Source organism: Trachurus japonicus, chromosome 15, assembly GCF_045865225.1.
Source record: "Trachurus japonicus isolate A0001 chromosome 15, Traja_1.0".
In the NCBI taxonomy this organism is placed as follows: Eukaryota; Metazoa; Chordata; class Actinopteri; order Carangiformes; family Carangidae; genus Trachurus; species Trachurus japonicus.
The window spans coordinates 13,630,627-13,839,810 of record NC_140921.1 but is presented as its reverse complement, the minus strand read 5'-3'; the positions used below and the strand labels follow the sequence as shown (position 1 = coordinate 13,839,810).

At 41.3% G+C, this 209,184-nt stretch overlaps 16 protein-coding genes and 1 long non-coding RNA gene across 24 annotated transcripts in view; 12 read left to right on the top strand and 5 right to left on the bottom strand.

Annotated features, from left to right (window-relative positions):
- The window catches only part of hmx3a (H6 family homeobox 3a), a 3,442-nt gene extending 2,177 nt beyond the window's left edge, over nucleotides 1-1,265 (bottom strand). The window contains exon 1 of the mRNA XM_085799796.1: nucleotides 366-1,265. Within this exon, the coding sequence (XP_085655922.1) occupies nucleotides 366-654 (289 nt within the window). The 5' untranslated portion in view covers nucleotides 655-1,265. The remainder of the gene's footprint in view (nucleotides 1-365) is intronic.
- A 20,964-nt stretch (nucleotides 1,266-22,229) lies between these two features.
- ikzf5 (IKAROS family zinc finger 5) lies at nucleotides 22,230-27,142 on the top strand. The gene is made up of 4 exons (XM_085799795.1): nucleotides 22,230-22,770; nucleotides 22,985-23,150; nucleotides 24,142-24,315; nucleotides 24,399-27,142. The coding sequence occupies exons 2-4, from the start codon at nucleotides 23,018-23,020 to the stop codon at nucleotides 25,361-25,363; spliced, it is 1,272 nt and encodes a 423-aa protein (XP_085655921.1). The 5' UTR covers nucleotides 22,230-22,770; nucleotides 22,985-23,017; the 3' UTR covers nucleotides 25,364-27,142.
- Nucleotides 27,143-27,245: 103 nt separating this feature from the next.
- Nucleotides 27,246-35,037, bottom strand: cuzd1.1 (CUB and zona pellucida-like domains 1, tandem duplicate 1). Its single transcript, XM_085799220.1, has 17 exons — nucleotides 34,986-35,037; nucleotides 34,549-34,647; nucleotides 33,649-33,702; nucleotides 33,461-33,556; nucleotides 33,234-33,302; nucleotides 33,046-33,141; nucleotides 32,191-32,289; nucleotides 31,395-31,493; nucleotides 30,565-30,765; nucleotides 30,291-30,344; nucleotides 30,062-30,206; nucleotides 29,705-29,919; nucleotides 29,177-29,352; nucleotides 28,811-29,044; nucleotides 28,569-28,729; nucleotides 27,563-27,810; nucleotides 27,246-27,449 (listed from the first exon to the last, which is right to left on the bottom strand). The coding sequence occupies exons 1-17, from the start codon at nucleotides 35,035-35,037 to the stop codon at nucleotides 27,382-27,384; spliced, it is 2,166 nt and encodes a 721-aa protein (XP_085655346.1). The 3' UTR covers nucleotides 27,246-27,381.
- A 2,775-nt stretch (nucleotides 35,038-37,812) lies between these two features.
- On the top strand, nucleotides 37,813-42,362 carry agt (angiotensinogen). Its single transcript, XM_085799794.1, has 7 exons — nucleotides 37,813-37,856; nucleotides 39,172-39,619; nucleotides 39,759-40,125; nucleotides 40,212-40,336; nucleotides 40,456-40,604; nucleotides 41,360-41,516; nucleotides 41,609-42,362. The coding sequence occupies exons 2-7, from the start codon at nucleotides 39,209-39,211 to the stop codon at nucleotides 41,783-41,785; spliced, it is 1,386 nt and encodes a 461-aa protein (XP_085655920.1). The 5' UTR covers nucleotides 37,813-37,856; nucleotides 39,172-39,208; the 3' UTR covers nucleotides 41,786-42,362.
- Nucleotides 42,363-43,012: 650 nt separating this feature from the next.
- cog2 (component of oligomeric golgi complex 2) lies at nucleotides 43,013-52,384 on the bottom strand. Its single transcript, XM_085799792.1, has 18 exons — nucleotides 52,203-52,384; nucleotides 51,387-51,548; nucleotides 51,115-51,180; nucleotides 50,939-51,019; nucleotides 50,693-50,796; nucleotides 50,470-50,578; nucleotides 49,325-49,504; nucleotides 48,945-49,069; nucleotides 48,378-48,504; nucleotides 48,154-48,293; nucleotides 46,577-46,638; nucleotides 46,341-46,492; nucleotides 46,070-46,255; nucleotides 45,867-45,939; nucleotides 45,373-45,515; nucleotides 44,662-44,801; nucleotides 44,315-44,498; nucleotides 43,013-43,582 (listed from the first exon to the last, which is right to left on the bottom strand). Exons 1-18 carry the CDS (start codon nucleotides 52,257-52,259, stop codon nucleotides 43,490-43,492), a joined length of 2,184 nt encoding a protein of 727 aa, XP_085655918.1. The 5' UTR covers nucleotides 52,260-52,384; the 3' UTR covers nucleotides 43,013-43,489.
- A 2,157-nt stretch (nucleotides 52,385-54,541) lies between these two features.
- Nucleotides 54,542-61,510, top strand: sparcl2 (SPARC-like 2). Its single transcript, XM_085799219.1, has 8 exons — nucleotides 54,542-54,632; nucleotides 56,710-56,782; nucleotides 57,036-57,147; nucleotides 57,403-57,521; nucleotides 57,616-57,770; nucleotides 59,371-59,483; nucleotides 60,516-60,610; nucleotides 61,455-61,510. Exons 1-8 carry the CDS (start codon nucleotides 54,570-54,572, stop codon nucleotides 61,508-61,510), a joined length of 786 nt encoding a protein of 261 aa, XP_085655345.1. The 5' UTR covers nucleotides 54,542-54,569.
- Nucleotides 61,511-66,704: 5,194 nt separating this feature from the next.
- ndnfl (neuron-derived neurotrophic factor, like) lies at nucleotides 66,705-77,662 on the top strand. The gene is made up of 4 exons (XM_085799791.1): nucleotides 66,705-67,561; nucleotides 70,306-70,558; nucleotides 72,760-72,884; nucleotides 75,543-77,662. The coding sequence occupies exons 2-4, from the start codon at nucleotides 70,380-70,382 to the stop codon at nucleotides 76,994-76,996; spliced, it is 1,758 nt and encodes a 585-aa protein (XP_085655917.1). The 5' UTR covers nucleotides 66,705-67,561; nucleotides 70,306-70,379; the 3' UTR covers nucleotides 76,997-77,662.
- Nucleotides 77,663-78,852: 1,190 nt separating this feature from the next.
- Nucleotides 78,853-81,662, top strand: dnajc9 (DnaJ (Hsp40) homolog, subfamily C, member 9). Its single transcript, XM_085799790.1, has 5 exons — nucleotides 78,853-79,200; nucleotides 80,370-80,510; nucleotides 80,827-81,081; nucleotides 81,289-81,375; nucleotides 81,480-81,662. Exons 1-5 carry the CDS (start codon nucleotides 79,027-79,029, stop codon nucleotides 81,582-81,584), a joined length of 762 nt encoding a protein of 253 aa, XP_085655916.1. The 5' UTR covers nucleotides 78,853-79,026; the 3' UTR covers nucleotides 81,585-81,662.
- Nucleotides 81,663-82,366: 704 nt separating this feature from the next.
- On the bottom strand, nucleotides 82,367-92,335 carry fam149b1 (family with sequence similarity 149 member B1). Of its 2 annotated transcripts, XM_085799788.1 has the most exons (16): nucleotides 91,819-92,335; nucleotides 90,482-90,598; nucleotides 89,793-89,937; nucleotides 88,955-89,103; nucleotides 88,654-88,797; nucleotides 87,811-87,969; nucleotides 87,519-87,700; nucleotides 87,285-87,427; nucleotides 86,487-86,555; nucleotides 85,814-85,926; nucleotides 85,269-85,493; nucleotides 84,451-84,574; nucleotides 84,132-84,257; nucleotides 83,903-83,984; nucleotides 83,170-83,307; nucleotides 82,367-82,991 (listed from the first exon to the last, which is right to left on the bottom strand). In XM_085799788.1, the coding sequence occupies exons 1-16, from the start codon at nucleotides 91,863-91,865 to the stop codon at nucleotides 82,909-82,911; spliced, it is 2,046 nt and encodes a 681-aa protein (XP_085655914.1). In that variant the 5' UTR covers nucleotides 91,866-92,335; the 3' UTR covers nucleotides 82,367-82,908. The 2 variants fall into 2 exon arrangements, with proteins under 2 accessions (XP_085655914.1, XP_085655915.1); XM_085799789.1 differs by lacking the exon at nucleotides 86,487-86,555.
- Nucleotides 92,336-92,656: 321 nt separating this feature from the next.
- Nucleotides 92,657-97,655, top strand: ecd (ecdysoneless homolog (Drosophila)). Its single transcript, XM_085799779.1, has 13 exons — nucleotides 92,657-93,069; nucleotides 93,170-93,287; nucleotides 93,416-93,503; nucleotides 93,871-94,049; nucleotides 94,147-94,339; nucleotides 94,481-94,609; nucleotides 94,976-95,101; nucleotides 95,243-95,328; nucleotides 95,411-95,514; nucleotides 96,008-96,266; nucleotides 96,449-96,516; nucleotides 96,617-96,825; nucleotides 96,946-97,655. Exons 1-13 carry the CDS (start codon nucleotides 92,865-92,867, stop codon nucleotides 97,183-97,185), a joined length of 2,004 nt encoding a protein of 667 aa, XP_085655905.1. The 5' UTR covers nucleotides 92,657-92,864; the 3' UTR covers nucleotides 97,186-97,655.
- Nucleotides 97,656-98,539: 884 nt separating this feature from the next.
- LOC146973323 (uncharacterized) lies at nucleotides 98,540-101,287 on the bottom strand. Its single transcript, XM_085799786.1, has 4 exons — nucleotides 101,102-101,287; nucleotides 100,122-100,323; nucleotides 99,170-99,470; nucleotides 98,540-99,077 (listed from the first exon to the last, which is right to left on the bottom strand). Exons 1-4 carry the CDS (start codon nucleotides 101,131-101,133, stop codon nucleotides 98,671-98,673), a joined length of 942 nt encoding a protein of 313 aa, XP_085655912.1. The 5' UTR covers nucleotides 101,134-101,287; the 3' UTR covers nucleotides 98,540-98,670.
- Nucleotides 101,288-103,443: 2,156 nt separating this feature from the next.
- On the top strand, nucleotides 103,444-104,116 carry LOC146973322 (uncharacterized). The gene is made up of 3 exons (XR_015037748.1): nucleotides 103,444-103,629; nucleotides 103,760-103,838; nucleotides 103,986-104,116. It is a non-coding gene; the product is annotated as an uncharacterized LOC146973322 (long non-coding RNA).
- Nucleotides 104,117-104,208: 92 nt separating this feature from the next.
- Nucleotides 104,209-106,575, top strand: LOC146973321 (dual specificity protein phosphatase 26-like). Its single transcript, XM_085799787.1, has 3 exons — nucleotides 104,209-104,381; nucleotides 104,840-104,976; nucleotides 105,812-106,575. The coding sequence occupies exons 1-3, from the start codon at nucleotides 104,350-104,352 to the stop codon at nucleotides 106,462-106,464; spliced, it is 822 nt and encodes a 273-aa protein (XP_085655913.1). The 5' UTR covers nucleotides 104,209-104,349; the 3' UTR covers nucleotides 106,465-106,575.
- Nucleotides 106,576-107,836: 1,261 nt separating this feature from the next.
- On the top strand, nucleotides 107,837-121,014 carry p4ha1b (prolyl 4-hydroxylase, alpha polypeptide I b). Of its 4 annotated transcripts, none has more exons than XM_085799785.1 (15): nucleotides 107,837-107,915; nucleotides 111,840-111,922; nucleotides 112,091-112,187; nucleotides 112,320-112,471; nucleotides 112,764-112,901; nucleotides 113,090-113,329; nucleotides 113,994-114,208; nucleotides 114,311-114,487; nucleotides 115,607-115,677; nucleotides 117,365-117,464; nucleotides 117,571-117,624; nucleotides 117,723-117,788; nucleotides 118,658-118,726; nucleotides 119,300-119,396; nucleotides 119,603-121,014. In XM_085799785.1, the coding sequence occupies exons 2-15, from the start codon at nucleotides 111,841-111,843 to the stop codon at nucleotides 119,674-119,676; spliced, it is 1,632 nt and encodes a 543-aa protein (XP_085655911.1). In that variant the 5' UTR covers nucleotides 107,837-107,915; nucleotide 111,840; the 3' UTR covers nucleotides 119,677-121,014. The 4 variants fall into 4 exon arrangements, with proteins under 4 accessions (XP_085655911.1, XP_085655909.1, XP_085655910.1 ...); XM_085799783.1 differs by lacking the exon at nucleotides 115,607-115,677 and adding an exon at nucleotides 114,753-114,823; XM_085799784.1 differs by having other exon boundaries at nucleotides 111,837-111,922.
- A 155-nt stretch (nucleotides 121,015-121,169) lies between these two features.
- On the top strand, nucleotides 121,170-137,535 carry actn2b (actinin, alpha 2b). Its single transcript, XM_085799777.1, has 21 exons — nucleotides 121,170-121,500; nucleotides 124,858-124,972; nucleotides 125,078-125,197; nucleotides 125,320-125,406; nucleotides 125,580-125,667; nucleotides 125,968-126,046; nucleotides 128,637-128,718; nucleotides 128,972-129,057; nucleotides 129,294-129,386; nucleotides 129,693-129,923; nucleotides 130,181-130,328; nucleotides 130,731-130,881; nucleotides 132,880-132,988; nucleotides 133,775-133,915; nucleotides 134,078-134,260; nucleotides 134,588-134,722; nucleotides 135,082-135,261; nucleotides 135,508-135,654; nucleotides 136,588-136,653; nucleotides 136,757-136,915; nucleotides 137,133-137,535. Exons 1-21 carry the CDS (start codon nucleotides 121,366-121,368, stop codon nucleotides 137,289-137,291), a joined length of 2,694 nt encoding a protein of 897 aa, XP_085655903.1. The 5' UTR covers nucleotides 121,170-121,365; the 3' UTR covers nucleotides 137,292-137,535.
- On the top strand, nucleotides 131,230-135,654 carry LOC146973319 (uncharacterized). Its single transcript, XM_085799778.1, has 8 exons — nucleotides 131,230-131,457; nucleotides 131,555-131,613; nucleotides 131,701-132,988; nucleotides 133,775-133,915; nucleotides 134,078-134,260; nucleotides 134,588-134,722; nucleotides 135,082-135,261; nucleotides 135,508-135,654. Exons 1-3 carry the CDS (start codon nucleotides 131,435-131,437, stop codon nucleotides 132,489-132,491), a joined length of 873 nt encoding a protein of 290 aa, XP_085655904.1. The 5' UTR covers nucleotides 131,230-131,434; the 3' UTR covers nucleotides 132,492-132,988; nucleotides 133,775-133,915; nucleotides 134,078-134,260; nucleotides 134,588-134,722; nucleotides 135,082-135,261; nucleotides 135,508-135,654.
- Nucleotides 137,536-141,875: 4,340 nt separating the features above from the next.
- Nucleotides 141,876-207,189, top strand: ryr2b (ryanodine receptor 2b (cardiac)). Of its 4 annotated transcripts, XM_085799776.1 has the most exons (104): nucleotides 141,876-142,054; nucleotides 144,756-144,875; nucleotides 145,490-145,594; nucleotides 146,236-146,310; nucleotides 146,448-146,526; nucleotides 146,701-146,813; nucleotides 147,701-147,824; nucleotides 148,187-148,283; nucleotides 148,374-148,448; nucleotides 148,865-149,021; nucleotides 149,109-149,273; nucleotides 149,392-149,513; nucleotides 150,260-150,443; nucleotides 150,529-150,664; nucleotides 150,955-151,050; nucleotides 151,498-151,616; nucleotides 151,974-152,107; nucleotides 154,318-154,559; nucleotides 155,201-155,393; nucleotides 155,570-155,789; nucleotides 155,929-156,033; nucleotides 156,184-156,287; nucleotides 156,446-156,529; nucleotides 156,709-156,868; nucleotides 157,091-157,238; nucleotides 157,871-158,079; nucleotides 158,820-158,994; nucleotides 159,160-159,368; nucleotides 159,515-159,704; nucleotides 160,015-160,147; nucleotides 160,383-160,494; nucleotides 160,796-160,956; nucleotides 161,105-161,264; nucleotides 161,438-161,524; nucleotides 161,747-161,973; nucleotides 162,238-162,451; nucleotides 162,557-163,204; nucleotides 163,314-163,514; nucleotides 163,632-163,743; nucleotides 163,876-164,016; nucleotides 164,382-164,658; nucleotides 164,816-164,930; nucleotides 165,158-165,290; nucleotides 165,810-165,913; nucleotides 166,296-166,431; nucleotides 167,270-167,456; nucleotides 168,283-168,391; nucleotides 170,243-170,363; nucleotides 170,642-170,811; nucleotides 171,263-171,483; nucleotides 172,043-172,133; nucleotides 172,241-172,381; nucleotides 173,307-173,470; nucleotides 173,680-173,758; nucleotides 173,900-173,989; nucleotides 174,187-174,324; nucleotides 174,475-174,552; nucleotides 175,094-175,169; nucleotides 176,238-176,361; nucleotides 176,703-176,818; nucleotides 178,171-178,247; nucleotides 179,066-179,187; nucleotides 179,432-179,481; nucleotides 179,631-179,691; nucleotides 180,141-180,388; nucleotides 180,828-180,909; nucleotides 181,331-181,461; nucleotides 181,603-181,923; nucleotides 182,031-182,268; nucleotides 182,564-182,651; nucleotides 182,758-182,844; nucleotides 182,975-183,136; nucleotides 183,328-183,390; nucleotides 184,335-184,463; nucleotides 185,270-185,382; nucleotides 186,525-186,621; nucleotides 187,354-187,484; nucleotides 188,291-188,345; nucleotides 188,931-188,999; nucleotides 189,198-189,297; nucleotides 189,542-189,621; nucleotides 190,277-190,353; nucleotides 190,510-190,583; nucleotides 190,885-190,965; nucleotides 191,236-191,324; nucleotides 191,535-191,663; nucleotides 191,831-191,935; nucleotides 192,040-192,121; nucleotides 192,206-193,497; nucleotides 193,705-193,775; nucleotides 194,068-194,212; nucleotides 194,352-194,438; nucleotides 195,034-195,240; nucleotides 195,460-195,590; nucleotides 195,804-195,846; nucleotides 197,846-197,982; nucleotides 198,808-198,868; nucleotides 199,243-199,389; nucleotides 199,617-199,751; nucleotides 200,845-201,001; nucleotides 201,194-201,258; nucleotides 202,825-202,925; nucleotides 204,166-204,217; nucleotides 205,121-205,656. In XM_085799776.1, exons 1-104 carry the CDS (start codon nucleotides 142,007-142,009, stop codon nucleotides 205,214-205,216), a joined length of 14,922 nt encoding a protein of 4,973 aa, XP_085655902.1. In that variant the 5' UTR covers nucleotides 141,876-142,006; the 3' UTR covers nucleotides 205,217-205,656. The 4 variants fall into 4 exon arrangements, with proteins under 4 accessions (XP_085655902.1, XP_085655901.1, XP_085655899.1 ...); XM_085799775.1 differs by lacking the exons at nucleotides 141,876-142,054; nucleotides 144,756-144,875; nucleotides 145,490-145,594; ... (5 more) ...; nucleotides 148,374-148,448; nucleotides 148,865-149,021 and having other exon boundaries at nucleotides 149,165-149,273; nucleotides 149,392-149,516; nucleotides 150,263-150,443; nucleotides 159,515-159,698; nucleotides 205,121-207,189; XM_085799773.1 differs by lacking the exons at nucleotides 141,876-142,054; nucleotides 144,756-144,875; nucleotides 145,490-145,594; ... (5 more) ...; nucleotides 148,374-148,448; nucleotides 148,865-149,021 and having other exon boundaries at nucleotides 149,165-149,273; nucleotides 149,392-149,516; nucleotides 150,263-150,443; nucleotides 205,121-207,189.
- Nucleotides 207,190-209,184: the final 1,995 nt, after the last annotated feature.

Sequence of the window (209,184 nt, the reverse complement as noted above, 5' to 3'; positions counted from 1 at the left end):
CTTCGTCGAGGACAAGGCGTCACATCTCTCTGTGTTGTGGTATAGCCGATAAAGGGTGGTTATTTCCTCCCCAAAACGCCTAAAATCAACTTTAATCGAGTGCAGTTCTCGAGAGGAAGTGCAATGACTGGTAACTGACAAGATGTTATGCGTAACAAAACCACAGAGGACACAGAGCTGACACATCCAATGGTCTGATCGTTATCTTAAAAAAATAATCAAGTTTTCCCTCTATTATGATGATCAAGAGAAAAACAACAACACGTAATCTAAGGCTTAAGGGTGTGACGGTTACTTCCTCATAAATGACACTCTACATATACCCATCATGTCTAATAAATATTAGTTTTAAGCCTCAGCCTTACCTTCAGGTCTGTGTAGGTGGGCGGAGGAGCTGAGGGTGTAGGGGTACCACCACGCCGAGGTGCGCTCCAAGTAGTGAGCCGGTAGAGTGAACCTCTGTGCGGGCAGGTCAAAGCGTGGAAAGTGCAAGTCCCCGACTTGAGAAAGGGAAAATCCTCCCTCCAAGGCCGCCTTGGCGGCCGCCAGGACGGGCTTGGGTTTGGACGGTTTGCTATCACAGTTCAGCAGGTTCTTAATGAAGAAAGGAGAGTCTTTGGCCGAGGCGCACGTCTCTTGCGTTGTCTCCGGCATCGCTGTGGTTGTGGTCTGGACGCAGAGGACCACGGAGGCAGGAATTAAAAGAAAAAAAAAGAAAACCAAAACAACAAGTCTGACTTAGACGGACAGTCGATATCCGGACTGCGATGGAGTTCCTGTTTTATTCTTGTCAGCGGTTTAACGCGGAGACTCGGTTCACACTCGGAGAGCGCGTCAAAACACACGTCCGCCTAGGCTCGGAAAATAATAAAATAAAATGTTTGAGGCGTGAAAAAATGTAATATCATGGAGATGTCTCATTCCGGGGCTCTTTCGTCAAAACGCAAACTGTGTCCACCGTGTCAGTCAGTCTGGCGTCTGATGCTAATGATGAAATAAAAATGTCATCCAAGTTAAATGCGGAAAGTATAGGCGATTGGGCATGTACAATGGCAAATGGGATTAAGGGAGAGACGGTGAGGAGAGAGAGAGAGAGAGAGAGAGAGAGAGAGAGAGAGAGAGAGAGAGAGAGAGAGAGAGAGAGAGACCATCCTCCCTCTGTGCGCTCTGGCTGCAGGCGGTGTGCGCTCGCCTGTTATTGGTCTCATATAGTCCAATTAGGCAGCAAATGAACACAGGGCTGTTAGCGCCAAAAAGGAAGGTTTGGGATAAGCGCCGTCAGAACAAGCGGCTCAACACGCAACTAACATTAACAGACAGACAGACAGACACACATGGGCAGCAGGAGGTTTCTCACAACCCAGAGTTTTGTTTTCATATTTTAGAGATTTCTAACGCACTTTCACTGGTGGATTATTAAAATCCATTTTAACAAACAAATATAACTGCTAAAATATGACATATTTTAAAGAAATAAAAACAAAATAGCCGATATAGCTCATGGGCCTCATGCTTTTAAACTTGCATTGATGATCTAAGGCCTAATTGTGGTGTTTTATATTGTGAATGCGTTTAAATGAAAAAGCAAAAATAGGATCAAGTCCACCGGTGCGTACGTGAATTTGTGAAGTCTTGAACACCCAACTCATCAGCAAATAAAAAACCCCCACTATATCTAAACTATAAAAACAGAAGCAGAATAGAAATTAAAATAGAGGGGGGAAGTCAAGATTTTTGTTCTATTTAAATTTATTGTGCAACATCGTCACAGTTTTCATCCAAACTTGACCAAACAGTTCAACACATCCTCGATGAGAGGTTATATATGGGCAGCATGTCGGCTGTGCAATCGTCAGATTTGTTCCCAATTTCTCGCTACTCAGAGACAATATGAAAAAGGCCTGAGATCAGGCTGCAGCTACTCGACGTGTCACCAATGGGCGATTAGATTCATATTTCTAATTCATTGATTTCCAGCGAGGGCCACTTCCACAATGTCTGCTGGTCGCGCAGTCATTTATTCCTCCCTAATCGATTTGGTTAATTCATCCCTCAGATTGCACTCTTTGTAAATGTGCTATGTATATTCACTCATTGATATTAATTGACTTGTTAAAAAAAAAGGAAAGGAAAAAAAAAAAGCTGTTCATTGGTTGGACGCTGGTACAGAGGAAGAGCGGGGAGACAGCGTCCTCTGTGGGTCACGTGGGTGAAATGCATGAGTGTGGAAGAAGCGTGTGTTGGTGTTTGTTGTCAGTGACGTTGTGAGGATAATAATTGCATTAAAAGGCTGCTGTCACATGGTGGTGAGTCATTTTTAATTTAGAGGCAGGAAATGGTTCCCCTAAAGGAATAATACAATTACTAATAATATAATATCTAAGGTGAAGATTAGTGTTTTGTTTAAGGTTAGGGGTAGATGTGCATTGATTAGAATTAAGATTATAAGGAACGGTCAATGAATCTCTTCCAAAAGGACAAATAAAAAAACTTAGCCTATAGGTGAGACCAAGGTGAGCCAGTGATGAGACTGTTTTCATCTAGATTTACAATATCTCTCCTATCAAACAGTTTGATTACATATGTAACCTGAGATATATCAATTCCAGTTGTAAATCGTCATCGTCATCATCTGGTCCTTTAACGCATTCATTAGCCATCTGACGTGCAGCCATAATGACAGGTGTCAGTGACAAGGTAAAGGTTGAGCTGGCTGCTCTTTTTTCCCCCTCTAGTGTCGTCTATAGTTCCTCACATGCACCAACACGTCTGTGTAATTAACATGTGTTATTCATTTAGCGAGCTGCTCAAGTGGAGATACCCTGTTACTAGGACATTAAGTGCCATGTTTCCGTATGCAGTCAGGATCGCAGCTATTTCAGGACATTCACACTCTGAGGTGGGAGCTTCCCTTGGTACAAAAATCCATAGTATTTAGACATTTGTGAATATGGGGACATGGACAACTCTAGAGTCTGAATCTTTGATTCCTCTTTGGGATGGGACAAGACTCAGGGAATATCCCATTTAGAAGATTTTTCTTAAATGTGTGGATCCAGGATATAAAAAAAATATAAAAAAAATGTTGGTCATACATTTTTGACAATTTTGTCAGTTTGTCAGTAGATTAGAAATATTCATGTATTAAAAGAAGACAGTATTGAGATGTGTGTTTGTACAGTTTGGTGCTGATGCAGGTAATAACCCAGATAATAATATGCAGTCACACAGCTCAACACATGTATGCCTGTATATTATGATTAATTGATGACTATCAGTTCACACAACAGATAATAAAACCACACAGCTGTGTTGGGTAAGGATTAAAGTGGCTATGTGCAGGTTTTTCTGCCCTCAAATCTATTTCAGTTTTTGCTGAGACGAGTGGGTGGTGGTGATGGTCGCTTACCAAGAACTTCAGCCATTGAGCATTGCCAAAACAAGAGGTTAACAAAAACCCTCTGAGCAGCACCACCTGCACAGGGCAAATTAGAGGCTAAAGTGACTCGGTATCGGAAAGTGACGAGCTCGGCTGGTTAGCATGCTAACTTCAGTAGACAAAAAAGTGATAGATATAGAATAAAAAGGTCTAATAAAAGTGACGATAGATATTTATCATACTGGCCTGATGGCATTTCTGATCGTCAAAGACTGTTGGGAGCACAGCAAGAATTATGATACAATTATACTTCTGGCAGTCCAACACAATTAACTGGGGATACAAAGAACACAACAGACACTAAACCTGAAAATAAACACCACAAACAAAGATCCTGTAAGCCCTACTGTAAAAAATATAGTTCATATTATGCACTGATTAGAAACATGCAGTAGACATTGCCCAGAGGCTATATAGGCCTTGTGAATGCTCCATAAGTCTATTTTTGTTGCTCCTCGGGTAGGTTACTATGACTTTTATATTATTTATTTCAAAGCGCCCAGATATTGATTATTTCACAAGGAAAAATGACAAATGGCAGGGGGGAATGACACGGTCAGCAGGTTCTATTAGAGAAATGATAGTGTTGCTCGTGGTTTGTTAAAAGGTCCAGTTTAGATACTTTATAGGTTTACATCCATCATCGTCTAATGACCTATTTGATGAAAAACACGCGCTCTGGTGACAACGGCCCTGTGCAGCCAACTTCACTTTGTAATTGCTCCCATATTAAATATAGATTTTTGTTTTGATATCTTGTGAGAATTCCTTTCTGTGGGTCAAAATTGTGATAAAAGACACGAACGCAATGGCAAAAGCTCAGAGGGAGAAAACTGGAAGGAGAATGGAAGAAATAGGTGTGGAAGAGATGTCGATGGTGGAGCTGTGAGTTTGTTATTGTGAGTTTGAGGCACTGTTGGTGGAAACATCCAGAGCCTTCACTAACTTACTAAAAAAGTAGCGATACTGCATTTTATTGCACGTGTAGACTCTACACTGAAAATGTGACTTAAGAAAGGCAGCTATGCATAAATGTACTGTATCATAAGTTCTCATAATGTAAAATAAAATGCTTCCAGTGAGTGCTACAGTATCTTACACTGTATCTCAGGATTATTATTACTGATTTATTAATGTTGCTCTAAGCCTAGCAATTTAATGTTGCACTTGGTGGAGCCAATTTTAATGGCATTTTATATTGTTTTGTAGTTTAGCCTACAAAATGCATCGTATTAAATAAACCAGTGATATTTCTTTTAATCTTGGTCTTCTAAGTAACTAGCTACTGCGATACAGAGATGGATCCTTTACCAAGGAGTAGAAGTAGTGCTATAATCACTGTAACCCTGCGTTAAAATCACTCTTTGGTAAAAGTATTTAAGTATCATTATCAAAACATACTCAACATATCAAAAGCAAAAGGACTTGATAAAAATGTCTCTCTAATTGTTACACCATTACAGGCTATGATATTATCAGATTACCATTGCTGCTGCACTAATGAGTTAGCAGTAATTTGCTTTTATACTTGTTAAAGATGAGGTCAATTCCAACAACTAGTGACAGTTTGATAAATAACAGAGCATAACCATGTTTCGTATCTTAAGTCTTAGATTGAAAAAATAGAGGAATTGTGTACAAGTCAAAGACTCAACGTGACAAAAGGCGTGAACCAGTCTCATTCTTCAACAATGTATTGTGGTGTATCAGATTATTATGTGGCTTTATGTGAAATCATGATCTGAGAAGTAACCAGGAACTCAAGCTGTAAAGCTGTAAATAAAAAGTAAAATATTTTTCCTTTGACACAGTACAAGGATAAAGTTGCATGAAATGAAAATACTCAAGTAAAGCACAAGCACACTGCAGGTACACTACTTGAGTTATTTTCCACATTCGGTTCTCTGTGTGTTGGGAATCAGTGAAATGAAAGAAAAAAAACATAAATCTTAATAACTATTGATCACATTCTGTATCACTGCAATTTCTTGTGACAGACTCAATCTAAAAGCATGAAAATGATTCTGGCTGAGGCATCAACTGATGAAACACTGTCCATGCATGTGTATTGTTTTCAGTTGGTGTGAGTTTGTACTGAATTGATTTGCACAACAATATCTTGCTGTGTAACTGTGTTCACACATTTATCTCTGAAAGCTGTCCACCCTGTGTCCTTCTTGCACTTTTAACCGGGCACTCCTGTTGGGGACGAGCCATTAAACCAACGAAGGCCACACAGAGATAGCTTAGATTTAAGTATTGCATTTAACTTGTAAAGGAATTGGTGGCCCTCCACTGACCCGACAAGCTTTAATTGGGATTGTGCAGGTATCGATTGTAAGTGGCCAGGCGAACCTTGAATTACAGCCTGATTAGCTTTTACTCGGCCCCTTGCACTGGCCAGTCGAAGGAGCTCAATGTCATTCAGGTTGGAACACTTCAGCAGCCACTTGACTGGAGGGAATCCTGTTACTTTCTGTGTGTAAACAGGAAATAACATGTATTTAAGAAGGAGGGGGAGGAGGACAGCTGTCCTGGCAAATGACAAATTTCCGTCACGAGGTTGGGATATTCCTTTACTGTATGACTAATCACTTTCATAAAGAGGTTCCGGTTGTTGGTGTTCACAAGCTTCTGAGTGAAGGAAGGTGAACATATCAAAATTTTAATACTGAATTATTCTGTGTTTAATTAGCCTATATGTGGTACAGCATAAAAAGAAGAAGGAAGCTAAAACCAGTGATATGAACGCTATCTTGTTGTAACCCAGGTTTCACCATGATGAGCTGATGAAGACACTTAACTCACAGAGTGCTTCACTCAAATCTCAAATTAATGAGGTGCATACCCATCTCGAAAAACTCAGTTAATGAAATGCATTTAAAAGCCAATGAAGCCATTGACTTGCAGACTTATACCAGTTTTGGACACAACCCAACAATGCAAATAAAAGGCAGTTACAGGATTTGTGGGAGGTTTTCTAACAAAGAACCTGAGTTTTATTAAAGGGATAGTTCAACATTTTGGCAAATTGGCCCACTGCCATAATCCCTATTAGTTTTAGGAGTAGGTTCGTTTGCTTTAATTGTCGGTGCAAGTTATTTTTAGAATGGCGGAGCAGAGGCGCGAGCTGCTCAGAGCTACGCTACGGAAGCTCATGGGATTTCTTGGTTTCCCTCATCAAACTCATCAAATACACAATCCAACAACTCCAAAACGCTCTCGTGGACAAGTTGTGACCTGCACATTCACCACGCTATGAGATAATAACGGAACGATACGAGACAGAGTAGTTTTCGAGGCAAATGCAGAAACTGACTTGCCAAAAAACTGCACCCGACGGGAACGCGCATCAGCGGATTTGCATGAATTTACCAATTCTACAATTTTTGGATGTTTTGCCATTTTTCCAGGTATTCACTGCCTGAAGGATCAACAAGATACACTAATTTCCTAGGCATTGAATGGCTTGTATGTACTGTCTAATATGAATTATGATGAGTGTAGGTAATATTGCAGACAGGAATAATCAATAGCGAGGAACAGGAAGACCATACTTTGTTAAAAAGGTTTACTGTACCACAAAGGCAACTCCCTGATTCATTTTATCATCTGGCAAATACAACTTCATTTGTTGGTCTTTATTGAGCAATTACTGCAGATTAAAAATCCACAAAGCTATTTGGATAACTGATGATGAATTAATAGGTAAAAGGTCACAAAGATTTGTTTTTGGGTGCAACAGCTGTGGAAGCCCTTAAAGCCAAAAACAAACTTGGAAAAATTGCCCTGAAAAACCAAATCACTTTGCTAATGGGACTGACTCAATTTCCAATGATGTATTGAAGTCACCAGGATTGTTGAATTGTTTCAGTCTTGGTTTGAAAGAGGTATTTCACCCACAATAGTGCAAAACCGTTCCTAAACCTTTTCCTAAATTTTCAAATAATAAAAGACTTGTTGGGTTCCCAAATGAATTTCTAAAGGCCAGAGCACATATTGATCATATGCAGTTACTTCATGCAATAACTAAGGAGAATATAACCAAATTAGTTTGTTTCATTGATTTCAAGGCAAATGCTTCAGGCAACAGGATTAACAGGGAACTTCTTCAGTATAGTTTATTAAACTCAGGTAGTCATGATAAGTTTTAGTATGCCACTACGCCTCTTTATCAAGCACCTGTTGTTGCAGAATGGTGTCGGAAATGGTGTCTAGTGTTGAATGAAGAAACTTTATGGAGATTAGATTGCTTGTTTTTAACTTTCATTCAATTGATCTGCCATAAATTGAACAAATAGCTATATACAAAATAGATATCTTCGTTGTATGTTGGACACGTACATGACATTTATTGAAGCTAGCTGAGTCACCAGGTGGTAGCACAGGGATCTGTAAACAAAGTTGAACAATGAGCTAATCTGAGAATCCATACAAATCCAAAATGTACGTGCGTATCTTGGGCCTGACTATGCTCCTTGTGTTTAGGGTTTCATTGAGCAAGTCCTGTCACTGTACATAATAGAGTGATACGTATACATTTCAGTTCAGTTCAGGCCATCAGGAATGGGAACCTCCAAACAAACATTTGAGTAAAAAGTCAAAATTGGCCAATTGCAATCCAAGTTGCAATCCTTTTTTTGTTGTTTGACTTCTTTGTTTTTCATATTCAGGTGATGAGGCACAAAATGAGGATTACAAAAAACTTTGAGTGGTGTTTGAGGATGGGAACATTTGTACCAGAACTAAAACACCAAGTTGAGGAGAGAAGGGATAATATTTAAGACTGTGCTGTATATCCTTGCACTTTCTGTGCAAGACAGAAGAGTACAAATACTGTATAACATCTAGAAATCATTTGGAAAATATGTCACTTAACATGTACCTTATGAGTAGATATGGGCACAGAAAGGATGTACCCTCCTTTTTTATCTCCTGTGCTCTCATTTTATCTACATTTTATCACTCCTTCTCTTCCTTTATTGTTTCTCAGAAGAGATGATGACCTCTGTAAGGTTTGGACGGAAACAGTCATAGAAGCGATGTAGCCCTTTTTCTCTATTATGAGCAGCTTCATCCGAGCCCTCCAGGCGCCCAGCCTCAATATCCACCCTCTGTACCTCTAAAAACTCTGCCCTGGATCGTCGGCTTTTACCCAGCCTGCCTGGATGTGTCATTACAACTGGGTAATCTGGAGAGGGCAACAGAAAAGTTCTCATCAGTGTCAGCCTGAGATATAGACATGGGCCGGGTAACAAATGGCCAAATGCACAGGCAGCAGAGCAGACCATCAATAAAGCAATTTCTTGTGTCATAACAGCCACGTTTTTCCTAAAGCCAGCCTTTCAAAACTTTTCCCTCTGCAAATCGCTGCAGCCCGACCATTAGAGTCCTGCCTTGTGAATTTAATGGATTCCGTACAAATAATATTCCGCCATAATGGAAAAGGTTGAAGTCACTGAAGACAGATGAAGTCATAAACACGTATAATTGAGAATCAAAGACCGATAAATTTTAAACTGCTATCCATTCTCTCTTTTTAGATGATGATCTATGTCGGCGTGGCTGCAGGAAAATGGAAGAGATTATGGGGGAAAATTATAACAATAAATTTTCTAAACATACACCTTGATTATGCTTCGATTTTTTGGAGGGGTAGAGGGCGAGGGAGGGGGTTAGAAAGAAGGCTGGGATTGCTGAAAGCTTGCTGGCTAAATGGCACCATAAAATAGGTTCCCTGCTCTTTTGCCTGCAGAGCGTAGGCATGCCCGGAGGTGTGATTTCCCCCCACCTCTAAATGGGGGAAATGAATTGTGTAATTTATTGCAAACGTGCACACAGTGAGATTAGATCAGCATATCCCATCAAAGGAACAACAATCAATCAGCCTCTAGTTAACAGCTTGAAACACATAAACCAGGGCACCTAATGGCTTTCCAATTTAACAGATTGATAGACTTATCCGGTCCTAAGGGATGAATTAAGAAAACCGGGTACTTTCACACAGGCACTGGCACTTTTGACAGGACCTTTTCCCCCCTCTAGCTTACTTACTGTCCTTACTCGTGAATATAGAGATAAGGTTAACCTGAAAATAAAGAGAAAGTCGGTTTTTCCTCTTTTTTCCCTTTTCTGTTTGAGAAAGCACTCCAGAGCTGATTTGTTATTCAGATGAGGCGGGAGTGGAAGTGTGTCAGATGTGGAGAATAGGCTCATTTTAATGGCCTGATTATCGCGGGTCATTTGGAACTGTGAAATCAAGGGAGCTATTCAAAGCCACTTAACAATATCTAAATGTGACCCGGGCGACCCATTCAACCAAGAATGTAGTTTTTTTTTAAAAGAGCTTGTTTGTTTCATATCTAATTAATCGCACCATTGATTCATGTAAACTCATCAGCGAAAAAATATTAGGGAGACGATATGGGAAATATGCTTATTTACTTTCTTGCAGAGAGTTAGATGAGAAGATTGATACCGCTCTCATGTCTGAATTGTAAATATGCTGCAAGCAGTGGGTTGGTTTAGCTTAACATGAAGACCAGAAACAGGGTAATAGCGATTCTGGGCCTTATTATATCATGAATGTTTACTCTGTAAAAAAATTACAAAAAAATTAACATAGAAGTTACAAGAAACACTTTCTGTAAAACATTTTTTGTCCATATTCAACACATTAGTGAGCTTTAGAGGGGCTGGTAAGCATTTTTTTTTTACCCTCGGGCAGAGCCAGGGAAGCTGTTTTCGGCTGTTTCCAATCTTTAAAGCTATGCTAACCAGCTACATTTTTACAGTACAGAGACATAAGCACAGAATTAAAACTTTACATCCAACTCATGGCAGGAAAGAAAATAATCATTTTTCTTGAGATGATGTAACATGTGTACATGACATTTGCCAGACAGGCCTATCTGGGGGTCCAGCAACTTTCTAATATCAGTGCTGGTACTGTATGTTTAAATGGTTCTTTAGCAGATCTCCAGACTTAAGTGACTATTCTGAATCATTATCTTGAGTGAATGAATCACTCACTTTTGGAGGAGGAGCTCCTCATTGGAGACTCAAAGTACCATTTAGAGCTCAGCTGAAAAACTTGGTGACAGACTGCAAAAGCCACATAAACAATTATGATATAAAAACCTGCTGCAGATATGTGGCTGCTGAGCAAATTCATCCTATTTTTATGAATAAACTTCTACCATTGATTGATTTCAACTTGATTGTTGATGCTGCTGCTGACAAAAACTTATAAATATTATTAATTAATTAATATAAATATTTCTTGCACAGGCCTGGTTGTGCACTGCACTGAAAACAGTCAACACTTTACATAGACAGTCTGAGGTATGTGCAATTCATTAGCTCAGAAATACTTCCCAGTAAATGACAACAAATCTTTGATCTGAACTAAACAAAACAATTCAAATCAGGTAAGTGATTTGAAATGTCTAACTCTACAGTGGGCATCAAACCCGTTGAAACAAGGTTAACTGGCTGCACTGTCCTCCAAAGGCCTTGGCTCCAAACCCAGAGCCTTGACCCATGGAGAGAACTGGTGTAATGCACACTCAGTGTCACCATATTATCTTGTCCACATCCAAGGAGACAGCTGATCTCTCTGTGTCACTGCATAATTGACGAGCTGTTGCTATCAAGGATGTGATCCTGAGAGGGATGGGAAAGTGTTACCCTAGACCCCCCACCCGTGAGCGGACCAGAGGAACCGACTCGGGTGAGGCCAGAACCAACAGATGAGGTGCATCCGCTGGCCAGAGACGGCAGACGGTATCTCAGACGACCTCTGAAGCCAACAGGCCATAACACGGATGTGACTGATGTGTGTGTTCCACTGCGATGTGACGGACCTCCACATTAAAGAGGAACTGGATCTTCTCGTCAGAATTCAGTATGTGATGGGCTGGGGTCAATTTCATCTCGACCCAGACACTTCAGGAGATGGACTGAGATTCGGCTCATGGGTCTAGAATGAGCCGGGATCGATTACTGATGGATCAATAGATTGGCTAGTGAATAACAGCCCATTACTAACCAATCAAAACTAATAGCACTTAAACTGCCTCTTTTGTTTCTGCTGCTCCATCGGCTTCACAGAAAACCTGCAGTCAGCAGAAATGTAGCAACAAATCTTCCAAAACGTGACAGGATAACAAACCCAAATGCAAAAACAGCCACAAGACTGATGAACGCAACAAGCTTCTCACTCTCTGGGTCAGAGGACAAAAATTGTGTTTTTCTACTTGACACTAATATTCGCCTCCTCCCTGTAGACACAAATCTGTCCGACCCTATTGTTTGGTCTATGAGTACGGCAAGGAGCGCATGATTACAAAGAGCGCCCAAACATGATTGCTCCCCTCCCTCGCTCTTCTCATGACGGACAGTAATTGGTGTTTGTTTGCTCTCTTTTCTCCCTCTCGTGTCGCGGGGTGGTAAAGGGTGCTATTACTGTCAGCTGATTAGTATGGCTCCTCTGCCTTTTCCAGCAGCTGTCAGGACTGCCTAATGAGTGGAAACCTGAGCAGAGACAAGAGAGAGGCCTGCGCATGCACACACACACACACAGACACATACATTTGAGCATACACTGAGTTACTGTTAATGGAGATAGATTCATTTAGCATGCCTTCAGTGTAATCTTTTTTTCCCCAATTTTGTGTGTTTAGGTGAATAACTAAAGATAAAAATTTAAAAAATCAACTTGTTGCATCAATGTGGGGAAAATTATTTTATGTTTTCTTTGATAATATGACAGTTTACTGCGGGAGAACTGACTGGCAATAGAAAAGGTAAAATACATCTTTTAGGATAAGCATTTATGTAAAATAGTATTATGAGCCATAATCAAGCCTTGTAATTCCAAGTTGTAAGTACCAACACATATCTTCCACTATAAAACCCCAAAACACAAAAGATATGTCAACAAACTTTTGAATGGTTGGAAATATACCACTTGCAGGAGGTACATTATAATACAATCGCTTAACACTAACACAATCCATTCAGCTAATCTTATAGGAGCTTTACACTGTTTGTATCTAGTTTCTCATACGTAACAACACAGAACAGTGGATAATTTAGGCTATTAGCTTAGTATAATTAGCAGTGGAAGTTGGAAAAGAGTTTTGCACAGAGATGTTTTGAGTTTCTAGTTATGAAACTATTAAACAAAAATTACAGTTTTGTGCAAGGTTATCAAGACAACAACAAGACAACAAAAGTAATCAAGTGAGTAAGAGAAATACTTAGAGCAAATCTCAAGTGGTCACATGATTGGTTTCTGCAGAGCAGCACAAGAGCCATGTTAGATTTACTCTTAAACAACAGGAGACCAGAGGAGCTGTCAAAAATCTCATTGTAACTGGAGAGAGAAGAGAAAGTAAAGGGTGTGAGAAAGTAAAGTTATAATGTGTATTTTTGTATATTTACCCTACCCTCGTTGAAATAATAGAGACATTTGTCATGAAAGAAGGACTTTTTTTAAAAAAGGAACTGTTGTATTAAACTGAATAAGTTTATGTTTGTAATAATCTGCCAACTGAGTGCAGACAGAGAAATGGAGAAAGAGAAAAAACATAGCTTCAGATAGATAGGTCTACTGGATATGTGACCTAACCATATCAAAAAGTCCCTCAACATAAGATTAAATAAGAGTCATGAGAGTCATATCATCATTCTCCTCCTGTTTAAGTAAAAGTGGGATACATGTGAGGGACCGGCACCAATCCATAATGGATCCTTCAAAATTGCTCTTTTAATACATCAGGCATTCACAGCAGCCCTTGACAACTCTATCTTCCTTACATCTTAACACAGCCCAGAGTCCTCGGGGCACCTAGGAAAATTAACCATTTAATAGCAATAAATAACAGAGTCTGAATAACAGGGACCTCAAATCAGTCTCTCTTTCTCTCTCACACACACACACACACACATACACACAGTGACCTCACGAAGCTGGATTAACACCCAACATGATGTTCTCTGACCGAGGTACACCATACTATGCATAACATCCTTCTTTTTCCCCACTCGCCACATGATGTGACAGGTTCATAGAAAATCCAACACGGTCTGTGGCTGGTTTCATCAACCACATGCATCCAATGTTTTTTTTCAGGCCATAATAAGCATTTAAATCAAACAAATTCATAACAAGAGAAAAAAAAACTTGGTAGCAGTGACATAATGTACCAAGGTTACCATAAGCAGTGGAATATATAAGTATATTTCTTCTAGTACAAATCTGAGGTACTTGTAGGTACTTTAAAAGAGTGCTGATTCATTCTTAGTGGTATTCGTTACTCTATAAATTACTATTTTTAGATGAGAAAAGTGAATTGCGGTTTTGCACTATTTTAGACTCATGCAACACTGTTACATCCTGGCATTTATCCTCTCTATCAATGGCGTTCCCATTAATACCTTCACCTTCTTTCCTTGGTTGGCTCCTTTTCCCTCTCTGACGATGTATACCGTTACTTTTGTATTAGTCAAATTGGAGCATTGATTATTTGTAAATACATAAGTGCAAATCAAATCAACATTGCGCGGGGACAGATGAGAGCTACCTACTTGTGCATGCGCAGGAAAAAGGGGGCAGTTATTGACCAATTGATTTGATGTGAAGGAGGGGCATTTTTTTCCCACCACAGTGGAAAGACCTTGACTGCAAGGCCAGCAATCACTCCACCACCTCACCCCCAACTACAAATACCTCTAACACCCAACTGTGTCCTCAATCTCCACTCCAACAGGCCCAGGTATGCAACTTTTCCGGCACCACCGTTACGTATTTGGCTTTCTATTTCACTTTAATAGGGGAGAAATTGGCAACATATTCTTTTACAGCCCCCTGGCACCATTAGAAAGCCTGCTGTCACTTGGATTATTTATGAAAAACTATTTCATGCTTACTTACATTTGCCGCTTATTTTCCCCCAGTGTGACCTGCAGCAGATTTAGTTCCATTTCGAAAGCCTTAAAGCCAATTCTTTATGTCTGCAGGTCAGCCTTCTCGATTGAGTCGAGATTGAAATACCAGTGTGTAGTGGGAAAGGTATGGCAAGAGGAAACCAATAGTCTTTTATTGTGTGGAAGGCTACAGTAAAGAGAAAAGGAAGGTGAATACTGACAAAGGAGAAACGATAAGAGGGGTGAGGGCGGGGGGGAATGGCGGTGATTTTTAGGTGGATCTATGATTGGAGACACCTGCAGGAAAAAAAGGAGTCGATGCAAAAGGCTGCATGCAACAAAAGTTGAGGAGTGAATGGGCCACAAACATCCAGCTGCCTGTGAGCGGCAAAGACAACAAAGACCGGCCAAGAACTGAGTCAGCAAACTGGCAGAGAATGTAAAAAGACAAAAGACATAAAAAGAAAGTGGTCTTAAATCCGCAAGATTTTATATTTCATCCAAAAACATGTCAAATCCCTGTGCTTCTGTGGTGTTTTACACAGACTACAATGATAAACTCTGCTGGGAGGTTTTGTTTGTGATTTTTTTCCCCTCCCGCTGTGTTCCTCAAATCTATACTCATATTCTTGTCTGTACGAGGAAATTGGCAATCTTTGTCTTTCAACATATCAAATAAATCAAAATAAATTTCCCCACTAAGGACCTCGACAGGCCAGGACAAAACAGTCACACTCCCCTCTGCAGCATGCATCTATACTCATAACCCCATACAGTAAGAGATGGGGTCTTTCACTCTCCATTGCACACACACAAACACACACGCACGCACGCACACACACACACTTTTGATCTGGGTTTGGCCTGGTCTTTATACAGTGACCCTAATAAACTGCGGCGTGGCCAGGCAGGTTTGTCACTGTCACAGGTAAGTGATGTAATTAATGAGTGTGTAGCAGAGTGGATGGGAGCCGGGGCGTTAGCTTTTAAACACCTCTCCAGCTGACTGGGTTTGGGGAGGCCCAGCTGGACACAGCCAGCGGATCGATACGGGGTCAGGGGTCAGTCAACCCTCCCATTATGGCCGAGGTAGCTCCCATCATCGTCTGGCTAACGATGCCTGCAGGAGGGCCAGCCAGCGACAGAGCCACAGCAGCTTCAAACTGAAGCTGCTATGGTTCCTGTGGCTGAAGACCACAACTTAATGTGTTAACGTCTGAGAATCCAAACAACTTCACCATGGTTGGAGATTCACTATCACTTGTCCTTTCTAGGCCACAATCCCTACACATTGGACTGTGTAAGAACTATAGTTGATGGTAACCGTCAGACCAACACTGCAGAACTACACATTACTGCACAACCTTTTTGTTTGTTATCGTCTCTTATCATCTGTTAAGAGGTCAAAAACGAGTACTATGAGCAAACTACAACACAACTACACAACAGTATATAAGTAACAGACAAACAACAACCCAACAGTGTCGGCAGTGATGGCCTCTGGCGAGCACCAGTGCCTTCATTGACTAGAACAGGACAAAGAGAACAGCAGGGTCTCAGCAGCAATTGTTCTGGGTCAGGGTGGTGTCATAAATAATTGTCTATTGAGTGGTTTTTGGGGGGATTCACAAAATACTCTACATTGAAGCAGACATTTTTTTTTTTACTGTCAATCGCATGAATAACGCCTTTAAAATGAACTGAATGAGTTTCTTAAGTTCTTCAGTTTTTGATGACATCCATCCACTGTTCGGCAATGCTCAGAATTATGCTGATTTGATGTCTTATTAGCTGTGACTCCTGAATATGTCATCACATTAACTGTCTGTAACAACTCTTTGTGATATTTCAATGCTGTTTGATGCTAACGTTTTTCTTTATTATGTTGTTTGTCTTAGAAAATTCCTATTTTACAAAAGGCAAAATTGCAGCTAACATATTATGCCATTTTTTATTTGATATAAGGTTAGAGCCACATGCTATATGCTATGCAATAGTTTTTTTCTTTCTCTATGAAGCCGAGGATTAGTTTTAATTCATTGTTATTTGTTTTGTCTGTTTTGTTTACACAAAAAATTAAATTACAAAGTATTTTAGAAACCCACGAAAAAGAGAACACCTCATTAATGCAAAACCCTCCTCACATTAGCAGGACTGCTGATTTCACACTGCTCTTTACTCAATAGCGACTCCAATAGATCCATGCATAGATCAAAACTCAACAGCTAATTTAAAGTGTGCCTCACACTTCTTGGAGCTTGTTGGAGTTTTTTATCCTGTAGGTGCCCCCAAGGAATACTGTGACCAGTTTTGCTCATGATGTTGATACATTATTAATATTACAGCAGGGGAGCATGGGAAATCGTTCCTGGCCAGATTGGGTTTGATCAATATCCTGAGAGGGCAGGAGACTCATTAATCTAAAACTTCCCTCACATTAGCAGGACTGTCCGATTTAGACCACTCTTTACTCAGACTCAATAGCCACTCCAGCAGATCCATACAGAGATCAAAACTCAACAGCTAATTTAGAGTGCACTGGAGTTTTTAATGCTGCGGGCTCCCCAGTGAATACTGGGACCAGTTTTGTTTACAAAGGTGACGTTGATTCATTCTGATTATTACAAGGATTTTAATTTCTAAAGGGAAAAAAATATGTTTAAAAAAAATCTCTATGAAATTGTTTACTTCTGTCACACATAAACAATGTTTTATTACCTTCAGAGGTCTCTCATTATGCAGGATTCAAAATGATGAAAAACACCAATTTTCCCTTCACCGTTTCTTCTTCTTTCACTAAATAAGACGACAAACTGATTTACAGAACACATTAAAAGATATTAAGGCAAAATAAAAAAAAACAAAGAGCGCATAAATACTAAAATAAAAGATAAAAATAAGTCAATAAGGAATAAATTGTCATTCTGCAATCAACAGGAAATTAACAATTTTGATAATTTGTTAGTCGCTGACATGTTGAACATATGTGATTGCAAACTGAGCTCCGTCTTTGAGTTTTTTTTAATTTGTTGTGTAAAACAAGCATTTTAAAACCATTTTGCTCTAAGATACTTTTATTTTAATTTTTCCTCTACAGTATATTTCAGACATTGCATGGACCAAACAATTAATTGGCTCAAGCGATTAATCACCAAAATAATGAGCAGACGAATTGATAAAAATAATCGTAAGTTGCAGACCTGTGTTTTGCTTCAGCTGGCTAGGATCAAACTAACTGTGAACACAGTGGTAGACACGCTGAGGGTTGATACTCGCTGTGTGACCATTGGTGTTTAAGGATGTGCCAGTGGACGCACTATATTATCTTCCTATGGACAGGCTAATCCATTACCAGCCTTCTTGCAGTGCGAGTGAAATGCTCGTATTAGGGCAACTGTGCGTTCAGAGGCATCATTCAGGACAATGAGCTATAGCCAGAGAGTGACAAGCTAGAAAAATGTCCCCACTTTTCAGGCTGTACAAATGACGTTTGGCCACGATAACTCACAACTGGACACTTCATTTCAAGTCGAGAGCTAGCTGGCCAGTCAAAAGCTATTATACCATCTTCTTTATTTGTGACCCATGGTTTTGGTAGTAGGACCATCAAATATATACTGCTAAAATGCCACTTCAGTCAAAAATATTGGCCAATTCTTTCTCTGTCGTGACTGGGTCCGGATGGCGACCTGCTTCTGATGGTATAAACCTTTCGGAGTCAGGTGGTCAGGCAGCTGGCATCTATCAGGCCCAACAGCACCATGTGAAGAAGAGTGACCAACGCTGCAGATCCCTTGCAGCCATTCTCAAAGCATAACAGTCAAATGAATTGATTACCAATTTATCACAGGGGAATTGCTTGCTTAGAGGAATAATCACTCACCGATAAAGAAGAAATGGCTATGAATACATTTCAAGGATGACAATCTTTGAGGAGTAATAGTATAATTTGTCACTTGTGACAGTCTATTTGATTGTTCTCGATATTTCAGCCCGGTGGAATATTGGACAGAATCACACCGGGTTGTCAGAGCCAGGCTGAGGTGTGTGTGTGTGTGAGTGAATTTGTCGAGTCGTGCTTTTAATACGGTAATAAGGCAGTCAGAAGAACACTTAGACTTCCTAAGGTGACAGCAGCTTTATCGCGCATCGCCTCATAAACTCCCATCATATCTGTTCGCCACTATTATCAAATGGGTGTTTAGCGTGCTTCAGTGTGCCTCTGTGTGGGTGTGTGAAAAAGAGACAGCGAATGAGTGAACAACCTGTATGTGTGTGTGTGTGTGTGTAGAGGGTGATGACATGAGAGCACAAACAGAGCAGCATGAAAAGCGAGTTGGTCCTGGCTGAGGGCAGAAATACTGTAGGACCACAAAGATTTGGAGCTTTTCATAAGAGAAATAGGCCCATCCTCCTGCGCTGAAGTGACACATTTCTCTTTCTGCTCCCACTCCCTCTTGAAGTCTAGGCAGCTGTGGTCAAACTTAGGTCAATAAAATGTCTGTCTGTCCATTGAGCTGCCACACCTATCAAAAGATTAAAGTTTGTCTTTAAAGGAGAGATAGAATTCAGTGAGGAGAGAGTGGGCCCTTTCTGCGAGGCACGCAGGAAATTAATCAAGGAAATGGGGTTTTTGGTGTGCCTATATCACATCTAATCTATCCTTTGTCCACATGTAGCCAGCTCCAAGCCTCACCAATCAAGAGCGACACGCTGGCTTTATGAAAAGCCACTTGTTCCCTGCATAATTGGGGGGTCTCATTGCTGAGTTAAATGGGAGGTGGAGGTGGAGGGAGGGGCAGTCTTGTTTGCCCATGTAAAGTGTGATCCAGATAATAGCTTTCTCATCAAAGGCGGCAATTACATTCATTACAACGGCGCAAGGCGCGCCTGCAAGGAAATTAAGTGGTGAGAGGAAAGAAAAGCTTAATATATACCTCCTTTTTCCTATCCCCCACCTCTCAGTTCTTTTTCAAATGCTCCACGTGGAGCGGGAGACCTCAAGAAAGAAACAGTCGCAGTCGAAGAAGAATAAATCTTGTCAAAGTCCCTCTTCACCTTTCTGCATCCAAGAGGCTCCTGTCTACCGTTACTATGGCTGCACTTGTCTAGGATTAAAAAGCTTTTCCAGGAGGGTAATCTCTAATGCAGCTCTTACACAAGCCCAACAAATGACACCAACTCTTAAAAGACTGCTTAAAACCTTTTCTAAATTAAATTCCAATTTCTTTCAGGGGAAGGAGGAGCAAATTAATTGTCTTGTGTGGTGTTAAACCACAAACAGCCTGTAAATCAAGCAGTTAAGAGGAGAAGGGAACCTTTTCATTCAGGCCTTTTAAATGCGAATCAGAGCAAGTGGATAACACTGCAACCTTCTCAAAGACAGGTGTTGTCCCAGAGCCCATTCTACATGTGGCAGTGTGTATATTGAAACGCTCGCTCATATAATTTAGATTGATCTTGAAAAGGTTTGGAGTTCAAGTCACATCTTTATAAAATGTTAAGTATATGAATTATTGAGCCAAAAAAATGTATTAGTGAGTTTGATTTATGTTACAATATTTAATATCTGATTCCATCGATGACAAAAGGTGAGACTTTTAACTACATAAAATATAGGAAGACATCTCTATACAAGTTTACACCAGTGTGCAGTATTATTGGGTGTAAATACCAACCACACAAAGCCCTATTTGACTATTACCTGCACTGAGTCTCATTAATACATCCTCACTGCCCTTTAACAGAACAGCTTAATATATCATGCAGTGGACATGATGTCATTCATGCAAAATTAAGGATGACCAATTCTTCCCCTTAAGTATTTTTAGGCTTAATAAATCTGTCCTTCAAACCAGTGGCTACATTGGCTCTCACTGCAGGAGATGCTTAGCAGGAAATACAACATGGGATTATTGTTTCGAAGATTTATGCCGTATGAATTAAAAAACAAAACCGCTGAAACAAATGAGAGCAGCGAGAAGTGTGTACTTTGTCTTTTCGTGGCGACAAATCATTGTGGCTGTGTTTAAATTATTCAATAGGATCTGGCCTCAGTGGAAACCTGAGCATAATTAAATTGCAATAAAATAACATTAGTGTGGACAGGCTGTTAGAAGGTGATGTAATTGGCTGCTCAGGCGGTCATGGTTCAACTGATGAGGTCGACTGTCACGTCTTCTGTGCGTGCTCTATACGCCGTCCCGTGGGAGTGGCAGCTGACACAGACAGGACTCGTGAGCTGACTGTACACTGTGTTTCCACACTGACAGCCATGACATGTGTGATCTTAATGAGTTAAAGCTTTCTTTTCTGCAACGTCGGGGCTTGTACCAGCCTTCATGTCTTACCTTTGTATCCTGTGTCATGTGTGGAGTGCTTCAGTCACAAAACAGGGCCGGATAGAGTGGGAAGTGGAAGTGGGAGTGGGAAGAGTCGCCATCGCTGAGACATGTGCGCCATCTAGTGCCCTCAATGCCGAACTGCACTCCTATGATCAGGCAACAGCAGGTGTACATGAAGAACCAACTGGATCTATGGAAAAGATGCAAGACAGGACGTTAATATTCCCTGAAAGGGTATACAAATACATCACACACAGACAGGCTATTGTTTCTATATGATATACAGCACAGAAAGGTAGATAAACTGTCAACAACAAATGACATACTCGTGTTACAAAGTAAAGTGTTCTCTGGCAGCAGGTTTACATTACTGCTGTAATACTATTGCTCTGTCAGTAGAAGTTGTAATGCGGTAAGAGGATACAGCGGCCTCACTCAAGTTAGTCGTTTATCATCTTCTCCTCAGTGGTTTTCCTACAACTTTGACACAAATGGGGCAATGTGATCTTCACCAAGCCCTTACTGGTAAATTATTGATTGTGATAAAACATGGATGAGTCAATAGCTTTTGAAAGTAATGCAATTGTTGTGCCTCATTTGCCACTTACGCATAATTGAAAGCTGTACATCTGAAAGTGTGTCATGTCAGGGACGTGAATGGACATGCTATCAGTTAACTTCATTAGCTAGACATGGGTGTTTCAAATCAACATGTCTGTGGAAGAAAAAGAAAGTCTTCAATGTCAAAGAGCGTTGATGAAACTCAACAATTTTGTGAAATTAGTAGCCTAATGAGTTCATTTTTGAATCACCAGCAAACAACATGTTACACTGTTTAAAAAAAAAAAAAAAAAAGTTCCTTCGACTATAGGCCTTATATAAGTTAGGCCTATTTGAAGTAAATGTTTGTAGCCCACTAAAAAACTCTTAAAAACGTCTTAAAAGCTGTGCAAATCTAAAAGTAGCTCAGGTAATATTAATATCTAGCTACGCCAAGCAAACACAGTTCATGTTTTATCAGTATATCAAAATAAACAAACAAACCGTCAACAGCTAATGAGATTTTCACCTGTGTTGTTCTTTTTACACTAAGTTAGTTGGGTGAACTAGCTAAAAAAAAAAAAAGTTTGTTTGCTCCAATTGCATTAAAAACTTCAACATTCATTAAAACCAGCAACTGACGTCGAATGTAAGGCCAGATATTGTAGTTTCAGGGTTACTAAATGACACATTATTTGTTTAAATTGTATTCTTACCCAATCTTCTCCGGCGCGTTTTAAGGCCTTTACCGTAGACATCTTTAGTTTTTCAGGCACAGAAAACTTGAAAGACGGTGCATGGATTCAATAATGTTTTTTTTCACTTGTTAAAGAGCGTTTTTAGGTGATTTCATTTAATGTGAACCACCACTGGCTGTATAACTTTTTTTTTTTTTTTTTTTTTTTTTAGCACAGCTGCAGCACTTCTGGCAGCGACGGGGGCGGAACCTTTCTTGGCGGGTTACAGTCGGTTTCTTGGCGGGACGCTTTTATCGGTGCACACATTTTAAACTTTGACCCCCCGCCCTCATACAGGTTTATTGTTTTGATTTCGCAGGTTTCCTTTCCCGGGGTGGATTTTTATTTTTTTTACAGAGAGTGTCGACGGGGACGGATACATATTTTTTAAGACGAGCACCAACTAAGTGTTGAGGGTTTTTTTTACTGACACGCACACATTCGGACGATGTACGTGATGACGCAGTCGACCGGATAGAAAACCGGCGTAGCTGTTGACAAAGATGCTGCTAAGCTCCGAGCTAAGCTAACGCAGGTAGCTTTGGTAACAACATGACGGTGATGAGGAGCAGCAGCAGCAGCGGTGGTGTGTAGCAGCGACCGAGCTGTAACCGGATCGGATCGCGCCGATTTCCTGCTTCACATTTGTTACTGATTTTCCAAGGATTACCCTTTGTATGTTTGTGTGTGTTTGGACTGCTGCTGACCAACGGGTTTTCCCCCCAAAGCGAGTAAACAAAAACAGTTTACATTAACCCGACGACTTATCTTCGAAGAGGTAGGTGTACGTTACAACTTTGGAAACCAGCTAGCTACGTTAAAGACACGGTGACTTTAGACTTGCTTTTTACATCTATTACTGCTATTATTCTTTTTTATGTGGTTGATTTTCTGTCTGTTTTCTGACATTTAAATGCTGCCCCTGACACCATCCTGTCATATGTGAGCAGTGGAAACATAATCTCGTAATTCCTCTTCTTTTTTTTTTTCAGTGTTGGGATATTTTGCATCGCTTTTTTTTCTCAATGGGTGAGGAAAAGCCGGACACGTTGGACTTTGTGAAGGATTTCCAGGAGTATTTGAGCCAGCAGACTCAACATGTCAACATGATATCAGGCTCTGTCAGCGGCGTCAAGGAGGCGGACGAGCTGCCAGCAGGTAAAGTTAACCGTGTGTACTGTTTATAGCCCTTTTATATGTAAATTCAGTGGTTTCCACTAGGAGTCCGTGTAGTGCAGTTTTGTTCTGTTTATTTTATGGCAGCCAGCTGAGCTGACAGATACCCCTACATGTCTTATCTGATGTCAGATGTAGTTTCATGACTGTTAGTGCTGACATGGTCATTGTTAAATCATTGGGTGCTTTGTTCAACAACATTTTAGTATAGTTTATCTTACCATACCCCATACTCTCTGTCAACATGGGAATCAAACCCACGATCTTAAGGTCAAGACAGAGCTGATCAGACAGACACATGATCATCTTTCTATAAGCACTGATATGGAGGAGCTGTAACCACATTAGGTTAACTGTGTGTGTGTGTGTGTGTGTGTGTGTGTGTGTGTGTGTGTGTGTGTGTGTGTGTGTGTGACTGTAATCACATGGTGTGTGTGTGTGTGTGTGACTGTAATCACATGGTGTGTGTGTGTGTGTGTGACTGTAATCACATGGTGTGTGTGTGTGTGTGTGTGTGTGTGTGTGTGTGTGTGTGTGTGTGTGTGTGTGTGTGTGTGTGACTGTAATCACATGGTGTGTGTGTGTGTGTGTGTGTGTGTGTGTGTGTGTGTGTGTGTGTGTGTGTGTGTGTGTGTGTGTGTGTGACTGTAATCACATGGTGTGTGTGTGTGTGTGTGTGACTGTAATCACATGGTGTGTGTGTGTGTGTGTCTGTAATCACATGGTGTGTGTGTGTGTGTGTCTGTAATCACATGGTGTGTGTGTGTGTGACTGTAATCACATGGTGTGTGTGTGTGTGTGTGTCTGTAATCACATGGTGTGTGTGTGTGTCTGTAATCACATGGTGTGTGTGTGTGTATGACCTATCAAAACGTGGAGTAATACGTGGAGTAATACGCCAATACACAAGGCTTCGCCCGGTGCGATTGCCCGTGGCCCTAATAATAAGTGTTGCTGATGTTGTGGTTTACAGACTGCAGTCAGAATGGACTGGACCACCCCTCAGTGGATATGTCACTGGAGGACAGCTCAGGGATCCTTGTGGACGGTTTCGAGAGGACCTATGACGGCAAGCTCAAGTGCCGCTACTGCAACTACGCCACCAGAGGCACAGCACGACTCATTGAGCACATCCGAATCCACACAGGTAAGAGGGTGTTAAAGGGTCATATTCAGCGGATAAAATTCACATGGTTTTGTTACTGAGCCTGTTTTTTCTTTTTGTAACAGGAGAGAAACCCCACCGCTGCCACCTTTGCCCCTTTGCTTCGGCCTACGAGCGCCACCTGGAAGCCCACATGCGATCGCACACGGGCGAGAAGCCCTACAAGTGCGAGCTCTGCTCCTTCCGCTGCAGCGATCGTAGCAACTTGTCACACCATCGCCGCAGACGCCACAAACTCCTGCCCATGAAAGGCGCTCGCTCACTTTCCCACAAGAAGATGCTGAGTGTTTTACAGAAGAAGGCCAGCTCGCTGGGCTACGGCCGCCGTCTCCTCATCAACTTCAGCCCCCCTTCTATGGTCGTGCACAAGGCTGACAACGTCAATGACTTCTCCCATGAGCTGCCACACTTGCGTCAGGAGACTTACGACGATCAGAATCGAGCGGTGGAAGGTGGGCTCTCCGCAAATCAAAACCACCATCACCACGATATGGTCATGGACAACCCCCTGAACCAGCTTTCCACCCTGGCGGGGCAGTTGGCCAGCCTCCCCTCAGAGTCCCAGGGCCAGACTCAACCCCCCTTGTCTCCGGGGGCAGAATCTATAGTAGATGAGAAACCCTTCCTCATCCAGCAGCCCCACCCAGCCACAGCTCCTGTGGCCGTCTCAGCCAGCATGGCCCACGCCTCCTCCTCCTCCCCCATCACTCCAGAGCCCCGGGCCCCGCCCCACAGTAGCTGCAGCCCTGGAGGCGGACCCTGCAGCGAGCACAGCGGGCGCACCAGTACCCCGAGTATCTCCAACAGCCAACCCAGTACACCAGCTCCAGGCCTGTCCGCCCCGATCCAGGACTCCCACATGTTGCATCACTGCCAGCACTGTGACATCTATTTCCCAGACAACATCCTCTACACCATCCACATGGGTTGCCACGGCTACGAGAACCCATTCCAGTGCAACATCTGCGGCTATAAGTGCAAGAGCAAGTATGACTTTGCCTGCCACTTTGCCCGTGGGCAGCACAAGTAATGGATGAGTACGAATTTGAACTAACTTTTAATGGACAGCTTTGTTTTTATTAATTCCATAGTAATTTTATTTATTGATCTTTTTCTTGGCCTTGATGTAGCCTAGCCTTTGAAAGTTGTTCTTATACAGGAAAATGTCTACACTCATATAGTTCCATTTTGTATAATTAAAGGTGCCCATCGAAGTGTATTATAAAGGCGTGATCAGTGTTTTCAACAGGTTGAGAATCTATTTGTGGTCGTAGAGGGAGTTACATTCATGCTATTAAAAAAATCTGAAATATAACTTCCCTACTAAGCCAAACTAAATGACCTAATCGAATGAAGCATGTCACCAAATTCATAATATTCCTTATTTTTTGTTTTTTGTGTCTTTTAAAAGCAACTTAAAAAGTATACCTATAATGTCACATATACATGATTTGAAATATGATCAAACTGCAGGGACGATCCTTCTCAATTCCTCAGAAGCAGACTTCATATTTTGAGAAACCCATACAACATGCAGTCAAGTTTTTGTTGATTCTCAAAACCCTCTAAATATAACCTCACCTCATGGAGAAAAATGGCCAATAAGACCATAACTCACCCGTGCCTGTTAAGAGAGTAAAGAGGGGAGGGTCAACAAATTGGCTGTCACCCAAATAAATTCTCAACACTCCTGGACCTATAAAGATTTCACTAATGATCCACAGGAGTCAAACTGTTGACCTTGAGTGATCTTACTTAAGCCTTGTTGAAATTATTTAAGTGCTTGGTGCATTACTACTATTTCTTTGCAGTGCCTGACATAGTCACTTTCTTGTGTGTCCAACATAAAGAGGACTGTTACTTTGAAGATTAATATTATTAGTTTTTCTCTTCTTACTGTAATGAAAAGGCCCAGAACCTTAGAAAAAAAAAAAGTTTGGCCATTGTAGTTTTCTATGGTAGCCATGATTTTTTTTTTTGTTTGCCAAATTTCTGCTCCATGAGTGCTGCTAAAAAACTTTGACACCAATGCCAGCTGTACCATATCGGATGGCATTCACAGTAAAAACCTGGCCACACTTTGTATGGTCAGCCGGTTACGTTGTTTAACTAGATTTTATTGAGATCGTGTTGTTTTTGAAGTTCCTCCACACAGTGCCCTTCCTCGACCAGCATCATGGTAACTGCTCTCATTTCTTAATAAGGGGTTTTGCATATCCTTTTAACTGCATCATTCTGATCTTTTTGATATTGTATGAAGTCACTTTGATATCCAGTATCTCCATGTTTAGGACAGAATCATGTCAATCAAGTCTTGTGTCTCATGTGAACACGTTTTCAGAATTGCCACGTAGCGCTGGGGGATGCCACGTTTCAGCCTTTGTGATAACACACCAAAACCTCCCCTCAGTTCATCAAGTGGAATCCCAGTGCATTTCTGAATATTTACTGAGTATTGTATTCTGAGTGGTTGGATAGATGTTCAGTGTCAAAAAAGCAAAATCGTTCTGCAGCAAGACTGCTACTTTAGCAAGATTGTTCTTTGTCTTGAGTACTGTTGTCTGTTGCTTAGCAACATGTGTGGAGAACATAGTAATTGTTTTTAGGACCACCGTTTTGTCACCATGCTTACCAATAATAGGGGCATCCAGTAATGACTGCCTTATGTTCTCTCAGTGTGTCGTAGGTTCATAGGTAACAGTGAATGTTGAAGCCTTTTGGCGATTACTCTCCCTCTGGGATGGCAAATCATTTTATTGTGAGATGGATTAATCAAAACTAATTTATAAGTAAAGTGTTTTCTAACAGAGCCGCACTGTCTTTTGTTCTCTTTTCTCCATCCCTGTATTCAACAGAAGTGATATTATGTGTTTATTTAAGGATTTAACATAATGGAAATACACAAACACAGATTGCCTTTTGATGATGCTTTTAATCAGGTGATATGATAAAGAGAGAAATGGAGAGTATATTCAGTGTCACAGTGGACAGAAAGGTAAGAGCTTTAGATTTGTAAAGACGATTGATGCAGCTCACTGCATTATCAGGTTAAACCTTTTCCTCCTTCACCTCCTTCACCTCCTGCTTCTCGGCCCCTTCTTCCTTTTTCTCAGGTTCTGTCAAAGAGAAATGGTGACATGTAAAGTTTTCTTGAGATTATGAGATAACAATGACTCTGCTTCAGCTCATCAGCTCTTCACATCAGAACCAGGTGCAAACATCTACAGACCTTCTTTGAGTTGGATGGGACCCAGGACCAGAGTCTGGCTGTCGTGTTCTGACCCCACATCTCTGGCCCTACGTCTGTTGCAGCCACGGCGGCAGCGAGAGTTGTAGTCACTTTGCTGGCATATCAGGACCTTGCACTGGATGTACACGTCGTCTGTGGCTCGCAGGAACTGGAAAGCCTGGAACCTGAAACGGGCATAGGCTCGGGAGCCGGAGATGTAGGAGTAGTAGGTACTGTCCATAGAACACCTGAAGGTGAGAAATAAACAGTGTTACTGGACAAGACTGGCACTGTGGAAATGTAAGGAACACAATTTATTATGTTAGTAGAATACCGATGACATGTGCGTTGTTCATTAACATCTGTAAGTGAGAGAAGTAAAGATTGTACACCTTTTCTTCAGTAAAAGTACTTTGTAAGTAAAAGTCACACAAAGTAAATGTATCATTCTGCAGACAAATAGTGCTAGACTGATATATTAACAAATATTACAGTTACTGTATCTAAGTGTTAACACTGAGGGTTCAATAGAGAAATAGCATTTTCCTGTTGTAGCTGCATGAGTTGGAGTTTGGTCTGAAATGGCTTCGAGACATTTGGATAGTTTAGTCCAATGGACAATCAGGGTCCAGCCTCCGGAGCTAACAACAGTTCAGCTTCACAAGTTTAGATTTTTGGTATTTTAAATAAAAGCATCCGCTGGTTTGACTCTTGGTCCAATTTTTATAGTGGGAATGTCTGCTAAATCACAGACAGCAGAAACCTGATCCAAAAGGCCACGATCGCCATTTTCTTGATAAATTGGGAACCATTGGTTTAACCTTTATCAGTGCCATTTGTAAGTTTAAGAGTTTAAATACATACTATTTCATACTGGCAGTAGCATCAAGACACACAAGAGGCTCTAGAAGAAGCTCTTATTGTTATTGATATAGCCGCAGGAAGCTTAGGCACTGTATCTACACAGCTATAGGCAACAGTGAATCAAGGCACGTGGTCATCTTACCCGTTACGGACCAGGTAGTAGGGTCTGGTGTGAAAATCATGGGGTGATGGTGAGGCCACACAGGTGTCAAGAAAAAGGACCAGGGAGCTGTCACCCCTTCTCAGGTCCACTTCAACATACATGTACTGATTGAGTGACACCTTGTATGGCACTTCAGTCACCTGAGAGTGTAAAAAGTCACCATCATGTGTAAGTATTTACAAAGTATCGATGGTCATTTACCATATTGCACATAAACCCACCGGGTAATAGAAGTTGTTGGATGTGTAGAAAGACATGCTGGTGTTGAATCTGCCTGTGCCCACAATGCTGCTGTTATGATTATTCTGTACACGATACATAATCTGCGACACTGAGTCCTGCTCCATGCGGCATCCCACGTTCAGTTTAAAGTTGGACTGGCGTGTGATCTCTCCGGACTGGGAGGAGCCGTAGGCGCGGACGTTGTTGGTGTACACGGCTCTGCCATTCACAAACTGGTCACAGTAGAAGATATTGGACAGCCACAGTTAAGGTACCACTCACATCTACGATTACTATGTATGTACGCTATTATTGTGAAGTACAATTATTATTAATATCTTCCAGAAGGTGTTGAGTTGTCTAACCTGTCGAGCGGTGCCGCAAGTGTTGATGGGGAAACTGAAGACCACCTGGCGACTGGAAACCTGGGGTCTGCAGTACTGGTCGTCCAGGTACAGACTGTGGCCGTCGTAGCCCACAGAGTTCAGGTAGCTCCTCTCAATCACAATGACCATGTTGTCTGAGGAACAGTCCACTCGACCTGACAAATGGCCGTGCAGCATGAAGGTGGAGCGTTACAAAACTTAATTTTTACCCAAGTGTGACAGAGTGGCTGGTCTGGCAGGGTTGGTGTGTCAATTTACAGTATTTTGGCTGATTTAAGAAGAATCGTGTACATACTACATTACCCACAATACAACTGACAACAACATTTGGTTAGACCCTCACTCCCTGCTAATTACCCACAACTTTCAAACAAATATTCTGTGTAATATTGTTAGATTGATTTATCCCTGGCCCGACATTATACAGGATGTCTTTCAGCCCACAAGACACATTTAACACAAAATTGGAATAAAATCTAGATGTCTTCTGCCTACTGTTAAATATACCTGAGTTTGGTGGCAAAGTGCTGGTGAACTCAGCGTGGAAACCCCGGCCAACAACTGAGCCATCAGTGCGGAAGAGCACAGTCATGTAGTTGGAGGTGGAGGAGAAAGTGGTCAGAGTGTTGTTGTTGTCGTGGCACACTTTGCCCAATAACCGTGAACCAACAGACGGCCCATCATAGATATTAATATAGTCACAGCAGTGACAGTTTTCCATTCTGTTGAAATATGACAAAAGCCATACATTATTAACATTATTGTTGATAAAATGATATTATTCTCTGTAATTTCTTCATGTGTAGTTAAGGGCACTTCATATGACAATGGTCACAGGGGGAAAAAACAGTGTTCTTCACTTACTCCAGGCTCAAGAAACTCAGGGAGATTCTTTGGTCATACATAGATCTGAGCTGCCAGACACAGTAGGAGTTGTCGCTGTAGTGCCCGGGATGGTTTGGGCTGGAGAAGTTTCCAGAGCCAAACAAAGAGCCTCCACAAGGATTCCCTAAAGGTGAACAAGATGGCACAAGTGTTATTTGAGTGAACTATATATTTGCAGAAGTCTCATAATGCACACTGAGGATCCCACCTGTGCTCCCAGGTGTGGTCCATTCTGGATAAGGAGTTGTGGGTGGGCAGTAGGCTGTGCGAAACAGAGGAATTGAAAAAAAAAAAAACATTGGTTTCAGTATAAGTTTCATGTAAAAACAAACTTTTTTTTACCTAAAAGCCTAAAAGTTTGCACTTCACACCATACCAACTTCTGTCACTTTCTCATGAACAAAGTGAATGTCTTTCAAGAGAGTCAGAAAAACGGCTGCCATTATCTCCTTTATTTAAACAATGAGAAAGATGGCACTCACAGTAGTAGTCAGGACAACAGTTGCCGTTGTAGCGACAAGAGTCTGAGCAGGAGCAGCTTCCCATGCTGTATCCACAGTTGTAACGACACGAGGGCCGATCTGGGAGACACAGGAGGATGTTGACATCACATGAATCTTTACATAGCAAGTTCTCCGAGGTAAACTGGCTGTAGCTTGAAGGGTTTTTATACCTGTTGTAACCTCTGGGTATGATGTGGTATATGAGCAGTAGTCTACATGAGAGAGAAAAAAGAGTTTGGTTTGGTTTAGTTTGGTTTATTAAGATCCCCATGAGCTTTTGCAAGGCAGCCGCTATTCTTTCTGGGGTCCTTTCATTTTCATAAGTGACAATAGAAAGAATCTACAAACGACACTAATACATAGAAAACAAAAAAAACACATACTTATTAATACATACAAACAAAATGTCCAAGACGAACACCAAACATAAACATTACCAGCTCTTACATTGAATCATTACAAAACATTTATGTATCCTGTCACACAAGGATGCCATGACCCAATTTACAGATTTACACTAAATGGTCAAAATTATGATCCAAATAATAATCTCTAGTTTCATTTTAAAACTAACCATGTTTCTTTTTTGAATAACATAATTCGGAAGGGCGTTCCACTCCTTCATAGCTCTATAATAGGCTACTGTATGTTGAGAAAGTTAAGTCAATTTTAATACACCTAGCCTACCGTTTGTTTTACACACTTATGTGTCATTACACTGGAATTTGACAGGCAGATTTCTCCAGAGAGAGAGAGAGAGAGAGGATGAGGGCTGCTACAGCTGTTGATTTGTTAGACTTGGTACTTACTGTAATAGTCGTGACAACAGTTGCCGTTGTAGCGGCAAGAGCTTGAGCAGGAGCAGCTTCCCATGTTGTATCCACAGTTGTAACGACATGAGGGCTGAGCTGGGAGACACAGGAGGATGTTGACATCACATGAAACTTTACATAGCAAGTTCTCCAAGGTAAAGTGGCTGTAGCTTGAAGGGTTTTTATACCTGTTGTAGCCTCTGGGTATGATGTGGTATATGAGCAGTAGTCTACATGAGAGAGAAAAAAGAGTTTGGTTTGGTTTGGTTTTGTTTGGTTTATTAAGATCCCCATTAGCTTTTGCAAGGCAGCAGCTATTCTTTCTGGGGTCCTTTCATTTTCATAAGTGACAATACAAACCATCTGCAAATGACACATACTTAATACATAGAAAACAAAAAAAAACACATACTTAATAGCCTACATACAAACAAAAAGTCCAAGACAAACACCAAACATAAACATTACCAGCTCCTACAGTGAATCATTACAAAACATTTACTATGTATCCTGTCACACAAGGATGCCATGACCCAATTTACAGATTTACACTAAATGGTCAAAATTATGATCCAAATAATAATCTCTTAGTTTCATTAAAACTGACCATGTTTCTTTTTTGAATAACATAATTCGGAAGGGCCTTCCACTCCTTTATAGCTCTATATAATGATCTTAATCAGAAGACCATAGTTTTTTTGTGTTACTCTCAGCACAGCATCACACTGGAATATGACAGGCAGATTTCTCCAGCGAGGAGTGCTGCTGTTGATTTGTTAGACTTGGTACTTACTGTAATAGTCAGGACAACAGTTGCCGTTGTAGCGGCAAGAGCTTGAGCAGGAGCAGCTTCCCATGTTGTATCCACAGTTGTAACGACATGAGGGCTGAGCTGGGAGACACAGGAGGATGTTGACATCACATGAATCTTTACATAGCAAGTTCTCACAGGTAAACTGGCTGTAGTTTGAAGGGTTTTTATACCTGTGGTTTCAGGCCCCGCTGTGGATTGCCATGGGGCTTCTGTAGTGCTATATGAGCAGTAGTCTACACGAGAGAGAAAAAAGAGTTTTGTTTGGTTTTGTTTGGTCTATTAAGATCCCCATTAGCTTTTGCAAGGCAGCAGCTATTCTTTCTGGGGTCCTTTCATTTTCATAAGTGACAATATACCATCTGCAAATGACACATACTTAATACATAGAACACAAAAAAAAACACATACTTAATAGCCTACATACAAACAAAAAGTCCAAGACGAACACCAAACATAAACATTACCAGCTCCTACAGTGAATCATTACAAAACATTTACTATGTATCCTGTCACACAAGGATGCCATGACCCAATTTACAGATTTACACTAATGGTCAAAATTATGATCCAAATAATAACCTCTAAGTTCCATTTTAAAACTAACCATGTTTCTTTGTTTTGTAACATAATTCGGAAGGGCATTCCACTCATTCATAGCTCTATAATAGGCTACTGTATGTTGAGAAAGTTAAGTCAATTTTAATACACCTACCGTTTGTTTTACACACTTATTTGTCATTACACTGGAATTTGACAGGCAGATTTCTCCAGAGAGAGAGAGAGAGAGAGGATGAGGGCTGCTACAGCTGTTGATTTGTTAGACTTGGCACTTACAGCTGTAGTCATGACAACAGTTGCCGTTGTAGCGGCAAGAGCTGTAGCAGGAGCAGCTTCCCTGGTAGGATCCACAGCTGTAACGACACGAGCCAGCTGGAAGACACAGGAGGATGTTGACATCACATGAATCTTTACACAGCAAGTTCTCAGAGGTAAACTGGCTGTAGCTTGAAGGGTTTTTATACCTGGGGCTGTAGTCTCTGGGTATGTGGCTGTAGCCTCTGTAGGCGCTTCTGTAGTGCCAGAGCAGTAGTCTATGGAAGAGGAGTGAAGTCATTAACGTACTGCACAGTAATCTATAATACACCTACTGTTTGTTTTACACATTTCTGTGTCATCACACTGGAATATGACAGACTTCAGAGAGAGAGCGCGCTGCTACTGCTGTTGATTTGTTAGACTTGGCACTTACAGCTGTAGTCATGACAACAGTTGCCGTTGTAGCGGCAAGAGCTGTAGCAGGAGCAGCTTCCCTGGTAGGATCCACAGCTGTAACGACACGAGCCAGCTGGAAGACACAGGAGGATGTTGACATCACATGAATCTTTACATAGCAAGTTCTCAGAGGTAAACTGGCTGTAGGTTGAAGGGTTTTTATACCTGTGGTTGAAGGCTCTGGGGTGGCTGGTGTGGCTGATGTGCCATCACAGTGGTCTACATGAGAGGAAGAAGAGTGAAGTCATTAACGTACTGCACAATATTACACCTACTTGTTTTATATGCTTAAGTGTCATTACACTGGAATTTGACAGGCAGATTTCTCCAGAGAGAGAGAGATAAGACGGCTGCTACTGCTGTTGATTTGTTAGACTTGGCACTTACAGTAGTAGTCGTGACAACAGTTGCCATAGTATTGACAAGAGCTCGAGCAGGAGCAGCTTCCCATGTTGTATCCACAGTTGTAACGACACGATCCAGCTGGGAGACACAGGAAGGATGATGGCATCACGTTACAGTTGTTCAGGAAAAACTAAATATAACGTGTAGGCTACTTTTTAGTACAGATACAGCATTATTATTATTATCACTTGAACTAGAGCTAAGATAGTAGGTGTTATTGTATTGAACTTTATTATTTGGAGAAGACTCATAATGCACACTGAGGATCCCACCTGTGGCCCCAGGTGTAGGCCAAACTGATAGAGAGATATAAATTATTATTATCACTTGAGCTAGGGCTCTTATGTAAGAGAGTTCATACTTTTATCTACAAAAGTTGAATTATCATTACCTGTGGTAGCAGCTGGCTCCGTAGTCCATGCTGTAGATGGGCAGTAGCCTACGTGACAGAGAAAGAAGTATGTAGTCACTAACTTACTGCATAATAACGTATAATTCACTTAATTCACTTTAATGATATTAATAAAAAGACAACAGAACAGATTGTATTGTGTCACTCTCAGCACAGCACAGCACAGCGTCACACTGAAATTTGACAGGCAGATTTCTCCAGCAAGCGACGGCTGCTACAGCTATTGATTTGTTAGACTTGGCACTTACGGTAGTAGTCATGACAACAGCTGCCATAGTATTCACAAGAGCCAGAGCAGGAGCAGCTTCCCAAGTTGTATCCACAGTTGTAACGACACGAGGGCCGATCTGGGAGACACAGGAAGATGTTGAAGACATTACAGCTACCTAGGAATAACTACATAACAAGTTCTCAAAGACAAATTGGCTGTGACTCGAAGGGGTTTTATACCTGCTGTAGTTTGAGAGGGAAACCATGTTGTCCAGCGAGCAGCACCTGATAGATGAAAGAATAAAATCAAAGGTCAGTATACCACTAACAATTCAGTAGGAGTTCAGCTGACAACAACCAAAAGGAGCAAATATAAAACAAAATGTCTGCCAGAAAACATTTAAAATCCTAAACTAAAAAAACAAAAACAAAAAATGTCACACACACACAATGATAAGAGATGAATGGATAATACCTTGCACTCCGTGTGTGGCGATCACGCTGCAGAGAACCAACAGAGTCAACATGGTGAATCCGTTCTTCTTCCAACTTGGTTCAGATGCTGAACCTGAGCAGCTTATATACCCAACAGCCCACTTTGATGTAGCAGCACCCTTAACGTTTCTGATGTCATCACTTTGGTAATGAGATAGCATGAGAAACACACACTTGGTTAACTATCATAAAACTATTCACTAATCTAGTTTTAGGACGGGAGATGATATTTGCTTAAGACACACACTGGACCTTCATGCTGGTTTTGGGAACTTACAAATGAGTGGATGATAAAATATGCACTATAATCATCTCACATGTGTAACTTCACATCTGCTGCAGAAATTGTGAGTTTCTATTGTCAGTACCTGAATCCTGCCGGATCACTTATATATTGTGTTACAGTGAACTATAAGATATATAAGATCCTTAACAAAAGACAAATCCTATCCTATACAAAAGTTCACTACACAACAGTGTAATAAGCATTCATATAGATCAGATCTGCAATCATCATCATCATCATCTGGATCATGGAAGGATGATTAGACAATGTGCCACAGGAGGTCAACACCTTGATTTAAAAAAACAGCCTCTTTATAATTTTGTGTCCCTTTTTGTCGCTGTTTTCATTTATCTTTCGTCATTTAGTATCTCTTTAGAGTTGTCTTCTAGCTCTTCTGGCACAGGCCCGTCATCTGTTCATGCTTTAGTTTATGAAACTAATAACATTCCCATCAGCTGAACTTTGCACTTATTAGTAAATGCCAGCATGCCAACACACCAAACTAAGCTGAACATAGTTAGTCATTCTGATATTAGCACTTTGCTAATATGTTTGAGCTGCTTGCATGGAGGAAAATGTAGCATGGCTCTGTGCCTCTGTTTATACTCCTGTTCCCCAAAACCCTGTTACTATGCACCTTCTGTGTTTATCTATTTCCTGACACTTTTTTCAAAGTTTGTCTTCATTCATCCTTTAAAAAAAAAAAATTCTATTAATGTTATTGTGCATTACCTTTAACATGCACATACTTTACCTGTAAAAGCACCTATAAATTTTGTATATTTGTATTATCATATTTTTTTGTATGTGCTGCTTTCTATTTTATTCATTGTACAATCTGCCCTCAGTGTGGCTTTTTACGTTTGTTATGTTATATGTTTTGTTTTTAATCTTTATATTAGCACATTAGCAACATTTGTAGTACATATTGATATTATGTTATTTTTGATCATTTTATATTTTAATTGAGCTTTAAAATACCATAGACTGTAAAAAGAATACATAAAATTAAATATGTTATTTGTATTAGCATGTTTTGTATTTCTGCTTGAATTTAAATTGGACTAGCAGTTAATAATGAGTGAGGTTTACTATTCAGAGTTTACATAAGTGCATAGGTCATGTTTGTAAATGAGAATTTGTTCTCAAACATTTTTACTTGGATAAATAAAGGTTGAAAAAAAGTAATCTTATACCCTACTAGTCCTATGAGGATGATTCATATTGTTTATTCCCTGCCTTACCAAAACATCATTGGCATTTCAGCCAAAAGAAACCCCCCAGATCTGATTAATCACTGTCAAAAAGGTTTATTGATTTTAAATCAAATATGAGCAAAATATGAACATTTGGCATTTTATCAATGTAAAAATGTTTGCAGAGTGAAATCAATATCAACATAAAAAATACTATATATAAATGTTGTGTCAATAAGATCTGATCAGCCAGATACTGTATCACATTTTTGGTTTTATCTTGTTAGTCGTTTACAACAATCTACAGTAGCACACTGTCAGTATTACATAAACACCGCTAACCTCCAGTTATCAGCTGTTATTACTGTAACAATGTTTATAAAAGATAAAACCAGGGCTGTAAAACACTTGAACACGTGATCAGTTTCTCCTTCTGACGAGACAACCTAGTGTACAATGCTCTGTTGAACCAGGTGTGTGAGGAGGATTTTCCTCAATATATTCACAGATTATATTTTACCTGACAATAAGGATATGTGAAAGGTGTTTGCTCTTTTATAGGACATGGGAAAAATCCAGGTGTAACTAAAAAGATTGGCAAGTGGCATGAGAGAGGGATGAAGTTAGGATAACAGAGACAGAACTGGGCTTTTTATGTATGTGCATTTCTCAGACACTTTCACTTTTAGTTATTATATGGGCTCATTATAAACAGTTAGTTTGCACTACATTACTAATGATTCTTATTGATCAAACTGAAAACAGACAACATGAATAACATAATAGTAGCACAACAGGTACCTTAACCCTACACTTCTAAAATCATGACTCTTCCTATTCCTCGTCTCTTTTTATCTGTTTGTTTTGTTCTTGTATAGATTTGGGTGACCAAGGTTATAGACTTGTTTACTTGATACTTGTTTGACCCCCGTAAGGCAGAAATTACAAAGAACATGCGTAATTAACATCTCCACAATACGGTGACTTTTCAGTGAGTCACACTGATGGCAAACACACACAAACAAGCATGGCTGTCCCTCTGCTACTCCTCCTTTGTGGAGGCTGAGCTCTCTCCTTTTCACCCCCTCCAGGATGTGCTTGCATCATCCTCCTAAAGTCAACATGCAGAGGGACATTGGGTGGTCTTTTTCTTCCCCCTGTCAGACCTATTTATCTATAGCAGCAGCTCATCAGTACAAAGCAGGCCGTGAGTCATGGCAGCAGAGCCCCTGACTCAATGCTGCTATGGTTAATCAGTAACCAGAGTGCGAGCACCCTGAGCGGCTGGCTGCGTTAAAGTCAGGGAGCAGGGGAGGCAGGAGCTCATTCAGCACCTCGCTCAGTAGCAGCAACACCAGACACACACACGGTAAGAGCAAACTTTGACTTTTACCTTTTATTTGTGCAGTGCAGTCAATGTAAATTAGTTTTTTTTAAGGTTGTATTAAATTCTTCAAAACCAAAAGATAATTTTCTAAATATCTATAGCTGTCGTATTTTAGGGTTATCTACTTCATAAAAATAAATATGAAAGCTTATTTCTGTAAATGCCCCACTTGAAAACAAGATAGTTATGAATCCTCTCATAGCACAGGTTTGTCAAAGTTACGGAGCTTGACAGAAAATGTTTCTGATCAACAATCTATCATGTTTTGTTTGTTTGTTTTTTCTAATTTAGCCTCTGTCAACAAGTCACCGGCTACGTGGTTGGTTGTGTGTAGGAACATTTAAGTGCAGTGGTTTTTATTGATCAGGAACCAAGGCCATGTCCTGTGGTGCATGTCCAAACAGAGGAAAATCCAGTGTTTGCTAACCTCCTTTCAAGAGTCCATCAGTCCACACGTCTGCACGTTCAACTCAAAGGATAAAGTCCTATTTTTTTTGCGTAAGGACATTTTCCCAAGTTCCAAGTGGGTTAATGCTCAGAAAGTGTTCATAACAAAGAGAAAGTTGCCAACATAGGTGATCAACTGTAGTGTAGTTTACTCTCTATACAGTAGAAGCTCCAGCAACAATAGAGAGTTGAGAAAATGTGAAATGAACTTGTCACTATATTTATTTTCATTTTTATCATCACTTCCTTCAGCACTTTGTTTGTTTTTGTAACTTATTTATGGATCATCTCTCTACTTATAATATATAAATTCTAGCATGTGTTTATTTGTATAGTTGTTCCATGATAAACAAGCAAATTTGTATCATATTTCACAATCAGTGTCCAAAGTTTTTTCTTAATATATTGTGATAATTTGAGAATCTAAATTTGGTTGACTGTCTGACCAAATTAAATTTGCGTCCTCAATATGAAAACAGCTATAAACAACATCCATATTGTGCACGCACTCAGATGCACGCACTGGATGCGTCTTCATTATCTATGCAACCTCTTTCTGCAGAGGGTAATGTCTGCTCGCATTCACTGACCAGCAGGAGAGAGGACACACAAAGAGTGGTCAATCAATCACTGACATGCCGCTCTATGCCCAGTGTTCCTGCCAGCCAATCCTGTCAGAGACGGAAAATCGGATTCAGCCAGATTTCAGACGAAAGCTGCACCACTAATAGTAGCATTCCCAGACAACCCAGTGCTTGGTGCTCACCAAGAAGTGCACAGGAGGCAGTTTGTGTTTTGATATACTTGAGGGGATTGATCTTTAACTAAAAATATCTATTGCCCATCACAGAAGGAATCATTATAAGGGGACTACCAACAAAGGCAAGATGCAGAGATCCCCTCTCCTACTCCTCCTACTATGGTGCTGCCTGTCAGGAAGTCAGGCCAACCGCGTCTACGTTCACCCCTTCGCTCTCTTTGCTGCCGAGAACGTCAGCTGCGAGACCCTGCAGACCCAGACGTCCAAGCCCCTGGAGACGTTTCCTGTGACGCCCCTTGATATTGAAGTCCTGACACCGGACAGCAGGGACCAGTCGAAACTGGACGCGCAGAGGCAGAACATCACAGAGAGGACGGCGGTTCTGGCGGGGCTGCTGAACTCTCTGGGCCTGAGGATGTACCAGGCTCTCAGCAGCAAGCAGCACAGCAGCAACACCCTCCTCTCTCCGGTCAACACCTACGGATCCCTGGTCACTTTCTACCTGGGAGCCTCCAAGAAGACAGCGCGTCCCTTCCAGGTCTTTGCTTTTGATTTTCTCTGTCTTTAGATGCAGCCCCCCCAAAAAAAGGTGTCAGTGAATGGATGATTGATTTGGTTTTCACCATCAGTTATCAACTCAAAAGTAAATGTTTCCCAATCCTCTTCTGTCCTTGCAGCTTCTTCTAGGCCTCAGCAGTGACACTGACCGAGAGGACTGTGTGTCCTTGGTGGACGGACACAAGGTTCTCAAGACCCTGCAGAGCATCAACTCTCTGGTGGACGATGGACCCAAAGATGAAATCACCACCCAGGTCTGGGCCTTCACCCGCCCGGATGTTCAGCTGTCCGAGGATTTCATCCAAGGCACTCAGGACTTCTCAGACGCATCGTTCATCCGCAGCGTGGACTTCTCCAAACCTCAGGAGGCCCAGCAACTGGTCAACAGTTTTGTGGAGAAGACGTCAGAGAGGAAAGTGAAGAACATCTTCAGCGACCTGAACTCCACAAGAGACCTGCTGTTCATCACTTCATTCAACTTTCAAGGTCTGTCTCTGTTGACTTTGATTTTTAAAATTCAAAACCTGAGATTGGACGGGTAGTGTCTGATATCTTTGGTTGTGTCTGTTCAGGCAACTGGAAGACGGCCTTCCAGCCAGAGAGGACCACCATGCAGGAGTTTCATGTGGATGAAACAACCACAGTGATGGCTCCACTGATGACCCACACGGGTCAGTACCACTACCTGAATGATAAGGTAAAGCTGATTTAAGGGCTCATTCAGTTTATTACGTATCTCCAGCTTTAAAAGTTGAACTTCCTTAAATATTGATGACTTCATTCATCTATATTTCTCTTTGCTGTGTTCCTCTGAAGGTGCGGCGGTGCACTGTTGTGAAGCTGTCTCTGAGCAAAAGGTCGTACATGCTGCTGGTCCTGCCTCATGAAGGAGTCAGCCTCCGTGACATTGAGTCCAAGCTGCTCACAGATGTCATGTCGAGCTGGTACCAGAACCTCCAGGAAGGGTGAGTGTTGTCCTTTCTTCAACACTAACTCCAGACTTTTTGTCACCTCAGCGTATTATGTTATGTTATATCATCTGTATGTAACTTTAGGACATATTTTTTTATACTTAGGCATTATTGCAGGGTTCCACTAATGTAATTAAAGCAGAAGTAAGCGATCCGGTCGTTTTGGCTAACTTCTTGTCAGCTGATGGAGTTAGCAGCCCGCGCCCTCGTCCCTACGTCACCACATTCACGTACATCCCTTGGCTGCACACACAGAGAGGACCGCCCCTTTATGCCGTTCTCTCTCCTCATTGGATAAAGGTTGTAGGATACAAGGAACAGACCCGTGTTTCAGACCAAACACTCTATATAAGTGATTGCTGTCGGAAGATATAACTATTTAAGACTTATATTAACACAAACATTCCACTTACTTCTGCTTTAATATACTTACAACTTGGATTATTTTGAAAAACCTCAACATAGTGATTCTCAAACTAAGTTTCTGTGATTTTTAGCACTTGTTTTTTTCCATGACTACATAGAAACATTATCTGGATATGTGGTGTCTGCCATATTATTGACTACAGGTTATATGATCTTAGTTTACTGTCTATCTGTGCATCAGTCAGCCAATAATGTCTGATCAATGTAAAGCAAATAAGTATGGGTTTTAGGAGAGAAAGCATCCGGTACAATCCCATTTTAGTTGAAACACTTTTTTTTTTTTAAATCTTAAAATTCAAACTGTTTACGCCTCATCCACCCAGATTATTGGAGCTGTCACTGCCAAAGTTTTCCATGTCCGCTGTGACTGACCTGCATGACCTGCTGACCAACATGGACCCAGAAATCGAGGCCAAACTGCTGGGCTCCCAGGCTGAGTTCAGCAAACTCAGCAACACCAAGCCCTTCACTATAGATAAGGTGAACTAAGCACGTTGTCGAAGAAAGAAAAAAAAAAAACCCACTCACTGTGTACATGTGCATGACTAACAGATCTTCCTGTCTCCTCTCAGGCCGTGAACAAAGTGTCCTTCGAGATGTCAGAGGAAGGAGCAGAACCTGAGGAAAAGACACAAGAGGCAGGCGTCCCTCTGAGACTGTCCATCAACCGTCCCTTCTTCTTTTCTATTATAGAGGGAGATTCTAACGCTATCCTCATGCTGGGCAAGATCACAAACCCCACACTCTAAAGTTATATTTTAGTTATATCGTATAATGCCAACGAAAACTTCTGACATGATAAATGTCCGACATGACAGGTCCCATTTCTTTATAATCTACGTTGTGGCCTACAGCTTAAGCTTCCACAGGGGCTGAAATCAATCATTCAGTAGACATCTCATTTAGGTCATACCCTTGTTTTTCAAATGAAGTAATGGCCACATACAGAGCGGCACATGAAGAATGAAGTACAATCTCACACAAGACAAATACATCAATACTGAAGTGTTGCAGCCATCTTTCACCTCTGACCCGATCCTCTCCACAAACTCAGGAGCCACTCAGGATCCCTTGTCTCAGTATTTATGAAAAGCTGTTACTTTAAGCTGAATTGTTGTCAAGCAGTATTTTTAAAATCCCAATTGTTTTTTTTCCTGTAAAATTTATTATAGCAGAGTTCTGTACAGTATTTTTCCCGTAGAGTAGGTACAGTACACACGGTTCTCTACGTTGAATGACTGATACGTTGTATATTGTAACTAAGAGTTTATTTTTGTTGTGTTACCTTTTGTGATTGCAAAAATAAAACATTTGTTTCCCAATAAAGTCAATGTGTTGTTGCTTTTCATCAGGGTTTTAAGTCAAAGTCTTTATCATTTCAGTGTTGCATCAATATTTATCTCGACCTAAACAGCTCACTGTGACTGCTGGCTGCTGCAACAGAGGTCGATCACCTCTCTCCTCTAGAGATGATGGTCCTTTTTCTGCGGATGGAAATTTTAATGAGATGAAAGAATAATAATTCAGAGAACTATCCATTTAAGAAACTATCTAATCAACAGCAATCATTTCTCAAATTAGAAATACATAAATATTATTCCAATACATATTCATTGCAACAATCAACATCATACAATTTAGTGTAAACTGTCAACTCCCTGTTTAATTCATAAATATTAATAATTGTCATTCATAAATATTTCAAAGTAAATGATGAAAAAATACCATGGGTGTAGGCAATAATGCTGACTGAGGTGACTGACTCAGTGGCTTATTGATTTTTTTTTTTTAAAAATCAAAAACACCAGAATTACACAGTGTGGCATCAACCTGTCACGTTTCAGAGTTTATTTACATGTATCAATGACGTTTTGCTTGACACAACGGTCTGAGTGCTGTGCATTTGACTAATACACAAACACCCAACAGTCAGCTTATGTTTGATGATTAGTATTAAAATACAAAAAAATCTATATTGTATCCAAAGAATTTTATTTTACTCCAAGTTAATCATGTTAAACATATTATAATATACAACTTTGATTTTAACAAAAATGTACACATTACACACTAAAAGACAGAGAGATTAATCCTTCACCAAGCAGCAGCAGAAATTAGACAAATATTGTTTAAGTATCTCCTTACAGCTTTCTTGCCATATCAGAAAAATACATTTCTGTTCACCGTCTTATTCACAATGCAGCAGAACCGATGATGATCCAGACAGGAGTTTATCTGCTGTTTCAAACCATAATTTGTTTGTGCACTATGGCTCTAATGTAAAAAAAACAAAACAAACAAACGTCAAGAAGAGATTTGAATAGTTATCACATCTTGTACATTCTTCATGGTGTGATCATCATCAGCTGTAACCAGACTGTGACTTTTAGCCTGGGACTGGGACAAATGCAGAGATGAGTGCAGCATGTTAATGGGTTGGGTCCGTTAGTGTGTTACTGCTCAGCGAGCTCTCGGGCCTCTTTCACAAGGTCCATCAGAGTGGAAAACATGGAGATGTCACTTGGCTGAAGACCCATCTTCTGGATCTGAGACAAACAACAGGACAAAGCAACATGAGAGGAAATAAAAACACAAAGTGCTTCAGATGACACCGAAACACAATGAATAACTTCAGCAAAGGACATATTTTGTCACCAGTATAGAGAATGTGAAGCTGACGTCACGCCGCTTTGGCGTTGTGGGACGTCGGCGCCATCTTTGGAGGAACGCAAACGTAAACAGTGGGGAAAACGGGCAAGAAGTAAAAGAGAAAGAAAAAGAGATGAGACAAAAATAAAATAAAAAAAAGAAATGGAGAAGGGGAAGGGAAACGAAGGAGGAACGTATCGTGATAAACTCAAATTTAACGAGAAACAAGGTACACAGAAAAACTACAACTTATTAAGACCCAGATTTACTCCCTCCACTGACTTATCCAGACATCGTGAACTATCTCGTTTTTGGTATTAGTCTATACACACTCCTGTACACTTTATTGGGATCACCATGCTTGTCTTGCCCCCAAATACGCACTGTTACTCTCCTGATTTCAGGAGATGTTGAGAGAGTTGGCTTCATATTTGTTTGACAGATCTGTCAGCTGGGCGATGCAGTGAAGTGGCACCAACAATCATGCATCAAGTCACTTTTTTTTTTGATGTGAGCATCAAATGAAGCCCATGGTCTCTTAATGCATTGAACTGGCTGATTGGATAGTTGCATGAACGAGCAGGTGTTCCCAATAAAGTGTTCAGTGACACTTGCCAAACACCACTGACCTGCTCCCCCAGGTATTCCACGTCCAGTGCCAGCTGAAGTCGGATCTTGCTGTCATCCGTGGGTCCACCATTAGCTCCTGCCGTGGTCGTTGCGCTCGCACCTTTTCTGGCTTGTTTCAGTCTCTTCAGACTCTCCTCCATCTTTCTCACAGAGCTCAGCACCTCTGAGATAGTCTCATAGTACCTGAACAGAAACCGTACAAAATGTCAAAAAAGATGGCTGCAATCAGAATTTAACATATCAATTCAATTCCTCTCAGTGTTAATGTGATGAGACATTTTCGTTTAAACTGTGCGGATCTACATAATCATCTTCAGATGGAGTCTACTTGTGTGTGTAAAATCACCTCTGTGTGCAGTCACAAAGTGCAACTCGCAGCCATTCTTGTGCCGTGGCGGGGGTGACGAGGCCTGTTGAGTCCGTCAGCAACTGATGTAACGGACGCAGGGCGTTGTCCATGTACGCTGATGCACGCACAGGCAAATCCTATTCAGGGAGGAAGTCAGATATTCTAGGTTTTCACAAACATATTATATTTTAAGAACCTGTGTTGGTTGACGGCTGCATTAAAACTTCCATCTTTTCTTCATGTTGTTAATAAGGAGAGAACTATTAAAGGAAATACACATGTTGTAGGCTATTTTTTTTTATTATAGATCTCTACAGTCCTCATTCATATTGACACTGATTTTGCCAAAAACGACAACAAAAAGCTTACCACCACCTCTCACATTGCTACAAATGATTAATAGGGAAACAGTTGGTGGCCACTGGGGAATAGACGGGCTAACCATGAATGAGCGAGTGGTGGTAATATAAGGTAAAGATGTTTGATTTGTCTTACTGGAGATAAGTTCAGTTAGTCCGTCAAACTCATCTCATGAGTTTCACATAGAAGAAATCTCTTAAAAGTGTGGTCAGCCTCATACTGAATTCAATTCTATTTTTCAATTCTATTTTTTATCTAAGGACCCAGTCTCTGTTATATGATTGGAGACCATTATATGATGAAATACTGGAGAAACACATACATGTGCAAGTTTACAGCTTCACTGACCTTATTAGTCCTGCGGTAGAGTCGTGGGACCTCAGAGGCACTCTTCAGGAAGCGGCAGCAGCGTTCAGTCAGATGCTGTGTCATCTTTGCGTTCAGAGTGGGAACGCTAGTTGAGAGGCACGCTTTGGAGTCTGCTAGGGCATCTGACATGGAAGACAGTGTTAATAAATACAATGAAAGACACACACACTCTTATCTGCTGGACCAAAGTTATAATAACATTATATTTTCTGACCACAACTTGGTTGATTACGACATCATGTTTAAAATAACATTGACACTTAAATGTCAACAGGGGAAAATGGCATCTATGATAGCATGAACATGTAGGCCACAGCAGATAGTGTGGTGACAGATAATCCCAATAAAATTAAGAAAATTATTCTCGTCCATTTTGACATTTATCTGCTTAACAACTCTTTACAGATTAAGACTGAATAAAAGGAAGTGAAAAGCTTAAAATGAGTTGAGAAGACATTATATTGACAGTTTACCTTCCATAATAGCAAAGTTTTTGAAGCCAATAGCTTCGAAACGTTGTCGGACCATTTCTGACAGCTCCGGGATCTAAGAGGAAGAAGAGCCAACAGTCAGTTTGGACTTCTCTGACAGGGACACTTTGTGTTGCTGATGTAAATATAAAGTGTAATTTATGCAGGTCAACTGGAGCTACACAGGTAAAAATATGTGTAAGCACCTGGTCCTGAAGCTTTTGGATGTCAGCGGCGATGTAGACAAGCATTTTGGTGGACAGGGACGCAGGACTCCCGCCCTCACTGCCGCCGTCATCCATCGACGTCCGGCTGGAGGTGGAGGAGGCCGAGCTGGGCAGAGGCCTGGTCGGCTCTTTGGTCACCTCAGAGGACGGACTCTTAGTCAGCACCTGCGCAGACGCCGATACACGTCAGGACCGAACGTGACTAATCATTTGCATACTGCTTTGTTTTTTTTAATTAGGATTACTGTACCTCATCGAGAAATTTTGCGTATCGTGAGTAGAGCTGCAGTGTGAGCTTCCAGAAGCGATGGGCCAGAGGTGACAGGTAGACCTTGTCGGACCAGCACCTCATCAGACAGGACCACAACACCTCAGAGACCTGGAGGTGGTACACACTGCCAGCTGGACAAAAAACAGACACAGACACACAGTTACTACGAGCAAAGCGTGACGTCAAAACTGATGTTCGTGGTGGAAAATTCCTACCTGGTGCAGCCTCGAGTCCATCACTTATGGCGTTCTCTAGACTTCCTGCTATTTCCTTGTATCTGAGGGGGAAGACAAAAACAATCAATTTGTTATTAGTTACGATGTGCATCCGCTCATGACGTGAAACAACACTGTGTACTAGAAATTATGTACTTTCCAGAGAAGCTGCAACGTGCAAGTTTGTCTTTGTGAAATGAGGACACAACACACACCCTGATATTTATCTTGACGTGCTGTGGTGAATCTGTGCCATGTGTACTTTACAGTGTGTGCATGTTTGCGTGGGCGGGAGGGAGCAGGAGAACATTTCTTTACTCTGTCGCATAGATCAATGACCATTCAGTCAAGGTCCAGTGTCCAGTGTTTATGGGCTTTGTTTATTAATCAGCAATTTCCCTCTTTTCATCACTATGCATGAAACTAATGTCAGGAATTTCCCAAATCTTCCAAAATAGGCTTTTCTCCGACTTGTCTTCCAACTTTTTTTTCTTAACATGTGGAGGGACTAATCAGTGCTTATCTCTTGAGCTCTGAAAGCAAGTCCAGTTTAATTTATCTGCTCATCATTTAATTAATTAGTCACTTAGGACGATGCAACTACTGCTACCTTTGCACACGTGTAACCTTTTACCTGTTATTTGCACACTTGAGTTTTTGTTGCTGGACCATATTGATATTGATATTTGACTTTTTGCACTTTCTTTCTGTCAGAATTGTCTTTTTGTTTGTTTCTCTTTTATCATGTGGCACTGCAACTGCAAAACCCAAAATTTCCTGAAGGGATTTCCCCAAGGGATCAATAAAGTTTTTATCTATCTATCTATCTATCTATCTATCTATCTATCTATCTATCTATCTATCTATCTATCTATCTATCTATCTATCTATCTATCTATATTTATTAAAATCATGCTACATTGAATTAAACATTTGCCACTGTCTGACTATTTTCATTATAAATGACACATCTAAATTTAATAGACTGCACACATATTCTCTATGAGCTTGAAGGAATATGCATGTGTTTTAGAAATTTAGAAAATAAGCTTAGTTGCTTCCCTGCTGAGAGATCTGATCACCCTTATAGGTTTACACCCTGGCGATGGTTCGCTTCTCATCCCATGACTGGAAACTGACGAAAGGTCACAAAAATCCACCTACCATGCCCTAAAATAGAGTAAGATAATTAATTCGAGTTTTACAGGGGTGTGTGTGTATGTGACCATTTACTGGCTTGGTGCAGTGACTTCCTGGAATAACCATCAGCTGTCTGGCAACTTCACAGTGACAACAAGACCTTTGTGTAAACGACTGCATCTGGCCATGAAATAGTGCCACACAAAAATCCCCAGTAAAACCACCAAACGGGAAATAACCAGGCCCATCTGTATTTAAATGACTGACTTTGAATGTTAACTTTTCCAGCAATTTGAAGTCACACAATCGACATGATTGAGGCAGAAACCTGCAGTAAGTGAAGAGACTTTGAATGTGAATGTGTAACTGTGCATGATGTAATCTAGAGGCTGGGGTTCAGTGTGCAGCGTAGAGCCTATAGTGTCGAGGTTATGCACCGTAGTTGGAAATAGACAGGCAGGTTCCACTTGTTGCAGAAGCTGGTGTACGAAGGATGAACTCTCAGCCTCTTCACGCTGGCCTGCGAGCTGCACTGGCGCTCAAACCTTCGCACAAACTCCATGCTCACACTGTAGCGCTAGAAGAGAGGAGTTGAAGAATAAACAACACACACACACATACAAAGTGAATGCATAAACCAGCTGTGTCACTCAGGCTGTACCTCATAGAATATGTCCGGGTTTCCAGGGTTGAAGAGGTAGGCCAGCCTCTCCTCTATCGCTCTGATTATCTCCGGCCACACGGAGTTCACCAGGAAATCATAACCCGGCACCGTGTCAGCTTTGTCACTGGGCAAAGAAAAGAACATTGGCACATTAAAAATAGATTATTATTCTTAACACAGGGAGCACTAAACCAACAACTGGTTCATTTCATGTACAAAATCAAACGGTAGTAGATGTTTCTTCTGGAAAAAATAAAAACATTTAAAGGCCACTAGACCCTGTGAAGCCGAGACTCTTTATAGCAGAAAATGTTCAAATCTGTCGAGTAAACGATGCATAGTAATTACATGAATGTATAACTAAAGCAAAAATAAATAAATATCGACGTGTTTGAAGCTGCGTGATCTTTGAAGAAGATCATACAGCCAATATTCTGTATGCTCAATAGTTCCACAGATGAAAGCAGACAATTTGTTTCTTCTGGCAGAGGCAAAATACAACAAAGAACTACTTGATCTATGATCGAGCTTTGAATAGATCTGCCTGCATGATAACATCAATACCTGGATATGGCTCCTCCAGTCACCTCCCGCAGCAGTCTGCAGTGATGAGGAACAAACTCCAGCAGTCTGGAGTACATCAGCTGGAGACCGTTGGGACTAGACTTCACTGCTTCCTCCACTATCACCTAAAAGAAGAAGATGAGATTTTCAGCTGCTGATTCATGCAGCTTGCTAAAGCAGGATATACAGGGCATCCAATAAAAAGGTCAATATTTACATAGTATTATCTCTTGTTATGTGCTATCTAGTTCTTAGGCCCATAAAGAGCTAATTACAAACGATCCAAGAACTTAAATTATCAGTTTTGAATCTAAAATGTCCTCAAAAGAAGTTGAAATGCCCTAGAAACTACAGTATAACAAGCTCCTGGAAACATTTACCTGGTCCATGTACGGTTTGACCAGCACCTGTCCTACCAGGGCTTCAGCATCTCGGGTCTTGTCTATGGTGGCGTATGTTCTCAGGCAGTGACGCACTATGTCCACGTTGGTCGTCTGCAGACCCTCGATCAGCAGGCCCTCTAGAGACTGCTGCAGCATGGAGGTGATGCCTGCAATACGCTGACAGAGGACGAAGGTTTGTCAAATACACGGTCCAAAGATTTGATTTGAAGGGATAGTTCAACATTTTGGCAAATTGACCCATTGCCATAATCCCTATAGTCATAGCAGTAGGTTCGTTACCTTTAATTGTCAGTGCAAGCTATTTTTAGAATGGCGGGGCAGAGCTGCAAGCTGCTCAGAGCTACAGTATGGAGGCTAATAGGATTTCTTGGTTTCCCTCATCAAACTCATCAAATACACAATCCAACAACTCCAAAACACTCTGGTGGACAAGTTGTGACCTGCACATTCACCACGCTATGAGATAATAACGGAACATTACGAGAAGGAGTTGATTTCGAGGTAAATGCAGAGACTGCTTGCTGAAAAACTGCCCCCGACGGAGAGCGCATTAGCTGTTTTGCATGAATTTACCTCGAAAACAACTCCATCTCGTAACGTTCCGTTATTATCTCATAGCGTGGTGAATGTGCAGGTCACAACTTGTCCACCAGAGTGTTGTGGAGTTGTTGGATTGTGTATTTGATGAGTTTGATGAAGGAAACCAAGAAATCCCATTAGCCTCCGTAGCGTAGCTCTGAGCAGCTCACGGCTCTGCTCCGCCGTTCTAAAAATAGCTTGCACCGACAATTAAAGATAACGAACCTACTGCTATGACTATAGGGATTATGGCAATGGGCCAATTTGTCAAAATGTTGAACTATCCCTTTAAAGTATTCCAGTATATTACAGAAAAAACAGACAAATATTTAGGAGATCATTTCTGAACAGTCAGTGCATTGATGTTTTTGTCTGGAACAGAAGTTTCCTTATTGTTACCAAAAGGGGCCAAACAGAAGCCAATTATCTTTTTCAGATAATGACAGCACTGGTCGATTGACAGAAGAGCAGAAAAACTGTCCGACTAACTGAGTGGCTACAGATTTATCAGCAGTCTCAATGATTGACCCATCAACACTTACCGGTCTGACTTTGTCCAGCAGGGGCATGCCTTTGCTCTGCACAGCGTGAAACTGCAGCTGGTTGAATTCTGTAGCTATTCTCTCCAGGATCTGACCTGCTAACAAAGGACTGCACACACACACACACACACAGATATTAAAATGTAAATAAACTGGTGTTGCTTGGTAAATAACCTGCCCACTTTCTGTGACACCCGGTTTAGTTTGTTCATGTGATTCCCACCTGCTGATTTCCAGAGAGCTGGATTCCTTGGAGTTCTGTGAGTGGAGGATCTTCTCGATCTTCTCCACCGAGCGCACCACTTGGATGAGCCTCAGCACACACACCTGATGGACGGTGACAATTGTTAACTACCGTTATCTGAAAAGTAGTATTGCTATGAAATGATTCAACACACGCGCACCGCAGACACGTTACACGAAATGACCAAATGATTATGAAAGCAAAGTAATGAGGGAGAGGGCAAACCTTCTTTTTCTGTAGATCTTCCTGTTTGGACAGCTGGTTGTCTATGGCCTGAATCACTTCACTGACACACAACCGCAGACTCTGCAACAGACAGCAACCATCAACATGCATAAAGCCTCCGTGGCAGGAGATAATCAAAACTTGACAGTGTTTTTGATCATAACACTGTCACATACCATGACCTCTTCACGTAACTGTCCCAACGGCACAGAAAGCTGATTGAGAGCTTTGTCCATCCCCACCTGAGACAACAAGGGAGCAGAGGTCTGAGATTAGAAACAATCTGCCCTCATTAGATGGATTTAGACAATTAAACCTTTTAGATTGATATGCCTTTAAAAAAAAAAAAAGCTATTGATCAATAAACTTTATTATTAAACATGACAAAAAGGGTTATCTGAATGCAACTACATCCACAGTGACCGGCGCAACATTAATGGCGACTGACCAAATTAGTGGAGAGGTTAACAAAGTCTGCATAGTCCTTGTTGATGAGCTCCACCATGGCCGTCTTCAGCAGCTTGTAGTAGAGCTCCAGGTCCTCTCTCATCTCCTCCAGCTGCACCTGTTTCCGACACTCGGCCACAAACTGGTCCACGTCAAAGTCATCCTGCAGACACAGACATGGCAACAGTGTGGTCAGCCATGCAAACAATAACAACCAGTAATACTAAATCAGCGTGCAGGCAATTGAACTCTCAATAAATATAGCCAGAATATAGATATAGATGCAGGGGAAAAAACCTAGGTACATTTTATAGCACGGATATATTTTCTCATTTCAATTCAAAGCATTCATTATCATTTGCACAGTAGGAAACATGTTATGAAATTATTTGTTGTCCACACACAAATTCCAGCATAAACAGTGTAAACTAAGTATTAAAATAGAAAGACAACTAAAGAGCAACAGTAATAATAATACAAAACTAAAGCTGAACAGTAATAGATAATGTTTTGTATGTGCAATATGCATGTAATAATAATAAATAATGTGTAAATTATTGTGCATGTGCAAACTGAAGGTGCTGTTACATGAGGTGGTGGCATGAACACTATTAGCTATGACTCACACAGCAGCATAATTACAACAATGACCATGTCAATAATTATCAAATGGGTAATACCTCTATATTTCTATTTAATAAAAGCAAAGACAGAGTTTACACGCAGAAATGAAGCTGAACTTAGCTTCATGCTAACTAGTCTGACAGCACCAGCTCCGGTTAACGCGTCACCAAATGTGACTTTCACGGACCCTCACCTTCATAAACACGTCCTTGTCGAAGCACAGAGAGTCCGGGCCCTTCGGCAGATTCATTTTGGATAAATAAAACACAGCAGCTACAACAACACAAACATATACACACACACAAGAAAGATGACAAGGCTCCTGCTGCTGCTAGCTGCTGCTCTCACTGAGCTTCCGCAAACATGGCAAGAGCAGCACCAACGAAGAGGAGTCGGAGCTGCGGCTGCTGCTGCTGCTGCTGCTGCTGCTGCTGCTCCGTCCGCTAGAGGCCGGAGGGTGTCACTGCAGCGGCCTGTAGGTGGTGATGGTTGGAGCATGGATCTATAATACATCCATGGGTTGGAGGTGTTCTTCAGACTTTAAAACAGGTGCAAGAAGAAAAAAACCCCCGGAAAAAACAAACAAACAAACAAAAACCAGGTCCAGTCTGACTATATTTATATTCAAACGATATTTATGTCTGACATATCTCTGATGGTTGTCACTCTGTTGTGCTGCTGTTGCATGATGTGATGTGGTGTTTTTGTGTAATTTAATGCTTAATAAGATGAGTAATATACCGAATGCATGCACTGAGACCACCTGTTTGTTTATATTTTGTATTGTAATAGCACCGGGGAAAAAAGCTTGGAAGAATGACTTAGGAATGAATTAGAATCTGAAACACATATAGAAAAAGATCCAGGGGGTGTAGGCCTACACAAGCATAGTTAAGATTCCCATTAAGTCAGTGGTTCCCAACCTTTTTTGGCTCGGGACCCCTTTTTGACATCACAAATTTCTGGCGACCCCGCTATCATGTGTAGTCACATGATCACGGCCAAGATAACAACAAGATGCGCCAGCTCAGGTATTTGCATTTTATTTGAACTCAATTTATATTTGAGAAAGTGAAAGTATAGAATACAGTTGTGTGGTGTTTGTAATCATAATTTTAAAAAGAATAATAATTAGTAAAAAAAATATATATATATCAGTAATTTTTTTTTATCAATTACTAGACGTTTCAGGCGACCCCATTTGAATTCCAGGTGACCCCACGTGGGGTCCCGACCCCAAGGTTGAAAAACACTGCCCTAAGTTAAGGTTTTCTTACTGTAATATAAAAACAGTTGCACAAAACATCTTGTGCTCTCCCTCAAGTTTCCTCACATAAGTAAGTTTAAGGAAACACTTAAGGTCAGCACTCAGCAGTGACTTTATCATTTGTAGTACCCTGCTCCCTTGCAGCCAGTGCTTGCTGTTGCATCACTCTGACCTTTGCAATGGATGGACCTTCACTCAATATCATGAATTTCAAATGGACTATATGTGATGATTATACCCTATATTCTTTATCTTCACTTGAAGAGAAAAAAACTAAACGTGTCAGAGCACTGCACCTATGTCTGAAATAGCCTACAAGGGGAATTTTACTGTGAGAAAGAAAGTCAGATGTGTGGCCATATGTTCTCCCTGACTTGTAAATCTGTCTCTGCCAACTTCAATGAGAGCTACCCTACTTTTCCCTGAAAAGCAACCCCCCCTCCTCTCTCTCTCTCTCTCTCTCTCTCTCTAGGTAAACGTCTCCTTTGCTTTCTTCCATAAGCTATCTCAATACTATTCAACTGCACAATGTCTCTAGACTAACAGTTACCTGTGCTCTCAGCTGCACTCAGCAGGGGGCTAATGTGAAGATAGGGGAAAGCAAGAAAGAAAAGAGGAGGGGTTATATAAAAGGCAAGGATGCAAAAATAGATGGATCAAATTAAAAGAGAAAGAACAGACTGCTGAAGAGGGCTGTAAAGAGAAAAAAGGAGTGTCGGAAACAAGGAAAGACAAATACAAGAGGATAACAACAGAATAAAGGAGCGACGGAGGCCTAGCTGGTAAGATGGTTTTTCTTTTCAAGCTGTCAGGAGGAGAGAAAATGACTTGTTAGCGTAACAACTTCCTCAACTGAAAGCTGAACGTCCTCTCCGTGTAATTCAACCCTCTGTTTCCTCTGTGGTGGAAAATTATTGTATTTTGAGACTCAGTGAGGTGGTTTCCTGGTGCATTATGAAAATGACTAGAAGTGGAAGTAGAGTAATAGTTAGTAAATGACACCAGAGAAGAAAGAAGAGGGGGAAAACGAGGAAAGACTGCATGGCATCTATTAATGGAGTTTGATCTCAGTAAATTGATATCCCCCAGTGTTGTTTATGTGTCAGAGTTTACATATAAAGTCATTTATATCAAAACATGTACTGTAAACGTGGAGCGATGATGCTAAGAGGAATAAACACAGTGTCTTTTCAGTCATATACTCTGTGCCTTAGACAAAGATCAGAGTGATATAATCCAGTATTTTCCTCCTACAGGAAAATGTCCCCTTGTATCCCACTGGATGTCTCAACTATGAACCTGAGCTTGACCTTTGCCTTGTTTCTGCTCCTCAGTCTTCACACATGTGCAACCACGGTGAGTCTAACTCAGTGGTTTCTGTCCACATTTCCTCTCGGATTATCATGTGGATATGAAAAATAATTCTGGTTATGGATAAACTACAAATTAATTGGGTAAAAACCTTAATGAAGCATAACCATATTACAGTAATTTATGATTCAAGGATTTACTTAGTATAAGAAGTTTATTTCATTCAATATTCACTGCAAACAGTCTCTCCTCATGCATGTTTTTGCAAGTTATCAGGACTGCTTAAATTAGATGTTAATGGTAATAATGTATTAGGAAAGTGTTGCTCCAGTATTTTGGGTCAGCAGTGCACCTGTTTCTCATCTGATCTTGGAGGACTTTTGGGGGCAGATGTGGACCTGGCGCAGACTACAAAGTTTTTTGAAATAGAAGTTTTCACCCGGTTCAATTCTTTGTAGATTTTTAATAGTACAGTATAATTAATTTATGGTACACTGACTTCAAAATGATGACGTTTTCTAATGATTTTTATTACTGTAAAAGTCTTCTCACCTGTGAAGAAGGTTCATCAGAGCTGATGATGAACAAACCTGAACTGAACATGGTTTTGGTCTAAACATGGTTTTCATCAGTGTGAAAACATGATCCAAAATTTAACACAGAAGGTTTATGATGAAAGAGGAGTTTATACCTGAGTTAAGCGCATACCTCTGAAATGACATCCAACCATAGGATCCTTTCATCCTCTGCCTGGACCATGACAGGGAGCATCAGACATCTATGCCCATCATGTGGACACACAGTGCAGGGTCATTAAAATTACACACAGGTATACTTTAATCGGACTCTATTATTAGCCATTCGTAGTTTTCCATGACACACCTCCTTTCTTCTATTTCTCTGAAGATCAGGAGGTTGGTTGAGATACTCCTGGTATACCAATAACACTCCAGATACAAACCCCTTTCTTCACACTGTTGGCTTCTCTCTGAGCACTTCTCAGAGCGTCATCTCTTTATGCATTGGACTTCAAACTTCACTGAGCCCCATAAGAGTTGAATGCACATGATCAAATCATCCAAGAAGGCCTCTGACCCTGTGAGCTATTTGGTTGGATCATTAGCCGCTAATTTCCTTGTGTCTTTGAATGCTGAAGTGTTGAACTTCAAAATTCACTGGATCAAACCAAAGACCTCAAGTCTACAGAGTAGTCCCCGGTTTCCCCTCTGCTATTTGAACAGACACACTTGAGCTCCATGTCTTCTCTCTGTGTCTGTGTTGAGATTTTGACTTTTTCTGTTGAACATCATTGGCCTTAAAAATTCAATGCATCTCATCCGCATCAAAACCAAAACCCTAAAGCTACCAGGCTTGTAACTCCCTGGGCTGCCTCACCACCAGAGCTTGCTCTATTTCTTAAAGTATTTGAGTCTCTCCTCTGGGTGCAGGCCTTGAGAGTACAACACGCTGCCTGAGGATCAAACCAACAATCTCAAAACCTTTGAATAATCCTGTTGCTCCAATGGCTTTAAGTTTGACAACTGCGATCGGCCAAAGGTGCTTTTCCTTTGGACACCACTCAAAGGAAATAGGCAGAAGCTCTGAGAAAAAGGCCGCCCTTAACTAAATAGCTCAATATGTTAAAGGACTGCTTTGAAGTTATGAGGTTCAATATTTATGAGACTCAGTGAATTTTTAAGTCCAACACCCAAATGAAGAATTTTCTAAGTAATACACTTCCGTCTAATCAAATGCCACAGAGTCTTAGCGGACCGTTGTGGACTTTTGAACCTGTAGGTTCAAGCTTTAGTTTTACTCAGTGAAGTCTGACTTCCAAAGGACAGACACAAAAGTTATGAGGCCAAATGGTCGTAAGAGTCAAGTCAACTCTTATGCTGGAAGATTGCAGCATTGTATCACCATTATATGCACTATAATACTATAATAGAGTTCAACAGGTGTCAAAATAATAGTCAAAGCATGACAACCATATAGTGCACTACACAGTCCACTCTGCAAGTTCCCTTTGATTACTTTTAGTTCACTGTTGATAAAGCAGAAATGCATGTGTGTGTGTGTGTGTGTGTGTGTGTGTGTGTGTGTGTGTGCTTGTGTGTGTCAGGGCGGCAGAGCCCAGCGCAGACAGAGACAAGCTGAGGAGAGGCTAAGACCATATTTTGGCAGAGTACAGCCAGGTAAGACTGTAACTACAGTACGGTTCAGGTTTGTTTTGACTGCATGTCAATTAGACAAACTCATTTCTCTCTCTCTTTTTTTCTTGTTTATCCGTGACTCAATGACATTTCTTTACCTAAAATTGACCTTTATAAGACATTTCATATGATCTCATCCAAAAGCCCACTGTATTCTACCAGAAAGCAGGGAAAGAAAATAGAGATGTGAAGCAAGGAAACAGAAAAAAACAAGGTTTGTTTCTTTATGTTTCAGAAAAGCTTTGTGAGTTGCTGAAATGCCACAGTCCAATGGGATCTTGGTGCCAAGTAGTTCAGGAAAATGAAGTCCTGATCCCCAAGTGTGTTTGTCCACAGTCCTGTCCACGGTAATCACCTCAAGGCATCTCAAACACCAACACAATTCTTGTGGTTTTTGCCTCAAAAGATCACACACCATCTTTGTTGATTCATTAACTGCCTTTGGATGGATTTGTAATTGATACTCCAAAATAGGATGTAGAGTTTGTGGTGAAACCATGAAATACAGGTGTTTATTTAACCCAGCTGTGCACACAGAATAACATCCGTCCGTCCTTCTCACGTACATGGTTTTGCGTGTGTGCACTGACTTGTCCGATCAGGCAGAGGGCACCAGTGTGCAGTGTTCTGGGAAAAACCTATGGGAATGAATGTTTGCTGCATAAAGAAGCCTGCAGAAAGAGACGCCGCACTGGACTGGCTCACATAGGACCCTGTCTGGGTAAACACACACATCATTAGATATTACACACAAATTTCCACTGTGCACTGACTGCAGACTTCAAAACTATATCTCTGTTATTTTCCTTGATCAGTCCCCAAGGCTGAATGCACTGAGGAGGAGTTAGGCCAGTTTCCATATCGCCTCATGGACTGGTTTCTGCTCCTGAGTCGTATGGGGGAGTCCTACGCACCTGCTGCCCCTCCCCAGAGCTGCCTCAGCCACGCCCAGAGGACACAACTGGCACAGGTATGGAGTGATCCCAAAGTAGCAAACTAATGGAGCACCAAAGATCTTAATCCAAAAGGAGATGAGGATTGTTGACCAGTAAACATGATAAATGATCTCTGATGACCTCAGTTTATGAAGATGCAAAGAAAGAAACTATAGGCAGAAGAAAAACACATGCCAAGGGATCCCTTTCACTCCCAGTGCAATTTAACACCAAACATAAAGTTGTTTTTGACACCAGACACCATCATTGTGCTAGTATACAGTACAAACTGGGCTTCATGGACCGTCTGAAGAGAAATCGATGTTAACAACTTACTGTAAGTGGCAGGCTCTTGCGTTGGCAGTGGTGTGGTCATCCAGAGAACGAGACAGCGGCTCTCAAGAACACCATGTATAAATAGGATTTGGTCAATAATCACTAAATTATTCAATAAGGCGGTGAATGGACTGATAACTTAATATCCTCCCGCCAGCCACCTTGACCTCCTGGCCCTCTAATGAATTAAAAGGAAAGCCATGCATTATTGTGAACAGACACACTTGAGCTCCATGTCTTCTCTCTGTGTCTGTGTTGAGATTTTGACTTTTTCTGTTGAACATCATTGGCCTTAAAAATTCAATGCATCTCATCGGCATCAAAACCGAAACCCTAAAGCTACCAGTCTTGTAACTCCCTGGGCTGCCTCACCACCAGAGCTTGCTCTATTTCTTAAAGTATTTGAGTCTCTCCTCTGGGTGCAGGCCTTGAGAGTACAACACGCTGCCTGAGGATCAAACCAACAATCTCAAAACCTTTGAATAATCCTGTTGCTCCAATGGCTTTAAGTTTGACAACTGTGATCGGCCAAAGGTGCTTTTCCTTTGGACAGCACGCACACTGCTTGGAGTACATCTTTTGTCCGTCAATTGTAAAACACCAAATGAAGAAGCATGTTAACATGCTACCAATGGCAACTCTAACATGCTTATGTACAGTTTATGTTCACTGCTAAATAGCATGAAAGACAAAGCACATTGAGGCTAATGGGATTGTCTCACAGGTATTTGCCTCATGGTTCTGAACCTTTTTTAGATCAAGGACTCCTAAACTGACACAAATTAGACAATTGGACAAAATTTCGAAACAAACACAAGACTGAATAACGTTAATTTCTTAGTCTGTATGTTCAAATTAGGGCACATTTTTTGGAGAAAAAAATTCTGAAATTTCTGAAAAAAGGTAATTTTTCTGGAAAAAGTCAAAGAATTTCTAGATAAAAGTGGTAAAATTTCACGAAAAAATTGAGGACCCCCTTGAACCCTCTCAAGGACCCCTGGGGGTCCCCAAACCCCACTTTGAGAACCACTTTGATAGACTATTTCAATGGAGGGATCACCCGTTTTTATCCCACACAGGGGACACAAATGTAACAGATTTCATGGCAATCCATCCAGTAAGTGTCCAGGTATTTAGGACAAAACCACAACAACCTCATATTGGTGCAATGGGGACGCTCACTTGATCATTTAAGTCAGAAGGATTTATGGTCTGTCGGATGATGAATCTCTGTAAAACAGATTGAACAACTGAATGATATTCACCTTTTCTTTGATGTTTCTTTCTCTGTCTCTATAGCAAAGATTTACTTTGTTGGACAAAAACAAGGACGGCGAGTTGAGCCACAGGGACCTGAGGAAGCTGCGTTACAAGAGGATGCCGCTGGAACACTGCGCTGCACCGTTCCTCCAGTCAGTCTCATCTCCACTCTCAAACATTAATGAATTCAGCATTGGCATGTTTTCTCTTTCCTTTTTTTTCAGTCAGACACACACGTCATCACAGCATTCACACATATTAACTAATGACCCCTGACTCATGTGTTGCATGTGCTTGCAGAAGGAAAAGCCTATTTGAGGACATAAAATCTTACTTAACGCCCAAGTGGTCTGTAAATTAGGGACCGCGTCCATGAGACTATCACCTCACGTCTCTTGCGGTATGTTATTTCTGAGGTAATTACTGAAACACCAAGGGTTAAAAATGTCACACCGAGATGCATTTCGCCCCCGCTCTGTGACCGTGTTGCACCTCCCACCATGCTGTTCTCTCTGCATGCCATCTATTCATTCATTCCCCATGCCAATCCCTGCTTCCTGTGTCCTCCTCCCCTCCTATCTCATGACCACACCATCTCTCCATCATCATTCTCCTCCTCCATGTTGAAGCGTTTCTTTTCCCCTTCTGCGCTTCCTACTTTCCTTTCATCTCTCCCATAAATTGACTTAGCCTCCGCCCCCTCCTCCCTCTCTGTCAATCCCTCTTCTTTCGTTTTCACTCTTCTCTCATTCTTGCACTCTTCCGTCTCTCATCCGTTCTCTCTCCCCATATACCCGTACTCCCACCCAACCTCCCATTTCTCTGTCAGTCTGCAGTGACAGGTTTTGTGGGAGTTGGGCAGGCTGTGTCAATGTCAAGCCATTCCCAGCAATGATAATGTTTATTACCCACTGTGCCTCCCGCTGCCCATGGATTAACACAAATTGAAGGAGTACCCTTCAGAGATGATTCTGCAGGGTGAAATGAAAGACAATGGCTCTTGAGGAACCCTATGCAGTTGTTTTAACACCTATGAATATGTCTTTATACAATGTGTATCTATACTGTCATCGTGAATGGCCTTATAAGTGTATGAGTGAATGCATCTGCTTCTGTTATTGCTCTGCCGTCTGCTGGCGCCATGTTGTGAGGTCATCATGTGCTACCCTGTGCTGTGTTTGCAGGTCATGTGACCGTAACAGGAACAGGAAGGTGACCCTGCGAGAGTGGACGAGCTGCCTGGTCGATCGCTCCGAGGCCTGGTTCTTCCAATTCATGTGTGAGTTTGCATCATTTGTCCAATCATGCAGTACGTCCACATGGACAAAGCTAAATACTGATAAAGGTTATAGATCACAAAAAGTCCCTTCTACCAGAATCGAAAGATCAGATTAATATTAGCCCCACTGAAAGCAGTAGAGTGTTTTTAATGCAGTTGAATATTCTCAGTCAGCTTAAAAAGATATTTAAAGACACATTTTGTCTATAATCATTCCATGTATTTTTAAGTTGTATCCCCCAATTGAGGTCTATAGCATGACCTCCCTCCTCATAAACTTTAAGATAAGGCGCAATTTGTTGTAGGACATACAAAATCAATGGCAAAAATTGATGCAGTAGAGGTTAAGATTCTATAATTTTACTGACGTACTGACGCCAAGGAAATTAACCCAAATGACATTATCATTCATATCATGTTCGGATATGAACATCATCTTAGATTTTGTCTCAATTAGTTAAATTGGGCAGAACTTGAAGCTCCATTTGAAAAGACTGAATAAAGCGTATATGAATACTCAGGGCATAGACTGACTTAATTTACATCGATTTGGAACTATAAGAATCCTTAATACATAAATTCAGATTTCAAATTCAGTTGTATTTACATTTCAACATTCACATTGCTTCATTTTTTCCATAGTTTTGGTGATTTCATTTCAAGAAATTCACGTCTTTGTGGCCATTATCTGATTTCACACAGTGCTCTTTTACGTAATAATACTGAGATTTTTGTTTTATCTAGTAATTAATTATCATAAAATTCAGTTACAAATGGTTTTTCCAAGGTAAATTTGGCTCACTTATAACCAAACCAAAGTGTGTGTGTTTTTTTTTATCCACAGCAATGAAGATGGGCTCCCGTAAGCTGTGTCCTTCAGGCAAAGAGAAAAACTTTTGAGGCAAGAAAACAACCATGAACTCCTGCATCTCTACTGTTGCAGAAACAACATGACCACATTTACTGAATGTAAAGATGGCGTCTGTGCACAGTGGTCACTCAGCTGTTTCTTTCTGTCTAGCAACTTGTAATATTGTGATTTATTGTGTCGTTAAATTTCAGAGTCTGCTGGTTGTCTGTGCACTCATGTGTGGGAGAAATAAATGTCTGGACAGACTGACCGCCAGTAATTGTTAATTACATTATCTGACATTTTGTACATTTGTGTTGTAAAAGAGCGGAGACAATGGGCAGTATTAAATCCCAATTACATGGCGTGCTTTGAATAGCTAATTAAAGGGGAGGAGGACAGTAACGCAGACGGACAGCTTGATGTACAGAGAATGACAAACTAGAGGGAAATAAAGATGGGGGGGGGGGGCTTCATATGAGATGACGTGACCAGAGTAGAGACAAAGAGATAATAAAGAGGGTGAAGGGGAGAAGTAGAGAAAAGTGTCATAATGCACTGGAGGAGAAGCAAGGAGAGGGAAGGGAAGGAGCAAGGCAAAGTGACTGAAGGAAACAGAGAGACGTACAAAGTGTGTTTGTGAAAGATGGGAGGAGGTAATGCACTGTAAATGGGAGTTGAGAGTAATGGAGTAATGCATAAAAAATGGATCAGAAATGAGGGAAAGACTGAGAATGGAGAGTGAGAGGGGGAAGGGATGACTGAGGAAGCGGGAGTAACTCAGGAGAAGAGGAATCGCAAGAAAAAAGGTTTCGATGCCGGAAAACACTTCCGTTACACTCGGCTCTGGAAATAGCATCTTGTAGCATGGAGCAGAATACCTGACACACTTGACCTCTGTCAAGGTCAAACAAACTTGCATAATCCAAACTCACTATTTGTAGGTATAGGCTCTTCCATCTATAATACACGATGCTCTAAAAACTCTTGTTGCATCGTATTTGTTTGCTTTCTGTTTTGTGTGTGTGAATTTGTGGGTGGTTGTGCTTGTTTTGGTGCTATAAGATCAATAGGAGGATGTGTGTGTGTGGCCTGGGGTGGGCTGTTTGGTATGACTGGTTTATCTGGACTAATTAGCCTTCACATTTACCACGCCTGAAGGATAGGGGCGAGGGGGGGAGAGAGAGAGAGTAAGACACTGGGAGGAAGATGACGAAAGGGGGAGAGATTTCAGTCCTCAATATGAGATGCAGATCCAGTGCAGACGCGAGGAAAAAAATGAGGAACGAGTTCTGCTCTCTACATGTTGTGCAAAAAAAAAAAGAAAGCGCATCATCATAAATATCAAAACAAGATGTTTTTCGTTCCATCCAAACTTTTGGTAAAGCGGAGTGGACCAGTGGAGAGCTGCTGCAGCTTTGGCAGACACTGTGAAAAACAAGCGTAAACTGTGGGGGAGAGAGGGAAAACAGACATAAAAACAGAACAAAAGCGGAGAGATTAACTGTACTGAATCGAAATGAAAGTGTATTTGCTAATGATGAGTGACCTGCGGAACGGCGAGCTGTTGGTCCTGTCTCTCTGGATACAAAGTCCACCTCCACATCCACATCCACCCCCTCCCCACTCCCCATACTCCCAACTATACCTCCACCAAGATACATCTCTCCTCAATTGCTTCCCTCTTCCCCAGGGACCATTCCCTTAATCCAGTGGGGGGAGAAAAAAAAATAAGTTGCTGAGGCCACCCCTGGAGGTCCGGCATAGCCTACACACCTCCTCCTCCTCCTCTTCTTCACCACCGCTGTTCTTTCTTTGTGTTTCCTCATATCCCCCCCCCCCACCACCACCACCTCCTCTGTGTTAATAGATTCCCTTTCATTACCTCCAGACCACCATCTCCACCTCCTTCCATCCCCCCATCCAAACACACAGAGAGAGAGAGAGGGCATCTGTAGATTGATCCATCCACCTCACACACACGCACACACACTGTTCACCTCCACTCCCACTGCTACTGTCCTCGCCCCTCCTGTCACACCCCATTTGATATTAGAGGAGAGGGATATCTGTGTGCCACCCACCTCTCTAACCTTGTCCTCTCCCCTCCTCCTCCTCCTCCTCCTTTGAGTACTGATCAGTGATCTGATCTGTGATGGCTTGCTCGCATCTCCCTCTTTCTCCCTCTCCCTCACACATTTAACACACACTCCCGAGGGACTCTGACAGCACAGGAGCAGATGGGCGGCTGGTGATGACATGTTGTTAAAAATAAAGATTCCTGTTAACCCGTTGTCAGCTAGCACAACTCCCCCCCCCCCATTTCATCTCATCTCCCTGTCAATCTCCCTCTATCGCTTTCTCTCGCTATCAAGCCCCATTTCTCCCTTTGCTGTCCATGCCGGCTGTTACTCTGTAAAAAAAAAAAAAACAACGAAAAAAACAACTAACTGTGGCACTTAAAGCACGCAGCCCAGGGCCCCCCGACCCCAGAACATGATATTTAATACATGGTTGTCATAAAGACGGCCCCCTGCATTATGCATGGCTTGTAAGCACACATCAATAATAGATGAAAAGGCCGGTTTTGCAGCTTCTTTTCATGCAGTTATGCCAAATGAAATTTTTACTCTCACTTTCTGTCGCTTTCTCTGTGGATGGAGTTTGTCCGGTGACTGTGTGACGATAAATAATTAAAGGACAACACAAGGAGTGGGTCTGGTGGGTGGGTGGGTGGGTGGGCTGTGGGATCAAAAGACATATTCAGGCCAGTCATGATGGCGCGGAAACAGAGAGAGGATGTGTTTGTGTGTGTGTGTGTGTGTGTGTGTGTGTGTGTGTGTGTGTGTATGACAGAGCTTGTGCGAGTGTGACACCCAAGCCTGTGCATCACTTCCAGGTTGGACAGATGTCCAACAGATGTCCAGAGTGTTGGAAAAACAGGCTACAATGTCATTTTCAAATCAAACCACCCCCCTCTCCAACACCCTCCATCCCCTAAAAAAAAAAAAACAGCATAAAAGTTGTCAGAACGGAGAGTTGTATGTGAGCAATAATCTCTCTAAGGTTAATCACCATCCAGTCTTCAAAAGCAGCCGCCGTATCGTGCTCTGCCAGACTGCCGACTTTCAGAACTTCTTAGGGACTGTAAAGTGGGCCAGCGAATGGAGAGGGATACAGAGAGGAAGACTGGTGGCTTTGAAAGAGAGTCCAGCCGCAGCAAAGGGTCCTCACTCGAAAAAAAAAAGGACCAGTTGTGGCCACTGAAGTGATACATTTATTTATAGCGCTCATGTGCCACATCTTTTATTCTTCTTTGAAGTGATGTTGCAGGCAGAGATGGGCAGACAGAGACAGGAGGGAAGGCAGAGAGGTGGGGTCTCTCAGGTTTTAGCCCGTGGTCAGACAATATTCCCTCTGGGTGGAGTGGGTCCCATTCAGAGCGACCTCAATAGCCCTACAGTGAAGTACCTGGTGAATGAGTGAGAAAAGGCCCCATCACAGAATGGAAAAAGGGGGAGTTAGCACACAATGTGGCGGGCCTCCTTCTCTTTTCCTGATGATATTGATTAAAGAGCCGAGGGGAGAGAGCACGGTACATGAGGCCCACCATTGTGTGGAGATGAGAGGGCTGGGTGGGGTTGGAGAGCCACTGATATGAATACACCCCCAGTCCTCTGAGATCTACACTTGACCCATAGGTGGAGGACATAAAGCCTTCAATATGTCTGTCCCGTATGCAGACTGTATAAATAGTCCCTGTCGGCTAGATTTTCAGTTCATTACGCAGTGTAACATGCACGGGAGCGAGGGTTTTTAATTTCAACTCTATGGGCTGGTGGATTCACTCTGGATCAAGCACTAGCTACTCAGCATAGCTGACTAAATGCAACAATTTCCCCCTAACTTCAGCAAGACTGAAATCAATTATATAAAGATTCATATGAAAAAGTTTACTGAGACTTAAGGAGGTTTAAATATGAGGGGAATAGTTTGACCTTTTAGGAAATAAACTTATTTCCCTTTTGGCCGAGAGTAAGACTTGTGTCTGCACAGTCACTATGCAGCAACAGATGTCTAGTTAGCTTAGCACAAAGACTAGAAACAGAGAAAAAGTGCTTAGCTGTGTCACTTCCTGCCAAGAAATAGCTGAACACACACTCGATAAAAAAAACAACTTGTTTTTCAGATTTTTATTTTTTTATTTTTTGGAAGGAGTGAATTAGATAGTTTTGAAAATGCAAGTAAGCATCATTTCTAAGCTTTAACCAGGCCAGCTGTTTGCTTTAAATCTTTGTAAAATATTAGGCTAATCAACTTTTTATAGAGTGCTGTTGATATTTGTCTCTAAACCTTAGCAAGAAAGTGAATAAGAATATTTGCCAAAATGTCAAACTTTTCATCTATGAAATATGGGTTTATTCTTAATGAGCAACATTAGCGTAGATATTTGCTACTTTAAGTGTTTGAGTTTAGCTGCTAACTAGGATGAAATTAGTACACAAGAGTAAGTGTGAACTGATAAGGATAGAAATGGGTTCTCTTGTTTTCTGAATATGAACCGGCAGCTAAAATAAAAGGCTTGTTATTGCACTTTTGCTGCAGTCTGACCAGTGCAATAACGGAGAAAATAAACAGCAGTGACAGATGTGCATTTATGTAGCCTACAGTCTGTGTTGTGTACCTACTTTTCCTTTCCTTTGATGGAAGAAGACCTGAACCCCAAATCCAGTGATCCAGTGAAATTGAATCCAACCAACACCCTAAAAATCCAATGAAATCCCTCAGGGATCACTCATCCACATGTGATAGTATCTAAAACCCTCCAGCTAAAATCTATAGCCTACGTATGAGCTTTCTTTAAGGTTGCAATAAAGATAGGCTATGTTGTAGAAAATCATGTGCAATAAAAAAAAAGAGGCCGTATTGTGGACACTCTTTTTCATTGTTTTAAATTTCTTATCTTTAAAAAAGGCAAATACAGTTTTTTCATCTGGAAATATAATGAAAAATAAAGGTCACAAATTAAATTTTGCTGCACAAATGTTTGTAGCAGTTTTAGAAACACCTCTATTAGTTTTACGTGGAACAGTTTTTAATTTGTTTAAAGCAAGGAACCACATAATCCATTAAGTGCCCATCCTCCATTTAAACATGTCCATAATGAGGCAGTCTGTGCACCTGATTGAACAAGAGATAAGGGCACAAAGACGGTGTAACCTCCAACATGCAGTCTGAAGCCTTCTCCTAATACAGATGTTATCAGTGCAGCCACAAAATGGTTAATGTATTTAACTTTTACATCACCTCCCCTTAACATACACACTCTCTTTCCCTCTCTTTCTCCCTCCCTCTCTCTCTCTCTCTCTCTCTCTCTCTCTCTCTCACCGTCAGCCCCCTTACACTCACCCACTTGCTCCCTCACTCTCAGATTGCACATACAGATACACAAATACACACACACACACACACAATCACACATGAGCCCATTTGAATTGCAAGTGAGCTCTGTTCAGTCACTACCAGAGGAGGAGGTAAACAGAGGGAGCAAGGGGGTTGGAAAAAGAGTGACAGAGAAGAGAAGAGAAGAGAAGAGAAGAGAAGAGAAGAGAAGAGAAGAGAAGAGAAGAGAAGAGAAGAGAAGAGAAGAGAAGAGAAGAGAAGAGAAGAGAAGAGACAGGCTTCTCTGACCGGATGACATTCACACAGTGTTTAGCAGGACAAGCCTCCAGATGTGAGGGACTGAGACACTGAGGGAAAGAGTGAATAGAGAGAGGGAGGGAGAGAGAGAGAGAGAGAGAGAGTCTGGGAAGCTTTGCACCACACCAGGACACACAGCAGCTGGGACAGCCCTGAAGGGACACCTGAGCCCTGAAGAGACACCTCCTGAAGTCGGGAGCAAGCGGCGCCCCGTGGGAGACGGAGTCAGTGGAACACCCGACAACAACCTGCTGTCGCTCCTCCTCTCTTCGCAACCGGCTCTCATCCCCCTCTCCTCCTCCTCCTCCTCCTCCTCCTCCTCCTCCATCCACACTCCCTCTCTTATTTGATCCCATCCCTCACTCCCTGCACCGGAGAGGGAGAGCGTGCACTGAGAGAAGGTAAGGGGGGATGCATGCATGCTTGTTGTTTGCCTTGCAAAGCATGTGCGTGCATGTGTGTGTATGTGTGTATACGTGCATGTGTGTGTGTGTCAGCATCTTAAATTTCAACAGGATGTATAAGTCAGCAACTTGTTTCTTTGAATCAGTTCTTTTAGAGTGAGAGCGTGTGTCAGTGTCAGGGTTTTCTAAAAAAGCCGGGAACATATGCACAGCACTTTTCATTTGTTGCAGGATGGTTTTCATCTTTACAGTGTCACATTTTTTGCATGTTTGACGGCTATATTAATCTGTTATTTTTGTATTTTATTGCTCATCGTGCCTTTATTTCTTTCAAGAATTACCTTGTCATTTGAAAAGTAAATTACAAGAGAGAAGACACAAAGAACGTATCAAGAGAGGACATGATACTGTATGAAAGTGCGTGAGACAGAGAGAGAGGAGAAATGAGAGATGCAGGCACAAAGGGACACGGAAAGTAAGGAAGACAGGAGGAGGGTTGATGTATGTGAATACACATGCAGTGTGGTGGAAAATCAGCCGTTAAATCCTATCAAGTTCCCTGGTCATTGCATGTTAGCCTGCCATCATCTCATCAACCCCCACCATGAACCGCAGGCCGGTTCTTTGCCCACAGTAGTTTGGGGGGACAACAGATCCTGCAGGGACCACCCCATGCCATTTAATCTGTCCCTGCCCACAGATAACAGAAGGCAGATGGTCCTGCCAGAGCACAGGGAGATAGAAGATAGCTAATACAATGTGCGGACAGATAACACACAGCACTCAACCTGTCCCTCTGAAACTGAGCCTGCATCAACTTCTAAATAAAGGCGGCCAAATGAAGTGAAAAAGCAGACAGAGAAGAAAAGAAGGGCAGAGAGGGAAAGAGGAGAAAGAGAGCGGGGTTGAAGTATCCTTAATTAATACCCAAACAGTTTCCAAAATAAACGCAGTCAGTCGACTGTCTGGGATAAACATAACAGACGTAGGAAACTCATCTAAAAGAAGAAAAGAGCTGAGAAGAGAGTGTGCAGGACCATCAAAGTCAGGCGCTCCTGTGTTTAAAGGGGAGTGTGTATTTATTTATTGAGGGCGGTAGTTAAGTTCACTAAGCTCCCTCTCTCTGTAAGACCCAGTCTTTTTTTGCCTTATGAAAATTCAATTGGCCGTAATTTGCTGAAGAGCCGTATGCATATTTTATCAGCGGGTGCATTTTGAAGAAACAAGCCCGGCAAGCCTTTTTTGTTTCTTCATCTTTATCAAGTTTGAAATAGGGGGAAGGGGGTGGGGGGCTGGCGGGGGGTGAAAGGGTCTGTGAGGTTGTGCGGCTGCCTGGTAATATGTGGCACATTAGAGCCCATTCGACACGGTGGCTAAAGTAAACACCAATCAGCTTCATGTGTCTGGCTGAAACACAGAAACAAATTCATTGCAACCTTTTTGCATGGCAATGGGTTTTTTTTTTTTCTTCCTCTGAGTCCAGCTCTCTTCTCTTCTCTTCTTTCTCCTCATTTTCACTCCGTCTCCTTCCCTCTAATTACTCTAGGATCCAACATCCTCCTCTTCTTGCTCTCCATTTCCACAGCCCTTCCTTCCTTAGCCTCCCCCTCTCCCCTCCCTCCCATTTCAATCTGCCTCTCTCCCACTGCATGTCTCTCAGTTAAAGCTTTATGGGTCGTTCACTCCCCTCTTTCTGTGCAAGGATAATGAGCAGGCGCCTCTGTGTGACTTTGTAGCTGTGCAACGGTTTGTGAGTTTGGATCTCAGAGCGTCCCGGGGCCCAAAAGACTCAGATGTACCTTCTGTAGACGCCTCCATGGTTCCACAGTGATTGTCATCTGATCTATAGGGCACAGCACTGACATAATACACCTTGTTAGAGGCAAGCGGGGAGTGTGTTTGTGAAGACTGTGACTTTGAACAAATGTGTTTTCTCTGGGGAGAAAGACGAACGCTGAGACCTGTAGTTATTCTGTCTACTATCATTAAATCACAACCACACACACAATCGTGCATCCAAAACACGAGTTCATGCATGAAAAAAAAGAAAAGAAAAGAAAAGAAAAAAAGTAAGAAAACGCTAATAGAGTGTGAATGAAATAAAATAAAGGACAGGATGAAAGAGAGAAACAGAAACATCTGATACAAGTCCCTCTTGTTAGGCTTTGCATTTATGTATGCTGATTGGATTTGACTGCATCAGAGCACCTCCAGGTGTTGTTTGTGTACCTCTCCCCACATCAGTAAGGCGTCCCTTTCTCCTGATAAAGTAGCGTTAATACCCATGATGAAAGATATTTGGAGAACAGACCCATTTGAACTCCCCAACTAAAAATAGAAATGTAGATGTAAAGGCATAGACTTCAGAGTGATATTAGCAACCCACTTCACACTTTGAAAAGTGGTGTGATGGGTGATTTTTTACAGTGAGTGTCAAGCTGTGCTACACACACACACACACACACACACACACACATACACACACATACCAGAGTAATATAGCATGGCAATTTCTTTTCCCCTGCATGAATAATTCTGTCTGAATAGGATAGGATGTTTCTTCATATCAATGAATCATCAGCTGCTACAGCTCTTTAGTGTCTGTGTGAATGGTACTGTAGAAATTTAACTAAGTGTGTTTGAGTGTATTACAGTGTGCATGTGTGTGTGTGTATGTGTATGTGTATGTGTGTATCTGTGTTGATTGATGTTCTTGACCTTTCTACCATGCGTTCACACAGCCTGGGAGACATCCAAGACGTGGAGACTGAGGAAAGTCAAAGAGTGAAAGAGAGACGGAAAGGAAGACGCTGCGATGGCACTGATGTCCCTGTCCTGGTGTCTCAGTGCAGCTCTGGCTCTGCTCTGCAGCTCATCGTGGCCCCAGGTGCACTCAGCGCTGGCACCTGAGAACGAGGTACCACTTCGCCCCACCACATGGTTACCAGAGGGAAAGATCACCTCTACAACGCTCCCCAAAGGACGAACCCGCAGGTAGGATGACACCACATGGCCTAGGGGAGTATGAATCCAGATGCATATGGGCTGTTTCAGGCCTTCAGAGTCGCAACCAACGACTATTTTTGATGCTGATTCATCTGTTGATTATTGATTGACTGTTGACTTTAATGAGTTTCAACTAGGAGGAAGTTATACTTTAGAAAACAACAGACAAAATACTAACCTGAATCACCTTTAACCTCTGATTATGATGTTCTGTGATAAAGCTGAAGAGCTGAAACAGTGGCAGTAGTGTAGAAATATCACAAGAAATGTAGTAAAAGTAACTTCAATGACTTGGTAGCTTTTAAAATAATAAATCAATATTCTTACCTGATCATCATCGGACTAGACCACCAGCATCAGCAACAAGAAGCACAACTGAAACAATAAAAGCACACTCTAACCACAGCTGTTAGCCAGCACTAGCATAGCCATGATATAATACACTGCGATGCTGACAGTTAGCCAGCTAGCAATCACAATATTTGCCAATTATGCAAATTAAGGGAAAGAGTGAGACAGCTAATATTATATTTTCGGTGACCGGGCGGTCACTGAAAGAAAACAGGCATCTAACATCATGTCTCCATTAAGTTACTTACACATTGAGTCAAGCTGGAGCCCTTCAGCCGCTCATATAGGTAGGCCTCTCCTCCGCTGGCTCCACAGTCGAACTGGGAAAGAAATTCAGCCTTGGACTTGTGTGCTGGGACCGAGGTCTCATGAATGACAGTGATGGAGCTGATAAAAACTTTTGAAACTTTTTGGATGTTTTAATGGTCCATCAAAATTTGAGCTGGTTGTCAACATAGTTAGTCAGAGGCCTTTTAAAGCTGAAAAAGTGGTTTCTCCACTAGAGGTAGTTCTGCCAGGTGCCTTCCCATTAGGTCAGCCTGCTGCAATGTGCCATCTCACATGTGGTCATACCTGTTTGTTTGTAAGTGTGTGGAGGTCACAGGCGAGAAGCTGGAGCCAGCAAAAATCCCAATAGAACATTTTTGAATCAGCTCATTTTGCTTTTGCAATGACTCGACATCTGGAGCTAAATTGCGTGAAGTTTTCACAGCTCAACACGACGACACTACACGACTCCTTCGCATAAAAAAGTAAAGATTTTTCCTCATTTGCAGTTCATTGAAGACCCATGAATAAATCTTGAGGCCTGCTCATCAGATGTGCCCTTGTTCCCACTTCAATAACAAGTCACCAGCCACCCCCCTCCGCCCCCCTAACCACCTTTTTGGAGACAGTGGCTGATTCCAGCACCACTGTAGAGAGAGTGAGAGGAAGTGAAGCCCATTTGGCCTGAACCTGACACGACGGTGCCAGTGCTTCCTTTCTGAAACTGGGAGCCGAAAATTGCGAAACGCAATCTCCCTGTGTGCCACAGTCTGTCCACCAGTGCAGTCATGCAGAACCACACAGCAAATAATGGAGAGAAAACACTGATTCTGAAATTAATCACTCTATTAAATAAGCCGCAAAGCGCCCTTGAGAATGACAGTGTCGCACATCTGTTTGGAAACAACCACCATCTGCACAGAATCATGAATAATGGTGTTGGTGTGGAAGGAGAACAAATATTTATTAACAAATAACCACACACTTACTTAATCTTCTCAAAGGGTAATTAAGTGTGAAGAAATGACATTTTACATAAAAGTTAAGGTTAAAAGAGACAGACATGTTCTATTCAAGCATCTTCGTGGTTGCAAACAGCTTAACATTGACTTAAATGTTAAAGAACAGTGATTATTTGAATGTGATCACATCACAGTAAGGGAGATAATAGTTTCTATGCTAAGCACGATCCCAGATAGTTACAGCAAACAGGCAGATATTCATCTGAGGCTGTCAATGCAGCCTTATCATCTGATTCGCAGGTCACCTCTCATGATCCGCTATCAAATGACTGATCAGCATGTAGGCCAACGGAAAGACAGCGTTTGGCAAAGGTTTCAAACAGCTGCAACGTTGAAATTGCCAAGCTTTACGGAAGAAAATTACAACCAGCGCCGCCATATCTGCGAATCATCCAGCAAAATGAAAGAATGTTGCACAGTATGCACTGGAAGATATCTTGTCTTCCCATCCATCACCTTGCAGCTGAATGGAAACAGGATGTTATCTTTTTGACTTTCCCTGTGAGGAATCAAACAGCTTCTTGTGGTTATCTGGTGTTTCCTCCGCAGGCTATACTTCACACTGAGGAAGAAGGCCCCCGCCATGTCGGTGACCGTCAGCCCCTGCGACCTCCCCATCGAATGGAGCCTGGCCGCCCGCACCCTGAAGGACAAACCCCTCAAGAGTCCGCAGTGTGAGTGGAGCACGACACCACAACTTTGCACCTTCAGACACTCATTTCACCCTGAAGATCATCGCTGCATCTAACTAAGCCAAGACAATCAATAAGATATTATCATCATCACTGTAACACAGATAGGGAATTAGAGGAGGACAAACACTCTAATCTGACTTAAGAAGAGAGTTTAGTCTTTGGAGCAGCTTTGTAGCCAGAACTTTTGGTGGTCATGTCATAGTGAAGATTATCAAACTATTGCAAGACAACAGGGGAAAAGTTTACAGGTTTTTTGTTTGACTTTGGATGTTTGGAGTGTGGAGGTCACAATCTGAATCTACTGCAACCATTTCATCACATTAATAGACCAATAAACTAATTACATCATAGCTAAAGTCATTTTATTTTGAAGAAGCAATTGTCTCCAAATGTCATTATCACAATTCTCATGTAGATAAGACCAATAGTATTTTTTCTTTTACATACAAATGGATACAATGTGCTTATCAGCACGTTGTATCCATTTGTTCCAGTTCAAAGCCTGACTATATATTTTTCTTTTCTTTTAAATACCAACCACTATCTCCTGCAAGGACACAGTGAATGTTATCATATTTTGGCTGTCACATTTTTCTATGAGGATTTAGATTTTAACATCTCGTAAAACACACACGCATAAAGATAGGACCGCCAACTCTTGATTCAAACATTGAACAAACAATGAAATAAAACTGCGTAGTTAGTCCGCAGTATTATGTGCTTAGCAAACCAAACTAATCAAATAAACTCAGAGGAACCACAGCGCAGCACAATTACATAATGGTTTCAAAACTAAAGTCAGAGCAGTAAAGTTAAGCTCAACGTGATCACATTTCAGGTACAGATTTCTGGATAAGGAAATGCGTATTGGGGTTTTTCATGAACCCTTTTCCAGGTTAAACAAGCTCCCCTACATGGTGAAATAACATTATGAAGTTATAAAATGACACATGAATCATTCAGACCCTGAGCTCATGGGTCCCCATTGCCAGGCTGAATTATTCACTTTGATTCTGTAACATTTGGTCTCATTTGAGGAGTGATTTCTCATGTGGGGGAGAGATGAACAGAGAGGACGAGTGGTGACAGGCTTTTTTTTTGGTGTTTGTTTGCCAGTTGCGTCATTCAAGTGAGGAGTGTGTACTTCAGAATGAAAACACTTTAGGTATGAATGAAAATACTGGCAGCTGTATTTTGAAGTGGCAATTGACATTTTATTTATTTAACTGCTCATTTATTAGCTGCTCGGTGATTTCATCACAGCCAGGTTTGGTTTGCTCGGCAGCTCTTTGATTGTTTAAGTACTTTATGCAATGTGTAGCGCTTATGTGTCCTTCACCCCCTAAAATATAAAAGTGACAAAACAGTGTGTATTTGTGCACATTTATGGTGCTGCTCTACATTATAGAGTTGTGTTCACACACTACACATCCCCAGAACAGTGTCATGATTTTATAACTGCTGTTATCATTTGGGAGGTAGAGAAACAAGGGGTTCCTGTGTAAAAGCAAACACAATCATTGCTGTGGTGCTGAAACCATTCCCCTTTCAGAGATCACCTTGCACATAATGGTGCACATAATTTTTCTGTTGATGAAGCTTAAATGTGTGTAGTTAGGCTACTAGTGGCTTTTTCCTGCTCACTAAATCCACAATACTTTATTCATTCTGTCGGAGACACAAGAAATATGAATTGCTGGGCACCACAGGAGTCTCTGGAAAGACCATCCATACACATGGAATAGTTTGACATTTTGCTTTTTTGCAAAAATTAGGTGACAAGACGGATGCCTCTGTCATGTCCATATATCTGTGAGCTTACCTCAGCTTTTAGACTAAAAGCTATGGAAAATAACTCACATGGCTTAGACCAAAGTTAGAAAATATACAACCACTTGACTGTTTCCAGTAGCAACTCACTGTGGCCTCAAATCTTCCTTGAAATAGCCTAGCCAATGATTCTGCTGTTATTAATCGCAGCAAAACATAACTGGGAAAACAGTATAGTAGTGTATCATATGAACCTATTTCTTAAAAATCACAGTTGCTCCAACAAGAAATATTTAATACTCTAAAACCAACTGTCTTCTCGAGAAATTTTGTTCATAAATTATTCAGCTGTTTCCCCAGTCTCATTGTATGTATATGTCATTTCTAGAAAGTGAACTGTAGTCTGACAGTCCAGCACGTTTATGATGAGCTAAATTAATTGTGTGTGGTTTTTGATCTTCTCATCCTATTTTCCAAAATGTCAAATTATTCCTTTAAGATGAGGAATCAAGAGCCTGGTGTTTTTTTTTTGTTGTTGTTGTTATTCTATGAAAAGCCCATCCAGACGTATCTTAAAATATATTAATACGTTTTCTGCCTGAAATAAATATTTGTCTCTGATGTCTCCACAAAACAAAACTTCACTTAACTTGGTATAATTCTTAAAATCAACATCTAATCATTCTTCATAATTATGTATCCTGAATCTTTGAGGTTGTGCATTGGGTCTATTATTTACGTCTCAGAGACCAGATCCTCTGGTAAATGAACATGAAAACAGTGCCCAGCTCTGAACATGCATTTTTCTGCACAGTTGGACTTTTTGGTTTACAGATATGTTCTTATCCTTTCTCTCTCTCCTCACAGGGAGCACCAAAAAGAGCATGCCTGAGGTGTGGTGGCGAGGTCCCGGGACTGAGGAGAAAATTCACAGTTTCACCGGTGATTCAGTCGACACCTACAGGGGTCCCTCCCATCCACACGCCGCCATCTACATCCTGAGGCTGCGCTCCAAACAGCAGAACACCAGAGCGACAGTGTATCTCCACGAAGGCCTGGGGCCCTCGGGCAACTACCCTCTGCTCCCGGCTGACCCTCGTGTTCACACGTTAGGTGTCGGCATGACCAGCGTCACCCTCAGCTGGCCGCCCAGCGCCTCCATCACCGGCCTCCCGCAGACACAGAAAAGTTACGACTACTGCGTCCTCGTCAACTCTCAGAAAAACTACCCGAGCCTTTGCGCAGCCCGGGAGAGCATGAGGAAAGAGGAAGACCAGAGACAAGAAAAGAAGGAGAGGAAGAGGGGAGTGACCGTGTGGCCGATTTTGAAGGAGTGGTGGTGGCAGCAGTGGGACACTTATCCTGAAGCCCAGAGTCCAACCTCCTCCCTGGCTGACGAGCATACTGATCTCCAATGTGCGTGTCAGGGGACAGAGAGCGTTTGCACCGTGTCTGAGCTGCTGCCCGACACCCAGTATTACTTTGACGTCTTTGTGATGGACAGGCTGAACGGGACCAGCATGGCCTACAAGGGGACGTTCGCTCGGACGCACGAGGAGGCCCGGCCTGCCATCACCACGTTAAGAGAAGGAGAGCTGAGGTGGGTGACCTTCCACAACAGAGGCTCTAACTCGGAGCAGTTCTTCACTTTCCGTCCGCGGGGCTGGCAACAGAGCGGCCTCCTCACCTTGCAGAGCTGCGATGAAAAGGTCAAGGTCAAGGTCACGGTGTCCAGCAAAGGTCAGGTGTTAACATCTCAGCCCGTGGGGGGAGATTTAGTGCACATTTGGCTCCAGGGAAGTCCGTCCTATCTCATCCACCTAGAGAGAGAAGGAACTACCAGCAGCCAGATCCCTGCTGCTACAGACCTCGCTCTGCCAGGCGGTCTGACGGCCTCGGTCAAAATGCAGACCTCCTCGGCTTACCACCGCAGGGGGGTCCCATCTCTGCCCTCCACCTTGCAGATTAAGTCTTTCAACCGGTTGCGTGGTTGCAACAGCGTCACACTGGCCTGGATGGGCACAGAGGAGAGAAGTCTGTACTGTGTGTACCGCAGAAAGCTGGGGAACCGTGAAGCGGAGGAGGCCGGGGGAGTCTCGGCTCTGACTGCGCCCTGTCTGGGACCAGAGTCCCGCTCTGACACCGAGAGGGTTCTCTGCAAGTATTTCCAGGAGCTGAATCCTCGGCGGGCCGTCACTACAGCTGTGATTGGGGGCCTGGAGCCAGGGATGGCCTATGTGTTTGATGTCTATCTAATGAGACGCTGGGGGATCCCTATCAAGTACGCCAGCAAGATGGTGAAGACCAGAAAGGAATGCTGAGCTGCCGCCCCCTGCAGGAGGTTTGTAGACTGTCGCCGTTTAGGGGGAAATGCCATGGGACATGCTGTAAAGACTGACCATGAGAACGAAGCCATTTGACTGTTGTGGAGAGACTGTTATCATAACAAAGAAATCTTCCCTGGAGGAGCAATGGTTACATTTAAACTCCACTTGCACTGTCCATGCAAGTGGATGGAAAGCATATGAGAAGGATCTGCACACCAGCAAAAGTTCATAACATTTACAATACAACTCTCGTGCTTTTGTCATTTTGTTTTTCATTGTTGATCATGATAATGATGTGCCAGTTGTCCAAGTGCTTATTTTGTGTCTGAGTACAAAGGACAGATGAGGTTTGTGATGACAGAAAGTCAACACAAAAACAACAACAGAAACTGTGCCAAATATGCAACAGAAACAGATGGGGCAATAATTGGATAACATCTGAGACAGGGGGGTTTTCAGTGTATATCTCCAGTGCTGCATATTGTACAGGCTTATAAACACAGATGGGTGCAATTTACAGATGCTTAGTTCAAAGTCAATGTGTATCGTTGTGTTCTGCTTTCGCATGAAGCAGTGAAAAATACTTAGTGACTTGCCTCATTGTCTTTGATGTATTCTTGTGCTGCTTCGAACGCACCAATAAATACTAGGGTATCTGTACGTTCTTGACTCAATGATGCTGGACTGTCAGATTAGATTTTCTCGCTTGAAAAATAGTTCTCAGTTAGCTTCCACTTTTAGCTGTCATAGATCAGCTCAGCACCACACACATTTGTATAATTTCTAGGACCTAAGTGAGGTTGAGTTAGTAAGATTTAGATTGAAATGTTACTGGTAAAAACATGTTCAGGGATTTGAAGTAACCCTACTGCATCAGTTTATTTTCTGTCCTTTAGCTGCCAAGTAATTACTTATCTACCACCTATCATGTAAATAAGGCCACATAAGATGGGTCAAAATGAGTCAGTGAAAAGTCAAAGGTAATGCAGTTGATAATCTATGGTGTTAAAGTATAATTCCAGTAACGGTTTGGGATTAATTTCATAATAAATGTGGGTTGTATAAATGTAATTAATTAATAATTATAATATCCAGACTCTTGATAAATACTTCTTATTCAAATATTTCTTATTCAGAAAACTAGTAAGATGAATGAGAAGAGTTGCAAATTTCATTTCAAGTTCTCTGTTGAACAAAAAGGTTTTCACAGGAGGAAGAAGCGAGCACTCACCCAAAAAAATATAAAAGGATAAAGGTGCACGGCTACGGCAGCAGACTGAGAAGGGGAGAAAAAGCCAGCACACTCTCAATATCCCTTTGACGATTCTTTATTGCAGGACAGGCAAGCACAGACGTTTCGACCGAAGTCTTTTTCAACTCCTGACTTTGGTCGAAACGTCTGTGCTTGCCTGTCGGGATATTGAGAGTGTGCTGGGTTTTTCTCCCCTTCTCAGTACAGAAAGGTTTTTTGAAAGTTATTTTCCTCCAAACATCCTTAGTAGTAAAGAATAAAGAAAAAAAGAATGAACAAAGATGACAAAAATAAAAATTACAATCAAGTCTTGTGAATATAAAAAACACAACAATTAAAACACATAGAAAAAAAGAAAAGAAAAAAAGAGTATTAAAACGTGCCGTAAATACAGAAAATTAATAAATAAGATAATATAAGATGAAAGCATATTGGTTTCAAAATGGTTTATAATGTTGTCATAATATTAATAAATTGTTATAGTTTTTTTTTTTTAAGAAAAAAATCCGTCGTAGTCAGTCTTCATAATATAGTCTGACGTAGTCAATACTGGGAACCAATGAGAGGTCGTCTTTGTTGGTTACGTAAGCACGTCGCCGTACGTACGGATGTGCGGCAACAAGCTAGCGCGCCAAATCAACACAGCGAGAAAACAAACAACAGCCGAGTTTACAGACGTTCTACAGACGTTAAACTCGGCCGTTACTAACTCCTCCGGTCGCCTCGGAGATTAAACCTGTTACCGGGGAAACCTCGCAGCGGCAGCAGCAGGATGGGTTTGCTCGAGCGGTGTCAGGAGCTCTTCAAGACCCCGAACCTGTACGAGGTGCTGGGCATCAAGAAGGACGCGGCCGAGGCAGAGGTCCGGAGGAGCTACTATAAAGTCTCGCTCCAAGTCCACCCGGACAGAGCCCCCGACGACCCGCTGGCCACGGAGAAGTTTCAGGTGAGCTGCCAGACATCCACTACCCCACTACCCACCAGTGTGTGGGGGCCACGGTGTCAATGAACGTATAGGTCCTCCATGACCAGTGAAAGTCCTGCACCACGATCCTGCTTAAGTAAATGTGATCAAGTCCTAGTGGCAGCCGCGTGCTTATGGTATCAATTAATTATTCTACTTCTACAGTATTTTACTGTTTACTTGGAAGTAGTTTTACATTAGTGGCCTAATACTGTATACAAATATCTGGTCCCTCCGGAGGGTCACAAGACAAGTGATCAATGAGACTTGGATAGAAGGAAACACAATGAAAACAATAAGCCTGAGCATATTCTCATGGCCATAGTATCTCAAAGGAGGTTAAATCGAAAGTAACTGGACTTGTTTGTCTGGGAAGACGTCTCACCTCTCATCCAAGAGGCTTCATCAGTTCATGTACGCATCTGACCAGGCTGGGACTGGTCCTGGACTGGGATGGACCAGTCCCAGCCTGGTCAGCCTGGTCAGATGCGTACATGAACTGATGAAGCCTCTTGGATGAGAGGTGAAACGTCTTCCCAGACAAATAACTACGTCCAATTGCTTTCGATTTAACCTCCTTTGAGAATGAAAACAATGGTCAGAGTGGTCAGTTATATCAGTTTTGGCCTGACAAAATCTATAAAGTTTGAAGGATAAATCAATCATACTTGAGAATATTATACAAATCAGCCATGGCCCATGCTTTGGGGGTATTTATTCACAGTTGATGGTTTAAAATAAAATGATTAACAATCATAACTGACTGTGAAACTGTGGATAATAACCAGATGGAAATGCTGCTGTCTTTTTGGTGTGTCCAATTAATTATAGATAGATAAGACTTTATAGCACTGGGGCAACAATTACCAGGTAAACACAACTGCTGATGGATTAATTACAATACTTCCTGTAAAATGCTAACATTATCAAAGACATGCGTTTACTTTATCTCTTTGAGATGAGTTTAAAAGATATCACAGCATTTGACTATGAACTAATCCCTAATGTACCATAGCAAATCTTGTCACCTAAATAAACGCATAATAACTTGTGCCCTCGGTCCGTCTCCAGTTTAGCATCTCTCCACATCAGTGATGGCTGCAGATGTGTGTCAAATTGATTCTCACCTGTCTCTCTCTTGTTCCCTCCAGGTGTTGGGGAAGCTGTACGCGGTGCTGAGCGATAAGGAGCAGAGGGCTGTTTACGATGAGCAGGGAGTGGTGGACGAAGAGTCTGACGTCCTGAGCCAGGACCGCTGCTGGGAAGACCACTGGAGGCTGCTCTTCCCTAAGGTACTGGAGCACAATGGGGTGGAGGGGGTTTCTTTTCTTTCTTTACTAATTTGACTCATTTATGAGCCACACACTTTTTTCTTTTTGTGTTGCTCTGAATTTTACAATGTTATAGGGCACTGTGAATAGGGTTTACTGTTATTGAGGGATTACGGTTATAAATGGGGTAATGGTGGATTCATGCATCCTCTCCTAGTTTATTTGTCATGGTCTTATGAAACTACACATTAATATAATTTTAAAGCCTCTGCAGCAAATGTCACACACCTTTAAATGAGTCTTGACGACCTGCTCTGCCTCTGCATCCATGTCCCAGGTCACAGTGCAGGACATCCTCGAATTTGAGAAGAAGTACAAGGGCTCCGACGAAGAGCGGCAGGACTTGATCCAGCTGTACGTGCAGCACGAGGGAGACATGGACGCCATCATGGAGTCGGCTCTGTGCTGCTCTCAGGAGGACGAGCCCACGCTCCGCGGCATCATCGAGGCCGCCATCCAGAGCGAAGAGGTCCCGTCGTACCCAGCGTTCACTCAGGAGACACAGAAGAAGAAGAGGGCTCGGAGGAAGAGGGTGAGAAGCCACAGAATTTATTTTTCTAGATTGTCTCTCGAGATGCCGCTATAATAGGATAACTCTATTGATTCAAATGTAAATTTAGCACGAGATATGAGTCAAACATATGCTCACACACACACAGTATCTACTCACAAAGCACTGGGCCCTGATGTCTTCAACAGCTTTGTCGAGTAATGTGATTACATTTGACCTTCCTTCCAGGCTGACAGAGAGAGACAAGAAGCAGAGGAAATGCAGAAGGAGATGGGGCTCGACGACAAGGACGACAGTCTTGTGATGATGCTCCAGGTAACAAACACATGATGCACATGTATGTAATTGGCAAAAGGTTGTTTTGTTTTCTTTTGTTTTGTTTTCTCTCCCTCAATGACTGTTTCTTGTCTCTTTATCAGCAAAGGCAGCAGTCAAGAGAGAAGAATTTCAACAGTTTCCTGTCTGACCTGGAAGCAAAATACTCCAAACCAACTGGGAAATCTAAGAGGGGAAAGAAAAAGTGAAAGAGCGTACAGGCTCTGGTTGTAGCAGATAAAATGTTATGTAAATCGTGGCAGGTTTCATCGTAGCAAAAAAAAACAGCTCAAGATTAAAGGACATTCAAGTCCATGTACGAGGAGTGTTCTGTTCCCTTTCGTGTTCCTCCTCATAAAACTGTCCTTTGTTTGGCCTCGGTAGCTTTTTATGCCACATCTATTAAAATGTAAATGCATCTTTTATGTCTTTGTCATTTATGTGTTTTGTTTTCAATGTTCGTAAACACAAATAAATTTGTATTTATATACACAAGTCGTACACAGCTTTTTATTATCTTGTATAAAATGGAATCAAAGGAAATGCATCGAAGAAAAACTTTTTGATTTTCAAGCTTTGTCACCTTTGTAGCATGGCTGTCGGATATATAACTTAAATAATAATGACTGAGGGGAAAACTACCCTTTGTGCAGTAACCCTGATGTTACCTGTCAAAGCATCCCCACTTGGCTTTACTCAGGTAATAAAGATACATTTACATCAAACAGTGCTCTGTACAGACGCGAGAAATGAATTCCCTTAGTTATTTACAAAGTGTTTTTCTGTAACTGCCTCTCGCGTTCACACATGAGGTGTAGTAGCAAAGGCGAGATGTTCTGCCGGCGCTTGTAGACATCCACCACGTTCCCTCTTCTGATCTCAACTGAGCCTTAATGGAGAGAAAGGCGACCAAAAAACGTACAAGGTGGCTTCTCATGTTCTCTTCCCTGTGTGCAATAATGTGCAATTTAAGAGGCTCTGGGTCGATGTCTTCTTTTTTTTAAACGCAGGGTGGTGGGAAATTGTGTCCTTATAAAAGATACAGTACCAAACTCTCTGATGTAGCATCAGAGAGGAAAAAAAGTGCTTTTTATCCTCTCTATCCCTGTTTGGACGGATGTGTTATTCCCTGCATAGTCATTTACCAGTACAACACACCGCAGAGGATAATATACAGTACATTCACATATAGATATAATATTTATATATATACACAATCAGATCATATATACATGATACAAATACCTACACATACAGCTTGTGCTGTACGTGAAGATGGAGTTTCTGTTGACAGTTATTTGTGTTTGGCAGCCACATAAGCTGATTTCTGAAATACAAAAATAGGCCTCTAACAAACAAAAAGAAAATTGCACAAAGCAGCATACTATGACAAAAATATGCTACTTGAGTTAGACATTAAAAAAAAAAGAAAAAGTTTAGTGGGCACAGACGCTGCAGAGTGTTGCACTTTGTTGTACTGTGTAGAGATGGATGGCCGGAGGGTCTGGAAGGTCAGGGGGGAGGGGGGGGCGACTACAGGCCGGGTCTGCTGGCTCTGGACGAGATGCCTCCCCGAGTGTACGACCGAGGTGGGACTGACACGGGCACCAGGGGAGCTGCACAGAAGATGAAGGATTAAAATAAATCTCCAGGTAATGACTATTTTGACCTGAAAAGATTTTTTTTTTCAGTAGGTAAATTGTACTGGGAGCAGCTGCTGCAGCCTCTCACTTTCATAGTTTATCTGAAGCCTGAGTCTGGAATAAATTTCATCAGCTGCTTTAATCTACTGACCTGGGACAGGGGCCTGTGGGTCCGGCTCCTCTTCGTCTTTGATGGGCGAGTGCCCCAAGGGGTGGTGGGAAAACGAGTCCAAGAAAGATGAGCTGCTGATGCCAAGACTGACGCCGGTCACACCGATTCCAAGAGAATCTGGTGGAATTAACACATGAATAAATACATGTGATTGAGTGATGCACTTCATCTCTTACACAGGCAGGAAAACACAAACACACAAAAATTAAATGAATTAACACTGATTTTTTTTAAAGGGTTTTGGTACACAGTATTGTTGGTTTAATAAAATAGAAAAAATAATATGTGTCAAACAAATGTCTGAAGTGGAGAAATTAACAGTACAGCAGTGGAAATGCAGTTGAGTAGTTAGCAAACAATAATAGATAAAGAGTGGAAACATGCAGCTCCTGCTACTCTTTTTTACTTTTACTTACTGAGTTCTTACTACTCCTTTTATTGTTTTTATTTATCATTATTTTGTCCATGATGATATTGTATTTTTATAACTGTACAGCATTTTGGTCGACTGAGGTTGATTTTAAATGTGCTTTATAAATAAACTGTGACTTGACTTCACTACACCTCAAAATGGACGCGGATAGTTAATCTGACAAGACTGTGGGTGTACATCTGATTAAAAAAAAAAAGGATGGGAGCCATGATGGCAGGATTTCATATCAGTTTTCCAACCACATTTTTTTCATTCAACTTTTCATGTTGAATTTCTGACCTGTGCCGACAGACGCTCTGCCTGGCCGCCCCTGCCCAATGTTGTCCAATACTGTGAAAGAGCGACGGTACGGAGTGTCCGACTGAGGGAAAAAAAAGGAGGCATGAGTCAGACGTCCTGTCATACTGATCATACAACTCATAACACTGACTGCTCCATCTGAGAATCTGCTTTGTTGATTAACCTGATGGTCAGAAGAAAAAAAAAATCAACTTGACATGTTTCTTACCCTGTATGTGTGAGTGGTGTTGGGGCGGGAGAAGACGTCCAGTAAGTGGTGACGATCTCTTGGTATTGAACTGTCGGCTTCATCATTTATAGCACTGTGGGCACGGCTGGACGGGCCTTTCTGACGCTGGACAGATGGACAAAAAAATGACAAAAACACAGGTTTATAAAATTGGGACAGATGTTTTTACCACATTTCACAAATTGACCAAAAATATTCTTTGACATTTTACAAATATATCTTTTACACTTTGGGATTACTGGTAGACCTATCATCTGTCTTCATTGTCAGTGCAGGTGTTTCGGTGGTGTCGTTGTACCTGTGCATGTTTGGAGTGCTGCCCTGAGTGAGATGGATCTGGGTCCCCAGAGCTGATTGGGGGAAGAAGTGTGTTTCTGCTCAGAGGCAACAGCGGAGATGTCAGGCGGTCACTGGCTGTCGGTCTGTGGATGAAGATACAAGAATATGAAGTGAATAAATAAAAGTACAGATATATTTTTCTGTGCTGCACCTATCTGTATGTTTTTTACAGATACTTGTTTCTGAAGAGAAACAGGCTGTGGGAAGTATTAAGTATTAAATTAAAAGTCTCATATCTGTCAGGTAAATATTATGGTAAACTAAGGATATTTTAGCTTACCTTAGCATGAACCATTTACCAGAACCTCAAAAAGCTAACTAATTAAGATGTTATATCTGAACTGCACAAAAAATGAACAAATAATTTATGAGGTTGTGTTTCAGCTGACTGTCACAATTAAGAGTAAAAATAAAATCAGTGTTCTTACTGTTTTTCATTTAACTGTTGGCAAGAAAGTGAACAAGTATATTAACTACACCTTTAAGAAAAGACATCACAGTGAGACAGTAAGATTGACTTTACACAATTATTCTTTTGCCCGCAGTTCATGACAAGTTCATCTGTTAAGGTGGTATCACACATGAACCTTCTGTCGCCTCCCACCCTCGTAATTTCACCACTCGGAGCCATGAGGCACGAGTTGAAAGGGAGTCTGTTTTCAAAGTAATCTCACTCTGCCTCCGCACAAGGGGGGGGGGTATAAAGTATAAAGTAAGTATAAAGTAAGATAGGATGTTGGGTGGGGTTGGCAGGAGTCCCATGATGCTTAAACTCACAGGCGTGTAACGCGAATGACCTCATCCATGGATCCCGCTGTGCTGGACTGGCTCAGGCCGGGGACCAGTGGCTGGAGAGTCCGAGGAGGAGGGTTCCTGCGTCGAGCCGACTGCGCCGGGCGGGACAGCGAGGAAGAGCTCTGCTCCAGGGTTCGACGAGGGCACGGTTTGCTGGAGGGAACCACGCTGGAGCCTGGTCTGTGGGAAGCCCGCTCCTCTGGCTCCCTGTGTAGGAGAGAGAAGAACACAATTGATGAATGGTGCATTTCCACCTGCTGCCAACTGGCTGTGTGCTCTGCCAAACAAGGTGTTAAAATCAGGGACAAAAACATCACACGAGGCCATTTCATTTTGCAAAAATGAAATGTGTTTACCTGTAAATGAAAAACTAAAACTACCAGATATCTTTTTTTCTGCCTATTCAATCTATGAAATCCCATATTACGAATATGTAAATTATGTGGCGGATGTGTCATTGTTTTTTTGCCTTTAATTTTTTCATTTTGGCTCATTGCATCATACAAGAGTAAAAACCTGGTCCATACTGGTTTCTGTCCAGCACACTCAGGTTCCTCTGCTGCAGGGGGATGCTGTGGATCACGATGAGGTCGTTCAGGTTGTGCTGGGCCGCCACTGCTCCAACTGGGACCCTTCCGGCCTGGGGAATGGTGTGAGATGAGGGGGGTAATGAGACAGGGGGAAGGTAGGGGAGGGAAGGTGATGCAAAAACACAGGGGTGATTAAGGGGTCAAGGACACACAGACGTAAGAGAAAACAAGAGGCATAATACAAGAGGAAAGGAAGGTTACTTTAAAAAAATGTATCTTATGAAGGGCGTTGGCCACTTGGTTAGTTCTTTTCATATAAATATACAGTATAGTCTCCAAGATATGGTTATTTATCATGCAGTGATGTCAGGATAACCCCGTATCTGCTATGCCACCAACCAAAACTAACAGTCACAAGACAACCAAACAATAACTAGCAAAAGCATTCCAACATTCTCATTGTGAAAGAAAAGGGAAGATCTAAAGAAAATCAAAGTAGTTCATGTTGAAAACAAGTTACAGTTAATCAAAATGACAAACAGTGGTGATGCTTTTGTGTTAATCAACAGGCACAAGCACATTTAGTCTAGAGATAAAGAGAATGAGCCACCGTGGCCGGCATGCACACAACACGCCAACATTTTGGCTCTAAGTGAGGGGAGTTACATACAGTGGAGGGTCTTTTCTGCTTTTTGGATTTCCGTCTGGACTTGTGCTTTGAGCCCCTTGACTTTGTGTTCTTTATGGTGGAAAAGGCATGACCAAAGGAAAAGAGTGGGTACAGAGGAAGGGGAGGAAGAAGGTAGAGAAAAATAAAGGGTGATAAAGACAGAAATCACAACAAAGAGGAGGAACGCAAGAACAAACAGACAAAAGGAACAGAAAGGTGCAGAGAACACGTTGGCAAGGTAAAAGGGCAGAGAGTAAAGAGAGAAAGAAAGAAAACAGTGATACAAGTTAATGAACTGGAAGCACTGGAAGACTGAAAGAGCAATAAGCAGGAGTGAAAAATAGGTGTGGACTGTGGAACACAAACTCGTGACTCTTGCAAAAACCTCATGGTCTGGATTTTAAGTGATCCATCTAGGTCACAGAATCAGGATTATTTAAACCTGAAGACAATCACTTTTTCTTCTGATCTCTTTGTCCAGGTTGGTTTTATTTTATTTATTTATTTTTTACAATCTTTATCATTCTCTTTCCAGGTTACATGCATATAATCAAAGTGAAGGGAAAATGTAAACTACCCTTGATATATGTTGTTATTCATAAGAGGTTGCTATAATCATAATATTTAACATATTTTAAACCCATCTGTTCATATCAGCCCATTTTTGAATCGCCCTCCTGAACTGCTGACAGTGATGATAGTGAAATGTGGCTCTCGGTCTACTCCCCCAGACTCACCCTGGTGCCTCTCAGCCCCCTCCCCCTCCCCCTCCCCCTCCCCACACCTCAGTCCACTGACCTGGTACTGCAGGCCAGCTGTGAGCGGGGCCACTCTGCTCTGGCCAAGTTTGGGCAGCGTCATGGGCAGCGAGGACAGCAGCATGAAGGGATTCTGGGAGTCTTGCAGCACAGGGCTCAAGCTTCTCGACAGCTTTTCATCACCTGCCAGTCACACATGTAAAGTCACAGTCTGATACCGTTTGATAATGTAATTTATCTCTAATGCACGTCAGATAGTAAAACTCAGTTCTACTTGAGGTGCAGCATTCCCAGTGGCGCTGAACCAGCTCTTTCATCCAGCCAACCAGCTGCTGCCACACGTCATCGAACAGCAGGTCAAGAACAGCTTGGCGACGACAGCGGTATGGCGAGACGGGGGGCAGAGAGTGATGCCTCCGACACGACTCTGAACAGTCCTGCTCCCACTCGTCTTCCCTGACCGAGTGAATCATCGTAAGCAAACAGAATTTTAAAAAAACACATGAGCGGAAGCTGAGGTTTAGATTTAGTTTTAGCGTGTAGCGTGAAGAAAGCGAGTTACTCACAGGTCCCTGCTATCGAAAGCCAGGTATTCCTCCATCTGACCCTCCATTTCAATCACCTTCGGCTTATAGTGACTGGAGCCACTGGAGATGCTTGGAGGCCCGTCCAACTCTCCTGACGCAGACCTGATCAGCGCTGCTTTCCTGCCCTGCACATTCAACCTTTCCACGCAGACAAGAGAAACACCTTAATAACAGACAGAAGCCCACATATGTTTGTTTTGAATAAATAATAGATTAAACTTTTACAGTATACACAATACATACACACACAGTTGGGTGCTAACAAAGTGGCCAACACATAAGCCTTGTTAGAAGCAGTCTAACATTAAAATAGCAGCCTTAGAAACTATTTCTCAGTTTGCCAACATGACTTTGTCCCATAAACTTAATTAAGAAGCCAGAGAATCTAGGTCACAAAACCACAGTCGGCCAGGACTCTTCTATAATTGATGCACCAACACCAGTCATCTAGACAGCCAGCCAATAGCCACTCAAGGCATAATATTTCTTACACATTTCTTTAAAGATTAAAGCAACATACATGAGCTCCTACAGTTTCCAACATAAACTTCTGTCTGAGCAGATATTTTTCATACCAAGTGACAGGAGGTAAACTTGACCCAAACTGTTCATAAAATGAGAATTTCCAATGACTAGTTAATGCTCATATGTTTAGAGTATACAGAATGATATTACTATATCATAAAACCCATTCTGTCTTTGCATCTTTGCAGGTTTCATTTCCAACCAAGTAATGTTTTTGGGCTAGCCTTAATTAGGCAGTGAGGGACATATATACCTTGTACCTTGAACCTTAAGTCAGTCAACACAGTTCAGACTTACTCTGTATCACCTCTGTCTTTCTCCTGGGACCTCACACTGCTCTCCTTGCCTGCTGATGGGCTGCTGGCAGAGCTGCCTCTCCCTGATGTAGCGTACCACTGGAAGCCCTCATCGCTGGGATACACCAGCTGAGTCCCCAAGATCCTTAGTGACACACATACAATGAATACATAAGTAAAATTATCATGTTTTGTGGGATTTTTTTTGAAGTTGTCACTGAGCTTTGAGCTTTGATCCCACCTTTTGCCTTGTCTAACTAAAAAGTCAACTAAAGGTTGGTAGGAAAAAGTGGGTAACATACCGTAGATGTGGGAAACGTGTGGCCCACTGCTGGCATTCATCCTGCAGCCCCTGGAGTATCCCGCCTCCACTGCCTCTACCCTCGTACAGCTCTTTGTCAATCTCCTCAAACATTTGCTGCACCTGCCGTGACGCTGCTTTGTCGAACTCCTGTGGGACAGAGAAAGAGAGAGAAAGAGAGACGGGGAGGAAAGCTAGTCATTCCTCTGTTCTGATTGAAAGCTGCTGCTGTTATTGGCAACAAGCCACCATTCTTTCTTTTTTTTTAATCTCACTACAAGCTTTGGCATGAATAACAATTAGCTCCAACAGCCTCATGGGATGTGTGTTTGTGGTCAAGGTGGATCGTTCATATGCTATAACCAAAGAGAGAGGGAGAAGGGAGAGATAGAGGGGAGTTGGGAGTGAGTTAGTTTGTGTAACAGAATCTTTTTTTTTTTCTTTTTCAGCTTGGGGACAACAAACTAAATAAATCATTGAGTCCTGGAAAAGTTTTGTAGGACCAACTGAAGCTAGAAAGCACAGCATAACAACAAACCAATACCCAGTGGAATCAGGCCTTGCATATACAAAGAGGAAGCAGACAATCAAGGCATCTACGGTATGATACAATGGCTGGTTGCATGTTGTTCTATGGTTTACCACTGGCTTGCCAAAAGATGACAAATGTTGTTAAGTAAATGAAAATATGACATTCAACCCTACATGAAAGCGTTTTGCCCTTTGCAACAGAATAACAAAGAGGATGGGAAAATCCTGGAGGACAAAACAATGTCAGGCCGAACCGGGCTAGCATCATTACTTCACATTAGGATTTGTTTTGTCAGGAGTAGACTTACATCGTAGCCCCAGGAGAAAACAGAGCTCCTCTCCGTGGAAATACCGGTGCCTGTGGAACTGTGGATTCCTGACCAGGACTGGTTGGAGTCTACTGAGATGACGGTGGGACAGTCAGAGTGGCCCGAGGCAGCAGACGTCTCTGAGCTGCACAGACAGAATGAGAAAGTTGCGAGGTTCATGTGCAGTTTGAGAAGTTATGTTTCAACACAGTAAATTGATACAGTTTCCAACACTCCCACTCCCTAATCACATGCACATACGCTGTGAATTTAACCAATATATTCAAACATCTTAACTCCGTATGTCACAATATCAACCAGGTTGCTGCTGGTTCATATCGTCTTAATGGTGGTGGTTGTTGACATAATCATGGGCAATGTTTCAGAGTGGAAAGTAAAGGGCAAATGTCAAAGTAATTGAATATTCTAACAGCCCAACTCATTATTTATTCTTTTAATTGCACATCTGAAGAAGGCAATGTGATATCAATTAATCTATTGCTTCTCAGGGTCTTGTTTCACATAGTGAGAACCTTGAGAATAAGTTGTCCACTGAAGATGGTGTAATATTACAAAACACACAGGAATGAGTACCTACATCTCTGCCTTGCTCTGAGGCTTGCAAAGGTTTTTAACTGTGCAGAACAACCCAGGCCTGGCTGGCTGTACAACGACCGGGATTCAGTTACCTGTTGTGAGTGGAAACGGCTTCCTGGAGGTCATGGAGGTAGCGCTGTGGGGTTTGGTTATCGTCTGCTTCCTCTGGGAGAGGGTGGTGGTCAAGGCTGCTTCGAGATAAACCACGACTGCACAAGAGACAGAACAAAAATGAATTCATCAGAAATGTGGGTGGATTTGGTGGAGAATACAAATGATGTATTTATGGTCAGTAATGGCCTTACTGTTGCAATAACATGACACAGCTTTATGAAATTATGACACTGAGATTTTCCTTACTGGAGAAGCAGATAGTGAAACAGACTGGATGTCTAAATTATATTATGGTCATAATGATGATGCTGTATATGTCCCTGATCTTTGTTCATATTTATCATAATCCTCTCCTCTGCAATATATCTGCTCCAAAACCATACTGTTCATGCATATCATAGCCTGCTAAATACAAAACTTTAAAGTTTATTATTTATTTTATTATGAAAACAAGGAAAGCTAATATATGGGTTCCAGTTGAATTCAACCATGTCCTATCAGCTGGATCAATAAGAATATTATTTTACACAGTCATTCAATAGCCTGGGTTTCTGCAGCGTTCAGCATAAATGTATACGGCAAGTCATACTAGCCATGGTATGGATGATATTAACATATCAGCTGGCCTAATGTGGTCTATAACATGAATGCATAAATATTTGTGAGTGTTCCCATGTAGGATATAACAATTACTCCTTCTAAACCATTAAACGCAAGCTGGAAGTGGATAAACATCAGAAACTGGGTGGATTCATTAATACATAACAAAACAACTACAAAACAATCAATTAATTAAAGTGTATAATCCATCTGAGGCCATGTCAAAAGTGTTGAACAACATTAACAACATCAATCCTTTTTGAAGCTCTGCTTATGAGAAACGTATTGAATGAAGACCACTGAAGGCTTTTAGGGATAACTAACGCACTATGCCCACTGTAGAATAACAGTAAGTGTGACAGCTTGGAGAAAATATCTACTGTATACTCAAGATTACTTTATTTGTCACATACACAAGTCACAGAGTAACATGCAGTGAAATGTCTCCTGGTTGCTCCTATGTGAAATAAATAAGAGAAATATAAATAAAAGAAAAACTACAATATATGTATTTATAATATAAACCTAATAATGTAACCAGAAATGCAAAATATATCAAAGTGTGAGGGTGTATGTGTTCAGGAGTGTAATGGCCTATATACTAAATGGTCTCTCGGTTTTGGCCATCATACTGCTAAACCGTAAATGCAACTCAGCTGGTACAGCAGGAAATTCTGCGTGGGACAAAACAAAATTTTTAATATTTGTTACTCACATTTCAAGTTTGTGCGATACAGGTCTTCTGTTATATCGTGAAATCATCCTCCTTCGTCTTCTGGGTTTTTTTTTTTTTTATAGGCTCAAGCCTCCGTCTCTCATTCTTGCCTCCGTTTCCAGGACTCGCTGGGAACAGTGAGGAAGGAAGAAGGCTGACATTTCCTCCAGTCCACAGATAAACAACACTTTAGTGCAAGGAAGCTGGACAGGGCTGCGACTGTGGCTACAGATGCTAACGGTGTTTTTTTATTAATAGACTGCCTAAGCTAATTTTTAAGGAGGAGGCTACGTCCCAAAACACGCTAGATAACGTTACATGGACGCACGGATGAAACGTCAAAAAGGCTCAGGCAGCGTTGTGTGACTCCTAAAAGAGACATTTTCCGACTTAGATCAATCTTGCTACACTAAACTGGCATCCTAGTTTTTGTCTTAAAATTTAATTTACGTGTAACGTTATTACCGCTAGCCACTGTCACCTCAGAGGACTTTTATCTTTGCTAATGTTAGCACCGTCCGTCCGCCAACAACAATAACACGGCTGTCATGGATACGCAGCTTCGTCCGCCCGTGGTCTCACGGGAAATGGATTTCGGAACCGTCCCAAAATAGCCGCGACACCATTGCGTGTTGAACAACAACTCCCAGAAGTCTTTGCGAAGACGTGATTGTGCGTTCCTGAAATGTTTCCGCTTAGCTTTTGTCAGAGTAAGAATTGTGTAATAATAATACATTATTCGATTTTGTGAATTCAAAATTTGATTTCCTAAATTAATTCTTTATTAATTTGGTTGTTTTGTCTGTAAAGTGAGATTTGTTAATATATAGAGTAGGAACGTATTTGTTGCATGTTCGGGGTAGTCGAGCAGGATTTACGGTAGGACCTAAACAGTGGCAGATGGCGTGATAGCAACGTAAGTAGAAATAAGTGAAGTTTCGTTTTTCTCTCTTGCGTTGACACATTCAATTTTAAAAGGAACTCAAAGTTAGGTTGCCTGAGACAACTATCGGGATATCTCTGAGTAAGTCGGCCATCTCACTACAATGGACGCCCTGCAGAGGAGAATGGTTCAGGAGGACATGGTCCAGTACAAACTCTTCTTGGTCCAACCAGACGGTTCATCCTCACAGCAAACCGAGGAACGGCTCTCACACCTTGTTGAGGAGATTTTGGCAAAGGTCGCCCCGCTCCTGATCCAGTACATCTGGCAACATCAGGCGTTCAACCTCAAGTATCATCCGGAGAAAGGTATAGTCTTTATTGTCAACACCTCCCAGTGATGAACTGATGGAAATATTGGAGCAGTGATTATTAATGTTACCAGTTTGTATTTTCCTTTCATTAACAGGTGGTGTACCTGCTCACATTGGAGGTAGCACTCAGTTTGGGGACAATGTGGAAGATGAGTGGTTCATCGTTTATCTCCTGCAGCAAATCACAGGGGCTTTTCCAGAGCTGGCAGCCAGGTGAAATAGAAAATATGTTGTACAACATAATAATTATTTGATTGTCCTATTACAATGCTTAAGCGTTGAACCATTTCAATATTTTGTCAGCTATGTTCTTCTATCATTATTTTATTTTGTGTGTGCAGAGTTGAGGATAACGATGGAGAGTTTCTTCTGATTGAAGCAGCAGATTATCTTCCCAAGTGGCTGAATCCAGACACAAGTGAAAACAGGGTGAGATGCCAGTTATGGTGATGGTGCTCCTTCATCTTCCACTGATTTCTTAATATTTCATCACAATTCTCTGATTAACATACTGTATCTGCTTAAATAACCATACTGGACTTGGGGCTATTTTCCCAAATATTCTTTTTTGCACTTCCGAGAACACAGAAAAGCAAGAAAAACACACTTTTCATGCACTGGACAATCTTACATTTTATTTTGTACAATCATACAGTGATGTAAGTGCAAAGTTTCTCAGCAGCAAAGACATAGATAATGTAACTTGGATCAATAACATGCAAAAGCACTGGCATGACTCTTTTTAATTTATCCTCACACCATCCATGACTTCTGCTCTGCTTAATCTCTTTTGCAGGTTTTCCTCCATAGGGGAGAGTTATATATCCTGCCCTGTCCCTCCAAATCCAGTCCTCTGGGCATCTCAAAGGATGTTGCACCCACTGTGGGACAGGCCCTAGCGTTGCTCTCCACCCACCCGGATGCCTGTCGGGCGAGTCCCAAGATTTCTGTAGTCCTGAGGAAACGATTGGAGGGGTTAGAAAGTGCATTAAAAAAAATACTACTGCATTAGAATATCTTATTAACAGCCAGAACTAAAAAAAAAACATATTAATTTATTTTTTCTACCTAGGTATCCAGAGAAGATTAAAACAGGTCTCCACCGTGCCCACTGCTTCATACCTGCAGGCATTGCCAAGGTCTTGGCACAGCGACCAGACCTAGTTGCACCTGCAGTGTCAGCTTTCTACCTGCGAGATCCAATAGATCTGCAGGCGTGTCGAAGCTTCAAGACCTTTCCTCCTGATACAAGAGTCCTCACCTCGGTAACTACACTTAAACATTTATTACTGTAGGTTTAAGCAAAGAGAGGAGGCTGACCTCCTTTACAGGAAGTATCTCTGTTTCTAGTTTTTCATTTGTATGTTTCTGCCTTCAAGACCTTGTACTTCTATATATATTTGCAGGTGACATTCACCCGTTGCCTGTATGCCCAGCTGCAGCAGCAACAGTTCACCCCAGACAGGAGGAGTGGCTTCACGCTGCCCCCTCGCTCTCATCCCCAATACAAAGCCCATGAGCTCGGCATGAAACTGGTGAGCCAATATTCATTCATTCATTTATTTATTTATTCACATATCTGTTAAAAAGAACCAAGTGTTAAAACATGCATTTTGCATTTACATTATGTGAAATGTGACACCCTAGGAAGTAACACATGTATAATACAACACATATACAGTAAGGCAAAGCCAACAATACCCACCCTTTTCAAGCACCCATACTCTAAGCACATTGATCCACAGTCTTACTCACACACACTCACACACACACACCCCATATTAGTGTTTCATTTTCTCTCTGATTTTGTCCTTTGTTTGTAATGAATTATGCAATTTATTTTTTGTTTTTAGTTTCGTTAGTGATTTAATATCATTGTGTGTGTGTGACCTTGTCCCCAGGCACATGGCTTTGAGATCCTCTGCTCCAAGTGCAGGCTGCCATCATCAGAGCCTGATGCCCCCATCAGTTGTAATCCTCAGTGGAAAAGCTTCATGGACAGTCTGAAGAGGAACGACTACTACCGGGTTAGTCACTTTAAATAAAATAAATAGTGATTGTTAAGAGTTGGTGATGCTTAACATTTCAGGCTTAATAGATGCAAAATACCTTTGTATTGCTAAGTTGTAGAAAATTAAATTGTTTGATGCTATTGTTGTCAAACACAGGGAGAGCTGGAGGGTTCAGCCCGTTACAGGGAGCTGACAAGATCTGCAGAAAACTTTTTCAAACAGTCTGTGACCTCAAAATCAAGGTGAGGACTGCGCTGTGTCATTATGCATGCCTGTAACATCCAGTTGTGCGTGTCTGAATATAAATATTGTGTGTGTTGTCAGTGCTTTGTCCCATGGTGAGGAGGTTCTCCAGCTGCTGCACAGCTGCAACTCCTTCAACATAGAGGAGCTGAAGAAACAAGAGTCACAGCTCCCCCAAGAGGACAGTGAGTGGAAATGCATCTTTGTCCTTTTCTTCCCCACTATGAAACACATTTGTGTCAATACTGTCATCTTGGATTCATCACAATGACAGTCCAAAGTTATGACTAACATTTGTGTGCACATTGTTAGTAATAATGATACATAGAAGATTTTTGCATTTGTAATTGAGCATTGTTAATCTTGCCCTCTGGATGATTTTGGAGATTGTGAAGCTCACTTGAGTTGCATCTATGTTTGCTCCCTGCTTGAACTTCACCTATGTCCTAATGCAGAGTACTGTCTATTTTTGGAAATGTGTTTATACTGATTATAAATAATGAATTTCAAGGTTTATATGACTTTGCTAGAAAGTAGACATTGTCTCTGCCACCTGGGATTTCCGGCTTCCTGCCAGTTCCTTTCAGTGTCTGTCCATTTGGTATATGTCCTTCATTCTCTACCCTCCTCTCTTTCAACCATTTCCCATAATTAATATTTCTTTGTGTCTGTCTCCAGGTGACAGCTGGCTGGATATCACAGCTCAGGATTTGGAGCGTATGTTGCAGGAGAGGAGTGGGGGGAGGGCTGATGTTGGCAGCCAAAACTCAAGCTCCACCAAAGAGACACAGCATGCCACGGGTGCAGAGGAGAGGAGGAAGGAGACAGAGGATGACAAGGAGGAAGAGGAGGCCAGCTACAGCCTGGTAGCAGTCAGTCAGGGGATGAAGAACTTCCTCAGCGCCATGTCGTCACATGAGGGAGCTGAACTGCCCTGGTGAGACAGACTGACTGCTGATGTTGCCATTAGACCTCGACTGTGAACTCATCAAAGACACATTTATGTCAATGAATAAAGTGGTTTTTCAGCCATATCTATCTTTTTTTTTTTTGTTTAAATGATTATTGCCTCACTACTATTGTTTCAGTTCAGGTTTCACATGTTTCTTTTTATTCTAGGAGCAACTCATCTCAGCCTTTTAGTTTCGAGGCTGGGTCCATGGCCAACGCACTGGAGAGACTGTTGGGTATGTGGACGTTTTGAAAGATATGGAACGAAAAAAATACTCCCAGAAACCTGCCATGTTTTATTCTTAATTGAATGTGCCTGTATTTACATTTCTATAGGAAGTAAAGACGAAGAGTTAGATTCAGACGATCTAGATGATGATGATGAGGAGGAGGAGGAGCAAGAAGAAGAAGAAGTGAAAGAAGATGGGTCCTCTGGTCACGTAGAGATGAACAGGACAGAAACTTTGGACAGTCTGAGAAGATACATGGACCAAATGGATGAGGAGCTGATGGGCACTAACATTGGAAAAAGCTTCAACCACAGCGTAAGTTTACGGCCTCGAACTCATGATATCATTAACTTCCAAAAAGTGAAATAATGCACACGTATCGTCCTGAATGTAGCTACGAAACCAATTCTTTTCCTCTATATGTCTTCTCTGCAGAACTACAGCAAAGCGGACATGACCGGTGGCTCCCCTCATCCGTCCACCGCAGGCGGTCTCCCACTGGAGGGAGAGGCGGACGACGCGGAGGAAGAGATCCAGCCTCTTGATGTGGACTTCAACCTGGTCACAAACCTGCTGGAGTCCCTGAGCTGCCAGGACGGGTTGGCAGGACCGGCCTCCAACCTGCTGCAGAGCCTGGGCTTTCACCTCCCACCCAACTCCGATTCCTCGTCATGACGACTCCTCGTTTCCCCCCCCGTCAGAGTAAAAAGGTGATGAATGAAACCCAACAAGGAGCAGCACCTAAAGCCGCTACCAGGGCGCCTCCATCATGTTGACGGCACTTCTGTTGCCAAAGATCTCGCTGGCGTTAAAGTGCCTGTGGAGTTTTCATTGTAAACCTCGGCTTTGTTTACATTCATTCATTGTGTTGACTGTAAACTAGTGTGTGTAGGCCTAGCAGCTGCACAGAAGTCAGTTCTTATCAGATATATACACACAACAGACTGTACTGTATGTTTTGTAGAAGGGAGCAAATTTCGCTCTAAATGTAAACAAGCAGCCTCGTCACAGTCTTGTCATTGAAATCCATGTTTGTTGAAGGGATAATAAAACTGACAGAAGATAATCTACAGCAAATCCTCATTCTGATCAAGCTCATTGTAGATTTTAACACATGGCTCCTGATGTTAGGATCGATGGATGGAACAGAATAAATATTTTTGCAGATAAACTTTTTGTATCATTTCACTTTATTTAAATTCTACAGATTCTCTCAGGCACACATAGACTCGCACAAAATGCTGTCAGCGACATTTAACTATCAACCCTTTCTCATCTGACAAGCAGTCAAATTCATTCAAGGGCAACTTCATCTGGTTAAAAATTCTTCCAGTTAAACATCTGAGTTTCGATACTTTAAACACAAAAATGTGATAAGGTTGGCTCAGCTGTCTTTGTGACCACCACAAAGAACCTGGACTTCACTGTTATCCTTCCTCATCTGAAAAAAAACAGAGTCATTGAGGACAACTACCACAAAGCTGTGGCTCCAAATGAATTCAGTGAAGCATGAGAGGTTAATCCTGTCTAATACTGTTAATTCAATTACAAAAACCATGTATACAATAGTCTCTCCTTATAAGTCTTCATGTATAGTGTTGGGCCCAAGTCATTATTTTGTTATATGTATACGTTATATTGTGTAATATTCTGACATGTTTCCAGTTAATGTATGCTGGCTACATGTCTCAAGTCATTTAAAGGGATAGTTGAACATTTTGAATGAGCGAGCAGCTCAGAGCTACGCTACGGAGGCTAATGGGATTTCTTGGTTTCCCCAGGCAAATGCAGAGACTGCTTGCTGGAAAACTGCCCCTGACGGGAACGCGCATCAGCGGTTTTGCATGAATGTACCTCGAAAACAACTCTGTCTCGTATCATTCCATTATTATCTCATAGCGTGGTGAACGTGCAGGTCACAACTTGTCCACCAGAGCGTTTTGGAGTTGTTGGATTGTGTATTTGATGAGTTTGATGAGGGGAAACCAAGAAATCCCATGAGCCTCCGTAGCGTAGCTCTGAGCAGCTCACGGCTCTGCTCCGCCATTCTAAAAATAGCTTGCACCGACAATTAAAGGTAACGAACCTACTGCTATGACTATAGGGATTATGGCAATGGGCCAATTTGCCAAAATGTTGAACTATCCCTTTGAAGTGAAACTAGAGAAGCTGGAGGAATGGCTGCACCACTTGTCTTGCTGAATGCAGAACTGCAGCAGAAAGCGGCGAGACGCACAGAGCTGATATACACACTAGGAAGTTCAGCGCCACCCCCAGCAGGAGAATAGCGAGCAGGTATCCATGGAAGAGCAGGCATTGCCAGCTGCCCTGACTCAACACCTGCCAGGGACTGTCTGGGTGCAGCAGCCACAGGACGCCCAGCACCCAGCTCTGGTTGACCAGCTGAGTATAGTAGATGTCAAAAACAGAGGCCTTGGTGTCAGGGGAGCGGTGGCACTCGGCCTCAGACACTTTAGCCAGCCAGGTCAGAGAGAGACTGTGGAGGATTATTGCCAGAGGTGCATAAATGTACTCCAGAGGTTCGATACCTGACAGATCCTTGGAGGCTGCAGAGACACAGAGGAAACGCCTTAGAGGTAAATTTGTTACAACATGACTGACCATCAGTTTCACCTCTAAGTTATATCCAAGGGTTTACCTGAAAGGACAATAGATGCCCCGCTCACTATGGACATCAAAACAGAGATGTGGATAGGTGGTGGCGATGCCAGCTTCAGGGCGAAGCTGAAGCCGACAGTTAGCAGAGGCAGCAGAGGCAGGGTGAAGGCGAAGAGGCTGACGTACGGGCTGCTCGCTTTGGCCCACATGGCCAACACAGCATGGATGCTGTTGCAGATGGCCGGCACCAGCACCCTCTCACCCAGGGACCTGGAGTAAGGCTTCAGAGGCACCAGGTCCAGGACATGAAGGAGGTTTAAGACGAGCAAAGAGACCAGGACCTGGAAAAAAAACAGATAATGTCATTATAAGAGTTACTGTACTCTAGTTCTTATGATTTTAACACACTATATACATGTTAAAAGTGTGTGTTACCTTTACCATAGTGCAATGTTAAACTATTATAACAGAAATCAAAAACAGTTTCCATATATTTTTTCATGATAACACTCACAGTCCTTATGCACAAAGCTCACTCATTTAGTCTCTGGTCACATTCACAGGTTAGTCATTTGGTTAAACATCTATTACACACAAGTGTTTATCAACACCAGTGTCCTTCTGTGACTCCCCAGCAGCACGCGCTTTGTCCTTCACACTGGCTACCTCACACACCAAATAATGTCAGAGGTAGTTAATAGTCAGCAGCTTACACTTCACTGATCATATGTGATGTAAGCTGCAGTAACAACCCTTCAAGTCTTCAGAGGCTCAGTATTTTTTTACATAAATGTATCCACTGTGTGCTTCAGTGATGAATATTGTGTTAATTTTGATAAATGTAATTGCAGCATAGGCAAACATCCTGCTGTCACGACACACAGCACTCTGAGTCACACTTGCTGGCGTCAAGTAAGGCATTACATTATGATTGTTTGATTCTCATCAAAGAATAAATCATCGATGCAAAGCAGCTGGGAGCAGGAACCGACCTGTGCGAAGCAGAGAGGCACAGCGTACGGGTAATGGTACTGAGGAATGAAAATGCTGGCCACAAAGTTTCTGAGTTTATCAGCGAGGCCATATGTCACCACGACGACCAGGCAGAGAGTGGGAACCAGGGGCTTCAGTGTGTGTTCAGATGAAAGACTCTTCACCGCTGAGCCAGACCATCCTCTCCTCCACCTCCCTGCCCTGCACACACAGGAACAGACATGAATCATACAAGATACAGGAAACCATGTGTTTGTATAACCTCCTACGTTACAGTGGACACGGTAATTGAATTATATAAAAAGTCAAAATTAAGGTACAGTAGGCCTACAGGATGACAAAAAAAGTCCCACCCCGGTCTAAAATCTCTTTCCCTCAATTGTTTTGTTTTTTTAAACTAAAACCCAGTCGAGAGTTTGTGTGGTTTTTGTTGCTGAGACCTCACAGGAAAGGCTGCACCGTGGCTGCCCACTGCTCCTCAGGGATGGGTTAAATGCAGAGAAAGAATTTCACTGTACTAGCTGTATATGTGACAAATAAAGTACCTTTAAAAAAAAAGAAATCATACACACTTAAATTGAAGTGAGGGACAAAACGTATAAAGGAAAAACAGCTATTTCCATACCTGAACGTGACTGTAAGAGACAAAAAGGGCTTTTAAAAACTTTAAAAGTGCAACAATATGCACAGGAAATACATCCTTAGAACTGCAATTTCTTTTGTTGTTTATTATCAATATAGAAAGAAAGAAAGAAAGAAAGAAAGAAAGAAAGAAAGAAAGAAAGAAAGAAAGAAAGAAAGTGTGGCAGATGAGGTGAGGAGGACATTTCCAAAAATTGAACGAAAGCCACTGGCAGCGTGTTACACTTAATCAAATTCTCAGAATAATAACAACTGGAAGATAGCCTAGCATTAGTCTATACAGCGTGCATCGTACCTTTTTTTTGGACATAAGCATGAAAACACAAATTTTACTCACCATCTGAAATTCCTCAAAAAGTCATGTTTCATCTTCAAACTCCAATCATTCCCTCGGAGTGGATGTTAACACCACTGACTACTAATAATAGTAGTACAGTTAAAATGTATTAATAATTCACCCCCTTAACCAACGTCTCGCTCCATAATCCTGCTGAGCCGGCCTCTGCCCACCTGCTCTCTGTCCTGCGGGCAGTCACCTCATTTGTTTTCTGGCTGTGTCCAGATGGACTTTGAGCTTGGTCTGTTTGTCTTCCCATGATTAAAGAAGCAATCTATGGGGACAGTTAGTGAAAATGATTTTCTGCAAAGATGCACAGAAACAGAGCAGACATCTGTGGAATCCATTAAACTCTGTTTGCTGGCACATTTTATTACACACAATGTGTTATGCTGAGAGACAGCGGCATCTCTCAGCCTCATGAGAGGAATGTGGCATTGTTATGTGATCATAATTATTAAACTGGATATTGATTTTTTTTTTTTTTTTACCTTTAACTTTGAGAAGATACATTCTTGTGAGGGTTAGAGTTAGGGCTGGGAGAGATCAAACTGTGGCAGTTTCCTTTCAGCTTTGACACCTGTTTGTGACATTCCTGACAGTCCATCCCACGCTTTACCTTCCCTATATCTACCCATGATATCATGAGTCCATGAACCACATGGCTACAGGGCAGAGGGCCTGTCTAAGTAAGCAGACCTAGCGGGTGGGGGTCTCTGCACTCTGGAGCTCAGACAAACACTGTAGCAGCATGAGCAGTAAGTGTGTGAGCTTGCAGGGGCCTTCATGCATGGCTGTGTGTCAGTGAGGCTGGCTGAACATAATGGAGGATGACTAATTGTGTGTGTGTGTGTGTGTGTGTGTGTGTGTGTTTATTTGTTTATTTCTAGGATCCCCGTTAGCTGATGAGCAGCTATTCTTCCTGGAGGTCCTCAATGCAATTAAAAACATAGATTCATCACTGTTATGTATCACTGTAACACAACATCATATACACAAACAGCAAACAGTGGGGTGGCGCTGGTACAGTATGTTGAAGTGTGTGTACATAGTTGTGTGTACACTCACTGATATGAGTGATGTATATGTATTTATATGTGTGTTCTTCACTGACCATTCACAAAGTGTAGGAGAGGTTATTTCAGTTCACTCACTCGGGAGCACAACAGGGGGCAGTCACAGGCTGTTTTCATTTTGGCAGCCTCCAGCTTCACTCCCATTTGTAGGATTGAAAACTATCAAGAAAATAAAAATATGACAACAGTCATTTTGAGAACACAATTTTCCAAAACAAGTCAGCTTGATGTGTTTTTCATACTTATAATGTACTTTTGAATTGTTTTATTGTCTGCTGCGTAACATCTTCACTCCACTACATAATTTTGTATTTTCCGTGTTTTACAATTTCCACATTTACTTAATACCAGGGATCTCTGCTGCCCTTCAATTCATATTTAACAAATGATCATGTTATACAATGTGTATCATCATTGGAGATAATAGAACCCAGCAGTACAATGCAATATTAAAACACTGCTTTCATGTATATTCTTCAGTGATTATAATTATAATCATAATCATATGACTCTCTCCAAGAGGTGATTCTGCATAATAAGTACTTATAGTTAATTATTTTTAGTAGCAGACCTTTACACCACTACCACAAACATAAAAATATACCGGTCCTGACAAGTGTTTGTTTTTGTGAGTAATTTATGAGTAATTTTACTGTAATTTCCTGTGGGGAATTAGAAAAATCAATCTTTATACATGCCAGAAAATGATCTGCACTTGTAGTTGAGGTAGGAGCCTAGACATTTATTGTCTTTAATGGAAACTGGGTCACAGTGCGCCACATTTGAGACATGTAACAGAGTGGAAAGAAAGCAGAGTGGAAAATTGAAATAGAAATAGCTAAACAAATGAGAGCAGCAACAATGGACGCTGTAGCCTGTGTCATGGAAAAATGCATTGGCAAGAACAGGTGTAATCCCCTCAACCAGGTGCATTGAGTTTAATTAAGTGTGTTTGGTTGACACGTGACAATACAGATGAAAGACTGTCCACCCACATGCTGCTGTCAAGGACCTACAGATGAAAAAGGTGCGTTAGTGAAGATATGGGGGGGTTGGTGGTGGTATGGGGAGAAAGTCAGCCGGGGGGCGGTGTTATTTAAAAAAACAAAACAAATTTGCTCCATAATAAATAGGACACGTGAATGTGAACTTTCTGTATTGTTCTTAATTTCTTCTGTGTGCCTGTTATTCAAGTAGCCTACCGTATGGTTTTTAACATACAAACTTGAAACCTCCACCTGACCAAATTATCATGAAAGCTGCAAGTAGCTATTGGGAGTTAATTTGGGTGAAGTAGAGACTCCTATCCATGTCTCTCCTCAGTCACCTGTCACAGCCAGCTACCATGTGGCCCTCCAGAGCACTTAACTGTTGCTGTGTTTCCAAGACCACCAGCTAAATTAGGGGCAAAGCTGAAGCAGGGCCGAATAAGAATCACAGCAACAACAAATGGTGCGTAGTGGGTTTTTTTTTTTCTCTTAATCTTTTTTTTTTTTTTACTTTGCTGCTTCCTGTTGGCATTCTGAGAGAATATCTATCAATGTCATGTTTGACATCTTATACTGTATGTGTCTTGGTGCAGCATGTTCTTCTAATGAAGGGCTGTGGGAACAGCTGATGCATCCAAATGACTAAAACGAAATGGGCGTTGTACTGTCCAGGTAAAGAGTTCTGCTGTTTGTTTTTTACTTGAAAAACCAAACATAGTGGTTCATAATAACTGACTTGTGTGACAAGGAAATTTCCTAGTTTTAATCTGTCTCAAGATCGCACTTCTCTGTGTCTATGTGTGTGTGTTTATGTGTCAGAGTGAATAACAGTTGTAGAGCGGCTTCCAGAGAGCCTGTCAACACACTCCAAACAGTGAGCAGCATCTCTGACAGAGAAGTTAATAGTACAGGCAGTGACCACTCCTCCATCATACCTATCCAGAGCAAAGGTAAAGGCTGTTTTTTTTTTCTTTTGTATGTTGCACACACAACTACATACTTGCAGTCACACTGTGCTCTTTTGTGTTTCGTGTGTTTCTTTTGTGTGTGCGAGTCAGAGGAGGTGCTGGTCCCTGCTCTCCCAGAAACAGCCCTTGTAGAGCGAGGTTACGTTACCCCACAGCAAGTGTACAACCTGCTGAATGCAGAGGAAGGCCAGCCCGCCTTATATGATCCCTACTACATGCTCATCCTGGACTGTCGCAGCGCAGAGAGGTGGGTGCTGCACAGATAATAGAAGAATGTATATGAGCAGACAATAAAGGCTACAACTGTGCAAGAAACTGAAGTAGTATAAGTTTTACAGTGTTAATGCAGGACATTGTTCAAGATCACTTTGTATAACAGTTGCTGTTTGGCTAACAACACTGGAAGGAAAGGAGTTTCCTGAGCTACACTGTTTGAGAATGTTTAAATGATATATTTTGTGATGTTGTATACTTTTCTTACTGTCAACAAACCCCACAAAAATATGCAAACCAAACAATGAATTGATTCAACCAGTAAATGTATTGTCTGATGTACTGCAGCTCATTCTTCTGGGCCATATGGCTCGACTGTAGTCCAAAAAACAATTAGTGAGCACACACCAGCCTCATCACTGAGTAAAGTGGCCTACGGTGCTAGTGATATATTACATCTGTGCATAATGATGAATGGATGTGTGTGTTTAGGTACAAGGATAGCCACGTGGTGACAGCGCGGGCAGCTGTGACAGTGATCCACCCTGAGCTGGGCTGTCTGATCAGCTGTATAGAGCTGCAGAAGTACTCCATCATACTGCTGTACGCAGAGGAAGGATGCAGCCCAGGTCAGCAAAACCACAATCACCTACTCCTACAAACAGACATACACATAATTATGCAGGACAACATACTTCATACTAGCCAGGCGTAATCATGTTTTAAAGGGATAGTTCAACATTTTGGCAAATTCACCTATTGCCATAATCCCTATAGTCATAGGAGTAGGTTCGTTACCTTTAATTATCAGTGCATGTTGTTTTGAGATCCACAGCGCAGAGATGCGAGCTGCTCAGTGAACACAATGGATAGGAGGAGGTGAATGGTACAAGGTCCCCTGTTCCTCATCAAATACACAATCCAACAACTCTAAAATGCTCTTGTGGACAATTTGTGACCTGCACATTCACCACACAATGAAATAATAATGTACAATTATGTAACATTACGACACAGGAAGCAAATACTCAGACTCGGACTACTTGCCCTTTTGAAATCACTCCACCCAACCGTGTCTGGAATGTAGTTCCGGCTAAGCATTTGCCCCGAAAACAACTCTGCCTCGTAACGTTACATTATTATTTCATAGCGTGGTGAATGTGCAGGCCACAATTTGTCCACAAGAGCATTTTGGAGTTGTTGAATTGTGTATTTGATGAGGGACAAGATACCTTGTGCCCTAACCCTAACCCTAACCTACTTCTATGACTATATGGATGAATTTGCCAAAATGTTGAACTATCCCTTTAAGGTTAAACAGTTGAGGATGGTGGTGAACATGGTAATATACTTCAAGGTACAGTCTCACAGTAGACTTGACTTTTGTAATCTATGTTGTGGATTGTATTGTAATGATTGATCTTTTCTATTCTGTCATTGTGATGGTTTCTGTGCATATTTCAGTGGGCAGTGTGAAGGCCAGGGCTGACTCCCCAGGCCTCCAGCGCTGTTTCTTCCAGCTCAGCGCACTGGGAATGGACCCTGTGATCCTGCTGGGAGGATTTTCAGCCTTCGATGCCCTCTACCCTTTCCTGTGCACACCACGAATGGTCCTGCTTGAACCTGAGCGGCACATGCTCACCATCTACCCCTCAGAGATCCTGGAGGGAGTTCTCTACCAGGGCTCTGCCTCCCAGGCGTCTGACTACCGCATCATTAAGAACCTATACATCACACACGTGGTCAACGCCACTGCCAATGACCCTGATGCTTTCCCCAACATCCTTTGCTACCTGCGGCTGTGCCTGAGCGATAATGCCCAGCAGGACCTGGTGGAAGCCCTGCCGCTGGCATCCAGGTTTATCAACGCAGCACTAAAGGCTGAGCCACCTGGCCGCGTTCTGGTCCACTGTAGCATGGGCAAGAGTCGCAGCTCAGCACTAACGCTGGCCTTCCTCATGCAGCACCACTGCTGGTCACTGCTTCACGCCCTACGCTGGCTGAAGGAGAGGAGGGCATGCACAGCACCCAACGTGAACTTCCTGCGTCAGCTACTGACTTACGAGGAGCAGCTCTTTGGGAGCAGACTCACCTCCCTGGACGACATCCGCCGATGACTGGAGTAAGAATGGGAATAGAAAAGAGGACACACTGGATATTTCCTTTTGTACAGTTCACAGTGTGAGAAATTGTTTTTGTTTTTTCCATATTTCACAATGAAAAAAGGTGAGAAAAAAATGGGAAAAGATGAGGCTGATGAAGAGGTGGATTTTGTAGGCCTAGGCCTACTGCAAGAACAACTCTACTGCAAGAAAGACTGGGATAGGAGTAATTTCCCCATGACTTTGACAAGCCACAAAGAGTGTTTCTATGCCTCAATAACAACAGTAATCATACAGAAACTTAATATTGTGACCTCTGTATGAGTCAGTAAAAAACAACAACCATTGTTATAACATTTTCTTTGGTTCTAGTTGAAAAAATCTTAAATAATAAAGTGTAGGCTATCTATCACTTTTCATTAGGCTGGCTTCTTTTTTTCCTCAGTTTTATCCCTTGAGGTCATGATATTGTGTTCTCTCTGAGTCATAACATTCATACACCTTGGCTTGTAGTATCTACAGGAGATCAATTGATTAATTTGGGTTTACACATCTGGAAATATTGCAGTCAGCTTGACAGCTGCTGCTCCTATTGGTACTCCCTCTCTTTCACACACACACACACACACACACACACACACACACACACACACACACACACACACACACACACGCGCACACACACGCGCACACACACACACACACACACACACACACACACACACACACACACACACACACACACACACACACACACACACACACTTAGCTCCACCCTGCTGAAATCAACATGCAGCAGGAATTCCCTCCCTCCAGACACACTTTTTAGTTGGAAGCACAGATTCTTCTGGAATGTGTGAGAGAAAACTCAAAGTGAAAAAGTAGCAAATACATACCGTTTGGAAAAGTGACAATCACACTGTAATCAAGACTAAGATGCATGCATTTTCCATGTCAATTAAAAATAAAGTGATTTTTTTTTAAGAGAAAGGAAAGTATTGTTAGGTTTAAGGGGGGTAACCAATTTGTTCACTTTCTTATTTTTATTTTTACATCTAAAGTAGCCTATGACTGCTGATCTTTGGTCGTTAAACCACCGGTTAAAGACAATAACTATAAACACCTCCCCTAGCAATTTACAAACGACAGCCCCCCCCTCCTAAATCCAGTAGTAGGAGGCTGACTGTCTGCATGTGAGAATCTGCACGTAGCATTCAGACCCAGACTTGTAGAAATCCAGCCCTAACCAGCAGATGGCCAACACTGCACCGAAACATCTCGAATAGGACGGAACCAGCAGCAGCAGCAGCAGCAGCAGATAGACTGGCTGACTGACACCGTCGTTCATCTTCCCACCGTTTTACTGCACCGGTCCGGCTGAGCTCACTCCATAGAGGAGAACGCAGCGGCCGAGTGGGACACAAACACATCTCTGCTGCTAAACTCACTGGACGGCTCTCGTTTAGGTAAATATATATCGACTCCTGGTGCAGATAAGATGACAAATACTAACCTATACAGAAACACTGTAGCCGTTGCAGGTGATTTTTCGTGTCAATTGTACAATTATTGGCTATTTTTCCCAGCGTATTTTTTTTGTTTACAGTGGCGACCGTTAAACCTAGAACTTCTATTTGGCCTCCACGTCACATATAACTTCTATTTGGTTTCCATCGTTACGTTAGAACTTCTATTTGGTTTCCATCGTTACGTTAGAACTTCTATTTGGTCTCCATCGTTACGTTAGCTAGGTAGCTAGCTAAGGACTAGCTATACTTTGGTAAAACTTTGGCATTTGGGATAACTCTCGGGCAGCAGTCATATAATATGGTAAGCTCGAACTGATAGAGGGGAGTACAAATGAGCCAAATTCAGTTATATCAAGGCGATAATGGCTTGAAAAGAGAACTTAGCTTGGGGTTTTCCTCCATGAAAAACTAGCGTAAATGTTATGGAATTCCGATGCAATGCAGCGTGGGATCCTACTGCTCTCACTGCTCTGTGTTGCATGCATTCATTTAACAATATAGACAGATTTAGTACCTGAACAGACAATATTTTGTACATTAACACAAGTACTGCTGTATGACACTCAAATAGGAAGAAAAAAAACTAACGTTCCCTGAAAACTTTTTAAATATTTGCATGCTAATCACTTAAAAGCCTCTCTGCAAAGTAGTTTTGGATTAAAGCAGCCTACAGACACTAATAGCTGCCATCATCCAGGCATCAAAATCCTCGCCGTGAGTCAGTTTTGCAGGGGGTTATTGACGGGTTACAACAGGTAAAAAAAAAAAAAAATCATTCAGTCAGACTCCATTGGGCAGTGTGCAGTCGGCACATGAGTTTCCCCGGCGGGGAGGGGCGAAGACGTGGCAGTCCTCTCTTCCATCCACATCCTGTGTTGTCTCACTTCACAGCTTCTATCCCAGTAAAACTTGGAGAAGACAGTCGTGATGCTGGCAGTTTCGCAGCGAAGAAGATATTGTGAGATGCTGTAATATAAATATTTGTTCAAACGTTCAGTTCAAAGGTCCAGTAACTGCTGCGAGGCTGAAAATATAGAGAAATTCCTGTCCCTTGAAGTACTTGAAAGGTGAATGGAATTTATTAGCCCTATTACTTTTTACAGTGTAATTGGGTAATTATGTCTTCAAATTAGTAAAAAAAACTCTGTAAAACCAGTAGAAGCCATATATTGATATTTTTAAGGAAATTATATATTTTATTAATGGTCCTTTGTCTCATTCTATCCACTTAAATATAAAAGATGCTTTGATTTTTTTATGGTACAACTGGGTTACTTTGCAGTTTTTGTGTAATTGTTCCCTTATAATTGAGGAAGAAATCATTTTCACAGGAGGCAGAAGAACCAATTTATGCCCCTACAGCTTTTTACTTACTTGGTTACTTTAAAATCCACAACTGTGAGCAGTGGGAGCATTGTGATAGATCCACATTTCCCTGAATCTGTGAGGGTGACAAAATTGTTTTTTATGAATATGTTTAAGCAGAATGCTGTTGCCCAGTTTCCACACAGTTTAAAAGGTCAGAAGACAAAACGTTTAGGCAAATTCTATATAAATGAGTTTTTCCGTAATCTTTTTTAAAATTGCATCCTCAAGTGTCTGGCATGCGTTTTTATATAGCTTACGTGCTGTCAGGAATGTTTTGGTGAATGTGTGCGTACAAGCATGTAGGCTACACTTTCACTACCAGTCACTCATGTGTGGCCTGACAAATGGATTGAAATGATATTGCAGCTTTAATCTTGACATTACACTTCTGTATTATTATAACAAGACAGACACAGTAGCTGTAACCCTGTCATTACAGTAATTACATTTCACTGAGTTTTTATTCAGGTGGAAGTCTTAGTCACAAAGGAATATTTATACATTTCTAAACTGAGTGGCACCACAGATTCTGGAAATTGTATTTTGCCTCACAGTTTCTACTTAAAAATCCAGAGAACACTTGAATTTAATGCAGTTTAATAGACTAAGTTGAGTTATAACAGATTTGTTTTCCTCCCTCGATGCTGCCTGCTGCTGACCTAAATTGAAATCCCATGTGAACTCAACCTTGTGTTTTCACCAAAGGCCTGTCACTGTGGCAGTCAGAACCTGCCTGAGCCTGTTGTCTGCTGTCAGTGAATAGTGCAGACACACGGTTCGTGCATGACCTTTACTTTGAGCTTTAATTTGCATAAACTTGTGTGTTACAATCTCCAACATGTATGTGGCTGTTGGTGAACATTTTGAACATGAATTAATTGATCTAGAAACAACAGAATCTAGTTCTATCATGGATCCTGCCACTAAAGTAGAGGTTAGTCATTCAAGTTTAGAAAGTTAGAGAATGTATTTACAACCAACTAAATTTCATCTCACAACAGTAACGTAAAAGTGACAAACCAATAAATCTATATTTGTCACTCTTGGTACACTCTCTGCGCCTTGTTGTGTGAGAAGTTGTCCGTTAATTATTTTATCATGAGCGTTTTGTCTCTGTTATGTCTGGTCTATGCCTATTTTTTTCTCAAATTCACAAATAAGCCAGCACTGTCTTTAGGAAGGCAGAACAGAAAAATAAGAGACAAGCAGTACTCAGCTTATTATCTTACTTGTGTTGTCTATAAACTAGATAATAATAATTAAAAAAAAAACAGCCAGAGGTCATAGTTTATCTGCTGAATTGGTAACAATCCCAGTCCCTACTCGTTTAACAGCCCCTGGAGATAAATAATAAATACCAACGTCTATATACACAGCTTCAGACTTGTGTTGTACAGTTTTGGGAAATCCTGATTCTGTTGGGATAATCTCCTTCCAACAAATTCCTCCAAGTCTATTTCATTGTTATCAGTTACATTGGAAACATTTGTCACAATGCTGCGCTGCACAGCAAGGTTTGGCCTTCAGGTGTGGATCCAGGAGGCATCACCGTGCACAGACATACATGCATACCTTGCCATGTGTAAACTTTACTCTCTGCATGTGTGTCTGTGTTGTCTTCTCATTTTTCGTCTGTATGGGCAGACGGATCACAGTGCCACTCCTCACAGGCCAAAAACGCAGTGGTAGTTATGGCTGTGCCAAGGCCAAAGCCAAACCGGACACAGTGACGGCAACCACAGACTTATATTTGGCTTTTTTGTGGTGGGTGGGTGTCTGCTCTTCCAAAAGGATTAAGAGGATTCTTGTTTTACTATGGCTTTGATTTCTGCTTTACCTTTAGTTGATTCTGAATTTATAAATATAAATTTCAAGCTGTGTATATCCTAAATGGTCAGGTAAGCCTAATCGCTGAAAACTTATTTTGCTACTTACCGAGAGAATAACATTTATCCATTGAGATGGTTTTGGTGTTGTCTTAACCAGATTTCTGCTGCTGAGACTTCTGCTTTCTCAACGTCTCTCTCCAGAAACAATAACCCAGTTGCTCTGGTCAATCCACAGATTCTGCTGCCAACAGCTTTCACTGGGAACTATTTTCTACCAGAGAATGAAATAAAGCTTAACCATCTAAAGTAGGTCTGTGGATTATCCAGTTTTAAATGGAGTTAACAACTAGGTTTTGAATTTGGTAGGAGCAGCACTGTAGTTACTAAGGCAACAATATGAGAAATCAGGGAGGTTTCAGACAGTGGAGAAAGCAGTATCTGGATGAGTTGTAAGGGCAGGGATGTTTGATGTGGCTCAGTGGGAGTAAACTCAAGTAACCCAGTCAGATGACTGAAACTTGAAAAGGGAACTTCTTACATCTTACATCTGTCTTATTTCAGGGATATTAGAGTGTGACTGCTTTCAGTATTAAGTTGTTGGATCATCTGACATGACAGGTCAGTTTGGTGTCCTATTCTCACTTCTCCATTTTTTTTTCAGCAGGATGGAGCTACCGTGTTGGTGCTTACTGTTGCTGAGCTGCCTGAAGACGCTCTCAGCTCACAACGACTTCTACACCTCCATAGGTAAAACCATCAAGCAATATACTGTATGGTGCTCATGTTGAAAATAACTTATCCCCCCGCTGACTTTACAGCTTCACCACACACTCTGAAGCAAAAAATGTCATCACATAGTGAGATCTAAGTGAGTCTTAAGTTGACGGTGAGGTGTTTCTGATTTGTATTCCTCAGGCCAGATGACAGATCTGTTATACACAGAGAAAGATCTTGTCACCTCTTTAAAGGACTATATCAGAGCAGAGGAGAACAAGCTTGAGCAGGTCAAACGGTGAGTTTCACACACACACACACACACACACACACACACACACACACACATGGGTTGATACGCAGATACGCATGCAATATTTATTCAGTTGTGAGCAATGCATCTAACCCTGTATTGCCCTCTCTGTGATAGGTGGGCTGATAAGTTGGACTCCCTGACAGCTACAGCCACTCAAGACCCCGAGGGCTTCCTGGGCCACCCTGTGAACGCCTTCAAACTGATGAAGAGGCTGAACACTGAATGGGGAGATCTGGAGAGCCTTGTCCTCAAAGACACCACTGATGGTACGGATAAGGAAAAGGAAAATCTGGATCAAATCAGCAAACAAACTCAGCAGCAATAAACTCAGTTTGTGTTTCTGCAGCAAGCTTACCTTTACGCTAATATTGTCTTTATAGTGCAGGGATGTTTTTTGTTTGTTTACTGGTAAGTGGTAGCTTGTGAATGTTGTATTGCACATTCATACTCCGAGTTATATTCATTTGTTTTTCCCATGTCCGGCTTATTGTAACTATCTATCTTGTACATATTCATCTTATTATGCATTTTCTGTTCTCTCCTGTCTGTTTCTCTTAGGATTTATTTCCAACCTGACCATCCAGAGGCAGCACTTCCCCACAGATGAAGACCAGACCGGGGCTGCTAAAGCTCTGCTCAGGTTACAAGACACTTACAGACTGGATGCCGACACCATCTCTACAGGAAACCTACCTGGTATGGGCATTGACTGAGTGCATACCATATCACCTTGGCACAAAGTTTATCCAAAGGAGCATCCAAATGAACAGACATTAAAAAAACCAAGTGTAGGATTTTTTGTTTAGTGAGTGTTTTTCATTATGAAAGAAGTAATTGTTTTCTCTTATGTATAATGTTTCCCTACTGTGTCCTCTGACTGCTAGGAGTGAAACATAAGAGCCATATGACAGTGGAGGACTGTTACGAGCTGGGGAAAATTGCCTACTCTGATGTCGATTACTACCACACAGAGCTGTGGATGGCCCAGGCCTTGAAACAGCTTGACCAGGGAGAGGAGTCCACTTTAGATAAGGTGACTGTACTCGACTACCTCAGCTATGCCATTTACCAGCAGGGGGAGATAGACCGTGCCCTGGACTACACCAAGAGGCTGCTTGAACTGGGTGAGTCTCTGCATAGATATGAAGCATTTTTCCAGTTTTGAAAACTACATTATTGAACAGTCTCTCTTTATTACAAATTGTCTTTACTAGGGTGTTAGAAATTGGCAATTTTTTTTTAATCAGTTTTTTTTTTCAGACTTGCACAGGTACTAAATTTGATCTTGTTTGGTTTGACTGAAAAGAATAGAAAACCAGGGGCCAACATTTTTAAGCTACGTAGACATAGATACATTTTACAGATTTAATTCTCATTTATGAAACAGTGTTCTCTGCAAAATCACTTTTCTGCAGAGATGTGGGTAAACCTTCTCAGAGAAGACCTGATATGATGATAACCAGAGAGGGCTGTGTCATTACCGTTACATTTCACGCCATTGTGCTGTTTTGAAATCATGAATTTGGAACAATATTCTGATTTGGTCGTGACCTTGGTGGATCTTTTCTTCCCAAAGAGCCTATGAATTGATTTGCTCTATTTTTAGCTCTTGTTTCTCAGAACTGGATAACCTCAGACTGAACAAATAGCATATCATTATGTCATGTTGGAAGCTCAGTTATTTTGATTGCATGCGGTGTGAGTATTCTTAGATGACATTGTTGCAGTCATCACTATTTGTGATCACCAATATTTACTTCTGTTGGTTTTGTAATTTTCCTATTTCAGACCCAGAGCACCAGCGCGCCAAAGGCAACCTGAAGTACTTTGAGTTTCAGTTGGAGAAGCAGAGAAAGGCTGCAGAGGCTGAACCTGAAAAAGAGGCGGAACGAGTGAAAAGGGAGACCAAAGAAAAGAAGAAGCCCAAGGATAAGGTCCCGAGTTACATGCTCCCAGAGAGGAAGAAGTATGAGATGCTTTGTCGTGGGGAGGGCATCAGATTGGTGAGAACCACAAAGAGAAATACAAAAACCGCAATTTATGACCTTTAAAATACAAATCTGTTTCAATGCCTTTGTTTCCTGCATTGCTACTCTCTCAATCAGACCCCCAGAAGGCAGAGCCGGCTGTTCTGTCGCTACTACGATAATGGTCACAATCCCATGTATGTGCTGGCACCTGTCAAACAGCAAGATGAGTGGGACCGCCCTTACATCGTTCGCTACCTTGACATCATCTCGGACAAAGAAATCGAGAAGGTCAAACAGCTGGCAAAGCCCAGAGTAAGTGATTCTTTGAGAAGTTTTCCACGCTGCCATTATGATGCTCGTATGAAGTGGTGTTGGTCACTGCAGTTAAATGCGATCTACTGAGTTAGTTAGGCCTTTTTTCAGTTTCTGTTCTGAGGTGTGATAATGTTGAGGAGTGGGCGGTCAAAGCTGTGAGGCTGGTTGATGTGATGCTACGAGTTTCACAAGCTCACAGACACACACATATGTCTGCATGTGTGTGTCTGTGTGTGGGTAAATCGTGTCCCTGGCTTCACAGCTTCGCAGGGCCACCATCTCCAACCCCATCACAGGAGTGCTGGAGACAGCTCCATACCGGATCAGCAAAAGGTAAGGAGGGCCAGGAGCCGCCAGGAGCAGAGTGTATAGGAGAGAGTTGAGAGGGGAAATGAGCTTTTCTCCCTCTTTTTCCCCTCAAAAACTGATTCCAATTCTCTTCTGTATTCCCGTCCGTCCATAATAGCATCTCTCCGCCCTGCCAAAGCTGAAGGGCTCTTGAGCTGAAGCAAACGATCCAGCTGAGAATGATCACAGCTTTACACAGCACAGAAATATTTGTAGACAGATTTTTGGTTTATTACAGATGTTTGATAAATATTCAATACATTATCTCGTGGTGCAATCACAAATGAGAGAAGAAATTAATGTGTATAGCGAGTTCTTTTGGGAAAAAAACAACAACTTTTGGACTATGCTGCTGTTCTGTAAGGATCTGTTGTGGATACGTTTCTGCTCAGGAGTCTGCTTTAGAAAGGTAACACATGAAAAAATTGGTGGAGAAAAAGTGTTACTTCTTCTGCTAGCTGATATTAACATAGTTGCTTTATGTGAGCCAGGAGGTGTGTCAGAGGCAGCTATTATTTCCCTACTGGTGCATTTTCTTACTTGGAAACAGAATTTGGTCTTAGCTCTGCCTCATGGAACATTCTCTTGGCCCAACTGAAGAATAACATTGACAACTAGTGACCAGATTTGCCCTTCTTTTCTCCCTCTCTTTCCTCTCAATTTCCACTCATCCTCCTTTGTGAATCACATTCCATTGTCCTTTTTTTCCCTTTGTTATCCTCTTTTCCTCAACCTCTGTGCCCTTGTGTGCTGCGGGAACTACTGTAGTTAAGGCGAGCCACGGTGCATGACCCCCAAACTGGGAAACTTACTACGGCCCTATACAGAGTCTCCAAGAGGTAAGGGGTCACAGGTCATCAGGAGGGCACCTTCCCCTCCTCCTAATTCAACTTCATCTTTACCTCTGCACCACTAATTCAGCCCTGCATCAAGCAAACACCCTGGAAAGAACAATGAAAATGTTCAGCTACACCAAGGCACTAGAGGACGTCTCAGTTTGGTTTAAGTGTAAACTTCAGCAGATGTCTGCCACAACATCACACTGAGCTCAAACATCATTTAAACCAAGTTAAACAGGCCTCTGTTGTTTTTGGTGTCAATGAAGTTTTCTTTGTCCTTTCGTTTTGACCAAGAGATTCAAGCATTTCATGGAACTGCATAGTTTTGACAAGCTGTTTTCTTTCCCCCAGAAGACCTTCTCAGGTTATTGGAGATCCAGAACATGGGATCTCTGTTGCCCATTGCACTTTTAAAAGCTCATTACAGTTGCTGTGGTTCTACTATGCTTCAACATCTTCCACATCCATATCAGCAAGAAACAAGAAAAGACAAGGGTCTGGATGCACAGATAGTTGAAAAATGTAAATGTAGGTTATTTAATTTAAGTTTTGTAGATGCATTACACATCGTTAGTTGAGTTGCATCTCACCCTAAAAATAGCACCCACCAAAACCACTCTTTGGTTTTACTGTTCCTGGTAATTAATGTTTGAGTGTAAGGGAGTGGTGTCCCTTTGATGTTTTGTACGTGTACGTGCTCACCAGCATGCATTTCCAAATGCAGTGAGCATCTAGTGATGGAACAGTTGGACAGGACAGATGAATGGACTCAGTAAAGTTTGTCCTCTGCTTGAACTGGCTGTAAGACACATGGGGAAAGAATTTGCTGGATCACATTTGGTCAAGCGCCTCCCCCCAAAAATATAATTTATTATCAACACAAACTCTGAATGAAAAAGATGATGACTCATCCCACTGTCTCTCTCATACACAACTTAGCATACACACACACATAACCAAGTAAATCTGCAGAAATTCTCAAAAACACCTCCATAAGGCGGACGACGTGGGAGTTGTCTCATGGGCTTTTGGGATTTCAAAAAAATCCCCTAAATTTGTGCAAGTGTTGGAATTGGAATGGATTTGGTCACTGTCTCGTGGGGCTTGTATCTTTCATAGTACTTTGAGTAGCTGGGAAGGTTTTTTAATCCAGATATTAAAAATAACTGTAAAAACTGCAATTTTACACATTACAATCTGCATTTCGTCATATTTTAATAGTTTACCAGAGTTCACTGCTATGATCAGTCCAGAGCTTATTTTATCAGAGGCCGTCTCTTAGACTGGGGTGTGGGAGTGAGCACGAAAGGCAGGTTGTGTCAGGACAGTTAAAATATTTTACTATAATCCTTAGCCAGACTCCTTTGCCAAATACCCACCAGACCCAAGTGCAGAGTCTGAAATCTGAACAACTCTGTACCCTGAGCTGATTGGAGATTCTGAATGTTGGGCAGTCCACCTAGTTTACATTTTCTTTTCCACTCCTCCTTTCTATCATCTGATTGCACAACCTCACTTTTAATTCAAGCTTTTCACGGCAAGCTTTCTGCATGACGTCTCTTTGTCATTTCTATTGCAAAAGAAATCTTTGGTGCCACCTAGTGGACAAATATGTGTGCTCACATACAGCATTGTGTAGCAAGTTCCTCTAGTTTCTCAACTGGTCTGTTTCCCTCCTGTATTCCAGTGCTTGGCTCACTGGCTACGAAGACCCCATGATTGACAAGATCAACCAGAGAATTGAGGATCTCACGGGGTTGGAAATGGACACTGCAGAGGAGCTGCAGGTAAAAGTGACTTTATTACTTCAAAGTCATTGACATTCAACCTACCTTTCTGTTTGACGATCTCATTTGTACAGTTGCGAGACTATTATTTTATTGATCTCTTTAGGTCGCAAATTATGGTGTTGGAGGTCAATACGAACCTCACTTTGATTTTGGAAGGGTAAGAACCTTTATGATTCATACAAGTTGATTTCTCTTTATGTACAGGGGTGTTGATGTGGCAGGACATTTAAACCTGATGTTAACTTGTCTCCACAGAAAGATGAGCCTGATGCTTTCAAAGAGCTGGGCACTGGGAACCGCATAGCAACATGGCTTTTCTATGTGAGTAAACACTTCCTGAAGACCAGTGTTGTTAGCTTTAAATTCAAAACTGCCTGTAGTTAGTTATCTGTGTCAGCGGTGCTGGCATGTCTGCCTTTACATAATGACTTATGCAGATAAGGATTGTTCTAACCCACAGAGCCACATCTTAAATTCTGACAACAATCCCAATTTTTCCAAAGCAACTGAAAATATCATGATAAAACAATATGTGAAACATGGCGTCATGGATTTAAATAGTTCACTTCTTACAGGAATTCTTAAGCCTCAGTGAATTGTTTGTAGTAACAGAGAGTGTGACATTGCCATAAGTGTGAAATAGTACAGTTAATTTTAGGGTCTATGTTTCTCAAGTGCAGGGCAGTTTCAGTATAAAAATGTTTGCCCTCATTCTCTCAGCCATTATTTATATGTACATGTAAATTTTGAATAGTGTAGGACTAAACCAAAGGAATCTTTTTGGCCTTAAATTAGAGGAGAAGATATGGTTGTGAGTAAAATTTTGTTCCTGTTCGAAAAGCTTTGTATAAATGGAGCAGTCCCATATTTACAGATGAAAGTGCATTGCTCACTACAAATTTCATTCTTGTTTTTGTTGAGGGTGACACCCTGGTAATACACATCAAGGACTGTCTGATTATAGGCTGTGCTAAGTCTTTTCTGTTATCAAAGAAAGATCTTTGTTAAAGAGGTCCCACCCTGACAATACTCTGCACTGCAGTACAGAGAAAGTTACATTTCTCTGTAACAAGGAAAGATATAAGGACAAATAACTTTCAGAAGTCTAAAGTCTATCACTGAATGTAATTTAAATTTTTGAACCTGCTGGATTATGTGATTTGAACTGTGCCACCCTGTCTCTGTTTTAGATGAGCGATGTAGCGGCAGGTGGAGCCACAGTATTCCCAGATGTTGGCGCAGCTGTTTGGCCCAAAAAGGTAACCAGCCGCTCGTGCTACATCAGTTATCAACAGACATTAATGACTGACTCCATGGTAATGTTTGAATTAGTCGACTAAATCAGTGTAATTAATTAAAGGTAAAGGTAAAGGTACTTTATTTGTCACAGTCCACAGGTGTTTTTGTTTGTAAGTGTCGCACACACTAATAAAAATTCATTCTGCAAAATGCTGTGACTGTGAGGAAGAGTACGGATTAGTCGGCACATTCAGTAAATTTATTCACTTGTTATCTCTCTCTCACACACACACACACACACACACAACAAAATCCTCTAATTGGGTAACAATGCCATGCAAAATTGGATCACTTATTATAAGCAATTGCCTATTTGTTAATTCCCGTCATAGACAGAAAGTTCCTCAAGTCCCAGTCTCTTTTAACAATCACACAGTAGCAGATGCGCACAAGTGTGTATTAAAAACTGCTATTTATATTCTACTGGTCAAAAAATCCCTGGGAATTAATTTGGGAGACTGAGTCTGACTCTTTCCTGGAGGGTTTGTGCCACGTTGAACCTCTGACATCTGTCGTTTGTGTGTGTACTCCAGGGTTCTGCAGTGTTCTGGTACAATTTGTTTGCCAGTGGGGAGGGAGACTACAGCACCCGACATGCAGCTTGCCCAGTGTTGGTGGGCAACAAGTGGGGTAAGCTCCTCTTAACATGGTTCCATTTTACAGTAACCATCTATAAGACCAGAGTAAATACCTCTTATGATGTTCATTTTAAAGGAAATTTAACACAAGAGATGTTGTCTTAAGCTTATAATAGATCCGGGTAAATATACTGTGTCCTAAGTAATCGAAAACCAATATTACTGTCATGCTAATTATCCTCTCTCCTGTATATTCAGTATCAAACAAATGGATCCATGAACGAGGTCAGGAGTGGAGGCGACCTTGTGCCCTGAGTGAATCTGAAATCTGAAAAAGAAAACTTGTCACCTCCCTGCTCCTCTCTGCCCTTCCTTGTGACCAGAGAACGCTGCTGCAAATCACAGATGAGACATATGGACACACACGAGTCCAGACGGCTCGCCCACTCTCTACAAACACTCTTGTTTTTCCCAGCTGTTCTGCTCTGAGCCCAGAGATTGTTTGGGTTAATGTCGAGCCCCTGGACAGTATTAGCATTGCTGTGACTGATAACATGTTCTTCAGAGTGTTGTATGGTTTTCGAGAAACACTCCATGCCCTCTTTCACTCCCAGGTTCTTTCTGTGCACTCTGTATGAACTCTAGCTCTGTGGTGAGGTTATCCTTCAGTAGGGACTGGCCTTCCTCCCGCTCATTAAGGGACGAGGGGATAGCCTTAAAAGGACAGTCCACATTTTTAAGAGGCCTCTTTGATTTGTTGTATTTCTTTCATTCCTTTAACAGAACATGTACACCTGTGGTTTTTTTGGGTTTTTTTTTGCGAGTGAACATGTTTAAAAGTGAAAATCAACAGTGGTTGCAAACCATTTATCTGTAAAATTACACACTCCACCTTCAAAACGGTGAATTTATTTTCTCAAACCATCTTATTCCTTGTGTCTGTCTTTACAAAGAACTAGCCGGTCCAGTAGGTTCTGACTTTTCTATCTTATTTATATGTGGTAGCGTTCTCTGCTTCTAAAAATGTGGTTTAAAAAAACATCTTATGGGCTGTGTGGAGGAAATGAAAAGACTCACCGCACATAAGAACATGTATAAAAAGAAAATCTGATCACAGTCCAGTATTTCTGGTGAAAAACAATACTAAGCCAACATCTATGCAGCACCATTATCACATATCAAACACACATTGTTAGGCTGCCTCAAAGCCATACTGTTTTTTAGTAGTAGTTTGATTTATCACACTGATATATTTGTAAGATTTGTTGTATTAGATCACACTATGTTTTACAAATGTGTGGGCACACTAACACCTGGATGTTGACACATGTTGTCACATACATCCAGTATGCTGCATAGATTTTAGTGTTATATTTCACAAACAACAGAACATGAACATCAGGGAATGGGGGAGTGGACTCCATACATTACACTACATTGCGCCGTAATACCTTGTTTTTTTTTTGTTTTTTTTAATGGAGTGATTGATTCTGGCAGGTTTGTAACAGTGTCAGTGGTGACCAGTGCTTTTCAGTGTGAGAATATGTGGGTTTTTTCAAGGAAGATGCATTTTTATTTATATGTCCCAAGCCTATTTTGTGTGTTCATGTCTTTTATAAAAGTCTGAAATTGTTTGTTTTCTACAATAAAGACTGATTTGTTGATCTGAAGTTAATAAAAATGTCCTGGCTGTCACAGTTTCTGCGTGGGTGGGTTGGTGGGTGGATGGGTGTGGGGTGGTGTGAGTGATAGGGGTTTTAGGGGGAAGGTATGAAGGCGTCACATGACCGTCCAGTACTAATGATAACGTCGCTTGTTCATCTGTGGCAACCAGGGCCAGACGTCTGTCAGGTCGGGAGGACAAGGGCAAGCGTGCGAGAGTGAGAAAGAGAAGCAGCAGAAGCAGCAGCAGCAGCTCGGAGAAGAGAAAGTCAGGAAACTATAACCTCCTCGGTGTTACAGTTTAAGGATAACAACACACATTTTAATTTTTCGGGTGGGAACAGAAAAAAGGCGGCACAATGATGATGATGACCCAGGTGGAGACCACGACGGTGCATTATGATAATGGCTACGAGGAAGAGTACATGCTGCAGGAGGAAGATTGGGACAGGGACATGCTGCTGGACCCAGCCTGGGAACAACAGCAGAGGAAAGTAAGTCCAAGATAAAAAAAAACAAAAACAACACTTTCGTCAAAATTATTACAATGAATTGAATCCTAAGTCATTTGATGTTATAAAGTTGAAAATTATGCTACAGTGCGACGTAGAGTCACATTTGAATTCATTTTCAAAGTTGGATGAAGTTAATTTTGTTTGTATTTTATATTTCTCTATACACTTAGGCAGTATTTCTCTATACAGTGAGTGCCGCACAACATAAGTTTCACTCAGTTGTGCGTTTACATCAAATTAACCACGATAAAGAGTTGGACTTCCGGTTGACATTTTCAAAATAAAAACGTTTTCAGGCGCGTCAGACGGATTAAAGGCACCGCACCATAATGTGAGTTAATTTAAACTTTAAAGCAACCAGTCATCCATATTTCTATTGTATAACTGCGTGTGTGGATGAAGTAGAAGGGGGAAATAAATACTTCAACTAGTCGTTAACAACCATTAGCCATTTTGAGTCGTAACGTTACTTGCGATGTTGGCTAACTTAACTTAGCTAACGTCTCTCGTCAAATCACATGAAGTAGAAAAACGTCCTTCCTGGCACCTGAACATTGAACTCTATATATTATTGATTTATTTCTTACCTATAGTTAGCTGTGAAACGCTGTGACATTTCAGCTGGACGACCACACCGACTCGAGGAACTAACTCAACAGGTCGTCGAAGTTGTCGGTGTTGTTTTACTTTGAAGGGCAGCATTCTCTAACTTCCGGTATGCTTATAGCTAGTTTGCCGCAGACTTGACGCGGCGGCCGGGGGGGGGTCCAGGGCAGGGCAGGGCAGCCAGGGAGGCAAGGAGGGAGGCTTGACGGACGGATGCGGTGGTGGTGGTGGGTACCATCTAACAATAGCTCTGCCTTCCAGCGGCTCTGCAGACTGATACGCGCGGAATGCGAGCTGTCAACAGATGCTTCTAACACATGATGACGCTCTTGGGATTAGAAAGGACGCTACATCTAATTTTAAACCTCGGGACCAAAAGGCATTATAGTAGGGTTAATCCACTGTCCTTGGTGCGGAATTCTTTTGTTTATAGAAACCCACGCAGAAATATTGTACCGGGACCAGCTCAACTCAATATAGCACCGGCCTCCCCTTACTGTCAGTTGGTTTTAGGGCTTTAAAAAGTTGGCCTGGGCCTTAAATTGCATCTTTTTTGCACAACTGGTGGCCCTTAGCTCATTGCCCATATAACCTCCTGTGGCCCCTGTGGGGATGATGACAAAACTGTGTATTTTTGGCATCACAAGGCAGCAACACCAGAGTTAAGTCCCAGGCTGGTCCCATATGCACAGCTATTTTTCCAGTGTTTATCTTTTTACTGATTATAATTTGGAGTTGACAAGTGCTCATTGGAGAGTAGTTTGCTTATGAAGCAGCTGTTTCAAATGATCAGAAGTGATACAGCATCATTGATGGCTGCCTACACTAACATTGGGATAGTGTTTCTTTTTGGCAAATGTGGAAGGTAATGAAGCTGCTCTGGGCACAACCAGCTTATTATACTCCTGTTAGACATTAACAGTGAGTAGTGGTGTTGCCACATTGTTTTTGTTTGCTGCATATGGCCCACTTTTATTCATTTTCTTTGAAATGTTTTTTTTTCTTCCAGTAGCTGTAAATCTGTTATCCAGCTCAAGCCAGACACAGAGGGCTTATTTCAAATCCTACCAGCAGCTGCATGGGGTCCTTGCCTCAGTGGATATTAATGTGGCTGTGGTTAAGTGGACCTTTTTGAGTCTGTTACCAACTCAGACAGGTTTATCAAGGAGATTGATAAAGCCTTCAGTGACAGTTTAGCGTTAGAGTTCTGCGTTACAAATGAAAGTGCAAGTATTACGGATATAAGTTGTAAATATATACCCATAGAAGTTAAATAAGTGTCAACATGAATGAAGAGTAAGAAAATCATTACAATCCATTCACAACACAAGGTCCCGTCTGTTCAACATGTGAAACATTCAGTTCTCTTGTTTTTCCATCCTCCTGGACGGCCCTGCCAGCCGATGACCTAGTCAGGCCCCACAGGCAGCTTTAGGGTTGGTCCTTGCTGGATGTGATTCATAAATATTTTTAGCTGTAATCGTCACTGGTCAGTGTTGCTGGAGAGGGAGGTGGTGGGTGGGGGGTGGGTGGGGGGGCTTGGAAAGTGGGCAGCGGGGTTCTGTCATTGTGGCTGAGTCAAATTTGGAGGACCAGCACGCCACACTTTTTTAACAAGGAGGGCAGCGGTTCAATGTCACATACACCCCGGGGAAGAACATTGTGGTCACTGTGATTTGCACTAAAGCCCAGGTTATATTCTGGTTTTGAACCAGCACCCATAAGGAAAGCCTGAGTGGCTGCCTTGGCAAGACCCATGGTTGAAAATGTAATGTAATGACACGTTTATATACATTATCATCCACATAAAAGTATATAGAAGTGGAGTGGTTGTAGCATCTTGACCAGATCACTGATGCGAGAACATATAAACAGGAAATATATTTTCTAGGAAATTATTGTAGCTGTCATTTTTTAAAATGTGGCAAAAATGAACAAATAACATGATTTTAAATGTGAATTTCTGAGTATGTATGCTGCCATCCTGCCTGTCTACATACCTCACTGTAAGGTTTGGTCAGCGTGCACGCCATGCACTACGATAAAGCTGAGGCCAACCACTTTAGAAGTGGCAAAAAAGTGACAGAGAGTGACGTGAGGGGAAAACTTGCTCTGTATCCACGTGACATTTTCACTCATGTTGTTGACATGGCGAGACGTTTTGACGTTTTTCCTCCCGGTCTCTTATCGTGAGGCACAGCAGAGCGGTCTAAATTTAACACCTTATATCGGTCGGAATGTGCTCTGTGGTCGGCTCCCCGCTTTCATCCACAAAGCGCTGAGCGCCCGTGAATTCTGCTGCTGGCTATTGAGAGACTTTATAAAAATAGGAGGAGAGAGACAATGGGCCTGTCTTAACTTGATTTACAGTATTTCAGTCCCACACGTTTGTTCAGGTGCTCGTTAGCCGTGGAGTTATGGCAGGAAAAAGTAGAAACTGGACACTAATGGGTCACTGAAGGTTAATCCTAAAATGTATCACTGGTCAAAGAGGTAGAGGTTAACATCGAGTTGGTGTATAGTCCTGATGTGAAGACTTGCTAAGCTGTTAGTTGCCTCAGTTTGTTTAGGTTCCACTGCAGATGCTTATAGGGTAATCCACATAATGTAAAGGAGAATTCAAGTGGAGTTAAAGCCCAATTTCCTTCAAACCATAAATGCATCTGCAAAGCTTCACAGTGGGTGCTGAAATAACTGCTGTTGCCATGCATTTGTCCCTTTCCTTGTTAGACCTTCACAGCCTGGTGTAACTCCCACCTGAGGAAAGCTGGCACTCAAATTGAAAACATTGAGGAAGACTTCAGGAATGGACTAAAGCTCATGCTGCTTCTGGAAGTTATCTCAGGTTAGATCACGAAAGGAAAAATGTTTTCAAGGTTTCCTTTCAATTATTTATTTTCATTATATAACAACTTTTATAACATTTTCCCACACATATTTGTATTTGTAGGAGAGAGGTTACCCAAGCCAGACAGAGGGAAGATGCGGTTTCATAAGATTGCTAATGTCAACAAAGCACTGGAGTTCATCACAAGCAAAGGAGTGAAACTGGTCTCCATTGGAGCTGAAGGTAACTAAAGCCCTCCGGTATATATAATTACAGCGCACCTCATTACGTGTGGAGGGGAGTGATAATCAGATCTTTTATCCCCTCTTGTGCAAACTGATGAAAACGGATTGTTTGCTTTTCAGAGATTGTGGACGGTAATGTAAAGATGACTCTTGGAATGATCTGGACTATCATCCTCCGCTTCGCCATTCAGGACATTTCTGTGGAAGGTAAGATGATAAAAACAAAGAAATAATCCACATTTATTTTCTATTGTGCAAACTAGAGTATAAACACACACACAAAACAACAAAAGGTAAAGGTGAAATTTCTTAATTTGCGTTTTTGACCTGTGACCCTAACTTTACTGTGACCAAGCCCTGTGAATTCATTCTCTCCTCAGAAACATCTGCCAAGGAAGGTCTTCTCCTGTGGTGTCAGAGAAAGACCGCCCCCTACAGGAATGTCAATGTCCAAAACTTCCATGTCAGGTCAGTGATTCACACATTAAATACTGAGTCTTAAATGCCTTTTGGTTATAGTGATAGTTCATGTGGTTGATAGTTAACCTAGGTTGTCCTCTCTCTTTTTTCCCATTTTGTCATATTCCAAGCAAAGGGATGATAAAGTTGACTTTAAACAATACGAAATATCAGGACTTAAGTTTGACGTGAACAAAATTTCTTATCATTAATGCTGGTACTGGACTCCAGCAACTTCATCTCTAAGTAGAGTTAGTGAGCTTCCTCTGAATTGACATGTTGGTTCTCTCTGCTCATCGGCTGGTGAAGCTGGAAGGATGGCCTGGCCTTCTGCGCCCTGATTCATAGACACAGACCCGACCTCCTCGACTACTCTAAGCTCAACAAGGTGTCGTGTGGTTTCACTCGTAACCAGGATGCTGTGTTTCAGCCCCCCCAAACACTAACGTACTGATTTTCACCAAATTAACTCTTCTGTCACAGTGTGAACTGATGGAAACAAACACACACTGAACTCAACATAATGGCACTTTTTCAATCTTGTGAATCACCGAAGCTGGAGGTGTATGCCATCTTTTTGAACATTGTCTGTTGCCCATTTTGATTAGTATCCCTTATAGCACTTTTTTTTATTCATATTCATTTAGAAAAGTGTGCCTATTCATAGGTAAGAAACTCTATATTGTTCATGCAATTAAACATGTAAATTATTTGAGGTTACATAAGCCGTAGCTCTATGCAGTAATGTTTTCTAAAGATAAACAGTGTTTTATTTGCCTAATGGATATATTGCTACTTTAATTTATGGATGTGTTTCTTCACAGCAGTGTGCACTCATTTACTCTCACCCCATGCTTCATTACTCTTAACTAAAGTGGTTTACTTGATACACAATTTTCAGCATAATTAGCGTTAAAACAACTGTAGCGTTAGTCCATTTTGTCGTGCACCCCACTGTGCCCTTCACAACACTGGGTTTATTGGTGGTGACATGTGACCTCTTGTTTTTGACACAAAGTGATGAATATGCAAAACGAGGCTCTTCAGAAGATGATGAATTAATACTAAATTAATTTGACTTTTCTCATCCATTTCAAACTCTATAATGTCTGCCATATGGGTGGTGTGTGTGTGCATAGTATTACATGAGCTGTAAATGTTTTTCAGAGCAAACAAATCCACTGCTCATTTAAATGTACTGGTTTCAATGGACTCTCAGGACTCTTAGTGTTTGTGTGTGAACAGGTGAGGGCCTCGTTGAACTGTGCTTCATATTCACAGAGTTACAGAGCGCAGCTGACAGGCTTCCCATGTCTGTCAAGAAACAATAGCGTGCAAGGAGCGCACCCTTTCTCCCCTGGAAGAAGGTGCTGTCTACGGCAGAGAGGAAGGCTGCTTTGTGAATATTTGAGGCGTCAGTCATCCATTGCAAAGTTTGTTTCTGATATAAGACAGTGCTTTATTTTAAAAGTAAAATCTAGAGATCTTACCCACAAGGTTTTATAAGGATTTTATCTGATGAAACCCTGAAGCACATATTGTGAATAAAGAAATAGTTCCTTGCCTAAAAGCCAGCCAGTGTACTCATAAGAACCTCATATAGGAACATTTGCTTCTATTTTACCAAGGCCAAATTTGGCCCAGCTCTGTATATCTTTAGCAGGGGAACACCATGGCTGGTTAAGAAGAGTGACATTATCCTTTGTTTTGGAAACAGAAGCACTCTCTTTTCAGCAGACAACTCAGTGGCCTGACTTGGACTTGACCCTGAATAGTCACAGAAACATGAGCCTAGTCCCTGCAGAGCTCAGGCTTAGCTTTTCCTCTGCTATTGTCCACATTGTCACGTAGTGTTCCCCGGTTAGAGGCGACCAGGCCTCAGGAAAGTGTACAAAATGGTTTGTCATATTTCTTAGTTAAATCCTAAGGATGGTGTCTATTGTCAGACAATAGATAGCCTACCAATTGGTAACTAAAGCTAAATATGGGTGGTGAGGCACCAGATCTATTTCTCTGGACTGCTTCCCTGTTTTTACCTTTTTTTTTGACATACATATTCACTCAGTCAGTCACACCTCGGCTTCTCAGTTCTGCTCGTGCTGCCAGGAGACAGTTTCATTGTGAGCCAGGCAGCTGTTGAGTCTGGCTCCAGGTGAGGGTGTTCGTTAAGCTGCTGAACCAGCCCTGGTCAGAGACACACACACACACACAGGCATTGGGGTATCCTTCTCTCCATCCATCCCTCCATCCCACCATCAGTTTACTACCCCAATCCATCCATCCATCTGTCTGTCTGTCTTGCACTGGATCTGTGAGCAGCTGGCCCTGTCATGTAGTGTGCCAACCCTCTCCCACCTACCTCTATGGAACAGTGTTACCGAGATAGGGACAATAGCAGCAGCATGATAGCATGAAGAGTAGTTGATTTCCATGTTGAGTATTTTATGATTATTCGAGTCATGTATAAAGTAAAGTTGTCATGGGAGAAGATTCACGAGTGCAAACATTCACTTTTTTTTGTCACCTCTCATCTGTAACACTTCACATTGACATGTTGCTGACAAAACAATCAATTACTTAGTTAAAGAAAATAACCAGTTACAGTGAAAATCATGTGGAGCAGTCTGAGGTTGTCAGATAAAAGCAAAATGTAGACAAAAAAAGTATAACATAATCCATAATATGTTATGGATATGAGAAGATAAATTACTTCTCCATGGAGATAAGTTGATGATTTCCCTCAACTCACCAAATCAATAATTAACACAACACTGAGTGGCCAGTTCATGACAGAAATGAAAAAAAGACAATTCATTTGTGCAAATATAAATTTAAAAACAATTGCTCTTAGATTAAAGTGCATGTACAGTCAGCGATGAGGGAGTATAATGTGTCCACCATAGCATGGAGGTCAGCGCGGTGGCATTTTAAGTCCGGCATTGCTGTTCAGTGATGTAGAATTGTGTTACTTTATTTAGGATGATCCTCTGGGGAACCTGAACCTGGCTTTTGACATAGCCGAGAAACACCTGGACATTCCCAAAATGCTGGACGCTGAAGGTAATGTTTCATAAACCAGAGGCCAAATACAAGTGTTTGAATTGAAATGTTGAACTGATATGTCAACACTATTATTGTTTGTATGAGTCAGTTCATTTTCGTTAACATTGTATGTGAGTGTTAGTGTAGGATAGAAATCATAATAAACTGATAGTTACAATGGATTTTTCTGTTCCAGAGTACTTTTATGTCATTTTTCACTTGTTTTCTCCCTTTCTACCACCTTGACTGTGCCCCACTCTCAATGCCATAGATATCATCAACACCCCCAAGCCCGATGAAAGAGCGATCATGACCTACGTGTCCTGCTTTTACCATGCCTTTGCTGGTGCTGAGCAGGTACAGTCCCCTAAGATGAGTTAGCTATTCCTGCCTCTGCTGTACAGTCCATATGTATTTTGAGAACAGACCCAGGTGCAGAACTTGATTGCCACTTTGATTTTGATGTGTCATTGAGATCAAAAAACATATTGTGAGAATAATTTTTAAGGATATTGGAAGGATGAATAGGAGCGTGACTGTGCTGTGCTACTTTTCTGATGTAATTACATTATTCTCGTGCCCTGTGCTCTCAGGCAGAGACAGCTGCCAACAGGATCTGTAAGGTGCTCGGTGTAAACCAGGAGAATGAGAAGCTGATGGAGGAGTATGAGAGACTGGCCAGTGAGGTAAAGTAAGATTTGAAATGTCATTAAAAAAAACACACACAACCTGTTTGATGATGACACTTTGTGAAATGAAACCATTGATTTTTCAAAGCGAAACTAAACTTTATCTGGCACATACAGAACAAGAACAGACTTAAGTTTAGATTGAAAACTCTTTCTTTCCCACACTAATGAATTCCATTTCTGTGATAAGCAGAGAGCCATCTGTTGAAAAGCTGAATAATTCATCGGTCTTCATGACATACTACTATCTTAACAGCTCTCTTTCCTCTCGGTTTATTCCCACGTTGTCCCTGTGTTTCCCAGTTGCTGGAGTGGATCCGCCGCACCACTCCCTGGCTGGAGAACCGCACCCCAGAGAAGACCATGGCAGAGATGCAGCGGAAACTGGAGGATTTCAGGGACTACAGGCGCCAGCACAAGCCCCCTAAGGTGCAGGAGAAGTGCCAGTTGGAAATTAACTTCAACACCCTGCAGACCAAGTTACGCATCAGCAATCGCCCTGCCTTTATGCCCTCTGAGGGGAAGATGGTATCTGTAAGTGACAACACCAAATTCTTCCATCACTTCTGTTCAACAGTTGAAGAAATGTTTGCGATTGTGTGCAACACTATTAATGTGTTTTATATCACATTCTGCCACTTTAATGTAGTGGACCTGACAGTGTACCAGTCTAGGGTGATTCCAATATCTGTTTATCAGTTTTTCTAAATGGTCTAAGTCAAATTTAATCTGAACTTCTTAAAAGAGTTCATTTAAACTGTGATTTTTTTTCATTTTCATTTTGTTTCCAGGACATAGCCAGTGCATGGCAGGGCCTGGAGGGGGCAGAGAAAGGCTACGAGGAGTGGCTCCTCACCGAGATCCGTCGGCTCGAGAGGCTTGACCACCTGGCTGAAAAGTTCCGCCAAAAAGCCACCAATCACGAGAACTGGGCCGGCGGTCAGTTTTAGTTGTGCATTTCAGCTTTTTAACCGTCTGGGTGGTTGTTTTTGTATCTGTCACTCACTGCCGTGTCAATAGGTCTGTGCGTTTACCTGTTTATCTTGGCTTATCAGCTCCTTGTTTATCTACAGGCATCTGTATTCATGGCTCTCTGCCTCCTTTCCAGTGTTCAAGTGTTTCATTTAACCTTGTGGTTTGTTTAGACTTGTACCTAATGAGATTTGATCGTGGGTTTTAGTCTGTCCAATACAATCAGCCTATAGTGAATTGTAACAGGTCATTTTCTCCATCTGCAATGACCAAATAAGGCCTGTGTTTAGACCTAACCTATTAATTATCTTGTTGTTCTTTTCTCTTACCCCATCCTTTTTTTCCTCTTTGCCTATTTGTGACATTCAGGTAAAGAACTGATCCTTTCCATGAAGGACTACGAAACGGCCACCTTGACAGAAATCAGAGCATTACTTCGAAAACACGAGGCCTTTGAGAGCGACTTGGCAGCCCACCAGGACAGAGTGGAGCAGATTGCCGCCATTGCACAGGAACTGAAGTACGTACTCCCTATAGCAGATGTTTGCAGTCATGTGTCATGGAGGCCCAAGAGTGTGTTTTTCACTCCTGTCAAACACAGCATTCAGGAGCAGTGGTGGTCTTGTTTTCTATTTCTCTCCTGTAAATATTATTCTAAAAGCCCATTCTTAAAGCACAGTGCATCAAATCGGCAGTAGGTCAATGATCCTATATATATATTTAGTCAGTTTGTTCACATTTGAGACAGTGGAGGAAGTTGGAACAATATAACCTCACTGTCTCAAAACCGTGATTTGCATGTTAGGTGATGAGCCTCCTTGGAACAGTTATCATGAACCTTCCTCAAAGCCTTTCCTTCTTAACAAAGTGTCTGTCACTAAAATGTATCACAACACAAGGACACACAACCTGAAAGGTGCAGGTCATTGCCGTGCGACGATGCCAATCAGCAGGGATTGAGTACACCTGTCCATCATCAACTCCTCAGTCTGGGATTGGCTGCAGAGCATTTCCTGTTTCCTATTTAACCGGTGCTCTGAGAGCAGAGTCTATCATTTCAGCTGACAAGCAAAATGACTGTGTGGATTTCTCCAAGGTATGGGAATATAATTTTAAACTGTGTTTGATTGTTCATTTTTCTATTTGGTGGTTATTTGTTTTAGGTTTTTGACCATGCTGTTTTCTTTTCACAGTCAGTTGCTTCTCATTGCACTGCTAAGTTGGAATATCCACTGCCGCCCTGCTAAAAAAGGTAAAGACTGCAACTCCACAGTAAATGGTTTTTTTTGGGAAGTTTAAAAAATGTAAACATACTAACTTATTTTTTCTTCTCCATTAGGTTGGAACCAGCCAGGCGTTCACTATGGCTCAACCGGCGATGCTCTTCAACCATCCAATATGAATAATCCTGCTGTCTCATTTCACCATGAACCAGCTATGGGTTCAAACTACCCAGCAAGCTCGGGTCATGCAGCACACACTTCCAACAACGCTCCGTGGAATAATGCGGGTCCTGCTTGGGACCCTGTGGAAGAGTCCTCAACTGCCCACAGTGTGTCCAGAATGTCTCACCCCAGTCCTAACGTTGGTCTTCCTCCACCACCTCCACCTTTCTTTCAGGCAGGTGAGCTTATGCACTATGAGAATAACTTTGAGCATGGGCTCGAGGAAAGGGAAACCGAGGAGCTTAACCCTCCACCTCCACCTCCTCCTCCTCCTTATCCTGGCCCTGACTTCCGGGCTGGTGAGTTGAGCCACTATGAATCCACCTTCAGCCATGGAAATGAAGAGAGGGAAACGGAGTCACGAGGAGGCTACGGTGGTCCACCTCCCTTCATGGGGGCGTCTGCGCCACTCGACGTGGCACCTATGTCTCTTTACCCTGTTCCTCCGCCGCCTCCACCACCATTTGGCCCAAGCCAGTACCACCTCTTCCTGACTGGTCAGCTTCCTCCTGGCAGATTCTCACACTTCCAGTCCGAGTATGAAAACGGGGGAGACCACTGGGGTGAAGTCCATTATGAGCGATACGACTATCCCAGTGCTCCCGTCGTCTCTGCAGCTCATGAGGATCCCCGTGATGCTCCCTGGCGGCCGCAGCAGCAGCCACAACCCTATGCCAAGTCTTGAACAAAGCTGAATGTCTTCAAACACAAGGAAAAGGGCAGCTCTTGTTCAGTTTGTGTGTATTTGACATCTGTAAGTTTTGAAATAAAAATAAAATCTAAATGTCCTTGTTGGGTTTTCTTTAGTTCACCTTTCCTTCAAAATGTAGACTAACTAAAATCCAGTAAGAGGCACAGACTCCTGGAGTTTGAGCAACTTGACTTGCAAAGGCCACCAATTGTCTGGGTGTTCATTAAATTTTAGCTCTTATGTTTTTTTTTTTTTTTTCTCTCTTTGTAAATTGTAGCTTGCTACAGTATGGTACACCCTGTCCTGTTTACTGGAAAAATGCCTGGGGAGGAAAAAATGCTGCAAAGCTTGAGACAAACACTAATACATACTGTTTTTCCAGTGAGCTGGACTACCATGATGTGGCTGCTGTGAACCAGCGTTGCCAGAGCATCTGTGACTTGTGGGACAAGCTGGGGACCCTGACTCAGAAGAGGAGAGAGGCACTGGAGGTATGGCCACTAGTTAAGGTTGTTAAATCCATTTTACCAGTTTTTGTGATGAGCTGAGTTTTTGCATATTAGCAAGTGCATTCCTAAAACTAATTTCTCCTCATTTGTTAGGATAGCTTAAGTCCCCACAAGAGTGCGCTGATGTTCCACATTAGCCACAACAGAGTCAGAATTTAAGTTGCATCTGCATCCACTTTAGTCAAAATGTCACAGTAAGCATATTTAGGTGTCTTGTCATTGAGATCTGAAGAGTGAAATGACACAACTGATTGATGAGGAGAGATAATTGGATCCCCTTTAAAATCCCTGACCCACATAGAGGGGTAAAATTGGAGCGTGGCAGGGATAAAGGAGAAATAGATGTAAGACTTCTGTCCAGGGAAAGGACTGGCTCAAAGCCCACAGGCCACTTCCGCTGATCCATGTTGGCCATTCCAGACCTGCAAATGTGTGAGGGCCCGGGAAAAGGGCCAAGGATTAAGTCTGAATGACAGTGACAGGGGTCTGTTTTCTGTCTGCCTCCTGCTCCCACCATCCTCTGCTGAAGGGTGGGACCCCGTCAGCAACAAACAAGCCGGAGTTTGGGGTTAACAAGGCCATAACGCTGTTAGTCATCAAAACTGTGAGGGAATGTTGTTGTTTTTTTTGTGGATTTGTTATGTGAGATGAAGATGATGAGTCATCTTTAGTTCAGGTAAATGCTGAGCTATAGGTTGGATGTTATGAATTTTTCTAGGAATTGAACACCTACTCAGAAATAAATAAAATATCTTGTAATCCTTTCAGCGGACTGAGAAGCTGCTGGAGACTATTGATCAGTTGTTCTTGGAGTTTGCCAAGAGGTCGGCTCCTTTTAATAACTGGATGGAAGGAGCCATGGAGGACCTGCAGGACATGTTCATTGTGCATACTATTGAAGAAGTCCAGGTAAGCATACAGAATACTTCTACTGTTTGTTAAAGTAGTAGTAGTAGTAGTAATTGCAAACTTCTGCTCTTCATTGTGAATGTCTTTTAGGTCTATAATGTTGCATGATGTGTAATTTGAATAGATCTGTCCAACCTTTTTCCTTTTTTTTCCTTCTGCCAGAGTCTAATCGCAGCTCATGACCAGTTCAAAGCTACTCTACCTGAGGCGGATGCCGAGAGACAGGCCATCTTGGGAATCCACAACGAGGTGCAGAAAATTTCCCAGAGCTACGGGATCAAGGCCAACATTATCAACCCTTACAGCACCATTACAACTGAGGAGCTTCTCAACAAGTGGGAAAAGGTAGCTCCAGGTTTCAAACTCACATACAGTACAGACCTTTTATATATCAAGGAATAGTCATTATGCAGATAGTGGCTGTCTGGTCATATAAAAGCTGTCATTATGAAATAGGAGCAAGGAGAGCAGTGTCTATACTCCACTGATAAAGTAAAGGAGTGCTGCTCAAATGTTTTATCACTGAGTTAAAGGACTTAGCACCCTGAAAGTATCTGAAGCATATAATCCAAATATATCAATTCTGTTTAATGTTAACCGCTCCTTGCAGGAGGAGCCGGCTTCCCACAATACCATGTAAGGCCTCTGTGTGACCATGTGTGTTCTTTCTAGGTGAAGAAGCTGGTCCCTCAGAGGGATGGTTCCCTCCAGGAGGAGATGGCACGCCAGCATGCCCACGAAAGGCTGAGACGGCAGTTTGCTGCCCAGGCTAATCTCATTGGTCCCTGGATACAGGCCAGGATGGAGGTTAGACATACAGGCTTCATAAGCAATTTGACAGTTATCTCCGTCTAATCAAATAAAGACCTAAAATGGAAGATAATTCTATTCAAATGCACTGCACATATGGGAAGTACAATGATGGTGACTTTCCTGATAATGATATTGATAATTAAATAATGCCAAGTAAAAGGACTGAATATTATTATACACATACAATTTCTCTTCATCAAATCATATTGGTTTGGACAGAATTTACTCTGAGGCACAGGTAAATGACTCCCTGCAGTATCAGTATCGAAAACATTAGCTCTTTTGACCAGTGTTTTATAATCTAAATTGGTCCAAAAATTAAGTTGACCTTGTTTCATGTCTTGCCCAAACAGGAAATTGGACGCTGCTCCTTGGACATGGGAGGCACCCTGGAGGACCAGATGACACAACTGAAACAATTTGAGCACGTCATTGTTGCTTATAAACCCAACGTTGACAAGTTGGAGGGAGACCACCAGCTAATCCAGGAGTCCCTGGTGTTTGACAACAAACACACCAACTACACTATGGAGGTACAGGACAGTGTTGAATATGACAGACATGAACAGGCGCAATAGGCGCAGGTATTGTATATGTGCAGTATTTTAAATATTAAACACATATTCTTTGCAGCTCTGCATGGATAATGAGACTGAGAAATGTGTAAATTCCTATAGGAACATACATTTACTGATACTGGGTTTTTAAAGATTCATTACTTATTTAACTGATAAATATGTGTCTTTTCTGTTTGAACATGTTCTGTACCACATCCACAGCACATCCGTGTCGGGTGGGAGCTTCTCCTCACAACCATTGCCCGAACCATTAATGAGATCGAGACCCAGATCCTGACCCGGGATGCCAAGGGCATCAGCCAGCAGCAGATGAGCGATTTCAGATCCTCTTTCACCCACTTTGACCGGGTACAGCTCTCCACCATTTCACATGGTGACATTGTCCCTTTGAGTGACTGACCTAAAGCAATCTGAGCGATTCAGACACGGAGCAGGGGGTAGCCACGTATTTATAGATAGTCCTATAACTCGGAGCATGGTGACCCAAACGTCCTCCCTGGTGTTTGTTTGTGAGCTTGAATTCTCGCCAGACCCAAAAGCAGTGTTCAGCATCTGACCCTATATTTGACCTACAGCGATGCCCGCTGGAGAGTATGGACAATAGATATAACATTTCTCCCTTGGCTGTCACAAATTGCCATTGTACTATGAAATGTTAAGCCATATTTAAGCACATTTAACACATTTTCAAGCAAGATCCATGCAGTTTTGATGGAAGCATTAAGAACTGATGGCTTATCTAAGTATTCTGTTTCATTTATTCAAGCTACATTTGGAGAAATTTCACAGACTGTGTCTCACTGTGCCAGACTAACAGTGTGGATAACACACCCAACAAATAGAAATTACAGCATGAAATTGGCATGTAGCGATGTCCCAGATAAGAAACATTTTGTTTGTGTTTATAGTCTCCATGTGCACAGTTACACTGTGTGCACGCAAGTATATGAGCAATGTTACTTCTTTCCTGAGTTTTTAAGTTCTCCTTTATCATGGACTCATGATCATCTTTAGTGCCACATCACAAAAACCAAGAACTTGAAGTGCTTAAAGTTGAAACCATTCTTCCTCTGTGTTGTTTATTATTATGCAGAACATCTGTCAGTGTAAAATTTGGAAAAGGTTAGACTTCTCCATTCAGTCTAACATTACTGCAGTCATTTTAATGTAGCTGTATATGATGTATTTAGCTTGTGTCTCTGTTTTTCTTCATTTTCTCCCTGTCTTCTTTCCTCTTTGCTCCCCTGTGTTGTGCACCTGAAATTTGGCCTCCAATTGTAGAAGAAGAATGGAGCTATGGACACTGATGACTTCAGAGCTTGCCTCATCTCTATGGGATATGACTTGGTATGGTGTTCCAGCTGTGGGTGGATGAATGGGTCACTTCTGTTTTCTTGCATTGTTCTACACGTATACCGTTCATATGCTTCTCTATCCATGCCTTTCTCAGGGAGAGGTGGAGTTTGCCCGTATAATGATGCTGGTGGACCCTAATACTACTGGAGTTGTCTCCTTCCAGTCTTTCATTGACTTTATGACCAGAGAGACGGCTGATACAGACACTTCCGAGCAGGTTGTGGCATCCTTCCGGATCCTCGCAGCTGATAAGGTATGCGCCTGTGTTTGTGTGGCTTACCGGCACATGGCTAGATATTTTTAGCCAGCACTAATCTATTCCATTCCAATCATTATTTCCAAGAATTTTACTGTGCCAAGATGATTTATGAGCTAACATTTTGTTCATGGGCTAAAAATGGAAAAGGGTGGCATTAGCATGAATCTTCCTGTAAAACATGCCTGAAACACATTCTCCTTTACCACCACAGCCCTACATACTAGTGGAGGAGCTAAGGAGAGAACTTCCTCCAGAACAAGCAGAGTATTGCATCATGAGGATGCCGCCTTATGCCGGCCCTGGAGCACCACCAGGGGCACTGGACTACACTGCCTTCTCCACTGCGCTCTATGGAGAGAGCGACCTTTAACCCAACTAGAAAACCTTTAAACCACTGACCGTTTACCTAACCCACCCCGCCATGCCTCCCCTCCATCTCTCGTGATTATAAGGAATCTATAAGAAAAGTTGGATCAAATATGTCGACTGAGATGTTTGTGACCATACACAGTTTTTGTTGATTAGTTTTCTGACGCTTTAGTTTGTCTACAATCATGCTGAGCATTGTCAAGTGTCATGGTTGCTTCTTATGTCCTATAAAAGATGGCCCATAATAAACAAATAAAAACTGACATACTCAAATTATATAATGAAAATCAATGCATTGTATGTTTTACCTTGTGTGTCTTGGTGTTGGTGCAGAAAGTCGGTGATCAAGTAGAAACTTAATTCACACACCATAAAAGACACAAGTCACTTGATAATATGCATACAGCAACAGGATCGTGGTGTTTTGGTGGTTTATCAGTTGAAGTAGTAAGACGTAAAAGTCCTGTTTCATCTAATGCTGTCATGTATTGTTTTGATATTTCCTCACAGTGCCTTTGTTTTGGGAATGCAATCATCCGATAAGGCATTTTGTGATAGTTTAAGTGAATTACAGTTCGTAAAAGCAAATTTCAGACCTACTGCCATCCAACAATAAACACAATAGAAAATGGGTTCCCAAAGGGCTAAAAATACAGAGTACTAACAGAGGAAAAGTGGGAAACCACATAAATGCAGAAGTAAATGTTTACAATTTTCACTGTAGACTAAATGTGCAGTATTCATGAGAAGTGCGTTTGAAGATAAAACATTTTCTCAGGCAGCAGCAAACATAATGGTTACATGTGCTTAGAAATAACTACAATAAATTGACAAAAATAAATACATAAATTAGCATCAAGTGATTTCCCAATTTTCTTTTGTTGACAGATTTTAAGGCCTATTGCTAGTAGAAATATACATTGATTTATCCATATAAAACTGCTGTTTGGCTACATGTTCCCCTTCACTGTACTCATGTTGTATGCTGTTTGAGAATAAAATTAAATTGTAGTTAAAGAATTAACATACTTGTACTATAATGTCTTTCATACAGCAAATTGAGTATCTAAATATACAGTAACTAAGTGTTGCCCTTGTAAGATACTAAGTCTATGCAAATTACATTCTGCCACAACAATCTTGTAATGCTCTGAATAATGATAACATTTTGTGTTTATGATTTTACACCCATGATGTAAGTGGGCTAAACTATTGTGGAAGTGATAAAAAAGGAGTTTACCACTTCACACTGATCCAATAATTTAACACTATTAAGACGAAAGAAACTCTCTTTGAAAGAAAAGTTTCTTTTTTTGGAAACTGATGACCGTGGCTTCAGAAACTTCTGAGCTCTGTACTTCCAAGAGGTGTTTCATTAAGTTTTGGTGAATAATTTATATTATATTATGTTGGCAGGAAAATAAATACTCAGGCTGCACTGACACCTTGAAGAAATTTACTTGCTCTTCTATCAACAAATTGACTAAGCTGAACTTTGTACTTGAGGGAAATTGATTGATTAAATAAACAGTTTCTGCTTAATTCAAACACTTATTTCAAATTGACAAATCACTGCTTGTTTTGGTTTTCATTTGCAATTTATCACTGTATTAGAAGAGGTCTAAATCCAAACTGCACATTTAAACAAAATCATACGACTGGAAAGTTTTGTCACACCCAAACAGACATTTTTTTAACAAGGGCTTCACAACACTATACAACGGGGTCAAAGATCTGTTTGCATAATGGTTTCAAAAATAACAAGAAGTCTGTATTTTCATGTATGTTTCTGTAGCTCTAAACTCTATACAGTTTGGGGCTTGAACTGGCACTTAGAGAATATAATGGTATTCTTATTGCACAGTTTTACAATGAGAAGTACTTCAATATGCTCGACCAGGGAGCAAAGATAACGTAATGAAAAATATAGATCCCCCCCCCCACACTCTAAGGTTTGGTTAAGTAGAAAAGTGATATCTTCAGTGTCAGCTTCAGAGGATGAAATTATTCCTTCACCCCATCATGAAATTGTGGGATGGAAAGAACAGAGAAATACTGATTTAGTTTTTCACAAAAGAAGGCTCTTTAGACTTATATAGAACATATAGAATTTAATCCCAGGATGGCACTGCAGAACAGAGCAGTGAATCAGAAAACTCAAAAGGCTTTTCTCTTGAAGGAAATGAACATGGTCAGCAAAAGTCAAGGCCATCAATCTATTATGTTGTCTTTTATGGAAGTGGTGTGAAAGCTTGGTGCAAGGGTGTTTTAAGAAAGGTCATGGAGCCAAAGTGGATCGGGTTCCTCTGAGGAAAATCACTGATTCCGGAAAAGGTAAGGAGGTCAATCAGGGTCACCAAATGATGTCCAAGGCACTGTGTAATAGAGCAACCAAGGGCAGTTTCATTGCTTTTTGGGGTCAGGTCCTGATCAAAAACCTCTACGAAACAGGGTTTTAAAGTGTGAACCATTATTCCATTTGAGAAGATGCAAAATTGGAGATTTCAGTGCTTTTTCCATATTGAGACCACCACAAACCAGGTCCAGATAGGCTTACCTACTTGTCAGATCTGATTATTCCAGACTACACTGCATTGCCCCACACTGGTTCTTAAAGCTTTAATCTTTCAAACATTAGCTCATTAATAGCACAGGGGAAATCTAGTTAAGATTTTGACAAGTTGAAATGCAATGATCTCCCATGACTTTTAAGAACTTCAGTGTTTGAATAAACCCCAGGTCATTCTGATTATCGATCCAACCATTTGGATGAAAGAATATCGCGTCCAGTGGTAGACTATATTGAACTCTGTTTTCCCAGTCAGGATTGTTTATCACAGATTATACAACAAGTAGTTCCGACCAAGCAATCTGATTGGTCAATAAGACATTTAGAACGTGCTCAAATCAGCATTACAGCACGGTTGACTCATCACTGAAAATATTACTTCGCCATGTCATGTTGTTTACACATCTCCATGGCAACATGGACTTTTCCCCTTTTATTTTCAGAAACGTCATTTATTACTCGTGAAAATAAATCTCAAACTACAATGACCTCCTGTAGGTTGTTCCTGACAGCTGCCACAGTCATATTTATAGAACAATTATGTTATTTTATTTTTTGTTAATATATTGTAAACTTCCCCGTTACAGCCGAGAGGATCGTCTCCCTCCCATGTGTGTAACGTTACAAAGTCGGAGAGACACGAGTTGTGATCGCGGTGAATATGTTTTTTAAAATATGGCCTGGAGCTGAATATTTCATTGGATAAAACGGAGGTGATTACCTGTATGTTTCTCTCTCTCCCTCTCTCTCTCTCTCGCTTGCGCCTTTTGGGCTTTTAAATAATCTGGAGTAATCGTTTGGCTTTCTCTATCAGCTGTGTCGGCGACACGGCGCTATAACTTCATTTACATGCAGAGTTTGCGGTTGTAGAAGCTACATCTGTGAAAGGAAAAAAACGGCATCTTTGTTATAACTTGGGCGAGTTTGTGCAGTGTTGATTTAGTTCGGGAAAGTCCGAGACCGCGTTAAAACATGAACGTCAGCTCAGAGTTCACTCATCTGGGACTAGAAAATCATTTCTGTTGCTAGGTCGTTACTAAGGTTCGGACTATTTGCTGTAGAGGTGAACTAGGTTCCATTACACATAGGAGTCTACTGACGTGACTGATTGTGTTTCAGTTATTAGTCAGACCCCATTTATTTCCATGGAAACGGGAAGCACACTCGCTAAAAACTTTAAATTTTGAGAGCAAAACGTCCATCAACATGAATATTTATTTAATTATACGCTTTATTTTGTTGGTAATTGTTGTATAATCGCAATATTACCCTCGAGGGTGTGCTTAAACGTAATTTGAGCACTTCGGTGATGCTTGCGGACCTCGGCGCAAGCGCCTCGGTCCTGACCGCATCACCGTCGTGCTCAAATGACGTTAAAGCACACCCTCTCGGGTAATATTGCTTAATTTGAGACCTTTCCAGAAATAAACAATCATGGCAGCTTTCCAGCTTTCCATCTGAATCATACGCCCTTTTTCACTGTGTTGTGAACGAAGTAATTTTTCACAAATATGAAGATAAAAGTGTTTGGACACCGAAAAAATCGGCAGAATAGCGATGGGCTCTCTAAATCGCCTGAAAGTTCAAGTTTTTCTACCACCGCTACCTACAGCACCGCACGACACTTTACAAAGTACGTCCATTTCTGATGCTGCGTTCGAGACAACTCGGAACTCGGATTTTCCAACTTGAAACCACGCCAACTAAAAACATGGCCGCCCAGGACAAATTTGCATTCAAATTGCTTCACGCAAGGCAGTAAAACATTACAAAGGGCAGATAAACAATAAAAAAAGAGAGAAACATTTAAAAAACAAAAAAGGAAACAGATAATTTAGGCTGTGATCCACAACATCCGTAGGTAATCTTTAACCGTAAGATATAGCTCCGACAAAATCCCGAGTTTCGAGTTGTTGTCACGAATGCAGCATTGCTATACATTGATTTTACCAGTAGATGTTACCAGTGAGCGCTGTTGGATGAAGCTTTGAGTGATGTTGGTCAACCAGTGAGCCCCCAGTGGGCCGGAGAGTACAGGAAGCGTCCCAACCAGAGACAGCTGAGTTTCTCTGTGGTCCTCCCATGGATGGGTCCTCTGTCTAATGTAGCTAGTTTGAGCCTAAACAAACAAACAAATAAATAAATAAATGGCTGAAACTGGAGAGAGTGATGAGGACTTCCAGTTTCTGCGAACGGTGAGTCAGACATTTTTTTCTAACGTTAGTAACTAGCAAGAAATATTAAGAATACATTTTTAATTTAAATTTAAATAAACTTATAAATTACCCATTTTTCTTGCGGTGCTCCAGCTAATTAGCCTAGCTCCAGATGCGTCAGCTAACAGCTAACTGCAGAGGAGCCTGAGGAAAGAAGTAAATACCGCCATTTAAAAATACTACATCCTGTATTAAAATGGTTACTTAAGTGGAAATACACAAAATGCCCTTAATAGTAGAAGTAAAAGTGGCTTATTCTATGGCACCTGACCTGTGCTTAACGTTATTAGTCATGCATGACCATGCATTCATTTGAGAGCAGTTTAGATTGCATCTAATTATCTATGGCATGGATTAATCACCTGACTCTTTCCCAATTGATGAAATGCCCATAAAATTTAGACTACTAAATAAATCATATAGGCTTAATGCTTAATTTGTCCAGTGAAAATACCTTAAACAAAACTGCCCATGAGTATTTAAGGTGAGTAAATGTTGTTAGTTCCTTCCCTTGGGTAGTTGTGTCTCAGGATGTCAAACTCCATGTTTGCTCCATTTGTTTTTTCCAACTCAGTGTTAATATTGCCTGCTTTTGAGTGACTTACTTTAGTAACTTAACTTCATATTAACAGAGTCTTAGTTCCCCAAGCACAGGTCTGCGAAAATGAAGTGTGAAAATGATGCAAGCCAAAGGCTGTCAATTTAAAGTTGTTCCTTTTAATTTACTTCAGTAACATTTAATTTGTCTGAGTTACTTTCAGTGCACATCTTGCAGCAGAATTTTTGCTGTCTTCTTCACATTATTTTTTGTGCGTGTCACTGACAGTGAGGGAAAACCCACAAATGGCTTTTCTAATCTCAACTGCGAGATGATATCATTGTTCCCCAGTTGTAAGTTGTCCTCTCACAGCTTGTTATCTTCGCCCTCTGATAAGGGCACGTCACAGGGAGAGTGTCTGGTGCGGATACAAGGCACACACTCACTTGCACAGGCAGGTGGTGTTTGAACCCAGTACCCAGGGCACAGTCATTTTGCAAGATCGATCCATAATATAAAGTTACACGAGATATCTGTGTCATACATTATTACATTAAACACAGGGTTTCCCCCCCAGGAAATTGTTGAGCTTAGGCGGGAAGCCACCCATATCATCATGACAAATCTTGTCTCACGATCAATTCTTAATAGATGACAAGAGATCACAGATTAAATACACGCAGCATTTGTGAAACAACAGTGAGGTTTGATGTTTTTATATCATAAAAGCAAATTCCTCGTAGCAAAAAAAATGTTATTTCAAGCAAGGTGGTCCACATCTACTATGGGAAGTCTTGAAATGTACAGATGGGAATATATAACAGCGAGTGTCAGTTTCAAATCCAAAACACGTCTATGGAAAGCCTGTTACAGCTGACTGAACATGCGTTTCCACTTGCCAGGGCTTTTGACATTTGGATTAAGTCTTATGGCATAAAAAAAAAAATTCACTTGCCAAATGTACCTTGAAGAAGAGCTGAGTCCTGTAGGCATCCGAATGCTCCACCACCCCTCAGCATTGGGCCGTGTGTTTGACTGACTGCAGAGTGCTGCTGATATGAAGAGTGGAAAGACGGGTGAATCAAGGGTCAGACAGTGCCCTATCTTTCCAATATGGAGGTATGCAGCCTGGTTTAGAGAGAGGTGTTAGTCGTCCTGACTGGACTTTGGAGGCCAGACGTCTGTTGTCCCTCTGTACAGCTCCTTAAATAGACGTGAAACACCCAATTCCTATGACATGGTTGATTAGGCATTGCAGTGACGATAAGATAAATTGTAGGTGACAGAGATATACTGTACATGCTTTTGCAGTAGAGATAGACCATGCTGTTCTGATATTAAAATCATGCCAGTATGACTGACTTTCCTGAATATTCTTACATTAAAGGGGAAGTCTGGTTGCTTTTCTGCTGTTTTGCTAACCCTCCTCCTGGCCATGTGCATTTATTTACAACGAAGCCAGCGAGAAATCAATCAATATAGCGGTGGATAACGTTATACGATGTTACAACGTGTATATTTCTGTAGTCTCATCTGTCATAAACAAGAGATTATGGGTTACGGGGCGCGTTTTTGTTGCAGTGCTGCCTGGTCTTGGTTGTTTTTCAGCCAAGAGACGCTACGTGAAAGGCAGAGAGCCTCCATTCTCCCTGTAACAAGTAACATGTAATTTATTAAACCATCACAATTTTCCAAAGCTGTTTAATTAAGGTAAAAATGTAGCACAGTTAAGCTAAAAATCCTGCATAGTTCCTCTTTAAACCCTTCTGTGTAGTGTGTGTACAGTGTATCATTTGATCGGTGTTTCTCTCATTTATTTCCTAAATATTTGTGGGCTAATTTACAGGTCTCCTCTTTATGCAAGCACTGGGTATATATTTCATTTTTGGCATGATGAGGGTGTGTAATCGATCCATGTCAGTGTAGGCCTCCACAGATTAATCCATTGTATCCCACTCAGTGAATGTGCTCCAGTTTCACCTTAATTAACCAGACAGGGGCCACCCATCAGGCTAATTTGACCCTGCTGCATCTTCATAATTTTGATACATGAGGATCTGTAGCTGTTTTGCTCATTAAAGTTTGTACTTGTTGTTGTCATCTGTGTGTGTGTTTGTGTGTGTGTGTGTGTGTTTTTCTCAGGGAGACGAGGTGGTATTGCAAAGTACCCTCACCTCCCAGGATGAACACGTGAAGCTCTGTCTTGCTGCGGAGGGATTTGGCAGCAGGCTTTGCAGGCTTGAGTCCACCTCTAACTGCAAGGTAAAGAGCTCCATCACAGTGATTTTTGCAGTTTTTCCCTGTTGCCATAGCAGCTCGTTAGTCATTTTCTCCCTCACTTCATCACTTTTGACATTTGGAATAATAATAGAGATGCGAACAATTTACTAAAAAGTTCCTGAGTATCTGACCTACAGAAATACTTTATCTTCTGTATGTTTAATCCCAAAATATAGTGTGCAGTAACCAAATATCCTCAGATTGTAATATCAGAAGCTTACTTGTAAGACAAGTTGACCTCTGCCAACATCAAGCTTTAATGAATGTCTCCTAACAGTGCCAGGATGGTTCGTAATTCATAAGTATATAAAAGTTTATTCGCCCTTCTACTAATTCACCTCTGAATGAATACTTAATGACACTTAATATTTCATTCAGAATTGACATGTTTCTCACTTATTTATTCAGAATATTATTATAATTCATGAATTTCTCTTTTATGTGAGTCAGATTTTCCCACTTTCCTCACAAATTTGAACTGCTCAGTTGCCAGTTGGCTGTGATCCTGCTAATTGCACTGCAGGCCTGTGGATTAAATAGACAAGGGACATGCTGCAAAGACTCTCCTGTCTCTGTTGTCCTTTTGTTTCTCCCAGAATGTTCCACCGGATTTGTCTGTGTGTGGCTTCGTCCTGGCCCAGTGTCTCTCTGTCCGTGCCCTGCAGGAGATGCTGGCTCACAGTCAGCACCTGGCTGCAGAGGTGAGAGTGTCTTCTTTTCTCTTCTCTCCCAATGCATCTTGATAGTCCCAAAGTATTAGGATGATGCATTAATTATTAATTGCTACATAAGCAGTATTGTTGTGCTGTTCACATCGACATTGTGCTAAAAAATGAGGCCTAACTGGAATTTCAAGATACTGCAGAAGGTTGCTAGATAAAACTGACCTCATGCCAGCTTTACATAAAATTACAAGTTAATACATGTTACATGAGCAAATACAAGTTGTCTATCTTCAAAATCTCCCACACCCCACACAGGGTCTGCTGTGGAGACGAATGTAATGAGACTACCTGCCCTCTAAATGGACTTCACTTTGTGACCAGTTTGTCATTGTCCTATCTGATTCATATTCAGAATCAGGATGCAAATGTGTACTTGTAACTTGAGGGTGACACGAAGTGTGGGAACTTTGAGTGCCATTTTTTTTTCACAGTTCTTTTTTGCTTGGTTTGCACAATCTTTTAACACAGACAAATAGACCATCAAAAGCTGGAACAGCTGGTGTTTATACAAGGGAACAGGGATGCATTTTATGATGATCTTTTTAAGTTTATATACTTTTCGCACTCTCTTTTATCATACCGTGAGTCATAGAGTGCTACGTGATTGTGTATTACAGGTTGGAGCTGGAGGAAGCCATCGCACGCTTCTTTATGGCCAGGCGGTGTTGTTCCTACACTCATACAGTGGCATGGTGAGTCATCTTGATATAATGCAGATATAAATCAGAAGGTTTCAGGCTTATTTTTTTTAAAAGATTTTTATTAACTACGGTATGTCCAAATATTTGTTCATATATTCACTGAAATATACCTGTTGTTTTACTCCCAGTATCTAAGCTGCTTGTCTTCGTCTCAGTCCTCGACTGACAAGCTGGCTTTTGAAGTTGGTCTGCAAGAGGATAAAGCAGGTATTTTTATGCTGGACCTTTTCAGACAGATGAAATATATGCATTTTTAAATCACACCATATCGTCTTTATATAATTATGATCGGTTTTTGTGTGATGGCACTGTGTCTGCCTTGAGAAACTGTAAAAACTTTCCATTGTGTGTATATATATTTTATTTGTGTGTGTGGAACAGGGGAGGCATGTTGGTGGACCGTCCACCCAGCATCTAGACAGAGGTCAGAGGGTGAGAAGGTGCGCGTTAGAGATGACCTCATACTGGTCAATGTGTCATCAGAGAGGTACCTGGTGAGTCTATAAGTGATTTTTTTTTTTACTTAAGCAGCTCTCCCATTGGTCACAAAATCTGTGAAGACCCTGTAGCATCAGCATTTTGTTGGCAATAGAAAAAGGGTGGAATCAGCATTCACACCCAGGTCAAATGACAGTTGATGTGGGTATTTATTGGATATTTATCTGGCTCCAATTGTCATTGATGCGAGCAGAACACCCAGGCGAATATGCAAATTTTTGCTCCTTTTCCTGCTTCTTTCAGAACACACAGACACTGTTAACACACCTGTCACCTGCCTAGCGCGGTGCTGCTAACCCAGAAACACAGCAGCTACATTGTGCTTTGAGATAAGTGAGCTGCAGCCCCAAAATGAGTTTTGAAAACAACACTTTGCAGGAGCACCAAACCAGGGATGAAACCTGACGGACCCCATTTGCTAGTTGGCACGATGGCTAGAAGCCCACTCTCTCACTTTTGCTTCTGTGTGTGTGCTCTGTAAATGCATCCTTACAATTGTGTGTGTGTCCTCAGTCAGAACCGATAGGAAAACTCAACTGGCAGTGGCTCTTAGTGGGTTTACCTGCGTGTAAAAAAAACCAAACTCATACCTACTAATTTTGGTAGACAAAGCACATTTTAATACAATGAATCACAAAAGACTGCTTATTGTGGATGATAAATTGAATGTGTGTTTGTTTACTGCCTTTCATCTCCATCTTTCTTTAGAGCTTTGCAGAATCAAAAACTGTCATTTATGCATCATTTATTTCCTTCCAGTTAAGCAAATGGTGTTCTCTTTGCCTCTGATGAGTTATTGAAGATATATTTTTTTAATGATAACACCTATTTTAGGAGAACTTCACCCATTTTATGCTGATGAGTCCATTTTGTTCCTTTCCAGCACTTGTCCTTCGGCACTGTATTTGACAACAGGAGCTTGAGTGACAGTCTGATTGTGAATGCAGCCTTCCAGCAGACTCTCTGGAGTGTCGCTCCCATCTGCTCTGGAGGTGGAGTTGCTCGAGGCAAGTTTCTTCTTTTTTTCTTTTCTTTTGTTTTCTAAACATATTGAATAACAAACCATCAATCTCTGAAATGATAGAACCCACCTGATTGTTGTGTCCAAGAAATGTGATTGGTCAAAGAGAGATTCCATTCCAACTTGTTTTGAAAGCTGATGTTGACAGTAAGTCAAAATTAAGTTGCAAATATCCACCTGAAATGAGGAATACCTTCTGTGCTATCATTATGCTTAGAATAATCAACATCGTTAAAGTAATTATAGCCTTGTTTGGATACTAGTTATAGCCAATAAATTGCCCGTTTCAAAGATGCAGTAAAAATGTCTCTTTCAGTAGCGATCTGGTGTTTGTTGTGCTAATTCCAGGATACCTGAAGGGGGGTGACACGTTGCGGCTGCTCCACAGCCACAGTGATGCATGTCTGACAATTCCCTCTACACAGCAGGGAGAGGAGCTGCAAAGGTCAGTCAGCCGAAAAAGACTAATCACTTCTGTTGTCAGCTATACAAAATGTCCTCTTGTTCCTTGCTCATGTCTGTTTTGTCACCGTAGGATATTGCATTATGAGATTGGATCAGTCTCCAGTCACGCCCGTTCTCTCTGGAGGCTGGAGATTCTGCATGTTGTGTAAGTAACATTAGGCCTCATAATATAAAAGCTTCTTGATGATATGAAATGAACATCGCATTTTTATGATATTTTACAGTGTCATTTTCAGGAACGTTTGCAGAAAAAAGACAATAATTTCCCGCATACACACAGTAGTCGAATATTGATTAGACCATAGAGGTAATCGGCAGCTTACAGGATTTCTTTTTCTCTTTCTTTTGCTCATAAAGGCTGAACGGCGCCGACACAGCCATACTGTATTTGATATTGTTGCCCCAGAACAGAATTAGGACTGTGTTTCTCTTACTCCCCTGCCATTTCAACAATAAAAAGGGAAAAGCAAAAATGTTATAAATTGTTCCGTTTCTTCCAGATGAGTACAACAACAACAACAACAACAGCAAAAAGCTCACAGTGTTCTTGATGTTTCTCAGTTGGAGCGGCAGGCATACATGCTGGGGGCAGCCGTTCAGACTGTGCCATGTGACCACTGGGAGGTATCTGGGCCTGACGGAGGAGAAAGGCCTACATCTGGTCGATCAAGACAAGGCTGACATCAGCTCAACCTCTTTCTGTTTTCGATCCTCGAAGGTCAGGAGTCGCATGGACTTTTGGTATAAGTGGGACAACTGTGCTACACATCTGTATATGATACATGTAATAACTTTATGCCTATAGGAGAAGCTTGACACTGGTACAAAGACTATTGTCGATGGCATGGGGATACCAGAGATCAAGTACGGAGATTCCATTTGTTATGTCCAGCATGTAGACTCTGGGCTGTGGCTCACCTACCAAGCCACTGATGCCAAGGCTTCTCGCATGGGAGCAACTCAGCGAAAGGTAAATCTCTGTAGACACAAAATAATGATGAATTATTGATAATTGATGAACCATATTGACTCTTTTTTAATCCAGTGAAAGAATCAATAAGGAATAATAACAAACATTGTGTTCTCAGGCCATTTTGCATAGCGAGGGTCATATGGACGATGGGCTGACACTGTCCCGATCTCAGAGGGAAGAATCTCACACTGCCAGACTCATCAGGAGTGCTGTTCACTTCCTCACTGGGTTTATCAGGTAGTGGATGACATATCTAGACCCAAAGCTGTTCACGGGTATACTAGTATCACCTCCATGGACACATCGGTTACACTGATGGAGGTTGTTGTTTTCAGCTGTGGTGTTCTCTTGAGGCTTAATGTGTCTCAGAGTGAGTTTAAGGCACGAGCTTTGTGCATGCCCTTGTTAGAGCTAGACTGATAAATCAGCCAAGCCGGTACTGGCTTATTGAAGAGATATTGTGCAATATAGTGCGTTATCGGCTGATAGGCAACAAGAAATTATTTAGTCAGCCTTAGAATACCTGGAAACAAGAAGTTTCTACATTTCTTGTGGTCGTAAACAGTCCCATAGCAATGCCCAAAGGAGATTTCAAAATACCACGGGAATGCTATCATGCTTTTAAAAAGTTTGTCGTTGCATTATTAAATCTCCTACTTCAGTGCTAAGCGAAAACTCTGAGATATGGAACCACTTGTGGCTGTGATACTCTCAACTTTCTGTTTCCCCCCGGTAACAAAACAGATGCATATTTGATTTTATTTACGTATGCCACAAAGGGATTTACAGTCTGCACAACAGGCAACACTCTGTCCTTGATTCAGATGAGGAGTTTGAAAAAAAATTGCAATGACTGGGCATAGGAGTCAGTTTCAAATTTATGCTTGTTTTTACTATGAGAAGATTTGGAGGACTGATAGTTTGTGTCTACTTTGTGTTCATCTCTCTGATTTATTGCTGTATTCGTTTAACATTTTTTGCAGGAGACTTGATGGTCTTAGTCAGCAAGGAAACCTACTCTCTGTCAACCTGCCAACAGAGATGGTGACATGCAGTCTGCAGGATCTGATTAAGTATTTCCAGTCTCCACCGGAGGAGCTAAGCCATGAAGCTAAACAGAACAGCATGACAGCGCTTAAGAATCGACAGAACATGTTTCAAGAAGAGGTACATCTATATGTGCAAATGAATAAATTAGTTCCAACTGATATGTTTGTCACCATTTCATAAGCATACCCACTTTTCTTCTCAGGGTGTGATAGATTTGGTCTTGGATTGCATTGACCGTCTACACCAATGCCGTAGTGCTTCTTGTTTTGCCGAAGCTGCACAGAGTGAGATGGTAGAAGAATGGGAGACCACTCTCAACCGTTTCTATGAGCTGCTAGGTGAGAACTATCACACCTCCAGTATAGATGGCTCAATATACTGCTTTCATTTTCAATACTCACCTCACAGCTGTGATAATCTACTGACACAGACACCAGACAGATACACATTTGTCCTCTTTGGTGTCAGCTGAGTTATTGAGAACCCATTCAGATGCATTTTCCTTAAAACACCTACTGTATCTTAAATGATTCTTATTTTTCCAAAAATGTGATTTGAATTCTGTTGCTTATTAGTATTGTTAATCCTGAGTCCTCCTCCAAATGTTTTCTTCTCTTTACCTCTTCAGCTGCTCTGATCCGGGGAAACCGTGTAAACTGTGCACATTTCTCAGGTTCTCTGGACTGGCTGATCAGCAGACTCGACCACCTGGAGGCCTCCTCTGGTTGGTTGAATTTTTTTAAAATTATTTTTAAGGGAGTAATACTAAAAAAACATATTTATGGTGTAGCTTTTTGGGTTGTCCAACATTGGTCATTATGCAATATCCCAGGTGCACATTACTTATTATGTTTGTAACTAAAGTGTGTCGAAGCAAATTTCCGACGGTAGAATTTCATGATATATTTTGCATAGAGGAATACATAATATTATTCAAATTCAAATTTTATTTGTCACGTACACAATCATACAGGGTACAACGTGCAGTGAAATGCTTTTTTATTGCATGGCCCCATCGCTAAACTTATGTATTGTGTAATCGGTAGGCTGTACAGTGTGGAAATAAAGGTTGAATTTAATTTATACAAACTGTCACATTACTATTTATTACTATTTATCGTACAGGGTATCCTCCATATTATAATGCACAGTTGCATGCTGTCTTCTGTAGGAGTCTTAGAGGTTCTTCACTGTATCCTAGTGGAAAGTCCCGAGGCCCTCAATGCCATCAAACAAGGACACATTCAGTCTATCATCTCTTTTCTAGACAAGCATGGATGCAACCATAAGGTAGAGTGAACAGGCTTTTTTGTTGATATGAAAAAAAAAAATGACTGTATCAGTACTGGAACCAAAACTGATGTTGTCCTTGTGGTAATTTTTTGTACTATATTTTACTATAGTACCAGTATGTTAGCTTTTATGGAGAAAATAACATGTGTCATTATCTTAGTATGAATGTCCTTGCAGAATTTACCATTTGGAAATTAACTCGATGTTCATTGTTCATTGTTCAGTGCAACGACACAGAAACAAGAATTGCAGCCACACAGTGACAGCAGCTGTTGATCTGTTCCCTAATGTGGGATCATTTCCAAGTGTTTGTCAAACTATTGCTGGGTAAAGTGCTGACAGGCTGTGTTCCAGGTGCTGGAGGTGCTGTGCTCCCTGTGTGTGTGCAACAGCGTGGCAGTGCGGTCCAATCAGAACCACATCTGTGACAACCTGCTGCCAGACAGAGACTTGCTGCTCCAAACACGACTGGTTAATCAGGTCACCAGGTACAATTTAGAGTGTTTTCTCTCGATGGGACCACCGTGTTTTGCTGCTGATGCATTCTTATTCCTTTTCCAGTGTTTTTTTCTAAATTTCCTTTTAGATTTGTCACTGCACATATCATTGACTACACACAAAAGTCATACATACAAAAGTTACTGATTCTATGAATGTTAGAAAAACAAATGTGTTATAACTGAGGAGCACTTTTTAAAAATTGTGCATGGAGTACATCTTGAGGACTCTCTCCCTCTAGCCCTTCTCTTGCTTGCTTTTGCATTTGTTCAGTGCTGTTTGTCAACAGTAGAGATCTCGCTGCTTCAGGCCTTGGAACCATCTAAGTTTTCCATCTGCTCTGATATGCAAAGCCTTGATGCAAGAATATACTTCATCTTTCTGCAGAGCACAATACTCATATTTTTTTCCTCTGCTGGACCTGAGTTAATTTAAGAGTCACTTGTCTCCCCCAGTGCTGTCGCTTAATTCGCTGCAGTAATTCCTTTTGTCTGAAAAGATCAGACCAATAATGTTGATGTCAGAGCACAGATGTCTGCATCTTAGCTGCTGCCAATGAGACTTGGGAAAAGTTGCCCTCTGCCTGAGGTGGTAAGACTCAATCTTTCTAATCTTAAGACATTTTTTAATCAGTTTCATCATATTTCATCTTCTTCTGTCTCTCAATATTTTGGACCTCTGTGCCACTCTTGTAGGCATTTTCTTTTTCCTTTTGAGCTTGTTTTTTTTTTTTTTTGACTCAGTTTTCCTGTTTTTCCACTGCAGCTGGCTTCTTTTATCATGCCGTTCTCCATCAGCAGCCCATTTTGTTCCTCAGGCCTAATTTTGTTTCATATCCTTCACACCTGCACAGTCCATTCCTCGGCTCTCTATCCCTCCTCAAGCCATTTCTCATTCTATCACTTTTACTTATTGTTCAACTAAATGTCTCATTAGTACATCTGTTTTCATTCTCATTTCGTTAGTTTCATCAGTTTTCTTTCTTTTTTCCATCTTCTCCCCCTTATCAACCATAAATTGCCAGGTTATCCAGATGCTGTCTTTCCCATTATTTGTACGCCTCTATGCTGTCGACAGCTGTGGCCGAAGGCATTATGTTTTCAGGTTATCCATTTATCCGTCTGCTCCGCTCTTGTACGGAACAAAATATCTCAGGAATGCCTTGGGGGAATGTCTTCAGATTTGGTATAAATGTTCACTTAGACTCAGACATGAACTGATCAAGATATTCATGATCGAAGGTTGGAGGCCAGAGCCACTGTTACCACACAAAACACATTTTTGGCTGTAACTCAAGAATTCACATGCTAATTAACTGCAAATTGACTGGTTGACTCAGATGTGTGCAATTGTAAGGGTCTAATTCTAGTTTCTTAATCTTCTTCTTCTTATCCACTATAATCTCTTACATCATCTTAACTCGATCATGCTTTCCCTCCCGTGTCCTTTTCCCATCTTCTTAATGTCTCCCTCAGTCCTCATGTTCACTGCCATGAGAGCTCTGTCAAGGACAAGGTTAATATGACTGCATGAACTGAAATGTATTCTCTGTGTTGGTCAGATTCAGACCGTCTTAGCAACATATTGGCAATTCACCTGTCCACATACCTTTCCATGTGACTGTTTCTCATGCTCTGATTCCAAATTATCTTTGGCAATTTAGTTTCAGCGCTGATATTGGAAGGTCAAAGGGAGCAGCTACAAGAGTCTGGTTCTGTGTTTGTTCATTCATTTAGATATTTCTGACACGGTGTGCTGTGTCCATGAAATGTTCTATGTGGGCTACATGCAGTATCGGATGACCTGCATGAGGGAGATCTGTGGTGCTGCACAGGGCAGCCTGGTAGAAATCAAACAAGCATCCACCAGAGACATTGAAGGTGTATACATGAGTTAGATATTCAGTTCAGTGATAGTCTGTGGTACAACAAAAAAAGTCAGTTTTTTTGAAGTTACTCCAGCTGTCTGTCTCCCATCTGAAGTTATTTGAATGTATCAGGATTTCCTGCTCTTTTTAGTTGTTGTTTTTTGTGTGGTCCTCGTAATAGTAATAGCATTGCTATACAATTCAATTTTGGACCATGTTTCACCTGCGTTGTCTTGTCTGTAAGATCAATATTATATAATCAAGCCTAAAATAACATAATCAACTTAGTTTCTGTCTTTTTTCCCGTCTCCCGTGTACACCTCACCACCACAGCATGAGACCAAACATCTTCCTGGCAATGGGGGAAGATTCAGCCCAGCATCGGAGGTGGTACTTTGAGCTTGTTGTGGATCACGTCGACCCCTTCCTCACATCTGAGCCCACCCACCTGCGTGTTGGCTGGGGTTGCACCGAGGGCTACCATCCCAGACCGACAGGAGGAGAGGGCTGGGGGGGCAACGGGCTGGGAGATGACATCTGCTCATATGGCTTTGATGGACTTCACCTCTGGTCAGGTGAGAATGAGATCAAACAAGAACTACAGGGTTCAGTGTAGAGTGGAGTCACTAGTGGATAACTCACCCACTCAAATATGAATCGTATTGAGAACTCACTGATTCTTCATTTACAATAAAGACTGGGACATCAACAGAAAATGATACATGATACATGAATGGTCCTCTTAATCTTTTCACAAATAGAATTTATACATAAAACATTTAGACAAGCTGAAAAAATGTGCAAGGCTACTTTTTCTTTTACTTACATCAGCATGTAGAGATGTGTATAAGATACAAATTATTATTTAGAATCCATCTTACCTATAAAAGCCACAAAAGGTTTATAAAGAATATTTAATTTACAATGTCTGACTAAAAGAAACAACAGGAACATTTGGTAAAATGGATTCCATTATAGAAACACTGACACCGAAATGATAGCTGTAACTGCCACTGGTCAGGAGTACACAATTATTCAGAGAGCGCTAATCACCTTTTTAGTTTCGTCCAATGTGGCAAAACAACCCTGAATTCAAAGCAGAGTAATTTCATATTGGTAATTTAGAAGTGATCTGATAGGATTTAATAATGTCATCATGTTACTAGTGTAAATACATATGGATGACTTTAGAGGCTGTGCACCTTCTGAATCTTAGGCTGTGTGGGCCGCAGAGTGAACTCCCCCTTCCCTCACCTGCTGAAAAATGACGATGTTGTCAGCTGCTGCCTTGACCTCAGCGCGCCGTGCATCTCTTTCCGGGTCAATGGTCTACCTGTGCAGGGCATGTTGGAGAACTTCACTGCCGATGGACTTCTTTATCCTGCGGTCAGCTTCTCTGCCGGCGTCAGGTAAGAAGTGGAGATGCATTTGCGCTTGACTGTTGGCTGTATTTTGGGTTTCTTTCAGATTTATTTAAACCAAAAAGTGTTGCATTCAGTGTTGTTTGTTGTTTCCTGTCAAAGTTTATGTATATGTCTCTATAAGGACCTCGGCACGTGTAGTAAATGGGATTTCTTTACACTAGGGTACGTTTTCTATTTGGGGGAAGACATGGAGAGTTTCGCTTCTTACCGCCGCCAGCTTTTGCTCCGTGCTCTGAGGCGCTACTCCCAGGAGTTGAGCTGAAAGTGGAGCCATGTCATAAATACATCTTGGATCATGGAGAAGGGAAACAAGAACTCATCGGCCCCATAGCACCTGTCACTCCAGTTACCTTCACTCCCACACCAGTAGACATCAGCAAGGTAAAAATTCAGCAGTCGTCCAAGCCTAGTTTTATTTCACAAAGACTATTTTATTTTCTGTTTAGAGATTGAAAATTTAAAAGGTTGTATTTATATTTAACCTGAGTCTTTGTGCTGATACATATCAATTAATTCATAGGTGGTGTTACCAATACAACTTGAGGACATTCGAGAAAAAATGGCTGAGAATATTCATGAACTCTGGGCAATGGACAAGATTGATGTTGGATGGACACATGGACCTGTTAGTAAAGAGATGCACGTCACAACTACCCGCTTTATTTGATAATGACTATAGGGATTATGGCAATAGGCGAATTTGCCAAAATGTTAAACTATCCCTCTTAATTCAGTAATGCTTTTAATTTGAAAGTGACATTAATTTTGTGAACAGGTGAGAGATGAGAGTAAGAAGCACGATCCCTGTCTGGTGGAGTTTTCCAAACTGCCAGAGCAGGAGAGGAACCAGAACCTTCAGATGGCTCAGGACACGCTCAGGTGAGGTTTATTACCTGTATCATACAATGGATAATAATTTAGCCTACTTGATTATATTGATTAATTTGATTTTCACTTAAAACTGATAAGAAACCAGTGTCAGTTTAAGAGCTTGATCATGTGATTAGTGACTGTTTCTATTTATTTTTGCACTGAAGAACTCTGCTCGCTTTTGGTTTTCATATTGGTTGGACTGATGACCGTGCTGCGGAGAGAATCAAATACATGAGACTAGCCAACAAGTATGTAAATATTTAATTTTTCATGCCTAATGTAACTCTGTGTGCAAAAGCACAAATGCAGACAATTGTTTTTCTATTCTCCTATGTATGTATTCATTGTTGTATTTGAATCCTGTAAAGTACTTTGTGAGTTTTCTCTGTGAGAGGTGCTTTATAAATAAATGTTACTTACTTTTCAGGTATGAGCAGCCCAGTGGCTATAGACCCGCCCCAGTAGATTTGAGCCAGGTTTTTCTGAGCCCAGCCCACGAGGAAGTTGTGAACTTGCTGGCAGAGAATGATCACAATGCATGGGCCAAAGAGAAAATTAAGCATGGATGGACTTATGGAGCCCAACAGGTTTATATGCCATTCTGTATTACTGCATTAATAAGACTTTGACTTGTCACCTTGCTTAAAATTAGGCTTCAAGTAATAAAATCAAGAATGTACTTTGTGAAAAAGTATTCTCTGTACATGGTCACCACAGAAATGCACGTAGTAATTAGCACAAGCATGCACACTGATCTTTGACAAATATACAGCAGCCACCCATTGTTGCTCTTGCATCTGTATTATTAGGATGTGAAAGCCAAGCGGAGCCCGTACCTGGTGCCTTGCAGCCTTCTTGATGACAGGAGTAGGAGAGTGGGCAGGGAGAGAGTCAGAGACACCGTCTGCACTCTGCTGGCCTATGGTTACAGCCTGGAGCCCCTGATCCAGGAACGGAGTATGTCTCTAAGCCTCCTCATCAGTCTTATCAGTAACAACTCGGTTAACTTAACTTTACTTATTGCAGTGGTTCTCAAACTTTATCTGGCATGGCCTCCTTCAGATGTTGAAGGGAAAATAAAGCCTCCTCCATCCTGCAATATTTATCAATCATTCACAATAATTGGCAAAAAAGAAAAAGAATACATGATGAATTTTCGTGGAATAAAAGTCCACTAGCATCAGCAAGCTCTTGTTTGTTTGTTTGTTTTCCCCCATAAATCACATTTATTCAACTTGGTGTCACTCCATATTTTCCCCTGGTCATCCTCTGCTCCCCTGCTATGCGCCCGCTCAGCGGGGCCTGTCTGTTTGTGAACCACTGATTTATAGTAGCCAGCATGAGAGAATAATGTTAAGTTAGTCAACAACGTGAGGACTCATCTGTCTTTGTTATTATTATATTTGCATATTATTAGTCAACTAAACTAGCAACTAAAGTATTGGGTGTAACATTTAGCAAAAATATAGACAATCCTGTAACATTTGTCAACATTGTATAGCAAAGTTACACTCTGTTTGACAGGACTTAAATGCAAATCAGTCATTATTTTGGCACATGAGCATATTTTCTCTGTCTTGGTTTTACAGCTGCATTATCAGACACACATTTCTTCTCTGCTGAGAAATGCAGAGTGTTCAGACCAGATAAATCGTATGCTGTGACCTCGGGGAAGTGGTATTTTGAATTTGAAATACTGACAGCGGGGAATATGAGAGTGGGCTGGGCTCGACCAAGCTGTACCCTCGATAAAGAGCTCGGCTCAGATGACCAGGCTTATGTCTTTGATGGATATGAGGTGAGATATTAAAAGTTTACAGTTCTGAACATGGCCACTTTCCAATGTCGTTAAACAGCAATATGTGCCTAAATCACTGCAAGAGTTTGTTTACCCTTCAAATATGGATTATTTTCTTTTTGGTAAAATAAAACTGAAGTGATGTTGTCGCTTTATATTCCCATGATTCTTGGACATTTCTTCATTTCTTGCTCTTTCAGTCTACAGAATCACCGGCTCTGATAAAAAAAATCAAAATTTGTTTGTTTACTGGACTGTTCTGGCTGTGTCATTAGTAGTGATGCCAGAGGATATTTTGGAAAGCAGAAAGAGACACGAATGGGTCCTGATGCTTGTCTCCAAAATAAAAGTCTAATGAGATGAGCTTGAAACAAAGAAATAAAATTCCAGCAGAATAGTTGACTTCGGCCGTAGCCTATCATCTGAATAGAACTTGGTGCTTGATTAATAACACAGCTGGTCACAATTACTCTAATTAAGATGCGTAACCCTGATTAACGAGGGGTTAATAAAACTGTGCCAGTTTTTGCTGCGCTACTTGCACATTGTTTTGAACAAGAGCTAAAAGAATCACTGTTTGCTATTATCTAAAATGAAGAACATACCATAGAAATGATTGTTAGCACCTTATTTTATCTCACCAGGAACAGCGAGGGGTCTTTTTCTTCTATTCCTCTTCCTGTGTGAGACTCGTACGCTCGTCTCTTTTTCTGTCTAAATTGTCTTCCTGCTGCTTTCAGGCTCAGTGGTACCATCAGGGCAGCGAACCCCTGGGACGTCCGTGGCAGAGAGGTGATGTGGTGGGCTGCTTGGTGGACATGGCTGAACGCACCATGGTGGTCACGCTCAACGGAGAGGTGCTGTTTAATGACAGAGGATCAGAGCTGGCTGCCAAGGACTTTGATGCCAGAGACGGTCTGGAAAAGTTTTTGACTTTTTATATAATGCATTGCACAGGCTTAATAATGTCTCTTTATTTAACTGATTGATAATAAATGAAAAGTTATATAGCAAGAAATATATTCAATACATTCATGAGATTGACATTTTTTCTATCTTGTCTCTCCTCATATTTGCCAGGCCTGTTGCCTGTGGTCAGTGTTGGGGTGAACCAGGTTGGGAGGCTGAACCTGGGGCGCCAAGTGGGCTCCCTACAGTACTTTACTGTGTGTGGCCTGCAGGAAGGTTATGAGCCATTTGCTGTCAGCATGGCCAGAGATCCAGCCCTGTGGATGAGTTGGAAACAGCCTCAGTTTACTTCCATACAAGCCAATGATCACAATCTACAGGTTAGTTCATATACTTCCCCTTATCTATTGATTTGGGTAGTATGCACATCCTAATAAGTATTTGCCTTTCTGGGGCCTGGAGCTGATTATATTACTGGTGAACTGACAACACTGATGCTGAAAATCTTGTGTAAATCTTATTCAAGGTCACTAAAACCAGTAGCTCAACGGATTCCTTTACCAGCCTGAGGGTCTCTCAGTTGTTTGCACACCACGGCGGAAGCAGCGAGATGGGATTTTACCGGCTCAGCATGTCTGTTGAATGTGCTGCTGTTCTCAGTTGTCCTGCAGGGGGCGTGCTTCCAGTGGCTCCCAACACACTCTCTCCAGGTTCAGGTGATATTATGGCATATGTATATTGTATTATATACAGTAGCACACTTAGATTTACCACAGAGAACGTGACAAGCCTTCAGAAAGGACTTGTCATAACACTCAACAAATGACATTATCGCTGATGAAGCCCATGTACATTTATGACCTATTACATTATGAACATTCAGTGTAATAATTAGTGTGTGAGATCTTGATAGCCATTGTTTGCAGTTATCCACATTACTGATATTCACCCATAATGACCTTGATGAGTTGTTCCGCCTAAGCTCCCCAGTGCCTCACTGTAATTAATTCCCGTTGTCCTTTTTAGGAAGGAAAGAACAGGAGGAGGTGGACTCTGACTTTGAAGTGCTGATGAAGTCAGCCCACAGCTTTGCTGGCTCAAGAGATGAGCTAAACCATAAGGATCACAGCCAGGACAAAACATCAAGACTGAAACAACGGTAGGTTGCAGTACACATAAAAGCACAAATCTTTTGTTTAGTAATGCTGCTTTTCTTAAAAGAATAATGTACTGGTTACTGAGACATATTATCTACAGTATGTATTTTGTTTTTGTATGGGTGTGGAAAAAAAGTTCCTCCAAATGAAATTAAACATAAAAAAAGATGAAATTAAGATTGTGAAAAGAAATAAAAAGTTACAGGCTCCCATTAATGTGTATTTCTGTTCTGTCAGGTTCATGCTGAAGAGGAAACCAGGTCTAGTCAGCAGCAACTCATCTGCACGGCTTCTGGAAGATGTTGTTGTTGACAAAGATAACCATGATCACCTCATCCAGAGCTCTAGAGTAAGAGTGATATTCTCATTTCATCCAATCATAACCACATAACATCCTATATGCCCTAATAAAAAGTTTTTGCTTTAAATGCCAAGAGAAAAAAGACAGAAATACTAAACACTGATGTGTTGGGCTCCCTGCTGCCTCAGAATACAGTACAATGAAACAAATTGTGCTGCAGGGCGTATGCACAAACACAAACACTTTGTTGGTAGCAGCACAGTTATCACAGAATCAGCCTTAATAAAAATGTATAATGCAAATGGCAAAGACCAGCTGCAAGTGATGCTGTGACACCTATCTTTTTCAGTATTACTATTCAGTGAGGGTTCTTCCAGGCCAGGAGCCATTTAATGTGTGGGTTGGCTGGGTGACTTCTGACTTTCATCACTATGACATGACATTTGACCCTGACGATGTCCACACCGTGACTGTCACCCTCGGGGACGAAAGTGGCAAAGTCCAAGAAAGGTCAGTATGTACCGGGAAAGTTATATAATTAGTATGTGTGACTTACACCGCACTATATCACTGAATAACCTCAATTTTGTATTACCTTTAATTAGAGACAAACTAATAACTGAACATTTCCTTATCCTTTTGTTGTGTTTGGTTGAAGTGCGAAGCGGTGCAACTGTTACATGGTGTGTGCCGGGGAAGCAACAGGTCTGTCTCAGAGTCGAAGAAGTGCAGGGTTGGAGATTGGCTGTTTGATTGACACAGCCACCGGGCTCCTCACCTTTACCTCCAGTGGAGTGGAGATGGCCACTTTCTACCAAGTAAGTCACACAGGAAACTATCTAAAAGGTTCAGATCTATTCAGTTTTCTTATTAATGTAATACATTTACATCAAAGTTAGGTTGTGTACCACACTTGGGATAATAACATACTATTTAACATACTGTGTTGCATTATCACACCTGAGGTACTAATTGTTTCCTCACTGATCAGGTGGAAGCCAGTACAAAGCTGTTTCCTGCTGTTTTTGTCAAGCCTACCACCAGCAACATGTTTCAGTTTGAACTGGGCCGTGCTAAGGTAAAGGAAGTTTTAATTATTAATCCTGTCAAAGACGTTTTAAGAGTTTTATATTTTTGTCCTTGTCAACATGATGGATAAAGAAGCAGCATATTAAGGAAATCTGGGCAAAATGTCATGGGTACAGTAAATTGATTCTGTAATTAATTAGGTTGCAGTCTGGCAAAGTTGGTAAACATCTGTACTCCATTACTTCTTGGATTTGTTTTTCTCTCAATCTAGAATGTGATGCCACTGTCAGCGGGCTTGCTCCGCAGGGAAAGAAGAAATACCACTCCTCAATGTCCTCCAAGGTTTCGGGTCCAGCATCTCAGCCCAGTTTCGTGGACCAAAGTGCCGGCCCATTCATTACACGTGTCGGTGGATCGGCCTGACGAGCGGCATGGTTGGAGAGTCCAATGTTCTGAGCCCCAGCAAGTCATGAGCCTTCAGATACCAGATGAAAACAGGTTAAAGAGCAGGAATTAAAATATTATAGTGGGCTTGCAAACACGAGTGCACAGGGAAGGATGCACCGGTTATTTATAATGTTGCTTTCATCCAACATGTCCTTTCATTTCAGCTGAGCAGTTCTTGTACTTATTTTATGTCTAACACTATCAAAATTAAACAGGCTGTAGTTGTTATTGTGAACTTATTTCTAGGTATGTATGTATCTATTTACTGTTCTTCATTTTTTTCTTTTGATAACATACTTCTTGTTGTCCATGTAGGTGCGTGGACATTTTGGAGCTGTCTGAACTTGATGACCTCTTGACGTTTCACTGCCACACCCTCCTCCTCTACTGCGCTTTATGCACCCTTGGAAACACCAGAGTTTGCCACGCTCTCTGCAGTCACGTGGACCAGTCTCAGATCTTGCATGCCATTCAGAATCCCCACCTCCCCGGCCCTCTCCGCTCCGCATTTTACCAGCTACTTATTCAGGTGGTTGCTTGCTGGGATTTGTGTCTTTCGTCTTGCACTTATTGGCAACTGCATAAGGAAACTCAGACAAATTGATGAATTAACCTTCTCTCTGTGGTTCTTTAGGTTCACCTCAGTAGCCACAGCACAGCCTGTCTAATGATGAACCATGAATACGTCGTGCCCATGACAGACCAGACCAGAGAAATCACTCTTTATCCCAGGCCGGCTAATGACGTTAATGGGGCGAGTGATCGACCTTCAGAAGGCATCCCCAGCACTCGTCGTGGCACATCCCTGAAACCACAGATGCACTTCTCATCTCCTTGTTTTGTCAGGAGTGCTGGGATGGAAGCAGATGGAGCAGTGGAAATCGCCTGCACAGACAGCCCAGAAATCCCTCTGCACATATTAAAGAAGCTCACGGTGGAGATGCTGACTGCAGGGGCATGGGCTGTGGGTCAGGGCGTGAGGGACCCTGTAGGAGGCAGCATTGAGCTTTTACTGGTTCCCCCAATTAGATTGTTTTACAACCTGCTGGTAATGGGGGTGTTTGGGGACGAGGATCTGGGCAAAGTCCTGGCACTGATAGAGCCAGGAGTCTTCACAACAGGTACTGAAACTCCTGAGGAAGAAGAAGAAGAAGAAGACATGAGTGGTGATGATGATGATGATGATGATGAAAAGGAGTGGAGAGGGGGAGCCAAAAGGGAACAAGACTCTCCTAAACAAGGGCTTCTTAAAATGAAGATTCCAGAGGCTGTCAAACTTCAGGTGAACAGATGAGCAGATTCAGATCGTCGGCAGATGTTTTGTTGTTATTTCCATATAAGCACTTTTCAGATGAACCATAAAAGACTGATTATTACATGTCTTTATCCAGCTCTGCCATCTGCTGTCCTACCTGTGTGACAGCCAGGTGCGCCACAGGGTCGAAGCTGCGGTTGCCTTTGCTGACAACTTTGTCGGTCAGCTGCAAGAGAACCAGCGCTTTCGCTACAACCAGGTCATGCAGGCGTTCAACATGTCCGCCGCCCTGACGGCCCGAAAGACCAAGGAGTTCCGATCACCTCCACAGGAGCAGGTGGAATGCACCGAAACCAAATTAAAAATGTTGGGGGAGCACTGAGGTGTAGAAAATACTAAACTGTGGTTTGTGCTATAGTTTGTTACAGTATCGGTGTCGTTTGTGTGTCTTTAGATCAACATGCTGCTGAGCTTCAGAGACACTGAGCCGCAGGAGAACTGTCCATGTCCGGAGGAAATCCAACAGCTCCTGCAAGACTTTCATCACCTCCTCAACACTCACTGCGGTTGGAACACTGTTTATATTTGAGTGATTCATTATTAATCTTCATTGAGCCAGAAACCTCTGAAGAAGGTCTGGGGAGGCACTCACCAGGATTGCCACTGATGTGGTCTCATCTTTTTTTATTATTGTGCAGGCATTGAATTGGACAGTGACTCAGAGGATGAAGAGGATGCTGAGATGTCTGTAAAAGATCGACTTCTCAGTCTAGTGGCCAGAGTCTCAGGGCTGACGAAGACACCGGCAGAGGCAGAGGAGTGTAAACTGCAGAGCTCCAGTTAGTATATCTATGTTTTCAAAGCCCATCACTTTGAACATTCCCTATTAATTTACCTGTACATGCAATCATCCATGCATCACTTTATTTGGTGCTGGAACAATAGTACATAGAAACATAGCTCGACTGAGAGATATGATTTGGATGAGTGGATATGTGAATGAGGATATCAATTATTGATTTATTTAAGGTATTGAGTTATGAGTTATTTTGTGGAATTCAGATTATGGAAACAGGCCTGAAAAAGAAATAATAGTTTTTTTTCATGCAGCACACTGACTCTTGTGCTTTTTTTTTCAAAACACAGGGGTAGTAGGATTTCACTCCACACTTAATCGGTTTTTCATCTGCTGGTACTTACTCAGAATCCCTCAAAAAGCTCATCTCCGAGACAATGGTGCGCTGGGCCCAGGAGAGCGAGATGGAGGACTGTGAGCTGGTCAGAGCCGTCTTCTCTCTGCTGCACCGCCAGTATCAGGGCCTCGGGGGCCAAATGGCAGAACCGCTCTGCAAGGCCTACACGATCAGCCAGGCATCAGTGGAGGACACCATGACTCTACTGTCGTCCCTGGGTCAAATCCGGTCTCTCCTCAGCGTCCGCATGGGGAAAGAGGAAGAGATGCTGATGATCAGAAGACTAGGGTGAGCAGAGATTAGCCATGCAAATTGGAGTTGGCTTCTTTTCACACCTCTTGGTCTGTGATGATTTGGTATTGATTAATTTCTAATACATATCCATCATTATCATTATCCTCTGCGGTGGAGTTTTTCTCATTTGTTCCTATATTTTCATGTACAGAGACATCATGAATAATAAAGTTTTCTACCAACACCCCAACCTCATGAGGATACTGGGGATGCATGAGACTGTGATGGAGGTGATGGTCAATGTCCTAGGAGAAGGAGAATCAAAGGTGAGAGATAAACAGAATTCATAGTCATATACTGTATGGAAAAATGCATGTAATGAAAGAAGCAGCTCATTAACTGTTGTTTAAGTCTTTTCACTGGAACTGATTAATATTCTGAAGGTAAAAACCAACCAAAGCTAATGTAATGGTTTCTGGTTTATGCACATCATTAATTGGGCAACGCTCCATGCAGCACATTATAATACAGAACATGAATTCTCTTTTATTAGGAGATTACCTTTCCAAAGATGGTTGCCAGCTGCTGCCGATTCCTGTGTTATTTTTGCCGGATCAGCCGACACAATCAGGGAGCGCTGTTCGACCATCTGAGCTACCTGCTGGAAAACAGCAGCGTTGGACTTGGTAATTCACATTTTCACACTCGTCCGTATCTATAAGTGATGGGCAAAGTATCAGAAAGTCCTGTAGTATCTACTGTTATGTATTGCAGGAAAAAAAAACCTTTCATTACACTAAAAACTTGATTTGTTGAGCCTATAACTGTCTGTCTTTTAAAGGTAGGTGTTACTCAGTTCTCACAGTTTTTAGTTGCCATGTTAGTTTGGGGAGCTGTTCTAAGAATGACATTAAATTTGTAATGTCTAACTTATGAAAGTTTCACAAAGGCAGACTGCCAAGTAAACATGTGCTGAATTAAATGGATATAAATGTTATTGTTTCTCACCCCTCTGCCCTTTGTTAGGACATGATCTTGTACATAAAACAACTGAGAAAAAAAAAGTTCTTTGTGGTGCTCTTTGCAGACAGTTAAATCTTTGGGTTGTAATAACCTTGGGAAGGTGTTCAGATCTTCAGATTATCATCCTGACCGATGTAGTTCGTGAGTTGGTTATCTGATTGTTTTATGCCTTTGTTCCTCAGCTTCACCGTCCATGCGTGGAGCCACTCCTCTAGATGTGGCAGCAGCCTCTGTAATGGACAATAATGAACTGGCCTTAGCGCTAAAGGAACCCGACCTGAAGAAGGTGAATTCATACTTCATATGCCGTCCTCTACAGTGCTGCTCTCAGCAGTCTCTATTATACTAGTACCTCTCTCTACATTGACCACAGTCTGCTTATTGAATTTTAACGACTGTGAAATCTTTCTCTCCTTTTGATGTAAAACTTTTTGTTTACCCGCCACCACCTTGCAGCTGCACACAGCTGTACTGTAGTGTCTAATGATGGTAATAAAGAGCAACACACTAGATCATGGAGTGACTCCAGTAACTACAACTAGTTACTTGAAAATCCAGTCAAGGCAAAAATCAAATCATACTTCAGATTCCTGGAAAGGCAAAATATTGAGACAACACACTTTGTTTTGCCTTTTCGTTTTACCCGATTGATCCGATCTAATGTGTAGGTGGTGCAGTACCTCGCTGGCTGTGGTCTCCAGAGCTGTCCGCTGCTAGTGGCCAAAGGCTATCCTGACATCGGATGGAACCCTGTGGAGGGCGAGCGGTACCTGGATTTCCTTCGTTTTGCTGTTTTCTGCAATGGTAATCTGTTACATCTGTTATAAAGTTAACAGTAGAGAGAGTATGTTGTGTTTCTGCCCTGTATCAAATCCTAACTCGGGCGGCCCTTTGGTGCATGTCATTCCCCCTCTCTCTTTCTCCCCATTCCCTGTCTGTCTCTACTACTAAACTTTTGATTAAAGGCAAAAAGCCCCAAAATAAACTTAAAAAATATATGCGCATTGCAGTTGTCTGCCAAGAATTGTTTTAGACAGCCATGTTTTTCTGTTGCGATTAGTCAGTTTACATCAATTAAAGTTTTTTGATGTGTTTTTTCTTCTCAGTACAACTACGTGGTTGGCTTAGATATTTTATTCAGTATTTAAACAAGTCTTTCTTGGCAGCAGTAATAAGGGCAAAATGAAAATCTGAAAAGCCATTAGCAGCTGCATTTCTTCATGCTGCTAATTAAGTAAACTATTTGCAATAGGGGTAATTAATTTTCTGGTTCTTCTACTATTGATTTTCTCACTCTGAAGCAGTGCCCAGAAGGCATCAGCTCAAATTGTCCTTGAGGGAATTGACAGTTCAGCCAAGGGGCATTGACTTTCCATGCCACATACCTATCATCGATTTTATCTTAACCTTTTTTTTTTTCATTCAGCCTATAAGCTGTACATATATTAAGCATGGTGCCATCACTTTTGACCCTCTTGGTGCAGTTGTTTATAAATCTACTTCTAGTCCTAAAACTTCTGTCTTTATCATTAAATTTCTTCTGTCAAGAATTTTGGAGAAATATATTAAAAGGAGAAAAATGCATTATTTCATCCTGCCCACCTTGGATCAGCCTTATTTTCTCTGTGTTATTTATCCACAGGTGAGAGTGTCGAGGAGAACGCTTATGTGGTATTGAAATTGCTGATACGTCAGCCTGAGTGCTTTGGGCCTGCGCTTCGAGGTGATGGGGGGAACGGTCTGCTCGCTGCCATGGAAGAAGCCATCAGGATTTCTGAGGACCCCTCTATGGACGGACCCTGTACCAAGTACCAGTCCAACAGAACACTGTCAGTATTAGAAATGTGTGTGTCAGTGAATCACACACACGCCTACGCATACAAATCAGCATAATGTTTACTGCTGTTCAGCTCTGCAGTAAATAGACAGATTGCAAGATCACAAACATCATTTTTGTATTTTGTGTTGTAGAGAGGTATTCATAAAATTTGTTTCTATAATTTAGTTTTTCTTCTCCATTTTTCTGGTTTGCTTTCTCACATCAGTTTTTGATCTCTGTGATCTGGTTGTGCAGTGAAAGGGCATTGACAAATTGGTATCAAAGTTCAACGTGATTAATCTTAATCAGCAGAAAGGTTTTGCGTGTGGTGAAGGATTTGATATGAATGCCACACTCTCTGTAACCAGCTTTGACAAATGTCAAATGTACAATAAAAAGCTGTTACTTTTAAAAAAATGGACATTGGAAAGTCATCTAAATGTAATTAAACACTGCATTAGGCCTAAGCCTGCTCAGCACTTAATGCCTGATCAAAATAAGTCTCTGGAGTAATTTTCTCCCAAGCTTTTTGGAGCGTTTCATTTCTGGAGCACAGCATCTGTTCAGCCAACCTGCCCCTGGTAAATAGAGGTTTAATGAAGTTTAATGACAGATTATTTTTAGGAATTGACCTCTGCTCTCTCTCTTTCTTGTCATCGCTGTAGCTGTCAGAATTTTTAATACAATTTAAGGTAATCAGTAAAGCTCTCATCCTGCCGGGCTAACCTGCTGCTTTATTTGGGGATAATCAATTGTTTGGGTCTGTTAACAATCCTTATTGATTAATTTGAGTTGATTACATGCTTTTGACCCATTATGATTATCCTCTGTAACAGAGATGTTGCCCAGGACCATGACGATGACTTCATTCACATGGGACACGCCATCATGACCTTCTATTCAGCCCTTATTGACTTGCTGGGGCGCTGCGCTCCAGAGATGCATGTGAGTGCTTCCTCTGCCTTCAGCAGCAGCTACTCTCCATCAATATCCACTGATGTCTAAAACAATGAAGCCTAATGGAGAAAGTCTGCAAAATGCTTTTAAGAGGATGAGTCACAATGAGCTCCAAAACAAAAATAAAGCCATTTTACTGATTTGTACCTTTCCATATACCAGCTTGGTCCTCATACAAGATGTTCAGACAAACTAATAGATTAGATATTTAATAATGACTTGGGACATTTGCTCAACACTGAAATTAAATGTCAGAATCACTGCTTCAATACCAATTATTGCAGTATTCATTAAATTCAACTCCATAACACTGAAATTATGAATGCAGCACTGGTTGTACAGAATATAAGGAGCAATATATTCACAATATACATTTTGTGCTTTGCTTCGCTGTTACCCAATTTTACCTGATGCTCTGTGATATCCATCCAAACATGAATAACTTCACTAGATTCTGATACTTATTGTCTTGACTGACTCCGTCTATAGCCGACATGCAACAGTAAGCACCATGTGTGGTTCTCGGCAGCTTGGGGAGTGAGCATGGTAACTGACTGTCGGCATAAGTGCCAAACAAAAATCACACAGTCTGAGAGGATGCTTTCCTTTTCCCTGTAACAGTGGGAGTGAAGAGCAAAAGCAAGACTGGGCTTATATTTTGCATTTGCTTGCATGTCTCAAACACAAACGCATTACAACCTCTAGAAATTAATGGAAAAAGCAAATGAAATTGTCATTTTTGTAAAAACACAGATAATGATATTTAAAAAAAGAAGTAAGTCTAAACTAATTTTCTCAACTTTGAGGCAAATTGGAATTGGACTGCAAGTTAACATTAGGAATGACTCAGTAGTATATTACAGAATCCTAACACTGAACATACAAGGTAATACTATACACTAGGGGTTGCACAGACTAGTCGACTCTACTGCTCCACAATGACGTTTTGAGCTTGACATCGACTAGTCGCTGATCACATGATTTTGGCAGTACAAGAGGAGCGCTGCTTGAAGCAATAGCTAAGTGTGCTGAATAAAACTAATCCGTCACCCTAATTGATTTAAATTGTCTTCTATTGCTGAATGCACGGCCTCGGTAAGCTTGGTTATTAATTTTATACTGGGTCAGGGTGTCCAAAGTGAGGACGTGGATGATCGTGAGGGAGAGCCAGTAGTGGATCAGTGTTGATCCGTGATCGCTCTCCACGGATCGGCACGCAAGTGTTCCGTGGATCATGGTGAAAAAAAACTTGTGCGTGTAGTGTGGTAGCACACTACTGTAGTGGAATAATCAGGCAAGGACAAATAAAGTTCATTTGATTTTGATTTGATTTGAAAAAAAACCTTGTGTCGTATAGGCAGCTCTGCATCGCGCACAACAATAACCAACCAACCAGGATTGAAAAACACAAAAACTGTCGCTGTGACTGAGCAGGACTGTGATGGTGACTAGGCTTGCAGACCTTTGCCTGTGTGTCATTTTCCTCCCTAATTGTTTAAGAGACATCAGGCTACAGTATTTTCTTTTGCACTTATATGGGAGTGTATGTTACCTGAATGTAAAAACTGATTTACAGCTTGTAATTTCTGTGCATGAGCTGTCTGTCAGTGAATACAGATTGCTGCAAAGCATTCCCTCCTGTGATTTTATTTATGACTTTCATAACATTAGAGTCACCTATAAAAAAATTTGAAGTCATGCAACCCCTACTATACGCTATGTACATATCATCTCCTTCTTGTTGAATGTATTTGTCACTGTGTCATTGTATATTAGTCCTATCACTTAAACTGGAAACATCTAACCAATGACAGTGTTTTGCTCTTAATTCTTGTCCAGTTAATTCATGGAGGCAAAGGAGAAGCCATTCGTATCCGGGCCATTCTGAGGTCGCTCATCCCCATTGCGGACCTTGAGGGAGTCATCAGCATCTCTTTTCAAATTCCTTCAGTGTCTAAAGGTTAAAAGAGCTAATCAGTCAATCTTACATCACTACAGTAGATATATATAGCTATATTAAGTCATTGCACAGAAGCCTGGCTTGCCTGTTATGGTTGGCTATTAAATTAGGATTTTCTTTAGAATCTCATTAAATCTCCAACTCATGAGATTTTTGAAGTTACCGAGTCTCTTTGACTCTCTGGTCATGTCACCATCCAGTACATACAGTATATAGATAAATGTACAATGTACATTATGTCAATATGACCTTTCTCTACTATGTATTTGTTTCTTCAGATGGTCTGGTGGTTGAGCCTGACTTGTCTACAGTCTTCTGTCCAGACCACAAGGCCGCTATGGTTCTGTTCCTGGACCGGGTGTATGGCATCGAGGAGCAGAGCTTTTTCCTGCACCTCCTAGAAGTCGGTTTTCTGCCTGACCTTCGGGCAGCTGTCTTACTTGACACTGTAAGTAGATGAAATTTGAGTTTGTTCCGCTTGTCCCCTGCTTGACAGATCCAGTGTACCTTTCGAAGAAGTGACCTGTGACTTTTGTATTGATCTGAGCTGCATCGTGTCACCAATGAAAAATGTCCACCCCTCTGCCCTCATGTCACCAGCATTGCCACTCACATTACTGGGATTGTAGAGGAGTTCCTGTGAGCATGACTTCATGCACTACACTTATTTAGAGGGGATCCTATTAACGTGTTTGTAATGTACTTGTTGAGATCTAAAAATTACCGTAGCTACATTTCCAGTGTATATAAACATACAACATTTGGACTTCATGTTCAGTCTAAGGGAACGTGGATTGCATTCTTGATTTTTTTCCCTTGCTGCCTCCTCATTCCTTCTTGTTTAGTTCCACTCAGATAATTGGACTCTGTGTAAGTGTAACCTCTCTTTTCCGCTGCAGGGTGATTTAGGATCCACTGATATGGCCCTGGCTCTCAACAGATACTTGTGTACAGCTGTGCTTCCCCTGCTCACCAAATGTTCAGCTCTCTTCTGTGGATTAGAGGACCACACCATGCCGGCCGACTCTCTCATCCAGGCCGTCTACAGCCTCTCCAGGGCTCTCAGCTTGACTAAGGCTCAGAGAGACACCATAGAGGATTGCATGTTGGCTGTGTGCAGGTACAGCTTTTCAGGTGGTGTAATGAAGCAACCCCACAGATCTAGAGTTCAGTCTCCTCAAGGTTGTTATTGCAAAGAGGATTGCCGTCTGAAGGAAGGGTATTGATTTTTCAGCTAGTTGCTTGTAGACTATATTAGATTTCTTATTTGATTTTGTTCCGTAGGTGATGTTGTGGTACTGTACTATTTTAGTATCTAGATCTTAATCTGTGATCAGTTATTTTATTTTTCTAATGATTCCAGTTTTGCACTATTAGCTTCCCATATCCATTCATTCACTCATTATATTTAATGAGTCACTATAAATTCAGTTTTTACCCTATCCAGGTCTAATTTACCAGATTCAATCTAAATGTTAACAATTTAATTAACATCTTTCCTATTGTCTCCTTAATTATGCCTCATTCTTCTGAGACATGATTTTGTGTGTGTCTTTGTGTGTCTTTCTGAATATTTTCCCAACAGAGTTTGGATATTTTGGGGAAAATGGAAATGCTATATATTTGAGTGTGGCATTCATCTGCTCATGTGCCTTATTCTCACTCACTGTTGTCTGCAGTAAACTCCAACCGTCTATGATGCAGCCTCTTCTTCGTCGTCTTGTCTTAGATGTTCCCCATCTCACAGACCACAGCAAGATGCCACTAAAGGTGAATACACAAACTGCAGTTGCAACACTGTGTGTGAACTAGTGCACCGAGTTAAAAAAGATTGTTTTTATTGAATTAATCAAAATGTCATTACTTTTATCTGCTAGCTGTTGACCAGTCATTACGAGCAGAGGTGGAAGTACTACTTCCTCACTAGTGGGCAGGCTGACCAGGATCTGGCCTCTGAAGAAGAGCTCCACCTGTCTAGAAAGTTGTTCTGGGGAGTGTTCAACGCCTTGTCAAAGAAGGTATATAGATATATCATTATGATGATTAAAAATCACAATACTCTCCCTGGAGAGCCAAAATGTTGCAGAAAATGAATAAATCATACATTTTTTGACAGTTTAATCCCACGATTGATTCACAGATTCTTATCTTTTTCCATCCTCATCAATTTCAAGAGAAACAGTAAAATTAGTTCACACCTAGATTTAAGAGTAATTTTTCATACCCCAGTATGTAAAAAGCCTCTCATCTCGAGGCAGACGTTTCAGAAATATGAGGGATGTAATCAATAACTGCATCTTCTCTCAGGTCACTGTCAGCATGCACCAGAATATTTCTGCCACTTTCGTGACTGATTCAGAACATGGAAACATGGAAACATCAAAGAAATAAGCTCATGAGGTCATTCCAGGTGCACATGTGGTCCACATCAAACAACCTCAGAAACCGAGCTCACAGTCAGCATTACAAAGAGTTCCCTAACCTAGAGAAATCATACTGTGTATATATCACATTAGTATGCATATTGCAGATTGGTTACGACTGAATTTAAGTTAGAAACATTTAAATCAAACTGCACATTAAGGAAGAGAAATACCTCTTCTCTTTTATTGGTGTAGGGGATTTAGAGCCAGATTTCTACTGGAGAAATGGATTTTCATGGCCACATAACCAGGTTTCTAACAGGGTTTGTACATGGCTGCATGTGTGGATGAGATAGACTTAATTCAAGGGAAGTATTTCTGCAACAGTGGTATGTCTTTATATCCAAAATAATTGAATACAATGTGTTTTTTAAATTTGAATTAAATAAGCTGGTTTCCTTGGCTGTTTTGTGGTCTTCGTTACTGTGGCAAAGTACCAATAACCAGGCTTAACCAATATCTACTCTCTGCTTCCCTCCCACACTTTCCCTTTGCCCCCTTTCCTTCTCCAACACTACAGCCCTATGAGCCTCAGCTATTTAAGCTGTGTGTCCAGTGCCTGGCTGCAGTGGCCAAGGCCCTGCCTCCTGACCACAGTGACACAAGCTGTCTGTCTCAGATGGAGAGAAAAGCTTCCATGGATGTGGATGGACACTTTGACCCCCATCCTATTAATACCTCCAGGTAAGATACTGATCAGCAATATTTACTGATTATGGACAAAATACGTGTTTACTGACTTTGGGTATTATAAAAATGAATGGTCCTGTTCAAAAGGAAGGGTAGAGTTAAAAATTAAATTGAATTAAACAAAGTTTCATGCTTTTAAATCTTTTAATTCAAATATCTTTGCGATTGAGTTAAATGATGGTTTATTTCTTTCCCTGTGCTAGTGTGTCATTGCCAGAGAGACTGGAGTTCGTAGTGAACAAGTATGCAGAGCACAGTCATGACAAGTGGTCACTAGACAAGGTAAAAAGTAGAGTTGATGTGTGATATCCCGCACCGGACTAAACCTCCTGTGAATATATATCAGCTTGTACAGTATGTTGATGTCTGCATGTTTCCTAATGTGAGTTGTTTTTGTCTTCTTTACTGTGTCATGCCTGTCAGTTTGCCAACGGTTGGGTTCATGGGGAGCAGCTTTGTGAGAACAGCAAAGTCCACCCGCTCCTCAAGCCATACAGGACGCTCTCTGAGAAGGTAGACGTGTCCGTGTGGTTGTATGAGTGCACTTCAGCAGAGAAAGCAAAACCTAGAGGCACTGACATACCAAATGTGGTGCATGTAATATAAAAGATTAAAATAAATAATGTGTTTTGCACCTCTGCTGTTCTTGGCTGGTTTAGTTTCACTATTACGTGAGTATTTATCTACGTATACATGTCTGAGTTCTCCAGGAGAAGGAGGCATACCGCTGGGCCATCAAAGAGTCCTTAAAGATTATGCTTGCCTTCAGCTGGACTGTAGAGAGGACTAAAGAGGGAGATGCTTTTGGCAAACGTGCCTGTGCACGCAGAGTCTCTCAGCCTGGACAGGTATGTGTGCTCCACAGGCCACACTCATCCAGCCACTGGGCACCAAAAGTGCCTAAAGCAATAAAAGTAATCTCACTCACTGTTAAACTTCTCCCATAATGGGTCGCACTAATTGAATTGCGTAATTGAGCAATTTGGTGTTTGTTCTAGTTGTCTTTTGAAGGAGCATCGACCTTCAGCCCCAAGCCAATGGATATGAGCAGCATCACTTTATCATGGGAGCAGTGTGTAAGTAATTACGTCTTTTTCTGCCTGATACACCATTAAAGTAGATACAACTTTGGTCCCACTTTAATCCTGGCACAAAGTCTGCAGAGATGGTACCAGTGGCCTAGTGCCAGTTTTAAGGACATGAGGTATTCATCTTGTAGCACAACTGGAAAATCTAAATAAAATTTCCTTCAATGGAAAAAGTAGATTACTACTGGAAGTTGTCAGATCATGCAGTCATATTAGTGACGTCTACAAAACAGTTATTGCTTTACTGCAGAGACATAACTGTCCTCTGTAAGAACACAGTGAAAAACTTTTGTGTCTCCCTGAAGTGTGAAGTTGCAGTAATCAACCTTAGTAACGTTGAGTACTGTGTAATCATATCTGAGGGACAGGACTAATTTTCCTTGTTGAAGAACTGTCTGCCGCTTTGAAAGGAGATAAGCTGAAGTGGCCGGTGTTGGTACCTGCCCTTCGTCTGTGTTTATACAAGGCAGCCATTATCTTGTCCCAAACAGTAGGTTTTACTCATTTATTTTCTTTTTCCTGTCTATAGGCTATGGCTGAACAGTTAGCTGAAAACTATCACAACGCCTGGGCAAAGAGGAAGAAAACAGAACTTGAGAGTAAAGGTAACTAGAAAAAGCATTTCCAAGAATGGAAATGGTGTGACTGCTGATAGCAACTGAACGCTGTTGCAGAATTAGCAAATAGTGCAAGCTGTGATCACCATACAAATGTTTGACCAAGGTCAGAATCGAACCCACATCCTCATGGTCATTAGACTTCCACTCTGCCTCTAGGCCACAGTGCACACACAGTTGCAGAGACTGTTGTCTGTTAATGATCTGCACACTGTCAACATCAAGAAAGCTTGAGAGTCAAGCTTGAATGACTTAGAATGAAAATGTCTGTGAATTTCAGGCTGAGCACTAACCATATGGCCACAGAGAACCTGAGTTACAATGAGCTTTATACTATGAGGAATCAAAGACTGTCCAATGACAGCTGAATAATTGGAATCAAAAGTCAAGCAATGAAGTGAAAAGACTGAGGCAGGAATCGAACCCATGACCATATGATCACTAAACCTTTACTCTGCCACTCGGCTACAGAAAGCATACTGCTTTCAAAACTGTTGTCATTCATTGTAATGTGATGATGTGCTGCAAACTGGTATGAGTAATCAAGGAGATAACAAACACCTGTAACCAATTGAAGGCGGGGGAGGAGAGCAGAATTCAACATAACATAACAAGAGTTCTTCCCTTGGATTCGAACCAGTGACCTTAGGGTTGGCAAGCAGTTACCCTACCCACTACACTACAGTGGAATTGTGAAGAAGAGAGGTTGAGACTTTGATGAATGTGAGATTTTTTGTGAAAAAGTTAAATATTTTAAAAAGTATAAATAGTTAAAAAGAGAAAAGTAATGCCGATAAAGTTCAAAAAAAGCTGCACGTTTTGATATATGAATTGTTGAAATAGCACAAAGTATGAAGGACTAGAAGAAGACCGTAAAAAGGCGGAAGAAAATGGCCAAACAGAAGAACAATAGTGTGACTGCTTCAGCAGTCACACTAATAAACCATGTCATGTATAACTATTCAGTATTTTTTCTCGACCTCCTCTCCTCTCCTCTCCTCTCCTCTCCTCTCCTCTCCTCTCCCACATCTAATACAGCTGAATTTCTGTTCTCAGGAGGAGGTACCCATTCACTGATTGTACCCTACGATACCCTGACTGCCAAAGAGAAGACCAAATTCAGAGAAAGAGCACAGGATATCCTTAAGTTCCTGCAGCTCAATGGCTACACTGTGCGGAGGTGAGTCGTGAATGAGCTTGTGATTGCAAAAAGGCAATGTGACACACAGTATGTATGAGATACGAAGCAATGAGGTGTTTCATTTTTATGTATCACTGGTATTGCGGTCCTAACCCTAACCCATTGTGGTAATCGGACCAATAACAACTACAGTACCACTACAGATCCCAGTCTGAAATACTGCACTGTCTGTGGGAAAACATAATTACCTTGTCTCCTTGTCTTCCCACTGTACAGCACAATATTGTCTTGAAATTGCAATAAAATTCTGGAAATAAAATACTGAGTCAACATGAGTAAGTATTAAGGGTTTTATTTTTTTATTTCACTCCCATCTTCAGGGATCGGAAGACAGTGGAGATGGATTTTGCAGCCACAGCCAGCTGCTTTAGCTACACTCTCCTTCAGCGGCTCCTGTCTCACACTGAGGAGGCCCAGGAGCACATGTTGGAGCTGGGTAACATTATAGATATTGTGAATAGATAGACCAAAAAAAATCATAAATATAAAACTAGAAAAAGCATTTCCAAGAATGGAAATGGTGTGACTGCTGACAGCAACTGAACGCTGTTGCAGAATTAGCAAATAGTGCAAGCTGTGATCACCATACAAATGTTTGACCAAGGTCAGAATCAAACCCACATCCTCATGGTCATTAGACTTCCACTCTGCCTCTAGGCCACAGTGCACACACAGTTGCAGAGACTGTTGTCTGTTAATGATCTGCACACTGTCAACATCAAGAAAGCTTGAGAGTCAAGCTTGAATGACTTAGAATGAAAATTTCTGTGAATTTCAGGCTGAGCACTAACCATATGGCCACAGAGAACCTGAGTTACAATGAGCTTTATACTATGAGGAATCAAAGACTGTCCAATGACAGCTGAATAATTGGAATCAAAAGTCAAGCAATGAAGTGAAAAGACTGAGGCAGGAATCGAACCCATGACCATATGATCACTAAACCTTTACTCTGCCACTCGGCTACAGAGAGCACACTGCTTTCAAGGCTGTTGTCATTCATTGTATTGTGATGATGTGCTGCAAACTGGTATGAGTAATCAAGGAGATAACAAACACCTGTAACCAATTGAAGGCGGGGGAGGAGAGCAGAATTCAACATAACATAACAAGAGTTCTTCCCTTGGATTCGAACCAGTGACCTTAGGGTTGGCAAGCATCCACCCTAACCCCTACACTACAGTGGAGTTGTGAAGAGGAGAGGTTGAGACTTTGATGAATGTGAGATTTTTTGTGAAAAAGTTAAATATTTGAAAAAGTATAAATAGTTAAAAAGAGAAAAGTAATGCCGATAAAGTTCAAAAAAAGCTGCACGTTTTGATATATGAATTGTTGAAATAGCACAAAGTATGAAGGACTAGAAGAAGACCGTAAAAAGGCGGAAGAAAATGGCCAAACAGAAGAACAATAGTGTGACTGCTTCAGCAGTCACACTAATAAAAGACAGAAAAGAACATTCACATTATACATCCCAAAGCGATGTGCATCATCTATCTGGCGCTGAAAAGTTTTGAACAAATCACTGGGCCTTCAGTCTTCACAGTTCATTTTAGGAATTTAATGAGCAGCAGTCTCTTGAGTCCACATTCAGGAAACCTGCCTCAGGTTAAATTTCATTTCAACCATCACAAAATAGTTCACACAAGGCCAGGGTGTGTCAACCTGTCCTGAATTTCATCGAAACATTTATTATTTATATATTTTTGGGATTTTGTCTAGAGTTTTATGGTAGTTTCAGTCTTTTATTATTGTATAAGACTCATTATTGTGTTGTGTCTTTCTTTCCAGAGGTGATGCAAGCCAGAGGACAGATGTCTAAAGGGGAGAGGGCTCCTCAGCAGCAACCAATGCATTTTTTCCCAAAGGTTTGACCCAGATCAAATGCATATTTAAGCATGGGAGAAATCTAATGTCGGATAAGGAGTCTCTCACAGTGACTTAGCCTCCTCTCATTTTTCCAGTGACGATTTCTTTCTTCTCCTTGCCCTTTTTTTCCTCTTTTCATTTATGTCATCTAATTAGTTTTGTTAGATGGTTGCCAGGGGCAACCCCTCTAAGTGAAACCCTTTGTGGCTGTGTAATTTATTTAACCATTTTGGAAATCCATGTGGGCGTGTCGATTGCCATCAGGACATTGATTAAAGCTTCCCACACAGTTCTGCCTCTGAGGAGTCAGCGAATGAAAAAAGGGTTTATTTTTCATTGATGGGACCCCTCGAGTCAGACGCAGCCAGTCAGCCAAGACCGTGAACAGTCATGCCTCAGATCTCTACGCACTACACCTCCTACTCAACCACACAGTCACACAACCACACACACATCCGTAAGTCTGTCTGTCTGTCTGCCTGACCATTGGTGTCTTCAAATTACCATTGCTTCATGAGAAGAGTTATAATAGGGTCCAAAATGTTTGACCTGTTTTCCCCCACTGGTCCTTGTTGGGTCCATCATTAAGAGCTCATTTTATTCTGGCAGGTGCTGCTCTGTCCCCGAGAACTTTTTTGTAATTCTAATAATGGTCACAAGACATTTGAAATGTTTCAGACTGAATCATTTATGAGTTAGTGGAGTTTTCTGCATAATGCAATGCTTTAGCCATAAAAAAAAAATCTAATGGATTTTAGAAGCAAGTCAAAGGAAATCCATGGAAAATGTTATGAAGTGACCAGTTCCCATTTAACAGGTCGTCCTTCCTCTTTTGGAACAATATGTGAAAAGCCACCATCTGTACTTCCTGTCTACTTCTCTCTGCTCAAGTGGGAACCGAGCCCATGCCTCAAAAAAAGAAAAGGAGATAATTACATGGTATGTGTAACTCCCAACTTTTCAGTATGTTGATTACAGTGGTAGTATTTTAAAGTGTTCTTCTGCTGCTGTAAATCATCTCATGAAAATTCCTCATACATAGTTGAAACGTTTTTATCTTGTCAAAGTTTTTGTCAGAGCTTTCATTCTTCTATGCTGTCATTCTTCCCATTTTTTGTGTCCTGTAATTACCTTTCTACTCCTCTCCTCATTACTTCACTTGTCTTTTTTTCCTCACATCCAGCCTCTTTTGTAAGCTTGCAACCCTTGTAAGACACAGAATCTCACTCTTGGGTAAGGACGGTGTGGAAATAACACTTATTCAGATACTAATTTGTTCCACTTGTTCTCGTGCTGGGTGCTTCTTGGCTTCGCCCTTCAGTTATCCATGAATGTGTCTACTTTATGTTCAAGTATGTGTGTGTGTGTTTTATCTCTCTCAGGAAGTGAAGCCTCGTCGGTTGCAAGCTGCCTCCATGTCTTGGCTCAGGCTCTGGATGCCAGGTAGCTAGATGGCACTACTGTCACACTCTGCCTTAATCGATCTCCTCGCTCTACCTGCGGTCAAATCACTGTCACGCCGCCACGTCTGAGGATGAGATGACTGGTGTAATTGAGCCCTGATACACTGATGCTATCTAATTGTGGTTGATATCACTTTTACTCCCTGAGGACAGCGCCTCTGAAGCATGACGCCAGGAGTGGAATTTGGCTCAGTAGAGGTTGATGTCATTTAGACATGTCTGGTGGATCGATTAGCAGCTGATTTAGTCCACTTACCTGGTTTTATTATAGTCATCCAAAAGAGTCACTGCATGAAACATTTTAATTTTACACACTGTGATTTACTATTGTTCATTTTACAGTATTTATTTTTGTAGAATTTGTATTTTTTCTTTTTGGTTACACAGCATATCACAATAACATCTTTTTACTTCACTCTTGAACCTTAGGGCATTGATGAATTCAGCTCCAGAGTCCATCCAAGCATCTCTTCACTCATTCTTCGAGGCAGCTGCAGCTGATCTTGAGATGGCCATGGAAAACCTTTCTGTGACCTTGGTCTCTTTGCCTCAGAGTAGGAGTCAACAAGCTCGAGGAGTGGCCAAGGTTCTCAGCTACGCATTCTCCGTTCTCCTCCCCACGCTCACCTCCCTCTTCCAGCATCTTGGCAACCAGAACTATGGAGTGGACCTCCTGGGTAAGCAGCGCTGCCTTGTTGTATCACGAAACACACAGTTACAAAATGTAGCATGTTGTATAATTTCACAATGGTACAACAACCCCCACCACCACCAGTCCTCAGTAGCTACATTAGTTTCTAACCATATGTGAAGGAGCTGAATGAACAGCTGGCTTCCACAGACTGAAATCACTCAGGGCTGTCCTCCCCTCAACTTCCTACCTTACACATCTTTGAAACCAACTCTCATTAAATAATTTCAGCAGGAGCATATTGTCCCTCTCACTAATATCTTGGCCTTATACAGTCGGAGTCATTCATTACACAAATCAGCAGCTGCCCAGTGAGCCCATCTCTCTCTCTCTGTGATTGTGTGCTGTCAGCTCTCTTACTGTCTGTGCTGGCTGATTCTGAGTGAAAATTTGCAGCTTTTTTAAGCATCCACTTGTCTTTCCAGTGGGGGGTATCCAGGTGTCCTGCTACAGGATCCTCAACAGCCTCTATTCTCTTGGAAACAGTGGCAGCATCTACATGGAAGGGTACTGCCTATTTTTGAATTCAGATGATGAAATTGTTCACTTTTAATCTTTTTTTTCAGCTACTTAATATCTATAATGTAATCTTCTTATTACTTATTACTTTCTTAGCTATTAAGTTAATCTAAAGTAAATATATTTCACTGCTGTTTATTTTATATATATATATATGTACAATGTTTGAAAATAATGAAACATTTAATTTGTCCATGTTGATTGGTTTTACATTATTGTTGTCCATTACAAGTAACTGATAGGATAGGATAGAGAAAAATAAATCAACATCAGGCAAACAGGTTTGGCACTGACGAATGAAGCTAACTGACGGGTAATTGTACATTTACAAGCCTTCTGTGAAGCGCTTGATAAAACGTAGACCTTAGGGCTTAAACATGAGCCTGACTAACAGCGCATATCTGTTCAGGCAAAGGCCAGCAGCAGGCTCTTGCCTGGCAGCCCTGACTGGAGCTTTCCCTGTATGTTTCCTGGAGCCAGCCCTTAACCAAAACAACCCTTATTCCATTTACAACACCCAGAGCGCTGCTGAGAGAGAGGGTAATAAATAAACACACTGCATTAAACACACTGAAATACACACTGATATTTTTATTACTCGAGTCATGAACAGCCTTCAACCACCCCCACATCTCAGTCCCCGGCTTTCTCAGTCTTATTTTCCATATCTGTGTCTGTTAGACCTGGGGCTGCCAGATCAGGTGGAGGACATATGTCCCCTCCTGCCTTCTCTGGAACGGGCTCTCGGGGAAGTGGAGGAGTTGGCAGGTGCTGGCGCTGGAGCTCGCCAGGCCCACTACATCCATGTCACGGAGGTCACCTTGCCCATGCTGTGCAGCTACATGTCCCGTTGGTGGCACTGGGGCCCTGAGGGCCAGTCAGCCAACCCAGTCTGCAGCTCCGTCATTCCTCAGCATGCTAGCGACCTATTTGGACACATCCTGCGTATCATCCACAACCATGTGGGTGCTAGCCAGGGTGACTGGATGAAACAACTAGCAGGTACAATGCAGTGATTGTTTTATGGATTCATTTCTTTATTCCATGTCAGTCATGCCTTTTTATTCTCCCATTTTCCTCTATTAACAGTTGTCCGTCATGTCTTTCAGTTTTTTCTCAGCCAATTATATTTAAAGCCCACTCTGAGCTGCTAAAGAGCCACTTCCTGCCACTGATGGAGAAGTTAAAGAAGAGGGCAGAATGTGTGCTGGCGGAGGAGGAGCAGTTGAAGGCAGAGGGGTGTTGTAACTCTGAAGCAGAGTTGCAGATACAGGAGAAGTTCACTGTGCTGGTGCGAGACCTTTATGCCTTCTATCCACTCCTCATCCCATTTGTGGACAATAATCGGTAAGGCATGCTGCCACAGAGCTTAGATGTGGGGAAGCAAGCTTATTTTCTGTGGCCAAAAGCTCCAGGAGTAACTTGAAGCATTGATACACTCGATGAAAATGACACTTTTATTGTGTTTTATATTAAACTATCATCATCTGGCATCCTACAGTATGTCCTTCAGAAACCCCTTGAATGCCAATTTTTCCATTGAAATTTGTACTGTAGTATTTTTTTTTCCAGGCATATTTATGGAAGGCTTAACAATAAATTCTGGTGATAATGGGGTGTTTTTTGTGCTGTTTTGTCTCAGAGCCAGCTGGTTGAAAGAGTCCAACCCTGAGGCTGAGCAGCTGTTCAGCATGGTGGCAGAGGTCTTTATATTCTGGGCCAAATCTCATGTGAGGATGACACATATAATTGTGTTTTTATTTTGTGTTATGTTTATACTCTCCAGGTGGATATTGTATCCTATGAATCATTTCCCACGTGCCTTTGCTTTGACAGAATTTCAAATGGGAAGAACAGAACTATGTGGTCCAAAATGAAATCAACAACTTGGCGTTCTTGGTCAACACCGACAAAATGTCCAAGGTTAGCATGTTTATAAACTGACATTATGACATTAAACGTGTACAGGTGTGCAAGAACTAGTAGTAGTTATATGGTAATTGCAGAAAACACAACTGTCCTCAAAGTTATTTTATGTCTTTTGAATGCTCAGTTCAACCACGAGAAGAGGAGGATGAAGAGGAAAGGCGATCGCTATTCCATGCACACGTCTCTCATTGTGGCTTCAATGAAGAGACTGCTCGCTGTGGGACTGAGGGTTTGTTTTCCAAATGACCAAAGTCTTATCATGCTGGCTAAGACCTGCTTCACTCAGGTTGGTTGGAAATGTGAACAATACAAGCATTAATGCCGTCCCCATGATCATAAAACCTTTTGCATGAGAGTTTAATCAGCATATTTGATAATCTGCATTGTTGCATGATGGAGAAGCAGAAGACGATATTTGAGAATATATCTGCTGTTCATACTGTATATTTAATGCTTGCTATTGTTTGCTTTTTATAGAGAAACACAGAAAATGAGGTTCGAGAGCATGTTTTCCATGGCCTTATACAACTTCGGAATCAGGTAATCAAAGCTGTCGACTATTTTGTATTGTGAACATTTGTGCAGAATGAAAAGTGTTGGATGAATTTCAACATATTTAGTGAGGTTTTGTTTCTTTTTGGTTCACACAGAATACTTAAAGCGATTCTAATTGTAATATTTCAAAACATTGGAAAAGGTAAATTCATTGAATGACATGGTTGAAATATACTGAATGAACGTCAAGCAAAAGCGAATATTGAATAAATTGTATAAACTCCTGTTCTGCACAGTTTTCAGAGTATAATTGAAGTGCGTATCTTTTCAACATTCTGCCAACATTCTGCATATTCATTGACATGCCTGAGTACATGTGAGTTTTAATTTGTGGAAGGCAGCAAGTGTGTGTGGTAAATTAAACTGAAGAATGCTCTTGTAGCATCCAAAGCAGTTTTTTTTTTAAATGATCTTCATCAATGACTCATTGTTCACCAGAGACATCAATATGGCATATTCACCATACTGTACAAAATATGCATGCATTATTTGTTTATTCACGCGCCAGTGACAGACATGTTTATTCATAAGACAGTGATGAGGGGAAAAAATAAATTCTGCTTTGTCATTTGCATCAACAAACTTTTTAAACAGAACTTTGATAATGTTGTTTGTGCAGGCCTTCATCCATCCCTTGTTAGGTGTTAGGACACACAGCACTGAGTCTTTGTTGTTGAATTCAAACAGAATTCAAGCAGAAAAGAGAAAGCAAGATTCAGGACTTGATTCCTTAATGAAGAGTGTTAGCAGTCGCATTTCCAGCCAAGCTCATCCTTTCATGTGTTTTATTCTGTTAAAAGTGCACACTCTGAGCTGCCGATTCTCCTTTGTTAACACTACAAACCTTATTATGCCGGATTGAGGACCTCTCCAGCTGCCTTTCTACCTTGGGAAGAAAATAAATAAATGTCCTCTGTTTTTTTTTACAGGCATCAAGTTGCTGGAAGCAGGAGCCCCATTATGCTGAACACATGAGCCAGCAAGGGACCACCACTGATACCCAAAGGACTGTCGACAGGATTGTGGAAATAGCTCAGGTTCTTTATCACCTGGACCAGGTGAGCTTTTAAAGCTGAGTCAAAACTACCAATAAATCTTTCAGAAATGTTATTTCCACCAACAGTCTGCAATGGACCTTTCTTTACTTGGCCTTTTTATAAGACCTTTATTTTTGACATGTAGGAAGAGTGCAGGTATAAATGACTAAATTCCATTTAAGCTATTTTGGTTTCAGGGTCCTGGTGTCGTGCATGCCGGCTCACTGTCATAGCTCGCTGGAACATAAAGGAGCCATTGAAAATGTTTTTAGCAACACCTGTTCTCAGCCTATAATGACAAATCACAGTATCTGCTGTAAAAAGGGAAAAAGGGCTTTTGGTCCACGATGGTGGAGGGTGATAAGTATTCCCTGAAACTGAAAGAAGTTAGAAGTTTGCATCCAGTAAGCATGAATGACATGTTTTTATTCCTCTGTTCCTTATTTCTCTTTACTCTATATTTCCCTGTACGTGTAGTACAGCAAGGAATGTTATGCTTATGTTAAATGTTGAATTTATTTCCAAGAACTGTTGTTAACACTAGCTTGCATTTTCACTTCACATGTTTGATATTAACCAGCCTGGGAGCTAATGAGACAAGAAAAACTGTGTTTTTATTCCAAAAACATAAAAAAAAACTAAAAAACATTACTTCTTAAGAAAATTAAGTCTGCTGGTGAAGAAAATCACTCAAGTCCTTAATTCAAACTTTGATGTTGAGGTGTGAGTTAATTAGTTTCCCAGAATACAGTGAGCTTAGTGAAACAGAACAGATCATTGTGGGTTCATTATCTTGTTTCATTATCTCTATTTGGTTTCGGGCTCAGGTGGAACACCCACACAGAAGTAAAAAACCAGCATGGCACAAGGTCCTATCTAAACAGAGGAAACGAGCAGTAGTTGCCTGCCTGAGGATGGCTCCCCTCTACAACCTACCCAGGTACAAACACGTGATGTATGATTTGTTCCTGTATTAATTATTGGATTGCTTATTTATATAGCACTTTTCAAAACGCACACTGTTAATGCTTCATGTACAGAATACGCAACACACATACACATAGAAGTTTACATACAAACATATGAACATACATGGATATGTAGGATAACTCCTTTCCTTCAGCTTCGTCTTTGTTAGTTTATTTATGAACCCGAAACTCGCTAAATGTGCTCTCTGACAGGTTGGATTTTCCATTCAGGCTGCCGTACAAACATGGTGGTGCAAGATGGCGACAGTCTCTAAAGCAAGACCCTTGCTCTATGTATACTGTGTATATATACAAGAAGAATAGCAAGGCTTCGAAAACCAAACAAATTTTATTTTATAGCGATTATACATTCATACAAATACATTCATGGGTAGTATATTCAGATTTTGCCAATAAACCTTGCCAATTATTACACACTGGACCTTTAAGCACATGATCAAAATAAACAACCCATACAGTAGTAATGAGCTTTTAACTGTTTTTCAAAACAACCTGCCGTTCTGGTTTTATTTTGAAAACGAGGAGGGAAAATTATTATTTCATTATAGTCTGTTGAATTTGTTTCTTTGGCTAAGCTTTTATTCATTCAGTTGAGAGAAAGAACCAGTGAGGATGCTGCATCAAATCGTACAGTAGCACTGAAACAGTACAACCCTATTCAGTTGTCTAAATGGCAGCTCTACATTGTACAGAGACACAACTGTGATGGAGAGGTAATGTAAACCCTAACGAGGCTATCAGTCACAGTCATATCAGGTCCAATGGGAGCAAATCAATTAGCATATTAAAACCCTGTGGCTCCGTGTCGTTTGTCGGTGATTTATGAATATTATTTTGGTGTTTGTGTATGTGAATTATAGCTGTAGTGTCCTGCTCTGTCCTCTCTGGTGGATGTAACAATTATCACCTTGCATAGGAACAGGAGACCTTGATGAATGAGTAATAATAGGGTCTAATCTGAGCTTTTTTTTTCATAGCATATTACTTGTATTACTTGCACTGTGTTTTTCAATATCTTATTTGCATTTGTGTGATGCAAATGGAATAAATGTAAATTTCTTGTTTTCTCCCCCCTCTCTTTCCCCACCCCAAGGCACAGAGCTGTCAACCTGTTCCTCCAAGGCTATAATAAATCTTGGATATCAACTGAAGACCACAGCTTTGAGGAGAAGCTCGTGGAGGATCTAGCTGTGAGTGAAACAGGAAGCCATATTTAATCAATAATCCAATAAATGTGAAATTTACCTCAAATAGCCATTGCTGTAGATTATGTTAATTGTGCAACAGCTAATTAGCTGCACAGGCATTTTCTTGCTTCTTAGTAAAGCTTTTTGGGCAGCATATCCTCTAGGATGAATACAAATGTAATATTTGATCAGCTTTGCTGCACCAAACTCACACTATATACCAACATTACAGTTGGTACAGTATGCTCTTTGACAGCCATTATACCAAATTTGAGACTCACCACCACTTTTTCAACTAAAGTTTTCATTAATATATATATAAAAATGCATAGTGACCTCCTTGAGTACACTTAATTTTGTGGAACTACTACATTCATCATGGCTACTTCATGTAGTAATTTAGCAGTATTAAGAATTTAGACAGGATTGGCCTAGTGTCAACATGCCTGCACAACATGTGTAAACACTTTAAACATTTGAAATTTATTTGAAAGGTTGAAACAGCCAGACCTTTACGGTTCTTGTATATATAGAAAGAATTCCATGCGTATTTGTTAAATTTTGTCTGCACTGCGTACAAACTTGGTATGTACACTGTGTGTGTGTGTGTAGTGCGCGAGAGAAATCCAGCAGTGTGTAAACTTAAGTCGACCCACAGGGGTTTGCGAATGGTCAGTGTGTGGCATTATTTAAGAGCACACATTTCCCGCTTTAATCTGTCTGTCTGGGCTGCAGAGGGGAGGAGTGATGGAGCTGTGTGGAGGAGACAGAGGGGAGGAAAAGGATGTGGGAGAAGGTACCAAAGCAATCGATCCCCTCCTGCAGCTCATTACACTCTTCAGTCGAAGCGCCCTGACAGAAATGAGGTGTGTATCTGTGTGTGTGTGTGTATTCCTTGTATAAGATCACATGCAGTAAAAACCCATTCTACTTTTATTACCCATCACCAAGAAAAATCAATAGGGGATTGGTCAGCATGATTTTCTTTCTTTTTTTGTCTCACTTCTGTGGCCATTGTTTTTAGAAAGTCTGAAATCTATGAAATGTTCATCCTGCAGAAGCAATTATTGTATTTTGTCATAGATACTTTTCAAATCAAAGATCTCGTAATATCACAGTATTTCTGTAGAGTTATATTGTTAGGAAGGTTATACACCTTCATTACTTTCTTGTAGAGTATTACCACTTGAAAGACAAACACATACGTTTTCTTCCATGATCTAGTCTGTCAGTCCCACTGAGGTGTCTCTTTGATTTTCCAGTGATATTCCTTCAAAGACACACATACCATATGTGCCACACTCTGTATGCTCACACATCTGAGATCATAACATTAAGGAGTTTTGCTCCACAGCACTGTAAATGCATTACTGTCAGGGGAGCACTCCCACTTGTGCCGCTGCAAAGACGTGAATCAAATCAGCAAGGTGTACCGGTGTGTTCAATAAAAATGTTCAATACCACTGTGCAGACATGTGAGTAAAATGGTCACAGTCCAGATCCACACATGGCCTTGGGGTGTTTTAGGATGCCGGCGGTGCATTCAATTATGCAGTCAAGGGAATCACATTTAAGCACTGTGAATAGATCCGTCGAGGATCACGTACAGATTGACTGACACCCTGTCACTAACCAATGATTTCTTGAATGCGTCTGTCCATATGATTCACAGCGAGCTTGGAAAGTCAGACAGTCTCTATACATCCTACGCTGCTATTATGGCCAAGGTAATGGAACGGAAATAATGTTCTGATCGCTAGTATCTAAATCTGTGTTCAAAACCATGCACGAAATAATGCAAATCATGCATTACTTGATTGACTTGACTGCTTGTTATGTGTATGCTGTTATTATTACTACTCTAAAACACGTACTTATTACTTACACTAGAAAAGTGTGCTAATATTGTATTAAATAAGTGTTTCTGTTTCTGGGGGCCAGAGAACTGTTCATTGCCAGAGGGGCAAGATGCATGATAAAAAAGAACAACATTTGTATACACAAGGTCGTTCAGTTTGGGTTGAGGGCCGGTTACCAACACCCACAGTACAGTAAAAACAATAAAATACCCAAATCATGTACCTTCAGTTTTTATTTTTCATTTGTTTTATAATACAACTTTTTATTCCTTATATCTTTTTTTGCTTTCATGTCTTGGTGTATATCACATCAAGCATACTAATAATAATAATACAAAGTGCATGTCAAAAACCAGGAAAATGGATTTGTGAATTTTGCATATTTATTGCCTGTTGTTATTTTTGGTGTTTTCTACCTTTTCATCCCCACCTTGCATTGTATCTCTGCTTCAGAGCTGCCACAGAGAAGAGGAGGATGACGATGACGATGATGATGATGAACAGGAGGTGAAAAGCTTTGAGGTGAGTGAATGGGCTCCCACTTTCAAAATATCATGTTTGATGTTTCCTTTTACCTTGTTTTCCTTTTAGTTTACCTTAATTATGAATGGCATATTTTTTTCCAGCAGTACAATAACATTTTTTATGCTTTAAAAAGCATAAAAATTGTATTAGATAAGTATATGTCCTAAAACATGATTTGGCCTTTGTGTGGCTCAGGAGAAGGAGATGGAGAAACAGAAGCTGCTGTACCAACAGGCCAGGCTGCACCTTCGTGGAGCTTCTGAGATGGTCCTGCAAACTATCAGCGCCAGCAAAGGTAGGAAAAGTCTCAGGTGGGCCACTTGTAAACAAGCACTGAAATTAGAGTGACGCTTTTCTTTGGGATTCAATTAACGTGAAGATGAAGAAGGATAAAAAACATTCTGTTAGATGAGCCATTTAGTGTGCTTCAGCCCTTCCTTCAGATGTGCACCGTGATTTGTTGCAGTCATATTGTTATTCTTTTGAGTTTGTACGATACAGTACATCTGATGATTGTGATCAATTTCAAATCCCATCAGGGGCCATGGGCTCCATGATTGCCCCTACACTGAAGCTGGGTATTGCTCTTCTCAACGGAGGGAATGCCACGGTTCAGCAGGTACAGTACTGCATTGTTGTCTCACTAAAACTATACAATGTTTTATATTTGGGATCCCTAAAAGAGTTCAAACTAACAGTGCCGATGTCTCCATCTCAGGCAGGAGTTTAAGGTTTTAATATCATGAAAAAAAAAAGATGCTTAATATCATCACAGATCAGAGAAAGTTTCAAGCTAATTTCCTCAGTGTGGAGCCAATAAAGGTTTCTTAGATAAGCGGTTGATTTACTGACACTAGGAAAGAAGACGGTGTTTGGCAGCAGGTGTATTAGATTGAAAAACTTAAAATCTAAAAATTAATGTAATGTTAAAGTATTGAAAATGATATTGATAAGTTAAAACCGTTAAAACCATAAAAATGTAGGCTACTGTTGTAACAACTTCATTAAAAAGGATGGTATGGTGACTCACTACAGAGCTCCAATTAATTCGATGGACTTTGAGACTTCCTGCAGTCGTGTTTTTGTCTAAATTGAAGCCCTCTTGTTCAGTGTCTTCCGCTCTCCTCTCTTCAGAGCACATCACTTTCATATTTTGTGTCTTCTCATGAACACAGTGCCTTGAGAAAAAATGAACTCATTTTAAGCTAATCATACCTTCAGATGATATCATCCTCCATTTGTCAGACCTTGTCTTTGATGCCTTTATTTGATAGAAAATGCTGGATTATCTGAGCGAGAAGCGAGATGTAGGCTTCTTTCAGAGCATGGCTGGACTCATGCGGTCATGTAGGTGAGTGAAAGGAGGGAAAATCCTCTGTCAAGATCTGTCAAATATCGCAAAAAGGTTGGCAGGCTTCAGATACTGATTGATAAAAAAAAATGGTAAGAGTGCAGAAGCTTTCCTGATCCCTTTGAGTGTGTATGTGTGTGGTTTTCTTCCTCCCAGTGTTCTGGATCTAAATGCATTTGAGAGGCAGAACAAAGCAGAAGGATTAGGCATGGCCATGGACGAGAGCTCAGGTACTGTATTCATATGGAAATAAAAAAATCCATTTCTGTGCAGCCATGTCATAGCAGAGGAGCCAGCTGTGAGATCCCTGCCCATGAACATGCTCTAAATTCACACTCAGGATTTCTGTTATTTTTCTGCCTTTCTCAGTCTTGAATATTATGAACAGCTGTCTCCCCTCACTCCCCTGTGACCTGATTTCTCTCTCTCTCTCATTCATACTCTTGTACCTTTACCACAGTATTGCACTATTCCTTGCACTTCATACCTTTTATTTCTTGCCCTTTTCTGAAAATCTTTTTTTCCCCCCAGGAGACAAGGTAATGCTTGACAAAGACGTAACCTGTGACCTATTCCGGTTTCTACAGCTGCTCTGTGAAGGGCACAACTCAGGTTATTATGCCCTATGTTGTTTCCACATATAGACAGTATTCACATTAAGTATATGTATGTCCATGGGATAAAGGGCAGGTGTTGCAACAAATAAGTGCGGGGGAAAAAAACAGCTGTGGCATTTAGAAATTATGATAATAAGAGCCTAGCACACACTGGCTTTGTTTTAGTGGATGTCCATTGTTTAATTATCCCCACAGAATGAAATACATTGTAATGGTCTTTGCACATTGTATTCCAACATGCTTATACTTTATTTTTATCTGTTAGATTTCCAGAATTATTTGAGGACACAGTCAGGCAACAACACCACTGTCAACATCATTATATCCACTGTGGACTATTTACTACGAGTGCAGGTAAGTGCACAGGCAATGAGAGGTTTCCCTTTGTGAAGCTGGACTAACACACCAAGCAGAACTAGTAAATGGCTCCTTCAGTTATTGATCAGAAACGTTCTGAACGCAGGACGGTTGGATGACCATTGTCAGCTTTTCCTGGGCTACTGTGTGAAAACAAGTTATTCTCTCTTCAGTGAACCACAAATATTTTGCTTTGTTACACTGCAGGAATCGATCAGCGACTTCTACTGGTATTACTCAGGGAAGGATGTGATTGATATACACGGCCAACACAACTTCTCCAAGGCCATCGAAGTGGCCAAACAGGTCTTCAACACGCTCACTGAGTATATACAGGTCAGCCAGTCCATTGCAAGTTATAGTTTCATAGGGTGTGTGTGTGCGCTCCTATGCATTTATCAATCTGCCCTCTGGCTGTTTGTTTGAATATCTATATACAGTATCTACTTGTTAAAATGCATTTGTCAAAATGAGGCAGCTCACAGTATCGTTGTATCATCCAGGGCCCCTGTGTTGGAAACCAAGAGAGTCTAGCTCACAGTCGCCTGTGGGATGCTGTAGTGGGTTTCCTTCATGTTTTTGCCCATATGCAGATGAAGCTCTCTCAGGTATAGTATGTTAATTTGCTCATCACAACTATAAAATGTAAGTTCAAAAATGTATAGCATAATGAGCATAAAATATAATACTCTATGTGTTTCCTTAAATACAGGATTCAAGGCAAATTGAGCTTTTGAAAAAGCTGATGGATTTACAAAAGGACATGGTGGTGTTTTTGCTTTCCATGTTAGAAGGTGAGGTTTTCAAATATCCTGCTGTTTGCAATTCGGGTTCAGTGTCCAGATCTATATTTCTCTGCTCCTTTCTCTTCCTTACAGGCAATGTCGTCAACGGTACAATTGGAAAGCAGATGGTTGACATGTTGGTGGAATCGTCAGGCAATGTGGAGATGATCCTCAGATTTTTTGACATGTTCCTCAAACTCAAAGACCTTACCTCCTCAGATGTGTTCAGAGAGTATGACCCTGAACGTAAGGGCTGCATATCCAGAAAGGACTTTCATAAAGCCATGGAAAGTTGCAAGCGTTTCTCTCAAGCTGAAATGAATTTCCTCCTCTCCTGCATGGAGACAGACAAAAGTGAAATAGTGGATTACGAGGCATTTGTGGATCGCTTCCATGAGCCGGCCAAAGACATCGGCTTCAGCATTGCTGTGCTTCTGACCAATTTGTCCGAGCACATGCCCAACGATTCAAGACTAAGAGCCTTCTTGGAACCGGCGGAGTGTGTCTTGACTTACTTCAGACCCTATTTAGGACGCATTGAGATCCTTGGCTGTGGGAAGCGCATTGAGCGTGTCTACTTTGAGATCAGTGAGGCCAGCCGCACACAGTGGGAGAAGCCACAGGTTAAAGAGTCAAAGACGCAGTTCATATTTGATGTTGTGAACGAGGGTGGAGAGAAGGAGAAAATGGAGATGTTTGTCAATTTCTGCGAGGACACCATCTTTGAGATGCAGCTTGCAGCCCAGATATCTGACTCTGATAGTGGAGAGAGGTGCGCTGCAAAAGAAGAAGATGAAAAGAGCAGCAGTGAAGATGGCCTGGACAAAAATGGAACATTTTTCATATATCACTGGTGGCTCCTGCTGACATCTCTGCTGTCTGTGAAAAACCTCAAGACATTAATGAAGATGACTCTGAAGGATATGCTCATGCTGGCTCTTTTCTTCCTGAGATTCATTTTAATGGCTCTGGTCCACTGCATTTGTGTTGTAATTCACAGCATCCTATATGTGCTGTACGTAGCCTTTGTCAATGGTGGGCTCATTGAGGGAGCCAAAAAGATGAAGATATCAGATTTGCTCGGTGGTATCCTTGAGCCGACTCTGGATGAGGTCACGGGGGTGCCAAGTGGTGTGGATCGTCTCAGGAAGTACTCTGCCACTTTTTCTTCCCAGAGAGAATTGAGGGAGATGGGGCAGGTGGCAGCTGTGACCTCCCCCAGGGAGGTGGATGTAATATCAGACATATTCGGCCTCAAAGTGAAGAAAGCGGGAGGTCAGTACAGACTTATCACACAGAACCTCACTGCAAGTCTGACCGACCTGTTCAACACAACCTCCAGAACAACTGCCACCACTGATTTCGCTGAGAAGCATCAGAGGACGGTTTGTATTACATATGATATATTATTTGTTATCATATTATTTATGAGTTTACATCTATTACATGTAAATGTATCTTCAGTGCTGTTTTATTTGTTAGATGTGTGTCATATTTATTTTTGGACAGCCATTTTCTTAATTGTGCTGCCTTGATATTACACTACTGGTATTTTATATTAATCTTTGATTTCTCATGAATTTTGCCGACAGCAGTTCAAGACCCAGACTGACACCGAGGAAAAAGCAGAAGATGGGAACATGCCTGATATCGCTAATGAGAAGTGAGTCTCTTCCTTTCACCTTAAATCCCCCCAGAGGGATTGTTTAACTTCCTCATAACGATGTTAATATCAGCTAATGAGCCATGTGAGGTAGGAAATATAATGACTGTTGTGCACTTGGTAGTGATGATTCTACATGATGGATCTAAAAATAATACGTAAATATTGTAAAATGAAGCACGCAGGTAATAAGTTGAGGTTCTAAGTAGAAGTGTGAGTTCACCATCTCTGATGTTCCCATGTCAAAATAACACATTGTCCTTTCCTCTGTTTGTTTTTGAACTGTTTGCAGAGTGATGGAACCTGAAGAGAAAACTGGGAATGAGAAAACAGAGGCAGGATGGAGAGCCGAGAGAGGCTCTAATAAGTCGGGTGAACCGGAGAGCCAACACTCTGCCCTCTGGGAGACGATAAGCACTTGTAACAAGAGTCTGCTGGTAATGTACACGCACACTCAACACATGCTGGTGGACTTATGAATATGTACATCCAAAACAGACGAGGATGCACACTTGGCACAAATATGTTTAGAAAAAAGACGCCTGAATGTTTTGCCTTTTTTTTTTTCTTCTCCAGAACTACTTTGCAAGGACCTTTTATAACATCCGCTTGCTGGCTCTGTTTGTGGCCTTTGCAATCAACTTCATCCTCCTCTTCTACAAGGTGAGTGTGCTTGTGAAAGAGGTAATTTAAAACAAATTTGGAAAAGAATCCAGTTTATTTACTAATGTGATGTAATTGAATAAATGAATACATATTTTATGCTCCAGCTTCACTATATTGCATGTTAGATGTGATTACCCCAAACCAGTGAAGTGCTGACAGAAGAATGTGTCACTCAAAATAAAACAGTAATATAATGTATTGGTTCTACTGTAAAGTAGTAAAATTTGTGGTATTGCTATTGTTTTTACGTCAGTACTTCTTCCCTGAGTGCAAATTTGTCATATTTCTTTAATCTACGGTAGTGGCCACTCACTCAAAAGAATGAAATTACTCATCTTTAAAAGGCTGTTGTATTGGTGAATCATAAACATGCTGCTCTAATTTGCTAAATCCTATGTAACCATGCTGCAAATAATATATTAAAAGTAGATTACAGGAGGTGATCCACATGTAACTATATGTGATTTTTTTTGCCATTGTGCCGTTGTTGCAATATGCAATATAACAGTGTTTGTACTATTTTAAAAGTACTGCAATATTATTTGTCTTTGGTGAAGTCACTCTTTCTTTTGGCCTCTTCCTGTCCTCCCAGGTGGCATCACTGCCTGCATCACAAGAAGAAGAAGAAGTGATAACATCTGTTGTAGACTCTGCTGCCGAGGACGACGATGACGATGAGAGCAGAGTTTATTTTGTGCTGGAGGAGAGCAGTGGATACATGGAGCCGTCCCTGCGCTTCCTCGCCATAGCACATACAATCATCTCCTTCTGTTGTATCATTGGTTATTACTGCCTCAAGGTACACTGCCTTGACCGTGTACTTCTTAAGATGAATAATGAACACATTCCATATACTTGAATTTTCGTCTTCCCATCATGTTTACTATGAATGTATTTACAGCTACACTGACCATGACCCACGCAGCTACTCTGAAATATCTGAAAAAAATTTGCAAACTTAACACGTATGTGCTGATTACAGGAGACAAATAATTATTTCACTGACTTTGAATGGCAGGTACCATTGGTGATCTTCAAACGGGAGAAGGAAGTGGCACGAAGGCTGGAGTTTGACGGGCTCTATGTGACAGAGCAGCCCCCTGAGGAGGACATCAAAGGGCAATGGGACCGGCTGGTCCTTAACACACCGTATGTTCACAGTCACATGATTAACTACTGTGCTTACATCATAACACACGTCGAATGAATATACTTTTAGTTTCAAGTTCTTTAAAGTCACCGTTTGTATCTATGTCTATCCATCTATAGTCAGTCTATCAACAGTGCAGAAATGTACTCTCGTTTATTGATGTTTCAGGTTTCACATTTTTTAATTTCTGTAATATGCCTGTATCTTTTCAGATCATTTCCAAGTAATTACTGGGATAAATTTGTAAAAAGGAAGGTAAGAGCTTCAGAAAAATTCAAAATGCTACACATCCTATTTTAAATGTGCTTACTGTATGTGTGGTTGTAATCATATGCATATTTCAGTGGGTGACACTACATTAAGAAGCTAACTGAAATTTAATGAAGCATTTCATGGCAGGTGTAATTATTCCCCTATCGAGTAACATAACCATTTAATTGTCTCCGGAGACAGTGCAACACCTCCAGCTTCCTCATTCAGATTACCTCACATGTTATGAGGGGAGATGAAATTAAAACGGGACTTGTAACCATGGTTACATTATATGTCAAAATGGAGGCAGCTATAGCCTCAAAATGCTTTGAAGGCATTTTAAAAGTGTTTAGTCTTGGTGACTTACACTGCTTAAATAAATATGACAAACTAATGTAAACTCATATTTTAACATTTATAGTCCATGTAACTGTGTGCTTGTGAAATAAACTATATACACACAATTCATGATCTTACAGTGGAATATGTATGTGTCTGACAAGAGGCTTTGATGCAACATGCATTCCATACAAAAGGTATTGTAAGTTGAGTAAAAGTCCATGTTTAATTTAACCCTGGTTAAAGTTTTCAGCGGTAACTTTACAAATCCATCACCTTTACAGTACCATGTCAAATATCTCTTTGGTTTCTATGTCTAAAATAGTTCTCCCTCACTCAGTTTTGAGTTTTGTCTTTCTTTCACCAAAACTGATGTGCTAAGATGTCAGGGAAACATACATTTAAACTCATGCAAAATTATATAAAGTGTTTATAGACTCTTAGCTTCAACTTCCAAATGATATTATTAAATAAAATACACACTTTCTGTTGTTTCTGTTGCATATTGTTCTAGGCTTTGCAGATAAATAATAGAAATATGCCTTTGATTTGGTGGAACTGTGATGGAGCTTGTAGTATGAAGGGATCTTTTGAAGCCTTGTTTTTACTGCTCAGAAAGAATATTGGAAAAAGTGCAGGTCGCCTGAGGGGGGCTCAAGTAGGACAATAAGTCTTTCCCCAATAGATTTCACAAATATGTTCTCTGTAAGCCATAATATTGTTAAAGTAGAATCATTTTTATTTCAGCAAATGCCCCCATTAAAAGAAATGAAAGTGGCTATTTAGCCTATAATAAAAGAAATGTACTAACTTTCTCGATTTGATTGTAATTGAGACAAGCTGGCACTTTTTGAATGAGCTCCATGGAGCTATTGATTTATTTATTTGTATTAAATGCTGTGCATGTTTAGGTTCTTCCACATTGGGTTTCAGCCTTTCTTGTTTTTACCACAGGGGTGGCCACATTGTCTATATAAAGCAAGTTTAGCGCTGCCACATTACATTTAATACTCTGTATTGCATCATTTTAAGAGCCTGCAGTAAAATAGATGGTATAATGCCTTGAAGTGCTTTTGTTAATCCACTTTTGAGTTTTGAGTCTGTAGCTATTGCTTAGAACACGCTGAAGTGCTTATGTTTATAATAACAGAATGGGTCTGCAATAAAACCAGGCCTTGGTTGGCTCTCGTTTTAAGTTGATAAATCAAATGACATAAAGTTTCTGAGAGCCGTGGCAGTGCAATAAGAAGAAACTCTGCGTCTGTCTCATGAGTAAATGAAATGAAATGCATATTTACTGGCCAAGGTTCACTGTACATAAACTTTTTTGCAGGAAAGTAAAGAGTAAAATATAAGCTTAAATCAGTACTGTATAAGCAGTATCCATATTTATAGCAGTCATTTACAAACCACAGTTCTACCACGTGGGGTATAACCGCCATGGCTTCTCTAAAAAAACATGTTTTGGTAACACAGGTGAGGTGTTGTTTTGCTGTATTATAAGCCACAGCATCATCTTGTCAGCTGAACTAAGCCGCCATCTCATTATGAGCCTGTACAGAAGAATTCAGCCAGTCCCCTGTCATTCTTCATTCAGATGGAAAGACGCTGAAGAAACTGTTTTTCAGTCACTATGTAAACCTCTCTCCTCTTGCCCTGCCAGGTGATGGATAAGTATGGTGAGTTTTATGGCTGTGAGAAGATCAGTGAACTCCTGGGTCTGGACCAAGCTGCTTTAGACTTCAGCTCTGACAGACGAGGAAGAAAGTGGCTCAAGAGAGAGGCAGCCTGGGGTGCTCTGTGAGTAGATGAACTATTAAAAACATGTCCAAGTACAACTCTCCCTGCATTGTGTTTAAAAAAAATAAATTAAAAAATGTGGATTATTAAATTGTGCAGCATTTGATATGTGTTTTCTCTATTTTTTTTAATGCATGGAGGCATAACGCACCACAGAACAAGATATTCAAATAATCAACAATTGTGTTTGTTTCATAAATAATAAATGACCGTGGCCTTTGACAGGGAAAGTAGACTGCAGCTGAATATTAGACTGCGTGTAAAAGCAGCTCGCAGTGACGATAGCGATGTGAATCTCTCTATACATGATGGATGCTGGTATGTTTACATTGAGCCAACCTGTTATTGAAAGAGAACAATGCTCAAATAAGAAAATCAATGCAGCTCTTTCTCCAATGGATTTTCCCACAGAGGTGAATGTGACTCCTAAATGAACATTAACAACATGGGGCTTATTTGCTGTTTAATGTCCAGCTGTTGTTGTTGGTAACACTTTGCAATAACATGACATGTGATTGATTATGAATAACCTATGCCGTTATAAATAGCCATCTCAGCCATAATGCGCATACATGTTTGTGTGGATGTATTGTACATGTTACTTGTGTGTTGTTGTGGCCGCACAAAAGAAGGTCCTAGAACATTGTGTTGTACTTGAGGGGGGAACAGGACATTCTGAGATGAAGTCACATAACAGATGGGCTGTCTTAGAAAAGACACTGTAGCAGCAAGGGTCTGATTTTAGCCATGGACATTTTGACCTTATTTTTCTGGCTCTTGCCGTCATGTATCTGTGATAATGCTATTTTTTCCAATTTTTTTTAGATTCAACTCCATTGACATGAAGTACCAGGTCTGGAAACTAGGGGTTGTGTTCACTGACAATGTAAGTTTGGCTGTGTGTCCGATTTTATGGCTTTTTACCTGGTTTGTTTGTGTGTGTGTGTGTGCCATTGTGTTCCTGTAAAGTCAAGATAAAGGTGTTACTTCCTGCAATTCATGTTCACAGATCATATAATATGACTGAGCAGTGTGTGTGTGTAGAGAACGTCTCATGTTTTATGACTTATTTCTAATTTGGTTAATCTCTCGTTCTACTGTGCTAAGATTTTGTCTGATACAATGACATACGCTGCAGAAGTAATGGTGGTAATATCCTGTGATTCTGCCTTATCTAAAATACACATTTGTCCCTCTGCCCTGGTAATCTATATTGCCTGGTGGTTTTATGTGTGTATGTCCTTGTGTTTGTGCTTGCAGTCCTTTTTGTACTTGGCCTGGTACATGCTCATGTCGGTCCTTGGTCATTATAACAACTTCTTCTTTGCTGCCCATCTTTTGGACATTGCCATGGGCTTTAAGACACTTCGTACCATCCTCTCCTCTGTCACACACAATGGGAAACAGGTGCGTCAGTGTGTCAGTGTGTGGTTGGGGGTGGGCGGAGGGGGAGAACAGTCTGTCTTTCATTCTGTTTCCATCTGTCTCAATATGTGTTCAAAGGTGCAGCTCGCATGCATGTGATGTTTGCTTTCACGCTGTAGGGTTATATTGGGGGTTTTCTAAGATGAAGAAGTGTATTAAAGCCCATCTGCCTCTGTCTATCCTTTTGTAATTATGTGTGTGTCTCTCAGTTGGTCCTGACTGTCGGCCTGTTGGCTGTTGTGGTGTATCTCTACACTGTGGTGGCCTTCAACTTCTTCAGGAAGTTTTACAACAAAAGTGAGGACAAGGACACCCGAGACATGAAGTGCAACGACATGCTGACTGTGAGTTGAAGTGCATATTGAGACATACACAGAAGTGTGCTCTCCACATAAATAAATACTTCTATCTATCCTCTTTATCTCCCTATGTTTATCTTTCTAACACAAACACGGCCACACACCTCATTTCCTAGCTGCTCAGATTGAGGTGGGTAGAGGCGGACTCTAACTGTGATCCCCATTGTCGAAGTGAGAGCAGCTTCTTGTCTTCCACTGCTTTTCCATAAAATGATGGACACATGGATAGAATACAGCCCTTCAAGCCTCGGCAGAGCTCTTTGTTTGGCCATTCGCAACATTAACGCCACACCATCTGCTCTATTCGAATGTGGACTTTACTGTCACTCACATGAGCAGACGAATGAGCAGCGATAGCATTTGAATAAAAACCCACTATTATAGAAGACAGGGACTATTACACTAAATCCACAGTCAGACTCAGTATGTTATTGTTTGTGCTTGACTTTCAGTAGCACTTTAGCAACAGTCATTTTCAATCCTTTGCCCATCATTATGACACCACAACAACAATTGTTTAGACAATGTGGTATGATACAATGAATCCAAAGATAAGCAGAAAACCACTCACTCTGCTGTTCTGCTTTTGAACTTTTTATGAAAGAAGTGCCGCCTTCAAATTCAGAGTGTTCCTTGAAAGTTTACCCATCAGTTTTTATTTTGTGTTTGTTCAGGTTCCTTGAGGAAAATATCATCCTTGGCACTTAAAAGCGCCGTGCAGTCCTTGCTAGACAACTTGTTAATTCTTCTTGCCTCACACTTCTACATAAACCCTTTGTGGGGAAACACTGTCTGAGGCGAAGAATATTGATTAAAAAACCCTCCACTCTTCTGTGAAATTGTGTAAAAATGCTGCCTGTTTGAAAGTTTTAAATATCCCCAAAAGCAATTCAACATGGAGGAAGGTATAAAAATGCATTAAATAAATTCTCATTTTCTTTCAGCAGCTTCAATGTTCAACATATTGGAGTGCAGAGACACAATATTCTTGTTCTTCCTAGATGCAAGCTACACTTTTCTCCTCTTACCTCAAGTGGAATTCACACAATACAATAAAAGAAAATATCATTTCTTTCAGTGCTACATGTTCCACATGTATGTGGGGGTGCGAGCGGGCGGGGGCATTGGTGATGAGATCGAGGACCCTGCTGGAGATGACTTTGAGGTCGAACGCATCCTCTTCGACATCACGTTTTTCTTCTTTGTCATCATCATTCTCCTGGCCATCATCCAGGGTGAGTCACACATTGCATTTGCTTTGCAGGTAAAGGTCAAATGAGGAAGTTCATAAAATGAAAAGTCCCAAATTGCCATTTTTAATGACTTGTTGAAGTGTCTGTGCATCTCCATAATTTTCACTGACACCCGTCATTCAAACACAGTGTTCAAACAGACACACACACTAAATCGTGTCCTGTTTTTTTCAGGTTTGATCATTGATGCCTTTGGGGAACTTCGTGACCAGCAGGAACAGGTGAAAGAGGATATGGAGGTGAGATTTGACACTTTGTCACAAACACTCACCAAAACACTCTCCCCCTGTACGCGCACACACATTTTAACACTGACAAGAGCACTTCTTATATATGTCATTCAACAGTTTTAGGACCTAGGACCTAGGGACATGGAATGGCTACGGCATGAAATGTGAAAAAGCAAAGGAGTCTGTGCACTTTCTGAATGTGCTGTGAGTCCTTTGTATCTTTGTACGGCTGATGTAACCGTGCTGATTAAACAGCAGGTTCACTCGAGGTCTGTAGCTAAGGGAGACTGAGGTCTGGAGTAATTGAAATGTGTGTGAAGAGTTGACCGTGTGTGCACAACATTAAATAAATCACGTAGACTCGGTTGTTGTGGGAGCTCCTGTCACAGGAATCTTGGTACTATTGGCCTAAATGAAATGAGTCCATTAGCCTTTTCTCCTGGATAATTAGTGGGCAATAATTTCAAAAAGTTCAGTCTGAGAAAAACAAATCCCTGGTATTTAAAGACATTTAAAAAAGTAATTAGCATAGCAAGTACATTTTTGATTAAACGCACATCCCTTACTGCCTTTTGTCTACTGCTTGTCTCACTTGTGTGTATACTGATAGATCTGCTGCTACAAATGTTTATGGGGTTTCTCTGTGTGTGTGGATCAGGTAGCCACACTGGATCTATCCAGTATTGTACTGTATGTGTCTAAGGGCAACAAGAGGTATAAAAAAAGCATAATAAATCCATCACTCCAGGCAGGACAAGTAAGGTTAAAAGAGACGTTGTGTGGTCAGGTAACAGGTGGAGTTTGTACTAGAAAGAGAGAAACGAGTTGGAAGGTGCCAGAGCCACAGGCAGATAACGAAAGGGTAACCCACCGAGGACACAAGGCAGCAGAGAGGACCTGACACGGATGTGATGTCACTGAATGCACAGTTGTCATTCAGAAAGTCCTTATAGTCTCTTTCCCACAATGTGTGTGTCTCAAGAAATTTAACAGTGCAGGCAGATTTTTTTTTTTTTTACACACCTGCTCCTCTCTAAAGCTTAGACAACTTTAGATACTGTTTGCTGTGCTGCAGTCAGTAATAATAAATCAGATTCGGCTGCTACTTCCATCCATCCATGATTTGTCTCCATAAATATTGCATGCAACCAGAAACCACAGTTTTCAGTGGAGCTTCTTTTCCCGTCGCTGTACCAGCACAAAACCATGGACAGAGGTAATTTGTCTGTTTAGCAGCCACAAAACGATGCACATCCTCAGCAAATGTGTTCCTCTGTCCTGGAATACTGGTCTTAATTTGCTGTTATTTACAGTCTTTTTCCTCTTGTGGGCATCCTTTGAATGCTTTTATAAAAAAGTTAAAAGGCTTCATATTTTCATGCTAGTGGACTAAATACATTGTTTGAGTCACAGAGCACTGAAACAAAAAAACTAACTAAGCAGAAAATCCAAACCTCAAGACCGGACGCCTCTTTAGTTTTGGACTTTTATGTTATTTTCTTCAGTTTTAGAACATACAGCCTGTCTGAACCTGTTTCATGAATAATTACATGTCCTATTCCTCTCCTCCCGCAGACCAAATGTTTCATATGTGGAATAGGAAGTGAATACTTTGATACGGTCCCTCATGGCTTTGAGACTCACACGCTGCAGGAGCACAACTTGGCCAACTATCTGTGAGTTGATTTGATCTCATGATTCATTGTCTCATTCTGCAAATACTAAAACACACAACTTGATGTTATCACTGAAAACACTGGCATTTGTCGTGTTATCTCTCACAAATGTAGTGGTGTGTAAATATTCTGCATGTTCCTCCATCACTAAATCTTTATGAGAAACAAAAAGAGAAAACCCAAAAAATAACAAACACCTCCAAACTTTGATACAGTATGACTCAACTCTCTGATTCAAAACACTGTCTTGTTTAATTAACCAGCACATGTTTTTTAATCAATATATTAATTTTTTTTACTAATATGTGCGTCATCTCACTGTGAATAATGACAATCAGGGAAGAAGCTGCGCAACCCACAGTCTGAATAACAGGTGTGTATGGCCAAAAACTGAGAAGACAAAAATCCAGTGCTTTGCTCTGTTGCCTCTACCACTATGTGAACTCAGACACACACAGACATGAGGAGGATTCCAACACATCTTGTAGCATCCATACTGCTCTTTATCAGCGAGCCGCTTCACTTCCAAACAATATAACACAGTCCAGACACACCACATTGACTGGACAATACACACAAAAATAGGATGCAAGCTAAAACAAAGCTCAGACAAGAACATTGGTTCATTGCAGGAGGATGAAATGGCAATAAAACTATTTATACAGGGATTAAGGCACTGAAAGTGGAAAAGAATTGCCCTTGTTGGTCATGTGTAAAAAATAACATGCCAACTTGAGGATTATATCAAAGTTTAAGATGGTTTCGATGTGTTTTTGCCTTCAAGTCAAACCACATGAACAGAGCACAATCGATCAGTGTGTTAATGAACCCCTCTGCAATGGGGATTGTTAAAAACTGTTATTTGGAAGGTGTTGGTGCATTGTGCACTGTTGCCAGGTCAATATTTGCCAATGCTAAGAACTCATTGAACCTAATTATGAAGGAGCCGAATAGAAGTGTTTGCATCCCCTGACTAACAGACTGAGGTCTGCTGATGTAATAAATTTACTTACTTTGTTGTGAGCCAGCCATCAAGGATTTTAGACATTAAAACAAACATTTGACCTGGTTGTCATATCAAAACATATTTTTTCCACTTGAATTAACAAGTCTTCCATAATCACTACTACAGTATCTTTGGACTTGTGCATGCATCCTACAACTTTCTGCCTGCATGCTCATGTCTACCTATCAAAGCCGAGTTTGTTGCTATATGAATCCCTCTTTTGTATCCTTGCAGATTTTTCCTGATGTACCTTATTAATAAGGATGAAACTGAACACACAGGACAGGTATAATAGTTATCTACTGCATTTGCCAAATCTCACATTCCCTAATATACACTTCCAGGTCTCAGTAACCTATTATTTCCAGCATTTGCTGCGGCAGTGACAAAGCTGTAGTGTAACCTTTTCAGCTAAGACAGAATCTGTATTCACATTGTCCCTCAAAAGCCATATCAGCGCTGGCAGGCACGTTTTATGATAATACACACGCAGGCATACCCCTCAGTTTTTCTTTTTTAAGCCACTGCAGTACTGGGGCTATAAATTTAAAGAGAGTGAAATGGGAAAGTATTTTACTTCACTAATCTTTTCACTTTAGCATAGCTGTTACATAGGTGAAAGAGGAGAGCATTAACTCTGCCTAAATATTTTTAGTTTATGTGTTTAAATATCTTTTCCTCAGTGTCCCTGTCTGACATTTTTCTGTGCTTAAATCCGTGTGTTAGAATAGCTGTGTTTAATTCTAAATACTGCAGTGTAATATAAAAACAGATCAATCCACTCTCATTTTGTAGGATGATTTGGATTTATCTTTGCAGCACAGCATGCATCTTGGATGTGATGCTGCAGAGCTGATAGAGGGAAGAAATTTTTCATTTTTTTAATCAGCCCGTAACATTTTGCACAATTGGGTGCTATTTTCAAATTGAGATGGGTCCTGGGATTCGTCTGAGTGTGTTCTTTCAGCGAGGTATTTTCCTTAGGTGTAGATTAATGAGGGAGCTGCGAGGTGGAACGCAGAAAATGTTTCTGCACTGATCCAGACAAACAAGACGTAAAATTTAAGTATGTGTTCTCTGTGGACAGTGTTATTTTACTCAGTGTCCAGTGAGCTCACCATCTTAGAATGAACAAGCGTTGCGTTGTTAATGAGTTAAAGATTTATTACCGCTCTGTTGACTTTGCCAGGAATCCTATGTGTGGAAAATGTACCAGGAGCGTTGCTGGGAATTCTTTCCTGTGGGAGACTGTTTCCGTAAGCAATATGAGGATCAACTGGGATGAAAGGAAATCTGAGAGATCTAAAACTTGCCTCGATAATGTCATCACACAGAAGCCATGTTAATTGATGCCCCTGGGCTCACCAAATTACCTTGAATTTTATGTGTTTGCACTGTTTTAACTTTAAACTTTGGAGTGATTTTTCCCTGAAAGTATACTTAATATTTATTCACACAAGTTTTTCTAAATGGTATTGATTAAATTATGCAAAATTAATGTGCTGCCTTTCAATCCATAACAAAGGCATTCAGAGTAATGTGACAGTTTACTGTTTCATGCATCATTATCTGAAGCAGTTAAAGCCGGCAATCCAAATTCACATTACTGGCTCCATGTGTCTCTGTAAAGCGTCTGTTTTGTGAATGACATGATTTGTCTGTCTAATCCGAGCCTCCCATCCCTTTCCCCCCGTGTGACATCCAGATAAACACTCTCCCTCTGGCATTTGTTCCTTTTACCCTCCTCTTCTCTGTTTGTTGAGGCTCTGTCTCCTTGTCTGTTGTGCTCATCTCTCCAGGATCCTCCTCCTGTCCTTGCTTCTCGTTCCCTCCCTCCCTTCCTTCACTCTGCCCTCCCTCTTCTTCGGCTCTTTCCCCTTCCTCATTAGTAGCCACTTGGGGACATGCCAGGAGGTCTCCCAATGCACAGGTCAAAACATTACCAAGGAAGTGGATCATGGTCTCTGATGATCAGGAAAATCTCTGGAGACTCCCTGGGTTTAACTTAATGGCTGAAAGAGCGTGTCGAGCTTTGTTAAACTATTAAGAAGTTGCACTGAGTGAGCACGTGTGCACAAAGCTTAGCAGCATGATGACAAACGTGGGCCACCTGCAGATACTGTCCTCATTATGCGAAGGTCGAACACTGATACTCATGTTGCTTTTGAGTTATGACTTGTAAGCATATGACCATACAGTAATTTACTGAAGGGCCAGGAAAAAATATTTTCTGGTAAAAGATGAGGTAGCTTGCTTTTTAACGAGTTTTGGATTATATTCTTTGCATAAACAGAATTATTAATAAGCAGTTTTGCTATGTGGCTAATGCTGTAATTAAAACCAGGCTCAACAGAATATAAATTGCTTCTGTTTGAATTGGTAAAAACTAGGGCACTTAACTACTGCACTTTCCTCAATTTAAAGGTCTATGGTGGTTTTAATTGTCACCATTGAGCTTGAGCAGTGCTTTGATTAAATCATTAATCTACATTATGGATGTGAAATAGGATTTAAAAGCCCTAAAAACGTATTTTGTCAGTTAGCTTCATGTTATGACTCAAGGGGCTGTTCATCAATGCAAGAAAATGTCCTCCAGGGTCTGAATGGATTTATTCAATACTTCCATATTCTCTTCAATCGAGTGCGCAGAGTTGTGTGGGAAAAAAGATATGTTACTGGCCGTGGCCTGTTCTCATATTTCCAGGCCACTCTTGATCAATTCTGATCAATCTACAACCACACAGTGCTGACAAAGCAGAGGAGCCGAGTTTTACACTCTCAAAGAATAAATAGTAACTTGGGATATCGTTGTTTGAAATGCTCTGACTTGTTTACTTTACTTTTATTACATTTAATGTTACATGTTGTTTTCCACAGCACAAATGTACTAGTGTTTTGTGATTTGTGATTTTGACCTCATGTAAACCTGCAGTAAACACGTCGTCATTGTACACAGAACTAGATGCAGGTCACTTTGTCGAGCAGGGAGGGTATCCATCTCGTTCCTGCGGGATTGTTGGTAATTTAGAGAAAAATGTCATCAGGCATCAGTAATGGAATCATTTTACATGACCTCTGATTTCTGTATGCCATTTCAGCATGGTGTATGATTATTTGTTCAGCATGAATTCTAGCAATCAGAGACCTGTTTTCACTCTCCTCTATTAGAGCCTGAGAGGAGTCTGACTGGATTGTGTCAGTTTGCACATTTTCTGAGAAACTCAGCTCTAAAAAGTTCCAAATCAGAAACACCACAATTATCAACGATATTCTGATGTAATATTTCATTTTTATGATAAAATTTGAAATAATTTGTTACTTTTACCTGATTGTGACCTGAAAAGATAATACTTTTACTACAGTGGTTTTTGGGGAAGTTAAAGTCCTGCTGTGGAAAAAGGGCCAGGTGCTACTGTAATGATGCCAAACATCAAATTAATTTATAGCTACTATGTAGTGATAGTGGTAGAGTTACTGAATTACTTGGATTGCATGTATAGTGAACCTGAGTATTAGTGTATTTCCTCATTATTTTTGACCATTTCATGGTCATCGTGCATCACATTGGAGGCTAAACAAAATATCATTATTGCAGAAATGCACATCTAAGATGCTGTGCACAGCATCATAAACATTTTTCTCAATTCACATCTCTTACTGCTATCTACATCTACATGTACAGATAGTGAAGATCACATTCCTGCTGAAGATTCATAGGATCATAGCCGCCAGCTCCTAAACTACCAGAGACAGAAAATGTAGCTGATCAGTTGCCACATTAGCCGTGGTCCAGGGGCAGAGGAATGGGGAAAAACCTCTCATCAAAAGCCTATTTCATTTGGAAATGTATCCGTTCCCAGTGTGTATAAAAATCAATCATATTGTCATAACATCAAACCCACAGACATCTAAAACCCTTCCTGCAGTTCTCTCACACCACAGATCTGCAGGAGACACAGGGTACGATTTCAGGAGTAGTCTTCCACCAGCTGAATTATTACAACACCGCATAGTCGAAGCCGGTCACCTGACTCCACCAAAAACACCCAAATTAAATATACTGACTGTTCAGAGCATAATTGCAGCATCCGCTGGATTAAAAGATAGACTGGATAAGATGGATGTTCATTTGTAGCCGCCAAACTTCCCCCTCTAGTCTTCATTGTCTTTCCATCCTGTGGTTGAATAATGCAGAGGCCAGAAGGTCTGGATGTAGTTTAGTCTAAGGAGCAAATCTTGGTGGAATTTACACTGCATGCTCCAAGTATGAACATTAATATAGCAGCACGGTAGCTATGTGACACTGATCAGGTCTGTGTTGTCTAAGGGCTTATGTGACATGACCTTTGGTTTAAACTGTAAAGCAGGGGATGAACTCACATCACAGCTGATAAGTGTCTCTGGCTGGACAATCAGCTTCTTCTATGATGTCGGCTGATGTGTGAGCAGGACAATGAAGTCAGCTCATCACTGCCTGCAGCTTCCTTTAGTCACAAGCTCCCAACACACCAGCCAAATAGCTGATATGAAACACTTGAGTATACTCCTCCGAGATTCCTTTCACATGCACAAGGAAAAGCCATTTCCTTTTCACAATGGCAATTGCTGCCTTGATGGAGAAAACCCAAAACAGAATCCAGACTAAGCAAGTCCTAATGGCATTTTGGAGTATTTTAGTCCAACCTGATAAAGGTCAATCAAATTTAAATGTCACAAATTAATAGAAACCCCAGCTGCAGTTTTACTCAAGTTACCATATCTGCATAATATGAACCATGTTAACACCTGCAAAGGGAATGTGTCGTACAAAATGCTGAGGTATTGCTTCCCAAGGTCACTGCTACTACTGCCTTTGCCGTTTTTATCTGCCACCCTACAGAGTAAGTGTTGGCCTTTTATCTACACAAAAAGCGCAGAGCTTTTCTGGCATGAATATCCTTACATGTTGAATCAAATAAGCTCTTAAGTCTCTTTGCAAAAGCAGACATCATGCCTTACTGCTCCTGTGATCACAACTGTTGTATGCACACTAAAGTTCACTGGTGTCATACAACCTACCACAAAAAGCCTCTCAGTGACATAGGAATAATATAAACTGATGTGACCTTGTGACACGTAAGCAGAAATATATGCAATGGCTGATGGATCCAGCTGTAGTTCTCATAGTCTTCAATGGGAAATCAATGAGATATGGATCCATCGTGCATAGCCTTCAGGTTTGCATTATTCAAAGACGTTCTGGCAATGTATGGT

Bases quoted from the DNA above. Each gene is read 5' to 3' on its own strand.
- ikzf5 (XM_085799795.1), top strand. From the start codon at position 23,018: ATGGGTGAGGAAAAGCCGGACACGTTGGACTTTGTGAAGGATTTCCAG. The intron at 23,151-24,141 runs GTAAAGTTAACC...TGTGGTTTACAG, and splicing joins GGCGGACGAGCTGCCAGCAG to ACTGCAGTCAGAATGGACTG. The intron at 24,316-24,398 runs GTAAGAGGGTGT...TTTTTGTAACAG, and splicing joins GCACATCCGAATCCACACAG to GAGAGAAACCCCACCGCTGC.
- cuzd1.1 (XM_085799220.1), bottom strand. From the start codon at position 35,037: ATGTTGACTCTGTTGGTTCTCTGCAGCGTGATCGCCACACACGGAGTG. The intron at 29,920-30,061 runs GTAAGTGAAGAA...ATATTTCAACAG, and splicing joins CTGAGTTTCTTGAGCCTGGA to AATGGAAAACTGTCACTGCT. The intron at 28,730-28,810 runs GTGGGTTTATGT...TTACACTCTCAG, and splicing joins CCAACAACTTCTATTACCCG to GTGACTGAAGTGCCATACAA.
- agt (XM_085799794.1), top strand. From the start codon at position 39,209: ATGCAGAGATCCCCTCTCCTACTCCTCCTACTATGGTGCTGCCTGTCA. The intron at 40,126-40,211 runs GTCTGTCTCTGT...GTGTCTGTTCAG, and splicing joins CACTTCATTCAACTTTCAAG to GCAACTGGAAGACGGCCTTC. The intron at 41,517-41,608 runs GTGAACTAAGCA...GTCTCCTCTCAG, and splicing joins AGCCCTTCACTATAGATAAG to GCCGTGAACAAAGTGTCCTT.
- cog2 (XM_085799792.1), bottom strand. From the start codon at position 52,259: ATGAATCTGCCGAAGGGCCCGGACTCTCTGTGCTTCGACAAGGACGTG. The intron at 44,802-45,372 runs GTCAGTGAAGCT...CTCCCTGAATAG, and splicing joins TCTACCGCAGGACTAATAAG to GATTTGCCTGTGCGTGCATC. The intron at 44,499-44,661 runs GTGATTTTACAC...GTTTCTGTTCAG, and splicing joins CTTTGTGACTGCACACAGAG to GTACTATGAGACTATCTCAG.
- sparcl2 (XM_085799219.1), top strand. From the start codon at position 54,570: ATGAACCTGAGCTTGACCTTTGCCTTGTTTCTGCTCCTCAGTCTTCAC. The intron at 54,633-56,709 runs GTGAGTCTAACT...TGTGTGTGTCAG, and splicing joins TTCACACATGTGCAACCACG to GGCGGCAGAGCCCAGCGCAG. The intron at 57,522-57,615 runs GTAAACACACAC...TTCCTTGATCAG, and splicing joins TCACATAGGACCCTGTCTGG to TCCCCAAGGCTGAATGCACT.
- ndnfl (XM_085799791.1), top strand. From the start codon at position 70,380: ATGGCACTGATGTCCCTGTCCTGGTGTCTCAGTGCAGCTCTGGCTCTG. The intron at 70,559-72,759 runs GTAGGATGACAC...TTTCCTCCGCAG, and splicing joins CCCAAAGGACGAACCCGCAG to GCTATACTTCACACTGAGGA. The intron at 72,885-75,542 runs GTGAGTGGAGCA...CTCTCCTCACAG, and splicing joins ACCCCTCAAGAGTCCGCAGT to GGAGCACCAAAAAGAGCATG.
- dnajc9 (XM_085799790.1), top strand. From the start codon at position 79,027: ATGGGTTTGCTCGAGCGGTGTCAGGAGCTCTTCAAGACCCCGAACCTG. The intron at 79,201-80,369 runs GTGAGCTGCCAG...TGTTCCCTCCAG, and splicing joins TGGCCACGGAGAAGTTTCAG to GTGTTGGGGAAGCTGTACGC. The intron at 81,082-81,288 runs GTGAGAAGCCAC...CCTTCCTTCCAG, and splicing joins AGAGGGCTCGGAGGAAGAGG to GCTGACAGAGAGAGACAAGA.
- fam149b1 (XM_085799788.1), bottom strand. From the start codon at position 91,865: ATGATTTCACGATATAACAGAAGACCTGTATCGCACAAACTTGAAAT. The intron at 89,938-90,481 runs GTAACTGAATCC...CTGTCTGTGCAG, and splicing joins GCCGTTTCCACTCACAACAG to CTCAGAGACGTCTGCTGCCT. The intron at 87,428-87,518 runs GTAGAACTGAGT...TGTGACTGGCAG, and splicing joins CTGGGAATGCTGCACCTCAA to GTGATGAAAAGCTGTCGAGA.
- ecd (XM_085799779.1), top strand. From the start codon at position 92,865: ATGGACGCCCTGCAGAGGAGAATGGTTCAGGAGGACATGGTCCAGTAC. The intron at 95,102-95,242 runs GTTAGTCACTTT...TGTCAAACACAG, and splicing joins AGAGGAACGACTACTACCGG to GGAGAGCTGGAGGGTTCAGC. The intron at 96,517-96,616 runs GTATGTGGACGT...ACATTTCTATAG, and splicing joins CGCACTGGAGAGACTGTTGG to GAAGTAAAGACGAAGAGTTA.
- LOC146973323 (XM_085799786.1), bottom strand. From the start codon at position 101,133: ATGAAACATGACTTTTTGAGGAATTTCAGATG. The intron at 100,324-101,101 runs GTGAGTAAAATT...CTGTGTGTGCAG, and splicing joins TTTTTGAGGAATTTCAGATG to GGCAGGGAGGTGGAGGAGAG. The intron at 99,078-99,169 runs GTAAACCCTTGG...GTGTCTCTGCAG, and splicing joins GGCATCTATTGTCCTTTCAG to CCTCCAAGGATCTGTCAGGT.
- LOC146973321 (XM_085799787.1), top strand. From the start codon at position 104,350: ATGCTCATCCTGGACTGTCGCAGCGCAGAGAG. The intron at 104,382-104,839 runs GTGGGTGCTGCA...GTGTGTGTTTAG, and splicing joins GACTGTCGCAGCGCAGAGAG to GTACAAGGATAGCCACGTGG. The intron at 104,977-105,811 runs GTCAGCAAAACC...TGCATATTTCAG, and splicing joins AGAGGAAGGATGCAGCCCAG to TGGGCAGTGTGAAGGCCAGG.
- p4ha1b (XM_085799785.1), top strand. From the start codon at position 111,841: ATGGAGCTACCGTGTTGGTGCTTACTGTTGCTGAGCTGCCTGAAGACG. The intron at 115,678-117,364 runs GTAAGGGGTCAC...CCTGTATTCCAG, and splicing joins CTATACAGAGTCTCCAAGAG to TGCTTGGCTCACTGGCTACG. The intron at 117,789-118,657 runs GTGAGTAAACAC...TCTCTGTTTTAG, and splicing joins TAGCAACATGGCTTTTCTAT to ATGAGCGATGTAGCGGCAGG.
- actn2b (XM_085799777.1), top strand. From the start codon at position 121,366: ATGATGATGATGACCCAGGTGGAGACCACGACGGTGCATTATGATAAT. The intron at 136,654-136,756 runs GTATGGTGTTCC...TGCCTTTCTCAG, and splicing joins TCTCTATGGGATATGACTTG to GGAGAGGTGGAGTTTGCCCG. The intron at 136,916-137,132 runs GTATGCGCCTGT...TTACCACCACAG, and splicing joins GGATCCTCGCAGCTGATAAG to CCCTACATACTAGTGGAGGA.
- LOC146973319 (XM_085799778.1), top strand. From the start codon at position 131,435: ATGACTGTGTGGATTTCTCCAAG. The intron at 131,458-131,554 runs GTATGGGAATAT...TTCTTTTCACAG, and splicing joins ACTGTGTGGATTTCTCCAAG to TCAGTTGCTTCTCATTGCAC. The intron at 131,614-131,700 runs GTAAAGACTGCA...CTTCTCCATTAG, and splicing joins CTGCCGCCCTGCTAAAAAAG to GTTGGAACCAGCCAGGCGTT.
- ryr2b (XM_085799776.1), top strand. From the start codon at position 142,007: ATGGCTGAAACTGGAGAGAGTGATGAGGACTTCCAGTTTCTGCGAACG. The intron at 179,482-179,630 runs GTAAGGACGGTG...TATCTCTCTCAG, and splicing joins ACACAGAATCTCACTCTTGG to GAAGTGAAGCCTCGTCGGTT. The intron at 199,752-200,844 runs GTGAGTTGAAGT...CATTTCTTTCAG, and splicing joins AGTGCAACGACATGCTGACT to TGCTACATGTTCCACATGTA.